Here is a 288,358-nt window from a genome sequence, read left to right as displayed (position 1 = left end):
GCACCAGGAGCAAAGAGCATCCTTTGGACCCAAGGTTCCTGTGCCTCAGGAACTCCTTGACCATGGGAAGATTGAGGACAAGGACCTTCCTCCAGTGCCGACAGGGAGAGAAAGACTTCCCCTGGAGCTGAAACCTTGAATTTGGACTTTTAGCCTACTTTACTGTGAGGAAATAAATTCTCTTTGTTAAAGTCATCCACTTGTGGTATTTCTGTTATGCCAGCACTAGATAACTAAGACACACTTCTACATGTCTTTAGAAATGTAGAAAGCATTATGTAATAAGAAGAACATGGATATAGTATCTAGGACAATGTGGACTTGAGTCTAAGCTTTGCCAATTAGTAGACAGAGAACATTGTGCAAGTTTCTCATTTCACTGATCCTGTATATTTATATTTGGTGATTGGCAATACTACCTCCTTTCAAATCATAATGAGGAAGAAATGACTTAATGAGTGCAACTAGCATAGCACAGTGCCTGACCCATAGTATAATTTCAATAAGAATTAGTGCGACTTTTTGCACTCATGAATGACCTACAAATGTCCTGCAGAGAAGATGAATATCATTTCGTATCTCACACATGTCATCACTTCATTTGCTATAATGATCAACAAAAGGTCTAGATCAATATTTCCTGAACTGTTCTAAAGAGCACAGTGCCCCACCAGCTGATTATAGCTGCTCTGTGGAGCTTCTAAGATCAGATCATTTCATAAGATGCTACAAGAGTTAACAAGTTACAGATCTCAGGAAAACACTGTACTCGTGTTTACAGTTTTATTATAGAAAGAAGGTCCAAGTTGGAAGCAGCTCATAGGAAAGGGTACCGCAGAGTCCCCAAAATGAAGATTCTTTATCCTCGGGTTGAGTTTACCTCCTGGCACCTAGATATGTGCCAATAGGAACAGTATTGCCAACTAGGAAAACTCTTCTAAGCTTTGTTGTCCAGAGTTATATAGTTTGTACTACTAAATATCTAAACTATAGATATGTCTAAGAAAAATAAAACTAAAAGGAAAGGGGGCAATGTTTGGCAAATAACGTTATACCATTGAAATAGTTGAGGTAAAATGAGTAATGCATATGCAATGTTGGTCAAATAGTAAACACTCAATCCAAGTTATTTCAGTACAAATGTGACTCTATTAAGACTTTAAAATATAACGTTAAGGTCACCCATTAAAAGTAATTAAATGAACAAAATGAGATTCATGGGCTGCAGACCAAGGATATATTCCTAACAGGAAATTGTGCTAATTCATATTTCAGGATGAAGTGAATAAACATGTCCATAGAAACACCTTTTTAATGTTTAAGTGGTCTAATTTCCAAACTAGACTGACACCTTTTGCCCTGATACTTCCAGGTGAGCTATAAGATGACGGTCTTCTCCATTTGTTGCTGCCTTATTTAATTCAAGTACATGAGCACTGTGTTTCATGTCAAATTTTAAATAGCTACCTTGTTTAGATATCTTGCTTAGAATGTTTTTGTTTTGATTTTGTTCTTGTTTTTATCCTTTTTTAGTTCAAGAGGAAATAAATAAATCACTTGTAATAGTACCACTATTTTTTTTTCCTTTGAACAGTGGTGATTATTTGAGAACACTTGGTATGCCTATAAGAGCCATCATTTAGCAAACGACTGAAAGTGGCCAAAGAACTATCTATTGTACATTAATATTAAACTGATAATAATCAGAATCATTACAAATAATGAATATAAATCAGAAAACATATACATATATATTTATGTATAAATATATATATACACATAGTAAAAAAATATTACTGGGAACCAAAATTTTGATTTAATCTGAACATCAAAATAAAAACAAAAGTCATGTTAAAAAATATACTATAATGTTTTGTTTCTTAAATTCAGATATCTTTAAAAAAATTAGAAAAGTATTTCTTTATACTTATTTATGTAAACACTTATCAACTTGAGTAATTTTCTCATATAAGTTATTTCAAGAACTTAATATTTACCTAAATTAGCATGCTGCCTGAAGTAAATACTCTTCCTGGTTTAACTCACATCTGAAGGTTTTATATTAAAATGAGTGGAAAGATATTCCAATATTGACATTTTTTGCCCTTACTATCTCCTAATATATTTTCTGCTTTAACAGGATTCTTCCAGTCTTTTTTTATTTTTAGTTTTTAAAAGTACATTATTATTTTTATCAAAATAGTATCAGTGCATAATTTAAAAACTCAAATACCTTTCAAGACTTAAAAGACAGCAATCGCTTGCCCATACCTTCTCAGTACAACTGTCCATACATTTTTAAGTTCTTGCTGTTTCATCTGATATTTGCCAATATATTTTTTAAAATATTTTTTAATGTTATCAGGTCTTCATTTTTCTTATTTAACTATTATAACTCTACCATGAAAAATAAGGGTATAATTTTTTCTCACTCATTTACTCCATAACTCCTGAAAGTGTTATATTGCCATTTTTGATAATGCACAATTCAATGATTACATATTTATGATTAAAAAACCAAACCAAATCTGTTGCCGCCAAATCGATTCCGACTCATAGCAACTGCATAGGACAGAATAGAACTGCCCCATAGAGTTTCCAAGGAGCGCCTGGTGGATTTGAACTGCTAATCTTTTGGTTAGCAGCCATAGAACTTAACCACTACGTCGCCAGGGTTTCCTATTTATGACTATATATATATTATTCATGACTGAGGTATGCGGTGTGCGTTTTCTCCTGATGTCAACTCTTGGAGCTAATAATCTCACTTTTGGCTTACTATTATATACTATTCTATCCATAACAGCTTTGACAAAACTGTATTTCTTCTTTCAATGCACTCAAATTTATAAGGAAGCATGTCAGTATCTTTTTTTTTTTTTTTTTACTTATATTCAACCCTCTTCTAATTCTAAGATCTCTTTTTCCAGTCTGGACTACATAATTTCTAGGCCTGTTTCCAGCTATCTTCTTGAACTTTCTATCATCATCTTCTCATTTACCTTCTCTATCTCCACTGTTGGATCCCAAATTTTCCTCTCTATGACAGTCCTCGTGTTTGTGGAGCACACAGATCTCCAGATACTACAGATCTTGCATGTCTGAAAAGGATTTTATTCTTCTTTTAAATTGTATTTTACCTCTTTGTTGCTTTCTAGAAATTCTAGGGTCTCTCTACCAGTCTTGTTCTTCCTATAAGACAGACATTGCCAGTGAGTGCTGAGAATTTTGTCTTATTACTTTTATAACTTATTCATTTTTATGTATATTTTCTGTTTTACTGAAACTTCTATTATTTGAATGTTGAGCTTATTTACTGGTTTTAGTCCCTTATGTGTCCTGCGTAGGGTCACTATGAGTTGGAATTGACTCGATGGCAACGGGTTTGGTTTGGTTTTGGTGTCCTGTGTTCCAAAGGCAGTGTCCCTTTGTTCCGACGACTTCAAAAAGTAAATCTCCATTCTTCTTACATTGTGGGTGACAAGTGTTCAAATAGTAGTGTATGTTGGTGAAAAATGTCTTGGGTTCTTAAGTGCCACTACACAGAGTTTCAACAAGTAATTCTGATCTCAACTGCCTCCATGTTATCTCAACTTTTAATGTTCCTGATTGTGATAGTTTATAAACCTTCTGAAATTCTGTGGGTAAGTGCTTTTTAGATTTCCTTCAGTGACAACATGTTTTAAGTCTTCTCTGCTGAGCTCGGAAAATTAATTCATCTTTTTCCATCTTTGAAGTTCTGTTGTTTGTCTCTTGTCTCTCTTTTCCTCTTCTGTTGTCCTTGGAGGTTCGTGCACCTATGGCAATTGGTTTTAAATTGCTATATGATCTCTCACAGCTGACAATGGAAACTGGGATGGTTAATAGAAACTACTCACTAGCACCACTCCTCAAGGGGTTAGGGAGGCATTTCCAACAAGAGGAGAGCTGCCATGTCTTAACTGTGTCTTACCCACACCTGGATACCTAAACAATTATGTTTATTAGTAGCAGGTATTCTTATTATTCTAATATGTATAATGCTGATTGGAATTCAATACTACACTCTAATTTGTAGACATAGTTTAATTCCATCTGGAAATCACATTAATATAACATCATAGTAATACATTGATATATGAATAATTAAAGTTGACATAATAATATATGTAATTTTTGATACAGATTGGGGGATATCCCCACGGAGCTATAAGAAGAACTCTGCCTATTTCTGCTATGTTAATAACCCCAGAGCATCTTTAGTTACCATTATGATCTATGAAGCCATAGAAATCTTTCTATATCAAAGTACTTCAAATTTTCTGAAAAATAATTTTATTATGTAAAAGAAGTTTCAAAAGGTATGCAGTAATCCAAACTGACAAACATTTTGATGACTGTGATATTACTGTTGTTGTTAGATGCTGTTGAGTCGGTTCTGACTCACAGCGACCCTATAGGACAGAGCAGAACTGCCCCATAGGGTTTCAAGGAGTGGCTGGTGGATTTGAATGCCCAACCTTTTGGATAGCAGCCAAGCTTTTAACCATTACACTACCAAGTAATATTATAGAAGGCTACGTATATGTAACCAATATGAAGAATAAAACACATTTTTTAAAAAATGCATAACTACTTGAAATCTCTTTTAAGATACTAAATATTCTCCTGTGTACCCACTGAAAGAAATATCACCATACCTTCATGTTGTGACGCTATCTGCATGCATCTTCATTCTTCATTCACACTATCTGTATGCATCTATATTTAATATGTATCAGTATTCATTACTTTTATAATCATCATACAATAATAATATGAATATAATGCTATAATTATTTTTCTTGTCCTTCCAGAACTGTTATGAGGGAAGTGATTACAAGGTAGGGATGGATGAATTCCAAAGGTTGAATAACCATGGCATAAAAGGAAGATGATGTTACTGAGTGGGGTGTACTTGATTCCAGCTCTGGGTCTGCTGTGTATTCTATGTTTCAGAGACCTTTAGCTATACTTATGCACCAAAAAAAAAAAAAAAAAAGAAAGACGGGAAAAAGAAAAGTCAGGTAACATGAGCCTTAGTATTCCATCTAGTTCTAAACAATGTCACAATATTGAGCAGGACTACAAAAGGAGGGCCTTTCCCAAGGCAGATTACTGTTAAAATTTGGATCTACAAGAAGTATAGTTTTTAACAAATGGAGACAATAAAGACTGTGAGTAGAGAGATATATTATTGTCAACTACAATACGAGTTCTGAATAGAATACTTACAAAAAAATTGGAAGGGGAAAAATTAGAAGTAATAGACATCATGAAGGAGTTATCAACACATTTGTTTAATCACTGGGAACATTAAGAGTTATAAGGTCATCTTTTGTCATTGTGATTGTCATCTTTTGTTGCTATAATTTGGACCATTCACATAAATGTATCATCCTAAGTTATTTAAATTAAAGTAGTGAGTTTGCATCTTGTTGACAATATTTGCTCTAACACTTCCGATTCATTTCTAGAATATTTTTCATTGGTTTTTGAAAATAGCACAAAACCAGAATGTCTCAGTTCTGCTGGTCTCAAACACTGCCATGTTTTTGTATACACAATTGTCACTAATAAATTCAAAGTATCATTCAAATAAATTATTTACTATCATAAGTAAAATTGAATGGATTTCTCTTTCAAATTCAGAATTCGAGAATGATTTATGCTTACCTCCTCAAATGACTGCGTAACTTGGGGCTACCTCACGTCAACTCTAATAGCCTTAGATTCTTCGCCTTGGAAATGAGAATAGTAAAAATCTACTACTCAGAATCGCTGTGTGTGAAACAAGACAGTTTATTTAAAGCATTCAGCACATCACCTTGGCACAATAAAAATGTTATTGATTACATTAATCATTTATAACTATTGTTAATGTGTGTATATTTCATCAAAAGGATTCACACAGTATACTGATAAGAATTTTAAAAAGTTATTAAAAAAATTCTATTCCAAAATAATTGTGATTAGAACAGTTAAACAAGATTTAAAAAATAAAACTACGAGCCTTTTTAGAATTACTTATTGTATCATGACTATTCTAGAGCAACTTTTATTTACAGTATTTTGTAAGTTTATTTCACTAAACATGTGGGGGGGGACATAGAGGAACTGCATTTCATGAGACCATACATTGGGAAAAAAACTGCTTTATATTCATTATCCTCTCATCTTAGTCCCAAGTATATCCCCAACTAACAGATTTAATTAAATTTGAACTATTTAATTCAAAGTGTCTAAAGGCGTATCAATTTAATTCATCAAATAAATTTAAGCTATATTAAAAAAAAAAATTTTTTTTTTTTTTTAAGCTATATTAGGTTAGTTTTATTTTGTAACCATTTTAGTCCTGTTGGCCTATTTATATAAAAATGGGCTTCCTTATTATTTTTCTCTTGATAAAATTAATCCCCCAGCTGATTTTTATTACTTTTGAAGCCTAAGTATTGTAAGACAGTTCAAAGGAGCCAATATTATTATATAAGAGCTAATTCTGAGTCCCAAAAAGTATTATATATTGAGAATTAATTTTTATAAAGAAAAATCCTCAAAGAGATGTGATTGTTCACTTTAAGAACATTTATTTACTAAATGTCTCAATCATGTGAAAAACGCTTTCAACATTTTAGTCTTATTTTTCAAACCTCAACACTATTCATCTTTTATATTGGCACTGAGAGAACTGCAATCAAATCACCCCATTAAAACCAAGACCTAATAATAAATTCTGAAGAACTTAATTTGTCAAATAAAAACAACCATTTAACCTATAAAAACATAAGTAAACAAAGATGAATTAACTTAATTGTGAAGAAGTTTCTTGGAGATAAGAAAGTGACTGTGATGTCAAACCAGCATTTAAAATATAAATGATTTATGGGAAGCTTCCATAAAACAATAAAATATCTGACTCCATCCTCAGGAAAAATGTGTACTTTTAAAGAATTAACATAATGTTTTGTACTTAGTGCAAAATTGTTCCCAAGGTGAGGTTTTAGCAATGCCATGGTGTTAAAAGTAAAGGGGGAAATAAAAAGTGATTTTGATCCCATATTCTTCACTATTTACAAATCCAATATTTTACCCTTAATATCTGAATTTTTAACTAGGAGTACTAGTATCATTACCAGGAAAATGATTAACAAATGTCATTATTTGTGTTATCTCAAAAATTGTTCTTTTGGAAAAGATCTTTTATATGTACTTTATTATTTTGTTTAATTATATCTTTTACATGGAAATTCTGTTCATGAAGAGAAGCTAATTTTTATAAATTTGACCTAGATGTACCATGAAACCATGGTCCTAGGACTCCAGCCTCTGTTACTTTGCCCCTCAAAGTGTTTGGTTGAATTCAGGAAATTTCTCAGCTTTTGGTTTAATGCAGTTGTGTTGACTTCCCTTGTATTGTGTGTCCTCCTTCCCTTCACCTACTATAATTCTTACCTACTATCTAGTTCAGTTAGTGAACACCCGTCTCCCTCCCTCCCCACTCTCGTAACCATCAAAGGATGTTTTCTGCTGTATTTAAGTCTTTTCTTGAGTTCTTATAATAGTGGTCTCATACATTATTTGTCCTTTTGCGACTGACTTTTTTCACTCAGCATAATGCCTTCTAGATTCCTCCATGCTATGAGATGTTTTGAAGATTCAGCATTGTTCTTTATCTTTGCTTAGTGTTCCATTGTGTGAATATACCATAATTTTGTTTATCCATTCTTCTGTTGTTGGGCACCTAGGTGTTTCCATCTTTTAGCTATTGTGAACGGTGCTGCAGTGAACATGGGTGTGCATATATCTATTCGTGTGAGGGCTCTTATTTCTCAAGGATATATTCCAAGGAGCAGTACTGCTGAATCATATGGTACTTTTATTTCTAGTTTTTTCAGGAAGCGCCAAATCAATTTCCAAAGTGGTTGTACCATTTTACATTCCCACCACCATTGTATAAGTGTTCCAGTCCCCCACAACCTCCCCAACAGTTATTATTTTGTGTTTTTTGAATTAGTGCAAGCCTTGTTGGAGAGAGATGGTATCTCCTTGTAGTTTTCATTTGCATTTCCCTAACGACTAATGATCATGAGCATTTACTCATGTACCTGTTAGCTGCCTGAATGTCTTCTTTGGTGAAGTGCCTGTTCATATCCTTTGCCCATTTTTTAATTGGGTTATTTGTCTTTTTGTTGTTGAGGTTTTGCAGTATCTCATAGATTTTAGAGATTAGATACTGACTGGATATATCATAGCCAAGAATTTTTTCCCAGTCTGTAGGTTTTCATTTTAATTCTTTGGTGAAGTCTTTTAATAAGCATAAGTGTTTTATTTTTAGGAGCCCCCAATTATCTAGTTTCTCTTCTGGTGTTTGTGCATTGTTAGTTATGTTTTTGATTCTGTTAATGCCATGTGTTAGGGATCCCAGCATTGTCTCTATTTTTTCTTCCATGATCATTATTGTTTTAGATTTTATATTTAGTTCTTTGATCCATTTTGAGTTAGTTTTTGTATGTGGCATGAGGTATGGGTCATTTCATTTTTTTGCATCTGGATATCCAGTTATGCCAGCACCATTTGTTAAAGAGACTGTCTTTTCCACATTTAACAGAATTTGGGCCTTTGTCAAATATCAGCTCCTCATAGGTGGGTGCATTTACATTTGGATTCTCAATTCTGTTCCATTGGACTATGCATCTGTTGTTGTACCAGTCCCAGGCTGTTTTGACTACCATGGTGGCATAATAGGCTCTAAAATCAGGTAGAGTGAGACCTCCCACTTTGTTCTTCTTCTTCAGTAATGCTTTACTTATCTGGGGTATCTTTCCTTTCCATATGAAGTTGGTGATTTGTTTCTACATCTCATTAAAAAATGTCATTGTAATTTGGATCAAGATTTCACCGTATTGGCAGACTGCTTAGGGTAGAATTGACATTTTCACAATGTTGAGTCTTCCTATCCATGAGTAAGTTATGTTTTTCCTCTTATGTAGGTCTCTTTTGGTTTTTTCAGTGGTGTCTTGATTTTTCTTTGTATAGGTCTTTTATGTCTCTGGTTAGATTTATTCCTAAATATTTTATCTTCTTGGGGGCTATCGTAAATGGTATTGATTTGGTGATTTCCTCTTCAAAGTTCTCTTTGTTGTGGTAGAGGAATCCAACTTTTTTTTTTTTTTTAAATGTTTATCTTGTATCCTGATACTTTGCAAAAATCTTCTATTAGCTCCAGTAGTTTTCTTGAGGATTCTTTAGGGTTTTCTGTGTATAAAGTCATATCATCTGAAAATAGGGATACTTTTACTTCTTCCTTACCAATTTGGATGCCCTTCATTTCTTTTTCTAGCATAATTATTCTGTCTAGGACCTCCAGCACAATGTTAAATAAGAGCTGTGATAAAGGGCATCCTTGTCTGGTTCCCATTCTCAAGGTGAATGCTTTCAGACACTCTCCATTTAGAATGAAGTTGGCTGTTTTTCTGGCTGTTGGCTTTGTATAAAAGCCCTTTATTATACAGAGCAATTCCCCTTTTATGCCTATTTTGCTGATAGTTTTCATCATGAATAGATGTTGGATTTTATCAAATGCCTTGTCTGCATCAATTGATAAGATCATGTGGTTCTTATCTTTTGTTTTATTTACTTGATGGATTGCTGAACCATTCCTGCATACCTGGTATGAATTCCGCTTGGTCATGGTGAATTATTTTTTTGATATGGTGTTGAATTCTATTGGCTAGAATTTTGTTGGGGATTTTTGCATGTATGTTCATGAAGGATATTGGTCTGTAATTTTCTTTCTTTTTCTTTTTTCGTGGTTTCTTTACATAGTTTTGGAAACCCTGATGGTGTAGTGTTTAAGAGGTACAGTTGCTAACCTAAAGGTCAGTGGTTCATATCTACCAGGCACTTCTTGGAGACTATGGGGCAGTTCTACTCTGTCCTATAGGGTGGCTATGAGTCAGAATCGACTTGATGGCAATGGATTTGTTTTAATGGATTTACCTGGTTTCCAGATCAGGTTTATGCTGGCTTCATAGAATGAGTTTGAGAGTATTCCATCCCTTTCAGTGCTCTGACATACCTTTAGTAGTACTGGTGCTAGCTCTTCACTGAAAGTTTGGTAGAATTCTCCAGTAAAGCCATCAGGGTCAGGGCTTTGTTGTTGTTGTTGTTTGGGGGAGTTTTTTAATTACCTCTTCAATCTTCTGTTACAGATTTATTTAGTTGTTCTACCTCTGTTTGTGTTAATTTGAGTAGGTAGAGTGTTTCTTAGAAATTTGCCCATTTCCTCTAGGTTTTCAAATTTTTTGCACTACAATTTTTCATAGTATTCTGTCATGATTCTTTTAATTTCAGTTTGGTCCGTTGTGATATCTCCCATTTCATTTCTTGTTGGGGTTATTTTCTTCCTCTCCTATTTTTCTTTTGTCAGTTTGGCCAATGGTTTATTGATTTTGTTGATCTTTTCAAAGAACCAAATTTTGGTCTTGTTAAACTCTTGCAATTGTTTTTCTACTCTGTATTTCATTTATTTCTGCTCTGATTTTTATTTCCTTTATTCTGGTGCTCATGGGCTCCTTTAGCTGTTCTCTTTCTGTTTGTTTGATTTGCAGGGTTAATGTTTTGATTTTGCCCCTTTCTTTTTTTTGGAAGTGTGCATTTATTGCTCTAAATTGACCTCTGGGCACTGCTTTTGGTTTATCTCAAAGGTTCTGTTAGGATGTGCTTTTATTCTCATTTGATTCTGTGAATCTCTTTATTCTGTCCTTAATTTCTTCTACAACCCAGTAGTTTTGGGGCAAGGTGTTGTTCAGTTTCCATATATTTGATTTTTTCCCTTGCTTTTTCTGTTATTGATTTTTACTTTTATGGCTTTAAGGTCAGAAAAGATGCTTTGTAATGTTTCAATGTTTTGGATTCTGTTAAGGCTTGTTTTGTGGCTTAATATATAGTCTAATCTGGAGAGTGTCCCATGTGTGTTGGAAAAGAAAGTATACTTAGCTGCTGTTGTGTGGTGTGCTCTGTATATGTCAATGAGATCAAGTTGGTTGATTGTGGCATTTAGGTCTTCTGTGTCTTTATTGAGCTTCTACTGGATTTTCTCTCCTTCACTGAAAACGATGTGTTGATTCTCTTGTTATTATTGTGGAACTATTTCTTTTTTCAATTCAGAGTTTGTTTTATGTATTTTGGAGCCCATTCGTTTGGTGCGTAAATATTTATTATAGTTAATTCCTCCTGGAGTATTAACCTTTTAATCTTTATATAGTTTTCTTCCTTATCCTTTGTGGTGGATTTTGCTTTAAAGTCTATTTTTTCAGAAATTAATATTGCCTCTCCTGCTCTTTTTTAGGTGTTTTTTACTTGACATATATTTTTTCCATCCTTTGATTCTTTTTTTTTGATTCTTAGTTTATTTGTGTCTTTGATTCTAAGGTGTGCCTCTTGCAGGCAGCATAGAAAGATCATGTTTTTTTAATCCATTCTGCCACTCTCTGTGTCTTCATCGGTGCATTTAGTCCATTTACATTCAGTGTAATTATTGATACCTATGAGTTTCATGCTGTCATTTTGATGAATTTTTTGTGTGTGTGTTGTTTACAGTTTTTGTTTCACTTAATTTTCTGTGCTGAGTTGTTTTTCTTTATGTACTTTCTTTTCGTCTTTTTCATTGTTCTTGATTTTGTTTTTTGCTGAGTCTTTGCTTTTCTTCTTTTTTTTTTTATTTTGATGTGTAGGATTGTTAGTTTCCTTTGTGGTTACCTTAAGATTTACTTCTATTTTTCTAAGTTTAAACCAATAGTTTATTTCTTTATATCGCCTTGACTTCCTCTCCATATGAAAGTTCTATAACTACCTTAGTCCATTTTTTGTTGTTTTAATGTTGTCATCTTTTACATATTGACATCTCTGTTTCCCTATTTTCAGAGTTTTAGCTTTGATTCATTTTTGTGATTTCCCTATCTGGATTGATATCTGGTTGTTCTGTCCTGGGTTCTAGTCTTGGTTTGCTATGTGTTGTTATTGATTTTCTAGCCAGAGGACTCCCTTTAGTATTTCTTGTAGTTTTTGGATTGGTTTTTACAAATTGCCTAAACTTCTGTTTAGCTGGAAATGTCCTAATTTCACCTTCATATTTGAGAGACAGTTTTGCTGGATATATAATTCTTGCCTGGCAACTTTTTTCCTTCAAAGCTTTATATGTGTCGTTCCATTGCCTTCTTGACTGCATGATTTCTGCTGAGAAGTCAGAGTTTATTCTTACTGACTCTTCTTTTTCAATGACTTTTGGTCATCTCATTCTCATTGTCGTGTCAATTCCAATTCATAGCGACCCTATAGGACAGAGTTGGACTGTCCCATAGAGTTTCCAGGTTGTACCTGGTAGATTCAAACTGCCAGTTGTATGATTAGCAGCCATAGCTCTTAACAACTACGCCACCAGGTTTTCCACTGCTTATCCCCAGCCACTCTTAAAATTCTCTCTTTTTGCAGGTTTGATTATAATGTGTCTTGGTGACTTTCTTTTTTATTTATCTACCCTGTGTGAGGTTTGATGAGATTCTTAGATAGGTATCTTCTTGTCTTTCATGATATCAGGGAAGTTTTCTGCCAACAAATCTTCAACAATTTTCTCTGTATTTCCTGTTTTCACCGTCTGTTCTGGTACTACAATCATTCATAGGTTATTTGTCTTGATGGAGTCCCATATAATTCTTAGGGTTTCTTCACATTTTAAAATTCTTTTATCTGATTTTTCCTCAAATAAATCAGTGTCAAGTGCTTTATCTTTAATCTCACTAATTCTTACTTCCACTGGCTCAATTCTGCTCCTATGACTTTCTATTGAGGTATCTAATTCTGAAATTTTGTTGTTAATATTTTGGATTTCTGATGTTATCTCTCTATGAATTCTTGCAGTCTGCTAAATTTATTATTGTGGTCTTGTATGACCTTCTTAAGTTTTCCTGTTGCTTTGTCCTTGTGTTTCTCGGCTTGGCTTGCATTTTGCCTTATCTTCTTCCTGATCTCCTGAAGAGCTCTTTATATTAATCTGTTGAATTCTACTTCCAATAATTCCAAGAAATTCTCTTCATCTGGAAAATTTCATGGTTCTTTGTTTTGGTCACTTTCTGAAGCCATCATGGTCTGCCTCTTTATGAGATTTGGTATTGACTTGTCTCCAAGGCATCAATAAATTATTACAATTTTTTTGTTTGCTTACTGTGTCCTAATTTTTTTTTTTTTTTTTGATATGCCCAAATAGGCTGGTCATGTGAGCTACTTTGATTATTGGCTCCTTTGAAGCTCCCATGTCTTGTCACCAGGTGGTTAGAGCTTCTACTAGGTGTATAAGCCCAGGAGTCTGTTTACTTTTCTTGTGTGGTTTTAGCCCAGGTGTCCAGGTCATTAGCCACAGAGTGTGCAGTGCACATTCTCTCTCACCTACAGTCCTAGACCTGCAGGGCTACATAGGAGATGATTGAAGTAGGCCTAGGTATCTGGCTGCAGTAGAGGTTTACATGCTGACCAAAGCAGCAGGCTGATGGCTGCCACAGAGTGCTTGGGTGGAAGGCATGTCCCTGTTCCCTAGAGTGCATATATGGGTGGGTTTTGCAGCCAGACTTCGGGCAGCCAATGATGTTGGCTGTAAGGATGGGAAGGCACCACTTTTTCTTGGGCCCCTTTCATGGGTGGCTAGGTGGCATGGCTGGATCCACCAACCCTTAGGTTTCTGTGGTGGGTAAGTGAAGACCCTGTTTAATGGGCAGGTGATGTCAAATGTCAAGAATCTGCCATTCCTTTTTAGCTGTTGCATTTGAAAATAGGCTTCAGGTACATACCCTGTTGTATTGTGCTGAGGGCCTATGCTGTTAAAATGGGCCCACACAGGTCTAGGCAAGGGTGAAAGGCATTCAAAGTGGTGAACCTCTTATGCCTGTGTCTAGGCAAAGGGGCTGACTGTCCTGAGTTTCCAGCTTAGGGGATCTGGCAGATTATTTTTCCCTGTTTGTTAATTTGTTCCTATTCAAAGCCTGGAGGATGGCTAGGGGCACTCAACGGGTCCCATTTCCAGCCCAGGGGTGCAGCATTTGCTGAAGCCAGAATGAGACCAGAGCAGAGTGGGAAAGGTGCGTATAAATAGGAGAGATGTACTTCCCAGAATGGGGAAGGATGTTTTTGTTCCTGGGCAGTAAGTTTGCCACTCAGTCTCTCCCAGTGTGGAAAACATATCCTGAGTGTTACTGCTTGCCCCAGCTGCACTTGCCAGCTGATCCAGCCTGCAGGGCACTGGCCAGGTCAGTCTGGCAAAACCTTGCTGCTTCTGAACAGTCTCTTCCTCCCCCTTCCACTCAATCAGACTCCTAAACTTTATCTTTTATGTTCAGGGCTCCTAAATTGTTATATAAAATTGATTCACTTGTTTTTTTGGGGGGGAGGGTATTTTGTAAAAGGGATCACAGTAATCGTCTGACTATTCTGCCGTATTGGCACTACCTCTAAATCCATATTTTTAAGTTCGTTAATATAATATTACCTAGCTTGGATATCTAACTTAGAAGCAAATAAAAGGAGGTTAAGACCACAGTTTTCCCTTAAGCAATCTATAAATAAAACAATTAGCAATGGATAAATAAAACAACAAGAACAATGTCCTGAACGCTGTACTTCAGTAAATGAGGTCTTCGTGAGTTTTCAGAAATGAAAGGAAATAAAATGTTTGATTCATTGAAATCTCTGTGCCTTGAAAAATCCTTCTGATAGGCTGTCATCATACATTCTCTGGTTCAAAATCTCTCCTATAATGACACATGTTAAAAGCACTTGTACTTTAAGATCTGAGCCCTCCATGAGGCCAGGAGTTCAGTACTCTTTAAATACACAATTACTATTTCTGTACTCTGTGTGTGTGTGTAACTATTCTCTTCTCCTGGAATTATTTTCCTCCTTCAGTAGTCTTTATCTTTCTGGGGAACTCTTACTTATCTTTTGCAACTCATTGCTAACAATACTTCCTCCGGGTTTCCTTTCCTACCTTCCTCATGAATATTTCATCTCACGCAGCATTTTTCTTAATATTGTGTTCATAGTGGGGAACTTGACTAGTGGGGAACTTATATTTTATCTCCCAGCTTGCATTGAAAGTATAGATTATACTTTATTTTCATGACCATACCACTTTGAAAGGTTCTGACACATAAGCACTTGACACTGTCTTTTGCTCTGCTCTGGATCCTGCATTCAGCTCATCAGCATCTGATCTCCAGTTCTTAGGACTTGCATCAGTAGGCTGCCATCTTACCAGGCAGTCTTGGATTTGTCAGCCTTCCCAGCCTTGAGCCAACAGCCTGCTGTCTGACCTCTGGATCTTGTTTTCATCAGCTCCTACAGCTACGTGAGTCAGAAAAAGCCTCCAGCCTAATACATGACTCCTGGCCCAAGGACTTAGGACTTACCAGCTTTTACAACCTCATGAGCCATTTTCTTGAGATAAATCTCTCTCTCTCTCTCTGTCTATATATATATTCTGGTTTTGCTTCCTTAGGGAACCCAGGCTAAGACAAAGAGTAATCCTTAAATGTAAGTGTTTTAGGAATTCTATTTAGTATACTTAAAATGTCAATGAAAACTTCAAACAAACCCGTGATGTTGATGAACAATTGTATTGCCTTTCTCCTTACAGCATTTACATTCAGCACTTTCTTGACATCTCATCCAAATAAACTATCATTTTACATGATAACTGACGTGCTAATTTACATGCATGTTAATTGATAATTCTCACTCAGGAATAAATTGTCTTTTCTCTCTCTCCTATATTGGTATGTAAGGGTCTAACGTAAAATATGAGACTTGATCACTGTTACTGTTCTATTATCCTTTGTATTCTCATGGAGCCATAAGCCTTTCATAGCATTCCTGCAGAATTCCAACCTCACTATCAGTTCTTACTAAGGAAATTTAGAGTAGGAGAATCTGATAACAGCTGTGCAGTTTTGGGTCAGCTTTAACTTATGGAATTTAAATTTGTTTTCTTCTTTAATTTGTTATTATACTGCTGGACTCAATATATTATGTGGGCTTCTAAAATAAATATTTGATTTTTTTTTAATTCATGGCAACTTTTCAGTCAACTTATTCACCTCTGTGACTCTAATAAAACAAGAAATTAGATTTTTGTAATTGGTATATAGAGAAGGGCACTTGATTTCCCCCCTCTTTTCATTTCCTGAAAAATTAATGGACTTGAATCCATTTTTTCCTCAAAATTTGAAAGTACACAAACTTTATAGATGTACTAGAAGCACTTATAATCACAATTCTACAGTATTTGTGTCAGTAGTTACAGAGCCGACAAGATCTAAGTTCTTTTTAATTTCACTAGCTGCTTATTTCTTGGTTCAATGCTTTCTCAAGTTTGTATCATCAGCAAACTGAATGTATTTACAACTGGTACATTCTAGTATTAATTAAATTACAAAGAACAGAACATTTAGCATTGGAAAAATGAACATTATTTAATATTTCTTTAACCTAATGTTATTTCATATAGATTTAGTTTAATATTTACTTTATTGAACAATTTCCTTCATTCCAAGAGACTTACCAGTCATTGAACAAGGTGGAAGTTGAACCCAGGATATATGGAGTAAGAACTCCATTTTGTTGAACTAATCTCTTTCATCAATCTGATGACATTTTATGTCATAATCCAATATAGTGTCTCATTATTAATATGTCAGTGATGAACTGTCTGCCTATATTATGCATACAGATTTTGGAACAATTTTTACTTTAGAATTTCATGCGATTTGCTTTAGTAAGTGAGTTATTGAACAATTTTATTGAGTGCCCATTCTAAAGAGCACTGCATTAGGTGAAAATGTAGGACTTAGCAAAGCAGAAGATACAGAAATGCATTGGTAGAATCAGGCAAGAATATGAAAAAAAATTTTTTTAAAAAGAATAGTTTATTTTACTCTGAGTTTGCAACCTATGGACGCAAAATACTGCACAGTAAATGAAAATTATTTCCTCTACTTATAAGAGGCAAAGAAACTATCTTCCCTTTTCCTCTTTTCTTTGTATATTTCCTTAGAGATACAGTGAATCTGGGATTTTACTTTAACTCCTGAAATTTAAATACATCGCTTTGGTGATTAAGATCATTCTCCAGTTTTACAATGAAGATATCTAGAAGAACACTGACCAAATAACATCTAGATATGTAAAATATATATCTCCAGAGTGAGCTCAGGATCTTTTAGGAGACTTACAGGAAACTGTCACAGGTACAGTTCCTTTTGTCTTTTGAAGAAGTTATTGCCATTTCTTCTGCTTTGCAGCATAAATTGTCTAAAATTTTGTCTAAATTTCAGTCACTTCATGATAATTTACATACATGTTAATTCATAGTTCTAACTCAGTAGTAAATTGTCATTTTTCTCTCTTCTATATTGGTATGGATGTCTTTCATTGGTAAAATTGTTTTATTTCCCCAGCACTACACTCCTAAACTTACACATAAACTCATACACACAAGTTGTCCTCCCACCCCCCCTAAACACACAAAAAGGCATAAATGCAGATTCAGGACAAAATTTCAATTCAAATAGTATAGAAATGCATGCATAATAGCTAAAGGAACACAAATTCAGACTACTTTGATCTATATCAGTAATTTCCAAATTGCATGTTATAAGATGAGGAAAATTAAAGAATTTCCATAGTCAAATAATTTGGAGAAAATTATTTGCTTTCTTCCTGTTCTTCAACTTAACTTCACAAAGCATATTATCACATTCATGTCTTTTCAATGAAGAAAATTACTTGTCAGACACTTCACCAAAGAAGACATTCAAACAGCCAACAGACACATGAGGAAATGCTCATGATCTCTAGCCATTAGGGAAATGCAAATCAAAACTACAATGAGATACTATCTTACCCCGGGATTAGTGGCAGGAATCAATAAAACAGAAAATAGCAAATGTTGGAGAGACTGTGGGGAGGTTGGAACTCTTATGCACTGCTGGTGGGAATGCAAAATGATACAACCATTTTGGAAAATGATATGGCGCTTCCTTACAAAGCTAGAAATAGAAATACCATATGATCCAGCAATCCCACTCCTAGGAATATATCCTAGAGAAATAAGAGTCATCAACAAATAGACATATCCACACCTATGTTCACTGCAGCATTGTTCATAATAGCAAAAAGATGGAAACAACCTAGATGCCCATCAACAGATGAATGGATAAACACACTGTGGCACATACACACAATGGAGTATTATGCAATGATAAAGAACAACGACGAATCTGTGAAGTATTTCATAACATGGGTGAATCTGGAGGCCAATACGCTGAGGGAAATAAGTCAATCAAAAAAGGACAAATATTGTATGAAATCACTACCGTAAAACTCATGAAAAGGTTTATATACAAAAAGAAACAACCTTTGATGGTTATAAGGGAGGGGAGAGGTGGGGATGGAAAACACTTAATAGACAATAGATAAGTGGAAACTTTGGTGAAGGGTAAGACAGTACACAATACTGGGGAAGCCAGAGCAACCTGTAAAGGCAAGGTCATGGTAGCTCCATAGACACATTCAAACTCCTGGGGGACCAAATTGCTTGGCTGAGGGCTGTGGGGACCATGGTCTCGGGGAACATCTAGCTCAACTGGCATAACATAGTTTATAAAGAACATGTTCTACATTCTACTTTGGTGAGTAGTGTCTGGGGTCTTAAAAGCCTGTGAGAGGCCACCTAGGATACTCCACTGGTCTCACCTCTTCAGGAGAAAGGAATAATGAAGAAAACTAAAGATGTAAGGGAAAGATTAGTCCAAAGGACTAATGGACCACATCTACCATGGCCTCCACCAGACTGAGTCCAGTAAAGTAGATGGTGCCTGGCCACCACCACTGACTGTTCTGACAAGGATCACAATAGAGAGTCCCAGACAGGGCTGGAGAAAAGAGTAGAACAAAATTCTAACTCAAAAAGAAAGACTCACTGGCCTGAAAGAGACTGGAGAAACCCTGACAGTATTGACCCTGCACACTCTTCCAGCTCAGTAATGAGGTCACTCCTGAGGTTCACCCTTCAGCCAAAGATTGAACAGACCCCTGGAATAAAACAAGACTAAAGGGATGCACCAGACCTGGGACAGGGACTGGAAGGCAGGAGGGAACAGGGTTGAGAAGGGAGAGTGTTGACATGTCACGGAGTTGTTAACTAATGTCATAGAACAATGTGTGTACTAACTGATGAGAAACCAGTTTGTTCTGTAAACTAGTTTCTTTCTTGTTCTAAAGTACAATAAAAAAAAGAATGTAAAAAAGAGAAAAATACTTGTTTGTTTATATTTATACATATATTTAACCACTGTTATATTTTTAAAGCATATCTTCAATTTGTACATACTAGGCTTTTTTTTTTTTTAGGGTTAGTTTCACCTACAATACTTTTTGTCAAATGCTGATTTTTCCATAATATGAAGTAAGAAAGATGTCTGCAGGATAACTCTGGAGAGTTTAAAATTTGGAGGAATTATTGTGATAGAAAATAGACATGATATAGAATTGTTGTTGTTTTGGTTCTTAGTTACCTTGGAGTCAACTCTGTCTCACGGTGGCACTGTGTATACTAGAATGAAATGTTTTCTTGTCCTGCACCATCTTCATGATCCTAGGTATGTTTTTTCAATTGTTACAACCATTGTGTTAACTCCTTTCATTGAGGATTTCCCTTGCCTTCACTGGCCCTCCACTGTACCAAACATGGTATCCTTCTCTAACAATCTCCCTCCAAAGTAAATGAGTTAAAGTTGTGGACAATATTCTGTGATCCATAGAATTTTCATTAGCTAATTTTTGGAAGTAGGCTTTTATTCCTACTCTATCTTATTCTGGAAGTGCTGCTGAAACTTGTTCACCACGGGTGGTCATGCTGGTATTTGAAATGCTAATGGCATAATTTTCACCATCATCCTAGACCCAGTGCCCTCAAGTCAATTCAGACTCATAGTCGGACCCTATAGGACAGAGTAGAACTGCCCCATAGAGTTTCCAAGGAGGGCCGGGCGGATTCTAACTACAGACCCTTTGGTTAGCAGCCATAGCACTTAACCACTATGCCACCAGGGTTTCCTTCACCATCATAACAACACATAAGCCCCCACAGTATGCCAAATTCGCAGGTGATAAAATTGTTGTTTTTCGTTGTTGTTGTTGTTGGTTCCTGTTAATCGATTCCAACTCATGGTGACTAGATGTGCTACAGAGTAGAATTCTTCCATAGGGTGGAATTATAAGCAGGCATAAAACTCTTCTGATGGCCGAGAGGAGCAAGAAATACATGTGTCTGTATATGTGGTGGCAATATAACAAACAGATCCATCCAAGAAAAAAAAAAAAAAGGGAAGAAGCAGATGGAAACTCAAAGGATGCTATGAAGAAAAGAGTACTTGGAAAAGTTCTATATTGATGGTTCAACATAAAAGAAAAATAATTAAATAAAGGGAAATTCCACATTTGTCAGCACTGCTAATGCTGTTCTTTCAATCACTCAAAGAGAGAAGTTATATCATTGGCTTAGGTAATATTTATATATAATACACCATATTAACAAATCCATGTCAAGAATAGTATAATTCTTTCAATCATAGTTTAATTTTATACAATACTTAAGCCAATGTGGTAGTCTTAGAGAACCATAGTTTCAGGCATTTACTCTATGGAAAGGAAACATTTATTAAGAGGTTTTCATGCCTGACATTGCTTTTTTGTATATCTTTATACTTTGCAAACAGAAGGAAGGTATAGTGTGGGTCAATTCTTATCCTGAGGACAGATAATTCATAAGTGGTGGACTAGCTAATACAACACAGATCCCTAATTTTAAAGGTCTCTGAGGTTTATGTTATATCCATACAAATTGCTGTCGAGTAGATTCTGTCTCATGGTAATCCCATATGTTTCAGAGCATAATTGAGCTCCAAAGAGTCTACAAGGCTCTGACCTTTCAGAAGCAGATTGCTAGGTCCTTCTTCCAAGATGCAACTAGGTGTGTTTGAGCCACCAACATTTTACAGTTTGTAGTCAGTGTTTAACCATTTGTAACGCCAAGGACCCATGTTATACACAGTGACTCCCAAAAGAAACAAACAACACACAATGAAAAAAAGAAAACATGAACAGAGAGAAGAAACTTAAAAAACATTTATTAATACAGATATTTAAATGGGCACAATTTTAAAATATTTTACTCATTTAAAAAATAATAGGCAGTAAGGCTTGTTTAAACAGATTACTTGCTTCTGAATATAATAAACTACTACCCAAGAAAAAGTTTCCAAAATTTTCAAAATGTCTCAGAAGAATTTTCAGCTTAAACTGATGTCAATTGGCTGCCATTAAACTTTGCAAAAGTACTTTAATATAAATCTGAACTATTACATTTAAGGTTATTTTAAATTCATATGAACATGAATGGTTTACTGTATTAAATGCTAATACTTATGTATCTTTATTTTCTCATGTATTCTTAATGTACTTTTGTAAATGTAAAATTAGATATTCAGGATTTTTTGTTATTTGAATTAATCAAAGTAGGAGTAATATGGTTTTTTAACGCTTTCGATTAACCAGTCAAGATTGAATAAAGATCTGATGTTTTCACTTAAATAAAAGCAAGATGGGTGTTAATAGATTTAAATCTTATTGGTGAATTTTAAATCCATTTTATGATCTATTTTTAAAATAATTGCTCAGTAATGGGTGTTAATCATTTCTGAAGGTTGCCTGGAGCAAAATTTTAGAATGTTGTTGTTGTTAGATGCTGTAGAGTTGCTTCTGATTCATAGCAACCCTATGTATGACTGAAAGAAATACTGCCCACCCTACATCATTCTTACAATCATTGCTATGTTTGAGCCCATTGTTGCAGCCAGTGTGTTAATCCATCTCATGGAGAGTCTTCCTCTTTTTCACTGACCTTGTAGTTTACCAAGCAAGATGTCCTTTTCCAGGGTCTGGTCCTCCTGATAGCATGTCCAAAGTACCTGAGACAGTCTCTTCATCCTTGCTTCTAAGGAGCATTCTGGCTATATATCTCCCAAGACAGATTTTTTCATTTTTCTGACCCAACTCCACTGCCATTGAGTCGATTCCGACTCATAGCGACCTTATAGGACAGAGTAGAACCGCCCCATCCAAGGAGCGCCTGGCGGATTCAAACTGCCAACATTTTGGTTAGCAGCTGTAGCACTTAACCACTATGCCACCAGGGTTTCCGTTTTTCTGACAGTCTATGATATATTCAATATTCTTCACCAATATTGTAATTTAAATGCATCATTTCTTCAGTCTTCCTTATTCATTGTCCAGTTTTCATATGCATATGAGGGGATTGAATATGCCATGGCTTGGGTCAGTGTACCTTAGTCCTCAAAGTGACGTCTAGAAAGAGGCCTTTTGCAGCAAATTTATTCAATGCAATATGTCATTTGATTTCTTGACTGCAGCTTCTGTGGGTGTTGATTGGGATCTAAATGAAATGAAATCCTTGACAACTTTAACATTCTCTCTGTCTATCACGATGTTGCTTATTGGTCCAGTTGTGAGGATTTTTGTTTTCTTTATGTTGAGGTGTAATCTATACTGAAAAACGTGTCTGAAAATATCTAAGTTTTTTCTTCAATTTCCATGCGCAATCATTCTGTAGTTTCCTTCCTTCGTGCATTTCCATGTCCTGCTCACCAAGTGTTCTCATGCTGCTCTAATGCCTAGCAGCAGCATTACTGATTCTACACTGTGTTGTTATTTATCCTTCTACCCTTCTGCAAAATATTTCTACTTTATAACTTGCCCTTCAATGGAATGACATGAAGGTAGTTTATGGAAAAAGCAAAACCAGTATCTAAAGGGCAAAATTAAAGATGCCAATAGCAAGTTGTTGAAAAGTAATTTTGGAGATAGATATCAGGTTTCTGAGTTCCTTTTAGATGACTGGGTGCAGAGTATCATCAAATATGCCAGATTTATATAAGTCTCTTTTGGGGATTTGGAGGAAATGGAGACTATTTTCAAATCAAATTACCTTTTTGGTAGCCTAATGGTTCAGTAGTTAGTGCTTGGCTGCTAACTTAAAGGTTCAAACCCACCAGACTGTCCATGGCAGAAAGATATAGTGGTCTGCATTTGTAAAGATTGCAGCCCTGGTAACCCTATGACGCAGCTCTACTCTGTCCTATAGTGTCACTAAGAATCGCAGTCAACTCGATAGCAACTTTTTTTTTTTTAAGTAATTGCTTTGAAGTGTTTGTGAAGTTCCTACCTGCCTTACATTTTCTTTCATAGTAGATATGCACCATTGCCCTTGATTATTTCTTCTGAAATTCTTTGATTAGAAATACTCCTCAGGGCTAAACCCCTAACACATACATCTACTTAGTTGTTAACAACCTCCAAAAACAAGCAAATAAGCAAAGCAGCACTCTGCGTGCTCACAGTAGAGGAATTATGCCAGAACCTTGTTTAATAATTCCCTGGCTGGTAAGATATGGACACAAATATCCCTCAAACAATATCTCTCTATAAATGCCCTTAAGATTAATTCACATCTGGCAGGCAGTCTTAATGTGGACTGCTTAATTAGAAATCTAATTTCTTCTTCAGATGCATGTTTCTACATATAAGTCATAGTAAAAAGCAATTAATGCGAAACTGCTGCAGAGACACTCATTAAATTCTCAAAAACCATGTGAATTTTTTTTTTTTTTTTTACAGAGAGATTGGAATGAATAAAAGAACAAGTAGAAGTTCATTGACTGAGCTAATATCATTATTTTTAGGATGAAAGTTTAAAGTGCTGCATAAGAAAACGGTCGTTTGAGTGTGATACTAACTGTAGACGACATCTCCTGCAGACTTCTGGCAGAATGCTTAGTGTTGCCGAAGACATTTAGCTTTGATTCTAACTGGGAAAAAAAAAAAAAGGAATAGTTCTTTACATTCTCTAGTATGTTTCTTAACTAGAGTTATCATCTTAGAATGATTTGCTCTTATCAGAGGATTCAGTTTAGTAGCAAATTGATCTGAAGAGATGTTCTTCAAATCATAATTCAAGATGTTGTATTCATTTGTTGTGGAATCATTCAAGAACCAATTCAGAAGACTATTCAGACCTTATGTTTAAACTATAGCTAAGAATCATAGCATTTTAAAAACCTAAGTATTTAGGCATTCCTATGTCTATAATTACACTGCAATATTAATGTTTTAAAGACAAGAAATAAAATTAATGGCAAACTACTAAAATGCATATAAATAAAATTTCCAATGCTAAAAAACAATAAAATGCTTTAAAATTGAAGCCATCTTTCATAATCCCACTGTAATGAACTAGACTCTTTAAAATGTAGACATGAGAAAGACAGTAAACAATGTTATTTTTATCATCTTCAAACGAATTATGGAAAATAGAAGATAATTTACAAATAATGAATAATCTTGAGAAGAGACTCAAGATTATAGCACATTATTTTTGCCAAGTTTTAAAGATGGCTTGAATATATGGATGGGTTCAGTTTTTTTTTTCCCCTAATATCAATAGATGAGTTGTAAAAAATAAAGAGAATTTCTTTTCTTTTTTCTTCTTGGAAAAGTTAAAAAAAAAAAAAGCATAGAAACATGCAGTGGCTTGCCACTACACATACATACACACCCAACTTCTTTAAAACGTTACTTTACTTTCTTTATAAAGTGTTTTGTAAGCTGTCTTGAACACTAATCTCAGTGTAAGTTTAAAATAATATATCTTGACTTTCTATTCCTGAGCATATAGCCTAGGGAAAATTGATCAAATTGGAAGAATTTTTGATATTGTGCATACATTTACTTGCATGTGAAAGCTGGGCAATGAATAAGGAAGACCAAAGAAGAATTGATGCCTTTGAATTATGGTGTTGGTGAAGAATATTGAATATACCATGGACTGCCAGAAGAACGCATAAATCTATCTTAGAAGAAGTAGAACCAGAATTCTCCTTAGAAGCAAGGATGGCGAGACCAAGTCTTACATACTTTGGACATGTTGTCAGGAGGGATCAGTCTCTGGAGATGGACATCATGCTTGGCAAAGTACAGGGTCAGCGGAAAAGAGGAAGACCCTCAACAAGGTGGATTGACACAGTGGCTGCAACAACGGGCTCGAGCATAACAAGGATTGTAAGGATGGCCCAGGACTGGGCAGTGTTTCATCTGTTGCTTCACAGGGTCCCTATGAGTCAGAACCGACACGACGGCACCTAACAACAACAATACATTTACTATTAATGACATTAGCAAATAAGCGCAGAGGTGCATATAACATGTTGTGTAGAGTTAGCTTTGAAACAAGACAAATAAATGCTGCAAAAGCTGACATTTGTTCCCAGTTTTGGGCAACAAATGTCAGCTTTTGCAGCATTTCTACACAGTGGAAATTTAGAAGCCCCAACACATGATAAAATGGGCTTCAAGCAGGCTTTTATCAGACACTTTTGGTTACCAAACAACCAGATCAAACCATGGACATGGTAGGGCAATGGAAAGATAAGCATGTTGGAGATCACAGAGTCTTTTGGCAGGTCTCCTAGTTTTGAAAACATAAAAACAGAATTGCCTTATTGCTTGTAGTTTCACAAAGTTTATTGCAAATTAGTATATGGAAATTCCAGCTAGGGAAAGATTTTGCTTTGGGGTATGCTGGCAGCATTTCTGTAAATCTTAACTATTGTCCATTTAGTAACATGCCCCCTCAAGTTGCACTGTACCTTATTCCCTAGTTTCCAAACTGGAGCAGTGCTACATAGGGCAGGCTGCAAGAGATCTGCCTCCTTGACTAAGTTAAATTTCTGTCTGTTTCAAAATGTGTACATTTTCTAGGCCTGAGTCAGCCAGAGTGTGTCTCTGGTATCTTACTACTGTTATGGGTGGCAGCTGGCCATTTTCTTAGCAAAGTAGCAGTGAGTAGAGTTAAAGATTGTCTTCTAAACCTAAAAGTTGCACAAACCCATACACACACACAAAGGCATACACAGCTCTTTCACCACTAGGTGACTCACCCTCATTAACAATTCCAAGTCATCAAGGTAGAGTGAAATGAATACATTCTCTGTGACTTTATACCATCTTCACCGGTGATGTTGATTCTAATCAAATAATTCAAATTTTATACTTAGAAATGTGTATGTATAAAAATTGCATAGGTATAGTGTCTGACCTCCTCTAAATTCACGAGGGGGGAGGAGAATCAAGATAAACAGCCCAATCAACCCAATCAAGGCTGATTCCTATGAGTCAGAGATCAGACATGCCTCCTCTCTCTGCCATCTTTACCAATTCTGACATCAACTGTCCCTCCCACGGCACTCTACTTCCCTGCAATAGCCACACAGAACTCACAGATAAAGCTCAGGACTGTGGAGATTATTAGGGAAGTAACAGGTTATAATTCAGGTTGAGACACATTCCGGATATGGTTCTTCCATCAGGACAGCCTCTTCCCAGCAATGCTCTCAGGCATGTCTCTCTCCGGCCCTCAGCCTCTGCCCTGCTTCCGCAAGTTTTACAAAGCAATTTTAGCTCTGCCAATAAATGCCCAGAGGCTACCCATTCCACCAGTAAGTCTCAGCCCAAAGTTTCTTGGCCTTAGCTCCTAGTCAACAAAGCCAGCTCCCCCAAGTGCCCAGAGGCACCCTACTCTGCCAGTAAGCCTCTGGCCCAAAGGCACTCAGGTTTCTCACTCCGTGGAATGGGAAGCCCAATGTGCATCTACTGTGGGTCTCTCCTACCGCCATGTTGTGTCAATGCTTCTTGCAGTCTTCAGTGTTACTTCTGTCTCTCTTTGTGTGCTCCTTCCAGGAGCTTCTCAGTGAAGGAATCCTGGGTCCAAAGGACATGCTCTGATCCTGGCTGTTCTTCCTTGGCAGTGGCGGGATTCTCTCTTTCCCACCTGTGGGATGGCTCATTTCAAACCCAGAGAGATGACAAAACTGACTCTTGGTGAGCCACAATTACTCTATTTGCACAGTCCCACCCAATCACTTGGGTGGGAGTTATAAGGCCACGCAAAAGTGATCCATCATACTGCAATATGTATATGTATTCATGTGTGCATATGTACACATATATGTGTATATTAAAAAAAAAAAGATGTCAATTCCGTTTCATGGTGACCCCATGCATTATGGAGTAGAACTGTTTCATAAGGTTTTCTTGATTTGATCTTTACTGAAAATCAACAGATTGATCTTCCATGGTGCTGCTGAGTGGTTTCAAACCACCAATCTTTAGGCTACCAGCCAATCGCACACCACTTTTGTGAACAAGGGACCTCGTGAGTGTGTGTGTACATGTTTTTGTATTTAATAATTATTAAAATATATAATCATATATATAAATCAGTATATACAATAATTATAATATATATGATTATATATATATATAAGTAATAGAGCCCTGGTAGCCCAGTGGTTAAGGGCTCTGCTGCTAATCAAAAGATCCACAGTTCGAATCTTTTAGCTACTCCTCGGAAACCCTATGGGGCAGTTCTACTCTGTCCTGTAGGGTTGCTATGAGTCAAAATTGACTTGACAGCTATAGGATGTATACAATGATTCACTGTGCTTGGTAAAGAATGTGTGGGAAAAACAGGGAGAGAAATTCAAATTGTGTGATTAATTTTAAATTTTGCGTCCTTAAGCCAGCTGATACAATCCTGTCTAGCTGTGTTTGTAAAGGTAGATAATTAGTTTAGCTTTTATTCGTTCTCATTTCAAAAAATCTCTTTTTGCCTTCTAGTCATGCTAAAATGATACATGTCTTTCTTTGATTATGTTCATTTCAACCTTGAACTGAGATAAATCCTACACCCCCTTAATAGTTTACTAAATCTTGAAGAATTATATAATCCCATTAGTAATCCAATGCTCCGGTCATCTGTAGGAAAATGTTAACCTCAAAAACAGGCATTTGGAAATGGCTACATCGTTAAAACTGACCTTGCTGTCTAGATACTACTTTAAATGATTTATGCACATTTTCAAGGCAAATAATTAGTCTTTTGTGTATTAAAATGAAATAATTAATGTTAGTAGTAATAAGGTCTCAGATTCATTTTAAAATTTACTTGTAATTCTAGATATGGAATTATGAATAAGGAGAAGGTGCCACTAATGCAAAAAGTACATTTAGTTAGAATACAATTCTCTTTCAGTGCGTTCCTCAGTTAGTTTGGGAACTAGTATAATACACTTGACTAAGTTTTGATTTAGTCTTTAAAAATTTTATAAAATATTGCCCAAAAGCTATGATTCAAAAATTATATGAGCAAAAATGAAGGTTTATATTTTCAATTCTGACCATCCTACTTGGAAATTACAAGCAATGTAACATTTCAAGTCTTGTAAAGTTTGATTTATTTTAGTCTGCCATTAGTTTATTTATTAGTAAGAAATTCTTATTATTCATTTCCTTAGGATCTTCCCGTTCCCCATTTCCTTTTGTTTTATATATTCTCTTTATTTCTTTTTTTCATTGGTGTTGTTAGGTGCTATTAAGTTGGTTCCAATTCATGGAGACCCTATGTACAACAGAACAAAACACTGCCTGATCCTGCGCCATCTCCACAATTGTTGCTAGGTTTGAGCCCACTGTTGCAGCCACTGTGCCAATCCATCTCTTTGAGGCTCTTCTTTTGCATTGACGCTCTACTTTCCCAAACATGATGTCCTCCAGAGACTTTTCCCCCTGATAACATGTCCAAAGTAAGTGAGACAAGTTTCACTATCCTTGCTTCTAAGGAGTATTTTGGCTGTCCTTCTTCCAAGACAGATTTGTTTGTTCTTCTGGCAGTCCTTGATATAGTCAATATTATCTGCCAATGGCATAATTCAAAGCCATCAATTCTTCGGTCTTCCTTATTCATTGCACAGCTTTCACATGCATATAAGATGATTGAAAATACCATGTCTTGGGTCAGGCCCACCTCAGTCCTCAAAGTGACATTTTTTTGCTTTTTAATACTTGAAATAGGTCTTTTCCCATAGATTTCCCAATGCAATATGTCATTTGATTGATTGACGACCAATTCCACGGCCAGTGATTGTGATCCAAGTGAAATGAAACCCTGACAACTGCATTATTTTCTCCATTTATTATGATGCTGCTTATTGGTTCAGTTGTGAGGACTTTTTATTTCTTTATGCTGAGATGTAACCCACACTGAGGCTGCCATCTTTAATCTTCATCAGGAATTGCTTCAAGTCCTCTTTGCTTTCAACAAGCAAGGTTGTGTCATCATCTGCATAATGCAGGTTGTTAATGTGTCTGTATCCAACCCTGATGCCATGTACTTCTTCGTATAGTCCAGCTTCTTGGATTATTTGCTCAGTGTACAGATTGAATACGTATTTTGAAAGGATATAACCCTGATGCGCACCTTTCCTGACTTTAAATCACACAGTATCCCCTTGTTCTATTGGAACAACTGCTTCGTATCTATGTACAGGTTCCTCATGAGCACAATCAAGTGTTTGGAAATTCTCATTCTTCACAATGTTACCCATAATTTGTCATGATCCACAGAGGCAAATGCCTTTGCATAGTCAGTAAAACACATGCAAACATGCTTCTGGTATTCTCTGCTTTCAGCCAAGATTGATCTGACATTAGTAATAATATCCATCCTTCCACATCTTCTTCCGAATCCAGCTTGAGTTACTGGCAGTTGCCTGTTGATGCACTGCTGCAACCATTTTTGAATTATATTCAGAAAATTTTACTTGCATGTAATATTAATGATTGTGCTGTTGTTGTTAGGTGTCATTGAGTTGGTTCTGACTCATGGCAACCCTGCGTAGAACAGAATGAAACACAGTCCAGCCCTGTGCCTTCCTGACAATCATTGTTATGCTTGAGCCCACCATTGCAGCTGCTATGTCAATCCATCTCATTGAGAATCTTCCTCTCTTTCTCTGACCCTCTACTTTACCAAGCATGATGTCCTTTTTCAGGTTCTGGTCCCACCTGATAACATGTCCATGAGACGAAATCTAACCATCTAAAGGGCACTTCCACATTTTGTTGGATAACCTTTCTTTGGAATGGGTACAAATATGAATTTCTTCTAATCAGTTGTTCAGGTAGCTGTCTTCCAAATTTCTTGGCATAAATGAATGAGTGCTTCCAGCTTTGCATTCATTTGTCGAACCATCTGAATTGGCATTCTCTCAATTTCCTGGAAACTTTTTTGTTCACCAATAACTTTAATGCAGCTTGAATTTCTTCCTTCAATACCATCAGTTCTTGGTCACATTCTATCGCCTGAAACAGCTGAAAGACAACAGTGACTCTGTGTATCTCTTCCATCTGCTTTCTGCGTCTTTCAATATTTTGCCCATAGAATACTTCAATACTGCAACTCCAGGCTTGAATTGTTTCCTCAGTTCTTTCAACTTGAGAAATGCTGAGCGTATTCTTCCCTTTTGGTTTTCTAACTCTTGGTCTTTGCACATTTCATTGTAATACTTTACTTCCCCTTCTCATGCCGCCCTTTGAAATCTCTTCAGCTCTTTTAGTTCATCATTTCTTACATTTGCATTAGCTACTCTATGTTCAAGAGAAAGTTTCAGAGTCTCTTCTGACATCCATTTTGGTCTTCTCTTTTTTTCCTGTCTTTTTTAATGACCTTTTGCTTTCTTCATGTACGATGTCCTTGATGTCATCCCACAAACTAGTCTAGTCTTCATTCATTAGTGTTATTTGTGTCAAATCTATCCTTCAGATGGTCTCTAAATTCGGGTGGGATGTACTCAAGCCTGTACTTTGGCTCTGGTGGGCTTGTTTCAATTTTCTTCAGCTTCAGCTTCAGCTTGCATGTGAGCAACTGTTGGTCTGTTCTGAACTCAGCCCCTGGCCTTGTTGTGACTGATGATATTGAGCTTCTTCCAGGTCTCTTTCCACAGATATAGTTGATTTGATTCCCCTTGTATTCCATCCAGCAAGGTTCACTTGTATAGCCGCCATTCATGTTGTTGAAAAACAGTATTCTTAATGAATAAGTCATTGGTCTTGAAAAATTCTATCCTGTGATCTCTGGTGTTGTTTCTATCACCAAGGCCATATTTTCCACCTATAGGTCCTTCTGCTTTGTTTCCAGTTTTGTACTCCAATCACCAGTAATTATCAATGAATCTCGATTACGTGTTTGATCAATTTCAGACAGACTGCAGAAGTTGGCAAATCTTCAATATCCTTACCTTTGGCCTTAATGGTTGGTGTAAATTTGAATAATAGTCTTATTAACTGGTCTTCCTTGTAGGTGTATGAATGATATTCTATCACCGGCAGCTTGTACTACAGGACCCATCTTAATATGTTCTTTTTGATAACAAATTTGAGGCCATTCCTTTTCGATTTTTCATTCTGGGATAGTAGACAACAGAATCATCCAATTCAAAGTGAGCAGTGCCAGCCTATTTCAGCTCACTAATGCCTAGGATATCGATTTTTATGCATTCCATTTTCTTTTTGACAATTTCCAATTTTCCTACATTCATAAATCATACATTCCAGGTTCCAATTGTTAATGGATGTTTGCAGCTCTTTCTTCTCATTTTGAATTGTGCAACATCAGGAAATGAAGGTCCCAAAAGCTTTACTCCATACATGTCATTGCAGCTGACTCTACTTTTAGGAGGCATCTCTTCCCTAATGGTATTTTGAGTGTTTTCTATCCTGAGGGCCTCATCTTCTGGCACCATATCAGGCAATGTTCCATTGACATTCGTAAGGTTTTCAATGGCCAAATTTTTCAGAAGTAAACTGCTAGGTCCTTCTTCCTAGTCTATCTTAGTCTGGAAGCTGTACTGAAACCTGTCTACCATGTGTGATCCTGCTGGCATTTGAAATACCAGAGTCATAGCTTCCAGCATTACCAAAAAACAAAACAAACAAACAAAAAAAACCTAAACCCATTGCCATCCAGCTGATTCTGACTCACAGCAACCCTGCAGGACAGACTAGAACTGCCCCGTATGGTGGGTTCCTATGGCTGACTCTTTGGTTAATAGCCATAGCTCTTAACCCCTGCACCAATAGGACTCTTCCAGCATCACAACAACAAACAAGTTGACAGAGAAATGGGTGTTTTTTTTCATTATCAACACTTACGTACGTGAACTTAAGTCTTGTAAGAGTTTAATCTCTGCTCTTCCAGCCACTACGCTAAAAAAAAAAAAAAAACCCATTGCCATTGATTCAATTTCAACTCACAGTGACCCTATAGGACAGACTAGAACTGCCCCACAGGATTTCCGAAGCTATAATCATTATGGGAGCAGATTCTCTCTTCTTTCTCCTGTCAAGAGGCTGGATGGCTTGAACAGCCATTCTTTTTTGGTTAGCAGTCAAGCACATAACCACTGTGCCACCAGGTATTGTTGTCATTATCATAACCACCTAAGTTTAATTGCCCCTCAAAACTCTATTAATTCTAAAAATTAAAACACAAAAATGTCTGGGACCTAATTTGTTTTTGACATTCCTACTCTTACTTCTCTACTATCTCACTTGTACTGTAAAGGTCTCCCAATTGGGATTTCTACATCTAATTTCCTTGTTCCTTGACCCTTCTTCTACATGGTCAAGACCCATAATATATTAATTAATCTTCTTAATATGCTAGAATAAAACAAATATTCTGGTTGCAATGAAATTCTCATACTTTTCAAATACACATGGTAGTGGTGTATCTGCAGTAATATAACATATTCATTCCTCAAATCTCACAGAATCCTAAGTTAAAACATGAAGACTTATTGAAAAAAATAACATTTGGGGTGGACCACTCAAAATCTATGTAATTAGTAATTAGAGTACAAGCCCAAACAGCAAGAGTTCTAATAAAATATTATACCCTTTAAAAGACTTGCTACAATTCCTGATAATAAGTAATATTAGAGTAATTTTCTTTCTCCATACTTATTTATTCTGTAGAGTGAGAAAACAACCTGAGAAGGTGGACTATATGAAGAACAGGGCATCAGGATTGGAGGGAGACTCATTAACAACCTGTGATATGCAGATGACACAACCTTGCTTGCTGAAAGTGAAGAACACTTAAAGTACTTACTGATGAAGATCAAAGACTACAGCCTTCAGTATGGATTATACCACAACATAAAGAAAACAAAACTCCTCACAACTGGACCAATAAGCAACATCATAATAAGTGGAGAAAGTATTGAAGCTCTCAAGAATTTCATTTTACTTGGATTCACAATCGGCATCCATGGAAACAGCAGTCAAGAAATCAGATGAGATATTACATCAGGCAAATCTGCTGCAAAAGACCTCTTTAAAGTGTTAAAAAGCAAAGATATCTCTTTAAGGACTAAGGTGTGCCTGACCCAAGCCATAGTAATTTCCATTGCCTCATATGCATGTGAAACGTGGGCCATGAATAAGGAAGACTGAAGAAGAATTGATGCCTTTGAATTATGGCGTTGAAGAACGAGCAAATCTCTCTCTGAAGGACAGTCTGAATGCTCCCTAGAAGCAAGTATGGCGAGACATCATCTCACATATTTGGACATGTTATCAGGAGAAAACAGTCCTTGAAGAAGGACATCACATCATGTTTAGTAAAGTAGATAACGAAAAAGAGGAAGAACTTCAATGAGATGAATTGACACAGTGGCTGCAGCAATGGTCGCAAACCTAGCAAAGATTGTTAGGATGGTACCGGACTGGCAGTGTTTCCCTCTGTTGTACATAGGATCACTGTGAGTTCGCACAGACTCGATCATACCTAACCTAACAACAACATTTTCTTTAAAGAAAGTGAAGGTGGTGAAATTGCGTGCCATCAAGTCAATTCTGACTCGTAGTGACCTTGTAGGATAGAGCTGAACTCTCCCACAGGGTTTCCTAGGCTGTAATATTAACAGGAGCAGATCACCAGGCCTTTTCTCCCGTGGAGTGGCTGGTGGGTTCAAACCCTCGACTTTTCAGTTAGCAGCATAGAGTTTAGCCATTATATCACCAGGTTTAGGTAGCTTGATGGAAAAAGTTTCAAGGAAGCACTCAAGTTGTTTAATTACGAAGACAATGGCAATATGCACACAGATTCAGTTGCATCTTGCTGAGACTCCAAACAACTGGCATGTGGCCAATCTGAGCCAAGAAAAAGAACATGAAGTGAATGGACATGCTGGCTTCTGGAAAATTCCACTGGGTTAGGGACTTACATCCAGCTCCTGTTACTCAGTGGGAAAAACATAATTCTGTGTTTTGACACATTTCCCTATTTACTCTATCACTCATGAGCTAATTAATGCAACAGATACATGCTATAGCAGAACAGACAATATTTCAGCACATGTTATTCCTAAATCCTGGAATATCCTTTGTTGCTTTCTACTTTACAAGGTCTTATTCAAATTGTATCTCCATGATGATTGCAAATATCTACAACTAGAAATTATAACTTTTGTTTCTGATTCCACACATTTTTGTTATTATTAGGATAACCATATATCACTTTAATATGCTATCTATCTATCTATCCATGGTTTAAATTATACCTGTTAGGGTGTTTTAATTATCCTTTTATATCATCTCATTGTCCATTAGTTCAGAACTGGTAAATCTAAACATTATGTTATTTTAAGCATGCTAACAAACTTTTGTTTGCTTCTTTGTTTCTTTTTATTTATTCTTTTTCTTATCATTTTCTCTATATTCCTGAATTCCTAACAGCAGACAGACCAGAACACAGTATCTGAGCAGATAATGATTCTGGGAAGAATGAAGAATGAGATCATTTATTATTTTTATAACTGTAGTCACTAAAGGTTTAAAGTAGCTGCTCCTCTTTCTGACAAAGAAAGTGTGGACACTTAGATTTCTTTTCCCATCCTGAATAATTAAAGAACCAATGATAGAAAACACACACACACACACAACTCATCAATAGTGCATTTGTCCTAACCTTTAGCAAAATATCCTATAAGAATTTGAGAAACTTTTGCAATTGGACAGAAATTTACATGAGACCCAGAGGTCTGTTAGCACAGAACAATGAAATGATTAGTTATGAAAGCAAATTAATCAAGAGAAAGCATTACTAGAGTTGGATTTTTCATGTAATGTTCTCTTCATGCATAGTACAGGAAACAACCTTATTTCAGGTAGATGATAGGCCACCTCCTTCTGCAGAGTCATCCTTCTGGTAATTATTCACATAAATTTCCATTCATGAAATCTAAGACAGGCGAGTCTCTATTTTCTTAAAGTAATAACAATTGGAGCTAAGTACATGCCAGCCAAGCTCAAGACTCAATTTCCCAAACTCCTTTGCTGTTAGTCCTGTCCATGATACCAGGTTCTGGCTAATAGTACATGAGCAGAAGTGAGGTGTGCAACTTTTGGATGCACATCTAAAGGAAAGAAATAGACCTTCTCTGCTCTTTACTTCTTGTCCCACTTGCTTGGATACATACATCATGATTGGATATATGTACACTGGGCAGAAGAAGACTCAGGTGGAGTTTGTCAAAACAGTAAGTAAAAATGACACTGAATCTCCAGCGCTGGGATCCATCTTTTAGCTATGGACTAACTTACTCTGTTCTGTTTTGTTTCAGGTCATTGTGTTTTGGTCTTTGTTACTAAAGAAAACATGATAAACTTAAATAAATACAGGTCTCCTTAGTTACAATTTTGCTTTCATAGTAAAGTTCTAGTATAAACTGTATTCAAATCTTTACGATTCAAGCAGAGAAGACTGTTTAAATCAAAAAGTGTCCCAGTTGCTTAGGGAAATTTTGTTTATGTTAATGGTAGTAGAATAATTCGGAAAAGGATAGTGAGAATGGTTGTACAACTTGAAGAATGTAATCAGTCTCACTGAATCATACATGTAGAAATTGTTGAAATGGCATATGTTTTGTTATGTATATTTTCCTCACAATAAAATTTAAAAAGAAGAAAAAGGAGCAAGAGGAGAAGGAAAGGGAGGAGAAGTGGGGGAGAGGAGGAGGGGAAAGAACAGAAGCAAGAGAAGACGGGGAGGAGGATGAGGATGAGGAAGACAAAGAAGAAGAAGGAAAGACAGAACAGCAAGTTCCATAGGACCCCGGAGGGCCTGTTTTCTACTGTGACACCCTATGGCAGTGAGAAGCAACAGCAGTGCAGGACACTAATCACCCCAACCTTTTCCCCACCTGGGTATAGAAAGGAACTTGACTTTCTATTTATGGGGTAATTCAAAGGGAGGTGAGGCTCCTAGAGGGAGAAGCTGGACTTTCTGCAAACGATTCATGTGGTGGGTCACTATAAACTAAAAAAAAAATTTTTTTTTTTTTTGGTCATTATAGCTAACAGTAAAAATAAAAGAGGTGTAACTTGAAAAATCAAATAAATAAACAAATGTCCCGGTAAAAACAGACTTTTCATTAACGCAATGCTATTTACCATTTCACTTATAAAACCATGTTTCAAATGCATAGTATATTACAGTATTCACAAAAATAACCATGGGTCGATATTATATGTTGTTGTTAGGTGCCATCTAGTTGATTCTGATTCATGGCAACCCCACATGGTACAGAGTTGAACCGCTCCATAGCATTACCTTGGCTGTAATGTTAACCAAAGTAGATCACCAACCCTTTATTCCCTGGTACTGCTGGGTAGGTTTGAGCTGTTAACCTTTAGATTAGCAGGAAGTGCAAACCTTAATTCATTAATATATATCTCAAACAAAAAAAGATGATATTAATGGTCAAGAAATGAAAGAAAAACTGTAGGTAACAGAAAATCTTAGCCTCTGGCTCATTAAGGGAAGAAGAAATAATATACAAGAAAATAAAGAAAAATCTAAGAAAAGTTGGGATATTACATGAGAATGGTAGAGGAAAATGAAGGATAAATTTTAACTTCTGGTTCTTTTGATTTTTTTTGTGTTTTGCATTTCATGGGGCAAATGTTCACACCAATTCTTTAAAAGTTGGTTTAACTGAATTCTTATAAACACAAGTGAATTACATCTGTTTGAAAATTTTGAAATGTAATTATAAACTCTTTTCATATTTTTATATATTAAATGATATTATGTTATATTCATGTAATAAGTATATTATAGTCCTTTTGTTGAAGAAATATTTGTTACCCATTAAGTCTTTGACTTTTTATTCTAGTTGACAAATGGATATAGAATTGATAACTGATAACTACAAACTGACAACTGTTTTACCTTCTCTCAGAAAAGTTTGACTTTTCACCTCCCTAAAGTTCAATAAGGAAAAAAAAAAATCAATAATTGTAATTACAGTAAAGATTTAAAAGAATGAACACCAACATTTGAAAAGAAGGGAAGTATTAGGTAGGTAAAAAATAATAAAAATTTTCCTTAACAGAAGCAATAATATCCAGAAACTCAACATTAACTGAATTTAAAGCCATTTTGGGTAAATTCAGGCATCGTTTTACCTGTGAGCTTGGAGTGTAGAATTGTGTACAGTGGTTTCTATATTTTCTTACCTGAACCACTATGCACATCAAGTTCTTCAAGAAATACAGACAATAAGGCATGGAACAGAATACCTTCCTCTCCACTCATAACAATCCAACTGAAAATGTTATAAATGTTTCTTTACAAGTGAATTCTAAACTTGTTGAAACTTTCTAACATCACTTGAAGAGTTTGAAGTTTATATCTATAGAAAAATAAATACAGAGATTATGAAAAGGAAATTGTTATTACTGTAGGCTTTTCAGTTGATACTCCCCTTTATGGCCTACTTATGTAAGATATCAGTCTACGGTAATATACAGAATGTGTCAATATTTAAATAGGGAATATATTTACTGTAAAAAGAATGATTGTTCACTATAATATATTTAACATACTTGTATCATTAAAGCTTATTGAAAAAGTTCAATTTCTGATGATGACATGCTCCTTTTCTTATGCTTCTCTAACAGGAAGAAAGTTGGGATGGGATATAAGTATTGGTAAGCAACAAATTGTGGCAGTTAGAACCTACTGTTGTTGTTGTTGTTGTTAGGTGCCATTGAGTCAGTTCTGACTAATAGTGACCATATGTACAACAGAACTAAACACTGCCCATCCTCACAATTGTTATGCTTGAGCTCACTGTTGCAGCCACTATGTCAGTCCATCTCATGGAGGATCTTCCTCTTTTTTGCTGACCCTCTACTTTTCCAAGCATGATGTCCTTCTCCAGGGACTGATCCCTCCTGATAACATGTTCATAGTATGTGAGACAAAGTCTGGCCATTCTTGCTTCTAAGGAACAATCTGGTTGTACTTCTTCCAAGACAGATTTGTTTGCTCTTTTGGCAGCCTATGGTATATTCAATGTTCATCTCCAACACCACAATTCAAAGGCTTCAATTCCTCTTTGATCTTCCTTATGCATTGTCCAGCTTTCATATGCATATGAGGCAATTGAAGACACCCTGGTTTGAGTCAGAAGCACATTTCTCAGAGTGACATATTTGCTTTTTAACATTTGAAAGAGATCTCTCTCAGCAGATTTGCCCAATGCAATGTGTCTTTTGATTTCTTGACTGCTGCTTCCCTGGGTGTTGATTGTGGATCCAAGTAGAATGAAATCCTTGACCACTTCAATCTTTTCTCCGTTTATCATGATGTTGCTTATTGGTCCAGTTGTGAGGATTTTTGTTTTCTTTATTAGAGCCTATTAGTTTGGTAAAGATATGAAAAGTAGGTGCCATAAAAGAGTAGATAGATGATTAGAAGGGCCATCAGACGTAACAGTCCAAACAACTTTCTCTTTCTTTTTTTGCTAAAGACACTACATTACCAAAAAAAAAAAAAAAAAGGAGAAAAACTTATATATATATTACAATTCATGTGTCTCATACTGCTTGAAATCATATCTGGCTGGATTTTAAATTTGAACAAAATGACCCTTTAATATATCTTCAAGATAATGAGTTTCCAGACTAGAAACAAATGTAAATGTTGTCAAGTTATAAAAACAAAAATTTCTTAAGAAAATTTATTTAAAGGTTATTATTAAATTTGTAAAGTTATATATAGAGCTGTTATTTAAAAGGACAAAAATAAATTTCGCTTACTTATTGAATGTAATATTTTCTTCTAGATGTGTTTCCAATTTTTAGTTTGCTTAATTGTTCTCTTTATTCTTATAAATAAATTTAGCCACTTTTTAATAATTGATGTGAGCTAACTCTACAGGTTGAAATGATAGTGTTGAAGACTTATGATTTTATTTGTCCCCAGAAATAAGCAAGCTGAGAGGTATTCATTTTTCATTGAGCATTTTTCAATGTATCAATATATTTTCGACTGCATTGCAAAGGAGAAAATGAAGAATAACTTTGCAGAAAATAAAGAACATCCAGTATAGTAATTATATTACTCAATGACAGAAAAAACAGGAACAGTGGAAAATGTATGATACTAGGAAAGTCGGTAATTGCTAAGTATGCTGAGTTCTGTGTATTTATTTTCTCAAATGTACCAACTAAAATATGATCTAGTTATCAATAGGGAAGGACCTACATTTTAAAGTGCTTTACAATCAACATAACAAAATTTATGAATTCGGCCTTTCTTTTTTTGTTCTACTTTATTAAAAAAAAAAAAAAAACAAACAAGCTCTACTTTATTACAGAGCTGCAAATTGATATATCCACAGATGATACCCAGAAAAAGAAAATATATTTTACTAGAATTTATCAACTAAAGTGATTTTCCTTCCTCAATTTCCAATCTGCCGTACTACTTGCTCAGATGTCTTTCTTCTTTACTTTATTATGATTCTTTTGAAGTGTGAGTACAATTTCCAAATTCCAAAATATTCATTAAGAAGACTTGATTTGTTTATAGTGTACTTTTGAATAATTAATGATAAATATGTCTTCATTCGCTCCAAATTTCTGAGAACTGGAACAATACCTGTTTGATTACATCTCTAATTAGGAAAGGCAGGTATAAGGAAGTTTGATAACATTACTGGAAGAAAGCACCTCAAAATTAATATTGTCCTTCATACATATGTGTGATCAATATGAGCATATATGTGTGCATATGTGTATAAATTAATAATATTTTTACATGCAAGCAATAAAAATATATATATTAATTTTATTGTACTTAAGGTAAAACTTTGCAGCTCAAGTTAATTTCTCATTCAAAAATTTATACACTTATAATCAGAAAATAAATAAATCAAGGATATTGTTTGTTCAGCTCTTCATTATACTTCTTGCTGTCATATCTGAACTAGAAGTATGGAACTATCATTAAAGGAGATATAAAATTTTGGTTATAAATTAGAATATATGTGAATTTTTACTAACTGAATTAGACCAGAAAGCTGAGAAGTCTTCATGAGATATTGTTAAGATGGGAAATGAATGATGGAGCATATTTGGAGGCCATGAGCCTATACTATCCTAGGCTGTGTTGAGTGCGTATATGAATGCTGCTTAGAGTAGTTAAGTATATTGGCTCCTTAGAAGCATGGGTGGCAAGACTTCATCTCATGTGTTTTGAACATGCTATGAGGAGGGACCAGTCCCTGGAGAAAGACACCACGCTTGGTAAAGAAGAGGGACAGCAAAAAAGAGAATTTCAGTGAGATGGATTGACGCAGTGGCTGCAATAGTAGGCTCAAACATAGCCATGATTGTGAGGATTTTGCAGGACTGGGTAGTGTTTGCTTCTGTTTTGCATGAAGTCGCTATGAACTGGAACCAACTTGATGGCACCTAACGACAACAACAAATATATCAGAATCTCTATGGGAGCAGGATAAAACTGTATGGATGGTTCAGTATGTGACCATCAACATTACTACAGCAAGACAAATGTGTCGCATTTTCTCATTTTAGTTCTGGCCTTTGGCATAAGAAAACGGTAATTTCACTGTGACCTTCCTGGCTAATCATAAGGCATTGTGAAGGAGCACTGGGTTGTGTGTATGTAACTCCTTTGCTACCCCAAGTATGGGCTTATTCATTAGCAGAAATGTCTTGTTAGTTGGAAGGACTATTTTAATAGTTATTATTAAGCAGAGACATTTAACATATTTGAGCCTGTTCATTTAATTGGCCTTTAAATGCTAATTCTTCTGTCCTACTTATCTTCCTTCATTTTTGATGATTCCTATTTTCTTTCAGTCTCATTTTTAATAATAATAGCTGTTACCATTTATTGGGTAGTTACCATATTTCAGGCACTGCTAAGTGCTTTATGTGCATTATCTCTGCTAACTGGTATTATTATTTCTTTTTTTTTTTTTCTGAGAACATACTCATTCTCAGAGACTTTGACTAAATTGCCTTGGGTCTTACTAGTATTAAATAGAAGTACTGGGATTCAAACTAAAATCTATTTGACTCAGAAGCCAAATTCTCAATTACAATACTGCTTTAATAAGCTAAATCAGGACATGTCATGAAAAGAGAACAAATTTGAAATGAACAACCTTACCATGACACTTGAGGTGAAAAAAGATTACTCAACACACATACACAAAAAAGTATTTAAAAATATGACTTTCTAGGTGAACTATAATCCTTGATATTGATGGCACCTCATAATATATTTGAATCTGGCCTTGTCTAGTACATTTCTTGAAATATATTCAAGACCTATCCTCAACTTCAACTTTGATTTTCTACAAACCTGTTTGTTCTTTACTCTCTTGACTACAGAATTGGTCTGTTTTGAGCTAACCAGCAATGTAGCACAATATAACATTTTACTATACTGTGATTTTTTTCTATCTGTCACTCTGTTTGGAAAATAAGTGACTTCAAATAGTGAACGGAATGGGTAAAAGAGTCAGTATGATGTTCTTCAGCTGTTATTCTTCCAAGATTAATGTGTCTCATGGCTAAGTGGGATATGTAGAAAGCCTTTCATTTCTATCAAGATAAATATATGATTCAATAACTTTTGTCTTACTTCACAAAATCAAACCTCATATACTATGGGTAAATATAAAATATCATGAAACTGGAATTATACATCCTAAATTGTAATTTATTCTTTTAAATCACATACTATGTTTCATAGTTTCACATCCTTCCTTTGATTTAAATAATTGACAAAAATGCTATTACAGCAAGTGAATAAAGATAGTTTGATTAAATATGAATAAAGATGTATCTTTTTCACATAATATATTCTTATCAGAATGATTTTAATATTTTTGCTTAAAATAAAGCAAAATTTGTTGTACCCTCAGTAGTTATTGTTTTTGTTGTTAGTTGCCTTCAAGTCAGCTCCAAATCATAGGGAAACATGTTGTGGTCCTATGCCATCTGCACAATTTTGGTATGTTTCAGCCCATTGTTGAAGCCAATGTATGTAACCCCATTTCCATATTAAAGATTTGAAATGCATAGTTATAAATAAACAAACAGCATTTCTAATAATTAGCAGCATACTCAAGCTGTTCTGTTCATGATAGGATTGAGAGGTAAATTGTTATATGATCTAGAATGTTAGTTTCCTAATGCACAATATATAGTAACATGTTTAGTAGACTTCGGTGGTTGTGTCATTATTCTACCACATAGTAGCTGTTTCTGTATGCACTAGGTCTCCCCTCCTCCCCAGACCTTCCTCCATGCATTTGCATAAGTGAAAATGTCTTCTCTTTCACTTTATTTACTTCATATTTTCAACCGTTTTTCAACAAATTACACTATCTAATCTAAATATTATATAATTATTTTAAACATTTTTCATTTCAAAAATGAAATATGTAAAGACTATAATTCACGAACCACAAAAACAAATAAAATTAGCAAATATAAATATTCATTATATTACCTTTGTAATTTTTAATATATAAAACAGAAATTAACTTTTTGAAGCATTTTCATTCCTCCCTTTTTATACAAAAACAAAAACCAAACCTATTGCCACTGAGTTGATTTTGACTTATAGTGACCCTATAGGACAAAGTACAGCTGTTCCATAGCATTTGAAAGGACAGAGTAAAACTGCCCAATAGGGTTTCCAAGGAGTAGGTGGTGGATTCAAACAGCCAGCCTTTTAGTTAGCAACTGTAGCTCTTAACTGCTGCACCGCCAGGGTTCCCTTTCTACAGGCAATGCTAACGTACATAACATTTCAGAGTGTTATTTTGTAAGCTTCGTCTTTGTAATAAATTATTATTATTATCTTTTGTCTCATCTATCTTTAGGTTTCTATATTTATATTGCTATAGAGGGACTCCTTTCGGTCATTTTAACTGCTGGATTATAATTTGTTTTATTAATATATCCCTCTTTATCTTGCTATCACTCGTCAGAAGGATTTTTTTTTCCAGTTTTCTGCTTTACAAAGCATAAGAGTTTTCTAGAGGCCCTAGATAAGTAAAATAAAATAAAATTAGATAAGTAAAGCATTACTGAAAAAGAAGAACAAAGTGGGAGGCCTCACGCTTCCTGATTTTAGAACCTAGTATATGGCCACAGTAGTCAAAACAGCCTGGTACTGGTACAACAACAGATACATAGACCAATGGAACAGAATTGAGAATGCAGACATAAATTCATCCACCTACGAGCAGCTGATATTTCACAAAGGCCCAAAGTCCATTAAATGGAGAAAAGACAGTCTCTTTAAAAAATGTGCTGGCCAAACTGGATATTCATCTGCAAAAAAAGTGAAACAAGACCCATGCCTCACACCATGCACAAAAACTAACTCAAAATGGATCAAAGACCTAAATATAAAATCTAAAATGATAAAGATCATGGAAGAAACAACAAGAAAAAAGCTAGGAGCCCTAACACATGGCATAAACAGTATACAAAACATCACTAACAGTGCACAAACACCAGAAGAGAAACTAGAAAACTGGGAGCTCCTAAAATTCACACTTACGCTCATCGAAAGATTTCACCAAAAGAGTAAAAAACACTACCTCTAGACTGGGAAAAATTTTTAGCTATGACAAATCTGATCAGCGTCTAATCTCTAAAATCTACAAGATACTGCAAAACCTCAACAACAAAAAGACAAATAACACAATTAAAAAATGGGCAAAGGATATAAACAGGCACTTCACCAAAGAAGACATTCAGAGGGCTAACAGATACATGAGGAAATCCTCAAGATCATCAGCCATTAGAGTAAAGTAAATCAAAACTATAATGAGATACCATCTCACCCCAAAAAGGCTGGCATTAATCCCAAAAACACAAAATAATAAATGTCAGAGAGGTTGTGGAGAGAATGGGACACTTATACACTGGTGGTGGGAATGTAAAATGGTATAACCAATTTGGAAATCAATTTGATGCTTCCTTGGAAAGCTAGAAATAGAACTACCATACGATCCAGCAATCTCACTCCTTGAAATATATCCTAGAAAAATAAGAGCCTTCACATAAACAGATATATGCACGCCCATACTCATTGCAGCCCAGTTTACAATAGTAAAAACTTGGAAACAACCACAGTGCCCATAAACGGAAGAATGGGTAAACAAATTATGGTATAGTCACACCATGGGTTATTACACAAAGATAAAGAACAACGATGAATCCGTGAAACATATCATAATGTGGAGGAATCTGGAAGGCATTATGCTAAGTGAAACTCATCAGTTGCAAAAGGACAAATTTCGTATGAGACCACTATTATAAGAACTCAGGAAAAGGTTTAATCACAGAACAAAACATTCTTTGATGGTTATGAAGGTGGAGAGGGAGGGAGTAGGGTATTCACTAAAAAAAAAAAAAAATTATATAGTAGAGAAGAATTATTTTAGGTGAAGGGAAGGGCAATACACATTCCAGGAGAAGTCAGCACTAATCCAAAAGCTAAGAAGTTTCCTGAATACGTTCAAACACTTTAAGGGACAGAGTAGCAGGGCAGAGGTCTGGGACCATGGTTATTGGGGACATCTAGGTCAACTGGCATAACAAAATGTATTAAGAAAATGTTCTGCATCCCACTTTGGTGAGTGGTATCTGGGCCCTTAAAAGCTAGGAAGCCATCATCTGTTGTTGTTGTTAGGTGCCGTCGAGTCAGCTCCCACTCATAGCAACCCTACGCACAACAGAACGAAACACTACCCGGTCCTGCACCATCCTTACAAACGTTGTTATGCTTGAGTTCATTGTTACAGCCACTGTGTCAATCCACTTCATTGAGGGTCTTCCTCTTTTCTGCTTACCATGTACTCTGCCAAGTATGATGTCGTTCTCCAGGGACTCATCCCTCCTGACAACATGTCCAAAGTATGTAAGACACACTCGCACCATCCTTGCCTCTAAGGAGCATTCTGGCCACACTTCTTCCAAGACAGATTTGTTCGTTCTTTTGGCAGTCCATGGTATATTCAATATTCTTCGCCAGCACCACAATTCAAAAGTGTCAACTCTTCTTCGGTCTTCCTTATTCATTGTCCAGCTTTCACATGCATATAATGTGATTGAAAATACCATGGCTTGGGTCAGGCACACCTTAGTCTTCAGGGTGAAATCTTTGCTCTTCAACACTTTGAAGAGGTCTTTTGCAGCAGATTTACCCAATGCAATGCGTCGTTTGATTTCTTGACTGCTGCTTCCATGGCTGTTCATTGTGGATCCAAGTAAAATGAAATCCTTGACAACTTCAATCTTTTCTCCATTTATCATGTTGTTGCTCATTAGTCCAGTTGTGAGGATTTTTTTTTCTTTATGTTGAGGTGCAATCCATACTGAAGGCTGTGGTCTTTGATCTTCATTAGTAAGGGCTTCAAGTCCTCTTCACTCTCAGCAAGAAAGGTTGTGTCACCTGCATAACACAGTTTGTGAATGAGTCTTCCTCCAATCCTGATGTCCCGTTCTTCTTCATATAGTCCAGCTTCTTGGATTATTTGTTTAACATACAGATTAAATAGGTATGGTGAAAGAATACAACCCTGATGCATACCTTTCCTGACTTTAAACCAATCAGTATCCCCTTGTTCTGTCTGAACAACTGCCTCTTGATCCATGTAAAGGCTCCTCATGAGCACAATGAAGTGTTCTGGAATTCTCATTCTTTGCAGTGTTATCCATAGTTTGTTATGATCCACACAGTTGGATGCATTTGCATAGTCAAAAAAACACAGGTAAACATCCTTCTGGTACTCTCTGCTTTCAGCCAGGATCCATCTGACATCAGCAATGATATCCCTGGTTCCACATCCTCTTCTGAAACCAGCCTGAATTTCTGGGAGTTCCCTGTCTATATACTGCTGCAGCCGTTTTTGAATGACCTTCAGCAAAATTTTGTGTGCATGTGATATTAATGATATTGTTCTATAATTTCTACATTCGATTGGATCACCTTTCTTGGGAATCGGCATAAATATGGATCTCTTCCATTCAGTTGGCCAGGAAGCTCTCTTCCATATTTCTTGGCATAGACAAGTGAGCTCCTCCAGAGTTGCATCCGTTTGTTGAAACATCTCAATTGATATTCCATCAATTCCTGGAGCCTCGTTTTTCGCAAATGCCTTCAGAGCTGCTTGGACTTCTTCCTTCAGTACCATCGGTTCCTGATCACATGCCACCTCTTGAAGTGGTTGAACATTGACTAATTCTTTTTGATGTAATGACTCTGTGTATTCCTTCCATCTTCTTTTGATGCTTCCTGGGTCATTTAATATTTTCCCCACAGAATCCTTCACTATTGCAACTTGAGGTTTGAATTTTTTCTTCAGTTCTTTGAGCTTGAGAAACACCGAGCATGTTCTTCCCTTTCGGGTTTCCACCTCCAGCTCTTTGCACATGTCATTATAATACTTTACTTTGTCTTCTCAAGAGGCCCTTTGAAATCTTCTGTTCAGTTCTTTTACTTCATCAAGTCTTCCTTTTGCTTTACTATTCGACACTCAAGAGCAACTTTCAGAGTCTCCTCTGACATCCATCTTGGTCTTTTCTTTCTTTCCTGTCTCTTTAGTGACCTCTTGCTTTCTTCATGGATGATGTCCTTGATGTCATTCCACAACTCATCTGGTCTTCAGTCACTAGTGTTCAATGCATCAAATCTATTCTTCAGATGGTCTCTAAATTCAGGTGGGATATACTCAAGGTCATATTTTGGCTCTCGTGGACTTGCTCTGATTTTCTTCAGTTTCAGCTTGAACTTGCATATGAGCAGTTGATGGCCTGTTCCACAGTCGGCCCCTGGCCTTGTTCTGACTGATGATATTGAGCTTTTCTATCATCTCTTTCCACAGATGTAGTCAATTTGATTTCTGTGTGTTCTGTTTGGCGAGGTCCATGTGTATAGTCGCCGTTTATGTTGGTGAAAGAAGGTATTTGCAATGAAGAAGTCGTTGGTCTTGCTAAATTCTATCACTTGATCTCTGGCATTGTTTCTATCACCAAGTCCATATTTTCCAACTACTGATCCTTCTTCTTTGTTTCCAACTTTTGCATTCCAGTCACCAGTAAGTATCAATGCATCTTGATTGCATATTCGATCAATTTCAGACTGTGGCAGCTGATAAAAATCTCCTATTTCTTCATCTTTGGCCCTAATGGTTGGTGCTTATATTTGAATAATAGTTGTATTAAATGATCTTCCTTGTAGGTGTATGGATTTTATCCTATCACTGACAGCATTGTACTTCAGGATAGATTTTGAAATGTTCTTTTTGATGATGAATGCAACACCATTCCTCTTCAAGTTGTCATTCCCAGCATAGTAGACTATATGATTGTCCGATTCAAGATAGCCAATACCAGTCCATTTCAGCTCACTAAGGCCTAAGATATCGATGTTTATGTGTTCCATTTCATATTTGATGATTTCCAGTTTGCCTAGATTCATACTTCGTACATTCCAGGTTCTGATTATTAATGGATGTTTGCAGCTGTTTCTACTCATTTTGAGCCATGCCACATCAGCAAATGAAGGTCCTGGAAGCTTTACTCCATCCACTTCATTAAGGCCGACTCTACTTTGAGAAGGCAGCTCTTCCCCAGTTGTGTTTTGAGTGCCTTCCAACCTGGGGGGCTCATCCTCCAGCACTATATCAGACAATGTTCTGCTGTTATTCATAAGGTTTTCACTGGCTAATGCTTTTCAGAAGTAGAATGCCGAGTCCTTCTTCCTAGTCTGTCTTAGTCTGGAAGTTCAGCTGAAACCTGTCCTCCATGGGTGACCCTGCTTGTATCTGAATACCGGTGGCATAGCTTCCAGCATCACAGCAACACACAGCCCCCACAGTATGACAAACTGACAGACACTCAGGGGAGCCATCATCTAAGATGCATCAATTCATCTCAACCTACCTGGAGCAAAGGAGAATGAAGAGCACAAAAGACAAAAGGAAAATATGAGCCCAAGAGAAAGAAAGGGCCACATAAAGCAGAAATTCCATTAGCCTGTGACCAGAAGTAGATGGTGCTCAGCTACCACCAAAGACTGCCTGACAGGGAACACAACAGAGAATCCTTGATAGAACAGGAGAAAAGTGGGATGCAGCCCTCAAATTCTAGTAAAAAAGACCAGACTTAATTGTCTGACCATGAGACTGGAGGGACCCCAGAGGTCATAGCCCTCGGACTCTCTGTTAGCCCAAAACTAAAACCATTCTTGAAGCCAACTCTTCAGACAAAGAACATTGTTGCTGTTAGGTGCCACCGAGTCAGTTCCGACGCAAAGCAACCCTATGCACAACAGAACGAAACCCTGCCCAGTCCTGTGCCATCCTTACAATCGTTGTTATGCTTCAGATCATTGTTGGAGCCACTGTGTCAAACCACCTCTTTGAGGGTCTTCCACTTTTCCACTGATCCTGTGCTTTGCCAAGCTTGATGTGCTTCTCAGGGACTGATCCTTCCTGACAACATGTCCAAAATTTGTAAGATGCAGTCTCACCATCCATGCCTCTACGGGGCATTTTGATTGTACATCTTCTAAGAGAGATTTGTTTGTTCTTTTGGCAGTCCATGGTATATTCAATATTCTTCACCAACTCCACAGTTCAAAGGTGTCAATTCTTCTTTGGTCTTCCTTATTCATTATCCTGCTTTCACATGCATATGATATGACTGAAAATACCACAACTTGGGTCAGGCGCACCTTAGTCTTCAAGGTGACATCTTTGCTCTTCAGCACTTTAAAGAGGTCCTTTGCAGCAGATTTACCCAATGCAATGTGTCTCCTGATTTCTTGACGCTACTTCCATGGCTGTTGATTGTGTTTTTCTTGTTGTTAGGTGCCATTGAGTAGGTTCTGACTCATAGCGACCCCATGCACAACCGAATGAAACACTGCCCGGTCCTGCGCTATCCTTACAATCATTGTTATGCTTGAGCTCATTGTTGCAGCCACTGTGTCAATCCACCTCTTTGAGGGTCTTCCTCTTTTCTGCTTACCGTGTACTTTGCCAAGCATGATATTCTTCTCCAGAGATTGATCCCTCCCGACAACATGTCCAAAGTATGTAAGAAGCAGTCTCACCAACCTTGCGTCTAAGGAGCATTCTGGTTGTACTTCTTCCAAGACAGATTTGTTCGTCCTTCTGGCAGTCCATGGTATAGTCAATATTCTTCGCCAACACCACAGTTCAAAGGCATCAATTCTTCTTTGGTTTCCTTATTCATTGTCCAGCATTCACATGCATATGATGCAATTGAAAATACCACGACTTGGGTCAGGTGCACCTTAGTCTTCCAGGTGACGTCTTTGGTCTTCAACACTTTAAAGAGGTTTTTCGCAGCAGATTTACTCAATGCAATGCATCGTTTGATTTCTTGACTGCTGCTTCCATGGCTGTTCGTTGTGGATCCAGGTAAAATGAAATCCTTGACAACTCCACCATTTCTCCGTTTATCATGATGTTGCTCATTGGGCCAGTTGTGAAGTTTTTGTTTTTCTTTATGTTGAGGTGTAATCCATACTGAAGGCTGTGGTCTTTGATCTTCATTAGTAAGGGCTTCAAGTCCTCTTCACTCTCAGCAAGAAAGGTTGTGTCGCCTGCATAACGCAGGTTGTGAATGAGTTTCCTCCAATCCTGATGGCCCGTTCTTCTTCAAATAGTCCAGCTTCTTGGATTATTCGTTTAACATACAGATTAAATAGGTATGGTGTGAAAGAATACAACCCTGATGCATACCTTTCCTGACTTTAAACCAATCAGTATCCCCTTGTTCTGTCTGAACAACTGCCTCTTGATCCATGTAAAGGCTCCTCATGAGCACAATGAAGTGTTCTGGAATTCCCATTCTTCGCCGTGTTATCCATAGTTTGTTATGATCCACACAGTCGAATGCCTTTGCATAGTCAATAAAACACAGGTAAACATCCTTCTGGTATTCTCTGCTTTCAGCCAGGATCCATCTGACATCAGCAATGATATCCCTGGTTCCACATCCTCTTCTGAAACCAGCCTGAATTTCTGGGAGTTCCCTTTCTATATACTGCTGCAGCTGTTTTTGAATGACCTTCAGCAAAATTTTGTGTGCATGTGATATTAATGCGATTGTTCTATAATTTCCACATTCGATTGGATCACCTTTCTTGGGAATAGGCATAAATGTGGATCTCTTCCATTCAGTTGGCCAGGAAGCTGTCTTCCATATTTCTTGGCATAGACAAGTGAGCACCTCCAGTGCTTCATCCATTTATTGAAACATCTCAATTACTAGTCCAAAAATTCCTGGAGCCTTGTTTTCCGCAAATGCCTTCAGACCAGCTTGGATTTCTTCCTTCCATACCATCAGTTCCTGATCATATGCTACCTCTTGAAATGGTTAAACATAGACTAATTCTTTTTGGTATAATGACTGTGTATTCCTTCCATCTTCTTTTGATGCTTCCTGCTCCATTTAACATTTTCCCCATGGAATCCTTCACTATTGCGACTCGAGGCTTGAATTTTTTCTTCCGTTCTTTCAGCTTGGGAAACGCTGAGTGTGTTCTTCCGTTTTGGTTTTCTATCTCCAGCTCTTTGTACCTGTCATTATAATACTTCACTTTGTCTTCTCGAGCTGCCCTTTGAAATCTTCTGTTCAGTTATTTTACTTCACCAATTTTTCCTTTTGCTTTAGCTGCCTGACGTTTGAGAGCAAGTTTCAGAGTCTCCTCTGACATCCATCTTGGTCTTTTCTTTCTTTACTGTCTTTTCGACGACCTCTTGCTTTCTTCATGTATGATGTCCTTGATGTCATTCCACAACTCGTCTGGTCCCCCGTCACTAGTGTTCAAGGAGTCAAATTTGTTCCTCTCTGGTCTTCGGTCACTACTTTTCAGTGCATCAAATCTGTTCTTCGGATGGTCTCTCAATTCAGGTGGGATATACTCAAGGTCATATTTTGGTTTTCGTGGACTTGCTCTGAATTTCTTCAGTTTCAGCTTGAACTTGCATATGAGCAGTTGATGGTCTGTTCCACAGTCAGCCCCTGGCCTTGTTCTGGCTGATGATATTGAGCTTTTCCATCGTCTCTTTCCACAGATGTAGTCAATTTGATTTCTGTGTGTTCTGTTTGGCGAGGTCCATGTGTATAGTCACCGTTTATGTTGGTGAAAGAAGGTATTTGCAATGAAGAAGTTGTTGGTCTTGCAAAATTCTATCATTCGATCTCTGGCATTGTTTCTATCACCAAGGTCTTATTTTCCAACTACCGATCCTTCTTCTTTGTTTTCCAACTTTCACATTCCAGTCACCAGTAATTATCAATGCATCTTGATTTCATGTTGGATCAATTTTAGACTGCGGTAGCTTATAAAAATCCTCTATTTCCTCTTTTTTGTCCCCAGTGGTTGTTGTGCAAATTTGAATAATAGTTGTATTAATTGGCCTACTTGTAGAGGTATGAATTTTACCCTATCACTGATAGCATTGCACGTTAGGATAGATCTTGAAATGTTCTTTTTGACAATGGATGCAACACTGTTCCTCCTCAAGTTGTCATTCCCAGCATAGTAGACTATGTGATTGTCCAATTCAAAATGACCAATACTAGTCCATTTCTGCTCTCTAATGCCTAGGATATTGATGTTTATGCATTCCATTTCATTTTTGTTGATTTCCAATTTTCCTAGATTCATACTTCCTACATTCCAAGTTCTGAATATTAATGGATGTTTGCAGCTTTTTCTTCTCATTTTGAGTCATGCCACAGCAGCAAATGTAGTTCTTGAAAGCTTTACTCCAACCACATCATTAAGGGTGACTCTACTTAGAGGAGGCAGCTCTCCCCTAGTCATCCTTTGAGTGCCTTCCATCCTAGGGGCTCATCTTCCAGCACCATATCAGACAATGTTCTGCTGCTATTCATAAAGTTTTCACTCGCTAATGCTTTTCAGAAGTAGACTGCTAGGTCCTTCTTCCTGGTCTGTCTTAGTCTGGAAGCTCAACTGAAACCTGTCCTCCATGGGTTACCCTGCTGTTATCTGAATACCGGTGGCATAGCTTCCATCATCACAGCAACAGGCAAGCCCATACCGTACGACAAACTGACAGACAGGTGGGGGAGACAAAGATTATACTGGACTATAAGACATAAAATGATATTGGTGAGGAGTATGTTCTTAGCTCTAGTAGACACACAAGACTATGCGGGCAGCTCCTGTCTGGAGGTGAGATGAGAAGGTAGAGGGAGACAGGGGCAGCTTGAATGGATGCGGGGAATACAGAATAGAGAGAAGGAGTGTGCTGTCACATTGTAGGGTGAGCAGCTACGGTTATATAATAATGCCTATTTAAGTTTTTGTATGAGAAACTGACTTGAATTGTAAACTTTTACATTAAGCACTATAAAACAAATTCAAACAAAACTTTTCTACTGCATATTTGTATTTATTTAGGTTACACATTCAGGAGTGTAACTGCTAATTCACACGTAAAAACATTTTTAATATTCTTAGATATCTCTAACATGTACTACACAGTGGCTATACCAGTTTATTCTTCTAACAACAGGGTATGAGAGATTCCATTCTCCAAAAACTTCCCAATACTTACTAAGATGTTTTTTCTCTTCTTTTAAAATAATGTTATTTTTAATGGTTAAACAGTTGTATCTCATCGTAATTGTTTCCTCTCTCTCTTTTTTTTAATTACAAATAAGATTGCATATCTATTAATATATTTATTTTCTGTTCCTAGTTCCTATCCTGTGGATTTTTAGTAAATATTCTTCGACATTTGTCTAGCAGAAGACTTATTTTTAGTGATTTGTTGTAATTCTTTATACATTGTAATACTAATTCTCTGTTTTATATAAGGACCAAAAAGAAAAAAAAAAAAACACCTTGCTGTTGAGTTGATTCTTACTTATAGCGACCCTATAGGACAGAGTAGAGCTGCCCCATTGAGTTTCCATGGAGTGCCTGGTGGATTTGAACTGCTGACCTTTAGGTTAGCAGCTGTAGCACTTAACCGCTATGCCACCAGTGTTTCCTTTTATATGAGGCACCTATGTTAAAAGTCTCAAGCTTATCTTTTAGCAAAGATTATAACGGATTCTTCACTAAACACATACAGAGATCTAGCTACTGCTTTTCCTAGTTTGCTACTGAAGATATTCGTGAAATGCAGAAATACTAGTTTTACTTTCCTTCAGGGCATTTTCCTCAAAATTTCACCAGCAGCTCCTGGATGCACAGGGGTAGATTTTTCCTATGTGTGCTCAGTCTCTGACTTATGCCCCGTGAGTAGTGGGAGGAGTCCTAGTTAACACCTGTAGGAAGAAAATAGATCAGAGTTTACTGGGAAAAAAGTCTTTCCTACTGGATAGAAATAATTGATTCTATGTCAGTTGTTTTACGACACTATCAGGCATGCACCCTATCAACAACCCAGGTGTAATAGTCTGGAACTTTGCTTCTTAACTTTTTAATGTCCACTTTATGTGGGCTATATAAACTTTTTTTTTTTAATGATGTTTCTTAAATGTTTTAAATTCTTTTGAGTATGGTCTGGTTATACTGACACTCCTGCCACCTAGTTGCCCTAAATTGGATTCCAACTCATAATGACCTTATAGACAGAGTAGAACTGCCCCCACAGGATTTCCAAGAAGCAACTGGTGGATTTAAACTGCTGACCTTTTAGTTAGCAGCCAATCTCTTAACCACTGCACCACCAGGACTCCATACTGACACAAGTACACTGGTATTTGTAATAATTTGTCTATAACCTATTTGCCATAGTGATTCAATCTTAAACTTACAAAATAAAAACCAATTAAAATACTTAATTTATTTTAATTATTGAAACTTGATTCACTATGAATATGCAAGCTTTTTTTTTTAACATCACCCTAAATACTTATTATATTGTTTGACAAAGAGAATCTTTTGTGAAATGGAACAAAGGAAATAGATCCAATGTTAAATTGATATAGTACAATTTCTCAGTTTTATCTCTTCTTCTCTTACACATGTATAATAATAATTTGAAAACAGTTAAAGTATTTTTTAGAAACACTAAGTAGAAGTGATTTATCTGCCTATGAGAAGAAAATGTAATATGCTCTTATTGTGGAGATTGCTCTTTTGTTTCTTGTGTAACTATTCTGCCTGAGATGATTTTTTTACAAAGATTTTTTGATCCTCAGAGTGTGCTGGATTTTCACTTTTATGGGGGCCTCATCATTGCCATCTTCTTCCCTGTGCCAGTTTTCCTGCAAAACTTAGGCTCAAACTGAATTACAAGCTGAGAAACAGTCAACCAGAACCTGACAGTGTGGCTTTAGTGGGTTCAGACAAAAGGAAGACACAATAGTCTACATTGTGTTTTTGTGATGTCAAGCCCAAACCAAGTGTTCTTGTTGTTGTTAGGTGTCGTCGAGTCAGTTCTGACTTATAATGACCCTATGTATGACAGACTCAAACACTCCCTGGTCCAGTATTATCCTCACAATCGTTATTGCGTGTAAGCCCATTGTTGCAGCCACTGTGTCAATCCATCTTATTGAGGGTCTTCCTCTTTTTCACTGACCATCTATTCTACCAAGCATGATGTCTTTCTCCAGGGACTGGTCTCTCCTGATAACATGTCCAAAATATATAAGATGAAGTCTCGTCATCCTCGCTTCCAAAGAGCACTATGGCTTTATTTCTTCCAAGATAAGTTTATTAGTTCTTCTGGCAATCCATGGTATATTCAGTATTTTTTGCCAACACCATAATTGAAAGGCATCACTTCTTTGGTCTTACATATTTGTTGTCCAGCTTTCGCATACTTAGGAGGCAATTCAAAACACAATGGCTTGGGTCAGGTGCACCTTAGTCCTTAAAGTGACGTCTTTGCTTTTTAACACTTTAAAGAGTTCTTTTGCAGTGGATTTGCCCAAAGCAATGAGTCGTTAATTTCTTGATTAAATGTTACAGGGAGTTAAAAATTTTTAGCTAAAATGTTGAAAAGAATTTGCCCTCCAACTTCTTGCTTTACATTCTCAAACTACTTTGTCGTTTCTTGATCTATAAAATAGTAACAAGTTTGCAGAACACTCATTCCAGAGCTTTCCAGATATTTTTCCCATCATGCTTTGGAACATAAAATAGTTGAATGAAAGAGCAGGTTACATTTCTTCTCTATTATAGAACCATTATATTTTTAGGTTTCCCATAAAGAAAGAGGTGGAATAATACGTCACAATATCATTTTGACAAGAAGTATGTATTAAAAACTAGATATACCCAAATTTGATTGCAGCTTCATTGTACAAAGCTAAAGTGTTTCAAGTTCATTATTATAACAATTACTTATTTATTCCTGAGTCTGACCACAGACCACTGAATCTTAAAACAGGCAGTTGTTTCGTTCATTTGTTTTGTTTTTCACTTATTGCGCCACGGGCTGATCTGTTTTCTGATTATTTTTTAGTAAGCATTATTTCTCTATCCTTATATCTGCATAATGATACACCCATCTTTCCTCAAAATCATCTCATACATACTGAAAAATATAATTAAATAGGACATCATACTGGGAGTTTATCATCTGTTTATTTAATAATTTCCACATTTAGACAATGAGTCTTGACATACTTGCTTTTGGCAAATTATCTTCAGTTTGGTTTAAAAGAAAGAAGAAAATCAATGTTTTTAATATAAAGAGATTTTGATCACTATAGACTGGCATATACGCCTATTTTATATTTACATACTGGACGCAAAACTAACAACAAAAGAAAAAAAAAACCTGAGATAAGATGGAATTGCACATGTCCTAGCATGATAATTATTTAGAAGCCTTCCTACCTGACATGATGGGCATAAGTAGTTAATTTGTTAGTAAATTGAAAAGTCCTATGAAAAACAGGAAACCATGAAAATTAATATTAGAATACATTTCATTTATATTTACATTTGAAATACATCAATTGATGTCTACCATCCAACCTATTCTTATGAGGCTGTAGCCTTAGCTTAGAATGCTGTTTGTTTAATTAGAATTCCATTATTATCTTTCCTAAAAAAACCTGTAGTTGCAATAAGGGAAATTTATTGTTTCAAGTTGCAATGTCTAAAAAATAAATGAATACTTAAATAACTTATGTACAATCAAATTAAATTCAGAGTGTTTTTCTTTTTTAATTTTTTAAAATTATTTTACAGCTATCTTATTCTCACATACTGGATTTTTTTTTGCTGCTGTTTTAGGAACTCACTCTTATTACTTATCTTCAAAGCATTTTTATTTAAAAAAAAAAAACTCTATTTTCCCTACTCATTAGTTTTTATGATTTAATTGAATGCAATAACAAATTCAAATAGCATGAACAAGTTTGGGTATAAATATAACTGCATCTTGGTAATATGAAAAGCCAAATTTGGGCTATGCAAGTACATGAAAAATCTATTGTATTCTAATAGTCACAAATGTGCACTGTCCTGTAAGCATCGTAAGTATGTTTTTCATAGGGACTTTAAAATGTATGACAATTTTAGGGCCAGTTAAATGGAAATTAATAATAATACTTGAACATAGTATTCAAATAAGAAAAATGTATTAATAGCCTCATAAATGGCATTTTCTCTCAATCATCAATATTTAATGGGTTAGTGTGCCACTTAGAAAAATTTGAAAGGTACATCAAATACTGAATTAGTTTAATCAGTATATTCCACTACATCAGCAGTCCCGGGAATGTGACCTGTTCTAATGCTAGCCATGGCCATTGACTGGACTACTTGATTCCCAAGTGAGCCGTTTCAAAAAGGCATGTTTGAGTTTGCTGTTGTTAAACAACACTGGGGGATTAGCTTCCTAACCTTAAAACCAGAATAACCAGTGTGTGACATCCCACATAACCCTTTATGCTGCTGTGCCCTCATGCTTAACACTGGATAAGTTCTCCATGCTTTGAATTAAGGAGTGATACATGTTGTCAGATAGGATTAGGGACAATACGATGTGAGTGTTTGATATGAGAATAAATAATTTTTTTCCTTAGGAAATTAAATTCTTTATAATCTGATTAGTCTTTAATACTAAAGGGAGTTTTATTACCAATAATAACTTAAATTTTATAGGCTCTTGCCCCAACTTCTTCACACCAATCCCAACACAGCACTCTAAAAGGACTTCCTGTAATCTCAAAAGACCTCTTGTACCTACTCATGAAGAATTCTGGTTTGTCACCAAAGAAGATATGTCAGGCTCAACTATGATACCCTGTCGGCCTCCATAGCTTTCAACAGAACATGACTGCTGCACCGTAGTCTCCCACCACATATCAAGTGACTCATTGTATGTTCCTGACTATTCTGCAAGCTGTCATCTCCCACCAAAGATGGTCTTTGTGGAATGTAGGGAGAGTACTACAGATTTGCTTCAGTGTCTTACAAAAAGGGCTTAGGGAAACAGATTTTTACTTATAGGCTTCCATCTGCATGGAATTAAAACATGAATCAACCCAGAGGCTGAACATGGAGACAATCCAAATGACATACAGCACGTCATGCTGAGAATTGGCCCTGTGTGACTGGACTGGGCTTAAAAGTCAAATGATAAAAAGAGAAAGGCAAAAATTGGCATGTTTTTCAAGTCATCAGTTTATGGATATTCCAATCACATTGACAATGTTATCCCCAGTATAAAGATAGATGTATCAGGTTCATTTACCCTGAAGCCGTTAAAAGTTGACTTTATCCATTGTGACTTTTTTGTAATATTATTTCAAAATAAAATGTTAAAAATGTAAAAATGCACATCTTTACATATGTATTTTTGATTATAATTTATAAAGTGAAATTTTACTTATATTTGGTTTCGTGCTGGGATTTTGGCCTAGCATGTCTAACTAAATGCATTTTATATGGATTCACAGTGTATATGCCCAGATTTCTGGGTACAAATCCTGGGAAGTACTGGACTAGACTATGGACTATGCTAAATTGGCCAAAGGTGAACCTGAGAGGCTGATTGGGTGTCAACCAGTGCTGCTTTGTCAAATCTAATGCCTTAGTTTTGTTCATTTAACTATTCCATTTAAAATCTTCTAATAGAAGGCTCAGCTCTTTCTAGTGAAGCAGTGAAATTCACATAGACCTGAACTGCTGGAATATTAAGTTTCCTTGTCCACTTAATTATTTTCTTAATAGCATCACTGTGTCTCCATTAGTTAATTCTGTACATTGGATCTGGTGAGAGCAGAGGCTTTGCCTTTGTAAATTTTACTAGTGACTGTGTTATTCCCTCCTTGAAACATCCTGAGGGCTTCTTCTTGGAGATTTTGGCAGATTATCCTACGGAGACTCTTTATTCATATAATCCTATGTCTTGATGCTACATTTGCAATTGGGCTGACAGGGATATCAAGACACGGGCCTGCCATGTACTGCTTCTTATATGGCTGACTAGTGAAGATTACTGAATTGTTGGATCTGTTTCTAATTCTGAAAACCCTGGCTTCTCCTCTCTCACTTGGCTACTTTCATCTGTTGAGCCAAGACCTAATTTCCATAATAATTGTATAGTTCATAACTGCCTGAATAAACTCAAGATTTTGAATACTCCCAAAAATTACATTAAAAAATTGGTCTTTATTTTACCCTATGAAAAGTAGAAACAATAAATGTCTGAAGACTAAAAGATAAACTGCTTTTTTTGAAATCATATAGCGTAGGTTCCAAGATTGACTTTGCTATTAATAAAAATTCTTTGGTTCTGGAAAGTCACTTTAACTGTACAGACCTCAGTCATTTAATCTGTAATAGTGTTGGGTTGGATCAGTATTTTTCAAGTTAAATTGTAATTCAGAGTAACAACTGATTTAAATTATGTAATGGAGATCCTAAGAGAGAAGTTGAAAATAAACGGAAGGAAAAGAAAGAAAGAAAACTGCATTGCTTGGTCTATAGACACTGCATTATGAAAGATTAGACCAAACAGTTTGTTGAGTTTTTGTAAGTATAAAATTGAGTTCTGTGCTACTGTTGTTGATAGGTGTCATCCAGTTGGTTCCAAGATAGCGACCCTATGCACAACAGAACAAAACACTGCCCAGTCCTGGGTCATCCTTACAATCCTTGTTATGCTTGAGCTCATTGTTGCAGCCACTGTGTCAATCCACCTCGTTGAGGATCTTCCTCTTTTCCTCTGACCCTGTACTCTGCCAAGCATGATGTCCTTCTCCAGGGACTCATCCCTCCTGACAACGTCTCCAAACTATGTAAGATGCAGTCTCGCCATCCTTGCCTCTAAGGAGCATTCTGGCCACACTTTTTCCAAGACAGATTTGTTCGTTCAATATTTTTTGCCAACACCACAATTCAAAGACGTCAACTCTTCTTCCGTCTTCCTTATTCATTGTCCAGCTTTCACATGCATATGATATAATTGAAAATACCATGGCTTGGGTCAGGCACACCTTAGTCTTCAGGGTGACGTCTTTGCTCTTCAACACTTTGAAGAGGTCTTTTGCAGCAGATTTACCCAATGCAATGCGTCTTTTGATTTCTTGACTGCTGCTTCCATGGCTGTTCATTGTGGATCCAAGTAAAATGAAATCCTTGACAACTCCAATCTTTTCTCCGTTTATCATGTTGTTGCTCATTAGTCCAGTTGTGAGGATTTTTGTTTTCTTATTTTAAAGTGTAATCCATGCTGAAGGTGTGGTCTTTGATCTTCATTAGTAAGGGCTTCAAGTCCTCTTCACTTTCAGCAAGCAAGGTTGTGTCATCTGCATAACACAGGTTGTTAATGAGCCCTTCTCCAATCCTGATGCCCCGTTCTTCTTCATATAGTCCAGCTTCTCGTATTATTTGTTCAGCATACAGATTAAATAGGTATGGTGTGAAAGAGTACAACCCTGACACACACCTTTTCTGACTTTAAACCAGCCAGTATCCCCTCGTTCTGTCTGAATAACTGCCTCTTGATCCATGTAAAGGTTCCTCATGAGCACAATTAAATGTTCTGGAATTCCCATTCTTCGCCATGTTATCCATAGGTTGTTATGATCCACACAGTCGAGTGCCTTTGCATAGTCAGAAAAACACAGGTAAACATCCTTCCAGTATTCTCTGCTTTCAGCCAGGATCCATCTGACATCAGCAATGATATCCCTGGTTCCACGTCCTCTTCTGAAACTGGCCTGAATTTCTGAAAGTTCCCTGTCAGTATACTACTGCAGCCGTTTTTGAATGATCTTCAGCAAAATTTTGCTTGTGTGTGATATTAATGATATTGTTCTACAATTTCCACATTCGATTGGATCACCTTTCTTGGGAATAGGCATAAATATGGATCTCTTCCATTCAGTTGGCCAGGAAGCTGTCTTCCATATATCTTGGCATAGACGAGAGCACCTCCAGCGCTGCATCTCTTTGTTGAAACATCTCAGTTGATATTCCATCAATTCCTGGAGCCCTGTTTTTCCCAAATGCCTTCAGAGCAGCTTGGACTTCTTCCTTCAATACCATTGGTTCCTGATCATATGCCACCTCTTGAAATGGTTGAATATTGACTAATTCTTTTTGGTATAATGACTCTGTGTATTCCTTCCATCTTCTTTTGATGCTTCCTGGGTCATTTAATATTTTCCCCATGGAATCCTTCACTATTGCAACTCATGGCTTGAATTTTTTCTTCAGTTCTTTCAGCTTGAGAAACACTGAGCGTGTTCTTACCTTTTGGTTTTCCATCTCCAGCTCTTTGCACCTGTCATTATAATACTTTACTTTGTCTTCTCAAGAGGCCCTTTGAAATCTTCTGTTCAGTTCTTCTACTTCATCAAGTCTTCCTTTTGCTTTAGCTATTCGACACTCAAGAGAAACTTTCAGAGTCTCCTCTGACATCCATCTTGGTCTTTTCTTTCTTTCCTATCTTTTCAGTGACCTCTTGCTTTCTTCATGGATGATGTCCTTGATGTCATTCCACAACTTGTGTGGTCTTCGGTCACTAGTGTTCAATGCATCAAATCTATTCTTCAGATGGTCTCTAAATTCAGGTGGGATACACTCAAGGTCATATTTTGGCTCTCGTGGACTTGTTCTGAATTTCTTCAGTTTCAACTTCAACTTGCGTATGAGCAGTTGATGGCCTGTTCCACAGTCGGCCCCTGGCCTTGTTCTGACTGATGATATTGAGCTTTTCCATCGTCTCTTTCCACAGATGTAGTCAATTTGATTTCTGTGTGTTCTGTTTGGCGAGGTCCATGTGTATAGTCGCCGTTTATGTTGGTGAAAGAAGGTATTTGCAATGAAGAAGTCATTGGTCTTGCAAAATTCTATCATTCAATCTCCTGCATTGTTTCTATCACAAAGACCATATTTTCCAACTACTGGTCCTTCTTCTTTGTTTCCAACTTTTGCATTCCAATCGCCAGTAATTATCAATGCATCTTGATTGCATGTTCAGTCAATTTCAGACTGGAGCAGGTGATAAAAACCTTCTAGTTCTTCATCTTCGGGCCTAGTGGTAGGTGCATAAATTTGAATAATAGTTGTATTAACTGGTCTTCCTTGTAGGCATATGGATATTATCCTATCACTGACAGCGTTGTACTTCAGGATAGATCTTGAAACATTCTTTTTGACCATGAATGCAACACCATTCTTCTTTGAGTTGTCATTCCCAGCATAGTAGACTATATGATTGTCCAATTCAAAATGGCCAATACCAGTCCATTTCAGCTCACTAATGCCTGGGATATTGACGTTTATTAGCCTATCCTGTATGACAAATGATATGAAAGTTTATGGATTTATCCACATTACCCCATATTATCTTTTCTTAAACAAAAAAGCTTTTGTAAAATTTAGTAATGTTTGTAACTACATAACAGAATGAAATTCACATTGATTTCAAATTCATGAGCATGTTCTCCTAAACAAAGTGCCTTACGTAAATGAGTCAATAGACATAAGATAAAAGTCATTATTTTTAACATATTTTAGTTCTATTATTGAAAATTACATTTGTCTTCTCAGATTGTTAAACCTCAAATTGAATGTATTTCCTAAAATATAACTACAAAACATTAACATTTCCAAAAGATATTATGGCATAGACATACTAGTGATTCTAAGAGATGAGAATGAAACACAGACTTGGAATTACACAATCAGCACAATATCTATGAAAATTATGTTTTTGCTGTTATTGGGTGCCATTGAGTTGGTTCTGAGTCATAGCGACCCTATGTACAAAAGAAGGAAACACTGCTTAATCCTGAGCCATCCTTATAATTGTTGCTATGTTTGAATCCATTGTTGTAGCCACCGAGTCAGTCTCTCTCATTGAGGTTCTTCCTCTTTTTTAATGAAACTGTAGCATGATATCATTCTCCAGGACCGAACCCTCCTATAACGCGTCCAAAGCATTTGATACAAGCCTCACTATCCTTGCTTCTGAGGAGCATTCTGGCTATCCTTCTTCCAGGATGGATTAGGTCATTCTTCTGGCAGTCCATGGTATATTCAATATTCTTTGCCAACATCATAATTCAAAGGCATTAATTTTGTTCAGTCTTCCTTATTCATTGCCCCGCTTTCACACGCATATGAGGTATTTGTAAATACCATGGCTTGGGTCAGGCACACCTGAGTCTTCAAGGTGACATCTTTGCTTTTTAAAACTTAAGTCTTTTGCAAAAGGTTTGCTCAAAGCAATACGTCCTTTGATTTCTGGACTGCTTCTTCCTTGGGCATTGATTGTGGATCCAAGTAAAAAGAAATCCTTGGCAACTTAAATGTTTTCTCTGTTTTTCAAGATATTGCTTATTGGTCCAGTTGTGAGGGTTTTTGTTTTCTTTAATTTGAGCTGTATTTTTTGATCTTCATGAGTATGTGCTTTAAGTCTTCTTTGTGTTTAGAAAGTAAGGTTTTGTCATATGCACTCCACAGGTTGTTAATGAGACTTCCTCCGATTTTGATTCTGCGTTCTTCCACACATAGTCTGACATTTGGGGTTATTTTTCAGCATACAGATTGAGTAAATATGGTGAAAGATACAACCCTGACACACATCTTTTCTGATATTAAACCATTCAGCAGCACCGTGTTCTGTTTGAACAAGTACCTCTTGGTCTATGTACAGGTTCTACAAGAGCACAATTAAGTGTTCTGGAATTCCCATTCTTTGCAATGTTAGCCATAATTTGTTATGATCCACACAGTCGAATCCCTTTGCATAGTCAATAAAACACAGGTAAACGTCTTTCTGGTATTCTCCTCTTTCAGCCAACGTGCACATGACATTGGCAATGATATCCCTCATTCCATGTCACCTTCTGAATCTAGCTTGAATTTCTGGCAGTTCCCCATTGATGTACTGCCGCAAATGCTTTTGAATTATCTTCAGCAACGTTTTACTTGCATGTGAAATTAATGATTTTTTTCCATCATTTCCTCTTTCCTTTGTATCACTTTTCTTTGGAATTGACATAAGTATGGATCTCTTTTAGTTGGTTGGCCAGGTAGCTGTATTCCAAATTTCTTGGCATAGACAAGTTAGCACCTTCAGTGCTGCATACATTTGTTGAAACATCTCAATTGATATTCTGTCAATTTCCGGAGACTTGCTTTCATCAATGCCTGCAGTGCAGCTTGAAATTCTTCTTTCAGTACCATCGGTTCTTGACCATATGCTACCATCTGAAATGGCTGAATGTATACCAATTCTTTTTGGTACAGGGATTCTGTTTATTCCTTCCATCTTCTTTTCATACTTCTTGCTTTGTGCAATATTTTACCCATAAACCCCAAAACCAAACCCATTGCCACTGTGTCGATTCCAATACATATTGACCTTATAGGACAGAGTGAAAATGCCCCATAGTGTTTCCAAGGAGTGGCTGGCGGATTTGACCTGTCAACCTTTTGGTTAGCAGCCGAGCTCTTAACCACTACACCACCAGGGCTTCCTTTGCCCATAGAATCCTTCAAGATTGCAACTTGAGGCTTGAGTGTTTTCTGCAGTTCTTTCATTTACGAAAGAACATGTTCAACACGAAAATTATAGTTTTCCTCAAATCTTCATAATCTGTTCATTATAAACATACCAAAGTATTTTTATTATAATCTTTGTTGCTGTTGTTGTTGTTGCTGCTGTTTATTAGGTAGGGTTATTAAAATCTAAGTTTATTTATGCATTCTACCTTAGCTCACAGAAGTACTCTCAAACTCATAGGTCTTCATTTATTATCTCTTTAATTCACTGATATTTTTCTGTCTTTTCTGTCTGTACCATAAAGATACAACTAAAGAAGCAATATGAGCGGTCATTTTGTTCTCAAGAGAATATATTTTGTCTAATTGTAATTGAAATTCTAATTGATTATTTCACCATGTGTGCGGTTCATTCTCAGTCAGAGACATTCATAGAGACACATCCCCAAGGAATCACTGGGATCACGGTATCACTAGGGAGCTTAGCTGATTGAGGCCTTTGCTAATTGGCAGTGGATGGGATTCTGAACCTTGAACCAATCACTTTGAGTCCCTCTGTTGCACAGACTATATGTATAAACATTGCCAGTCAAGGTTACTAGAGCATAGCATTGCTCACAGAAAGAACAGAAAAATGCACATGGATAGGTCAGTTTAATTGTATTTACGCTGCTGGAAAAGAGATTGCAATGTATATAGATTTTTGGTCCAAGAAAGGGCTTTAGAGATCAGCAACTCTTTCATTTTACAGATAAGGAAATTCAGATCCAGAGACACTGGGATGGTCTTGGTCAGACAGCTAATTAGTGGCAACAAGATGATGAAAACCCTGGTTCACTGATTCCTGGTCCGTTGGTTTTTCCACTTCACCTTCTACATATTTTGCTGACATTGGGTCAGAAGTTAAGTCTTGCTATGTGAACTACCACCTTACAATTAACAATGAGCATTTCTTTCCATTTTATCTTATTTCTTATGTATACATATCATTAAAGTAAAACAAAATATTCGATGTTGTTTACAACTAAATCACATACAAAATATGGGACAGTTTTATCTAATTATGTAGGCTGTGAGCTGAGTTGTAAATATAATTCAATCTTGTGCTAAGAATATATAAAGTCTTACATATCTTGTCAAGTATGTTTCAGTGAAACAAATACAACAGCCTAGTATAGAATATGCCTCTTTTTCTCCCTACTACGTTCTGCACTTTCCTAAATCTCACAGACATGAAGAAATACAGAAAAACATAGCGTTTTTTCTTTTTCTCTCAGTCACACTGAACTTAAGTTTTTGCTGTCTTCCTAACATCAAGGTTTTCTGCCCACCTTACATTCTTATGTTCACAAGAGTACACATCAGAAGAGAATCACAGACTGGTGAACTTCCCAAAGCTCTTTGTGATTAACTTGCTACAAACTACTGAAATCTGTGTAGGAAGAGTGGATGTTCTTTCCTGACCTTTTAACTCTGAGAAAGAGCTATTCTCAGGAAATACATAATGGCTCTTTGGCATCCTATGCTTTTTGTCCACCATTTTAAGGATGAACATAAAGGTATTTTGAACTTTCTGTTCTCATGTTGCTTGAAGTCCCATTTATGTACTATGTTGTTGTTGTTGTTAAGTGCCATTGAGTCAGTTCTGACACATAGCAAGCCTGTGTACAATAGAATGAAACACTGCACAGTCCTGCACATCCTCAAAATCACTGCTATACTTGAGCCCATTGTAGCAGCCACTGTGTCAGTCCATCTTATTGAGGGTCTTTCTTTTTCTCAATAATCTTCTACTAAGCGTGATGTCCTTCTCCGTGTACTGGTCCTTCCTAATAACATGTCCAAAGTATGCGACACAGTCTTACCATCCTTGCTCCTAAGGAGCATTCTGGTTGTACTTCTTCCAAGACAGATTTGTTCATTCTTCTGGGAGTCCATGGCATATTCAATATTCTTCACCAACACTATAATTCAAAGGTGTGAATTCTTCTCTGGTCTTCCTTATTCATTTTCCAGCTTTTTCATTCTATGAGGCAATTGAAGATACCATGGCTTCAGTCAGGCGCATCTTAGTCTTCAAAGTGACATCTTTGCTTTTTAACACTTGAAGGAGTCTTGCAGCATATTTGCCCAATGCAATACCTCATTTGATTTCTTGACTGCTGCTTCCAAGGGCATTCATTATGGATGCAAATAAAATGAAAACCTTGAGAACTTCAATGATTTCTCTGTTTATCATGATATTGTTTATTTGTCCAGTTGTGAGGATTTTTGTTTTCTTTAATTTAAGGTAGAATCCATACTGAAGTCTGTAGTCTTTGATCTTCATCAGTAAGTGCTTCAGGTCCTCTTCACTTTCAACAAGAAAGGTTGTGTCATTGAAAGGTTGCAGGTTGTTAATGAGTCTTTTTCTCCAGTCTTGGTGCCATGTTTTTCTTCAATAGTCTGACTTCTCAGATTATTTGCTCAGCATACAGATTGAATAAGTATGGTGAAAGGATATAACCCTGACTCACATCTTTTCTGATTTTAAACCATTCGGTATCCCCCTGTTCTGTTTGAATAAGTACCTCTTGTTCTATATACAGGTTCTACATGAGCAAAAGGAAATGTTCCTGAATTCCCATTCTTCAAAATTTTAACCATAATTTGTCATGATTCACACAGTCAGCTGCCTTTGCATAGTCAATAAAACACAGTTAAACATATTTCTGGTATTCTCTGCTTTCAGCCAAGATCCATCTGAATTAGCAAGGATATCCCTTATTCCACATTCTCCTCTTAATCCAGCTTGACTTTCTGACAGATTCCTGTCCATGTACTGCTGTAACCATTTTTTAATTATCTTCATCAAAGTTTTACTGGTGTGTGATATTAATGATATTGTTTGATAATTTCCTCATTCTGTTGGATCACCTTTCCTTGCAATTGGCACAAATGTGAACCTCCTCCAGTTAGGCCATTAGTTGTCTTTCAAATTTCTTGACATAGACAAGTGAGCACTTCAAGCATTGCATCTGTTTGTTAAACATCTCAACTGGCATTCTATTTCTGGAGTTTCATTTTTGGCCAGTCCCTTCACTGCAGCTTGGACTTCTTCCTTCCATACCATCAGTTCTTGATCATATGCTACTATATAAAAAGTGTGAACATTGAACTACCATTTTTGGCACAGTGACTCTGTGTATTCCTTTCATCTTGTTTTGATGATTCCTATGCCCTTCAATAATTTGCCCATAGAATCCTTCATACAAAATCTCTTTTTTACTAAAAATTTGAAACAAATTGTTTTGAAAATGCTTTTCTCCATACAATAATTTTTTGTGGTTAACAAGTAAAAAGATCTGCAAATTGAAAAGTAGGAGGCAAAGGTGACAATTATTAGAAACTAAGAATATTTCTCATAAGCTAAAAAATGAACTCTGAATGTGTGTAGGAAAAGTGTTTATATTCATAAGAATTTAGCTATTCTTATTAATATAGCAAGTGGCATTTCTAGCTGTGTTAAACTTGTTCTTGGTAGACTCTTCAAAGATGGATAGATGATAGTAAGTTTTCTTATTACAAGATGTTCTAAAAGCCTGGTACTATATGCACAAATACATAATGTACCAAATTAAAATGAAAAATAGAGTCCTAATATCCATTTGATCATACACAGATGTCTAATTTGTTTGCTGCAAGATGGTAAGTATGGTGCAGTCAGTACAGTGTAAAATGTCTGTAATAAAAAAGAGAAGTGCATGCTTAAGTACACAAAGTCAGAGAGGAGTCCCAGGAGCTTATCCTCAGGAAGTTAAATGAATTCTATTTTCTGTTCATTCATTGCGTGATTTATTATAACCATTCTATAGAACAGCACCCAGCAGAGAAGCTATAGTTAAAGTTGCCTTGTTGTTTCCATCGTAAATCCCCCTTTTTGAATGATATATAACTTGGCTGTTTTTATTTGCTTTTCCCTGAAACTTGGCATATAGGTACTTAAACTCTGAGTCATTATTCCCCCAAATATAATTTAAGTAAGTTTAGCTTATTTTTCTTATTTTTTTCCTCAACTAGGGAAGCACAAAAAAAATGTCACATGAGACATCACAAATTCTATGCTTCTGAAATAGGGCAGCTGCCAACAGGAAACTGATAATAATTATCATGTGAACACCCTGTTTAAAATCCCCGCTGGACAAAATGAGTATTCAGAGTGTTCTAGGGCAATTCAGTCCTCTTTCAAAAATCAGCTTCTTATTTCAGTCAAAGGAGCATATTTCTGAATAAAATTTGTAGCATTGCAACCATAATTACAAGTTAAGCATCTGGAATAATGAAATCCAAGTTTAATATTAATCATCTCTTTCTGAAAAATCTAAATGAATTGTGACTTACTCGAAGAGCTAGAACATTGCAAATTTTGCTGAGATACAGGTTGAATCTAATATTATTTAGTTTTATTTTGAAAATCTTTTTTTATTTTTCCCTTTGGAAAGATATATTTAATATTTAAGATCAAGCAGAAAACCAATATGAATAAAAATATTAATTTCAATAATGGATCTACTAAAGCTATTTTATACCTATTTATTATTAAGTAACATAAATATATAGAGAGAAATTAGTTTTTATATACATTTTAAAAAACCTAACCCATTGACATCGAATCAACTCTGACTCATAGCAACCCTATATTTATGTATACTTAATATGAATTATTTACAAAGTTCAATTGGACATTTATTTTAAGCTTTGGAAAATATATGTAACATAATTTTCATATAAATAATTTATAATTGTATAGTGTTTTGGCCACCAGTCACCTGTCAGTTTGTCATTCTGTGGTTGCTTCTGTGTTGCTCTGGTGTTGGAAGCTCTGATACCGATATTTCAAATGCCATCAGGCACACCCACGGTGTACAGGTTTTGGAGGACCTTCCAGGCTAAGAAGGACTAGGGAAAAGGACCTGGCAGTCTACTTCTGAAAAAAATTGGGCAGTGAATACCCTATGAATAGCTGTGGAACATTGCCAGTGATGTGATAGTATCCATAAGCCTACAAGGAAGACAAGTTAATACAACTATTATTCAAATGTACACACCAACCACTAATAACAAAGGTGAAGAATTTACAGATTTTTATCCACTTCTGCAATCTGAACTTGATCAAATGTGTAGTTGAGATGCATTGATAATTACTAAGGATTGGAATGTGAAAGTTGGAAACAAAGAATGATTAGTAGTTGGAAGATAGCTCCTTGGTGATGGAAAAAAACAGCAGAGATTGTGTGATAGAATTTTGCAAGACCAAAGACTTAATTCATTGCAAATATCTTTTTTCAATAACATAAGCTGTGAATATACATGTAGACCTTGCCTGATGGAATACACAGGAATAAAATCAACTACGTCTGTTGAAAGAGATAATGGAGAAGCTCAATATCAGAGTTCAGAACAAGGCCAGAGGCTAACTGAAGAACAGACCATAAATTGCTCATATGCAAGTTCAAGTTGAAGCTTAAGAAAATTAAAAATAAATCCACCAGAGCCAAAAATACAATGTCAAGTATATCACACCTATCTTGGTCATCTAGTGCTGCTATAACAGAAATACCACAAGTGGATGTCTTTAACAAAGAGAAATTTATTCTCTCACTGTCTAGTAGGCTATAAGTACAAAATCAGGGCATCAGCTCCAGGGGAGGTCTTTCTCTCTCTCTGCCTATTCTGGAGGAAGGTCCTTGTCATCAGTCTTTCCTTGGTCTGGGAACATCTAAGTGCAGGAACCTCAGGTCTAAAGGATGTGCTGTGCTCCTGGAGTTGCTTTCTTGGTGGTATGAGTTCCCCATGTCTCTCTGCTCACTTCTCTCTCTTATATCTCAAAAGAGATTGGCTTAAGACAATCTCTAATCTTGTAGATTTCATCACTAAAACTGCCACTAATCCTTTTTATTACATCATAGTGATAGGATTACAAGACACAGGGAAATCACATCAGATGATAAAATGGTAGAAAATCATACAAGGGAATCATGACCTAGCCAAGTTGACAGATATTTTTAAGGGACACAATTCAAACCATGACATCACCTGAATTTGGATACCATTTCAAGAATAGATTTGATTCACTGAACATTAATGACCAAAAACCAAAGGAGTTGTGGAATGACATAAATAGCATTACACATGGAGAAAGTAAAAGGTCATTAAAAAGACAGGAAAGAAAGAAAAGACCAAAATGGATGTCAGAAGAGACTCTGAAACTTGCTCTTCAGTGTACAGCAGCTAAAGCTAATGGAAGAAATGATTAAATAAAAAAGCTGAAGAGATGATTTCAAAGGGCAGCTACAGAGAGCAAAGTATTATAATGAAATGCGCAAAGACCTGGAGTTAGAAGACCAAAAGAGAAGAACAAGCTCCAGAATTTCACAAGCTGAAGGAGCTGAAGAAAAAATTTAAGCCTTGGGTTGCAATATTGAAGGGTTCTATTGGCAAGATATTGAATGATGCAGGAAGCATCAAAAGGAGGTTGGAGGAATACAGAGTTACTGTGCCAAAAAATGAATAAATAACAAAATAAGTTGATGTTCTACCATTTCAAGAGGTAGCATATGATGAAGAACCTATGGTATTGAAGGAAGAAATCCAGGGTCCACTGAAGGCACTGGTGAAAATCAAGCCTCCAGGAATTGATGGAATACCAACTGAAAAAAGTTGGTTCAAAACACAGATGCAGCTGAAAGGTGCAAACTCTGCTATGCCAAGAAATTTGGAAGACAGCTACCTGGTCATCTGACTGGAAAAGATCTGTATTTGTGCCCATTGCAAAGCAAGGTGATCCAATAGAATGCAGAAATTATCTAATTATATCATTAATATCACATACAAGTAAAATTTTGCTGAAGATCATTCAAAAGCAGTTGCAACAGTACAGGGACAGGAAACTGCCAGAGAGTCAAGCTGGATTTGGAAGAGGACATGGAACAAGGGATATCATTGCAGATATCACATGGATCTTGGCTAAAAGAAGAATACCAGAAATATATTTACCTGTGTTTTTATCAACTATGCAAAGGCATTTCACTGTGTGGATCGTAACAAACTATGGATAACATTGTGCGAAGAGTGGGAATTCCAGAACACTCAATTGGGCTCATTTGGAGCCTATACATAGACCAAGAGGTAGTTGTTGGAACAGAACAAGGGGGTCCTGTGTGGTTTAAAATCAGGAAAGATGTGCATCATGGTTATATCCTTTCACCATATTTATTCAGTTTGTATGCTGAGCAAATAATCTGAGAAGCTGGACTATATGAAGAAGAATGTGGTATCAGAATTGGAGGAAGAGCCATTAACAACCTGCCTTATGCAGATGACACAATCTTACTTGCTGGAAGTACACAGGATTTTAATCACTTACTGATGAAGATTGAAGACATTCGCATTCAGCATTCAGTATGGATTACACATCAAATTAAAGAAAACAAAAATCCTCACAACTGGACCAATAAGCAACATCATGACAGAGAAAAGATTGAAGTTGTCAAGAATTTCATTTTGCTTGGATTCACATTCAATGCCCATGAAAGCAGCAGTCAAGAAATCAAACGAGGGTTTGCATTGTGCGAATCTGCTGAAAAGACTAAAAAGATCAAGTGTTAAAAAACAAAGACATCACTTTGAGGACTCAGGGGCACCTGACTCAAGCCAAGGTATTTTCAATTGCCTCGTATGCGTGGGAAAGCTGGACGATGAATTAGGAAGACTGAAGAGGAATTGATACCTTTGAACTATAGTGTTGGTGAAGAATATTGAATATACCAGAAACTGACAGAAGAATGAATAAATCTGTCTTTGAAAAAGTACAGCCAGAACGCTCCTTAGAAGCAAGGATGGCAAGACTTTGTCTCATGTACTTCGGACGTGTTATCAGGAAGGACCAGTTCCTGGAGAAGAATATCATGTTTGGTAAAGTAGAGGGTCATTGAAAAAGAGCAAGACCCTCAAAGAGATGGATTGACACAGTGGCTGTAACAAAGGGCTCAAGCATAGCAATGGTTGTGAGGGTGGCACAGGACTGAACGGTGTTTCTTTCTGTTGTACATAGGGTTACTATGAGTCAGAACCCGCTCAATGGCACCTAACAGCGACAATGGTGTTTTTGGAAAATAGTCATTCCCTTCAACCTTTCTAACCACCCCTACTCAATCTTAGTTGTCATCTCAACCTGCTTTTCCCTTTTTTTTATTTCTGTCCTCCTCAGAGTTGGCCTATATTCTCTTCTATTTTTGTTCTAACCATTCTTCTTGAGCAAACTCTTACTCTTTCCTGATTTCGCTTAACACCTATGTGTAGAGAACTTCTGAATGTATGACTCTATCACCAGTGTCTCTTTTACACATCATACAACTATAAAATCAGTTGCCATTGAGTTGATTCTGACTAAAGGGGATCATATGTATGTCAGAATAGAACCGTACTCTACAGGGTTTTCAATGGTTGAGTTTTTAGAAGTAAATTTTCTGGGCTGTTTTTCCAACACATTCTGCGGGAACTCAAACTTTCTACTCTAGAGTTAGCAGCTGAGCGCATTAACCATTTGCACCACCCAAAGACTCCTCATATAACCATCAAGGCAAAAAAAAAAAAAAAAAATCCACAGCTATAATCTTAACGAAAGCAGACTGCCGTATCTTTCTCCCGTGGAGTGTCTGGTGGGTTCAAACTGCCAGCTTTTTGAGCACTTAACCACCGCACCACCAGGGCTCCTTCATATAACTATTAAAAAAAAATCTGTTGCCAGCCAATCAATTCTGACTCATAGTGACCGTATAGGACAGAATTAGAACTACCGCATAATGTTTCCAAGGAGTGGTGGTGGATTCGAACTGCTGACCTTTTGGTTAGCAGCTGAGCTCTTGACCACTGGATGGCTAGGGCTCCTCATCAAACTGTACTATTCTCAAAATTAACTGAACTAGAACTGAATCCTTTAACCGTGATCTCAAAAGTCTCCCTTTTCTTTATTTCTAGTTTCAGTGAAAGTCATAGTCATGTATCCTGTTCCTCAAGCCATTCATCTTGGTGCCTTTCTTTCTGGGTACATATTCAATCATTGGACTCCTAAAGGAAAACATTTCTGGAAAAATTAATGTGATTTTCTAGCACCTACAATAAACCTCAGCGTACCCTATACCTAAGCATATTATCTTATAATTAGCCTTTTGTTGTTTATATTCTTAGATGTCTGAGGGTATTCTGGGTGCCTGGAAAATACCAAACTTATACAATATGTCCAAGAAATATCTGTTGGATGAAAGCATTTAATATAAAAACATTCTAATAGATTTAATAGTATGTTTGAATATCTTTTTTATATTTAATGTTATGTATCTATATAATTTATTTTATTAGAATTCTTTTATATTTTAGCACGTATGTGTCAGTGATGTTTATATTTTATTAAGTAATAAAAATGAAACCATATGTTATGACTTAACTCACGGTTACGAATGATGATATTTTCTAAAAAGAACAATGACGTCTGTCCCCACTCTCCTCACTAACTTATTCACTCCCTATAAATGATCTCAAGTGAATTCATGGACTTGTAGCCCATAAACTCATCCTTGATTACTTCAACCAAAACAACAGTTCAAAGTCTCCTCCCTTTGAAATATAAAATACTTGTTCATATTTTGTAACATTGAAGTTTTTTCCCCCAATCTTTGGGGAGATATATTCAGTCTTTTACAGTTAAGGGTGATATTAAATTTAGGACTTCTTTAATGTTCCTTACCAAAACTTCCTTCTATTCCTAATTGACTGACTTTTTTTATAATGGAGTAACATTGGATTTTTTCAAATGTTGTTTTACTATCCATAGAGATGGTCATCAAATTGTTAATTTTTATTGGTAATATGGTGAATTACATTGATTGACTCTTTAAAGTTAAACCTCCCTAGCATTTCGAGAATAAAGCCCTTTAGATCATGACACATTGTCATTTTATATATTGTTAAATTCGATTAGCTCAAATTGTGTTTAGAATGTTTTGCATACGCATTTTTGAGGAATATTGATCTATAGTTTGCTTTCGTTTCATCTTTGCTTCTGGCATCAGTATAAAGCTGATCTTCTAGAAAGAGTTGGGGAACATTACATCTTTTTTAGTTTAATGGACACATTTGTGTATCATTTGGAACGTTTCTTCTATAAATGGTAGAATTCACAAATGAAGCCCTGTGGACATGGACTTTTCTTTGTGGTAAATTATAAATTAAATTGCTTTAATAAATCAGTGACTATTCAGGTTATCTATTACTTCTTGAGTGAGTTACATTATTGTGTGTTTGTCAAGGTGTTTGTAAATTTAAGTTGTTAAATATCTTGGCATAATGTTCAAAATATTTCTTTGTTATCCTTTTAATATCTGAAGAATCTATAGTTATTCTACCTCTCTTATCCATTCCATGAATTTCTTAATCTGTGTGTCCTCTCTGTCTCTCATTTGTTAAAACATAAAGAAATAAAACACAACCTTGAGCATTTTGAGAGATAAAAATATCACATGGTTTACATTTATTTCTATTACTTATGTTAAGCATTCTTATATACATCTGGATCATATACATTTCTCCCATGAATTTTCTTTCCTTCATTCTTTTTTCTGGTGGGAAAAAAAAAGTCTGATTGTTATAAAATTTAATGCAGATATTTGCTGTAAATAATTTAGTATTTTAACAATTCTTCTAATTTTACTCGTTTTTTTTTGGCTCAGAAATATAAGCATTTTGTGCAATGATATCTAATATTCCTTTGTCATTTCTCCTACTGATTCTGTTATTTGAATGTATATTCCAATCCAGAGAGTTGTTGCCTAATTGTTTTTATATACTTGTTTGGTTGGTTGTTTCCATTTTATATACTGGGGATGCATTTTGCTCATCAGACCACACTGAAATTAATTTTAGTGTTTGGTAGCAAACAGAGAGTAAATTTAACTTCTTTTTTATTCCTCTAAATATTACCTTTTTTTTTTTTTTAAACACCATTTCCTTACTGAACACTACTTTTTCCTGTCAATATATCAGGGCATATTGATTTTTGGCAACCCTTAGACAAATACTACACATTTTATTTGCTTAAAATTCATTTTAATATTTGATAGGAGACTAGTCACTCTTGGACTGTCATTACAATGAACTTTACTTTATCATTCTATTTTAGATCTTTCGTTATTCACAACTTATTTCTATCTTTAGTGCCTACTGTCAAGAATCAATTGCAAAACTGCTGGGACCTGTCACTCTACTTGAGACTTGAGCTTAAAGCTGCATGGGGAAAAAATAAAAAGCTGGTATCCCTTTTGAATATTGAACCTAATTATAAGGTCTGGACCCACAGTTGAAGTTAGAAGAGGTCACTGGTTTGAATACAAATTCATCTACCAGTAAGTAGTTGCTGTTGGGTCAACTACAACTCATGGCAACCTTATGTATGTCAGAGTAGAACTATGCTACATAAAGTTTTCAATGGCTGATATTCAGAAATAGGTCTCCAGGCCCTTCTTCTGAGGCATTTCTGGTTAGCAGCCAAGCATGCTAACCATTTGCATCATCAAGGGACTCCAAGCACTTACCTGTGAATGACATTCATTTTGACCTGTGAAGTCCTATAGTTCTTTGGAAACTAATCATTTGTTAACATTGCCTTACCTCTGAGTCAAGAGTGGGGATTGACATTCTTGTTATGCTCCAGGGTCACTTCCTAACCATTGCTCTTCTGCTTATTTGTAATTATCTTGTTCCTTTGAAATGTATGGTTTCTGGTTTCCAATCCTGCCTTGAATCTGTTGTTTACCAGCAGCCTGCTTACATCACAATATTCACTGTAAAATTTGGGCTCTAATTTCTTTTCCTTCATTTCTATTCATCCCACCTTCCAGGGCTTGACAGAGTTTACTGTCCATGTAGATGACCTATATAAAATCTTATCCTTACAGTTTCTTTACTTCTTCAACCCCAAAGAACAATTTCCTATGGTCCTATTTTTAACATCTCTTAAAATCTAGTTCCAATGTAAGACTAGAACTACAAAATTATTGCCACTCCTCTACCTCCAAACAGATTTTCCTTGCTATTCTTCTCTCTTGACTTATTTTCAGACTCACTGAAACCACTTTTTCTATTTTCTTTCATGTTATCTGCTTCTCCTAGATTTCTTCCCTTTCTCTCCAGCCTATATTCTGCTGTCTTCTGATGTGCATCAGAGCCCTGAAGCATTTTCCTCTTCCTTCCTCCACCTCAGAAATCCAACAAAATCTTCACTGTGAAACCATACTAAATCTTGCTTTTTGTCTTCTCTCTTCTTGTATGATGTAAGAATGCAATCAAACAGAGAGATGGATTCTTTTATAAAAGCATGGTCTCAAATATCAGCACAGCTTTAGCTCAAATCCTTAACCCGTTTACTTTTCCTTGCTGAGCTACAAATGAACCTTGGTCATAGTGATTATTCTAAACCTTATAAGTGCCATACCCAATCCCCACTCTAACACTTAGTAGTAGACAATGGTGGTTCCTATTACATGCAGAAAATTGGGAATATTGATGTGATAATCTTTAATGTCCTTCCTCCCACCTACAGGGCAATATCAATTTTGCAGGCCTGCTGCTAACCCTTTCCTGCTCAGTAGGCCTTCTTTTCTCCACTCTGGTAATCTATGAGAACATGAAAATCATATATCTCTAGATAAAATTAAATAGCCTGTAGTTCATGTGATAGAATTGGGATATGAAAAATAAAACTATACAAAAATACCACTAATGGTATTCTTACTGTCTCTGCCCTTACGTACAATTAAATTCACATTCCAGGATTCCATATACATTGTTCATCTCATTTCCCCTAAGTGGATGCAAAAATAATGGAATTTTGGACATGGAGAAAAGAAAAGCAACATATTTTCCTCAGTCACTCCATAGAGCTACTGCAGATGCAAGTCATCAGCATAGGCCTCAGTCCTCTAATGGGGTAGCATTTGCTGAGGACATTAGCATATTCTCTTTATGTGCCAATTGTTAGGTGGTCCAATTTTTTCCTTCAAATCTGCTTTGATTAATTATATTTAGAGTGAATTTTTGCAAGCAACTGATGTATGTTTAATCATCATTCCAAATCTATACTCTTGGGTGCCATCAAATCAGTTACAACTCATAGCGACCCCATGCACAATAGAACGAAACACTGTCCAGTCCTGTGCCATACTGACAATCGTTGCTATGGTTGAGTCCACTGTTGCAGCCACTATGTTAATCCATCTCATGGAGAGCCTTTCTCTTTTTCACTGACCCTCTACGTTACCAAGCATGGTGTCCTCCAGGGACTAGTCCTTTCTGATAATATGTCCAAAGTATGTGAGACACTTTCTTGCCGTCCTTGCTTCCAAGGACCATTCCAGTTGTACTTCTTCCAAGACATATTTGTTCATTGTTTTGGCAGTCCATGGTATATTCAATATTCTTTGCCAACGCCACAATTGAAATACGTCAATTCTTCTTTGGTCTTCCCTATTCATTGTCAAGCTTTCTCATGCATATGAGGCTATTGAAAACTCCACGACTTGGGTCAGGCACACCTTACTCCTCAAGGTGACATCTTTGCTTTTTAACACTTTAAAGAGATCTTTTGCAGCCAATTTGCCCAACACAATGCATCTTTTTGATTTCTTGACTGCTGTTTCCATGGGTGTTGATTGTGGATCCAAGTAAAATGAAATCCTTAACAATCTCAATCTTTTCTCCATTTTTCATGATGTCACTTATTCGTCCATTTGTGAGGATTTGTGTTTTCTTATGTTGAGACGTAATCCATACTGAAGGCTGTGGCCTTTGATCTTTATGGATAAATGCTTCAAGTCCTCTTCACTTTCAGCAAACAACGTTGTGTCACCTGCATAACGCAGGTTGTTAATAGTCTTCCTCCAACCCTGATGCCCCATTCTTCTTCACATAAGCCAGCTTCTTGAATTATTTGCTCAGCATACAGACTGAATAGGTATGGTGAAAGGACACAACCCTGAGGCACACCTTTCGTGACTTTAAACCATGCAGTATCCCCTTGTTCTGTTTGAATGATCATCTCTTGATTCATGTACAGATTCCTCATGAGCACAAATAAGTGTTCTATAATTCCCATTTTCTGCAATGTTATCCATAATTTGTTATGATCCATACAGTTCAATGCATTAGCATAGTCAATAAAACACAAGTAACATCTTTCTGATATTTTCTGCTTTCAGCCAGGGCCCACCTGACATCAGCAATGATATCCCTGGTTCCACATCCTCTTCTAAATCTGGTTTGAATTATTGGCAGTTCCCTTTTGATATACTGCTGCAGCTGCTTTTGAATGATCTTCAGCAAAACTTTGCTTGCATGGAATATTGAAGATATTGTTTGATAATTTGGTTGGATAACCTTTCTTGGGAATAAACATAAATATGAATCTCTTCCAGCCAGTTGGCCAAGTAGCTGTCTTCCAAGTTTCCTGGCATAGACTAGTGAGTACTGCCAGAGCTGCACCTGTTTGTTGAAACATCTCAATTGGTATTCCGCCAATTCTTGGAGCCTTGTTTTCTGCCAATGCCTTCAGTGCAGCTTGGACTTCTTTCTTCAGTACCATCGGTTACTGATCATATGTTAACTCCTGAAACAGCTGAATGTCAACCAATTCTTTTTGGTATAATAACTTTGTGTATTCCTTCCATCTTCTTTTGATACTTCCTGAGTCATTTAATATTTTTCCCATAGAATCGTTCAGTGTTACAGTTTAAGGCTTGAATTTTTTCTTTAGTTCTTTCAGCTTGAGAAATGCTGAACATGTTCCTCTCTTTTGATTTTCTATCTCCAGCTCTTTGCACATATCGTAACACTTTACTTTTTCTACTAGAGCTGCCTTTCGAAATCTTCTCTTAAGCTCTTTTACTTCAACATTTTTTCCTTTTACTTTAGCTACTTGGCATTCAAAAGCAAATTTCAGAGTCTTTTCTGACCTCCAGTTAGGTCTTTTATTTTTCTCCTGTCTTTTTAATGACCTCATGCTTTCTTCATGTATGATGCCCTTGATGTCATTCCACAACTCATCTGGTTCTTTGGTCATTAGTGTTCAATGCATCAAATCTATTCTTGAGATGGTCTCTAAATTCAGGTGTGATATACTCAAGCTCATACTTTGGCTCTCATTGACTTGTTCTAATTATCTTCAGTTTCAACTTGGACTTGAAAAGAGTAATTGGTCTGATTCGCAGTTCGCCCCTGAACTTGTTCTGCTTGATGATATGAGCTTTTCCATCGTCTCTTTTCAGAGGTGTAGTAGATTTGATTCCTGCGTATTCCACCTGGTGAGGTCCATGTGTATGGTGGCTGTTAATGTGGATGAAAAAAGGTATTTGCAATGAAGAAGTCACTGGCTTTGCAAAATTCAATCATGTGATCTCTGGCATCATTTCTATTGTCAAGGCCATGTTTTCTAACTACAGTTACTTCTTCTTTGTTTCCAACTATCACATTCCAATCACCAGTAATTATCAATGCATCCTTATTGCATGTTCGATCAATTTCAGACTGCAGAAGCTGGTAAAAATCTTCAATTTCTTCATCTTTGGCCTCAGTGGCTGGTGCATAAATTTGAATAATAGTCATATTAACTGGTCTTCCTTGTAGGCATATGGATATTATCTTATCCATGTGTACTTCAGGATAGATCTCGAAATGTTTTGCCAATGAAAGCAACGCCATTCCTCTTCAAGTTGTCATTCCTAGCATAGTAGACCATATGATTGTCCGATTTGAAATGGCCAATACCAGTCCATTTCAGCTCACTAATGCCTAGGATAACAATGTCTATGTATTCCATTTCATTTTTGACAATTTCTAATTTTCCTAGGTTCATACTTTGCACTTTCCATGTTCCAATTATTAACAGATGTTACAACTATTTTTTCTCATTTTGAATCATGCCACATCAGAAAAGGAAGGTCCTGAAATCTTGACTCCACCCACATCATTAAGGTCAACTCTACTTTGAGGAGACAACTCTTCCCCAGTCATCTTTTGAGTGCCTTCCAATCCAAGAGGCTCTCATCTTCCGGCACTATATCAATGCTCCACTGCTATTCAGACAGTTTTTGCTGGCTAATTCTTTTCAGAAGTAGGCCAACAGGCCCTTCCTCCTAGTATGTTTTAGTCTGGAACCGCAGCTGAAACATGTCCTCCATGGGTGACCCTGTTGGTATTTGAATACCTGTGGGATAGCTTCCAGCATCACAGCAACACACAAGCCCCCAGGGTATGACAAACTGAAAGACATGTGGGGAAAATGTATACTAATTTTCTTTAAATTTGTATATTTTAATATAATGGTGAAAGAAGAAAAGCAGACACATCTAGCTCACCAAAATCCAAATTCAGAATTGAAGGGGTGTCTTTTTTTAATAAAATTATATTGTCACAGAAGATACAGACTTATGTCTCCAAAAAGTATATGCTGAAGTCCTAACCCCGTATCTGTGAACGTGAATCTGTTTGGAAATAAAACCTGTTACCATTGACTCAATTCTGAATCATAGCGACCCTATAGGACAGGGTAGAACTGCCCCATAGGGTTTTCAAGGAGTAGCTGGAGGGTTCAGACTGCCGACCCTCTGGTTGACAGCTGCAACTTTTAACCACTGTGCTACCAGGACCCCAACTATTCAGAAATAAAATATTGTCAGTTAATACGAAATCTACTGGAATAGAGTAGGTCCTAATTCTATACGACCAGTGTCCTATAAAAGAAGCAAAGATTCAGACACAGGAAGACAGAGAAAGGAAAGTTATATATCACTTATTAAAAAGGAAGGAAATGATAATCTGGTGGACTAGCATTACCTTAACTACAGTAGATGGGAATGGATAATTATAGTTGATCTAACTTTTATGTGGCTTTATTTTTAACATACTTCATTTATAAAATTAGACAATATAATGTTTCTCATTCTGTTTTCTAAATACCCTAGAGGCCAGCCCTCAATCTAACTGGGGGACAAGTAGGATAGCACTTTTTACAGAGTTCCAGGGCCTGTATTTGGTTTCAGTTGTGTCACCAATCAGCTGTTTTTTTTTTTTTTTTTTTTTTACCTTGGGCATATCAAATAATCTATAAAGAACTCAGATTCTGTATGTACAAATTGGAAATGTTGGACTGGAAAATCTCAATGCTCATGTTCCAGCCTAACTTTCTATGACTATAATTCCCAAAAGTCCTCTGTGCAATGGTACAAGAAATACATGAAGGACACTGCAAGTGTATTTTTGCTGGTACTTCAACCAAATCTTTGGTGTAACCAGATGTATTGCAGGAAGATTTGAATATATATCGACATTTCTTTTTGTTTCATTCTTATAGATTCTAAGTTTCTTTGTTCTTTGATGCTGATATAGTGACATAAACTCACATAAATAATTTATTATGTTCTGCATTATTTAAAGGAGCAATTTTCTTTTCACTTAAGGATATAAAGTCTGAAAAATACTACCCATAATACTTAAGTCCAAGTAGGAAATACCTAAAGTTAACTTACTGATACAATAACTATACTTTCACTAAAGTAAAACTAAAAAAAAAAAAAGATCTAGTTCCTCAGCCCATGAAAATGTTCACAAAATTCAATTTATATTTAAAGCTCTTAATTTGTCAAATAAAATTGCACCAAATATTTAGGTACAGTATACTTACTATATTTACAAAAATATGTTTAAAATGTACAACAATAACAAATTATTTTAATTATTTTATTTATTTTAATAATAAATAAGAAAATATATTTCCACACTGCTTTTTTAAAATTATTTACATCAGAAAGTACAATAAACAAAATTAGAAGATAAATACATAAGTAAAAAAGTCATATGATGTCTTACTATGCTTACCACCAAAAATATTTAAAAAATAAGTTCCTAGGTGGTGCAAATGGTTAACACTCTTGGCTCCTAACAGAAAGGTTGGAGGTTTAAGTCTACTCAGAGACAACTTCAAAGTAAGGCCTGGCTATCTACTTCCAAAAAATCAACTGTAGAAAGCACTATGGACTATAGTTTCATTCTTGCACATATAGGGCTGCCTTGAGTCAGAGACAACTTGACAGAAACTGGTGCTAATAAAAAGAATGTGTCACAAATGTTTATTAGTTACACATTAAAATTATTATGATATATTTGTATAAGATTTTTATAATAGTAAAATCCTGTGTTGGTATTGATGAAGAGCCAATGGTTACTCTAATATTCTTTGGTGGGAATATGTCACTACTTTTCTGGAAAGTAATTAGACAGTATTTATCAAGAACCTTAAAATGTATGAGTGCACTGATATAGGAGTTCTATGACTATGAATTCATTCAATGAAATACTAAAAATTATGGTCATAGATGCATGTTCAAAGTTGTTTCTTGAAGTCTTGTCTATAACAGAAAAGTATTAGAATCAAGATAAAGCAAACTGATTTTGTAGTATTAGTATAATTATTTAAGAATATAGATTTAAAATAATTCTAATTATGCAGGAAAATGCTTGAATTAAAATATTATATTGTAATATAAATTTTAGCTATTTTATACAATCTGTACATTTTGTATATAATTTCATACTGTAAAATATTTTAAACAGGTCAATATTTATTATTTTATTTATTTCTGTATTTGCTTGTATTTCAGTGCTGTATCTAATCTCTATATTTTAATTATGAGTGACAATACAGCAGGGTTGCTAAGACCTTGAGCTAGGGGATCATCATAATAGCTTTAGATATTGACAAGCTATGTAATCTATCTAACCTTCATTTCTCTCATCTTTAAAATGTGGATTATAATAGCATACTTGTAGCTGCGGTTCACAAGCTGTGGTACATGGAATCTGAGATTTTCTAGGACCTTTTCAAAAGTTCTACAAAGTCAAAAATATTTTAATAATAATATTTTTTGTTTGTTTTTTGCCTTTTTTAACGATTCTGACATTTTCAGTAAGTACAAAAAAACAAACCAAACCCATGGCCATCGAGTCGATTCTGACTTATAGCGTCCCTATAGGACAGCGTAGAACTGCCCCATAGGGTTTCCAAGGAGCGCATGATGGATTTGAACTGCTGACCTTTTGGTTAAAAGCCAAACTCTTAACCACTATGCCACCAGGGTTTCCTAAGTACAACAACATTGGTTGGTAAAACTGCTGGTACCTTAGCATGAATCATAACTATAGCCACAAGACAGTAGTCATTATAATTTCCACCAAAAAGGATGTGTGTGAAAAAGAAAAGCAAGTTTCAATTACGTTGTCCTTTATGAAGCAATAAAAATATTAATTTTATTGAATCTCAACTTTTGAATACATGTTGTTTTAATATTCTGTGTGAAGAAATAAGGAAGTACACAATTAGCAATTCTGTTGTAAACAGGTACTCGATTAGAGTGTGCACTCAAAACTAGCTGATGCTCAAGTACATCCTATTTTCATTGCTAAGGAACATGAACACAACTGATCTTAATCATAGAAATGAAAAAAACTCTATAAAAAAGAAAATAAATGGAAATCACTGCAAACACTTAGCTTTTCAATGTTGCCAACACAGATACATAAGGGGAAAAATTAGCTGCTACCTTCAGTAATAATGCCCAGAAGAGAAGAGCATGATAAACTTTTCAGGATAAGAGATTTATACAAGGTCATGTGAATGGAAAATGATGCCAACAATAGAAAACATTTATTTCTCATGTCAAGATTGTGGCTTAATCTACTAAAGACAAGCATGCAGTACTGTCTCCTTTCTGAATTTGTTTAGGATCTACTACGCAAAGTGACTTTGTAAATTATCTTAAATTGACAATTTGCCAAAGAGATTTTTTTTTCTCTGTTTCCAAGGTGGAAAGAAAGATGAATAAGAAAGTCTGATATATTGCTAAAATGTATGCCAATTTTTACAATTATATTAGCTGATATTGCTGTGGGATAAAAAGTCACAATATGTTGTGAATAGAATAAAACAAAAATACTACAGTTTTAAAAATTTACAAAGAATTTCAGTTAATTGAAAATATTAAGGATAGTATTTTAACATACATTTAGTTAAAAGTTACTACTACTCAAATAACATTTTAAAAATCTACTTATGCGACCTAAAATGGAAGAAAAATGCATTGGAAAGAAATGACTTGTAGAATTTTGCAAGACCAACAACCTATTCATTGGAAATACCTTTATGCAACAACATAAATGACGACTATTATACAATTGTACCTTGCCAGATGGAAAACACAGAAATTAAATTGACTATATCTGAAGAGAGAGACTTCAGAAAGGCTCAATATCATCAGTCAGAAAAAAGCGAGGAGCCAACTGTAGAACAGGCTATCAATTGTTCCTGTGCAAGTTCAAGTTGAAGCTGCAGCCAAAGTAGAACCTTGAGTATATACCATCTGAATTTAGAGATGATCTGAAGAATAGAATTGACCCATTGAACACTGATGACCGAAAACTAGACGAATTGTGGATGACATTAAGGCCATCATATATGAAGAAAGAAAGAGGCCATTAAGAAGACAGGAAAGAAAAAAAAGACCAAAATGGATGTCAGAAGAGACTCTGAAACTTGCTCTTGAGTGTAGACTAGCTAAAGCAAATGGAAGAAATGAGGAAGTTAAAAAGCTAAACAGATTTCAAAGGGCGGCTCAAGAAAACAAAGTAAAATTTGAAAAGACCTGGAAGTAGAAAAGCAAAAGGGAAGAACATACTCATCATTTCCCAAACTCAAAGAACTGAAGAAAATATTCAAGCCTTTAGTTGCAATTTTGAATGATTCTCTGGGCAAAATATTGAACAATGCAGGAATCATCAAAAGAAGATGGAAAGCATACACAGCATCACCATATCAAAAAGATTTGGTTGATGTTCAAACATTTCAGTAGGAATCATAGGATCAATAAACTATGGTGCTGAAGGGAGAAGTCCAAGCTACTCTGAGGGCTTTGGCAAAAAAACACTACTCCAGGAATTGACGGATTACCAATTGAAATGTTTCAACAAATGGATGCAACCCTGGAAGCACACACTGTGCCATATGCCAACAAAATTTGGAAGAAAGCTACCTGGAAGAGATTCATATTTGTGCCCATTGCAAAGACAGGCAATGCAACAGAAGGAGGAAATTATCGAGCAATATCATTAATATCACATGCAAGTAAAATTTTGTGGAAGATAATTCAAAAACTGCTGCAGCAGTATATCAACAGGGAACTTCCAGAAAGCCAAGCTGGATTCAGAAGAGGACAAGGGAAGAGAGAAATCATTGCTGATACAGATGGATCTTGGCTGAAAGCAGAGAATACCAAAAATATGTTTATCTGTGTTTTACTGACTATGCAAAGGCATTTGGATGCGTAGATCATAACAAATTATGGGTCACATTGCAAAGAATGGGAATTCCAGAACACTTATCTGTGCTCATGAGGAACTTGCACATTGATCAAGAGGCAGTTGTCCAAACAGAACAAGAGGATACTGCATGGTTTAAAATCAGGAAAGGTACATATCAGGGATGTATACTTTCACCATACTTATTCAATCCTTTTGGTAGCAAATAATCCAAGAAGCAGGATTTATGAAGAAGAATTGGAGGAAGACTCATTAATGACTGTGCAGGTGACAAACATTACTTGCTGAAAGCCAAGAGGACTTGAAGCACTTACTGACGAAGATCACAGCCTTTAGTATAGATTACACCTCAAAGAAAACAAATATCCTTACAACTGGACCAATAAGCAACATCATGACAAACGGAGGAAGCACTGAAGCTGTCAAGGATTTTGTCTTACTTGAATCCATAATCAACATCCATGGAAGCCACAGTTGAGAAATCAAATGATGTATTGCATTGGGCAAGTGTTCTGAACAGGCCTCTTTAAAGGGTTAAAAATCAGAGATTTCATTTTGAGGACTAAAGTGTTCCTAACCCAAGGCATGGTATTTTCAATTGCCTTATATGCATGCAGAAGATGGACAATAAATGAGGAAGACCACAGAAGAATTAATGCATTTGAGTTACGGTGTTGGCAAAGAATATTGAATATACCATGAACTGCCAGAATCAAGAACAAATCTGTTTTGGAAGAGGTACAGCCAGAGTGTTCCTTAAAAGGGAGGATGACGAGACTTCATCTCATGTAATTTGGACATTTTATCAGGTGGGACCAGTCCCTGGAGAAGGACGCCATACTTTGTGAAGTGGACGGTCAGCGAAAAAGAGAAAGACCGTCAACAATTGAATTGTCACAGTGGCTGCAACAATGGGCTCAAACAGCAGTGACTGTGAGAATGGCACAGAACCAGGCAGTGTTTCATTCTGTTGTGCATGGGGTCACTATGAGTCAGAACAGCCTGGCTAGCTCCTAACAACACGGTATTTATTGAATACGTACTCTGTACTAGGCGTTATGCTAAATGCTTTATGTGAATCTGCTACTATTTTATTTGTCATAGCAACCCTATGACATATTTACTAATATTAAACACATTTTACAATTGTGGAAACTCAGACCGTGTGAATTTAAAATTTTTTCTTCAAGCTTCCGCAAGTAGTGAAATGAGACTTGAAATCCAGAAACTGTCTTCAAGATCCAAGACTACTAATTGCATTGTGTGCAGTACCTAGAGATTTAGGCTTAGTGATTGAAAAATGGGCAAATTGCAATCAATTATCAAATTTTTTAAAGAAGTTTATAATACAAATGTATGCCTTTAATAGGCCTAGGAAGAAAAATTTGCAAGAAATGGAGAGAGGACAAATATGGCAAAGTAACCCCAAAACCCAGTGACTTCATATAAAAACTCAACATGATCGATTTAATTGGTGTCAGTAATTGTACACTTGAAAAATGTTGAATTGGTGTAAGTTATGTTATATGTTATATTGGAAACCCTGGTGTCATAGCGCTTAAGTGCTATGGCTGCCAGCCAAAGGGTCAGCAGTTCAAATGTGCCAGGCACTCCTTGGAAACTCTATGGGGCAGTTCTACTCTGTCCTACAGGGTAGCTATGAGTTGGAATCAACTCGAAGGCACTGGGTTTGTTTTTTTTTTGGTTTTGGTATGTTATATATATTTTTATAACAATAAAAAAAGAAAAAACCTCAAAGGATGTAATATAGCACAAACTGATACAAAAATCATTATTTCTGCATTTCCTGTATTAAAATAAATAGATATGATCAGCGTATTCACAAATATCCTGAAATTTTTTTGTCAAACTGGGTATTGGGGGGTATACTTAAAAGAATTTTTGGAAACTAAAAATCTTTAGCTCCCATCAGCTTCTCAAATAAATTCTATACTACAAAACAAGCTAATTTTTAAAAATCATTTTAAATTTCTGATATAAAGAATAAGGAGCCCTGGCAGCACTCAACTGCTCTACTAAAGGTTATCGGTTCAAATACACCCAGTGGCTCTACGAGAGAAAGAACCTGGCAATGTGCTCCCATAAAGATCATAACCTAGTAAACACTGTGGGGTAGTTTTACTCTGTCACATGGGGTCACTATGAGTTGAAATCTACTCTACAGCAGCTAACAACTTTATAAAGAATAAAATATAGGAAAAATTATAAATATTAGCTTTAACATGTTATTATACCTATGTGCCCATGTGAAATTATTTAATGTCAAATTCAATAAGTATTTAAATTTTTAAATATATTCTTAAAGTTTTTTATGTAAATTTTTTCTATTTTTATTCTTTCTCAAATATTATTGACAATAATATATACAATTTTTACCTCTTCAAATGTCTTCATCTGTTTGTATCTTTGTAAGTGGTAAAAAAAAAAAAAAAAAAGCTCAAATATGTACATTCTTCTATGCCACACAGAGAATAAATTGGTTTTTTTTTTGTTGTTGTTTATGATTTTTTTATTCTCATGAAAACATTGTCTCTGAGTTTCACTTGGGACATTTTCCCTACTCTTCTCAGAGGTGTTTAAAATATGTCATGGACTGTGTTAACTACAAAGGAGAAATGTTCTCCTGACTGAAACGGAAAAAGGAAAAAGAAGTTCATTTCCCCCACCACTGGAGAGAATGTCATCCCCAATTCAAAGACAAGGTTTGTCTGAATAATTACTTCTGAGAAAGACCATCGCAGTAAGCTCCTCAGATAATAATACTACAAGCATATTTGACAGTTTTTTGTGTCTTTCATTTTAGAGGATGGATCTGCATCCTAGAAAATAACTATATAATGGAAGTATGTTTGCCTAAGTGTTCTTTTAGTATTTTTTTCTCTGGTATGTTTATTTATTGGTCTCTTTTAAAAATAACTTTTGCATAAACTAGGTTTATATAATTATAAGGTGCATTCCATATTGAATACCATTCTAATGTTGCTATACTTGTGCTTACATTTGAGGTGAGTGTATTTCCCAAAGGCTGAATCAAAATATACTTATATGCTATGTAACTTCTAGTCCTGTCAAAATTTTCTGTGAAAATGTTTGTATAAATTATGCATAAAAACAAAAAATTTAAAAATGAAATAAATGTAATGAAGTGACCCACCCACTGCCATCAGTATTTTCAAAATTTCCTCCAAAGATGAACACTAGGAGAGTATACGTTTTAATTTTTTATATGTGCTTGCAAGTCTTTCAATACAATAGCTTTGTCTGGTTAGTGTTGCATTTATTTTGGCAAATATATATTACAGTTACTAGGTCCTAATATAAGAAATCTTGGGGGCATAATCATTAAGAGCTTGTCTACTAATTTAAAGCTTGGCAGTTCAAACCCACCAGCAGCTCTGTAGAAGAAGAGACCTGGCAATCTGGTCCCTTAAAGACTATAGTTTAGGAAACCCTATGGGGCAGTTCAACCCTGTCCTATTGGGTCACTATGGATCAGAATCCAGTGAACGGCACACAACAACAACAATATGTCCAAATATACAGTATAGCCCCCAGAGTATACTGATCAACTTTAAATTAAAAAATAAACCAGTTAGTAAATTTGGGAATAACTTATATCCATCATTAAATTTTATACATTTTTCTCCTTTCAAGAATTTTTAAATCGCCCTTTCTGAGACATTACCTTTGTGCTAATTCTGTACCTTTGTTTTTCATTCTTTATAAATTTACCTGCTTAATTTATGCTTTGAAAATTGTGTGATTTGTTTTTTCATGACTATATAAAATGAAATAAATCATTAATATTTATCATGAATGCAGCTATATGCTCATATAAGTATACATAAGAAACTTGATTTTTCTAACCTCAATTCCTTTTTTGATATATAATGACATTCTATAGACAAAGTAATAGTGCCCTGAATATTTTATGACATATAATTTTTAGGTCTATAAAGCTAAAATTAAAAAACTATCTATGAAGGCTTATTTTGAAAAAAATTTAAAAAATTGAACTGTTGTTAGGTGCCATAGAGTCAATTCTGACTCATAGCGACCCTATAGGACAGAATAGAACTGCCCCATTGGGTTTCCAAGGAGGGGCTAGTAGATTTGATCTTTTGGTTAGCAGCTGAACTCTTAACCACTACGCCACCATGGCTTCAAGAAATTGAACTAGGAACTGAGAAATTCATGCCCTAAATAACCCAATCTCGACTGACCATATTAGCCAAATATCTGTGAAGCTTTACTTTGGACTCTGTGGACACAGCAATGCTTATTCATCACGGATGAAGGAAATATTAAAAACATTGCTACCCTGCTGCAAGCATTAGGAATACATACAGATTAATGCAAATCACAATTACAGGATGGCAGTAACACGCTACTGGTTTTATTTAAGTGCACCTGTGGAAAGAAGGCATTTCAATAGACGTCAGCTGCTTTATCTACAAATACTCTGAATATTTAACTTGATGGAGTGGGATAGAAAAGACCCACTATGAATGTTTGATGAAAATGTTAACTCTGATGTGGCTGTGATCACATTGGGCCCCTTAGGATATGAAAACACAAGTGTCAGGAGAATTAGAAGGACATCGATATAATAGACAAGGGGCCCTAATGTATTCCCTTGATCTCTCAGGATCTTTTAGTAACAAGCAAAAGTGTAAAAACTTGTTAATTAAGATCTGAAGTAATAAGACAGGGAGAAGAGAAAAGCTTTTTGATGTTTAACTGAAGAGACTACCAAGTTGCAAGGCCAGATGCCGTAGATTAAGCAGAGAACTGTAGTAAATCAACTATTCCCTTTGTTAAAACACCTTTTCTTTTCTGAGCTTTTTGGCAAATGCTTGTCAAAAACTCCCTGATGTTAAAATACTTGAATAAATAATTCTTTTACAGATTTTTACACTGGTAATTTATTTAGGCAACTCTGTCAGAGATGGTAGGGTTCTGAATTTGTACCAAGTTATCCATTCCCTGATTGGTAGAAGCCTAGTATCTTCATTAGTTTTTTTTGTTTTTTTCTGTTCTTTTTAATCCAAAATAGTGTCAAGACATCTAATCATTCTTTGAGAAAGTGAAGATCATGAATAGTAGTAATTAATATGCAGATCACACTTCCTTCTTGGTTTATTTAAGGGCTTCAACTTCTGACGTGTTTACTAAAAATTATTCTTTCTTTTAATTCACTAATTACCAAGGACTGCTAGACTGGAAGAGCTTTACTGTGAGTGAAAGATTGTATTCACTGGCAAGAAACAAACCAGGCAAGAAAAAGCTGTTTTGCTGCAGCAGGCATTGTTTAATTTAGCTCTCTGAGGCTACCAGAAAATCCTCCTCGTTCCCAGCTGTCTTAGGTTGGGTTCCCTAGAGAAGCAAACCCAGTGAAGCCTATATACATGCATGTATAAACACATGCCCATAAATATGTATATACCGAGAGACAGAGACTCAGCCTAATGCAGAAATTATCAAACAATATCATTAATAGTACACGCAAGTAAAATTTTGCTGAAGATCATTCAAAAGTGCCCACAGCAATATATAGACAGGATACTGTAAGAAAATTCAAGCCAGATTCAAAAGAGAATGTGAGACCAGAGATATCATTGCTAATGTCAGATGGATCCCAGCTGAAAGCAGCGAATACCAGAAAGATGTTTACCTGTGTTTTATTGACTAAACAAAGGCATTCGACTGTATGGATTATAACAATTTATGGATAACACTGTGACCAATGGGAATTCCAGAACCCTTAACTGTGCTCATGAGGAACCTGTACATAGATCAAGAGGCAGTCGTTCAAACAGAACAAGGGGATACTGCGTGGCTTAAAGTCAGGAAAGGTGTGCGTCAGGGTTGTATCCTTTCTCCGCTCTTATTCAATACGTCTGCTGAATGAATAATCCAAGAAGCTGGGCTATATGAAGAAGAACGTGGCATCAGGATTGCAGGAAGACTCATTAACAACCTGCTTTATGCAGATGACACAACCTGGCTTGCTGAAAGTGAAGAGGACTTGAAGCACTTACTGATGAAGATCAAAGACCACAGCCTTCAGTATGGATTACACCTCAGCATAAAGAAAACAAAAATCCTCACAACTGGACCAACAAGCAACATCATGATAAATGGAGAAAAGATTGGAATTGTCGGGTATTTCATTCTGTTTGGATCCACAATCAACACCCATGGAAGCAGCAGTCAGGAAATCAAAAGACGCATTACACTGGGCAAATCTACCGCAAAGGATCTCTTTAAAGTATTAAAAAGCAAAGATGTCACCGTGAAGACTAAGGTGTGCATGACCCAAGCCAAATGTTTTCAATTGCCTCATATGCATGCAACATCTGGGCAATGAATAAGGAAGACTGAAGAATTGATGCCTTTGAATTACCATGCAGGTGAAGAATACTGAATATACTGTGGATTGCCAAAAAAACAAACAAATCTATCTTGAAAGAAGTACAGACAGAATGCTCCTTAGAAGCAAGGATGGAAAGACTATGTTCCACGTACTTTGGACATACAGGGATCAGTCTCTGGGGATGGACATCATACTTGATAAAGTAAAAGTTCAGCAAAAAAGAGGAAGACCCTCAACAAGATCAATTGACATAGTGGCTGCAACAACGGGCTCAAGCTTAACAATGATTGTGAGGATGGTGCAGGACAGGGCAGTGTTTCCTTCTGTTGTACATAAGGTCACTATGGGTCAGAACCCTACTCAATGGTACCTAACAACAACATATATATATATATATATATATATATATATATATATATAGAAAGAGAGACAGACTGACAGAAGGAGAGAGATTTATCTCAAGGAAACGGCTAACATGGTTGTAGAGGCTGAGACGTTCCAAGCCCATGGGTCAGGTATTGGACTGGAGGATTCTCCTGACTTTTGTAGCTGCAGGGGCTGACAGACTCAAGATAAGCAGATTGGACATCAGGCTGCTGGCTTAAGGGCAGTGCAAGCTGACGAATCCAAGACCTGCAGGTATGATGACATGCTGCTGGCTCATATGCTTCAGAGGCTGACGAATCCCAAGATTGGCAGGCAATAAGGCAAGCTACTAGCTCAATCTCATAAACCAGAGGTCAGATGATGATAAGCTGGATACAGAATCCAGAGTGAGCAAAAGCCAGTGCGCTTTCCTACAATGTTCACGTATATTGCACCTAAGCCACACTCCCAAGGGAACATACCTTGCAACTGGTTGGCTGATCACATCAAGAAGTTGATTACATTATATCATAAAATAGAGGATAAATACATTATTACATAATTGCCAAATTGCATCATTACATACCTGCCAAATTACATCACCATGTAACTGTCAAACTTGTCACCTTGACACCTGTACAAATCTCCTTATATATAATTTCTTGTTAAAGATAATTATAAAGTCATACCTGCTCCCAAAATGATACAACTAACACATGTATAACCTTAAATGCACTAGTCCTGTTTACATCTTATGTTTTATAAGTGAAGAAAACAAAAATATTTGATGCACACATACAAGAAAGACTCATAACTATTAGTGTCCTCTTTTCTACAGCCGGTCACATGGTTGTAACTAGTATTTAGAACTATTTCTTCCACCACCCATTCTGTATTACCTTTACCCTCAACAAAAGCCCATCAGCCATTCATGGTTCTTTGCATGGTGGGGAGAACTAAACCTTCATTCCTGAAAGGCCTGGGACATTAGAAGTCGTGTTGGAATTATGTTGATGTACTTTTCCATTGACTTTAATCACTGGGCATAGAAGTTCTAACAGACCTTCCAAGCTATCTCCTGTATTGCAGATATACTCTTCTGTAACAGAATTATGTAATATCAATCTGATTTCTCCTTCATAATTAGGATGAATCACACCAGCCAATATAGTAACTCCCTTCTGTATCCATTGATCCACAATGGCTGAGTTGCATTCTTAACTTCTAGTTCATGTTGTATCTCCTGGTAGGGGCATTCCTCCATTTGGAACTAAGACCTGTAAACCCGCAGAGCATAGGGTTGTGGGGACAGGAAGCAAACGTTTTAGAGTGGGTCACTAAGGGTAACAGTGAATGGTGCCACTCCTACTTCCACACCTTGATTCCTGAACCCGTGTAATTTGGCTATGGAAGAAACATCACTGTATATTGGAAGCTAGTTGAGAGCACATACAGACTCCTGGAGAACATTGACCCAACCCTGCAAGGTATTGTTACCTAGCTGGCATGTTAATTGTGTCTTTAGAAGGTCATTCTAATATTCTATCAAGCCAACTGCTAAATGGGGGAACATGGTAAGATCAGTGAATTCTATGAGCATGGGCCCACTGTTACACTTCATTTTCTGCGAAGTGAATCCCTTAATCTTAAGTGATGCTGTGTAGGATACCATGACAGTGAATAAGGTATGCGCTAAGATTTCGGATGGTACTTTTGGCAGAAGCACTGCATAGAGGGAAGGCATATCCATATCCAGAGTACCTGCCTATTCCAGTAAGAACAAAATGCTGCCCTTTCCATGATGGAAGCAGTTCAATGTAATTAACCTGCCACCAAGTTGCTGCCAAATCACCTCGAGAAATTGTGCAATATAGGGTAATCTGTGTTGGTCTCTGCTACTGGCAGATTAATCACTTGGCAGTGACTGTGGCCAAGTCAGCCTTGGTGAGTGGGAATCCATGTTGCTGAGCCCATGCATTATTTCCATCCATCCTTGCCTCTATGGCCACCATGCTCATGAGTCTATTCGGCAATGACAGGAATGGCTGGAGGAAGAGGATGACTGGTTTCCACAGAACACATTATACTATCCACTTGATTGTTAAAAGCCTCCTCTGCCTAGGTCACCCTTTGGTGAGCATTCACATGACACACAAATGTCTTCACTTCTTTGGCCAATTCAGAGAGGTCTATCCACATACTTCTTCACCTTAACTCCTTGTCACAAATTTTCCAGTCGTGTTCCTTCCAAGTCCCTGATCATCCAACCAAACCAATGGAAACAGCCCATGAATCAGTATAAAATTGCAATCTGGCCATTTCTTCTTCCAAGCAAAGTGAACAACCAGGTGCAGTGCTCAAAGTTCTGTCCATTAGGAGGATTTCTCTTCACCACTGTCCTTCAAGGAGGTCACAGAAAAACGCTGTCGTGCTGCCACTATCCACTTTCAAGTTTGTGCCTGCATATCGTGCAGGACCATCTGTAAATCAGGCACTAGTTTTCTCTTCCTCAGTCAACTGATCATAAGGAACTCACACAAGGCCACACATGAAGACTGGGAGATGACGGATAACGTGACAGGAGTGTAGACTATGGGCATTTGGGCCACTTCCTCATGCATCTTACTTGTGCCTTCAGGTCCTGCTAAGGCCTGATCTTGTATATACCAGTTCCATTTAATGATGGAGTAATGCTGTGCACATCCAACTTCATGACTTTTTTGGTTAGACACTCAGTTCATGATGGGCAGCTCAGGCTATATGGTGACTTGGTGGCCCATGGTTAAGTGCTCAGTCTCTGCAAAGGCCCAGTAACAAGCTAAAAGCTGTTTCTCAAAAGAGTAGTAGTTATCTGCAATGGATAGCAGGACTTGACTCCAAAATCCTAAGGGTTTGCACTGTGATTCACCAATAGGGGCCAGGCAATGACGACACACAGCATCTCATTCTGCCACTGACACTTCTGACACCATTGGGTCCCCTGGATCATACAGCACAAGGGGCAGAGCGACTTGCATGGCAACCTGAACTTGTTTCAGAGACTTCTCATGTTCTGTGTCCCACTCAAAATTAGCAGCTTTTGGAGGCACTTGATAAATAGGCCAGTGTAGCACACTCAAATGAAGGATATGTTGCCTCTAAAATCCGGAGAGGCCCACCAGGTATGGTACCTCCTTTTAAGTTGTGAGAGGGGTCAGATGCAATAACTTGTCCTTCACTTTAGAAGGAATAGCTCAACCTTCCCCACACCACTGGACCCCTAGAAATTTCATTCAGGTGCAAGGTGTCCAAATTTTTGTTGGATTAATTTCCCACACTCTGGGTTAAAATGTTTTACAAATAAGCTCAGAGTCATTGACAATTCTTCCTTATTAGGTCCAATCATCATAATATCATCAATGTAATGGACCAATGTGACCTCTTGGGGAAGGGAAAGGCAATCATGTCCCTGCAGACTAAAGTATGATATAAAGCTGGAGAATTGATATACCACTGATGTAGGTTAGAGTAGGTGTATTGCTGGCCTTGTCAGCTGAAGGCATACTGCTTCTGGTGTTGTTTCAAAAATGGACTCAAGAAAAACCCGTAGGCTGTAACAATAGCTACATACCTGTTACCAGGAGATGTATTAATTTGCTCAAGCAATGAAACCACATCAGGAAAAGCAGTTGCAATTGACATCATCACTTGTTAAGTTTATCATAATTCACTGTCATTCTCCAAGATCCATCTGTTTTTTGCACAGGCCAAATTGGCAAGTTGAATAGTGATGTGATGAGAATCACTTCCCCTGAATCCTTCAAGTCCTTATTATTTGGCAGTAATTTCTGCAATCTTTCCAGGTATTCAGTATTGCTTTTGGTTCACTATTTTCCTAGGTAAACACAGTTCTAATATCTTCCACTTGGCTTTTCTTACCATAATAGCCCTTACTCCACTTTTCATGAACCCAGTGTGGGAGTTCTGCCAGTTGCTGAGTATATCTATCCCAATTATGCTTTCTGGAACTGGGATAATCACTACAGGATGGGCTTGGGGAGCCACTTGACCTACCATAAGACAAACCTGATCTAAGACTCCAATAATAACCTGACCTCCATACACCCCCACTCTAACTGGTGGGCTACAGTGACATTTTGGGTCTCCTGGAATTAGTGTGAATTCACAGCCAGTATCCAGTAATCCCTGGAAAGTCTGATTCTTTCCTGTTCTACAATGAACAGTCACTCTAGTAGAAGTCCATAGACCCCTTTGGGGAAGGTTGGGAGAAAGATAAACAGTATAAATTTTTGTCAGTGTATAGGGTCCTTCCTCAAGGGGACCCAGGCTCCTCTTAATTCAAGGGGTTGTGTGTCTATAAACTTGCTCAAGTCTAGGAATTAATTGAGGGGCTGTAACTATATGTGATTCAAGTTAAGATGCCATTCGCATGGCTTAGAATTCTTTTACTTATGCAGATTAAGTAAGTGCTTAGTAGATTTCCTATCTATTTCACTCCTATCGACACCATGACTAAGCAGCTAACACCATAGGTCCATGTGAGTCAGACTATTCTGATTACTGTTTTGATTGCACTGTTCATTATGGTAACCACACCTACTCTGTCTTTATCCATTAAGTGCCACCACTTTGTCCCTACCACTACAGGGTCCAATTAGCCCCATTGTAGTTAAGCATCTTAATTCAGTTAGGATAGTCCCCACTGTCAAATCTGACTTATATAAAATAGCAATCACAGTAGTCTTCAAGGATAATAGGGCTCCCTTCACAATTTGTTCCTCATGGTATTGTAAAAGGTGTATACTCTGGGTACTCCATGTGTGGGTCTGTGAGTCTAACCTGATAAATCCGCTCTAACATGCCAATTTCCCTAAGCATTTGGATACCCTGTTCTACAGTATACCAAGATAGGTCTGGTACTTGATTTAGTGTAGGCCACCACATAATTTATGCTTCAGCAAAACAACCAAATAAAAAAATTAGATTTTTTGCTAACCTCTGGAGCTGAAAGATTAAATGCAGAATCTGTGCTTAGAGGGGCAATACCAATAAACTCAGAGTGATCCAGTTTTATGTTCCTTGCACCATTATCCCACACCCTTAATAAGCATTCCTACATATGTATTCTACGTTTCTGTTTGTACATATTAGAAAAGTTAAGTAGTTCTTTTGGGGTAAGCCTGGGTCACACTTTTGTACTTCACCTTTTGTAGCTCACTGGAACTTAAGTCAAGTTATAGGTCTAGAAGCAAAAATGGGGGGTGGAGATGTGTTCTGAGAACATTCAGCAATGTCTTGTAAGCCATCTACCCCCCAGTGATGCCCCAGGCAATGACTCAGAAGATTACCCAGCTGATGACTCAGATGCTGTCCCAGATAAAGTCACTTTGGACACAGCTGGGTTAATCTCATCAGATGAGAGGGGCTAATGGTTTTACTGGGGAGGGTGGCTTAATAGACAAAGATGGAGTAATCTTTTCAGATGGGAGTAAGAGGGTTAGTTACGCTGACAAGAGTGATTAAATGGAATTTAGGGGCTCAGTGTCACCAGCTTCCTGATTATCTGCCCATATGTCCCCATCCCAAGTTTCAAGATTCCATCTCTTCCCAATCAATGCCCTCACTTTAACTTTAGACTTCATCTAAGTTCGGGAATTCAACTGGCTTTATAATTTAACCACTCTTATCATAAGGCTCTGGGTTTGGTTTTCAGCAATATCAGATCTGTTACTACAAGAAGTAAGGCTTTTTTTTTTTCTTTCAGGGCAAAAATGGAAAATTTGAGGTTGTTTACGGGGTGCTTGATCTATGACTCTAAAGCCCTGAGCTCATCTTTTTCTTTCACCACTTTGTCTAGGGAAAGTAGAACCAACCACCCAACTTCCTTATACTCCTTATTCTGACAAAATTGTAGAAAAATATCAACCATGCAATCACCCAGAGCCTTGCCTGTCATCAATACTTGACCTATTGGTGATGATATTTTGTGTATTTCTTTTGCCACCCAGTTCCTTGTATTATCAGTGTCCTCTTTACTACTAGAAGCAGAGACATCAACATCTTAAGACTAACCTACTTGAGAACCAATTTAGAAAACTCATCCTTACAGTTTTCTTTCTTTAGAGCTACTCTCTGTACCAAATGTCTTAGGCTAGGTTCTCTAGAGTAGCCAAACAGTGAAGTTTATATATATATATATATATGTGTGTATATATGTATATGTGTCTGTGTGTGTGTATATATATATATATATATAATTATAGGGTCTCTATGAGTCAGAATTGACTCTATGGCACTGGGTTTTTTGGGTTTATATATACATATCATTGTTGTTAGGTGCCGTTAAGTCAGTTCTGACTCATAGCGACCCTATGTAAAACAGAACAAAACACTGCCCGATCCTGCAACTCCAAACAATCACTGTTATGCTTGAGCCCATCGTTGAAGCTGCTGTGTCAGTACATCTTATTTGGGGTCTTCCTCTTTTTCACTGACCGTTTACTTTACCAAGCATGATACCCTTTTCCAGGTACTGGGTCCCTCCTGATAACATTTCCAAATTATGTGAGATGTAGCATCACCATCCTTGCTCCTAAGGAGCAATCTGGTTGCACTTCTTCCAAGACAGATTTGTTTGTTCTTTTGGTAGTCCACGATATATTCAATATTCTTTACCAATACCACAATTCAAAGGCTTCAATTCTTTTTCTTCAGTCTTTCTTATTCAACCTCCAGCTTTAACCTGCATTCAAGGCAATTGAAAACACCATGGCTTGAGGCAGGCACACGTTAGTCTTCAAGGTGACATCTTTGCTTTTCAACACTTTAAAGAGGACATTCACAGCAGATTTGCCCAATGCAATGTGTCTTTTAATCTCTTGACTGTTGCTTCTATATATGTATGTATATATGTATACACACACACACACACACTTGTATGATGATGCGTAGAGAGAGAAATAGAGAGAAATTTATCTAACATAAATAGCTCACTCAGTTGTAGAGGCTGGTATGTCCCAAGTCCATGCGTCAGGCATCAGGCTGGTGGCTTCTCCTGACTCATATAGTTTCAGGGGCTGATGAGCCCAAGATTGGCAGGTAAGACAGCAGGGTGCTGGCTTATAGGCTGCTGAGGTCAACAAATCCCAAGATCATCAGGCAATAAGGCAGTCTGCTGGCTAAAGTCTCAAGAACTGGAGGTCAGATGATGATGAGCCAGACTCATGGATCAGAGTGAGCAAAAGCCAAAGAGCCTTTCCAGAAAGTCTGTATATATTGGATGCAGGCCATACCCCTGAGGGAACTCCCCTTACATCTGATTGGCTGATCACATCATGGAAGTGATTACATTATATCACAAAATGGAGGATAAACACATTATTACATAACTGCCAAACTACATCATGACATAACTGCCAAACCAATGAGAATCCTGGCCCAGCCAAGCTGACACACAACCTTAACCATCACACTTGCTGTTGTAAAAATCACCCTTCTGAAAACAAGAAAGTGAAGGAAGTAAAATGTATTTCTAGTTGTTTAGGTTTCAACACAAGAAGTGCCTCTGCTTTCCTGGGCGCCTGTCTTTGTTTGATTAGGTGGTTCTTTAGTAGTTAGTAGTTTGATCTAATGGCTTCACAGTATTGATTTTATCCAAAATACACTCATGAGGCTTATGCATGAATTCACATGGAAAGAAATGGAAGGAAGAAAGAATTTCACTCCTGTAAAATGAAGTAGAAGAAAAAATAAAAATGTCAGGTGGCTCTATGTATTACCTAACCACAAATGACAATTCTTTTCTTTAAAGAAAAGGAAATGCAGAGAACTTTTTTTTCCTTTTTTAAGTAGTAGTATTATTATTTTAAGAAGGCTTGATGGCAGAACAGTTAAGTGCTCGGCTGCTAACCAAAAGATTGAAGAGTTAAACCCACCCAGTGCCTCCATGGATAAAGACCTGGTGACCTGCTTCCTTAAAGATTACAGCCGAGAAAGACCCATGGGGCAATTCTACTCTGTTATAGGGGGTTGCTGTGAACGAAAAGTTGACTTGAATTCCCTTAACAGCAACAATGGTTAAGTGCTATGGCTGCTAACCAAAAGGTCAGCAGGTTGAATCCACCAGGTGCTCCTCAGAAACTCTATGGGGCAGTCCTACTCTTCTCTATAATGTCGCTATGAGTCAGAATCAACTCGACAGCAATGGGTTTGGTTTATTTTTTGGTTAACAGCAACAACAATTTATTATCACTTTACAATTTACAAGTAAAGGTATTGAAAAAGGTACAGCAAGCTAATACTTAAAAATAATCAATAATTAATAACTTTCTGACAAAGAAATCACCAGGACCAGATGGTTTCAACAGAGAATTTAAGAAAAAAATGATACCAATTCTTCACAATGTCTTCTAGAAAACAGAAACAAACACTTCCTAAGTTATTCTATGAGGCAAAAATTAGATCAAAACTTGGTAACAACAAAACAAGAAAAACTAAGGATCAATATAGCTCGTGAACGTAGACACAAAGATCCTCAACAAAATCTTAGCAAATCCAATCTAACAAAGTATAAAAAAAGGAAAACACCATAATGAGAGGGAGTTTAATTCACAACATCAACAGGCTAAGGAAGAAATACCACACAATTACATCAACTGATGGAGAAAAAGCACTTGACAAAATCCAACACCCACTCATGATTACACAGTCTTAGCAAAGGAATAGAGGGGAGCTTCCTCAATTTGATAAAGGGCATCTATGAAAAACCATAGCTAACAGCATACTTAAAAGTGAGAAATGTATGTTTCCGCTCTAATATCAGGAAAAAGGCAACATCATACTGCAAGCCCTTACTAGGACCATAAGACAAAACCAAACACCAAAACCTAACCCACTGCCATTAGGTTGATTCCAAATGAGAAACCCTAAAGGACAGAGTAGAATTGCCTCATAGGATTTCCAAGACCGTAAACCTTTAAGGAACCAAACTCCCCCATATTTCTTCCATGGAGTGGCTGGTGGGTTCAAACTGCTAACCTTTAGTTTAGCAGCCAAACACTTTAGCCACTGAGTCACTAGGCTCCCCATAAGACAAACAAGGCAGATAAAAGTTATACAGATTAAGAAAGTATAATGGAAATCAGTTGCAGGGTTTTAGTAAACAGGAGAGTCTTATGTCTTATTTAAGTTTTATTTAAAATGATAACCTTGACTGCAATGTTAAAAAAAAAAAAAAAAGTACTAGTGTGGGACAAGAATGGAAACAGAAGAGCAGCTAAGAAGCTATTGCAATCAGTGCAGGAGAAAATGGCAGGGCGAACTGAGATGTTGAAATAAGGGTGGCAAAAGATAAATAGAGCAAACATCTACTTTAGAATTTGAGGACACGGTGGTTTTGAATGGAACAAGAAAGGAGAACAATAAATCACTTGTTTTGTTTTTTGAGCAGTTAAGTGGATTGTGGTATCATTTACTGAGATGCGAAAACAAATAACAGGAAGTTCAGAAAGAAATGAACTTCTGTTTGAGCTATGTTGTTTGTAATTCCTTTAGACAGTAAAAAAAAAAAAAAAAAGTAAGAACTGGGAAAAAAAAATTGCAAAGACACCAGTAACTACTTTACTAGGTGAGAATGCCTAGGGAGAAAGCCTCAGTGAAAAAGAGAGAGAGAGAGATGTGATCAAAATGTGAGGATGCCTCCTGTAAGAACATTTGAAATAAATGTGGATAAAATACGAACCATGTTGCAATAGTTCAATTGTAGACAAGTGAAACATAAGAATGAGCACAGCTAATATATCCATGAAAATAATATAGAAATCAGAACTGAAGGACCTAAATAAGTTTAAAGATTGAATATAAAGAGGCAAAGTTAACTGTGTTCCTAAGCTGGAATAAATACGTTCAAGGTTGATTACAATGACATGTAACAAGTATGCCAAAAAGGAAGGAGAAAAGAAAGAAAACAAGAGACCAAATAAGAAAGTATTTCAAAAGGAGGCATCAAGCCACTGAGTGCAGCCTGGCCTCGCTTCCACTAAAGATTACATTTTGCCTCTTAAAATGAAAAGGCAGGCGGAGGGAGAAGCCCTTCATATTTACAGAAAGAACCCTATGAATTGTTTATTGAGGTTTAATCCACATTTATGGAAAGAACACCAGCACTAAAAACTCTGTTATGTTTATTAACTCTAAATCAATACTTGCCACTTTAGCCTCCCCAGCTTCCCGATTATCTGCCCATATCTAGCTCACTGTCATTCATCCAGTTGAACGTGATTTTACTAATTATGAATAACAAAGGTCAGAATGTACATTTGAGATAATTTACTGAAGCAGTCTCATTTTCCTAAATAACTGAAGTCTAAGGAAATAAATTAACTGAAGCTACAAATATAATTACTGGGAAATTTTAGATAGGAACTTAAAACTCCTAACTCACTATGCTGTGATTGTGTTTGTGGACTTCCAAATACTGTAAAATTCAGAAAGATTAAGAATTTACTTTTACATTTTATAAACAGCACATTCATCTGACTCACTTATTAATCTTAGTTATAAATGACTTTTTGTTTAATAAAAAAACCTTAAAGTTTCTGGAGAGATAAACCACCAAAATGTTTATATGTCTTTTAGACATTTTCTTTGATTAAATATAAACATTTTAACTTTTAAACATGAGACTTCAAGAAATGAGTGGCTTAATATTGTCTTAAGTCATTGGTAAACAATTTAAATAAAGCTTTATTGCTAATTTTAAAAACTTCCTCTTTAATATATACTAGGATTTTAGAAGGAAGCATATATTTTCCAAGATGGTCTTTTCTGGGAGGAGGTAGTAAAATAATTCAGTGAAAGCAGGGCAGTTTTGATCTTTACTTTAGGAATTATTTTACATAAATGTATTGATGCTCATCTAAAAAATTAAGAAAATGGTCCAGCAGATTTGTAAGATCCATTTTTTTATCTAAAACATTGTGATTTTTTTAATTATGTCTATATTTTTAACTTTGAACAAATGATAAGTTAGTTATTTGCAGAAAGTGTTTATTCCCTCAATGACAACAGCAAAATATTTATTGGGAACTTGTGTTAGTCACTGTAGATATGATGGCTCCAGACAAGGAGAGAGTCCCAGCTCTAAGGAGTTTACAGTGCATATTGAAAACATAATTAAGTAGCTGATTATTCAGTTATAAATGTAAAGAGTATTCTTCCCTCATTCTCATTCTCAGACAGCTATTGAATGTCTATTACGTGCCAGACTCTGTGGTTGGTTCTGGGGATAAAATGTTAAACAAAAACAAATATGGTTCTCATTTTCATTTAGCATGAAGATTAGTAGATGAGAAATATATTGAACAGCTCATTACACAAACCAACACAAAATTGCAAATGGAGACAAATACTCTGAGTAGAGGGAACACAATTTATGAAGGCATATTAACTACAACAAAAATCATACCTACGGGATCTCTGGTGCTATGGAGTTTTTCCTTTATGAAGTGAGATAGACTGCACGTAGTCATTAACGAGGCAAAATTAGGGCAACTCTCAGAATACAGTCAGTATCCAAAAAGGATTGATCACAGGACCCTTGAGGTTACCAAAATCCGAGGATGCTCAAGTCCCTTGTATAAAATGGCATAGTATTTGCACATAACCTCCAGGATATCTATATTACCTATGGAGCCCTGGTGGCACAGTGGTTGAGAGCTGTGGCTGTTAACCAAAGGGTCAGCAGTTCTAATCCACCAGCCACTCCTTGGAAACCCTACGGGGCAAATCTACTCTGTCTTATAGTATCCCTATGAGTTGGAATCGACTCAATGGCAATGAGCTTGGTTTTTGGTTTCCCAAAGCTGGAAGAAAGCATGAGCATGTTAAGGAGAAACAACGAAGAAATAAAAAGACCCAAATAGATTGGAGAAACTGATAAAGTGGCAAGTGAGTTGAAGGAAGGGAGTAAGAAAAGTGTATTAAAAAAAAAGTTGTAAAAGGTGAGGAACACTAACCTGCTGTAAGACATAGGAAGGAAATGACTTTAAATAAGTGAGTAGAATGACAAGGAATTAGAGTACAGAAACAACATTCCAGGCAAAAGACACAACCCTTTCTACAGGTTGGAGGTGGAAAATAAGATTGTTCAAGTATCTAAAAGAAAGACAATGTACCTAGAGCAGCAATTTTCAACCAGAGCAATTTTACCCCTTAAGGGGCATTTTTGAGGAGCCCTGGTGGCACAGTAGTTAGAGTGGTCAGCTACTAACTGGAAGGTCGAGGGTTGGAACCTACCAGCCACTCCACAGGAGAAAGATGTGGAAGCCTGTTCCCATAAAGATTTACAGCCTTGGAAACCATATGGGGCAGTTCTATTTTGTCCTATAGGATTGCTGTGAGTCAGAATTGACTTGATGGCATTCTTTTTGTTTTTTTAGGGGACATTTGGCAATGTCTGAGGACACTTTGTTACTACTAGGAGATGCTACCAACATTTAGTGAGTACAGGCTAGAGATGCTACCAAACATCCTACAGTGCACAAGACAGCTCCCCACAACAAATAATTAACCTGTCCAAAATGTCAATAGTATTGAGATTATAAAATTATGGCCTAGGGTCTTGAGAATAAAGGGAGAAAAATATGAAATCCAACTGGGGAGTTAAGTAGTAGTCACATCATTTTAGAATTCATGATAAAAACAGTGGAAAAGCATTGAAGAATCTTATGAATATTATTTTATCTAATATGGAGAGTAGCTTATATTAGGAGATGAGGGAGCACATAAAATATTTCAGGTTGTTTCACTAATCCATATGGTAGCTGCTGATAAATTAGTAAAAATTAGTATCTGCAGAAGTGGAGCAAAGTGGAAGGACTGGAGAGATAATTGGATTTGAGTTTAAGGGATAGGAATGAGCTTCATGTTTTCGACTTGAGCAACTAGAGAACTGAAGAGCATGAGATATTATGTTTATAATCCCAAACACTAAAACATACTTTTTCATTTCCAAATAAGTGAATAGTGACTACGAGATGTACTTACTTCATGAAAATATTTTAAAAACTTGATTTAGGACATTTAGGCAATTGTATGAGAGTCAATCCATTAAAAAAAAAAAAATTTCCATACATACAAATAAAAATAATATCTATTTTACGTCATTATTATCAATAATACTAGAATTATGCAATAGCACATTTTAAACTTAAAGGATTTCGAAATTCCGTACTCTTTAGCTATTGTGTTACAAGGAAAAAAAATAACGATATGTGTCACTAATTTTCAAGAGAAATAGATTAAAACTGAATAGTCTTTTGCAAGCTGGATGTTTGGCACACTTTTTTTCATTACTTTTATTTGAATCATTTTATGTCTATGCATAGATCAATAGTTCATAAAAAGTGCTGACATAGGAACATTTTCAGTTTTCACGGAGTTGCTTCGTGCATGTTGATAACACAATTTTATAATTACCTGCCATAAATTCGCTTTCCAATGTCTGTTTAAAGTTTTAACAATTTGGTTCAGATTTTAGCTTCACTGTACATACCACATCTATTAAAATGTTTAATGATTAGTTATTTTGATTACATCAAACATTGAATTTTTGCAAACTGATTTGATTTAATTGACTTTTTGCATTCAGTTATTTTTGTTCTATGCAAAGTCAAATTAACCCTCTGATTCTGTAATGAGAGAACAGCAGAAAGCAGTTTATCAAATCTTCCAACTTACAAGAATTAAAATAATTTTTACACCGCATTGCTTCATCCAGAATTTTGTTTTGCTACTATTATTCTTGTCATCGTTTTTAAAACTGGATTTGTTTTAATCATAACACTGCTTGATTTTAAATTTGATAAGCGTAAAAAGAGAAAGCAAGAAAAACCAGGCAAGCATGATTTTCCTTCATTGTTGAACTCAGAGATCATTGGAGGCAAGGCAGAAGATGGGATTTATATGTGCCTTTGTATTTTATGGAAACCCTGGTAGCATAGTGGTTAAGAGCGATGTCTGCTAACCAAAAGTTCGGCAGTTCAAATCCACCAGGTGCTCCTTGGAAACTGTATGGGGCAGTTCTACTCTGTCCTATAGGGTTGCTATGAGTTGGAATCAACTCAACGGCAAGGGGTTTGGTTTTTCACTTCTGTGTTTTATGCAGTCCAAAGGTTGCTATTCAAATCCATCCAGGGAAGTCTGAGAAGAAAGAATTGACAATCAACTTCCAAAAAATCATTCACTGAAAACACTATGAAGCACAGTTCACACTTAGAGTCAGAATCAACTCAATGGCAACTGGCTTTTTTGTTGTGTTTTATAAACCAGTACAAATAGCAGGAAACCTCCGTGATTTTATTGAGATCTTGACCCATAAACACAAATATCTACAGGAGTCAAGGGACCTCATATTGGGGTAACTGGAAAATACACATGTGAGACAGGTAATAGCTAACAACAGTTGCTATGGAGTCATAGAAAGTTCTTGCTAGGGCTGAAGGACCAGCTAATTCTCTGCTTCCTCTACTTGTGGGCCTTGGTATGGTTACTTGCTTCAATGTTTTCAAGACAAGCCACAAATTTAAGTTTTCACGTGGTATTTCTAGATTTTAAGTGCTGGAAAGTCATTAATTTCTTTTGCCTTGCCTTGCCTTTCTTTTCTCCTTTTTTCTTTTTCCTTTTCTCCTTTCTCTTCTTTCCTTTCTTTCTTCTTCCATTCTTTATATCTTTTTTTTTTTCTTCCTATTTTCCTTCTTTCTTTTTTCCTGTCTTATTATTTTCCAGGCCAAACACAACAATCATAGACCAAAAAAGGAGAAGAAATGATGCATTAAACAGTTTAGATAATCACTGACAGAATTCAGTGTTGGTCATTAAAATCATCAGAACAATATTTAGCTGAATTGTTCATATTTTGATGACAGTAAAGGCCAATTATTTTCATCTTCTACTCTTCTCTTTTACTGAAATAGGGGCATAAATTAAACAGTTTTTCATTATCTTAACATCAGGTAGTGATTTGCAACTACATCTGCTTAGAATCAGCTTAGGAACAGACAAAGCCTCTCCGCAGATTTACTGCAATTGAATCTCCAGTGGTGCAAACCTCAGTTTTTAAAGTCAGATGTGTAGACAGGTGTGGGAGCCATTATTAGAGCAATGTAAATTTTGGTTCTATATTGATGAGCTAATTTTCAAAATACACCTTACCAGTAAAAAAGGATAAATAAACTAAGCCAAAATTATTAAATAAAAATCATATAATTTAGAAAAAAATACACAAAAAGCAATGAAATTGAATTGCTAGGTGTAAGACTATATATTAAAATAATACATATTTTAGATTTTCTCAGATTTACATAGTTATTGAATTGCTGTTTGTTGTTGAGTTTCTTCTGACTCATGGTGACCCTGTATGTAAAGAGTAGAACTGTTCCATGGGGTTTTCGAGGCTGTGATCTTTCAGAAGCAGATAACCAGGTTTATCCTCCAAGGTGCTTCTGGGTGGGTTTGACCTGCCAACCTTTTGACTAGCCATAGAGTATTTAACAGTTTGTGCCATGCAGGAACTCCTGTTATTGGAAAGGACATATAAAATTTAAATCCAAAAATGTGTATTTGATTTAGTTGCTGCAATGAGTTAGCCAAACTTAAGGTTTGGAGCACTGTCCTCCACAAGACTGCCCTGCCCTCACTTCAGACATCAGCTGCATGTCCAGATGTCCCTAGGGCCACCCTCACTTTTGACCAGCTCGCCACGAATTTGGTCCACACAACCACGTTCGGACTGGATATTCCACTAGAATGGCTCATAAAACTGAGAAAAGTGCTACACATAAAATTACAGTTTATTGTAGTAAAAGGATATAAAGCAGAGATAGTCAAAAGAAGAAAAGAGGTCTGGGAGGGTCCTAAATACAAAGCTTCCTTATTCTCAGGACATATTACCTTTCTAACACATTGATGTGTGACTATATGCAACGAGGGAAGCTCAGCCAAACGTTGGTGCCCAGAGTTTTTACTAGGGTTTCATTACATAGTAAATACTGAGAGAATCATCACCCATGTAGTTGAACTCCGTCTCCAAATTTTGACCCCCTTCCTCAATTCTCCTGATTCTGCTTACTTTTCAGATTTTCCAATTAGTTTTCTTCTTCTTCCCCCCTCCCCTGCCAAGAATTTCTAGTTATAAAGAATGGGTTGTTAGGGTATATGCTACCACAACAGAACTGAGACCACTTCATTTAATTTGGACTGAGGGATTGAACTCAAAAATCTGTGAATTTTATTTACTAAGGTTTCTTTACTTAACAAAGGTAGAATATTATTCTGGGAATGTTAAATCGCTAAGTTAAAGGCACAGAGAAATTAGAACTCAGTCACATCACTAACCCCTGAGCTTCAAATAATACTCTTTTTTGTTACTAAAAAATAGACACCAGAATGCTCCTTGGAAGCAAGGATGGCAAGACTGGTCTCACATACCTTGGACATGTTGTCAGGAAGGATCCATCCCTGAAGAAGGACATCATGCTTGGTAAAGTAGAGAATCATCGAAAAAGAGGAAGACCCTCAACGAGATGGATTTACACAGTGGCTGCAACAATGGGCTCAAGCAGGACGATTGTGAGGATGGTGCAGGACCAGGCAGTGTTTCATTCTGTTGCACATGGATTTGCTGAGTCAGAACATACTTGATGGCACCTAACAACAACAACTCCCTGAGGGACCAAATTACTGGGCTGAGGGCTGTGGGGACCACAGTCTTGAAGAACATCCAGCTCAATTGGCCTAACATAATTTAGAGTTTATAAAGAAAATGTTCTACATTCTACTTTTGCAAGTATCGTCTGGGGTCTTAAAAGCTCGTGACTGGCCATCTAAGATACTCTACTAGTCTCATCCCATTGGGAACAAGGTAGAATGAAGAAAACTAAAGACACAAGGGAAAGATTAGTCCAAAGGACTAATGGACCACAACTACCACAGACTCGATCAGATTGATTCCAGCACAAAGAGACGATGCCTGGCTATCACCGCTGACTACTCTGCGAGGGTTCACAATAAAGGGTCCCAGACAGAGCTGGAGAAAAACGTATAGCAAAATACCAACAAAAATAGATCAGGCTTACTGACTTGGCAGAGACTGGAGAAACCCAGGGAGCACGGCCCCCTGACACGCTTTTAGCTTAGTAATGAATTCACACCTGAGGTTCACCCTTCAGCCAAAGATTAGACAGGTCTGTAAAACAAAATGAGACTAAAGGGGTATGGCAAGGACAAGAAGGCAGGAGGGGACAGGAAAGCTGATAAGAGGGAACCCAAGGTCAAGAAGGGAGAGTATTGACATGTCATGGGGTTGGTAACCAATGTCATAAAACAATATCTGTACTAATTGTTTAATGAGAAGCTAGTTTGTTCTGTAAGCTTTTATCTAAACTACAGTAAAAAAAGTTTTAAAATATGCTTTTTATTACTATTGAGCTACATTAGTAAGATTTAATATGATTTTAGTTTCATATTAAAACCACGAGCTTAATGGTGCTATGAAATTGATGAGAATTAAAAATAAAAAAAAACTATTTCATTTAATAATATGACTTATATCTTTGCCTAAAACTAAATAGAAATATTTAATTGCAAACTTTTTTATACCATCAGGATGTTCTCATAAAGTTCTTCGGGTATTTTTTCTGTTAATATTAGTCATAAAATGATCTTCCTAGCACACATACATCCATTAATTTTATAAAAAGGGAGTAAATTGACAGTCACAAAAACTGCATCAAAAACAAACAAATGTTATGCCAATATCAAAGTGAAGAAAATGATCATTTGGGAAATCCTTACACTCACTTGAAAAAAATAGAACCACATTTGATTTATCTTTGGCTTGATGGGATTTTTTTCAGCCAAATATTTACATGTGTATAATAAATGAGTTTGCAGAACACTGTTTCAGCTTGCTTTATTCTGGAAATTTTCTGTGAAAGGATGACAGTTTCCTCTGCCACAAAAATACCCATGGATCAAATAATCATTAAATTGTCAGGTGAGTACTAAAGGATGGATATTTGAAACTGCAAATCTCAGTTTACTACTGTAAATCAAATAATAAAGCATTTGATTCCAACAACAGCTGTTACCTTTTCGTTGGTTTGGACCTGTTGTAGGGAAAAAAAAAACACAAAGTTTAGTAAAGCAAAAAGAAAATTTTATTCACCATGTATTCAAAAAGGCAAAAGTGAGAAAGCGGACAAGCATGCTGCCATAGTCATGTCTGTCCAGGTCCAAGGAGCTATTACAGAATGGTCAGTATATATTAACTTTACAAAATGGGCAAAGCCATTGCAAGCTTCACCTTTTCACAGATTGGCTAGAAACTCTGACCCTACATTTTGAATTGTCTTTCTTAATAATCATTGGTACAAGTTGCAGTAATGGCAGTCAAGAGGGTCTTCACTGGTCCAACAAATTTTCTGTACACTAAATGCTATTAGAAAAAGATAAGGGTGAGAGATGAGTGGAAAGTCTTTTGTGTTCTGGTTAATTGGCTTATATGAAAGGTTCCCTACAAGATATTTTCCAAGATTCTCCTTGCTATTGTCTTTATACCTCAGGGCCCAGTTGATGTGTCCTTGCGAGTCCTTGTGAGTCCAGATCCAGCTGGGTTACATTCTCTATGTTCAAGGACAGAGAATAATGACTCCAATATTATTTCCTAAATCAGACCTAGACTCTACTGAAAAAATAGTCATTATGAACAAGATTTGAATTTCAGAAAGAAACACTGCCCAGTCCTATGCCATCCTCATAATCATTGTTATGTTTCAGCCCATTGTTGTATTCACTATGTCAGTCCATCTCATTGAGGGTCTTTTTCACCAGCCCTCCACATCACCAAGCATGGTGTCCTTCAACATGGACTGAACCATCCTGCTAACATGTCCAAAGTATTTGAGACAATGTCCTGTCATCTTGGCTTCTAAGGAGCATTCTGGCTATACTTCTTCCAAGATAGATTTGTTCATTCTTTTGGCAGTCCATGGTATATTCAATATTCTTCACCAACACCACAATTCAAAGGCTCAAGTCTTCTTCCTTATTCATCGTCCATCTTTCACATGCATATAAGGCAATTGAAAACACCATGGCAGCAATTGGGAGTATGTAGCAAGGTGTATATAAGTTTTTGTGTGAGAGACTGACTTGATTTGTAAACTTTCACTTAAAGCACAATAAAATAAATAAATAAATAAAACACCATGGCTTGGGTCAGGCACATCTTGATCTTCAAGATAACATCTTTGCTTTTTAACACTTTAAAGAGGTCTTTTGCAGCAGATTTTCAGGTTGTTAATGAGACTTCCTTCAATCCTGATTCCGCTGTTCTTCCTATATTCCAGTTTATTGGAATATTTGCTCAGCACACAGATTGAGTAAATATGGTGAAAAAATACAATCCTGATGTACAATTTTCCAGATTTCAACAACCTACAATATGCAGATGATACAACCTTGCTTGCTGAAAGTGAAGAGGACTTGAAACACCTACTGATAAAGATCAAAGACTACAGCCTTTAGTACGGATTACACCTCAACATAAAGAAAACAAAAATCCTCACAACTGGACCAATAAGCAACATCATGATAAATGGAGAAAAGATTGAAGATGTCAAGGATTTCATTTTACTTGGATCCACAGTCAACACCCATGGATGCAGCAGTCAAGAAAATCAACACATTGCATTGGGCAAATCTGCTGCAGAAGATTTCTTTAAAGTGTTAAAAAGCAATGGTGCCTCTTTAAGGACAAAGGTGTGGCTGACCCAAGCCATGGTGTTTTCAATAGCCTCATATGTATACGAAAGCTGGACAATGAATAAGGAAGATGGAAGCAGTATTAATGCCTTTGAATTATGGAGTTGGTGAAGAATATTGAATACACCATGGACTGCCAGAAGAACAAACAAATATGTTTTGGAAAAAGTACAGAGGGACTGCTCCTTGGAAGCAAGAATGGTGAGACTTCCTCTCACATACTTTGGACATGTTATCAGGAGGGACCAATCCCTGGAGAAGGATGTTGTGCTTGGTAAAGTAGAGGGTCAATGAAAAAGAAGAGCTTCAAAGAGGTGAATTGACATGGTGGCTGCAACAAGGGGCTAAAACCTAGCCACAATTGTGAGAATGGCACTATGATTCGGAACCGACTTGAGGGCACCTAACAACAAAAATAACGCATCCTTAATTATAGTGTCCCTGGGGTGAATACCTGTGACTTCAGGGCTCTACAAAGCTCAGATCGAAATGGACTACTGCTCTTCAAAATAAACATTCTTTGAATTATTCAGAAAACTGAAAAGTTTTCTTAGGTTGGATTATCTGGGAAATACACTATGAGATGAAGATTAGTACAAGGGACGGAAACATAGGATTGTAGTATAGACATAACCAATACCTTATGGGAGCTCTGATATTGGAATGATCCTTCAGAGCTGTTGAGTTGAGGAAGAGGATCTAAAGGAGAGGGCTCCTTTTGCAACAGTTTGGGACATAAGTACATCATTCCTGAATTGTGATCCGGTTGATGTATCGCATCATCAAGTAAAGCAGTTCATGCGACAGAACTTCCTAGGGTAAAGTGGAAGGAGAATGAAATGACTTTCTCCAAACATTAAAATTGTTGACCCTTTTATTCCACAGACCAAACTAAAACAAGTGGTACTTTGGATAGATATGATAAGAAATATTCTTTAATGAAAAATCTATTTTATTTATTTGATTATCCATTTATGTGTTTATTTGAAGTTTTATTTCATAAATGGTATAAATAATGAATAAGGAGCCTTGGTGGTACAGCGGTTAAGCCCTCAATTGCTAACCAAAAGTTCAGTGGTGTGACGGTTTGACCACCAGCGGATCCGTGAAAGACTTAGTGATCCTCTCCTCTAAATTTTAGCCGTTGCCATGGAGCCCAACTAATCGTGACCCTATATGACACAGTAGAACTACCCCTATTGGGTTTCCAAGGCCATAATCTTTATGGAAGCAGACTACCAACCTTTCTCCTGTGGAGCAGCTGTTGGGTTCCAACCTCCGATCTTTTGGTCAGCAGCCAAGCACTTTAATTTCTGCATCACCAGTGATCCTTCCATAAAGAAAACCCTATGGGGCAGTTCTACTCTGTAACATTGGGTGGTATGAGTCAGAATCTATTTGACGTCACCAAACAGCAACAACATAAGCAATGAAGACTTTAATTTATTCTTAATCTTTTACTTAATTCACCTTTTTGCCCTAATAAATTGGCCCACAGATTAATAACTAAGTTACTGTATTTGCACCTAGAAGAAAGGTGCTGCAAAACTTGAGTTACATGAATGCAAAAATGTCATGGACTATAGCTTTCAACAAGAATTTGTTGAGTTTTCTTTGAACTTGGAACTACTTCATTAGTCATTATAGTCTGTTCTAGGTTTTGAAACATAATCAGTATGATAGAAAGTTCAATGGCTTGGTAGGTATACCAGTGGTATCATTGCTATTGTACTTGTGTGAGTAACAAAAGTTTTTACATCTTATATTAAATAGTTTCAATAGCCATTTAAATTATTTATAATTCTTGTTTCTCTAGTATAATGTGGTAGGACTAATGGTATTCTGTCTAAATCTGAGTGACATAAAAAGTAAGTAAGATTAATAACTCACTAGGAGATTTTTTTATTCAACGTTGACACATCTGAGCATTTAATATAAAATTACCGTTTTCTTTCTTTTCTAAATTATTTTTTCAAGCCAGAGAAAATAAACAGTTTAAATTAACTTCAGGCATATGGCATACTTACTAAAATTTGCTGAACAAAAGCTTTGCATGGAAAAGCATAACAGCACTTCTGCTATTAGAAGGGCGCATCAGTCCCTTATTTTATGTACTTTTTAGTAAGCACTTGCTTGACATTCAGTCTGTTTAACATATCTCTTATGTAAGAGATATGTTTTCAGAAGTTTGGAAAGTAGTTGGATTTTATCCTAATAGCAAAGTGGAAAATCTATTGAGATGACATTTGATAAAAATCACTGTCTGAAGTGTGATGAATGAATACATTCAGGAGGCCCTTGCAATAATCTAGAGCCCTGGTGGTGCAGTGGTTAACCACTGGCTGCTAAACAAGAGGTCAGCAGTTGGAACTCACCAGCAGCTCCATGGGAGAAATATATGGCAGTCTGCTACTTTACAGCTTTGGAAACTCTATGGGGCAGTTCTACTCTGTCCTATAGGGTCGCTGTCAGTCTAAATCAACTCAACAGCAATGGGTTTGGTTTTGGTTTTGCAGGAATCTAAGCATGGTGGCAGAATAGGATGAGCGGAATTGAGAATGAAGTGTACAGACTCAAGAATCATTTAAGAGAGCAGATTAAAAGGGAAATGGGAGTAGAGAGAAGTCATCAGATTATTTAGTTCTTTTTACCAGGGAAAATGCAAGAGGTGAATTATTTAGTTCTTTTTACTTTTTTCAAGTCTCCTTTAATTCTAAGAAATAGAAAGATCACTTGACAAGTCTCCAAAAATGATTTCTAGGTCCTGCTTTAGACTTAGCTTGTGTTCTTAGGTCAGATCCTCATTAAATTTCAGTGATACCACCCAAAATATTCCCTGAGATTTTTGCCTCACAGCATTGCAGGGAGACTGAATGAAATGATGTTTATGAACTATACGTGTTGACTAACATTATATATAGTTGTCTTTTTCAGGGCAAGAGAAAATTTATTAAGATGAAAAATAAAATATATTCTGAAGGATTCCAAGGAGTAGAAACTACAGAAACACTTAAGGACCCAATTCTGATCTTTGTCACAGAACTTTCCCCATTGCTTGCTCTCTGACGTTTTTCTTCTTCCAACATATGCCAGTTTTCATTAGTGCTTTCTTCTGTGAAAGATGATCACAGTTGATCAGCAATTTTGTTATAAGCATATGTTATAAAAATTGGTGATAACCAAGAGACCATAAATTTGGATGAAACATATGGAAATATACCCATGGAATACACATGACTACATGTATTAAATATATTACTAAGGCAGAAATGTGGCCAAATATCGGTATATAAAAGTAGTAAATTTATGTTTACCTTGGTAAATATTTTATTTTTTATAGATTTAACTACAAGTACCTTTAAAACTGGCTTAAAAACATTAAAAATAATCTGCTTTATGGTTGAAATCAACCATGTCATATGCCATTTATCCTTTAAAATAATAGTTTGATTCTATGCATCAACAAATACCAGCATGGTTTGAAAAAAAAATTGAAAAAAAGAGGAAGAATGTACATCAGATTTGTGTGTCTGGGTCTGGAAATTTCTATACTTATAAATGATGTCATAGGAATTTCTATGAAACCAAATCAAAGAGCACGTTCACATCGGTAAATATTAAAACAGAAGGCTTGATAAATAGTTCAACATAGTTCACCACAGTCTTAAAGTTAACACAGCTTAAATGCCTTCTAGTATATTATATTTAAAAAAAAAAAAAGTCATACAGTTATAACTGAATAAAAAGTTTTAAGTTAGATTTCAAATTATTTTTGAATTTTATGTTTGGAAAAGTATTACACAAATGGCTGGAAAAAGGCTCATAAAATAATATCTTTAGAATGTAATTAATAGAAAAAGAATAAGACAATGGCTGTCCAGTGTTTGAGACAAAGAGAAAGCTGACAAAATATCAGAAGGCAGTAGTTACTATCATAGACTGACAAGTAGTCTGAAGCAAGGTGTGTGTATGTGTATATATATATATATATATACATACAGTTTTAAACTACTTTCATAAACAAGATGAATGTCCACAGAAGAAGGGTCTTCAAATGCACATGATACATTAAAAAAAAAAAAAAAAAATTGCCCTCCAAGTCGATTCCGAATCACAGCAACCCTACAGGACAGAGAAGAACTGCTCCACAGAGTTTCCAAGCGGTGCCTGGTGGATTTGAACTGCTGACCTTTCGGTTAGCCGCTGTAGCTCTTAACCACCATCCCACCAGAGTTTCCATATAATGTATAATGTATAGGATATATGAAATACTGCAGAAAATGATTCTTGGGAAAAATGATAAACGGAAGAGAAAAATCTACTTCCTTGAAAAAGAAACAATAGTACACCGCTGTGGATTGAATTGAGTCCCCCCAAAATAAGTATTGAAGTCTTGGCCCCTATAACTGTGGAATTTTGGAAATAGGTTTTTTTGTTGCGTTAATTAAGTCACACCAGAGTAGGTAGGGCCCTTAACATTTCTGAATTACAAAAAGAGCAGAATAGACCCAGAGGTAAAGACAGGAGGAAGACAGAGCCCAAGGAACACTGAGAAACACTAAGGAACTCCTAGGACTAATGATAATGGAGGACTTCTCTTTAGATCCATGATCTGAAATCAGACTTCTAGCCTCCTGAACTGTGAGAAAATAAGTTTCTGTTCTTTAAAGTCACCCACATGAGGTATTTTTTGCACTAATTAACTAAGATATATACTTGTTAACTTAAGTTTTTATTTATTTATTTATTTATTGTTTATCAGTGGAACCATGGTTTCATTAAAGCATTCTAACCAACATTTTAAAATTCAAAGACAGTTATTAATACTCATAGTCTTACTTCAGCAAATAATAGGATATAGTCTGGGGAAGATCATTCTAGGAAAGGGACCGAGGCATGGCTACCTTTTACTAATGTATTCTTCTTTCCACAGAAGTATATACTCTATGCAAATGTCAGTCCCATGGCTAATGAATAATGGAAGTAAGCTATCTCAAAAGGAATAAAGAAAATTAGTAGATTATTGAGCCTTGCTATTCTATTATTTTGAATGTTTGAGGTCAACTACCTGGATCTATGTGAAATCCAAATGGAATTAAATAGAAGGGAGTAGTGATTTTTATTTATTTTTTAAATAAGTTTGGACCTCTAAAATCAGCCAGAAATGTAAAGAATAAAATAGTAATTACTATTATAATTACTATTATATATTGTATATAATTGTAATTACTATTATATATATTATATACTATTAATGGAAACCCTGGTGGCATAATGGTTAAGTATTACAGCTCCTAACCAAAGTGGCAGAAGTTTGAATCCGCAAGGCGCTCCTGGGAAACTCTATGGGGCAGTTCTACTCTGTCCTATAGGGTCTCAATGAGTCGGAATCGGCTTGACAGCACTGGGTACTGGGTTATACTATTAAATATTATTATTATATATAGGACAATTAAAATTCATTCCATTTACTAACTTCTCACTTAAAAATGAGTCAAATTAGTCACACTTTGCCTTCTAAAACTTACATTCCATGAGAAGGTAAGTTTATAAATATAAATTAAATATAAGTGGATTTAAATATAAATGCATATTAAGGTTTGAACTTTGAAATGACAAAACATTAATCAGTTAATATCAACAATGTAAAGCAATTGTGAAAAGAAAAAATCCAATCAACATCCTGACATCAATCAGAGAGTATAAATATAGTACTCCTCTGCAATGCTGTTGTCCTTATCCCAAGTCTAAACTTTTTTTGAGTGTTCGACCCACTCCTGATATGTACATATCAAAATGGATGTGATTAATTAACACATATATCACAAAAAAATGTTTCAAGTTTATAAAATAGCAAAGATATGAGCCATCCCCCCCAAAAAACAGCTAAAAAATCAGTTTTTTTTTTTTTCTTTAAACAACTGGTCTAATTTGAGGAATCAGGTTTTGTTCTAACCCATTAGGAAAAAAAATACTAAGAAGAAATTCAATATAACGTGCACATAGAGCATACAACATAATTGGTGAAATTAGTGATAGAAGCAAGAGTTGAGGATTTAAATGAAACGTAAGGTATTTGATTTGACACATTGTGTTTAGAAATAAAACCAGAATTGGTGTAAACAAGACTTTAGGTTTTTCAAATTGTTCTTTTTGTTTCAACAATGAGTACCTACTATATATGAAACACTATGCTTTTCATTTGGAGTACAAAAATTATTAGACTTCGCCCCTGTAGTTAAAAAATTCTCACTCTAAAGAGAACTACAGAAGCAAGCCTATGAATTAGAACCAAAGGTGATAAATGCTTTAAAAATGTAAGCATGGGGTATCCATACAGTTTACATACTATCAATCCTGTCCTACATGCTCGAAGCCATTCTTCAGAAGACATTCATAAAAACTTAGTCGCCTCATATGATACCCTTGCATTGCCTCCTCTAATTATTAGTGTCTAATTCTTTCTTACTGAGTTTGGAATGAATTTGCCTCTGCCTTCTTTCACATGATGCCCTAATCAGATTTGCTTCTTCATAGGTCTCCCTCCTCTTCTAACACTATTTTTCCACTTGTCCTGAAGACACGCTGAGTTTCTTTCTATTTCCAGATGCATCCAACATACATTAAGGCCTTAGTGATTGCTATTTTATTTCCCTGGACCTTCTAGGTCCCAGTTTTTTCATGCCGACCATTCAGGTGTCAACATCAATGGCACTGCCCAGAACTGTTTGTACAAACCATCCTATCCAAATGCCTGGTTTTCTAATGACTGTTAAATTTCACTGCTTTTCTTTCTTTACTGTACTTATTGAAATACTTGGATAGTGCAAATTGTTAAGTGCTCTACTCCTAGCCAAAAGGTTAGCAGTTTGAACCTACCTGTGGTGAAATGAGTTCATGTGGCCTTTTGACTTGGTTCTTTGGAAAAGCAGCTTGAAAGATTTTTCTCCTAAGCCTTACTTTTGTCCAGGTTGATTGACAATTCCTGGTTTAGCTGTAAATACCTTTTGGTTTAATACTTTTTATATGGCCCTAGGCTGCAACCTGGTTGGTATTCACCTTACAAGGATTGGTCAATATACAATGCAAATGCAGTGACTATAGACTGTGCGTGCAAAGTGACTATAGCCTACTGGGAAGATGAAGTGTCTGTGGCCTACCAAGAGTGCACTGGTAAGTTCATGACCCTTGTGAGAGTGCCATGCCTTGAAATTGATGAGGAGTTTGCTTATATATGCAGCCAACTCCTCAGAGGTAGACAGACAGAAGAAGAAGGAAGAAAAAGGAGAAAAGGCAAGAGTAAAGAACCTGAGAGAGAGGAGAGACAGAACCTCCTAAAAAAGCTGTAACACAGGTCAAGGCCTGTAACACTGAAGAGAGCAAAAGCCCTGGAAGGAACCATGCAGAGTAGGTGGTGACAGCAGAGATCTGCTGCTAGGAATGCAGCTAAGAGAACAAAACATAACTGCTATAGTGGCTATGAGCTGGGTTAGTTAGCAGTAGAGAGGCTGAAGGAAGGAAGGCCAGAAGGCAGAGAAGGCTGTCTGAGGGAGTGGAGAAGAGCCTGTCCTCCGGGGGGCAAGAGGATCTGTCCTCAAGGGGCCGAGAGAAGGCCTGCACAACTAAGAGGGGGCGTGCACAACAAAGAAAGGAGCTGCTTGCACAGTCAAGAGGAACTGAGAGAGTTGTCATGCAGTGAAGAAGGGAAGGATGTGTTTCCGCTCCAGAGAGCCTTCAACACTTTGCCCGAGTGCCTCCTGATCCTGATCCTGAGTTGTAGCCTGTTGATCCTGATCCCAAGTTGTACTCTGTTGCTTCCTTAATAAACCACTTAACTGTAAGTATGGTCTGTGAGTTCTGTGTGGCCATTGCAACAGATTATCAAACCCAGAAGAAAATTAGAGAGTGCCATGGGAGGGACAGCTGATGTCAAAATTGATAAAAAGCTTGAAGAGTCGATGTAGGTCTGACCTCCACATCAACGGAATCAGCTTTGGGCTGCTCCTGGTCTTTATCCCCCTGAAGTTAGAAAAGTTGATGCTATTACTACCCTGTTACACCACCCAAAGGTGCCTTTTAACACCTTGAAAATTTTCACAGCCCTGAAAATCCTATGGAGTAGGAATCAGACAAACAAACTCTCCACACGTGGGGTCCCCATGAGTCAGAATCAACTCGATGGCAACTAAAAACAAAAACAGGCCTTTCCATTAAGATATAATTTTCATGACAGTTAAGATCTGGTATGTCTTATTAACTGCCTTATTCTCAAATATTAGAACAATTCCTGGTATTATATATTAAATGTTTTTAATTAAAAAAATAACTTTTTGAATATTAAGTGAATGAGTGAGGACAGAAAATGGACCAGGTTACTCATGAATTAAGTCTTGAAGGATGAGTAGAATTTAAGCAAAAACAGAGTTCTTCTTTAGTTAATAATAATGTATCAATATTTATTTGCCAATTTTAATGAATGTAGACTATCAATATAAGATGTTAATAGTAAAGTATACTCGTTGAAGATATATTGGAACTGTCAATTTTTTTTCTGTAAATCTAAAACTTCTAAAAATAAAGTCTATTAAAAAAAGAATCCTCATAAAAATACAAAACTATTTGTGTAAGTAGTTTTATGACAAAAGATAAAATTATGTTGAGAATGTCTCTGACCACTTCAATGCAAAACCTTTTATTTATTTATAGAGATAAGGATATAGATAGTTTTAGATTGGGTTCCCCAGAAATAGACCCTGAGATGAATGTTCATGTGATAGGGAGAGGGTAGAAATTATTTAAAGGAGAGCTGGTAGATGAGTAGAAAAGTGAACCTTGGAGGAAAAGACAATAAGCAAGGGTGGAGCAGCAAGCAATGTTCCATGAATGGTAACTTTGGCTGGATCCCACAGGAATCTCTGAAGGGTTTTGGTCACCCTTCAGAGTGTCCATAGAAAAGGCAAGGGAGTTGGAGCATTCACATACCACAGCCTTTAGTTACTGGTTAAGGCTGTTCAAGTTGAGATAAAGTAAAACCAAACCAAACCAAAACGAACACATTGTCAGCAAGTCAGTTCCGACTCATGATGATCACATGTATACAGAGTAGAACTTCTTCATATGGTTTTCTTGGCTATAATCTTTACAGAAGCAGATCACCCAGGCCTGTCTTCTGTGGTGCCTGTGGGTGGGTTTGAACCACCAACCTTTAGGTTAGTAGTCAAGCACAAACCATTTGCACCACCCAGGAACATCAAGTTGGGGTCAAGTGCTCCAAATTCCTATAAATTTCCAACTAGGGTGAGGAAGAAGTTCTGGCAGCCTGAAGGCAACCTTTAGACAAAGACACAGATTCTGGCTTTTGGGAGTGAAAGCATCCTGCAAGCTGGAAATGAATGGCAAAGGAGTCTAAAGAGATTTGAATGAAGCACTGACACTGATTTAGCTGCTACTGAATCAAATCTTTGAACTACCTTCTTTAATCTTGGCAGTTCTACACATACCATGGACTGCCAAAAGAACAATCAAATCAGTCTTGGAAGAAATACAACCAGTATGCTCCTTAAAACCAGTTTGGTGACTCTTTGACTCACTTACTTTGGACACATCAGAAAGACCAATTGCTAGAAAAGTACATCATGTTTAGTAAAGTAGAGGGCCAGTAAAAATGAGGGAAACTTTCATGGACAGTGATTAACTCAATAGCCACAAAAATGGACTCAAACATACCAAGGATCATGAAGATGTCATAGGATCAGTTAATATTTCATTGCTATAAAAAAAAAAAAAAAAAATTTTTTTTTTTTTTATACATAAGGTCTCCATGAGTTACAGCCACCAAGACAACAACAACTAACATCAACAACAACAGCAGTTCTATACAACCTGGGCTATTTCTGGAGAAAGGTTTCTAATGGTATCAATCAATTGTAGGTCCAAATGGTTTGTTGTCTAAACTATTTTAGGTACCTAAATCTTCTTATATATTTTTCTTCTTTTATATTAAAAGTTGTCAAACTATAGAGTGCATCCAAATACTGAGCCTCAGCCTCAGAGTTTTTGATTTAGTAGGCTGAAATGGAACCCTAGAATTTGAATTTCTAACAAATTTTCAGGTGAGGCTGAGGCAGCTACTCTGAGATCACCATTACTCTGTTGTAGATTTTCAACATATTATTAGTGAATATTTTTAAGCTATGACTATGCTTGTCTTGTGTACTGAAAAAATAACAGTTTTAGTAATTATGGAGTCTTTTATATTGTTCTATCATAAGGAAAAAAGCACTTGATTTTAATCATTAAGTTATATTTTACATTTTTATAATGTAATAATATACTTTATTAAGAGAAATGATTGCTCAATTTTTTTGTTTGTTTTATTTTTACAAATATACTGCCACTATTTAAGGAACATGAGACATTGCAAATACAATAGCTAAATGCCTATTGAAATGAATCATAAGATCCAGTAAAAGAACAATTGACAATTGGGTTATAATTGGTTAATCTAGTGAACACATTAATAAACACAAAACCAATCATAGGATGCACCGTAAGACAATGAAAAATTAAATAATTTTTAACTCCTCAGTGAAATGATAGTATCTCAATAAAAAAAAAAAGTATCTCAATAGCTTATGAATTTATGGTTGCTCTAGTGGGTAACACATTTTCTATAAATTCTTACATTAGGAGGATTAGTGGATTGATGTATCATTTTCTTTTCATTTGAAATATTGGGTAAAGTTCTATTTCAGGTTTAAAAAAAATTAACCCAGAAAACAGTAATTAGTGTATTAGAAAATATATTTGTAAATCAAAATGCCTAAAATAATTTTCTATTTTTATAAATACAAGGCCTCAAAGTTCTTTACAAAAAAATTAGTCTGAAAATTTCTATTCTCTTTCCCATGAACATTAAGCTTTGTGAAATAGTCCTAACATTGTTCATAAGCCAAAGCTACCACAAAGCTAACACTTATATGGTGCGTCTATTAATATGGGCCCTCAGTTTGAGTATTGGGATTCTATAATCTTCATTTAATAACATCTTTTTAAAGCAGTCTTTTTGTCCTTGCGTTTATCAGACTCATTGAGACATTCGAACCCTCATGCAGTAGTTGTAATGATGGGATTTCGGCTTAGCTCTGTGGCTGGTCATAGATATGATTCTTCAGAGACTGCTGAATGTAGACATTCATTCTTTCCTTCAAAAAGTCTTATTAATTTTTATTAAACATTAATAAGATATTATTAAATTTAACATATTAGAATTGCTGTTTCATTGTACTTTTAACCACAATTTCCAGTTCTTAATGGCAACTTCTAAGGGATTTCTCTTAATTTGAAATATTATCAAATAGATAATCATTTATTCTTAAGTGGCATTGACAGTCATTCGATATTTTTCATAGGCAAAAAAAATCGAATTTGACTGAAGTACCATTTACTTCAAAGAATATTTGAAAAACATAACTAAGTCAGAAATTAAATAACTATATGAAAATAAACTATTTAAGATACCTAGTATTTATACATCAATACTCATGTACTATTCACAGTTTAAAAAGCTGAGATTATGAAAAAAAAATTTTAATAAATATACAAATTCTCTGAAGACCCAGGTTCACTGCACAAGGAGAGGTACAGAGAATATAGACTACTTTAGTTGTATCTTTTGTTAAGAGCAGCAGTTCACTTTATTTGAGTGTTCTGCCAGATCCTGGTCCAGACACCTGACTTAAGGGACACCCGATATACATATATGAGCAGAGCATCTCAGGGAAACTACAAAGCTTCTTTAGCTGACTACAGCTGGCAGAACTTGTTTAAATAACTTATTAACAGTCCAGCATCTTAATCAGGACCTATGGCCCCCACTTGAAATTCCCAATCACGGAATCTCTGCTTTCCTGAGAGACAAGGATTAGTTGTAGCATGAAAATACACAATGTGAATTTCTTGATAGAGATGTACAGAGATAATCAACCCCATTTCACTTTGGCAGTCGCATACTTGGGCACTTTGAATGTCATTATTCCTGGGAAGCCTTCCACCTCCAACACTTTGAACTTTGAATTTCATTTCTCTAGCCATAACCTATTCTTTTTCTATCCCATGTCTTCATTCAGTCTGAATATCTTCTTTATGCTTATTCCCAATTTAAACCCTTCCAGGTTTTTTCCCCCCAAAATTATTCCCCTCCTCTGCAACCTTCTTGCTTCTCTTTTCAATAAGTCCAATTAGGTACATCTTGCTGTCCCTGAGACCCTGAATCGTCCTCCATAGCCCATCACATCTTTCGTTAATAGATTACAAACTGCTCCCCACTTGCATCATTGGCATGGTGCTAACTAAATCGAAATATAACATAGAAATATTAATTCTGATAGAGTTAAGAAGGTATCAGTGTAGAAGGCATTGCACAGGCCACTTTAGAGACTGAGCTTTGTAAATGTGGGTTCAAAAGGAAGACAACTGGTAAAAAGCAAGAAAGTAGCAGAGAACACCAGCCCTATGGTGGTTTGAATGAAAACCAAAAAACCAAACCCGTTGCAACCAATGGTTTGAATAGTATTTCTTATTTAAATTAATCTCTTTTGAATTATCTATATAAAAAATAGATACATGAGATATAGCTCAGATGGCTTTCAAAAATGAATAATAAAACTGCCCCTCTTCCTCCTAAATTGTCATTGTTAATAGTTTATTTTGTTTCCTTGAGAAACATTATAGGAGTATATGTCTTTAATCTCAAAAGAGGAAGAATGCTATAATAAATTATTATATATGTAATGTATAACTTGTTTTCTTATGTCTGTTATTGATTGAATTGTGTATCCTTAAATTATGTTTTGTAAACGCTCACCCTTAATAACAGTGAATGTAATCCCATTTGGAAATAGGTATTTCTTTGTTATGTTAATGAAGGCTTGTCAGCTTGAGTTTTGTCTTAAGCCAATCACTTTTTGAGATATAAAAGATCAATTAGGCACAGAAAAAATCAAGTGCAAATGGAGGGGAAGATAGCGTGCTACCTGGAGATCTCCAAGGAATTTGGAAAAGAATTCTATAGAAGCTGAGACAAAGACTTTTCCCCAGAGTGGACAGAGAGAGCAGTTTCCTAGAACTCACTCCCTGAATTTGGACATCTCACCTCCTGAACTCTGAGAAAATAAATTTCTGTTTGTTAAAGCCACCCACTTGTGGTATTTCTGTTACAGCAGCACTAAGACACTAAGACAATGCTTAAGGAACATTTTCATATTAACAATATAAACACAGTATGCCATTTAATGACTAGGATATGTTTCATTATAGTGCTTCACAATTTATTCAGCCTGTTAATATATAAAATTTAAGTTGTTTCTAGTTTCCCCCTCCTCTTCAATTATAAAAATGCATTATGGAAGATCCTGGCTTTTGCATATTTATGCACTTATGTGAGCATATCCATGGAATAATTCCTGGAAGTTGATTTGCTGTGGCCAAAAGTTATGTGCATTGTGAAGGCCTTTTCATTATTCTACCCAACTGCTTGGAAGAGCCTTTCCTAAAATTTTCTCACAGCTGTTTCTTTCTCTTTGTTGTTGTCTTGGTTTAACATCACCTTCTTAGGCCTTCCTGGACAACATAGTCAGTTTCTGTTTCTGTTCCTTCACCTTGCTTTACTTATTTCACTTACCACTAAGTGGTATTATTTTGCTAACGTATTACTCATTGTTGATTACCTGTTAATATAAATAAATAAATAAGCAAGCAGGGTTTTAATTCTCCTGGATTCCAGATTTCTTGCTTTCGTGGAAGTTGGAGTAATCCACATAGGTCATTGCTCTTAGGTGTCCTTTTGAATTTCAAATCTTGAAAAAACTGGTTCCCTGGAATTACCTTCAGTTCAAACAATAGCTTTCTAAACAGCTTAGTGGAGACATTTGCCTTTAGGCATTGGGTACTTTTAGAAAATTATCTATGTGCAGGCAGCTTCAGAAGCAGGAACTCCAGGGTCTGACTACAGACTATTTTAGAATGTATGTCACGCCCTTGATTAGTGTAACCTGCTCTGTGTTTTTTTGAGGAATTCAGGAAACAGACCTTGCAGGTCGGACTGGGAACTATGTTTCGGGTAAATCAGAAATTAGTAATTATTTTAACTGTTTCTCAAGAAAATGCTGTTTGAAATTTTTTTTTTCACCTACAAAGCAGAATCAGTAAGACTGAACTCAGGTTACTCAGCAGAAACCATACAGGCAAGATGGCAATGGGATGACATACATGAAGCCTTAAAGGAAAAACAAAAAATGCCAGCCAAGAATTATATATCCAGCAAAACTGTCTTTTAAATATGATGCCAAAATTAAGGCATTTCCAGATAAAAAGAAAATTAGGGAATTTGCAAAAACCAAACCCAGATTACAAGAAATACTAAAGGGAGTCCCCCAGTTAGAAAATCAGTAACATCATATAATAGCCCAAGACTAGAACACAGGACAGAGCAACTAGATATAAACCCAGATAGGGAAGTCAAAAAAATAAATCAAGCTAAAGGCTGAAAATAGGGAAACAGAGATGTCAATATTTAAAACATGACAACATTAGAAAAAAAAAAAAGAGGGGCAGAAAATTGTAGTCATAGATCTTTCATGTGGAGAGGAAGTCAAGGTGATATAGAGAAGTAAAAGGTTGGTTTAAACTTAGAAAAATAGGGGTAAATATTAAGGTATCCACAAAGGAAACTAGCAATCTTACCAATCAAAATAAAAAACAGGAAAAATATACTCGGCAAATACAAAATCAACAATGATGAAAAAGATGAAAAAAAATATAAGGAAAAACAGCTCAGCACAGAAAATTAAGGGGAACAAAGACACTGTGAATAACACACACACACACACACATACACACACAAAGACATCAAAATGACAGCACTAAACTCATAAAAAAATTTTTTTTTTAACCTATCAATAATTATGCAGAATGTAAATAGACTAAATACACCAATAAAGAAACAGAAAGGGCAGAATGGATTAAAAAAAACAAGATCCGTCTATATGCTGCCTACAAGAGACACACCTTACTTAAGGACACAAGCAAACTAAAACTCAAAGGGTAGAAAAAAATACATCAAGTGAACAACAATCAAAAAAGAGCTACCCACTGCCGATGAGTCCATTCCAACTCATAGCAACCCTATAGGACAGAGTAGAACTGCCCCATAGAGTTTCCAAAGAGTGCCTGGCATACTCAAACTGCCAACCTCTTGGTTAGCAACCATAGCACTTAACCAGTACGCCACCAAGGTTTCCTTAAAAAAAAAAAAAAGAGCAGGAGCAGTAATATTAATATCTGACAAAATAGACTTTAAAATAAAATCCACCACAAAAGATAAGGAAGGATACTATATAATGATTAAAGGGTCAATACACCAGGAGGACATAACTATATTAAATATTTATGAACCCAACAACAGGGCTCCAAAATATATAAAACTCTAACAGCATTGAAAAGAAAGATAGATAGCTCCACAATTATAGTAGGAGACTTCAACACACCACTTTTGGTGAAGGACAGAACACCCAGAAAGAAGCTCAATAAAGACACGGAAGATCTAAATGCCACAATCAACTGACTTGACCTCAAAGACGTATTCAGAACATTCCACCCAACAGCAGCCAAGTATACTTTCTTATCTAGTGCACATGGAACATTCTCCAGAATGGAACACATATTAGGCCTTAAAGCAAGTCTTAACAGAATCCAAAGCATCAAAATATTACAAAGCATCTTTTCTGACCATAAAGCCAAGAAAGTAGAAATCAGAAAGAGAAAAAGCGAGGAAAAAAAAATTAAACATGGAAACTGAACAACACCTTGCTCAAAAACCACTGGGTTATAGAAGAAATTAAGAATGGAAAAAATAAATTCACAGAAACAAATGAGAATAAAAACACATCCTTCCAGAACTTTTGGAATAGAGGTCCATTTATATCAATAAATGCACACATTCAAAAAGAAGAAAACACCAAAATCAAAGAATTAAGCCTACAACTCAAACAAATATAAAGGCAGCAGCAAAATAAGCCCTTGAGCACCAGATGAAAGCAAATAATAAAAATTAGAGCAGACTTAAATGAAATACAAAATAGAAAAACATTGAAAGAGTTAACAAGACCAAAATCTTGTTCTTTGAAAAGATCAACCAAATCGACAAACCGCTGGCCAAACTTACAAAAGAAAAACAGGAAAAGAAGCAAATAAACCAAGTAAGAAATGAGATGGGTGATAACACAACAGACCGAACTGAAATTAAAAGAATCGTAACAGAACACAATGAAAAATTGTTCTCCAACAAATTTGAAAACCTAGAAGAAATGGACAAATTTCTAGAAACACACTACCTAACTAAACTAACACAAACAGAGATAGAACAACTAAATATAAATATAACAAAAGAAGAGATGGAAAAGGTAATTTAAAAACTCCCCCCCCCCGCCCCGAAAAAGCCCTGACCCTGAAGCTTTCACCGGAGAATTCTACCAAGCATTCAGAGAAGAGTTAATACCACTACTACTAAAGGTATTTCAGAGCACAGAAAAGGATGGAACATTCCCAGACTCATTTTATGAAGCCAGCATAAACTTGATACCAGAACCAGGTAAAAACATCACAAAAAAAGGAAACTACAGAATAATATCTCTCATGAACATAGACACAAAAATCCTCAACAAAATTCTAGCCAATAACATTCAACATATCGAAAAGTAATTCACCTTAACCAGGTGGGATTCATACCAGGAATGCTGGGATGGCTCAGTATTAGAAAAACAGCCAATGTAATCCAGCACATAAACAAAACAAAAGACAAGAGCTACATGATCTTATCAAGTATGCAGAAAAGGCCTTTGACAAAGTCCAACACCCATTCATGATAAAAACTCACAGCAAAATAGGAATAGGTGGGAAATTCTTTGATGCAATAAAGGGCATTTATACAAAGCCAACAGGCAACATCACCCTCAATGGAGACAGTCTGAAAGCATTCCCCTTGAGAAGAGGAAGCAGACGAGGATGCCCTTTATCATCACTCTTATTCAACACTATGCTCATGGTCCTATCCAGAGCAATTAGGCTAGAAAAAGAGACAAATAGCTCCCAGATTGTTAAGGAAGTACCTCTATTTACAGATGATATGATCTTATACAAAGAAACCCCAAAGAATCCATAAGAAAACTACTGGATCTAATAGAAGATTTCAGCAAAGCATCAGGGTACAAGTTAAACATACAAAAATCAGTTGGATTCCTCTGCACCAACAAAGAGAATGTTGAAGAAGAAATCATCAAATCAATACCATTTACAATAGCCCCCAAGAAGATAAAATACTTAGGAATGAATTTAACCAGAGGTGTAAAAGACCTACACAAAGAAAACTACAAGACACTACTGCAAGAAACCAAAAGAGACTTACATAAATAGAAAAATATACCTTGCTCATGGATAGGAAGACTTAACATTGTGAAAATGTCTATTCCACCCAAAGAGATCTACAGATACCATTCAATCCATACCCAAATCCCAATGGCATTTTTTAATGAGTTGGAAAAACAAATCAACAACTTCATATGGAAAGGGAAGAGGCCCTGGATAAGTAATTCATTACTGAAGAATAACAACAAAGGAGGAGGCCTCACACTACCTGGTTTTCCCACCCAAACCCACTGCCATCGGAATTTAGAACCTATTATACCACCAGGGTAGTCCAAACAGCCTTGTACTGGTACAACAACAGATACATAGACCAATGGAACAGAATTGAGAATCCAGAGGAAAATTCAACCACCTATGAGCAGCTGATATTTGACAAAGGCACAAAATCAGTTAATTAGGGAAAAGACAATCTCTTTAACAAATGGTGCTGGCATAACTGGATATCCATCTGCAAAAAAAATGAAACAAGACCCATAACTCATACCATGCACAAAAACTTACTCAAAATGGATCAAAGGTCTAAATATAAAATTTATAATGATAAAGACTATGGAAGAAAAAATAGGGACAATGCTAGGAGCCCTCATACATGGCAAAACCAGAATACAAAACGTAACTAACAATGCACGAACACCAAAAGAGATATTAGATAGCTAGGAGCTCCTAAAAATCAAATACCCTCATCAAAAGACTTCACCAAAAGAATAAAAAGTCAACCTACAGACTAGGAAAGGATTTTTGGCTAGGACAAACCAGATCAGTGTCTAATCTCTAAAATCTACAAGATGCTGCAAAGCCTCAACAACAAAAAGACAAATAATCCAATTTAAAAATGGTCAGAGGATAAGAACAGGCACTTCACTGAAGAAGACATTCGGGTGGCTAACAGATACATGAGGAATGCTCATGATCATTAGCTGTTACACCCAAAACCAATTCCACTGCCATAGAGTCGATTCTGACTTATAGGGACCCTATAGGACAGAGTAGAACTGCCCCATAGAGTTTCCAAGGAGTGCCTGGTGGATTTGAACTGCCGACCTCTTGGTTAGCAGCCGTAGCACTTAACCACTACTCCACCAGGGTTTCCATTAGCCATTAGAAAAATGCAAATCAAAACTACTATGAGATACCATCTTACCCAACAAGGCTAGCCATAATCCAAAAAACACAAAATAATAAATTTTGGAAAGGTTGTGGAGAGACTGGAACACTTATGTACTGCTGGTGGGAAAGTAAAATGGTACGACCTTGGAAATTGATTTGGTACTTCCTTAAAAAGCTAGAAATAGAAGTAACATACATTTCAGCAAACCCACTCCTTGGAATATATTCTAGAGAAATATGAGCCTTCACACGAATAGATAGGTGCAGACCCATGTTCTTTGAAGCACTGTTCACAATACCAAAGAGATGGAAACAACCTAGGTGCCCATCAATGGACTAATGCATAAACAAATTATGGTGTATTCACACAATGGAATACTAGGGAAAGGTAAAGAACAACCATGAATCTGCTAAACATCTCATAACATAGATAAATCTGGAAGGCATTATGCTGAGTGAAATTAGTCGTAAAAGGACAAATATTGTATGAGACCACAATTACAATAACTCAAGAAATGGTTTGAACACAGAAGAAAACATTCTTTGATGGTTACAGGAGCAGGGGGGAGGGAGGGAAGGAGAAGGGTATTTAAACTAGATAGTAGATAAGAATTATCTTAGGTGAAGGGAAGGACAACACACAATACAGGGGATGTCAGTACAACTGGCTAAACCAAAAGTTAAGAAGTTTCCTGAATACAACCAAACACTTTGAGGGACAGAGTAGCAGGGGTAGGGGTCTTGTGTCCCAAAAGCTAGTGAGCAGCCATCTAAGATACAATTATTGGTCCCAATCCAACTGGAGCAAAGGAGAGTGAAGATCACCAAAGAAACAAGGACAATATTAGCCCAAGAGACATAAAGGTGCACATAAAACCTCCATCAGTCTGAGACTAGAAGAACTAGATGGTGCCTGGCTACCAATGACTGTACTTACAGGGAACACAACAGAGAGTCCCCGACAAAGCAGGAGGAAAGTGGGGTGCAGAACTCAAATTCTAGTATAAAGACCAGGCTTAATGGTGTTCCTGAGATTGGAGAGATTCCAGAAAACATGGCCCCCAGACAATTAGTCCAGAACTGAAACCATTCCTGAAGCCAGCCCTTCAGATAAAGATTAGATTGTATTATAAGACATTAAATGATACTCAAGAAGAGAGCGCTTCTCAGCTCAGGTGGCTATGTGGGACTAGATGGGCAGTTCCTGGCTGTAGGTGAGATGCTAAGGCAAAAAGGGACAGGAGCTGGTTGAATGGACAGGGGAAATCCAGGGTGGAAAGAAGGAGTGTGCTATCCCATTATAGGGAGAGCACATAGGGTCGCATAACAATGTGTGTGTAAATTTTTATATGAGAAACTAACTTGAACTGTAAACTTTCACTTAAAGCACAATCAAAAAGGGAGAAAAAAAATGTTACCCTGATCTACGGAAACCCTGGTGCCATAGTGGTTAAGTGCAATGGCTGATAACCAAAAGGTCAGCAGTTCGAATCTGCCAGGTGCTCCTTGGAAACTTTATGGGGCAGTTCTACTCTGCCCTATAGGGTCGCTATGAGTCAGAATCGACTCCAGGGCAGCAGGTTTGTTTTTTTTTTTTTTTTTTGGTCTACAAATCGTATAGTCAATAAATTTCTATTAATTTCTATTATTGATTTACATGATTTTTGTTTTAACACTGCCCTCCATTTTCTGCACCACTAGAATGCAAGTGCCATAAGGACAGAGGCCTTTTCTGAGTAGTTCACCATTCTGTACTGGGAACACAGTAGGTAGTCAACAAATATTTGTTAAATAAATGGATACACTTGATATAGTATTAACATATAATAACATTTGATTCACTAATTTAACAGGAAAATGCATGAGTAGCATTTGGAATCTCAGTACTTGGACCTCTCCTTTATATCCACAGTTTAGTTTAACTTATGTATTATCATGGCTTTAAATACTGCTTATACATAAATGATTGCTAAATGCATATTTCCAGCCCAAATAAAAGCTCCAGACTCATGTATCAAACTCTGTGAAATAATTTCCCCGGCTACCTAGAAAGCATCTCAAAATTGCATATCTAAAAGTAAGCCCCTATTTGCATCCCCATCTGCTCCACCCACACGCTTGCCCCCATATCAGTATACAACAAACTCATTCTTCATCTTGCCCAGAATAAAGTCATTTGGGCTAGCCTTGATTCCTGACATAAGACATCAGCAAACCATGTCCATTTTCCATCAGGAATCCTTGAAGAATTCATTCTGAAATTTATGTAACTACTTTTTGCCACATCTGTTACTAACAGCCCTATAAAAACCACATGTTTTCTCTTACTTGCCTTATGACAGAAGCAACCTAACTGCTCTCCCCATTGCGCTCTGGTTTTCCTACAATCTAGTCTCAAACCAGTAGTCAGTAGCTAGTTTTTAAGCATAGATCAGGTTACATCACATGTCTGACAAAAATCAAGGTTAGCATCCCCAGTAATAACTCCTGTTGCTACCTGTGTCCCCTTGTATGGTGGGATGAGAACACATCATCTGTGTGATGTTTTTCTCATAAATCCATAACCTCCAATAAGAACACACCAGACAACCTGCTTTGAGCGACATTCAACAAATTACTGACCGGGACTTTTCAAATTTGTTCAGGGCCATGCAAGAAAATGAAAGAGGAATAAATTATGACAGACTGGAAATGACTAAGGAGATATGACAACTAAACGCAACGTGATACCCTGGGTTCCATCCTGAAACAGAAAAAGTGCATTAGAGGGAAAAATGGGAAAATCTTAATAAAGTCTGTAATTTGTTACTGGATGGAAACCCTAGGTTTGTCCTCGGCATGACTCGTGTTGGCCAATAAATGAGAGACTGAGATGGAAGAACAGGAAAGACAGTTTTACTTCCTTGTACAAGGAAATAGAGTCATTCGGAACTGCTGGTGCCAAGACTGCTCTCCAAGGGTGGGCAGGCAAGTTACTTTTAAAGGGATTTACAAGTAGGGATTTCATACAAGTTTTGTCAGCAACATTCTTAATCATACTACTCAGGCCCAATGGGGTTTACATATAACCTTCAAGCAAAAGTAGGATTCACATGCAAAACTGGGATGAAGAGGGAAGCCCAGTAAAGGAAATGGTTTTTCAATAGGACACTGTAGGGGAGGAAGCCAGGTAAAGAATACAGCACTTTGGGGGTTCCTTCTTACTCTTTGGCATATTTTCAGGGAGGGGCAAATATTGGACCTAGGCCTTGCATTGTTGCTACTGACCTCTTGTTGGTTTATAACTGAATATTTACTAAGTATTAAAAGAAAAAGAGTAGCTTTTATGCCCTGTTTATGTGAATGTCTCCCTAAAAGATTATTTTCCTTTTTCTTTTTCCCCCTCAGATTGTCTTATTGTCTTTATACTTCAGGGCCCACTTGATGCGTCTTTATGAGTCTTTGTGATTCCAGCTCCAGCTGGGTCGCATTCTTTATGGTCCAGGACTGGGAATAATGGTTCCAAAATTATCTCCTAAATCATTCTTTTCTTTTGAGTGGAGATAGGAGATATTAATACCTGGGCTTAGTCGAGCCCTTAGATAGTGGCCATGGCAGGCTCTTTAAACTCACAGTGCTGGTTTTCCACCGGATTACCATCTGGTTCTTCACCAGGATCTTAAGTCAATGGCATTGCCTAAGTGAGCAGACTCAATGTACATCAACACTTTAGCCTGAGGCCTTCTTTTGCCCTTTTAGGTGTGTGAGACAATCAAAGATATGTTTTATTATGCCTAATACTATCAGGTTGCAGACTAAGTCCATTACTATCCCTTGCAGCAGTGATATAGCCCATGTACTTATTCCTTATTGTAACCAATCAAATAAATCTCGTGCTTATAAGGGTGTTACAGCGTGTAACCAAGTAGCTTGCTGTCTAATTCTATGCATATCCTGTTCTACTTCTGTGTTATTTATACAAACTCAGGAGAGGTATTTGCTACAGCACAGTCTACACTTTCCTGGGCTAATAAAAAAAACCCAAGGCTAGTTATTTCATGTCATCTTAGCTAATGAGGTCAGAGATTACCGTTGTCTTTTTATCTCTTAAATTTTGTCTTTGTTGCATACCTCTTATATTCTTAAAAAAATGGCAAAGATGAACACACTCATTAGCAGACGTATATATATAAAGAGTATATAATATATACTCTTTCTATTGTGGCATTAAAAAGCCACAAGTACATAAGCTTTAATTATGGAAACATCAATAAGTTGCCTAAAAGATCTTAGGAATTATTTTAAGCTGTATACCATAAAACATAACTGTTGCTGAAAGAAAGTCTGTTTAAACATTCTAAGTTTTCATTCGAATTTTACTACCTCTTATATTTTCCTAATCTAATTTTAGCCCTTAAAGATTTTATCAACTGGCTTTGGAAATCACAAAGTCTCTGCCCAACTGCCAATTCATTGATATGGATATAACCTTAAGTGTCTGGCTAGTGTTGGAAACATTTTTCCAGGCCATTTCAGGGGTGTCTGACTGTGATTTCTTTTTTTTTTTTTTTTGGCTTTTTAAAGTTACCCTCCAATAGAGAGAACTTGTTTACAGTCCTTTTATGTTTGGGATCCACCCAATTTCTGATAACTATAGTAAAGCAGCAATTTTTCTTCTTTTTGTCTTAAAAGGGCCTCCACCTAGTTGAAAAGGGCCTTTTAAAAAGCTTTCCTAGAGCCATATGACCTTGGAGACTGGGGCCTGGTCCTGATGTTGTCCTACCCTACTTTTTGACTCATGGTAGAAGACAAGGTTAGGCCATTCTGATTCATTTGCATATGTTTAAATTGATCTAAGCATTTTGAAAGACTATCTACCCAGTAAATATCAGAACTCTTTAGCAATTTTGTAAATGAATCCATCAGTTCTTGGCTAGCAAGACTGGGGGCTGGGAAGGTCATTCCAATTCATTTAGATATGTTAAATTGATCTAGGCATTTTGAAAGGCAAAAGATAACTAATTTCTTTCCTTTTTATTATTCTCTTGGGAAGCAGTTTTGCTTTCTCTTTATCACAACCTTTTATCTACCAAAGCCCTGTAGTAATTTTTTTTTAGGCTTGCCTCCTTTTTCATACTCTGGAACTGTCAGTTTTACTTTAAGACAAAATGATCCTTTTTCTGTAAAGAAAGCACATTTCATGTATTATCTAGCTTAAGTTACTTACTAAGGCTTTGCTTTTATGATTGACTTAAACATAAAGTTCTTCAATATAGCTACTAAATCATAAGACAGACACAAGACAGTTTTTCTTAAATGAGGAAAGCACTGAAGTTCTAAGACAGCCTTACAAAAAACAGCAATTCTCACCCATAGCTTCCAACTTGATATAAGACAGAAACTAAGACACAACACTCCAGACCACAAGTAAGCTCTCAGAACAAAACAAGACAGAAAGACCACATAAACTCACTGAACAATATCACACAAAGAGATTCTAGTTTCTTAAAGTGTATCTAGCAATTTTTGGAAAGATTGACTCGATTCAATGGAGATAACAGGTTTTAGATAAAACATTAACTTGCTAGAGCATCAGATGGACAGATATTATTGTGATTCTTTATTAATAAGCTATAACATAAAACAGAAACACTGGTGGCATAGTGGTTAAGAGTTACAGCGGCTAACCAAAAGGCCAACGCTTCAAATCTACCAGGCACTCCTTGGAATCTCTGAGAGACAGTTCTACTCTGTCATATAGGGTCACTATGTGTTGGAATCGACTTGACAGCCATGGGTTTGGTTTGATTTTTTTGTTATATCACAAAATAGGTATGGAACTATCACTTCTCCCTGCAAATTTTAAAAAAGAGGTCAGGAGCTGTCACCTCTCCCTGCAAATTTGGCAAAACAGAGCACTATTTTCCAGGTTGTCTCTGAACCACAAAAAGAAACCTAATGAGGAATGCCATCGGGTTCAGACAGTGTTTCCGCTTACACCAATGTGTACTTGCGTTGTGTGAGAGTTTGCTAGTGTGTGGCAGGCAGCCTAGTGCTCTAGCCTGTCTCATTGTTACCAATCACCAAGCTGACACAAAGGGTTCTTGTCCTTTCCTGTGTAAGAATGCATGCAAAAAATAAACTTTATCTTCAGTAAGCTTCCTCTTGCTTGAGTCAAGCAAAAGGAGTTAGTGGGGGACTGATCCTCTCCAAAAGGATGATTCAAAAAGGGAAGCAAGGCTAGGGCTTATATAGGTTCTGTAGAGGTAACAGAGTAATGAATATTTAGTGGGTTTCTTCCAAGAGGCAGGTTCTTCTCAGAATGGTGGTTCATGTTAATTATGCTGTGCGCGCATCTGGAATCTAAGACGGCACCGGCTGATATTCAAGATGGAGTCCTCTCAGCAGCCCCTGGCATCACTTGTTACGGGATATAATACAAGTGCACTGATCTTTGGCACTACATTGCCATCTTCGGAGGGCTAAGGAAGGTTAAACAGTGGTCACTCTTTGTTCTCCTGCACATGCTGGAGCCTGTAAAAGGGGAAGGGACAAAAAGAACACTAAGAAGGAGATAGTAATTCACGGATTGTTTCAGCCTTATCTCATGTCCACAGGGTGTGGTTCCTGTTTACCAACTTCTAGGTGGTAATCTTTTAAAAGCTCTTTTGTTCCGTCAGCACAGTTAACCCTTTCTGTCTCATCATGACCACCTTATCCTGTCATAGGAGTTTTTAATGCTCATAATGAGTGCCAGCAACCACCCTAATGGCTTTTACTGGTTGATCTATGCCCGAATTTTTGCTGCTTATAGTGCCTTGGAGCTCTTTGAAAATAGAATTATCTCTTTAATGTGTCAAACGCCTGAATCCAGACCTAAACTCTGGTTTGCCAAGAGTTTCTAAATATTACTCTTAAGCAAACAATCAAGCAAAAATCTAAGAAAGATTCTCCTTACTCTTAACAACAGATTTTTCAAACAAGTGTGCCAAACAAAACTTAAGAAAACATGAGAAAAAGAACAAAAAAACAAGCAAAGGCTTGTTTTCCGAGAGCACTCCCAGCTCATCAGTGTCAAAGGGACGCGGAGTGCGAATGTTTGGGTTCAGAAATAGGACCTCTCTTTTTGCCAGCTTCTGCTCCACAGTCCAGATTTCCTTGAGGTTGACTGGTTTCTTGGTTTTAGAATCCCTGCAGCAACTATACCACTAACTCTTGTACAGTGAAAACACCACAAAGTTCCGTAAAGCAAAAAGAAAGGTTTTATTCAGCATATATTTGAAGAGGTAAAAGTAGGAACAGGGCAAGCAGCTGTCAGAGCCATGTCTGTCTGAGTCTCTGTTCCCAGTTTTTAAGGATGCATCTTAATGGGCCGTATTCCAGGATGCCTTGAACGTTCCCCATTCTGTGGATACACACATTTATACACTCATACAACCTAATCCGGTGCACCAACTTAACAGGTATCTGAGCCTTTTACGTCCTCAGCAGTCAATTCCTCTTGCTTTTTGAGACTGTTTAAGGCCTTACGTAGGAACCAAATAACCTCATACTCCTAATGCCCTCAATGGTCAATTTCTCCCGCTTCTCGGGACTCAAGGCCTTACCTAGGCACTTACCAAACAACCCAGGTGCGTTTCAAGTCTCTCACAGAGCCATCATTTGGTTCCCAGGGGGAATCGGCTTTCTGAGCTGTTCCAACGTCTCCAGGAGAAATCTCCTGTTGGTGCCAGACATTGGGGCCGTTCTGTTTTCTGATCCACCTCAGGAACCGAGCAGAAGACTCCTGGCTGGTTCGCCAGAAATATTACCGGGTGAAAACCCCAGGTTTATGCAAAACTCCTCCTATTGGCCAATAAACAAGAGACTTCATTGTACAAGGAAATGGAGTCAATGGGAGCTGCTGCTGCCAAGTCTGCTTGCCAAGGGTGGCAGACAAGTTACTTTTAAAGGGGTTTACAAGTAGGGAGTTCGTACAAGTTACATCTGCAACATGCTTAATTGTACTACACAGGAGCAATGGGGTTTGCGTATAACCTCCAGACAAAAGCAGAATTCAAATGCAAAACTGGGGGTGGGGGAAAGCCCAGCAAAGGAAAGGATTTTTCAATACAGCACTGTGGAGAAGGAAGCCAGGTAAAAAATACAGCACCGTCCAGGTTCTATCTCACTTTGGTGTTTGAAAAAGAAAACATTATTCCAGTGCCCTCTCAGGGCATGCATTTGCCCACCTGCCTTTTCAAAGTCCGTTTCAACACATTTCTCCTCACTCATTTTCTCATTTTACTCATTAAACTTCCTTGCTGTTTTTTAAAACCGCCAAGTTATGAAGGACTCACGGCATTTGCATTTCTTTGAGAAATTCTTCCCTTAGTCATCAGCTTGACTTTCTTCATCATATCTTTCAGGCAATGGTCTGCTTGAATATAACCTTAAGAGTGAGGCTTTGCCTGTTCATCCTTCAAAAATGTTCTTCCTCAACATTTCTTATACCACATTGCCATTGAATTGATTCTGATTCAGAGTGACCCTATTGGACAGAGTAGAACTGCCCCATAAGGTTTCCAAGGCTGTAATATTTACTGCCACCTCTTTCTCCCATGGAGCAGTTGGTGGGTTCAAACTGCAGACCTTTTGGTTAGCAGCTGAGTGCTTACCCACTGTACCACCAGGGCTCCTTAACAGCTCTACTAACACCAATTGATATCAAACTAGAAATTTATTTATGTGTGTATTCAATTATTTTTCCCTCTAGTCCTTGAGTGCAAGAACTTGCTTAATTCACTGCTATATGTTTCCAGTTCTTAGAATTTTCTCTGGCATTTTCTGGCTAAATGAAAGAACATATCAACAACTTTTCTGGAAAATTGAATGAGGTTTCAAATTTTAGAAAAAATGTATTTATGATTATTTTCCATTTGCATGTTTAGCATTCTAATTTATCTAGCAGATATATAGTGGGAAACACACATTGTTCCAAATATTTTAAAACATGCACTTATATTTATATCATGCCCCTAAAGGTCAGTTGAATACAACTGGAGTGTCTGAACTAGTGTCTAGAGTATAGTATACTTCAATAATTATTTGTAAAATTAATGAGTACATGGATACATGGAAAAAAAAAGTCGGTTCAATTTTTCTTCTTTGCAGTGGCAAGGGTTTTAGGTTCTGGTTAAATTGTTTATTCCACGTAGAATTCTGAACAATGGGCAGATTTCAAAGGATATAATTAAATTCACCAATACAAAAAAAAAAAAAATTCATTAATTGCAAATAAACCTACTGATTTACTACAAGTCAAACAGAATGCTTTCAGAATAGGGCTTTTAAGGATTTTAGTCACCTTTAAGAATAATTTTTGCCTCTATGTATGAATGAAATAATGATTTTTTCCTCTCATTTCTTTAGTTCTTGTTGTATGAGTTTGCAGAGAAGTTTTATGGGATTCTGAAGGCCAGTGCCTGAGTAGAATTTAAACAGGGTAATATCACACTGTGAAGTAAAAGTGTATTGTATCGGTATGAAGTTTTAGCTACTCTGCAGTTACCTCAGAATCACAAAGCAATTAGACAATAATGTTTAAAAGTTATGGCTAATTTAACTAATGGTTAATGGAGCCTAGTAAAACTGCCAGAGTTGATGAGCCCAGGGAGATTTTGTTCAGGCACACACATAAAAGTTAGGGCCTTTCATTTCTTATGACAGCTTAATCACTATCTCCAATGAGAGGCTCTCTTCCTACTGATATGCCACAAATACGTTTTGTTTTGAATTTTTTAAAGATATAAGTGTGAATAGTAACTAACAAGAAAGCAGAGATTTGTCACTTTGTATAAGTCACAAATGTATAGGCCCCGGTAGGCCTTAAGAAAGCATACTTTTCTATGACTACTAGCACAAATTTACAAGCACAGAGCTTTAATAGGGATAAATAAGATTCTTCTTTCCCCTATAGTTTGAAAGTATAGTAATAACTGTATTTATGATTTAAAGATAGACAATAAAATGTAATTCAATGAATCAGTGCTTGAAATGAAATGAAAGGGGGTATAGAGGAGATAGATTTGCAGAACTAAATCTTTAAAAAGAGTTAGAAACAATGACAGTGTCTTACAAATAACAGCTTTGAAGTCCCCAGCTAAAGGGCAATGCACTGTTCTTTATGATCTTCATGTTTTATTCATTAAACATTTTGAGCTTATAGAAGACATTACGTGTTTTTACAAAGCTTATGTTATAGAATACATCCTTTACTCCAGAAAAACACAGCTTTCTACTGAGAGAAAGTCACTTGTTTCCAAACTACCAAATTTAAGTAATGCATGAGAAAGTGGGTTTATGTACCAAAGAGAGAGGAAAAATTTCTACTATAAAGAACAGAAAAAGATGGTCTTTAAAGAAATGCATCAATTGGTAAGACTACCTCAGCAAAATTGGTTTATTACTAAAAGAATGTTTGCATCTGTTCCCTGCCTTCTATTAAGAATCCCTTATTAAAAACATCTGAAATAAAACTTCTGTGACAAATTTATTGCAGTTGAGAATATTGGAAACAATTGTCGTAAATAGAGCTTCTGCAATAACAAAAGGATAACAAAAGGATCATCTTGGTTCACAGTTTCTACCATAAAAATACAGAGCACTAAAACTCCAATCCAATGTATTACTGACATGGCAGAAATTGTATTATTAATGACAAATTAATCAGGTCGTCTTTCAAAGGCATTGCTCTAATAGAAGCGGTCAAAATAATTTTATAAATAATTCAAAATATACATACAATGCAAGATCAATTCTCACCTGGAAATGATATATTTATGTATATTGAGCTTTGATTATTGAGTATGTAAACCCACAAAGCTCTGTATCAAGCACTGTGGGAAGTGAACAAAATGTTCTTAATTTGCAGTCTGGAGGTGAAAACAACTACATATAAATATAACTCTCTATATAATAAAAAAATATTTAAAAACCCATTGCTGTTGAGAGAAGAACTGCCCCATAGGGCTTCCAAGGAGTGGCTGGTGAATTCGAACTGCCAACCTTTTGGTTAATGGCCATCGCTACCCATAGCTCTTAACCACTGTGCCACCAGGGCTCTGGTTACACATATATATACACACACGTATAAACCCAGTGCCGTCGAGTCGATTCCGACTCATAGCGACCCTATAGGACAGAGTAGAACTGTCCCATGGAGTTTCCAAGGAGCACCTGGCAGATTTGAACTGCTGACCTTTTGGTTACCAGTCGTAGCACTTAACCACTACGCCACCAGGGTTTCCATACACACATATATATGTGTATATATATTTATGTATGTAATAAGTCAAACTGAAATCAGTCTTAATGTAGAGGCCAAATTTGCTATAAGATCATAGTCAATGAGAGAATCATTCTAACAAGGAGGAACTGGAAAGCTACTTGAAGAAGGTGGAGTTTGGGTAGAATTTCAGAGGTTGAAAATAGTAGAAAACACATATGAGGCCCTTCTATTAACAATAATTCAACCACTTACTTTAAAAAAAGACAAATGTATGTATCTCAGTGTCTTATGCTGGGTTCTCTAGAGAAGCAAAACCAGTGAAGCATATAGAGAGATAGAGAAATAAATGATAGATAGATTGATAGGTAGATGATAGATAGATACATAGATACGTAGACAGACAGACAGACCAATAGATAGGTAGGTAGGCAGGTAGGTAGGTGGGTAGGTAGGTAGGTAGGTAGGTAGGTAGGTAGGTAGGTAGGTAGGTAGGTAGGTAGGTAGGAAATGACCCAAGCAGTTGTGAAGGCTGGAAAGTCTGGGCTGGAGGATTCTCCTGACTCAAGTAACTGCAGGGGCTGGTGAACCCAATATCAGCAGGTCACACAGCAGGCCTCTTGCTCATAGGCTGCAGAAGCTGAGGAATCTGAAGATTGGCAAGTAAGTTGCTAACTCAAGTCTCAAGAACTGGAAGTCAGATGAACAGAAGCCAGCGGCAGGACCCAGAGCAAGAATGCACCAATGACATTTGCCAGAAAATCCACTTATCTTGGATGCAGGCCATACCCACAAGAAAACTCCCTTTCAACTGATTGGCTGCTCATAACAAATTATATCCTGGAGGTGATTACGTTATTACATAGCTACCAAACTATAACTGCCAAACCACTGAGAATCATGGACCACCCAAGTTGACACACAACCTTAAGCATCACAATCCACCCCTTGTCAACTTGGCACCTGTGCACATCTCTAAATATAGACAATTATAAAATCATACTTATGCCTAACATGATACAACTAACATTTGTACAACCTCATATGCACTGGCCCTCTTTACAGCTTATATTTTATAAGTGAAGAAAACAAAAATATTTGACACACACATACAAGGAAGAAATACTCATGACAATTACAGCCCTTGTCTCTGAAACTATTCAGGTGTTCTTAGCTGATATTTCCAGAAAGTGCATTTTTATACTACCCATTCCATATGCCCTTTACCCTCAGCAAGCCGCTCAGCTGGTCCTGGTTCTTTGCCTGGTGGAGTGACCTAAACCTTCATTCCAGAAGGTTCTGGGCCATCAGTAGTCATTTTGGAATTGGGTTGCTGTAGTTTTCCATTGACTTTACTCACAGGGCATGGTGTCACTAAGAGGCATCCTAAAGCATTTCTTATTTACCTCCCTTCTTTGCTTGTTGATCCAGAGGCATGAGGAGATCAAAGTGGCATTCTTAACTTCCAGTTCAATGGAATCAGTGTTGTGTCTCCTGGTGGGAGAATTCCTCCCTTTAGAAATAAGTCCTCTAGACCTGCAGAGCACAGGGTCGTGGGGACAGGAAGTAAACATTTTGTGAGTGTGTCACTAGGGATAATAGTGTGTGGTGTGACTCTTATCTCCATCCCTTGAATCCTGGCTATGGGAGAAACAGCACCATATATTGGACACTAGTTTAAAGCATATACAGCCTCCTGTATATATACATTTCTCCAATCCTGCAAGGTATTACCACCTAGCTGATGCTGTAATTGTGTCTTTAGAAGACTGTTCCATCATTCAATCAAGCCAGCTGCTATAGGATGACGGGGAACATGGTAAGACCAGTGAATTCCACGAGCATGAGCCCATTGCCACACTTCATTTGCCATGAAGTAAATCCCTTGATCTCAGGTCGTGTTGTATAGGGTACTATGACAGTGGATAAGGTATTCTGTAAGTCCACGGACAGTAGTTTTGGCAGAAGCATTGCTTTTAGGGCAGGCAAATCCATATCCAAAGTGTCTATTCCAATAAGAAAAAATGCTGCTCTTTCCATGATGGAAACAGTCCAATGTAATCAACCTGCCACCAGGTTGCTGGCTGATCACCCTGAAGAATACTGTCGTATCTAGGACTTAGTGTTAGTCTCTGCTGCTGGCATATTGGGTACTCAGCAGTTGCTGTAGCCAAGTCAGCCTTGGTGAATGAAAGTCCATGTTTCTGAGCCTATGCATAAGATCCATCCATGGCCACTTTATTCATGAGCCCTTTGGACAATGCTAGGCATGGCTGGGGAAAGATGACTGGTTTCCACAAAACATGTCATCCTATCCACTTGATTATTAAAATTCTCCTCTGCCAAGGTCACCCTTTTGTAAGCATTCACATAATAAACAAATATCTTCACTTTTCTGGCCAGTTCATAGAGGCTTATACTCATAACTCTTTCCTGTACATCTTTGTCATGAACTTTCCAGTCATGCTCCTTACAGTTCCCTGGCCATCCAACCAAACCAACATGAGTCCATGAATCAGTATACAATCACACATGTGGCCATTTCTCCTCTCAAGCAAAGTGACCAACCTGGTGCAGTGCTCAAAATTCTGTCAATTGAGAGGATTTCCCTTTGCCAATGTCCTTCAAGGAGTCCCAGAAAGGGGCTGCAGTGCTGCTGCTCTCCACTTTTGAGTAATGTTTGCATATTGACAGAGCATCTCTAAACCAGGGACGAGTTTTCTCTTCCTCAGGCAACTGATCATAAAGAACTCCCCACAAAACCATAGGTGCAGACTGGGAGAGGGCAGGTAATGTAACAGAAGTGGAGATCATGGCATTTGGGCTACTTCTTCAGCCAGTTTACTTGTGCCTTCAGCTCCTGCTCAGGCCCAATCTTGTACATACCACTTCTATTTGCTAATGGAGTGCTGCTGTGCACATCCAACTTTATGACCCTGTGGGTTAGAAAACACCCAGTTCATGATGGGCAGCTCAGGCCCCATGGTAATATGATGGCTCATGGTTAACTGTTCAGTCTCTATTAAGGCCTACTAACAAGCCAAAAGTTGTTTCTCAAAAAGGGAGTAGTTATCTGCAGAGGATGTCAGGGCTTTGTCCAAAATCCTAATGGTCTGCACTGTGATTAACCAATAGGAGCCTGCCAAAGACTCCAAACAACATCCCTATCTGCCGCTGCCACTTTAAGCAACATTGGGTCAGCCAGATCATATGACCCAAGTGGCAGAGCTGCTTGCATGGCAGCCAGAACCTGTTCCAGAGCCTTCTCTTGTTCTGGGCCCCACTCAAAGCTAGTAGCTTTTCAAGTCACTCGATGTATAGGCTGGAGTAGCACACTCAAATGAGGGATATGTTGCCTCCAAAATCCAAAGAGGCCCATGAAGCACAGGTTCCTCATTCAATATTTCAGCTCGAGAGGTTAGGAAAAGATCTAATAGTTTATTTGGTTGGTTTGTTGAAGCATGACCAACCACTGAGAATCATGGCCCAGCTAGGTTGACACACAACCTTAACCATCACACTCAGGCAGTATAGTTTGCACTAGAGATAAAAAAGTAAGCAAATTAAAAAAGTTTCTGCAGTTAAGGAGATCATAATTCACAGGGAATACCAGACAAATAGAGGAGAAAAAATTAGTAATACAATGAACACACTCACTTCACCCATAAAAACATGAGCAAATGGTTATTAGTGAATAGCGCCAAACTAATACCAAATTCTGAAGCTGTCACATTGAAATCTCCCATGTACATTATTTCCGCTCACATTTCAATGGAGAAAGAAATCACAAGTCAAACGTTTAATGGAGCAAATGGCTTTACTTTAGGTATTCTAGAGGGAGCTTCTGCAAATTCACAAGGCAAAGGGGATGGATATATAATTATAATATAACTAGGAGTGGAAATTTATACATGATTATCCAATATATCACAGATGAATTTTCAATGATTGTAGAATGAGTACAACCTACAAAGGTTTCAGTCTTCAGTACAAACTGTGGAGCTAGAAATGGGTCAAATCATTCAGACTGAAATTTGGAAAATAAAGAATTTTCTTCTGTCACTTTTTCTACTTGAACTTGCATTCTGACAGGTTGCACAAAATGCTTGACAGTTGACAGTACACAGAATTTTGGATTTACTGAGCTTTCATATGAGATCTGAAACATTTGCAAAAATTCCTTCTATTTTAAGGCACACTAATTCAAAATGTAAATTATATATAAGAAATTAAGAGTTCATGGAGCTTACTTTTATTAGCACCTTTATAATTTAAAAACACATTAACAGAAAGCTTCTATGTATAACATGCTGTTACTGAAATAATCGTGTCTTTCTGCATAAATTACAATGAAATAATATCAAGTATAAAGTTACTTTGTAGTTTCCTCTAGGACAACAGCAGTAATATCATCACTAGGTCCTTCATCAATAGTGTGGAAAGAAATACCTCATAGGCAATAAACCCAGGCCAATCAAGATTTATACATTGAAGAAAGCAGCTAATAAGAAGGCTCATTAACCTCACATATATCATGATAATGGCACCCAAAGCATTTTCTTTCTGGACTTTGAAAAAGTTATTGATTATTAAAGTGGATGTTTAAAGCAAGCCACTCTAAATACCAACACCACTGCTACTATAAAACCTACATGTATAATGCTAGGGTATCTTAGGAATTAAAGAAAAATGTAGCCAACAGTAAAAGAAGCAAAAAGGTTTGATTCGGTCAAATAGACATCTATGTGAAGAGAATTAACAAAATAAGTGTTTCAAAATCAAACGCTGACTGGAAGTTGGAATGTGGTTAATTATGCAGGCTTTGACGTCAATTTCCTAGGTCTGCAATTTAACTTTACTAGCATTTGCTCTTGGAAGGGGCATGCAACCTCTCTAAGCTCCGTTTCCTCATATAACAGTCAACAGTAAGTATTCAACAAGTATAACTCATTGTATTGCTTGGGTTAGTCCTCCAATCTTCAAGAGCAGGTCTCACTTTTTTGTTTGTTTGTTTCGGAAGGGGCATATAAAAGCAGATAGTAAATGCTTTCAACTTTGTGGAACATATTGTCTGTGTCACAACTACTCAACACTGGCATTGTAGTATGAAAGCAGTTATAGACAATATGTAATTGAATGGGTGTGGCTATGTTTAAATAAATTTATGAAAATATGCAGTGGACCATATTGGGACCGCAAGCCATAGCTCACTGACCTCTGTTCTATAGGAAGTTGAATCCTGGAAAAACTGTGTTATGTCAGAGTTCAGTCAGAGTTAACCGATTCTATAATTTTACTATAAAACTCTATCTCCAAATACCTTGATTTATTCTCAAAATAATTGATTATTTGATTATCAACTTTTTTTTAAACCATCTTGTTTTTGTATATCTAGTATTATGGTGACAATTTACCAAAAAAAAAAAAAATATTTTCAAAACTAAACCATTATTACTCCATTGCAGCCAGAATTAGCTGTTCCCGGAAATCTGTGCTTCATTTTCCGTAGAGGAGAAAGATATATGGGAAACAGGTGCCCAATCAGAGATAACGAGAGAATGGCAGCCTGGCATTTGAATTTAACCCCAGTAAAAATCCTGACCATAATTTAAAAGCACTGGCAAAAAGAACTGGAGTGTCTGGTAAAAAGTGGTTACTACAGCAAAAAAGACTTCCTAAAGTGTCCAAAAACCACTTCTCTATCAACACACTCGGAATAAAAGGTCAAGGTTCAATGATTTCATCAGTATGAACAAAAGTCCTAGTTAGCTAGCCTTCCTAATTAGACAAAGATTCATTGTATTAAAAGAGTCACATAAATAACAGAAGAGAAACCTAAAAGAATTACCTGTCATAAGCACCATAGCCCTTCATTGTTTAATAAGAATGAATGTCCAAGGGACATAACACATATAATAAAAAAGAGCATATATTAGAAAAATTAAGATCATTTGTTGGAAATAATTCAAAAATACTAATTAGATTCAAAAGACATTGCCTCTAAAAATCAGAAAAAGAAAACAAATGGTTTATCAGAGGGTGAGAAAGAGCTCTTAGAAATGAAAATATTAATGCAAACAAAATAACAGATGAGTTCAATGGATTCTCATTTACAGAAAACTAATTTTGATCTCAGATTTAGGTACTTTCCTAAATTAACAATAACAATACATAATTAGTGCTAAATTATCAAAGTCAAGATTTTTTTTAAATCAGAAATGTTACTTCTTATGTACCCTTCCTTAAGTATATTAGTTGAGATAATGCCCAGAAAAATGAGGAGAAAATATAAGAGAGAAGTTATTACTGAAACAGTGACTATAAACAATGAGTGTAGATAAGGGAGATCTTAGTATGGTCACTCTGCAATAGGCCTATGGAAAAACCTGTACAAATTATAGTAAACAATTAGAGGTCTCCTGGGAGAATATCACAGGAAAAAAATTACATATTCTAAATAGCAGGCTAGAAACACTAGTTAATTTTGAGTGTATGTTGAAAGCTAACATTATAGCTTGTTCAACAAGTAAAAAAGAAAGGAAAATCAAAAGTCCAGAAGATACAAGAATTCTAAAAGAATGGCATGGTCTAAATACAAAGCAAATTTTAACATGTATAGCGCTGAGATTAGGCTAAAGTATGTTGTAGTTTGCAGAGATTTAACATCTCAGGGGTTTATCAAATAGAGGTTGATAATGTCATCAACCGAGATCTGCTCTGGGCCTAGTGGTTTTCCAGACAGTTGTTATTCCAAAAGCTGACTCAGGGATTCAGCTTATATCTTACATATCATCCTCATATCATCGGGAACATGTCAAACATAAGTCATTGTAGCAGGAAAAGAATGTACTAGAGAGTCATACGATTGTGTTAACCTAAAACAGACACTCACTTCTTGCATTCATTGGTAGGATCTGCTTTCATACCCATGTCTGTAAAAGGGCTGGGAAGCAAAGGGAGCACATAAACACTCAAACCTATTGCTGTCGAGCCAATTCCTACTCATAGTAACACTATAGGACAGAGCAGATCTGCACCATAAATTTTCTGAGGCTATAAATCTTTAGGGAAGCAGACTGCCACGTCTCTCTCCTGAAGAGCAGTTGGTGGGTTCAAGTTACTGACCACTCAGTTAGCAGCCAAGCCCTTAACTACTTCCCCACCAGGACTCCTATAGGCCTAGCTTACCAAAAAAAAAAAAAAAAACGAACTCATTGCCATCGAGTCAATTCTGACTCATAGTGGCCCTACAGAACAGAGTAGAACTGCCTCATAGGATTTCCAAGGAACAGCTGGTGGACTTGATTTGCTGACCTTTTGTTTAGCAGCCCGTGCTCTTAAACACTGTGCCACAAAAACACTCAGTGACCAGTAAATGTCTCTCTCACAAAAAATAAATAATGAGAATCCATTTGACTTTGACATTAGAAAAGTCCTGTTCAAGTACTATGAGGTCCTAACTTTGGACCCATAGACCAAAAAAAAATTAATCCTAGTTTATTTATTGGTTCTGCCAAACCAGAATTTTTATAGCATTCTTAGTTGTTGGCAACTGCGGATAATAATAAAAAAAAAAAAAGGCTTATCACGTTAAGCAAAAATTTGGTAGTAAAATATGTTTATCGTAAAATAAAAGTTGTCAAGATGGGAAGAGGTGAAGTAAATAGAAGAAAACCATTAATATCTACAGTCTACATACTTTGGAGTCAAGAAATACTGTTTTAAGTTAATGGAACAAGAAATAAAGGTTGTAAATTACTACTAAAAATCCCGTTGCCATTGAGTCAATTCCAACTAATAGTGACATTAGAACTGCAGACCTTTGGTTAACAGCCAAGCTCTTAACCACTGCTCCACCATGGCTCCAAATTAGTACTAAAGATAATTAATTAAAAATAATAACCAAAATGCAAAAAGCTTGAAGGATAAAGTAGGAATAAGGATGATGTGTTATATGTAAAAAAGTATTTGTAGTTTTTTTTTTTTTTTATTGTGAGGATAAATGAATATTTTTTATTTTGGTTGGTTAAAAGAGACATAGCTCATACTCAATATGTTACAGATGAAATCAAAGGTAGAATTAAAACGGAAACAATTAAAAAAATTTCTATGGCAAGTAAAACTAGAGGACAGAAGGGAGGGTTTGAAGACTATACCTTCTCATTATAAGCATTCCTGTACTATTTAATTCAAACAGGAAGATATATGGTGTTCCTCCTATTATCTCAGACTTTTATCTAAGATCCCAAACCTGACTGAGGGGTCAGGGCACACCCATTTTAATGAGAATTGGCAATAATCAAAAGGATCTATAGGATAGTTTTGTGATCCTCAGCCTGCCACTCGCTTCCTAGTTATATAAAAAAGATGAAAGTTTAAAAATAAGGGAATGCTTATTTCAGGGAATGCTGGCATAGACTTTACTGTCTCCATAGTAAGAGTAACGATATTTCTCTTCCATCTCTAGGCAAGTGAAAGGAAGCTTCAAAAATATAACTCAAAAAGATTAGGCTCCTGACAAAAGGAGACTGGCTTCTTTCCACTGCCTGAATGCTGAGTGAGCTGCAAACATGTAGACGATCTGAAGGTACTGTCCAAGTAGCTGAGACAGTTGCAGTGAGATTGTTATCTATGTTCCCTGGAGTTGAAAGACTAAAGATGAGAAATTAGCTGAAGCTGAGACCTCAGGTTAAAACACAAGTCGGGAAAGATAAGTATTTCCCTCCCAGAATTTCACTAGTTTTTCAGTGATGTTAGGGGACACCAGGGAGGGAAGCCAGAGGAAGCTAGTTTGAATGGGGTGTCTGATGTATTGAGAAAACCACAGAAGAAAATATTTTTTGTGATTTTTGACATTGGAGGAGGAATTGAGGGAGTGTCAAAAGAAGTTAGCCAGAGAGTTTTTTTTGTCTACTTTAGGGGGAGAGTGGTACATTTATTCAACACCTCATCTGGAAAATCTCTAAGGGGACTCACAAGCTCACTCTGTAAGAAAAAGAGGTGGCATTTGGGCCTAAGCATACAGATAGCTCTGCTCCAGACTACAGCAGCATCAATCAATAAAATCTTTTTTTTTTTTTTAATCTTTCTCCCCCTCCCCCATCATATCCTTAAAAATCCTTAGGAAAGCCAAAAGCAGCTTGGATAGTAGAGGGGATAGACAAAAGAATAGGTTCTGTGACATTCATCAGAACCACAAGTTAGGGAGCCTGGATCCATCCAGGGAAGGGAGGTGAGAGTGAAGATTTAGATGACATGTGAGACAAAAGTTTTATTTGGATTGGACTGAGGTTTGCAATACCTGAAAAGACCTAGATATCTTTGATGGGACACAGACTCCTTGTCACCCTTAATTGGATTTGGCAAAGAGAGAAACTGATATAAACAATGCCCAAGATAGGGTGTCATGTTCCATTTCATCTCAGATAAGCCTCCTTAGGATTTTTATTTCCTTTGAAGTTAAAGCACCTTCTACATTTATAACTTCACAAGTCTGAGAACTTGCATTTTGAGTCTGTATTAAATTATTTTGTTTCTTTTAAACGTCATTTTTGAGTCTTTTGATTTCAAAGGTATTATGCACTCTCTAGATGTTTTGAGGCAAGCTTTGTATTTTACATTATTCATAGCCTCTCATTTGTTGCTCAGTTTTTGTCTTTACTATCCCTTTAGTTAGCCAACTTCCCAGCTGTATCACTCATCAGAATAAAAATAAGAGCATTGTCAAAGGTGTGTGTGTGTGTGTGTGCATGTGTGTATGCCTAACTTTGAAAATAATTTATATTTTGGAGGAGTTTTAAAGGACAATAATTCAGTCAGTAACACTGTTATAATCATTATTTTAACATAAACCTTTAGCTATAACACTTTTTCTATGATTTCTAAAAGTTCCCAAAGTAGGTATGATTTTGGATTTTATATCTTATATTCATTCATCCATACATTCAACAAATATTTAGTGAACCCAATATCAGAAACATGGGATATCAAATAAGCAAAATAGACATACTTACTGCCTTCGTATACACAATAACCTGTGGAAATAGAGATAATAAATATTTCAGAAACACAAGTAATTACAAATATGTTAAACAAAATAATAAAGAAAAAGCACTCAGCATCTTAAAGAAAAGACATTTCAACTGAGAACTCAAGTATGAATGAGATAGTCACAGGAATGGAAGTGAAACAATCAGAGGTATTCCATAAATTTATCATCTTCAGTACAAAGATTCTAAGGGCAAAAGACGGATTTCATATTAGAGGAACAGAGAGAAGATTAGATTACATAACCCTCCATCAAAATGTATTTGCAGACAAGTTTCCCAAAATGTCCATCATATACACAACTTTGTTTTCTCTTATACACTGAACTTTTTTTATTCCATCCCTCAAGTAATGAACAATATTCATCTTGTTTATACTTCAGAGAGAATATTTCTTTGGTTTTATGCAATTTTGATCATTTTCTTGAAAATAAAATCCAAACAAACCAATACCTCATTGGACATTTTGAAGGTGAGATACAAATATAGATTAGAAATTGTGTGGCCAGAGAGAGCCATCTTTGGTCTCACAAAGTAGACACATTCATGCCTCAGAATAATCCAGATGAAAGTACCCATAATGTGACTACTTTTCCACATTAGTCAATTCATTTGCCATTTAGCTTAATTTGCTGACAAAAGGGAAATTGCAAATATGCACTCTCTACAACACTGCAATAATCCTTGCTAATGAGGGTTACTGAAAATGAGATCAAAACTCTGGAAGACATTATGCTAAGTGAAATTAGTCAATTGCAAAAGGACAAATATAGTATAAGACCACTATTGTAAGACTGGAGAAACAGTTTAGGCAGAGAAAAAATATTCTTTGATGGTTATGAGAGGGGGGAGGGAGGGAGGAAGGGGGTATTCACTAATTAGATAGTAGACAAGTTTTATTTTAGGTGAAGGGAAAGACAATACACAATACACAACACAACTGGACTAAACAAAAAGCAAAGAAATTTCCTGAATAAACTGAACACTTCAAAGGCCAGCATAGCAGGGGCGGGGGTTTGAGGAACATGGTTTCAGGGGACATCTAAGTCAACTGACATAATAAAATCTATTCAGAAAATTTTCTGCATCCCACTTTGGAGAGTGGCGTCTGGGGTCTTAAACTCTAGCAAGCGGCCATCTAAGATGCATCAATTGGTCTCAACCTACCTGGAGCAAGGAAAAATGAAGAACACCAAAGACACAAGGTAATTATGAGCCTAAGGAACAGAAAGGACCACATAAGCCAGAGACTACATTAGCCTGAGACCAGAAGAGCTAGATGGTGCCCAGCCACAACAGATGACTGCCCTGACAGGGAACTCAACAGAGAAACCCTGAGGGAGCAGGAAAGCAGTGGGATGTAGACCCCAAATTCTTGTAAAAAGACCAGACTTAATGGTCAGACCGGGACTGGAGGGACCCCGAAGGCCTTGATCCACAGACCTTCTGTTAGTCCAGGACAGGAACCATTCCCAAAGTCAAGTCTTCACACAGGGATTGGACTGGAATAGGGGATGGAAAATGATACTGAAGAACGAGCTTCTTGAATCAAGTGGACACATGAGACTATGTTGGCATCTCCTGTCTGAAGGGGGTGATGAGAGCACAGAGGGGGCCAGAAGCTACCCGAATGGACACGAGGAGAGAGAGTGGAGGGACTGTGCTGTCTCATTTGAGGGAGAGCAATTAGGAGTGTATGGCAAGGTGTATGTAAATTTTTATATGAGAGACTGACCTGATTTTTAAACTTTCACTTAAAGCACAGTAAAAATTAATTAAAAAAAAAATCATATCAAAACTAGTAAACAGAAAAAAAAAAAGAATAAAAGGCGTTAATGATCTTTTAAATAAACTACTTGAGTATCAGTGATCCAATTACTTATGACAAAGGGAGGTTCCTCTACTGTTTGCTATTGTTTCCACAATTAAAAGAGTTGTTCCAGCGATTTTTAAGTAAACACACCCTGTATTATAAGTTGCAATTAAAATTTTGCTTGAGCACATTTAAAACAAAAAAACAAAACAAAACAAAATCCTGTTTAGTTTATATTTTTGAAGTCCAGATTAGGAGTAAAAAGATATTTCACATGTTCAAATTAATCATCTCTCTCTTTTTCTCTATCCCTTCAAATTTAGGGACATAATTAATTTTCCTCAGTTTCCCAGGTATTGACTTATACTGTTCATCATAACTTTGGTTTTTGGAAATGTTCAATGGTCTCTAATGGGGTGCTTTCTAGCCTCTCGTCCGAATAAATTTTTTGTAATTTGTCATATGTCTTCCCTAATAATGCTCAGGGAGGATACATTTTTAAGTAAAGTAAAATGTAAATTCGTCTCTATAATGATTTTAACTATAAACATTTTGTATCTTTTTGTCTGCATCTCAGTAATTTGACTGAATAAAGAAAAATGCACATCACTACCTTAAAATTGCAAGAATAAAAACCACACAAGCATACTAAACTGTAATCATTTCAATCAAAAGTTTATAAAAAATTCAGAAAGCAGGGCTGCCAAATATCATCTTTTGAATTATAGAAAAAAATCCTATGGAAATTTCCAAAATCTTCACTCTGGTTTGAATGAATTTAAAATTTATAGGGGAAAACCTCTCAATAATACAGACTTACTATAAAGACTAAAAAATAACCTCAGGCCTACAATGTCGTGAAACAATGTTTTGCTCCTTTAGTCTGCTTTCGAGTACCTTCTGCCAGATTATTTTAATAATGTTCAATAATGCTCAATATTTACTAAAAAATATCATCTATTGCCTTGAATGAACCTGAGACATAAAAAGGTTACTTCCAGCCACTCCTTAAGATGAGAATTTAATTTCACAAACTCATGTTCACAATTGTGTTGAATAGAAAGAACAGAGTGGAAAAAATTGTGTTTAGTACTGTAGCTCACAGTTTCAGCATTTCCTTTCACAATGGAAAAACACACAAGTGCATGAGTGCACACATGCTTGCACAAATATATACACATGCACACTAATACCAAAGTATCATTGTTCTTGTTATTGAAAAAATAGGCTAGACTAAAAGATTGAAAACTTGGAGCCCAGGCTCAGTCCTTGCAATGGACTGAACCTCTTGACTCTCTCTCAATCCTCACATAATATTTTGTGCCTTGCCAGCAGTCTGTGTTTTCATTCCAAAAAACTTGGAGATCCAAAACTGATTGGACTTCTAGAAAGAAACCAAAATAAGAAGAACTCTCACACAGAGGCCTAAAGTCAGTGGAGTTATAACTAGTATTGCATATTATATGAATAAAAAATAATTGTGTATAGTAGCAACTCAGAACAAAATAAAGCACATTTGACTGCTCTCTTGTTAACCAGAAACTTCTGCCTAACTTTCAGGTTGGAGTTACTCTGAGTTTTAGCAAAAATCAAATAATGCCTATGAAAGGGAATGACGTCAGCAAAATGGCAGAATAAGCATTTCCAAGCTCCTTTCTCCCCTTAGACACATCAAAACACAAGCAGAAACAGTCAGAAGCCACTAGTTAGAACTCTGGAAAAGAGACAAAGGTTGACAGCAACCAAATGAATGCTAATTTAAGAAACTATTACCTAAAAATGGTAGAAAAACTTTGGGGCACTTTTACTTTCCCGTGCCTCATGTCTCCCCAACTGGTCAGCCCTCTGGGAGACTGCAGCCTGTATTTCCATTGTGAAGCCCTGACCCCTGATTCCAGAAGGAACACATTAAATATTTGAAAATCACGGTGTCTGCATGCCCTAACCTGCCTGCGTGCAACCTGAGAACTGACACAAAGATACTATTCTCTGTTGTCAAATATTCTTGGTAATGCTAAATATACATTAGACCTGTAAATGAATTTGTATAAATTGATGAGGGAAATACCCATTTATCTTTATTACCTAACATCTTTTTCTACTTGTCTGTGGAATGTTCATCTTTATCTGCCTGTTTTATAGCTACAAAGAACATTGTTGTTGTCGTTGTTAGGTACTGTCGAGTTGGTTATGACTCGTAGTGACACCAACCACAACAGGACACTGCCCAGACCTGTGCCATCCTCACAATTTTTGCTATGTTTGAGCCCACTATTGCAGCCACAGTGTCAATTCACCTCATTGGGGGTCTTCCTATTTTTCACTAACCTTTTACTTTACCATGCATGATGTTCTTCTTCAGAGACGGATCCCTTCATATTACATGTCCAAAGTACACAAGACAAGCCTCACCATCCTAGCTTCTAAGGAGCATTCAGGCTGTACTTGTTCCAAGACAGATTTGTTCCTTTTTCTAGTAGTTCATTGTATATTCAATATTCTTCACCCAACACCATAATTCAAAGGCATTAATTCTTCTCTGGACATATTTATTCACTGCCCAGGTTTGCATGCATATGAGGCAATTGAAAATACCACGGGTTGGGTCAGGCACATCTTAGCCCTCAAAGTGACATCTTTCCTTTTTAATACATTAAAGAGCTGTTTTGCAGTAGATTTGCCCAATGAACATCGTTTGATTTCTTGACAATTGCTTCTATAGGTGTTGATTATGGATCCAAATAAAATGAAATCCTTGACAACTTCAAACTTTTCTCCATTTATCATGATGTTTCTTATTGGGCAGGTTGTGAGAATTTTTGTTTTCTTTATGTTGAGATGTAATCCATACTGAAAGCTGTATTCTTTGATCCTCATCAGTAAGTGCTTCAAGTCTTCTTTCAGCAAGCAAGTTTGTGCCATCTGTATCACAGGTTTTTAATGAATCTTCCTCCAGTCCTGACACTGTGTTCTTCCTCATATAGCCCAGCTTCTTGGATTATTTGTTCATAATACAGACTAGATATGTATGGTGAAAGGATATAATCCTGAAGCACAGCTGTCCTGCTGTCCTGATTTTAAACCACACGGTATCCCCATGTTCTGGTCTGGTGACTGCCTCTTGGTCTATGTTGAGGTTATGCATGAGTCCAATCAAATATTCTCGAATTCCTATTCTTCACAATGTTATCCAAATTTGTTATGATTCACACAGCTGATTGTCTTTGCATAGTCAATAAAACACAGATAAACATCTTTCTCTTATTCTTGTCTCTCAGCCAAGATCCATCTGACATAAGCAATGATAACCCTGATTCTACTTCCTCTTCTGAATCTGGCTTGAATTTCTGCCAGTGCCCTGTAGATGTATTGCTGCAAGCATTTTTCAAATATCTTCAACAAATTTTTACTTGGTTGTGATATTAATGATATTGTTTGATAATTTCTGCATCCCTTTAGATCACCTTTCTATAGAATGGGCACAAATATAGATCTCTTCCAGTTGGATGGCCAGGTAACTGTCTTCCAAATTTCTTGGCATAGATGAGTGAGTGCTTCCAGCTCTGCATCCATTTGTTGAACCATCTCAATTGGTACACTGTCAATTCCTTAAGCCTGTTTTTTTTTTTTGCCAATTCCCTCAGTGAAGCTTGAACTTCTTCTTTCAATACTGTTGATTCTTAATTACACGCTACCTTCTGAAATGGTTGAACGTCTATCAGTTCTTTTTGGTACAGTGACTATATATTCCTTACATTTTCTTTTTTATAATTTTTATTGTGCTTTAAGTGAAGTTTACAAATCAAGTCAGTCTGTCACATATAAACTTATATACGCCTCACTACATACTCCCATTTACTCTCCCTCTAACGAGTCAGCCTGCTCTCTCCTTCCAGTCTCTCCTTTCGTGACCATTTTGCCAGTTTCTAACCCTTTCTACCCTCCTATCTCCCCTCCAGACAGGAGATGCCAACACAGTCTCAAGTGTCCACCTGATACAAGTAGCTCACTCCTCATCAGCGTGTCTCTCCAACCCATTGTCCAGTCCATTCCATGTCTGATGAGTTGTTTTCAGGAATGGATCCTATCCTGGGCCAACAGAAGGTTTGGGGACCATGACCGCCAGGATTCTTCTAGTCTCAGTCAGACCATTAAGTCTGGTCTTTTTACGAAAATTTGGGGTCTGCATCCCACATCTCTCCTGCTCCCTCAGAGGTTCTATGTTGTGCTCCCTGTCAGGGCAGTCATCGGTTGTGGTCGAGCACCATCTATTTCTTCTGGTCTCAGGATGATGTAAGTCTCTAGTTCATAGGGCCCTTTCTGTCTCTTGGGCTCAAAATTATCTTGTGACCTTGGTGTTCTTCATTCTCCTTTGGTCCAGGTGGGTTGAGGCCAACTGATGCATCTTAGATGGCCACTTGTTAGCATTTAAGACCCCAGATGCCACACTTCAAAGTGGGATGCAGAATGTTTTCTTAATAGAATTTATTTTGCCAAAGGACTTAGATGTCCACTGAAGCCATAGTCCCCAAACCCCCGCCCTTGCTCTGCTGACCTTTGAAGCATTCAGTTTATCCCAGAAACTTCTTTGCTTTTCATCCAGTCCGCTTGAGCTGACCTTCCCTGTATTGAGTATTGTCCTTCCCTTCATCTAAAGCGGTTCTTATTCCATTTTCTTTTGATGTTTCATGCATTGTTCAGTATTGTTGCTGTTGTTGTTGTTAGCTGCCGTCGAGTCGGCTCTGACTCATAGTAACCCCATGCACAACAGAAAGAAACGCCGCCCGGTTCTGCGCCATCCTTAAAATCGTTGTTATGCTTGAGCTCATTGTTGCAGCAACTGTGTCAATCCACCTCGTTGAGGGTCTTCCTCTTTTCTGTGGACCCTGTACTCTGCCCAAGCATGATGTCCTTCTCCAGGGACTGATCCCTCCTGACAACATGTCCAAAGTATGTAAGACGCAATCTCGCCATCCTTGCCTCTAAGGAGCATCCTGGCCGCACTTCTTCCAAGACAGATTTGTTCATTCTTTTGGCAGTCCATGGTATATTCAATATTCTTCGCCGCCACCACAATTCAAAGGTGTCAACTCTTCTTCAACCTTTCTTATTCATTGTCCAGTTTTCACATGCGTATGAGGTGATTGAAAATACCATGGCTTGGGTCAGGCACACCTTAGTCTTCAGGGTGACATCTTTGTTCCTTGACACTTTGAAGGGGTGCTTTGCAGCAGATTTGCCCAAATGCGATGCATCTTTTGATTTCTTGACTGCTGCTTCCACAGCTGTTCATTGTGGATCCAAGTAAAATGAAATCCTTGACAACTTCAGTCTTTTCTCCGTTTATCATGATGTTGCTCATTGGTCCAGTTGTGAGGATTTTTGTTTTCTTTATGTTGAGGTGTAATCCATGCCGAAGGCTGTGGTCTTTGATCTTTATTAGTAAGTGCTTCAAGTTCTCTTCACTTTCAGCAAGCAAGGTTGTGTCATCTGCATAACGCAGGCTGTTAATGAATCTTCCTCCAATCCCAATGCCCTGTTCTTCTTCATATAGTCCAGCTTCTTGGATTATTTGTTCAGCATACAGATTAAATAGGTATGGTGAAAGAATACAACGCTGACGCACACCTTTCCTGACTTTAAACCAATCAGTATCCCCTCGTTCTGTCCGAACAACTGCCTCTTGATCTATGTAAAGGTTCCTTATGAGCACAATTAAGTGTTCTGGAATTCCTATTCTTCGCAGTGTTATCCGTAGTTTGTTATGATCCGCACAGTCGAATGCCTTTGCATAGTCAGAAAAACACAGGTAAACATCCTTCTGGTATTCTCTGCTTTCAGCCAGGATCCATCTGACATCAGCAATGATATCCCTGGTTACATGTCCTCTTCTGAAACCAGCCTGAATTTCTGGCAGTTCCCTGTAGATATACTGCTGTAGCCGTTTTTGAATGATGTTCAGCAAAATTTTGCTTGTGTGTGATGTTAATGATATTGTTCTATAATTTCCACATTTGGTTGGATCACCTTTCTTGGAAATAGGCATAAAGGTGGATCTCTTCCAGTCAGTTGGCCAGGAAGCTGTCTTTCATATTTCTTGGAATAGACGAGTGAGCACCTCCAGCACTGCATCTCTTTGTTGAAACATCTCGATTGATATTCCAATTCCTGGAGCCTTGTTTTTCGCCAATGCCTTCAGAGCAGCTTGGACTTCTTCCTTCAGTACCATCAGTTCCTGATCATATGCCACCTCTTGAAATGGTTGAACATCGACTAATTTTTTTTGGTATAATGACTCTGTGTATTCCTTCCATTTTCTTTTGATGCTTCCTGTGCCATTTAACATTTTCCCCATAGAATCCTTCACTATTGCAACTCGAGGCTTGAATTTTTTCTTCAGTTCTTTCAGCTTGGGAAACCCCGAGTGTGTTCTTCCCTTTTTGTTTTCCATCTCCAGCTCTTTGCACATGTCATTATAATACTTTACTTTGTCTTCTCAAGAGGCCCTTTGAAATCTTCTGTTCAGTTCTTTTACTTCATCAATTCTTCCTTTTGCTTTAGCTGCTCGACCCTCAAGAGCAAGTTTCAGAGTCTCCTCTGACATCCATCTTGGTCTTTTTTTTCTTTCCTATCTTTTCAGTGATCTCTTGCTTTCTTCATGGGTAATATCCTTGATGTCATTCTACAACTCATTTGGTCTTGGGTCACTAGCATTCAATGCATGAAATCTATTCTTCAGCTGGTCTCTAAATTCAGGTGGGATATACTCAAGGTCATATTTTGGCTCCCATGGACTTGGTCTGATTTTCTTCAGTTTCAGCTTGAACTTGCATATGAGCAATTGATGGTCTGTTCCACAGTCGGCCCCTGGCCTTGTTCTGACTGATGATATTGAGCTTTTCCATCGTCTCTTTCCACAGATGTAGTCAATTTGATTTCTGTGTTCCATCTGGCAAGGTCCATGTGTACAGTCGCCATTTATGTTGGTGAAAGAAGGTATTTGCAATGAAGAAGTTGTTGGTCTTGCAAAATTCTATCATTCAATCTCTGGCATTGTTTCTATCACCAAGGCCCTATTTTCCAACTACTGATCCTTCTTCTTTGTTTCCAACTTTCACATTCCAGTCACCAGTAATTATCAATGCATCTTGATTGCATGTTCAATCAATTTCAGACTGCAGCAGCTCATAAAAATCTTCTATTTCTTCATTTTTGGCTCTAGTGGTTGGTGCGTAAATTTGAATAATAGTCGTATTAACTGGACTTCCTTGTAGGCCTATGGATATTATCCTATCACTGACAGCGTTGTACTTCAGGATAGATCTTGAAACGTTCTTTTTGATGATGAATGCAACATCATTCCTCTTCAAGTTGTCGTAGCATAATAGACTGTATTATTGTCTGATTCAAAATGGCCAATACCAGTCCATTTCAGCTCACTAATGCCTAGGATATCGATGTTTATGCATTCCATTTCATTTTTGATGATTTCCAATTTTTCTAGATTCATACTTCGTACATGCCAGGTTCCAATTATTAATGGATGTTTGCAGCTTTTTCTTCTCATTTTGAGTCATGCCGCATCAGCAAATGAAGGTCCTGAAACCTTTACTCCATCCACATCATTAAGGTCAACTCTACTTTGAGGAGGCAGGTCTTCCCCAGTCATCTTTGGAGTGCCTTCCAACCTGGGGGGCTCATCTTCCAGCACTATATCAGACAATGTTCTACTGCTATTCATAAGGTTTTCACTGGCTAATGCTTTTCAGAAGTAGCCTGCTGGGTTCTTCTTCCTAGTCTTAGTCTGCAAGCTCAGCTGAAACCTGTCCTCCATGGGTGACTCTGCTAGTATCTGAATACCGGTGGCACAGCTTCCAGCATCACAGTAACACACAAGCCCCCACAGTACGACAAACTGACAGACACGTGGGGGAGTTCAGTATTATATATGAATATAATGTTCAGTATTATATCCATAGAATTCTTCAATATTGCTACCAGAGGCTTCAATTTTTTCTTCAGTTCTTTTACCTTGAGAAATGTCCAGCATGTTCTTCCATTTCGATTTTCTTTCTCCAGGTCTTTGCACATTTCATTTAAATGTTTTACTTTGACTTCTGGAGCTGCCTTATGAAATCTTCTGTTCAGCCCTTTTACTTCACCGTTTCTTCTGTTCACTTGAGCTATTTGATGACAAAAAGAAAGTTTCAGAGTCTCTTCTGACATCCATTTTGATCTTTTCTTTCCTTCCTGTGTTTTTAATGACATCTTGCTTTCTCCATGTGTGATGTCCTTGATGTCATTCCACAACTCATGTGGTCTTCAGTCATTAGTGTTCGACATATCAAATCTATTCTTGAGATGGTCTCTATCTTAGTCCTTTGGTGCTGCAATAACAGAAACACCACAGGTGAATGGCTTTAACATGAAAAGTTTATTCTCTCACAGTCCAGTAGGCTAGAAGTCTGAAATCAGGGCACCAGCCCAGGGGAAGGCTTTCTCTCTGTTAGCTCTGGAGGAAGGTCCTTGTCATCAGTCTTCCCTTGGTCTGGGAGCATTTTAGCACAGGAACCTCAGGTCCAAATGACATGCTCTGCTCCCAGTGCTGTTTTCTTGGTGGCATGAGATCTCTAAGTCTCTCTGCTCACTTCTTTCTTTTATATCTCAAAAGATACTGACTTAACACATTACCCAATTTTGTAGACCTCATCAATATAATTGCTGCTAATCCATCTTATTACATCACAGTGATAGGATTTACAACATATAGGAAAATCACATAAAATTGTGGGCAATCATGCAATATTGAGAATCATGGCCTAGCTAAGTTGACAGACATTTTGGGGGGACACAATTCAATCCATGACAGTCTCTGAATTCAGGGGAGATATAATCAAGGTCATACTTTGGCTCATGTGGACTTCTCTTGATTTTCTTCAGTTTCAACTAAAACCTACATATGAGCAATCGATGGTCCATTCCACAGTTGGCCCTTGACTTTTTTGACTGACAATATTGATATTTGCAAAAACACCAATAATCCTTTAAACTTTTCTAAGTAAAAACTGTTGTGACCTGAAAGTCTCTAGCTCCTGTAGATGCTCTGTTTGCTTTGTAGAGCCCATCTTTCACTGACTAGATGGAAGTCAGATATTTACTTTCCGTTTATAACAAATTACTTCTCCTATTCTAAGGTTTCACCTCATCTTCAATATAAGTTCGTTGTCACTGTATCCCCTGGTCCTCCACCAAAGCATACTTTATACTAGATTAAAACCTTTTTTCTTTTTCTAATCAAAATATGTTTAATATTCATGTTTAAAAATGTCCTTCAGGTAGACTTGCAATATGCTATTGGCACTTGAATAAGAAACTTTTTTAAGCATCAATGAGACTTCATTACTTCATTTCTGAGACATACAATGACTTTATATTACATTGTTAAAAAAAGGATGTGGATATATTTTGCAATATTCAAAAAAGTATTGTTTCTAAATAATACTAAATCAAATTATTTTCAATAAATTGCCAAATATTTAGATTAATTTAAATTTTACAGGAATACCAGTATGATTTACCAGAGAGATTTGTTTCAATTAAGACTATCACACTGCAATTGCCTTGGTTATTGCAATTCTTGGTCCTTTTTGAAATATTCCAATGCTATCCATTCTTCAAGACAGCTGCACTATAGTCCATTTTACTGATTCATATAGGAAGGAAAATAAACTTTTTTGTTTTGGCTACTTTTTCCCATTCTTTTACTATATGCTACTATATGTCAAAATGTTTAAAAAATAAACTTATGACTTGCATATAAATATAGGAGGACCATGGGTCAAAAAATAATTCAATAGATGATACAGTTACTTCCAAGAGTACTCCAGAACAGAAGACTATGTAGTACAAAGGATAGTATAATGTAACCCATAAGCCAAGCCCAACTGTCTACATTGTTGTTCAGTAAAGTTTTATTGCAACTCAACCGCATCAATTTGTTCATATATTGTATATGGCTACTTCCAGATGCAAATGATCAGTAATTGGAACAGAGATCACATGTCCTGCAAAGGAGAAAATATTTATTATCTGAACCTTTACAGAAAAGCTGACCCCTGATACAGTACCTCAGAAACCCTGGTGGCTAGTAGTTAAGGGCTACATCTGCTAACCAAAAGGTTGGCAGTGCAAATCCCTCGGATGCTCCTTGGAAACTCTATGGAGTAGTTCACTCTACCCTATAGGGTTGCTATGAGTTGACTCAATGGCAATGTTTTTTTTTTTTTTTTAGTATAGTATTTCAGGAAAAGCATTAAAAAAAAACTAAGGAGAAGAATATGCAGTTAGATGTGATACATGGGACAATAAAAGCATCATATTTGTGGTTAACTTTTCTAATGGGCTGAAGTCTACAAGTTAAAATTTAACTTCAGATCGACTGGATTCTAATCCAATGGTAAACTGTCCTGTGAAACACTCCTACCTATTGTGTGACCATTAAGTAGTTTTTGAGTATACTTTTTAAACAGTGCCCCAGTAAGGCATTGAAAGGATATAATGTATTCCCTTTTGATTTCTAAGTTTGGGATAATTTTTCTTCATACCACTAAATTAAAAATCAGTCAATCCAAATTCAATCTTTTGGTTTTTACTCTGTTACATAATTATGTCTTTGTCCTGATTTCATTATAATTGGTTTTGAAGGCAGCTGGTAAAACACATACAAAATGAATAAAACATAGCCTTTTAAAAATTTCCATTTATGTAATTTCCACTTACGATTTTTTTTTCTTTCCTTTGAGCTATGGCATTATCTTTATACCTCTGGCACTTAAGCTCCCTGGTCACCCTATGGTGCAGTTCTTTTCTGTCTTATAGTGTCACCATGAGTCGGAATAAGCTCGATGGCAATGAATTTCTTTTTTTAGACTATAATATACTTTCCGTCATAGCAGATTTCATTGCTGTTACTGATCAGAAAGTGTTTATTGAATGAAGTATAACTTTAATGTAAAAAAAAAATGTAAGCCAACTTAATTTTTATTATATATGTAGAGTAAATAATTTTAAGTCATATGAAAGAATATGATATTTTGTAAACAAAAAGCATGAGTTCTCTAGTCTTTACCATAGAATATTTTTTTTCAAGTCAGGGTTGCATTTATTTGGGAAACTTTAATACATTCCCAAGATATTATTCTCCCTATATCAATCGTAAGGTTATTTCATTGTATTCTTACTGCCTACTGAGCTGGAGACATTCTAAAAATGTCTTCTTTATTATGTCTTTTAAAGCAATAGAAATAATATTTGACCCCTTCATATCGCTGAAGCAAATACTACATTAGCAACTTGCTCTTTGCAACTGGTTATTTAGCTTTTGATGTGACAAATATTTATGGATTCAGGAATTTAACTGTTGCTCAAAATATCATTCTGCTGATATGTCTGGTCATCATTTCTAAATGGTAAATTCTATAACACATTCAGGTAATATATTAAATTTTTTTAAGTACTTTCATGATGTATCCATTTATTTGAACAAAAAGCTGATTCTAAATACCATAGAGGTTAAATATTACATTTAATATTTAAAGGTCTTTAAAAAGACATAAAATTGAGCTTCAAATTTTAATGTATATCATATCATATTATCTGATTGTTATAATGCAGATAACAGGAATTCACCCACAAAGATTTTAAAATTAGAAGTCAGTGGTGTGCTTGGTAATAAGTACTCCTAGAAATGTATCAGTGATTGTCTAAGGACTGCACATAGATAAGAATGCTCTAAAGTATCCATTTTTACTGCTAGCTTTTTTCTCCTTTAGATTCAGGAGAGTATGTAAATATTTTCAGTGTTAACCAACTTAAAATATTAAATCTCATATAGCCACTGAATGGATAAGCTATCCAAATGAATCCTCATAGGAATTTACATAATTGATTCAATCTGTCTTCCCAAGGAAGAAGCTCAGAGAGTGGAAAAATGTCTTCAGTTCTTTGGGCCAAAGTGGCAAGCCAGAAGAACTCGCTTTCATTTGTAGTCCTGCTTAATGATTGTTGGAGGATGAATATCAATATTAGACTATCTCTGAGGTTAAGTGTCAGGTGAAACCCAAAGAGTAGGGCCAAATGAGTTTATCAAATAATGGGTTATGTGAAATATAATTGGAAACAAAATCAAGGCAAGAAGCCAAATGGACTTGCAGAAGCAGAGGAGAGCAAGTCATAATAGGTAAATGGATTGAATAAATTCCACTGATATGGAAGGTTGTCTGCCACAGGGAGTTTAAAGGGTCCTGTTTAATCTGTTTACGTCTAGGAAGAGTGTGTTCAGAGTTGCAAAGAGAAGACAAAATGGTTGGGCAAACTGGCTAAAACAATTAAACTAATACTATATAAGGAAAGCCTAGGCTGTCACGCAAGTCCTCTACATATATATACTTTAAATGAAAAATTTTATACCGTGAAATATATATATATTTTTTTTGGACAGGTTGTTTTTTTTTTTTTTTTTTTTTAATTTTTATTGTGCTTTAAGTGAAAGTTTACAAGTCGAATCAATCTCTCATACAAAAACTTATGTACACCTTGCTATATACTCCTAGTTGCTGTCCCCCTAATGAGACACCACACTCCTTCTCTCTGAAGGTTTTTATAAAATTAATTTCTCTAAAGGACAATTGACAGTCCAAAGGAAAAATATTAACAGTGCATTTTGGAATTTGTAGCATAAGGGAAAATAAAATGTATGGCTGCTCTCTTAGAAAATTTCCTCCTCCCCTCACTGGCTGGGTAACTTGGACAAATTATTTATTATTTTTTGCTTCAGTTTTTTGGTCATTAAAACTTGGATAATAATTGTACCTACTCCACAGGGTTGTCAGGATAAGAAATTAATAAATGTAAAGGTATTAGAGTACTGCCAGATACATAGTAAATTCAATTAAAACAATAGTCATTATTAATATTATCTAATATTAATTTATCACAGTGAATGAAAGTTTGAGATTGAAGCAAAGTTAGTATGCTGAAGATCATATTATAAAAACTATAAGTCCTTACAAGTATGTTTTCCACTAAGGAATTTTCCACTAAAACAATGGTTCCACTATTATTATTACTTTTTCAAAATAGAGCCCAAGGCTCCACTTCCAGTGACTCTGAATTAATATACCCAGGACATAAAAAAAAAAAAAAAGGACATAGCCCACTAATTTTTAAAACATGCCTGACTGTTATGGATTGAATTGCTTCCCCCCAAAATATGTGTTGTAAATCCTAACTTCTATCGATTTTTTTTTTTTTTTTTAATATACATGTGGATATAATCCCATCTGGGAATTGGGTCCTTTGGTACTTTAATGAGGCAATATCAGCACATGGTGTGTTTTAAACCACTCGCCTTTGAGATATAAAAGCAGCAGATTAGACATAAACCCAAAAAAACCAAACCCAGTGCTACTGAGTCAATTCGGACTCATAGGGGCCCTATAGGACAGAGTAGAACTGCCCCATAGAGTTTCCAAGGAGAGCCTGGCGGATTGGAACTGCCAACACTTTGGTTAGCAGCGGTAGCACTTAACCACTACTGCCACCAGGGTTTCCAGATTAGACATAGCAGCAAGCAATTAGGAATGGAGGAAAGATAAATGTCTCATGGAGGTCACGAAGAAACACCAAGAAGAAAGGATTTGTCCCAGAATTGACAGAGACAAACTTTCCTGAGAGCTGGCACTCTGAATTTGGACTGCTACCCTCCTAAGCTATGAGGTTATACATTTCTGTTTTTTAGCATCCTACTCGTGGTATTTCTGTTATAGCCAAAACCCAAAAAAATGAACCATTGCCATCAAGTCAATTCCGACTCTGTTATAGCAGCACTAGATAATTACAACACTGACTAATTATGATATAGCTCATCTTTCATTAACAAAACACTGACTATTCTAATAAGGCAAGTATAATGTCTACTCGTTTTTAATGTTTTGCTTAATTTTCCATGATGCCCATTACAGAGCAAGCACTCAAAATAACTTGTTTAGTAAATATTTTAGAAAATTTGCTTGACATACTACTAGAAATGGAAAGGTTGAGAAAGAGAGAGAGAAATACGATAGTTAGAGAGACTCATGTACAAACAAGATTTAAGCCCATTTGGAGAAAATCAATACTGCAACATCAACACATGTTCAACTACATACCACCACCATCACCAACAACAAAAACAAGTGTTGACATGAAAATGAGATTGCTAGGTTCCAATATCATACGCTGGGGAATATAAAACCAAGACTCAAGTGACTCGAAATTATCTGATATTACTTCAGGTAACAGCTAAAATAAAATTCAGAATGTTGTATTGAAATGCTGTAATATATACATTTCTTTTAGAATTTCACCAGAAGTTGTTCTTTGTTCCTTTCTTTTTTTAATAATAAAAACAGAAGGGGAATATTGATGACAAAAACTCTTATATGAAACAATTCAATTTCTTAGGCTTAGATGTAGCCAATAAATACACTATTTGTATTTTTATGACAATAATTTTGACTAAGATGCATTAAGATGTTGTTGTAGGTGCATTCTGACCCTATGTACAACAGAATCAAACAGTGTCCAGTCTTGCTCCATCCTTATAATCATTGTTATGCTTGAGTTCATTGTTGCAGCCACAGTACTATCCATCTCCTTGAGGGTCTTCTTCTTTTTCACCAACCCTCTACCAAGCATGATGTCCTTCTCCAGGGATAATATATCCAAAGTATGTGAGACAAAGTCTTGCCATCCTTGCTTCTAAGGAGCATTCTGGCTATACTTCTTCCAAGATGGATTTGTTCCTTCTTTTGGCAGTCCATGGTGTATTCAATATTCTTCGCCAACATCACAATTCAAGGGCATCAATTCTTCTTCAGTCTTCCTTATTCATCATCCAGCTTCTGCATGCATATGAGGTGAATGAAAACACCATGACTTGGGTCAGGAGCACCTTAGTCCTTAAAGTGACATCTTTGCTTTTGAATACTTTAAAGAGTTCTTTTGCAGCAGATTTGTCCAATGCAATGCATCAGCTGATTTCTTGACTGCTGCTTTCGTGGGTGTTGATTGTGGATCCAAGTAAAATGAAATCTTTGACAACTTCATTCTTCTTTCTGTTTATCATGCTGTTGCTCATTGGCCTAGTTGTGAAGATTTTTGTTTTATGTTGAGGTGTAACTCATACTGAAAGCTGTAGTCTTTGGTCATCATCAGTAAGTGCTTCAAGTCCTCTTCACTTTCAGCAGGCAAGATTGTGTCACCTGCATGTTGCAGGTTGTTAATGAGTCATCCTCCAATCCTGATGCCACGTTCTTCTTCATATAGTCCAACTTCTTGGATTATTTGCTTGGCATACATATTGATTAAATATGGTTAAGGATACAACTCTGATGCACACCTTTCCTGACTTTAAACCACACAGTATTCCCTTGTTCTTTTTGAATAACTGCCTCTTGGTCTGTGTATAGATTCCTTATGAGCACAATTAAGTGTTCTGGAATTCCAATTATTCACATTATTTTCCATAACTTGTTATGATTCACACAATCGAATGCCTTTCCGTTAGTACTCAATAAAGCACAGTTAAACGTCTTTCTGTTATTCTTTACCTTTAGTCAAGACATCAGGATCCAGCTGACATCAACAATGATATCCCTTTTCTGAATCCAGCATGACTTCCTGGCAGTTCCCTGTCCATGTACTGCTGCAGTCACTTTTGAATGATCTTCAGCAAAATTTTACTTGTGTGTGCTATCAATGTTATTGTTCAATAATTTCTGCATTCTGTTGGATCACTTTTCATTGGAATAGACATAAATATGGTTCTCTTCCAGTTGGTTGGCTATGTAACTGTCTTCCAAATTTCTTGGCATAAAGGAGTGTGCACTTCCATCTCTGCATCCGTTTGTCGAAATATCTGAATTGGTATTCCGTCAATTCATGAAGCCTTGTTTTTCTCCAATGCCTTCAGTGCAGCTTGGACTACTTCCTTCAGTACCATTCACTATGGATCATATATAGCTCCCAGAAATCATTGATAATCCACCAGTTCTTTTTGATACAGTGACTCTGTGTATTTCTTACAACTTCTTTTGATGTTTTATGTACCTTCAGTACTTTGCCTATAGCCCCTTGCTGTTGAGTTGATTCCAACTCATAGCAATCCTAGAGGACAGAGTAGAGTTTCCAAGGGCACCTGGTGGCTTCAAATGGGCCACTTTTTGATTAGCAGCCATAGAACTTAACCACTATGCTACCAGGGTTTCCATTTTGCTCGTAGAATCCTTCAGTATTGCAACTCAAGGCTTGAATTTTTTTCCTTCAGTTCTCTCAGCTTGAGAAAATCCTTTTGGTTTTCTAATTCCAGGTCTTTGCACATGTCATTATAATACTTTGCCTTCCAGAGTCGCCCTTTGAAATCCTCTGTTCAGCTCTTTTACTTCATTATTTCTTCCAATCACTTTAGCTACTCAACGTTCAAGAGCAAGTTTCTGAGTCTCTTCTGACATCCCTTTTAGTCTTTTCTTTGTTTCTTGTCTTTTTAATGACCTCATGTTTTCTTTATGTATCATGTCCTTGATTCATCTGGCCTTTGGTCATTAATGCATCACATCATTTCTTGAGACGGCCTCTAAATTCATGTGGGATATACTCAAAGTGTACTTTGGATCTTGTTCTAACTTTTTTCAGCTTCAACTTGAAGTTGCATATGAGCAATTCATGGTCTGTAATGCTCTCAACCCCTGGCCTTGTTCTGACTGATGATGTTGAGCTTTTCCATTGTCTCTTTCCACAGATATAGTGGATTCGATTCTTATTTATTCCATTTGGCAAGGTCCATTTGTACAGTCACTGTTTATGTTGTTGAAAAACGGTATTTGCATTGAAGAAGTTGTTGGTCTTGCAAAATTTACCATGTGATCTCTGGCATCATTTCTCTCATCAAGGCCATATTTTCCAACTACCAATCCTTCCTCTTTGTTTGTAACTTTCACATTCCAATCATCAGTAATCATCAATGCATTTTAATTACATGATTGATCAGTTTCAGACTACAGAAGTTGGTAAAAACTCTTCAATTTCCTCATCTTTGGCAAAGCCACTGGTTAGTAAATTTGAATAACAGTCTTATTAACTGGTCTTACTTGTAGGCTTATGGATATTGTTTTAGTTATATAATGCTGCTGTAACAGAAATACCACATATGAATGGCTTTAATAAACAGAACTTTATTCTCTCACAGTCTAGTAGGCTAGAAGTTCAAATTCAGGGTACCAGCTCCAGGGTACAGCTTTCTCTCTCTGTCGGCTCTGGAAGAAGGTCCTTGTCATCAATCTTCCCTCAGTCTAGGAGCTTCTCCTCACAGGAACCCCAAGTTCAAAGAATGTGCTCTGCTCCAGGAGCTGCTTTCTTGCTGGTATGAGGTCCCCATGTCTCTCTGCTAGCTTCTCTATTTTATATCTTAAAAGAGATTGGTTAAGATGAAACCTAATCTCATAGATTTAGCCCTGTCCCATTAACATAACTGTCTCTAATCCTACTTCATTAACATCAGAGAGATAGGATTTGCAACACATAGGAAAATTATATCAGGTGACAAAATGGTGAACAATCACATAATACTGGGAATCATGGCCTAGCCAAGTTGACAGATATTTTTGGGGGGACACAATTCTATCTATAACAGATATTATCCTATCAAAAATTGTGGATGAATGGCCAATGGGAATCTATACAAAGAAAAAGGAAAATCTTTGTTGCTATGTAGAAAAGAAGCAGTAATAACTTCCACTATTTACATGAGTGATGGTGGATCAAAATAACAGACTCAGGTATTGATTATTTATTAGTTTTCACATTTAGTCATTTATTAGAAAAATAAATGAGTGATCTCTTACTGTATGTAAAGAACTAAATTAGATCAAAAGAGTGAGTTAGCTGTTACTCTGTGGCATTGCAATTGTGCTGAAAAAAATTTACAATAATATAACACAATACAAGATAAAGACACAAGCCCCCCCAAAAATTATACATGGGTTTATGGAGACGGATTGTAATGGAATTACTGGGCCATCTCAATAGATTCAGAAAAAGCACTTGACAAAATACAAGACCCATTCATTATAAAAACACTCATCAAACTATGACTAGAGAGTAATTTCCTTACCTTGATAAAGACCATCTAAAAAAGCCTGCATCTAGTTCCATATTTAATGGTGAGGAGCTAGATACTTTTCCTCTAAGATTAAGAACAAGGTAAGGATGCCGCCTCTCACCACACCCTTGCAACATCATACTGAATGTCCTAAAGAATGCAAAAAAAAAAAAAAAAAAAAAAAACCAGAAATTAAATAAAAATTATAAATATTAAGAAGAAAGATACACAACATCTTTTAAAGGCAAAGAATTGATGTGGTTGTGTTGTTGATGTCTACTTCACAATTTAGGAAGGAAAATGAGTGCTTAACATCTGTACAGAAGAGGGACACCATAAGAATGTGAAAAATAGGAAGCCGTGCCAGAGACAAACTGAAGGTCCTTTAGTTGTGTGCCCTGCCTAAAGGCAGTTATGATAAGCTGTCTTTAAATACTAAACCTGCTGTTAATGTGGAGGAATGATTAAACTTGACTTGGGCAGCCCTGCAGGTCATAACTAAACCAATAGGATAAAGCTATGAGAAGCCAGATTTCAATTATCAGAAAATGAGGTAAGCTGCCCTAAGGAATAGTGAGTTCCCAATCCCTGAAGAAAAGACATGAAAGATATTAAGTGGAAATATATTGAAGGCAGGATATATGCACAACACAGGAATTAGAACTAGATATTCTAGTTCTAATACAATAATTGTGTGAGATACAATAACTGTGTGAGTTTGCAACAGCCGATAATTTAAGCTTTGTTCATGTGAAATATAAATGTAGAATATAATTTATGGTTTAAAATTAATAATTTCCAATTTCCATCTGAAATAAAAAAATATGGGAAATTTGTTTTAATGGTTCAGAAAAAATATTTATACTAAACATTATACACATGAATATATATATTTATTTGCATTGCGTTTACTTTCATGTGCAGAGATAAATAACTAAAAATATCAATGTAGTTTGAAGTTAAAAATGAGACTGATTATAAGTCAATAGATTTACCTTTTGATGTAAAAGTTTCATTTATATACACAATATGACAAATTGGGGGAAAGAATTAAGCTCTTCCCTTTCAGTATCAAAGTAAAGAAAAATGTACATTTCCAACTGGAATTTGGTGTTTCATCTCCACCAGAGAAGAATGCTTGATATGATACAGCAAAATGCCAATCTAAGCAATACCCAGCCTTGGCCAAGAGGATAGCAAGGAGCAAGGTGGACAAAACCTATCTTCCCTTAACAGCCTCTCTTATTCATTAGATTAAGCAAAAACATGGAACAATGTCACTGCTTGAAAATGTAAAGGATATGAAAATTATACACATTATATTAAAGAGAAGCATTCTGAAAAATAATTACAGTGATAACCTTATCAAGCTATATATTAATTGAATGCTTACTATATGCAAATTACAAACAACTCATATTTTTAAAATTAGAGACTCCTCGAAAATTAAATCCTTATAATTATATCCTTCTAATATCATATGTTTAATTACAAATATAATTCTTATTGTGGTTTCAAACAAGTAAAACTATTATTTCAGAGCTGGAATTGATTTTCTAATTTTTGTGATGCTAGTTTTTGTGGAGACCTTTGGCCTGAGGTCATTGTAGTTGTAGAGGGCAATATTCTCCTCTTACCTTCTTTAGGCTATATTCAAGCTATTAAAAATTAACATATTTTAGTTGATGTTTTCAAAATTGCCTTACGTGTGGAAAATGTTCAAGCGTATCTTTGGATATAGAAGAATTCTGCTAGGCTTTTCTATAGTCAGGTTTAATATGGCGATTATCAAAATGAGCTTTGAATTCCAAACATTTCAACTAGTATCAGGCTTCTCTATGAACATGAAATCAATGCAGAAAGGTAAAGAGCTGGAAGAAAAATCTTTTCAGATTATGGCAATAGTGATCATTCTTAAAAAATGACAACCCTTAACAGCTTTTCCAAACCATAGCAATAAGGGAACATTTAGGTAATGTTACCTGTTTCCTTTTTGTAACACTTAAAGCTATAGCAAAACATTATCCAGTGAAACTAAGCTGTGACAGTAACAACAACAAGAACGAAAAGGAAAATATGATTCTGAACAAATGACCTATTTGTCCAGCAGATAAAGAAGGGTCATGTGTAATGTAAATCCTCATTCTTTCAACCCAATTTGTGACAAGTAAAACTCATGTGCCAAAAAAAGCACATAAAAAAAAAAAAAGGTCTCACATTCTAGTTTTAAATTGGGTGAGATAATAGATTCCAGAAACTCAGGCACCTTTAGAGGTTAAAGTGTCAGAAAATGAGCTTTCAAGAGCATGTTAAACTTTAAATCAAGGACCAATGAACTATGGCCCATGAGTCAGCTGCCTTCATTTGTAAATAAAGTTTCATAGGAACACAGCCACATTCATGTGTTTACATATTAGATATGGCCACTTTGGAATACAATAGTATGATTGAGGGGATTTGATTGAGACATTGTAGCCACCAAGGTTAAAAATATTTACCATACAGCCTTTTTTACCTACTTCAACTATGATTGTTCCCTTTGTTACTCTTTCCATAGATGACTGTCCTCTGCATTTACTCTCCAGTTGTAGCCGAGTGTTGGAATTGGCAATTGAAATACCTGAACAAATTAAATTGTCAAGCCTGAGTCCCAAGAATTAGAGATCTTACTGAGTATCAGCCCATGTTAATAATTTCAAGCATGTAAGTAATTACAAGGCATAGACAAAACAAGGAGAGGTCAAAGTAGCTCCCCAGGTCCTTTTTTTCAATGTGAGAACATATATCGGTCCAGATTAACAAAAGATTTCTAAGTGTTGTGTGTAGGCATCGCACAAAGTGGAGCTATTTTGGTCATGAAGTACAAGTATCCCATGTACTTTAAAACCATAGATTTAAGCAAGTCCTGTTAAAACTTACTGTCAGAGGAACTCTTTTGTGTGTCCGTTTGCCAGAAGGTCTGTCGTTGGGCTATTTAAAAAAGATTTAACCAACCAGCTCACCATATTTGCTTTCTTTCTCTAGGAAAATGGATTGCAAGACTATTGATAAGCTTGCATTTACAACAATGTAAGCTATATTTATAAAAATAAAAGTGAAATTATTGGCTATATGAATCCATACTGGTAACTGAGACTGATTCTAGTAATGAACCTAAAAGTGAACCAAGCTGCAATAATTTCCTAAATGCTGATTCAAACACAAATACATGTAAATATACATACGCATAACTTTTGTCTGCTAAACTTTAATCAACGATGGATTACTTAAAACTCCTCTAGCAATCTAGAGAATAGTTCAATACAAATTGAACCTAAAACCTCTAATAAGCTGCTGAATAAAGACCAAAGTATTTCAAACAGCCCCAAACCAAACTTGAGAAGGACTGATCATTTGTGCATGTCTAGTGTCCAATTTAAAATGAGGAATTGTTTTGGATCATGTAGCTATAGACTCAACCATGAAAACAGCAGTTTTGCTCAATCGCCCTGAGCAACTGAAGAAATCCCATGAAAAAATAAAAGATTAAGCAAAAGTGCTAGGAGCAAAATGTTAATGATTCTGTGATTAATTGCCTCATAAATGCTTCATTCTATCATATTAACCACTTCCTCCCACGGAAGATGCAGGTCCCATAAAATAGTTTTTATTTGCTTACTGGAACTAGTAAAGAGCTAGGCTGGAAAGGCAGAATGAGACCCTATACTCATAGCATCCCAGGGCACCACTTGTTCTACCATTTACTTGCTGTGTGGCCTTGAGCTAATTCCTTAACTATCCTAATTGCTGGAAACCCTGGTGGCATAGTGGTGAAGTGCAACGGCTATTAACCAGAAGGCTGGCAGTTTGAATCCACCAGGCACTCCTTGGAAACCCTGTGGGGCAGTTCTACTCTGTCCTATAGGGTCTCTATTGATTCTAATTGCCAATTTTCACACTTCATAGAGGGACAATAATAATACTTATGTCTCAGAGTTGTTATTATTAAATAAAAAATTTTAAGTTTTTTCATAACATCTGATAAACAGAACCTGTTGCCATCAAGTCGATTCTAACTCAATAGTGACCCTATACAGAAGGCACAAAATAAATGACATCAACTCTTAATATGGTTGTCTATTTCATCATCCACAACACCACTGATTATGTGTTCTATTGTAAATGTTGAAATGTGAGAAAAAAATGCTTTTTGAATATGAAAATAGTCATAATAAAGTTCAGACATAAATACGTGGCTCTAGGAGAAGCAGAACGGCCTAAAATTTTGAGGGACGTAGGTGTTAATACACCAAAATTAAAGATACACTTCTGTACCCACATAGGAAACATTTTTTTAATATAATTTCATTTGTTTTATCTTTAACATATTTTTCCAAGGTATTGGATCAAAAGTTATAAAATAACTATTTCCTGGAGCTTAAAAAAACTTTAATATAGAGATTATTATTTATGCTAGTTAGATAGAAGGAAAAAGAGATTTAATTTTGTTTAACATATACAGAAATATGTTAAAAAGCAAGTGTAAAAAAAGAGAAACTAAGGGTTTTCACTGAATACTTCAAATTGTTATATCACTTAGTAAAGAATGGAGTTAGAAAAGATTAAGAAAAACAATATAAATTTGCATTATCCATTTGTTATAATTTATGACAGCTTATATTTTCCAAATTGCAAATACCTTTTCCACAAAATGAATGAGTGTTGTGTAGAAATCATTCAAATAATACATTAAATTAATAAAGAGGATTATTTCAATATGACAGTACGATTTATCATTTTGGGATAAATATTTCAGTTATGAGTTTTAATGTCCTTGTTCCTAGATCGGCACATAAAAACCAGAGACCCTAACTTGATCCAAAAAGTCAGCATTGATTATGCTTTCTTTACAAAGGAAGTTCTGGTCTCTTGGCCAAAAGCCCCATTTCTGAAATATCAGTCAAAATTTGGACATTTAGCAGTTTGATGGAAGGTTCTTTGTCATTCTACAAGGATCACCTCAGTAGGTTACGGTGGGCTGCAGAAACGATGATAGTCTTGTGGTCCAATATTTACTGCAATCACTATTGCTGCACTTTTTCAACAGAGAGATTTTCTTTTCCCCACAGTTATATTCATACGTTTCAGTGGAAAATAGTAAATGAAGCTCCATATGTGTCAATTCTTAGTGATTAGCCCTTTAAGGTCATAAACTTGTATCAATGTTCTGAAAGGCACCCAAGGTGCGAAGGTATTTAGTTAGAAAGAATTTGAACATTAACTGCGTGGTTGATCTAGAACCAGCTAGTCCTTACAATATCTCAAAGACTAATGTAGCTCAACTCATAACTGGATCAATTTTCCTCCTTTGCATAAGCTGAGCATTCATGTCCTCTGCTTTCTCTGACATTAGTGAGGTCAGCTAAGATCATGAGAATTTTTCTGGTCACTTGTATTCTGACTTTTTCCAAGGTTCTTATCAGAGCTCTGAGTATTCCTTACAGTGTTATCTTCAGACTCTCTCTCATGCTTGGGGAAACAGAAGACTCTAAGCAGAGGAGAACCATATGATGGATATCTTTCAGATGCCATTGCAAACCCAGCATTCCTTCTGCTTTGGGATTTGCCATTCTTTGTTATCTGAAATATTCTGTTATCAACTAAAATTTTGAGATCCTAAAAGGTTCAATAATCTTAAGAAACATCTGTTCTCTTATGCATTTTCTTCTTGTGTATCTCCTCAGGAAACCCTTGTGCCACAGTGGTGACAGTGCTTGAATGCCCACCAAAAGTTTGGCAGTTCTAAACCACTAGCAGCTCCATAGGAGAAAGCTGTGGCAGTCTGTTTCATAAAGATTTACAGCCTTGGAAACCCTTTGGGGTCACTATGAGTCAGAATGGACTGGGTGGCAGTGGGTTTTGGTTTGGTGTTTCCTCAACATCTGTAGCTACTGCTTAGGCACAGGAAGACATATGAACACATTTTCATTTTAACACCATAAAACCAACCAACCTGTTGGATTAAGTTGATTCTAACTCATAGTGGCCCTATAGGACAGAGTAGAACAGCCCCCATAGGGTTTCCAAGATTGTAATCTTTATGGAAGCAGACTGCCACATCTTTCTCCCACAGAGCAGCCGGTGTATTCCAACTGCAGACCTGTTGGTAAGCAGCTGAGCTCTTAACCACTATGCCACCAAGGCTCCCTTTTTAACACCATATGCATCTAAAAACCTTTCATCCTACAACTTAAAGAGTAATGATACAAAGACAATGTTTTCTATCTTGTTGTGAATAATGATACTTAAAGTCTAATTTCCAAAAAAACAAAACCTAAGACAAACTTGGGTTAGACCTAGGGATATCATTTCATATAGTCTACCAGGTGGGAAGGACTAAGTGACTCCTCAAAGGAAGTGAGATTTTTTCTTTTAAAATCTGTTGTGGTTGTAATGCACATTTTGACATGAAGTAAATAGCACTGGTACAGTGTCATTCCGGGTGATTCTACTTGCTGCCTTAAGCTTCACCCATTTCCTTTCTCAGGGGGATTGAAATTCAGTGATCTCTGTAATAACTCAGTTTTGTCACAATGTTTTTACTTGTGTTATGGCTGGTACTATAAAACTCATATCCTTGGCTAAGCTTTCCGTTAATAACTCTCATGATACTCTTTTGTCATGACGGTTTTTTGTCATGTTTTGATGAAAGTATGGAAGTAGAAGTTACCACGGACTCTTACTGTCTCCAAATGCACACAGACATGACGTATTCCTTCATCGCTCTTTTGTTACTCTCTTCTTCTTATCTTCCTTCCTCCTACATTCATGCACATTTTCGATATCCTACTGATTTCAAAAGAGAGTCTCTGGCTACTTAAGTGCTTGACTACTAGCCAAAAGGTCAGCAGTTCAAACCCACCTAGAAGCACCTCGGAAGATAGGTCTGCTGTACTGTAGATTCCTACAGGCCTGCTGATCTGTCTCTGAAAGGGCACAGCCTTGAAAACCCTATGGGGTACTTCTACTCTTCACAAACGGAGTCGCCGTGAGTCTGAACCCACTCAATAGCAACTAACAACAACAATATGATTTCAAAGGTTTGTGTTGTATCACCAGGCCTAACAGACGTATAATTTCCTTCTTTTCCCAGGAATTGTTCCCTATTTTCTAATATCATGTACCTGGATCCCCACTATTGCCACATTTTGTAACTACCAGCTTCACTGCCATGATTTAGCTGCTGAATATTTTCTCTCTATTCTGTTCTTCTTTCCAGTCTTTTTTTGTTGTTGTTGTTCGGGGGGGTCTTTTCCATCTCCAGCTCCTTTTTGTTCATATTTTACCTTCCACCAAAAAGGGCTAACTCTTGCACATTTTGAATCACAATATTGATTTTTATCTATGAAGAATTTTTACACTTTACGTTCTCATGTGTTATATTTGGGTTCCTAGAATATTGGCTGCTTTTGATTGTTTAATTCTTTGGTTGCTCAAACATTGTGTTTTTAATTACAAAACATCTTTGTGTTTTGCCTTGCTTTTAAGTTCTGAGGCTGGCACCATACTAGAAATAGGAATTTCCCAAAAGACTAATTTATTGATTACAGACAGTTCACAAAAGAGCTCCAAGTATTAACAACAACACCAAAAAAGCCATTTTCTCTAAAATAGGATTCACATTCATTTTCTGACTTGAATATTCTTTTTTTAATTTTTTTTAGATAGAATTGAGGCAAGTGATAACTTTAATCACTAGTCATTATTTTATATTCATTATAAGAAATTTTACTGAAATTCTTTAAAAATGTGATTAGTACTATTATGACTTTTGTTTGGATTTCTATGAATGATATCCATTATTGCTCAAGGGAATATTTAATTTAAGCATAGTATTACTCAGTGAATAGGAGGATGAGTCACAATTTTGTTCATAATTCATTTATACATACTTAAATGTGGCATAATAGACACTCAGGGAAAAAGAAATACTTTGACATTAAAATATACAATTTAAACACAAAAATTTACATCATCCAGGAATATCTAGAGATAAAATTGCTGTGTAAATTATTTGCTTTTATCCAAAACTTGAAGAATGGTCAGGCTTTGAATAGTCATATAAAGAATAGATATTTGGACACATTACTTAAATGAAACGAGGAATCTAAAGTAACTAGTAACAAGCTCCCTATACAGATTTCAAAAATGGTTTTATAAACAAAACAAAAAACTAGACTAAAGACTAGTCTTTGAAAAACAGTAAGATAATATTAGGAACTAACAGTAAAAGTGCCATTTAAATATGTCCAATAGAATATGTGGCTGGAAAAGCCTTGATTGTGATAATTATTTGTGAGGCGAATGTAAAATAATGGGTCATCCTTATCATCTGATAACCAAGCAACTTACTTCCTGTATTAAAAAGAAACAGTTCACTTTTCCCCTAGTGTTTACAGGAGGGGCGGGAAGACAGACCTGCTGATTCAACAAGGAGACCTAAGGAGGCACATGGAGAGGAGTAGAAGAAATAACCTTGAAAGGCTTTAGGAATCCATCAGTTCTAAATCTAGATCTCATTTCCGAAAAGCAATCTGATAATTTGTTTAATACTGTATGTATAATCCATTCAAAATATTCGAAATTCTCATCTTTTTTTTTTTAATAAAAAAATGTTTTAGAGGATACAGTGTATTTTTTATCTTTTTACTAGGAAATGGCTGTTTCCTGGGATGCTATGAGTATAAAGGTATTTTGTGAAGTAGAGTTTTAATAAAAATTTGGTTAAATAAATCAAATGGATTAAAACATATCTGATGCATTAAGTTGAAACTACGTTTACAAAGCAAGAAATATTAGAGAGACTTTTCCAGAAACACATCTTACTTGTTTGCTAATTAAAAATATCAGGGAAAAACTATGCAACTTCCTCAATCAAGCCACTCTAGTAATGAATGACAGGCTCTGTTATTTAGTCGAGAAGCTAGAAATGGAAACCAAGCAGAAAACAAATGAGGCAACAAATGGACAAGTTTGCACCAGTGTAGGATATCTATGGAGTAGTAGCTGCAGGACATGCTATACTCAGAAATATATTTTCATATAGCAACCACAATGACAAGGTGACTAGTTGAATTGGACATGTATGAGTAATAATCTCAAGCTAACAGAGAGGTTTTGTTGTAATTAGTTATGCAAGTTCAGCAGTTGGGCAGGCATAGGAGTATTAACAAGATAGATGGCCCCGTTGGAAGGAAAATAAGAACATACCATTTTACCCTAAAGAACAAGTATGCCTAGCATTCAAAATGCTGTGTCACAATATATGTGTTGCTTAGAATTTGCAGATATGTTAATTTATGGAGGAATTTAGGTTTGATTGCACCATTACTTGTATATTTTAATATTTAATTTAAATTTATAACCAAACGTCAGAACGTAAATATGGCCCATGTGGCAAGTATAGCAGAAAACGTGGTTGCATTAAACTGTAATAGCTGCTAGGTATTATGAAATATCTAAAAGAAGGGGAAAAAAAACACAACAGTCAAATTTTCTGCTTCTCAGGAAAAACTAAATGTCAGATAACATTTATCTTGCAGATCCCCTTGTTGATGTGTGGCACAGAATGTAAGCTGCTCATTAGCCTTTTATTAGGGTAATACAGTTCTCTTGCTATGGGGTAGACAACAGGATGCAGGAGTTTAAAAGATGTTATTTTTCTAGCACTAATAGACAAACACTTAATATATAATGCACTTAACGTGCTATGATTTACACAAATTACCCCCTGGTTTTGTTCCCAGCAGACATATCTTGACATCTCATGGAACCGGAGATTGGAACATCTGTGCTATTATTGAACAAATCTCTTCCTAGAAGTTGTTCTGTAGCTACACCATATGGAGGGAATGTTTTCACATTTCTTTCATTCATTAGACATTACATGAAAAGGTTCGTAGAAATACCAAGAAAAAATACAGGATGGAGCAAAACCACTTATAACATCTTTAGCCATTTATGTTCTTGATGATAATATGAATAATATGAAAACTCATTTATTGTTTGAAAAAGATAAAATAATAATAATAACTAATGTAGCATCTTCTATGGGTCAGGCAGTGTTCCAATCACTTTACATATAGTAATTGTATTAACTAACAGCTAGGTTAAAATTGGATCCACAATCAACACCCATGGAAGTAGCAGTCAAAAAACCAAAAGACACATTGCACTGGGCAAATCTGCCACAAAAGACCTCTTTAAAGTGTTGAAAAGCAACGATGTCACCTTGAAGACTAAGGTGCTCCTGACCTATGCCATGTTGTTTTCAATCCCCTCATATGCATGACGTGAAAGCTGGGCAATGAATAAGGAAGACCAAAAAAGAATTGATGCCTTTGAATTGTGGCATTGGGGAAGAATGTTGAGTATATCATGGACTACTAAAATAATGAACAAATCTGTCTTGGAAGAAGTACGACCAGAATGCTTCTTAGAAGCAAGACTGGTGAGACTACTCTCACCTACTTTGGACATGTTTTCAGGAGGGATCAGTTCCTGGAGAAGGACATCATGCTTGGTAAAGTAGACGGTCAGAGAAAAAGAGGAAGACTGTAAACAAGATGGACTGAAACAGTGGCAGTAACAATGGGTTCAAGCAGGACAACGATTGTGAGGATGGCACAGGACCAAGCAGTGTTTCATTCTGTTGTACATGAGGTCGCTATGAGTTGGAACTGAATCGACGGCTCCTAACATCAACAGGCTGGCAGTACAATTTCCTTAATTTTACAGATGCAGACACTGAGATGTGGAAAGGCTAAGAAAGCTAATAAACGGCAATCAGTTAAGTCCACATTCCTAACCTTTATACAATTGTTTCTGACAGGGAATAATTAAGCAATATATTTGAACTTCATCTTTTCAGTGAAAATGAAATGGATAATGTTGATAAGAACATTGTGGATACACTCATCTGTGTTTAAAATTGTATCACTCAATAGTAAAACTTAAAGTAATATTTTGCTATAATTTGTATTCTAATCTTTCAGTCAAATCCAGATTTATCTTAAAATATATGCATAAATACATCTTTACAAATATTTCAGGAATATTGACTGATAAATCTTATCAAAAAACCTCCTGTGATAACTTAAGCAGTAGCTTCATAAAGGGGCTACACATAGCACAGAGTTTGTGCTTAATTTGGTTTATTTAAGATAATGTAATATTCCTCATTTCTGATGAGCAACTTCAAAAAGAAATTGAAATTATTATTCTGAAAAAAAATTATACTATCTTAATTTTGGACCTTGAATTATGTTTTCCTTTGTATCATCATCCACAAGTGGAAAGAGCATTTTAGATTCAACTCTTCCAATCAATGTTGTGTCCCTAGAATCATTTAACTATTTTTCTGTACCTGAATTTAGTCACTTATGCTAAAGTATGATAAAGTAAGGCTCTTCTGAAAACACTTGCACCCTGAGATTTTCCCAAGCAAAAATGGATGTCTCTAAATGATGTAACTCAGGGCAACTCATGTATACAGAGCAGAACTGCTCTGTATGGTTCCAAGGTTGTGATCTTTCAGAAACAGATCACCAGACCTGTCAGAATCTATTGGACAGCAAATAACAACAGCAAACAGTGTAAAGACCCTGTTTCTTAATAGAGAAGAATTTTAGAAGGGTCTCAACTAAAGATTAGAAACAATGAACAAAAGTATGCATTGTTGGAAACCAATTTTCCTACAACTCAGTGAAAATAATACTTCTGTGAACATGATAATTACCTTTTAAAGTGTACATTACTAGGTTTTTAAAATGTATGTTACTAGGCTTTACCATTGTTGATTCCCACTGATAGTGACCCTATAGAACAGAGTAGAATTGCCCCATAGGGTTGCCCAGGTTGTAATCTTTAAAGGAGCAGATCATCAGGCCTTTTCTCCTACGGAGCATCTAACTTGTGACCTTTCAGTTAGCTACTGAACTCTTAACCATCGTGCCACTAGTGCTCTTTGCTTTACCACAGAACTTTGGAATCACTGGACCAAGAATTCTGTAAATGTAACAAGCATACCAGATGGTTCTACTAGAAGTAGCTCACAGAACACATTTTGAGAATACTTTCCTTTAGCTGCTGTTTCCTAGTGTATATAACTCCCTAGTCCCCCATTATGAGGGGACATGGATGGCTCAGTGGTAGGATTCTCGCCTCTCAGCGGGAAACCTGGATTCAGTCCCCAGCCCACGCATCTCATGCACAGCCATCACCTGTCTGTCAGTGGAGGCTTTCGTGTTGCTATGATGCTGAACAGGTATTAGTGGAGCTTTCCAGAGTAAGATGGACTGGGCAAAAGGTCTGACACTCTACATCTGAAAATCAGCCAGTGAAAGCCCTGTGGATCACATTAACCCAAACCCCACCCAATCATGAGGCTGCAGCAGGGCCAGGCAGCATTTTGTTCCATAGTACATGAAGTTGCCATTAGTCCAGGGCTGGCTCAACTGCAGCTAACAAATTCCCCATTTTTTATTTTGGTGCCCATGCATTGCAAAATCCAGAGTGGATGTTAGGTATTTCTTGACGCTTGAAATTAAACTTATAACTGACTTTACATCACCCTCATTCTTGAGGGAGTCTAAGTCTGACTAAGGAGAAAGTGGCTAGGAGCCTTGCAGTTCTGCAAAAACCTTAATATGAAGCCAAACAACAGCCAAATCTATTGTGCTAATTAACTAAATGGTCGTAAGTCATTATGTCCCTTCACTATGAAAGCACTGGTTTCTGGCTTCCCCTTCCTGGCTGTAGTCTGGTAGCCAGCTGTAGAATTGTTGATACAAACAGTAGTCAAAAGAAGTACAGACAGGCCTGCTGAAGCTCAGAGCCTTTGCCACTGCAAACTCAAACTAAACTCTATCAGAACAGTGTGATTTTTTTTTTTTTATTTTAACAAGTGCCTATTTTAAGTAAAAAATAATGTCTTCTTCTAAATGACAGGTGTTGGAAATTATTGTTATTGTTTTTGCTATTATTATTATTATGCTATTTTGGCTTTGATAGGCCTCAAAAGAAAAAAAAAAATTGACCTGATGATCTGAAGAGGAGGGAATAAATAAAAATTTGAGATTTACTTACGGCCTAGAATATAAATCCCCATTTTAAGCTTTCTGTTTACAGTCACTAAACTGGCATCACATTCTCTATTTGTGAAAAATAAAGTAGCCATATGCTGAAAATTAACTAACATGATCTAAAAAATGAAAGAAAAGCACATAAAGTACATGGACCCAAACCCATTTCCATGCTGACTCATAATGACCCTACAGGACAGAGTAGAACCGCCCCGTAGGGTTTCCAAGGCTGTAAATCTTTGTGGAAGCAGGCTGCCACATCTTTCTCCCACAGTAGAACTGGTGGGTCGGAACCACTGACTTCTTGGTTAGGAGCCAAACACTTAGCTACTGCACCACCAGAGTCCTTAAAGCACATACATGAGGCTCTACTATATTCAGAACTTGGATTTTGTTAGTTACCTTTATTTAATTTACAATTGTTCCAGATGAGAGTAGAACAAATGTCTGAAAATTCTGAAACAGAAGATTTTAGATCTATATAAAATATTTAAAAAATTAAAATTAGGTACTTTAAAAAGTACCAACTGGGGGGAGGGGCCAAGATGGCTGACTAGGTAGATGCTACCTCGGATCCCTCTTGCAACAAAGACTCGGAAAAACAAGTGAATTGATCACATACATGACAATCTACGAACCCTGACCAACAAACACAGATTTAAAGAGTTGACCTGAGTGACAGACATGGAGAACGAACAACTACGGGGAAGCAGAGACTGTTTTCGGAGCCTGCAGCCAGCATCCCAGTCAGGTAACCTTGGCGCCGGGCTTAAGACTAGGCGCAGGGGAGCTGAACACAATATCCTGTGATGGCACAAACACGGGGCGCAGCCCTATCCCCCTGAACTGACCTCGGGAGAGGGCCCAGACGGTCAGCGGAGGCGGTGTGGCGACACGGCTGGTGGGAGGAGAAGTCCCCGGGAGGCAGTGACTGGTTTTGGAGCCAGGAGTGCAGCGTACCAGCCGGGGAACCTTGGCGTGGGGCTTTGGACTGGGCGCAGGGGAGCTGAGCATGACATTCAGTGATGGTGCAAACACGGGGCGCAGCCCCAGCCCCCTGAACTGACCTCGGAGAGGGGCCCACCCGTCCGCGCGGGTGGCGTGGCGATGTGGCTGTCGGGAGGAGAAGTCCCCGGGAGGTGTTTTCTTAAAAAGTTAGAAATAGAACTACCATACAACCCAGAAATCCCACTCCTCGGAATATACCCTACAGAAATAAGAGCCTTCACACGAACAGATATATGCACATTCATGTTTATTGCAGCTCTGTTTACAATAGCAAAAAGCTGGAAGCAACCAAGGTGTCCATCAATAGATGAATGGTTAAATAAATTGTGGTATATTCACACAACGGAATACTACGCATCGATAAAGAACAGTGAGGAATCTGTGAAACATGTCATAACGTGGAGGAATCTGGAAGGCATTATGCTGAGCGAAATTAGTCAGAGGCAAAAGGACAAATATTGTATAAGACCACTATTATAAGATCTTGAGAAATAGTATAAACTGAGAAGAACACATACTTTTGTGGTTACGAGGAGGGGAGGGAGGGAGGGTGGGAGAGGGTTTTTTTTACTGATTAGTTAGTAGATAAGAACTATTTTAGGTGAAGGGAAGGACAATACTCAATGCATGGAAGGTCAGCTCAATGGGACTAGACCAAAAGCAAAGAAGTTTCTGGGATAAACTGAATGCTTCGAAGGTCAGTGGAGCAAGGACTATGGCTTAAGGGGACTTCTAGGTCTATTAGCAAAATATTTCTATTATGAAAACATTCTGCATCCCACTTTGAAATGTGGTGTCTGGGGTCTTAAATGCTAACAAGCGGCCTTCTAAGATGCATCAATTGGTCTCAACCCACCTGGATCAAAGGAGAATGAAGAACACCAAGGTCACACAATAACTATGAGCCCAAGAGACAGAAAAGGCCACATGAACCAGAGACCTACATCATCCTGAGACCAGAAGAACTAGTTGGTGCCTGGCCACAACCGATGCCTGCCCTGACAGGGAGCACAACAAAGAACCCCTGAGGGAGTAGGAGATCAGTGGGATGCAGACCCCAAATTCTCACAAAAAGACCATACTTAATGGTCTGACTGAGACTAGAGGAATCCCGGTGGGCATGGTCCCCAAACCTTCTGTTGGCCCAGGACAGGAACCATACCCCAAGACAACTCATCAGACATGGAATAGACTGGACAGTGGGTAGGAGAGAGATGCTGATGAAGAGTGAGCTATTTGTATCAGGTGGACACTTGAGACTGTGTTGGCATCTCCTGCCTGGAGGGTGGATGGGAGGGTAGAGAGGGTTGGAAGCTGGCAAAATTGTCACGAAAGGAGAGACTGGAAGGGCTGACTCATTCGGGGGAGAGAAAGTGGGAGTATGGAGTAAGATGTATATAAACTTATATGTGACAGACTGACTTGATTTGTAAACGTTCACTTGAAGCTCAATAAAAATTAAAAAAAAAAAAAGTCATTGCAAGAGGAATCCCAGCGGTCATGGTCCCTAAACCTTCTGTTGGCCCAGGACAGGAACCATTCCCGAAGACAACTCATCAGAAGTGGATGGGACTGGACAATGGGTAGGAGAGGGATGCTGATGAAGAGTGAGCTACTTGTATCAGGTGGACGCTTGAGACTGTGTTGGCATCTCCTGTGTGGAGGGGAGATAGGAAGGTAGAGAGGGTTAAAAACTGGCCAAATTGCCACTAAAGGAGAGACTGGAAGGAGGGAGCGGGCTGACTCATTAGGGGGAGAGTAAGTGGGAGTATGGAGTAAGGTGTATATAAGCTTATACGTGTCAGACTGACTTGATTTGTAAACGTTCACTTAAAGCTCAATAAAAATTATTAAAACAAACAAAAACAAACAAAAAACAGTAACAACTGAATCTCCTTCAATATCACCATCGTCATTATTATTGTTATCATCATCGTCATCAAAAAAAAAAAAAAAAGTCATCAAAAGTTAAGCCTAACTAGCTCTAACTAAATTTTAGAAACTATGTCCTATAGAGTTGCTATGAGTCAGAATTGACTGTACTACAAAGAGTTTGGGTTTTGGTTGTTAAGTGTCTGGACTCTCTGTGTGGTTCAAACAGTTAAGCACTTGACTGCTAGCTGAGAGCTTGGTGGTATGAATGGAGGACAGGCCTGGCAATCTCCTTCTGAAAGATCACAGCCTTGAAAACTTAATGGAGCAGTTCTACTCTGCACACATGGGGTTGCCTTGAATCAGAATTGACTAGGTAAGCTAATAACAACAATAACAACAATGTTAAGTATGTCCATCTATTAGCCTCCTATCTATCTACCTACCTATCTATCTATCTATCTATCTATCTATCTATCTATCTGTCTGTCTGTCTGTCTGTCTGTCTGTCTGTCTATCTATCTATCTATCTATCATCTATCATCTATCTATCATCTATCTATCTATCTATCTATCTATCATCTATCTGTCTACCAATCTATCTATCATCTGTCTATCTAATCTATCTTATCTACCTACCTACCTACCTATCATCTATTGATCGATCTGTCATCTATCTATCCATATTTATCATCTATCTATCCATCTATCCATCATCTGTCTATCATCTATCTATCTATTTAATCTATCTTATCTTATCTACCTACCTATCTATCATCTATCTATCTAATCTATCATCTATCTACCTAAATATCTACCTACCTACCTATCTACCTACCTACCAATCTATCTATCTATCTATCTATCTATCTATCTATCTATCTATCTATCTATCTATCTATCTATCTATCTATCTATCTATCATCTATCTATCTATCTATCTATCTTTATCATCTATCTATCCATCTATCTATCTAATCTATCTATCTTTATCATCTATCTATCCATCTATCTATCTATCTAATCTATCTATCTATATTTATCATCTATCTATCCATCTATCTAATCTATCTACCTATATTTATCATCTATCTATCTAATCTATCATCTATCTGTCTATCTATCATCTATCTATCATCTATCTATCTATCTATCTATCTATCTATCTATCATCTATCTATCTATCTATCTATCATCTATCTATCTATCTATCTTTATCATCTATCTATCCATCTATCTATCTATCTAACCTATCTATCTTTATCATCTATCTATCCATCTATCTATCTAATCTATCTATCTATATTTATCATCTATCTATCCATCTATCTAATCTATCTACCTATATTTATCATCTATCTATCTAATCTATCATCTATCTATCTATCATCTATCTATCTATCTATCTATCATCTATCTATCTATCTATCTATCTATCTATCTATCTATCTATCTATCTATCATCTATCTATCTATCATCTATCTATCTATCTATCTATCTATCTATCTATCTATCTATCTATCTATCTATCTATCTATCTATCTATCTATCTACCTATCATCTATCTATCATCTATCATATACCTACCTATCTATCTATCATCTATTTTCTTTCCAGGTAATACCATGGAAAGAGTTCAAGTTGTACCTAGGTGTTATTGAATGTTTTCCTATTTTGAAAGGGAGATAGACCTCCATGCGTCCCTTTTCAGTTCAACATTCTTAGGGTTAATGATGCTTTACCATTCATAATATACATCATATCGGGTCAGCAAGAGTATGTTAGGCATATTAGATCTGTTAAGCACAATTCAGTACAGTGGAGTTCCTAATTTAGCATGTAAATAAATATGATCGGAGAGAATAGTGACTCTCTCTCTCTCCCTTTTCTAATTTTTTGCTTTAAGAGTAATCTATGTTACTTAAAAGCTTGCAAGCAGCCATCCTGGGCTCCACAGTTGGTCTTTATTCACCTGGAGCAACAGAAGGAGAAGGAGAGTAAGGAATAGGAGGAGGATATGGAATGCATGACTACTTGCCTCCATGAACAATTGCCTCCTTTGCCATGAGTCCAGAAGAACTGGATGGTGTGTGGCTATGATTACTGAATACTTTGATCAAAGGTTCCATAGAAGAATCCTGATCCAAAGGAGGAAAATACAAAAGAGAATATCAAATTCTCATGACTCTATACTTTCTGGAGCCATGGAAGGTGGATGAACCTCTGAAACTTTTGCTCCGAATAATCTTTAAACCTTACACCAAAAATATCCCTTGAAGTCACCTTAATACCAAACAGTAGTTTAGCTTAATTAGTAAAAAAGTTGGACTTGAGCATTATCTTATCTACATGGGATCAAATGGACAACGGCAACTTGAAAGATTAGATAGGAAACTTAGGGGGCAGGGAGAAAGAACTCAGAAAGGGGGGTGAGAATGGTTGTACAACTTGAAGAATGTAATCAATGTCACTAAATTGTACTTGTACAAACTGTTGAATTACTGTGTGCTTTGCTGTGTATGGAAACCCTGGTGGCATAGTGGTTAAGTGCTACAGCTACTAACCAAGAGGTTGGCAGTTCAAATCTGCCAGGCACTCCTTGGAAACTCTATGGGGCAGTTCTACTCTGTCCTATAGGGTCGCTATGAGTCAGAATCAACTTGATGGCAGTGAGTTTGGTTTTGGTTTTTTGGTTTGGTGTGTAAATGCTCAACAACAACAAAATAAATTTTAGAAGGAAAAAAAGTAACTCTCACACCAGTATCTATGTTAAAAATAGTTTATTATATATAAATTTGAGTTTTACCTAACAAAATACTTAAAAATTCAGAATTACAAAATGATAAATTTATGTTTAAACAGGATACTTCCTATTGTCTGCTTACCCGCATTTTCTCTTTCAGTATTTCAATAGAATTAACAACAGAGTACTCAGCACTCTGAAATTTTGTCAACCTGTGGAATAAAGTTATTTGTTGCAAAGCATGTAGGCTTAGCCAAGTGATAACTTGGTTTTCCCCACTGCACAGATGTCTTCCAGTTGGATGGACCAACTAAGGTTGAATTACATCTGTCTGGAATTTATACAGAACATGTATATTTCTTGAAGTATATATTATTTGTACTACATTTTTACAATCAAAATCTAGATACACCTTTGTTAGAGTCTCATGTGAATTTGTGTACGTACTGTAAAAATGCCTATGAATTTAATTTCAGATTCTCATCCACAAGGAGGACTACTGATGCAATGTGTAAGCAATCCGCTGCTGACTGAAAATATTGGCAGTTTGAACTCACCTAGCTGCTCCAAGAAAAAGACCTGATGATCTGCTCCAGTAAAGATTATAGCCTAAAAATCCTTATGGGTCAGTTCTATTCTGTCACATGGGTCGCTGTGAGTCGGAATAGACTTGATGGCACCTAACAACAACCACATAGTCTTCCACGAGGACACTATAAGAGTTTTGAATGAACATTAAACCCAGTGCCGTCTAGTTGATTTCGACTCATAGTGACCCTATAGGACAGAGGAGAACTGCCCCATTGAGTTTCCGAGGAGTGCCTGGCAGATTTGTTCTGCCGACCCTCTGGTTAGCAGCCATAGCACTTAGCCACTAGGCCACCTAGACTGAAAATATCAATGCATTTGTGCCTTATGAGGTTTTTTGTTTTGTTTTATTACTAATTTACTGGAGGCTCAGGGGTGAAGTGGTGAGTACTGGTTTATATTAAATGGTCTACCATATGAAGGGTCACCTGGCTCCAATTTATTTTCATTCAGTCCTGCAAGCAAGGGCAGATCAGACCTTAATGTCTCCAACAATTGTTCTGATGCTTATGAACATGCAAACATTGTAAAATTATGGATCATGCTCCATACACATTTTTTTCAATGGTAAAAAAATGCTTTCATGATTTTTTTTAAGCACGATTTTGGTGAATACTTAATTATTGAAACATCTTTCACAATCTTTTAAGGATTCAATTCAAGCTTGAAAGACATGAATATGAAGTTGCAAATGAGTCACCAGTCCTATTTTAGGTCAAGCCTTACCATCTTTTCCCTGAATTGTGGAAACACGACCCTGATCTCAGATTTACATGTTTTCAATATAAACTCCACCTAAGTTAATCTTTAAACATTTAAAATGTGGGCATAAAATTTTCATGCTTAAATTTTTTCATAAATCTGTAAGGTCTAAGAGGTAAAGTAAAATTCTTATGTGATTTGTATATAAGAATTTTACTTTATTTGTATATCACATAAGAATTTTACTTTACCTCTTAGACCTTACAGATTGCTCCAGTCTTACCTCTGAGGCCCTTCCTTTCTCTTCTAAGGGAAACCAATCATTTGCTGTTCCATGAACACATTCTTTCTCACACCTTTCTCTTTGCTCTTATCCACTTGTGTCTTCTATGTAAAAATCTCTTAATCTTATATTAAGACTACTTATAACCTCTTGTCAACCACAGCCTCAGCTAGATTTTCCAAGTAGAGTAAATCACTCCCTCAGTTATGTACCATTCTTTCTGTATCTATATTTTTAAGGACTTAATGCATTATTAGAAATGGATATACTTGTATCTTCCCTTAGTGGACAGCAACCATGTGATGTTTATCTCAGCACTGAGTACACTACACATAGAAAATCAATATTTGTTGGAAGAATGAGAAACAAAGAAGCAGAAGGGAAGGTAGGAGAACTGATTGATGAGTCATTCTGGAAATAAATGAAATGGTCTATTTAGGGAAATGAGAGAATTTAGCGATCCTGTAGGACAGACTAGAACTGCCCCATAGAGTTTCCCAGAAGCAGCTTGTGGATTTGAACTGCTGACCTTTTGGTTAGCAGCCAAGTTCTAAACCGCTGCACCCCCAGGGCTTCATACCATTTATAGACATCATATAAAATGTGCAATTTTTTTTATAACATAAAGTTCACCTCATTCATCCACTCATCCCTAAATGCAAAGATTTCAAAAAAAAAATCACTTTACTAGCTGGAGTGATGAAGGGATAATTGCACGTTCAAGTTCACATTGACTCGTTTTAATGTCCTCTGTGCAAAGTCCTGAAATCTTAAAAAAATATTTATCTCCAGGAATCTGTACTGCTTTTCTCCTCTTTTGTATGTGTAGTTTCTTTCACAAAGTTTGACATTTCTAAACTAAGAATTAATTCAATGAGTGAGCAAGTAAATTTCAAGTACCTCTGGATTTTAAACGCACCGACTAAAACAAAGCTAATTTCTTTTAGATTGAAAGAAGGACCCAATTCTAGGATTCAACAAACCATGATTGTTTATGATGATCATTGCTTTTTGTCAGATTATTTCATTGGAGCGCTTTACTTTTTTTTTTTCCAATAATCTACTTGAGTTATTTCTATTTAAAAAAAAAAAATTCTTTTCAAAGGCAGAATTTCTTTTTCTAGTTACTTTTTGCTCATAAATGTCATAATATATTGGATTTTCATTTTATTTTCTCTCATTAGAAGCTATACTAGAATTTAGAGATACTCAACACACAGTGCAAAGAATGAGTTTTTGTACAGGGAAAATATAGATGTAAAGGAGTCAAATATGTCGATTCCATTATCCTTTAGTTTTCAGGCCCAGATTATCTTTCACCCAGTATAGACTCTTCTAACCCCATTACTTACTCACCTTCTCTCTAACCAATTCTTTGACCATGATCATGACGTACTCTCACTTTCCTGTCTTCTTATTGCTGAATACATTCCAGTGACTATAACACTTGTTCATACAAAAAAAAAAAAAAAAAAATTTTTTTTTTTTAACCTCTGCCCGTTTATAGACGCTTCCCTTTTCTAACCAGGGTAGAGTCTATAGCATTTAACTTTTTCCCTGCCTTTTGATATTTTATCTATCCTTGACTCACTTTCTTGTCAGTGTCTATACATTCCCTCATTTCTATCACCTGTCAGTTCCTTTAGTTCATTCTTTTCTTGAACTCTGGGGAATCTCTTATTCCCTGGCACAATTATTTCCCTGATATTGAACTCATTTATTTGTGCTGAGCAAGTAATATAGGTACTGATGATGTATGAATTACTGAGCCTTTATTCTGAGGCCTGCCTTCTATTAAAATTAGAGGAAATTTTATACAGTTCTTGGTGGCAATTTTAGGCTGAGTCATTCAGAGCAGACATACAAATTTATAAACTCAGTGAAGCCAGAATTAAATAGGTTTAGGGGAACTGACTCATCAAACAAACATACAAAGATGAATGCACAAACTAGAACACCAATTTATTAAGTTCCAGTGAGAAATATAACACAAAAGTAAACTAGACAGTTTGTGTCTCTATTCAATTCATATTGTCCTGATGGGGAAGTAAAAAGAATTGTTTGAGATCTGCCGAAAGAGAGCAAGGGAAATGAATTGAATAATCTTTCTAGCAATTGCCCCCAGGTTGCCATGGTCTAAGATACCCTCTTTTTTTTCTAGATATGCAAAGCAAAAATTTGTCAGTTGAGCAAAACCGCTCCCCCTTATAGTAACAGAGATACACTGGTACTCTTTAGATTATACTAATGTCCCATCTATTAACAAACATTCCTCAGATCATTTGTAATAACATTAAGTTTTAATTTTTACTTAAACTTCTTTTTCCTGAGATTACACCTATGTCACTGTAATTGTGCTAAGGTTTATATCAATTCTTCTCAGCCATCAATTTTCAGACCAATTTATGCAAGTTAAGTTACTACTTCTGGTTAATTTAGTTCATTGGCATCAGAATACATGTAGATTCACTCAGGGAATAACTGAGCTACAAAAATTGAAGGCCATTTTAATGTCCCACTTGAACTGATAATACTTTAATTTTCCCAATCATGGTCTTTCTCTGTAAAAATCTATGGATTTTTACTTGTATTAATATTATTAATATGGAATTTCTTCCAACAGATATATTTTTGCCAGAAGAGGAAAACATATCTTAAACCATGTAAGCCATCTATATTTTGAATAGAAATGAATAATTTATGTTAAATAAAAAGCAAATACCTTAAGTGTTTACTCCAATGAGATTGAACAATTGTGTCCATTCGTGTACCTACCACCCAAAACAGGATATAGATTATTTCCATCACTTTAGATAGTTCCACTGTACCTCTTTTCAGTCATCCTCCCCAAAAAGCAACCACATACTGAATTTTTTTCAACATAGATTAATTTGTCCTATAGTTCTTGTTAGCTGCCGCCAAGTCAGTCCCCAATTCCTGGTGATCCCATGCTCAGTGAAACAAAATACTTCCTGGTTCTGTGCCGTCCCCACAATTGGTTGCAGATCAGACCATTATGATCCATAAAGTTCTCTTTGGCTGATTTTTGGAAATAGATCACCAGACCTTTCTTCCTAGCCCATTTTAGTCTGGAAGCTCTCCTGAAACCCATTCAGTATCATAGCAACAGGTAAGCCTCCAACAACAGACCGTTACCGCGCATGAGTTACATTGGCCAGGAATCAAACCGGATCTCCAAAGAAGGCAAGAATTCTACCACTCAATCACCTTTTCCCCCGGTCTGTAGCTAGACTTCGTATAAATATAATCAAACTATGTGTTCTTGAGTCCAATTTCTTTAGCTCAAAAATGTTTTTGAAATCCACTCACTTTATTGCTGCATCAATAAGTCATATAATTTTCTTATTGAGTAGTATTCCATTTTATAAATATATTACAACCCATTCCTCCATTTTCCTGATAATAGCCATTTGGACTATTTCTACCTTTAGCTATCATAAATGACACACCTTTGAACATCCCTGTACAAAGCTTTTTGTGAATGTGCTTTCATTTCCCTTTGGTAAATTCCTGATTCTGTAAATTCATAGGGCTAATGTGTGGCTTTACTGTGTGGCTAACTGTCAAGGGATTCTCTACCACCAGTAATGTATGAGAATTCCAGCTGGATGTTGTCTCCAACATTTGTATTATCATTTTTTTTTTTTTTTTGTAGCCATTTTAATGGGTATGAAGTGGTGCCTCACTCTAGTTTCTATTTGCATTTCCCTGAGGACTAATGATAATGGGCATCTTTTCATGGGCTTACTAGCCATAGTTATATCTTCCTTTATGGAGTGTTTGTTGCATTTCCATTATTGCTGAATTAGGTTATTTGACTTTTTATATTCAGGATACGGTACTAGTTGCCATTCAGTCAATTCCAACTCATGGCAACCACATGTGTGGCAGAGTAGCACTGTGTTCCATGTTTTTAATGTCTGATTTTTTGGAAGTGAATCATCAGGCCTTTTTCTTTCTTTCTTTTTTTTTTTTTTTTTTTTTTTGAGGTGCATCTGGGTGGACTTGACCCTTCAGTTTCTGAATTAGCAGTTGAGCTCGTTGACCTTTTGACCACCCAGGAACTCCATATTGCGATACAAGTCCTCTATCTGATATATTTATTACACATATTTTTTTCCAGTCTTAGGAATGGCTTGCCTATTCATTTTCTTCATGGGGATTATTTGCAGAGCAAAAATATATTATTTCACTGCAGTCTAATTTATGCCACTCTGGAGTGGGGGAGGTAGGCAGTGCCAATCTAATCTGTAGATCAGCAGCGTCTTGATGTTTATGAAACTTTAGATTCAAGTCATCAGTGACTTCAAAAGTTTTGAGGATATTATTAGTTATTTCCCTTTAGCAGAACTTAGAAGCTGAGTACAAACTGAATTATGGAGATCTCCATATGCTTTTTACCACCCGACTATTGTGGCTAGTATATTGATATGATGCTGGAAGCTAATATTGCAAATACCAGTAGGGTCACCAATGATGAACCGATTTTAGTTCAGTTTCCAGAACAATCAGACCAGTAGAAGGGCTGGTGATCTACTTCCAAAAATTAGCCAATGAAAACCCTTTGGATCACAGACTGCCAGTTTTGTCGGTCACTAGAACATTTTCTTTATTGTCCTTTCCAGCCCAGCTTTCTGGTCCTGGGAAGATTTCTTTCTGCCCTGCTGCCCTCCTCCCAGCTATTGAAGGACTATGGCTGTGCACTTGGTGAAAGCCAGGGATAGTTGTGTGAGTTCTCTCAGCTTCTCCAGCCTACCCCAGCCTTTTACCCAATATCCCCTATAGCTCAGTTTATATCTTTAAGAAAGAGTCGGTAGGTTGAGTTCAGACTTACCCTGTAGCCAGTTCTCCTCAAGATTCTAACCCACCAGGCAGCGCACACATGGATGTTGAAAGTTTGCTAAAATAATCTTATCCCCCTCTGTGGAACTTTCCTCTTCTCATGACCACTCTGAGACAAATGAAAGATTGCACGGGACTCTTCTCTCTTAGGAAACCCTAGTGGCATAGTAGTTAAGAGTTTGGCTACTAACCAAAAGGTCGGCAGTTTGAATCCACCAGGCACTCCCTGGAAACTCTTTGGGACAGTTCTACTCTGTCCTATAGGGTCACTATGAGTCAAATAGACTCGACGGCAGTGGTTTTGGTTTTGCTTTTTCTTCTGTCTTAAAAAGGGCATGTCACATTCTCAAATTTAGTACGTTTAGATTTCCTTGTATACGCAGCTTTTTATTGGTAAAAACAAAACCAAAACAAAGCTGTAACATTGAGGCTTATGCACTTTGTTCTCACGGTTAGAGTGGGAGTGATGGTCTGTTGAAACTTCTACATCCTAACCACAAACAAGTCTATTTCCTTTCCATACATGTTCATTATAAGCCAATAATCATAGTGAGCGTTAAGGGATTTTTTTTTTTACACAATTAAGACATATATACATTTATGTAGTTTATGTAAGGACATCTATTCGGTTGAGTCAAAAATTATAATTATAATCAAAAACCAAACATTTATAAATTTAGGCAAAAATGTCCTTATTTCTTTAAGAACAAATGTCCAAATGAGGTTAACAAGGGTGAGTTCATATATGTTAATAAAATAATGTAATTACATTATCAGCCAAAGAAGGCCAATTTACCTTTCTGTTGTGCTGTTAATACCTTTTTTTGAAAACCTGTCCATAACATTTATTTTGTTTTACAAAAGGCAAAGACAAGCAACAAAGAACATAATACTAACGGCGCATTAGTGTATCACTTTGGAGTTTGCCAAGCACTTCCACAATCCACAATTTAATTTATTGTCAGAAACAACAAAAGGGGCATATTATCATGTCAATTTTACTGCAGTAGACCTTTGGCCCAGGCAGGTTAAATGGCTTTCCCAAGGTCATAGCTATATAGTGTCAGAACAGGGATTTAAGTTGATACAAAATAATGCTTGTGAGACAGCCAATTGAGGAATAGAAGAAGGGAAATTAAGAAAAATGCCAATATTTAATAGCTCTACACATGCTTAGTGTGTTTAAAAGTCTTCGTGAAAACAAGTGAAAGTGTTTCTATTAGTAATTCATTTGGCTACTAACCAGCAAACTTGCCTGACTGCTTTAAAAGAAAAGATGTATATAATTATCCAGTGTGTTAGGAAAAGGAAAAATAGTGGGAAGTATTTGGTCCCTTTTCCCTGCATAGCTTTTTGACTTTCACAATTAAAGCTATTTAATCTCTGCCTACCTAATAAACTCTGCCCCTGCAGACGAGAGGAATAATTAAACTAACCAAAAAAAGCTCTTAAGACTATTATCTGGATTTGAGAATTTTGAGGCATTTTAGTGTTCAAGAACCATGCCTAAAGTACATAATGATTTCTTTTTGAGCAACTAAATTTATTCTTATTTCTATTTATGCTCCATATAATGATTATTTTTTGTTATTTGTTACAGCTAGTTTATATGAAGTATAGGTTATTTTTATCATAACTGCTTTTGAAAATAGATCATCTCATTAAAAGAAGAGTTCATATTCTAGTAATATACTAGAACTGCAAATAAAAGACTGTCAATAAGAAAAACAAATAAAATTTGCATATTGCTTTCAAATAGTATAATACTTCATATTCATATTATCTAATTTTATTCTCAGATCATCCTGTAAGGAAGATACTTTTATTATTATCTTACTTTTTTTAGATGAGAAAGCTAAGCTCCAGAACATAAAATGCTTACTCAAAGTGTAAATCGCCAGTTGCTATACAGTTAATTCAGAATCATGGAGACCGCGTGTATCCGAGAGCTGTGTTCCATAGAGTTTTCAATGGATGATTTTTTATAAGTAGATCGCCAGCCCTTTCTTCCAAGGTATCTCTGCGTGGGCTCGAACTGCAAATATTTTGATTAATAGCCAAGTGTATTAACCATTTGCACCACCCAGGGACTCCAACTAGTAATTAGAAAATGTTAATACTTGAATACCATTTTTCTGATCATGAGATAATAAAGCTGGTTTCCCAAAATAAAATTTCACAAAGGGTAATATCACTTTTTTATTAGTTACACTATCTAGATTTCTTAATTTACATACGTTTCCTTTTCTAAATAAACCTTTTAGCAATGAAGTCCCTATTTGGTATGTAGTCATAGGGTACCCTAGTTTATAGCAATAGTTTTCTACCATCAGTACATATTAGAAATACCTGGGCAGACTTCAACAAATATGAGTGTCAGCATTTCATGTCCATAAATTCTGATGTAATTTACCTGGATTGAGTCCTTGGCACTGCCATTTTTAAAGCTCCACAGGTGCTTTAATTTTAATGTGCATTCAGAGATGAGAGCTACTGTTTAGGAGTCAGAAGTTAAAATCAAACTCATTCCTTCTTTGGTTGATTCTTCTAATCCAAATGTACTAATGACCTCCACTCACATGTGTAGTCCTGATTCAATAACAATTTTCTTATAGTTATTATATACTTATATCACATTATATACATACGAAAACATTTGTCATTTCAACATTTTTTACTTGTGCCATCAATGAGATTAATTGTGTTCATTGTGTTGCCTAACCTTCACCGCTGTCTGTTTCCGAATTTCTCCATCGCCTTTAGCACGTGAGGTCACCGTGATTTGGAATTGACTGTACAGCAACTGGTGATGGTGGGAACACAAACGCATTGCCCCCGAGCAATGAATCCCTTTTCCTTCCTGCCTAAATTACCTGGTAACCGCTAATAAATGTTGGTCTCTGTACATTTACCTATTTCCACATGTGTGACAGAATTGGAAATTTTTTTTTTTTTAAGATTTTTTAATGCATATTATTTCTCATTCTTTTGGTAACATCTGAGGATCAACCCTTCTTTTGCCTGTTTAAAAACTTTTTTTTTTTTTCTGGTTGTTTATCATTGTTATTGTGCTGAATTGAAATATTTTGAGTTTCAGGGTAAATGAGAAAAAATGCATATTTCTGTGGGAATTACAAAGGCATGAGTATAAAGTCACTTGGAAGCAAGCAAGGGGTATGCCAGGGAACCCTAGAGACTTAGTAGATGATATCGGGAGGGTTTACATAGAAGAGACACTGTCTCTCATTGGAAGAATTTAATCACATTGAAGGCTAATAAGAAATCATGATAGGGGTTAAAGAGTTTGTTGTTGTTCGGTGTCATTGAGCCCATTCCAACTCATAGCTACCCTATGTACAACAGAACAAAATACCTGTGCCATCCTCACAGTCATTGTTATGCTTGAGTTCATTGTTGCAGCCACTGTGTCAATCCATCTCATTAAGGATCTTCCTCTTTTTTGCTGACCCTCTATGTTGCGAACCATTATGCCCTTCTCCAGGACTGGTCCCTCCTGATAAGGAGTAAAGAGTAGTTTCCTGGAAGCTGCCTAGCCTTCACTGCAGAGAAAACCCTTACTTGACCAAGGCCCATCTTAGTTGACCCCTTGGCTATGTCAGATGAAAAGTTTACTTCTAAGCTATTCATTACAAAATACCGGTTATACTTTCTAATTGAGTATGGTGGCATAGTGGTTAAGAGTATGGGTATGTAGTTCTAAAACATAGATATTTTATGCCTGTTATTTTTGATGAGTAACCTGAGCTTAAAAAAAGGGGGTTAAATTGTTTCAAAAAGTCACACGAATTTGAATTGATGCAGCAGTTCCATTGCAGATGCACTTGATTCTTAAACCCACTGTTATACTAGCATTTCTAAAAGTTTATGGGACACCATTTCTGTGGGGTGCTAGTACATGTTCTGGGATTTTGCAGTCAAAAACATATTTAAAACAGTGCCCATCTTTTTACCAATTTAGAGATTCACAGTACCTTAACATGGCCACGGTTAAGTTCTATAGTAGAACCTATGGCTAAATTCTCCAATAAGAAAACTTCCTTGACTTTATTTATATATCGGTTTTCCAATTTATTTGGTTGTCCAGGTGTTTTTTTGTTTTGTTTTGTTTTTACAGAATACTCGGTTACGTCTTGTAAAAGATACTTTGGAAAATTCTGCCTTTTACAAGTTTTTGAGGAAAAAGTATATCCTTGACCAAGATGTTGACCAAGTCTATGACCACAATAAATAGTATGTCTAGTTCTTGTATGTCACCTCATGTTATAGTCCATCCACCTTTTTCCCTTGTGATTAGATGCATACCATAATCCTATAGTAAATTTGTTAATGCTCCTGATTTTCACTTTAACTGCTGACATATCTTTTTCCCAGTGACTCCTACATACCCATGGGAAGCCTGAGGATATCTTATTGCTCACTGCAATGCTGTATGTGATGGGTTGGTGTTTACTTACACTATCTCAGAAACTTGTGAAAGACATTTGAGATGTAGAAATAAAAATCATAATGTCTAACATAGACAAAAAGAAGATCTGTAAGAAACAGATCCATTAAAAGACAATGAGAGGAGACGGGGCTGAGATGGCTAACTAGTCAGAAGCTTCCACTGAACCCTTTTGCAACAAAGACCCCCCCCCAAAAAAAACAAGTGAATCCATTACATATATGATAACCTACAAACTCTGAGCATCAAACACAGAACTAAGGAATCAATCTGAGAGACAGGTGAGTGAGACACAGTGCAGAAGCAGCACTGTGCACCTCCTCAGCTCCAATTCCTTGGAGCCATTCCTTAGCGTGAATGCTGTGGGGCTAATGGTGGTTTCCTGAGACACGGCAGATTCAGGAACAGAAGGCAATCAAAGTGGTGCACCCCTGACCCTGTGGCATGTCTACAGTGGGTCTGGATGCAGAGTTTAGGAAGTAGCTGCTTCAGTGAAAAAAAGTCAAATGAAGTGCCAGCACCTCAAGCCCCTGATGTGATGGCCATTGGTCTAGCTGCAGGGTTTAGGACAAAGCTGCTTCAGTTGAAGAAGGCAAGTGCAGGACACAGCCATAGCCCCCAGAGGCAATCTCAGTGGGGACCAAGCCAGCGCAACCAGGCTACACAAGCCTCTGGAATCTGAGATGAAACAGCAGTCTCGACACAAGATAAGTGATTTTGTCTAACTTACCACATGGATCTAATAGCTCCTTCTTCTGAAACTATTCTCTCCTACCTATCTGATCCCTTCCCTCTCTACCCCAGCTGGTTTCATTAGCAGTTGAATTCCCTGGGCCTGAGATAGAACATGCCATGCTTTCTCTAACCCACTCTCCTGGCCTGGGAGAAGGAGCAAATTAACAAATGGGGGAAAAATACTTTCCCAACTCCCCTAAACTGGAAGCTCACAACAGAAGTGGTTCCAGTCCAGGCATAAGTGATCCACAGACTTTGGCTTTCACCCCAACATGGAACCAGGTGGCTATTACATGCAAGGGTAAATCTGTTAGCAGTCTGACTGTAATTGTTTCAGCTGTGCAGTGGAGAGGTAGGTTTTGGAGGTCTGATGCCTATCTACCTATTAAACAAAGCACTCACCTACCCACAGATGGGACCTGAGGGCTAAGGCTCCATCCATGCCACCTACCCACCTGCAAAAGTTGCCTGAGAATAGTGGTGCCTACCAGTCTTTAAAAGTATAAGCATTGAGTGCCTAAGGTACAGCTACAGAGCCCACCCACCGAGTGCCCTAGAGAATAGAGACACACCTTCCTCACTGACACTTGGGGGAAGACTGTCAGCACCCTGCCCTCCTCAGACTGTGACCCCCTGCTGCTACCAGAAAACAGCACATACAACCATCACCACTACTCCTCTAAGATAGTAGGTGAGAGCCTACACCACATGCTAGGTGACCAACTATCAGGACACCTGAGCTAAATCTATAAAAGAACGGTGAATGGACTAAAAGGCTCATATACCTGGTAACAGCTCTAACCATCTGGTAACAGGGCATTAGTGCTTCAAAGTCTCATATAATCAAGTTAGTGCACTCTAGTAACCTATTTGGGTATATTCAAACAAAACAAAGCAAAAAGATAGCACACAGTGAGCAAACATAAAATAAATTATTACAATAACTTATAGATGGCTCAGAGACAGCAGTCGATATTAAACCACATAAATAAGCAGACCATGATTGCTTCAACAAACTCCCCAAACAGAGAATGAAAGACTTTCCCAGATGAAGATGTATTCCTGGAATGGCCAGATGCATAATACAAAGGATTAATATACAGAACACTTCAAGACATCAGGAATGACATCAGGAAAGAGGTCAGGCAATATACAGAAAAAAGCCAAGGAACACACAAACAGTTGAAGAAATTAAAAAGTTTTTTCAAGAACATAATGAAAAAAAATTAATAAGCTGCCAAAATCCATAGAGAGACAGCATTCAGAAATTCAAAAGATTAACAATAAAATTACAGAATTTGACAACTCAATAGGAAGTCAGAGGAGCAGAATTGAGGAAATGAAATGCAGAACTGGGGAGATAGAGGATAAGGCACTAGGCACCAACATATATGAAGAAAAATCAGATAAAAGAATTAAAAAAAATGAAGAAACCCTAAGAATCATGTGGGATCCTATCAAGAAGAATAACTTGCGAGTGATTGGAAAACCAGAACAGGGAGGGATAACAGAAAATAGAGAGAGAATTGTTGAATATTTGCTGGCAGAAAACGTCCCCGACATCATGAAAGATGAAAGGATATCTATCCAAGATGCTTATTGAACCCCATACAAGGTAGATCCCAAAAGAAAGTGACCAAGACATATTATCATCAAACTTGCCAAAACCAAAGATAAAGAGAAAAATTTAAGAGCAGTCAGGGATAAACAAAAAGTCATCTACAAAGGAGAATCAATAAGAGTAAATTCGGACTACTCAGCAGAAACCATGTATGCAAGAAGGCAACAGTAAGACATATAGAGAAAAATTGCCAGCCAAGAATCATATATCCAGCAAAACTGTCTCTCAAATATGAAAGGTGCAATTAAGTCATTTACAGATAAACACAAGCTTAGGAAATTTGCAAAAACCAAACCAAAACTACAAGAAATGCTAAAGGGAATTCTCTGGTTAGAAAATCAATAATATCAGATATCAACGCAACACTATGACACAGAACAGAGCATCCTGATATCAACTCAGAGAGGGAAATTACAAAAATAAAATAAGATAAAAAAAAACTCAAAACAGAGAATCAGTGAAGTCATTATGTAAAAGATGACAATAATCCATAAAGAGGGACTAAATAAAGCAGGCATAGATCTTCCATATAGAGAGGAAACCAAGGTGATATAGGGAGATACAAGTTAGGTTTATACTTAGAAAACAGGGGTAAATATTAAGATAACCACAAAAAAGACTAATTACCCCACATTTCAAAATAAAAATGAAGATAAACATAAAGACTCAGCAAAAACAAATTCAACTACAATGAAAAAGAGGAACATACAATTTACAGAGAAAAACTTCTACACAAAAAAAGTAGGTGGAAAAGTGAAACTGTCAACAACACACAAAAAAAGGCATCAAAATAACAATACTAAACTCATACCTATCCAGAATTATGCTGAATGTAAATGGACTAAATGCACCAATAAAGGGACACAGAGTTGCAGAATGGATAAAAAAAAACATGATCCAATTATATGCTGCCTCCAAGAGACACATCTTAGAGACACAAACAAACTCAAACTCAAAGGATGGAAAAAAAATATATCAAGCAAACAATAATCAAAAAAAAAAAAAAACAAGAGTGACAATATTAATTTCTGACAAAATAGACTTTAAATTTAATCCACTGCAAAGGATAAGGGATACTATATAATGATTAAAGGGGCAATTTACCAGGAGGATATAACCATATTAAATATTTATGGACCCAATGACAGTGATACAAGATATATAAAACAAACTCTAACAGCACTGAAAAGTGAGATAGACACCTCCACAATTATAGCAGGAGACTTCAACACACCGCTTTTGGTAAAGGACAGGACATCCAATAAGAAGATCAATAAAGACACGGAAAGCCTACATCCCACAGTTAACCAACTTGACCTCATAGACATATACAGAACACTCCAAGCAACAGCTACAAAGTATACTTTCCTTTCTAGTGCACATGCAACATTTTCTAGAATAGAACACATATTGGTTCACAATGCAAGCCTTTGCAGAATCCAAAACATCAAAATATTACAAAGCATCTTCTCAGACCATAAGGCCATAAAAGTAGAAATCAATAACACAAAAAGATGGGAAAAGAAATCAAATACTTGGAAACTGAACAATACCCTGCTCAAAAAAGACTGGATTATAGAAGACAATAAGGATGGAATAAATAAATTCATAGAATCCGATGAGAATGAAAACACTTCCTTTCAGAACCTTTGGGACAGAGTGAAAGCAGTGCTCAGAGGTCAATTTATATCAATAAATGCACACACACGAAAAGAAGAAAGGGCCAAAATCAAAGAACTATCTTTACAACTTGAACAAATAGAAAAAGAGCAACAAAAGAAACCCTCAGGCACCAGAAGAAATCAAACAATAAAAATTAGAGCAGAATTCAACAAATTAGAGAACAAGAAAACAATTGAAAGAGTTAACAAGACTAAAAGCTGGTTCTTTGAAAAAATTAACAAAATTGATAAACTGTTGGCCAGACTGACAAAAGAAAAACAGGAAAGGAAACAAATAACCCGAATAAGAAATGAGATGGTTGATATTACAACAGACCCAACTGAAATTAAAAGAATCATATGATTCTTTTAATTGGATCAGATTAGTATGAAAAATTGTACTCTAATGAATCTGAAAACCTAGAAGAAATGGATGAATTCCTAGAAACACACTACCAAACTAAACTGACACAAACAGAGGTAGAACAACTAAATGGACCCATAACAAAGGAAGAGATTGAAAAGGTAATGAAAAAACTCTCAACAAAAATAAGCCCTGGCCTGGACTGCTTCACTGCAGAGCTCTACCAAACTTTCAGAGAAGTGTTAACACCACCACTACTAAAGCTATTTCAGAGCATAGAAAAGGATGGAATACTCCCAAACTCATTCTATGAAGGCAGCATATCCATGATACCAAAACCAGGTAAAGACATCACAAAAAAAGAAAATTACAGAGCTATACCCCTCATGAACTTAGATGCAAAAATCCTCAACAAAATCCTAGCCAATAGAATTCAACAACACATCAAAAAAATTCACCATGACCAAGTGGGATTCATACAAGGTATGCAGGGATAGTTTGACATTAGAAAAACAATTAATGTAATCCACCATATAAATGAAACAAAAGACAAGAACCACACGATTTTGTCAATTGATGCAGAAAAAGCATTTGACAAAGTCCAACACCCATTCATGATAAAAACTCTCAGCAAAATAGGAATAGAAGGAAACTTCCTCAACATAACAAAGAGCATTTATACAAAGCCAACAGCCAACATTATCCTAAATGGAGAGATTATGAAAGCATTCCCCTTGAGATCGGAAACCAGACAAGGATGCCCTTTATCACAACTCTTATTTACCATTGTGCTGGAGGTCCTAGCCAGAGCAATTAGGCTAGATAAAAAAAATAAAGGGCACTCAGATTGGTAAGGAAGAAGTAAAAGGATCTCTATTTGCAGATGACATGATCTTATACACAGAAAACCCTAAAGAATCCTCAAGGAAGCTACTAAAGCCAATAGAAGAGTTCAGCAGAGTATCAGGATTCAAGATAATCATACAAAAATCAGTTGGACTCCTCTACACTAACAAAAAGAGCATCGAGGAGGAAATCACCAAATCAATGCCATTTACAGTAGCCCCCAAGAAGACAAAATACTTAGGAATAAATCTTACCAGGGATGGAAAAGACCTATACAAATAAAACTACAAGACACTACTGCAAGAAACCAAAAGAGACCTACATAAGTGGAAAAACATACCTTGCTCGTGGATAGGAAGACTTAACATTGTAAAAATATCTATTCTACCAAAGCCATCTATAGATACAATGCAATTCCCATCCAAATTCTGACATTTTCTAAAGACATGGACAAACAAATCATCACTTCATATGGAAGGGCAAGAGACTGTGGATAAGTAAAGCATTACTGAAAAAGAAGAACAAAGTGGGAGGCCTCACTCTACCTGATTTTACAGCCTGGTACTGGTACAACAACAGTTACATAGCCCAGTGGAACAGAATTGAGAATCCAGACATAAATCCATCCACATATGAGCAGCTGATATTTGACAAAGGCCCAAAGTCAGATAAAAGGGGAAAAGACAGTCTTTTTAAGAAATGGTGCTGGCATAACTGGATATCCATCTGCAAAAAAATGAAACAAGACCCATACTTCACTCCATGCACAAAAACGAGCTCAGAATGGACCAGAGACCTAAATATGAACTCTAAAACGATAAAGATCATGGAAGAAAAAATAGGAACGATGCTAGGAGCCCTAATACATGGCATAAACAGTGTACAAAACATTATTAAAAATGCAGAAAAGAAACCAGATGACTGGGAGCTCCTAAAAATCAAACACCTATGCTCATCCAAAGACTTCACCAAAAGAGTAAAAAGACCACCTACAAAGTGGGAAAAAGTTTTTAGCTATGGTATTTCAGATCAGCACCTGATCTCTAAAATCTACACGATACCGCAAAAAACTGAACTACAAAAAGAGAAATAACTCAGTTAAAAAATGGGCAAAGGATATGAAAAGGCATTTCACTAAAGAAGACATTCAGGCTGCTAAAAAATACTTGAGGAAATGCTCATGATCATTAGCCATTAGAGAAATGCAAACCAAAACTACAATGAGATTCCATCTCACTTTAACAAGGCTGACATTAATCCAAAAAACACAAAATAATCAATGTTGGAGAGGCTGTGGAGAGACTAGAACTGCTGGTGGGAATATAAAATTGTACAACCACTTTGGAAATCAATTTGGCACTTCCTTAAAAAACTAGAAATAAAACTGCCGTATGATCCAGCAATCCCACTCCTTGGAATATATCCTAGAGAAATAAGAGCCATTACACGAACAGATATATGCACACCTATTTTCATTGAGGAACTGTTTACAATAACAAAAAGTTGGTAGCAACCAAGGTGCCCATCAATGGATAAGTGGATAAATCAGTTATGGTATATTTATACAATGGAATATTACACATTAATAAAGAACAATGATGAATCCATGAAACATTTCATAACATGAAGAAATCTGGAAGGCATTATGCTGAGTCGCAAAAGGACAAATATTGTATAAGACCACTATTATAAGAACTGGAGATATAGTTGAAACAGAGAAGAAATTATTCTTTGATAGTTATGAGTGGGGGAGGGAAGGAGGGAGGGACAGGGGTTTTCACTAATTAGATAGTAGATAAGTTTTATTTTAGGTGAACGGACAGACAATAGACAATACAGGAGAGGTCAACAAAACTGGACTAAACAAAAAGCAAAGAATTTTCCTGAATAAACTGAATGCTTCGAAGGCCAGTGTAGCAGGGGTGGGGGTTTGGGGACCATGGCTTCAGGGGACATCTAAGTCAATTGACATAATAAAATCTATTAAGAAAACATTCTGCATCCCACTTTGGAGAGTGGTGTCTGGGGTCTTAAATGATAGCAAGCAGTCATCTAAGATGCATCAATTCGTCTCCACCCACCTGGAGCAAGGAAGAATGATGAACACCAAAGACACAAGGTAACTATGAGCCTAAGAGACAGAAAGTACCACATAAACCAGAGACTACATCAGCCTGAGACCAGAAGAACTAGATGGTGCCCGGCCACAATCCAAGACCGCTCTGATAGGGAACACAACAGAGAACCCCTGAGGGAGCAGGAGAGCAGTGGGATGCAGACCTCAAATTCTAGTAAAAAGACCAGACTTAATGGTCAGACTGGGACTAGAAGGACCCTAGAGATCACTGTCCCCAGACCTTCTGTTAGCCCAAGGCAGGAAACATTCCCCGGGGCCAACTCTTCAGACAGGGTTTGGACTGGCATATGGGATGGAAAATAATGCTGGTGAAAAACAGGCTTCTTGGGTCAAGTAGACACATGAGACTGTGTTGGCATCTTCTATCTGGAGGGGAGAAGATAGGGCAGAGGGGGCCAGAATCTTCCCAAATGTACACAAGGAGAGGGAGTGGAGGGAAGGAGTGTGCTGTCTCATTTAGGGGAGAGCAATTAGGAGTGTATACCAAGGTGTGTATAAATTTTTGATTTGTAAACTTTCACTTAAAGCACAATAAAAATTAATTTAAGAAAAAGACAATTACAATATAGAGCATCAATTGCAACTAACTATAGTAAAGCCAAGAGAAAAAACTCTTAAACCCATTACCATCGAGTCATTTCCGACTCATAGTGACCATATAGAAGGGCAATTCCAAATAGCTAGAAGACTGGTGTAGGCAGCACAGAAAAAGTAATGGTTCAAAATTGTGTCTTGAAATATGAGATAGAACCCTTAGTTGCATGCATGGGGAATTGGGGTAGAAGAAAAAGATAGGAGACAGACAGAGACAGAGAGAGAAAGGGTAGAAGGAGGAAGTTTTCTTTATAATTTGAATGGAGCATGGGAATATACCTGGAATAAAAAAAAAAAAAAAAAATTTATTATTCCAGGTATATTCTGGGACTAATAGGCTGCAGTAAATCATAAGGGATCTTGTCTTATAAAATGGACCTCTGAGATTTCTGTCTGCCCTGCATCCCTTCCCCTTTCTTTTGATAACAGCACCCATTTTTTTAGAAGAAGTTTCCTCCTCTCTGAGTGGGTCTATTGGTGCTGTTAATTACAAAGTGCCATTCCTGTCCAGAAGCCTAAAATCTTACAAAACACTTTTCTTGTCAGTTTGTGAACAAGAGACAATTTCTACTTCATGAATTGCAAAATATAAGCATGCCTTCTCAGATATCACTACAGATGTGATCCCTGGTACAGAGCAGATTGCTGGCATCAAAGACAGTCAATACGTTTCTTTCCATCATAATTATTTTTAAAATGGATAACTATAAAAACAGTTAGTATTATTACTTGCAGTTACTAGAATTTGCATTTGATTTATGTAACTTGGAATTAATTGAATCCAGAAAAATTCATCATGCAAAGGACACTCAACTTCATTTTGGAGATAATAGCAAGCTTATCATGGATTTCAAACGGGCAGAGATTAACAAGATTAGAGTTATATTTTAGAAAGATTAATTTTCTGTCAGTGTGTAGGATGGGTTTGAGGAGAATGCATTTAGTGGTAAGGAATCTTACTTGAAGTTCAGAATGGTAATGCAGCTGGACTTTGACAAGATAAATTAACATTATATCATGAAGCAACATTAAAAAAAAAAGTGGTGGTTGGCCAAATAAGAGTGTGAGTTATACCTATAGGAAACCCTTCAGTGACTATGCATTATAATCCTGACACATCAAAACGCCTTATCATTATCCCCTAAGCCTTGCATAATCTGGCCCCTATTTATTACCTAAACTATCTTCTTCTTTACACATTATGACTTAACTACTTTCACCTACTTACGTGGGAGAAAGTGTGAATGTTGGAATTTAACGCTGCAAAAGAAGAGTAACAGTTTCTGATGATAACTGGATGATTGGGTGGATGTGATGATTTTGAAGTTAAAGAGGTAAAGAAACTGTAAGGACTGTATGCTGGGTTCTCATTTCTGTAGACATCGTAGTGACTTCAGGTAATGGCAGGTCATTGATTAGGGAGTAAATTAATAAACCAGGAGCTCAAGTTCATCTGATATGGAAGATAACAAAAGAGTGTGGCTTTAACAAACAGAAATTTACTTCATCACAGTTTAGAAAGATGGAAGCCCAAATTTGTTGTGCCAACACTAGGAGAAGGCTCTCTCTCTGTCAACTTGGAAAAAGGGTCCTTGTCTCTTTTCAGCTTCTGTTCCTTGGTCCCTTTGTGATCTTTACGTGGCCTGAGATCTATTTTCCCCCTTTTCTCCTTCCTTAATCTGCTCTTTTATATGTCAAAAGAAATTGCTTTAAGACATGCTCTACACTAATAATACCTAATTAGCATAATCCGTTCCCAAATGGGGCTATAACCACAGGTATACAGTTGGCCCTTTGTATCCGTGAGTTGCATATCTGTGGATTCAACCTACCACAGATCAAAAATATTTTGAAAAAAAAAAGTTCCAAAAACCAACCGTTGAATTTGCTGTGTCCAAGCACTATGCTGAATTCACGTGGATGAAGTGGTCTGTAGGCATATTCTGCTACACCCTCCTGTCATTTCACAGAACCTCTGTCTCTCTCCAGCATTCATTTGAGCCTCAAGCCTCCTTCTCATTCATTCATTACCTGTGTTGTGTACACACTTTATTTCTGTGAAAAAAATGACTCCTAAAAAGTAATTCAGTGGCCAAAGCAATCCCTCAAAGGTTAAGGATAAGGGGATTGGGAAGAGTGAGAGGAAGACTTTTAAGTTTAGGAATGGATTTTACTGCCAGAAATTCAAGCTGGATTCAGAAGAGGACATGCAATGAGAGATATCTTTGCTGATGTCAGATGGATCCTGACTGAAAGCAGAAAATACCAGAAAATGTTTACCTGTGTTTTACTGACTATGCAAGCCATTCAACTGTGTAGATCATAACAAATTACGGATAACGTTAAGAAGAATGGAAATACAGAACACTTAATTGTGATCATGAGGAACCTGTACATAGATTAAGACGCAGTCATTCTAACAGAACAAGGAGATGCTGCTGCCTGGTTTAAAATCAGGAAATGTGTGCATCAGGGTTGTATCTTTTCAACATACTTATTCAAACTGTACACTGACCAAATAATCCAAGAAGCTGAACTACATGAAGAAGAATAGGGCATCACATTTGGAGGAAGATTCATTAATGTCCTGTATTATGCAGATGTCACAACCCTGATTGCTGAAAGTGAAGAGGACTTGAAGACTTTCTGATGAAGATCAAAGGCTGCAGCCTTCATTATGGATTACCCCTCAACATAAAGAAAACAAAAATCCTTACACCTGGCCTAATAAGTAACATCATGATAAATGGAGAAAAGATTGAAGTTGTCTAGGATTTTCTTTTACTTGGATCCACAATCATCATTCATGGAAGCAGCAGTGAAGAAGTCAGAAGATGCATTACATTGGGCAAATTTGCTGCAAAATACCTCTTTAAAGCATTAAAAAGCAGAGATATCACTTTAAGAACTAAGGTGCGCCTGACCCAAGCCATGGCGTTTTCAGTTGTCTTTTATGCATGCGAAAGATGGGCAATGAATAAGGAAGATCAAAGAAGAATTGACACCTTTGAGTTATGGTGTTGATGAAGAATGTTTAATATACCATGGACTACCAAAAGAATGAACAAATCTGTCTTGGAAGAAGTACAACCAGAATGCTCCTTAGAGGCAAGGAGGGTGAGACTTTATCTCACATACAGTGGACATGTTATCAGGAGGGATCAGTCCCTGGGGAAGGACATCATGCTTGGAAACATAGAGGTGCAGGAAAAAGAGGAGGACCTCAAGGAGATGTTTTGACACAGTGTCTGCAACAATGGGCTCAAGCACAACAAGAATTGTGAGGATGATGCAGGACCTGGCAGTGTTTTATTCTGTTGTATGTAGGGTCGCTATGAATTGGAATTGACTCAATGGCACCTAACAACAACAACAAGCGATGGCTGGCTAGCTACGTAAAGCACTACAGCCTCAAGAACTTAAACATTATGGAAGAATTGACATCAGCTGACGCCGAGGCAGCATCCATGTTATCAGAAGAGCTCAAGAAACTCATAGAAAAGCTACCTTCCAGAGCAAGTCTTCAATTTTGATGAAACAATTATTTACATAGCATTTGCATTGTATTAGATATTAGAAGTAACCTAGAGATGATTTAAAGTATAAGGGAGAATGTGCATAGGTTATATGCAAATACTATGCCATTTTACATAAGGGACTTGAGCATCCACAGATTTTGGTGTCCGTGGGGGTACTGGGAAACCCTGGTGGTGTAGTGGGTAGGTGCTACAGCTGCTAACCAAATCCACAGTTCAAATCTGCCAGGCGCTCATTGGAAACTCTATCAGGCAGTTCTCTGTTCTATATGGTTGCTATGAGTCGGAATCGACTCGATGGCAGTGGGTTTGGGTTTTTTTTTGTTTTGGGGGGGGGGTCCTGGAACCAATCTCTGGAAGATACTGAGGGATGGCTCTATAGGGGTTAGGATTTACAAAATGTATTTTTTGGGGGATACAATTCAATCCATGACATTCCACTCTTTGCCCCCTGCCCAAAATCCATGTCATTGACACATGCAAAACACATTTCCCCATCACATCATTTCAAAAGTTTTAAATCAACTCCGAGCCCAAAATTTCAACTTTGGAATCATCTAAATCAAATACAGGTGAGACTTTAGGAGTATTCCAACCTGGGGCAAAATTCCTCTTCATAGTGAATCTATGAAATCTAGAATATAAGTTATCTGCTTCTGAAGTATGATGGTGGAACAGACACAAGGTAGGCATTTCCCCTGTAAATAGGACATGTTGAAGGGAAAGAGGGGGTAATGGGTACTAAACAAGTCCCAAACCCAGCAGGACAAATTACATTATCTCTCAATTCTTGAAAACAAGTCTCTGTTCTCCCAGATCATCTGGGCAATGGCCCTGCCATCCAGACTCTAGGTGTAGGCCCTGTTTTCCAGAACCTGGATGTAGGCTCATTGCACCTGGATGGAGGACCCACCTTCCAGACCCACTGGTTTGAAATCCTCACTCCTTTGTCTTTGAGTGGCCCCATTTTTCTAACCCTTCTGAGTTGTTACCCCACCCCCTCAGCCCTCGTAAACCCTGTTCTCCTGCCCTTTGGGCATCGCAGCCCTGCCACCTCAGCTTTGGGTGGTGGCACCATCCTCTTGGCCCACCTGAATGGCAGCCCCACAGTCTGGAACCAAGTTGGTGGGGATTCGACTCTTTGAAACCTGAGAGGCCATGACTTCACTCTGAAACCCAGATGACTGTGGCTCTACCCTTTGAAAGATAGGAGGATGTGACTCCATCCTTTGAAACTGAGTCAGCCCTGCTTCCAGTGTTCCTTCCAACAGCTCTGCTGATCTCCAAGCTGCTTCATGGATCATCTTTTTTTTTCTTGTAGGATAACAGGTGTAGCTCATTTGGCCTGTTTCCTGCCTGTAGAATTCCAAAAGGCAGACAGCTTTCCTTTCTTTCATCCTGTCTCTGCCCTCTTCAGTCTAAGCTTATGGGTTTTCTATTGTCATAGTTGGTTAGATTTATCAGTCACAGGCTTAATCTTTTTAACAAGAGATTGCATCACCAAGTCCTTGGTGAGAGTTTTAGGGCACATGTCCTTAGTTTGTACAACAGAATTTTTCAAATTTTAAGTTCTGGTTTTATTTTGCATAGTTCAGTTTTAAGTCCCTCTCCTTCCTCCTCATTCTACTGTAAGTGGCAAGGAGGAACGATGCTTCTTAAAGATCTTGCTTAGAAATGTCCTCAGTCAAAAACCCAAGTTCATCACTTACAAGTTCTACCTTCCAACAAACATTTGAACATAATTCAGACAATTTCTTTGCCACTGCATAAAAAGTATTCCATTCTCTCCAGTATTTAATCATATGTTCATCATTTTCTTTTGATAGGGAGACCCTCAAAAAATTATGAGTTATTTTGTCTGAGTCAGAAAAACTAAAGTGAGGTCCAGGTTGGGGTTCACTCTGTGTAGAAAACTGGTTGGGCCATTCGGTCTATTATCTGGTATCTAAGTTTTTTTTAAGGTAATGTGGCTTTCCCTTGTAACAAAGCCAAGGAGCTTATGTCACCTGTACATTATCAGAAATAAATGCCTTGTAATTACCCTGTGACTGCTATGTGATCCTCTGTGGTTTTAACTTGTAAGGAACCAACAAAGCACCCACATTACCAAGTTTTAGTTATCTTACCTCACCAAAAACCAATCAGAGTTTTGTTAGCTTGTTTCCAAAGGAATCTTAACACAAACAGCTCATCTCTTTGGTTTATTTCCAAGGAGCCTTAAAATAAACTTGTAAGCCACAAATGGATGTAATGTCACTAAGTAGGTAACTAGTCAACAAAAGCTCTATAGCCAATCATTTTGAGGTCCCACTTTGTTATCCCAGCTTTAACAATGATGTATCTTTACTTCCTTCTGTAACACTATATTAGAAACTCCTCGATTGTGTTTCAGTGGACTCTGCTAGTCTCTTGTGCCTGGCACACACTGAAAAATACCTCCTTGCAGTGATTGTCTTTGCCTTGGCTTAATAAAAATCTCTTACGATTAAATTTGAGTCTGGGGCCTTTTTCCCCTATGACTCTTTTAAAGTCTCACCAGAATCATATTTAACGTCCACAGTTCTATTAACATTCTGTTCACGATAGGAGCTCTCATCACAGCTCTCAATTCTTTCTGAGCCTTCAGCATAATCATCCTTAATGTTCATAATTCTACCAAGTCTCTTCAAGACAAACCAAGACCTTATTATGAAGCACATTAAAATTCCTCTTGCGTTAACCCCTTACCCAATTCCAATACCACTTCCCCATTTAGATATTTTTTAGATCAGCAGCCTGCTCTCCAGTACCAAATTCTGTCTTAGTTATTTAGTGCTGCTATGACTTTTTTGGGTTTTATGACAGAGATATCACATGTGGGTGGGTTTAGTGAACAGTAATTTATTTTCTCACAGTTTAGGAGGCTAAAATCTGAATTCAGGGTGCCAGCCCTAGGGGAGTGCTTCCTCTCTCTGTTGGTTCTGGAGAAAAGTCCTTGTCTCTTTTCAGCTTCTGTTCCTTGGTCCCTTGGTGACCTTCGAAGTGGCCTGTCATCTATCTTCCCCCATTTCCGCTTTCTTAATGGGCTCTTTTATATTTCAAAAGAGATTTGCTTAAGACTTGCCCTACATAAATACTGTCTTATTAACATAACAAAGAAAGCCCATTTTTCAAATGGGGTTATAACCACAGGTATAAAACCAAAAACCAGTTGCCATCAAGTCAATTCTGACTCATAGTGTCCACAGGTATAGGGGTTAGGATTTACAACACAAGTTTTTTGGGGGAAGCAATTCAATCCATCACACTATTCCACAACTTTTTTCATCAAAATAGCCAATGAAACAAGTTTAGACATGATTTGAGTGTTGGTGTGGTAAGTTTCTTTACTTTTTTATCTCCTTTTATTTATTTATTGAAAGAAACAGAAGGGTTTGGACATACTGTTTCTTGGCAATAATCAATCAATAATCGTTATTTTTTCAGCAAGAGGAAGGATCAAGGGAGAAGGTAGATGCAGTTTTTCCCTTTTGAGTGAGCTACAATGCCTTGTCTATATATGATGAGCAATTGAACTTATTGTCCTATTTTAGGTTTTAAAGAGCTCCAGGGAATACAAGGAGAAATTGTATTTCTACAGTTAGATAACATATCACAACAAAGCAAATCAGTAAACTAAAGATGAGGACAGTATTTTATTTATTTCTGAATTCCTAGCACTTACTACAATGCATAGTCCACAATGATTGTTCAATATAAATTTACTGAATAACTTTATATAAATTTTTGGTAACAATCTCATTATACATTATTTATATTGTTCCAAGTCCCCCTCATATGAATGGAATTTCTGCACTATTTATTTTGGTGGGACTGTGCTTATTAACAATAATACCCAATTAAGTTTCCGGTTAAACTGATATCTCAAAATTTGGTCTGCTCCCAACTGCGCAGTTATTACATTATAAGTTTAAAGCTCAGAAACAAATTATCTTTGAATTCAATTTCTACTATACGATATTATAAAACATGATACAACAATTATATTTAAAAAAATAAACAGCATCTTAAGACACCAAGAAAACAGAAAATTCTAGTAATTAGCAGCAAACATCCTTACTGAAATGACAAATAATACCAAATAATTTGTTTCTGTAATCTTCATACTTAAAACATTACTTTACAAATGAAAAAAAGAATTAAACATATGGTCTTAAAAACTTTAAAATACATTAAAAAACACACACAAAAAAAAACTATTGATACTTCATATTGGCTATTTCTAGATTAAATATTAGCTTAAACTGAAATGTCATAACAACTGTAAAATGATATAATTCAAATAGAAAATTATGGCAAATTTTGCATTGAGTTACTTCTTGTCTTAGTTATCTAGTGCTGCTATAACAGAAATACCACATGTGGATGACTTTAACAAAGAGAAGTTTTTTTTTCTAACAGTACAGTAGGCTAAAAGTCCAAATTCAGGGTGTCAGCTCCAGGGGAAGGCTTTCTCCCTCTGTTGGCCTTCTCATCAATCTTCCCCCAGACTAGAGCTTCTCTGCACAAGGACCCTGGGTCCAAAGGATAAGCTCTGCTCCTGGCACTGTTTTCTTGCTGGTATGAGGACCCCTGTCTCTCTGTTTCTTTCTTTTTTATCTCAAGAGTTTGCCTGAAGACACAATCCAATCTTGTAGATTGAGGCCTGCCTCACTAACACAACTGCTGCCCATCCTCCCTCATCAACAACATAGAGGCAGGATTTACAACACATGGGAAAGTCATGCAATATCAGGAATCATGGCCCAGTCAAATCGATACACATATTTTGGGAGGGACATAATTCAATCCATGACATTTCTCATAAAAATAATTTTATATATTTTGTATTCTATGACATTATTATAATTAATTCTGAAGGTTATAAAAAAATCACACTGGCTCTATGAATTTCAGTGGATTACTATTGTTCAAAATGTTATGGCATTAAGTCTTCAACTCTTAAATTATAGACCCTAAAAGAAAATAGTAAGTTCCTATTTTCATTCTTAATTGTACTTGGGACCTGTATCTATGACCCCTAAACTATGCAGAAGTTTCTATCATATATTTTAGATCTCAGGAGATTTTTACATTTATATAACTCACATCAAAAATCAAGTTTAGCCACATTTGTTCATAGATTATTCAATTAATGCTGAAACTCTATAATAGTAAATTAAAATGATATACTAAGCTGGTGCAGATCATTTTCTTAAATACTGTCACTCTTCTTGTGGGAAAGGCAATTATATTTCTGGAGGTCCTAGTGGCATATGAAAAGGATTTAGGCTCATGAAATTTCATCAGAAGTCAGAGTAAAAGGAGACAATACCTCTACGTATAAAATAAATGACAGTTCCAAAATCATACACAATAACAGGCAATATAGGACCGGAATAAGAAGTACATTATCCAGACGTTTCATAGTGTATACTGTCTTGATTATGCTTAGGTTATTGGTCCTCAAGCGTCTTGTTCTCAGAAACCCTTTCCACTCTTAAAAATCATTGAGAATCCCAAAAAAGGTTTTTTTTTTTTTTAAAAAAATAATATAGTTATATCTATCAATATTTACCATAATGGAAAGTAAAATTAAGACATTTAAACATATTTATATACTAATTAATTTAAAAATAAAAGCAATAATTCCTTTACATATTTATTTAAATAATATTTTTTAAAAAATAGCATCATTTAGAAAACTAAAAATCAGTGTCATTTTTTTACATTTTTGAAAGTCTCTTTAATATCTCCTGTAGTAGAAGACAGCTAGATTCTTATAAAAGGCAAATGAAATCTTCATATTAGTATGTGAATAGTTTTGAACTCTAAGGAACCCTCATGGGTCACCGGATGACACTATGAGAACTTAGATAATTGGTTTCCAACACTGACTGTCACTAGAATCAATGAGAAGCTTTGAAAAGATACATATGCCCAAACATCTCCTTCAGAGAGTCTGATTTAACTGGCCTGCACAAGGATAAGGGCAATAGTATTTTTAAAATTCTCCCAGGTAGTTACCGCCAGAGTTAAGAATCACTAACTTTGATAAGACATTGGTGAAAAACAAGGCTCCTGGAATTGATGTAATAGCAACTGAGATGTTTCAACAAACTGATGCAATGTTAGAAGCACTCAGTTATCTATGTCAAGAAATTTAGGCAGCTACCTGGCCAGCTAGCTGGAAGGGATCCATATCGTGCCTATTCCAAAGAAAGGTTATTCAACAGAATGCAGAAATTTCCAAACAATATCACACGCAAGTAAAATTTTGCTGAAGATCGTTCAAAAATGGTTGTAGGAGTACATCAACAGGGAACTGCCAGAAATTCAAGGTGGATTTAGAAGAGGACATGGAACTAGGGATACCATTGTTGTTATCAGACAGATCTTGGCTGAAAGCAGAGAATACCAGAAAGATGTTTACCTGTGTTTTATTGATTATGCTAAGGCATTCATCTGTGTGGCTCATAACAAATTATGGGTAACATTGTGAAGAATAGGAATTCCAGAACACTTAATTGTGCTCATGGAGAACCTGTACATAAACCAAGAGGCAGTAGTTCAAACAGAACAAGGGGATATTGCGTGGTTTAAAATCAGGAAAGGTGCATCAGGGTTGTATCCTCAACCATACTTATTTAATCTGTATGCTGACCAAATAATCCGAGAAGGTGTACTATATGAAGAAGAATGTGACATCAGAGTTGGCAGAAGACTCATTAACAACCTGTGACATGCAGGTGACACAATCTTGCTTGCTGAAAGTGAAGAGGACTTGAAGCACTTACTGATGAAAATCAAAGACCACAGCCTTCAGTATGGATTACACCTCAACATAAAGAAAACAAAAATCCTCACAACTGGCCATTAAGCAATATCATGATAAATGGAGAGAAGATTGAAGTTGCCAAGGATTTCATTTTACTTGAATCCACAATCAGCACACATGGAAGCAGGAATTAAGAATTCAAACAATGTATTGCATTCAGCAAGTCTGCTGCAAAAAACCTCTTTAAAGTATAGAAAACCAAAGATGTCGTTTTGAGAACCCAAGCCGTGGTATTTTTCAATTGTTTCTTACACTTGAGAAAGCTGGGCAATGAAGACTAAAGAAGAAATGATGCCTTTGAGTTATAACGTTGGCAATAAATATTGAATATACCACTGTCTTGGTCATCTAGCACTGCTATAACAGAAATACCACACGTGAATGGCTTTAACAAAGACAAGTTTATTCTCTCACGGTCCAGCATGCCAGAAGTCTGAATTCAGGGTGCCAGCTCAAGGAGAAGTTTTTCCCTCTCTGTTGGCTCTGGAGGAAGGTCCTTGTCATCAGTCTTCCTGTAGTCTGAGAGCATCTCAGCAGAGGAACCTCAGGTCCAAAGGATGTTCTCTGCTTCCAGAGTTTCTTTCTTGATGGTATGAGGTCCCCATGTCTCTCTGCTTGCTTCTCTCTTTTATCTCAAAAGAGATTGGCTTAAGACACTATCTAATCTTGTAGATCTCATTAATATAACTGCCACTAATCCATCTCATTACATCATAGTAATAGGACTTATAACACATAGGGAAATCACAACAGATGACAAAACAGTAGAGAATCATACAATACTGGGAATCATGACCTAGCCAGGTTGACAGATATTTTGGGGGGATACAATTCAATCCATGGCAGCCACAGACTGCTAAAAGAATGAACAAATCTGTTTTGGAGCTAGAATACTCCTTAGAAGAGAGGATGGTGAGGCTTCTTCTTACGTACTGTGGATATGTTATCAGGAGAGACTAGTCGCTGGTGAAGGACATCATGCTTGGTAAAGCAGAGGGTTAGAGGAAAAGAGAAAGACCTTCAATGAGAATGATTGACACAGTGACTGCAACAATAGTCTCAAACATGGCAACCATTGTGAGGATGGCAGAGGACAGGGCAGTGTTTTATTCTGTTTTACAATGGATCGTTATGAGCCATAATCAGCTTGACAGCACCTGATAAAAACAGCAATTTTGATAAATTTTATAATGAAATATGTCTTCATCTTTACTTATATCTTTCCATCTTTATTGCTTTATATCATCTTCACTTTCTTCTCTGAGATTTCATATTGTGGTATTGTAGATATTTCAGATGTCTATTTTATTTAATGTAGAATTAGATATTAATCAGATAATATTACTATAAGCACACTAATGAAATATTGCTCTAATGACACAATTATTTCAGTGAATAAATTAGAAAAATCTACGTTAGTTTTTATAGATGAATTTGAGTGGATCATTTACCTAACAGCCTAATAAACTCTAAAATTTTGTGCAGCTTGCCCAGAAAAAACTAATCCAGGCAAAGGTATCATTCTTTTTTGTGATTTAAATTTTAAAACTGTTTCTGTGACAGGGAAATGACAAGTAACTGATAAAGACAGTTACTCTCCAGCAGGATGACTCACAAGTAAAAGGGAAGGGATAATATATCCAGAACTTTGCCATCTATTGGGGCTCTTATTTTCATAGATATATTCCAGTATGAGAAAGAACACACCTTTTGAAGCATTAGATCTAAACAAAGTACAACATAACCATTTTCTAAATAGACAATAATTAATTAAATTATACACATACACAAGGCTTAAAAATATATGCATAAATACTGGAGGATTAGTAACACAGCATTTTTGATTTCTGAATCTGTATTTTCTTTCTATCATTTCTAAAATGTAGCTTTGCTGGCAATTGTTTTCTATTCTTTTTTTCAGACCTTGCCTTTTTGAAAAAGCATTGTCATTGCCAAGTACATTTGGTCAGTAGTTCTCAAACAGGGACAATAGTATTCTCAAGTGGGGGATATTTGGTACAGTCTGGAGACATTATTGGTTGACACAGATGGGAAGGGAAGTGAAACAGTCATCTTTTTGGTAGAGACCAGGGGTGCTGCTAAAAGCCCTCCAATGTAGACAGCCCTCTACAACAAATACACCACCTCCGTATTTATAGACATGGTTAGGTTCCAAAGTCCAGGCTGTTAAGTGAAATCGATGAGAAAATGGAAGATGATGACATCATATCACAAAATGGAGGAGGACCACATCATTACATAACTGTCAAGTTACATCATTACATCACTGCCAAACCACTGACAATCATGACCCAGCCAAGTTGACACATAACCTTAACCATCATAGCCAGCCTTACTCTTGTCTCACACTTCAGCATTCATTACTGTCAGACATATGTCATTAATGTGCAAAATAGTGGGATAGTAGGTGTTTTACTATTCTCAGATTTGCAAAATATTGGATAACAAGATAGTTGGTAAGTGAGGAGAAGGTGTGATTAGCTGGCCTAAAATGAAAATTGTGCTAAAATTAAGAAACTTTCATTAGTTGATATACTAACAATTCTTTTCTATTTACTGGTTTATCGTTGGCTTTTTTTTTAACTTTAAAAAATGTATATTATGTTGTTGTTGTTGAGAATATATACAGCAAAACATGCACTAATTCAACATTTTCTACTTGCGCAACTCAATGACATTGATTATATTCTTCTAATTGTGCAACCATTCTCACCCTTCTATGCTGAGTTGTTCCTGCTTATTAACATAAACTCATTGCCCCCAAGGTTCCTATCTAATCTTTTGAGTTGCTGTTGTCAATTTGACCCCATTTAGATAATTCTTAAAAGAGTATAATGCTCAAGACAGATATTTTTTACTAGCTAAGCTAAACTATTTGGTTTTAAAAAGACTTCAGGGGATATTTTTGCTTTAACATTTAAAGATTATTTCAGGGCAATAGTTCCAGGGGTTCACAATCTCTAGATAGTTTGAGTCAGCAGTACATATGAAAATCAGTTCAATTAATTTCTAGCTAGTGGGATGAATAATAAAGTTATTCATTAGAAAATGCTCATAGATTAACAAAAATAATAATGAGCTGAAAGAAAACTGACCTATCTGCAAGTCGTCATTTAAACAAATCTTTTTCTCAATTTATGGTTTTAACCTTTGAGTTTTATTTAGAAATAAAATTTCTCTTTTTTATATTATAGGTGAATACTTTATTTTTTTTTTACAATACTAGACAATTCATAATAGACCATGGGAGATATTTGATTTAATTCATTATCTCTCAAAATAAATTTGACAAGAGCTACCTTCAAATCAAAAGAATAGTACTTTATATACTATGATTGGAGGGACACTGCCAGAAGCATACCTACACCAAAATTGTTTCCCCTGCAGTCCTGTTCTAAGAGTTGTCATTCCTCTGCTTTTACCAAAGGACCAAGTCTTCAGAATTACCATATAACAGGAAAGCATTCTTAAGAGAGGAAGAGTGGTTCTAGTAACATCTTGTGGCTGATTAGACAGGCTCTAGAAACATCTTAGAGTAATAGGTAATAGGAGTTTTGGTAAATAAGAGCACAAGGACTCTAGTCATCTGGGTTGAGAAATACAGGAGTAGAGACTCACTAAACTCTTATTTCAAATCCCTTTGTCTAGCTTGCTTTCTTCTATTTCAGAATTTGGATTATTTTTCCCTTAAGAAAATTAGTAATTCTTTGCATTAAAATAATTAGAAAAAGTTACACATAAAATGATATCAATATATTGTAGAAAAAATTCATAAACAAATTCATTTAAACAAAATATACTTAAAATTGGTTAGAAGATATCACAGTACAGCAGAAGTTCTCTCTCATGTAATATGTGTGGAACCAGTAATTAGTTATCTGGAATAATCAGTTAAAGTAGAAAAAAAAAACCCAGTGCCATCAAGTTAAAGTAGGGATGATTAAAATTTGATCCATTTTAAAACTTTTGAATGAATCCATTGGAAAACATCAACATTTGGTATATACCGTAAATGTTCTGTTTTTGTTTAAAACATCCATACATGTTCGTTCACTAATTTTTCATGTAGAGTTGAGTTTTTTTACTTGAACGTGATTGAAACTTTAGACCTTATTTATTGCATAAATCATACCCGAATTTATCACATACAATATCCATTTTTTTAATCAAAGGGAAACGTAAAGTTTATTGCAAAGTATTTTAAGTGTAGTATTTTTCTAGTTTTTTACCAGCTCATTTTTATCATTCACAGTTGATTAACCCATGCTTTCATGAACAAGTTAATATATTTTATTTCAGTTACAATTAGTGAGACTTTCTAAAGCATTCAACTCAGTTGTCATAGAAAAAACAGCTGCATTTCTCAGAGCTTGCCCAATTATTATTTTTAATTACCTACACAATTGTCTTAGTCATCTAGTGCTGCTATAACAGAAATACCACAGGTGGATAGCTTTAACAGAGAAGTTTATTTCCACACAGTAAAGTAGGCTAAAAGTCCAAAATCAGAGTGTCAGCTCCTAGGGAAGGCTTTCTCTCTCTGTCAGCTCTGGAGAAGGTCCTTGTTGACAATCTTCTTTTTTGGTTGTATGAGGTCCCCAACTCTCTCTGCTTGCTTCCCTTTTCTTTTACCTCTTGTTAGATAAAAGGTGATGCAGGCCATGCCCCAGGGAAACTCCCTTTACATTGGACCAGGTAAATGACTTTAGTAAGGGTGTTACAATCCTACCCTAATCCTCTTTAACATAAAATTACAATCACAAAATGGAAGACAACCACACAACGCTGGGAATCATGGCCCAGCCAAATTGATACACGCATTTTTGAGGGGACATAATTCAATCCATGACCACAACTAACTCTTGGAAAACAAAAACTCAATGGTCTTACAAGGTTAGTGCAACTTAAGAATAAAAAAGTGCATTTTCCTGGCAAATGAGTTAAAATGGAGGTAAATTATGTTAATTGTGTCAATTATTGTCAATCATCCCATTGTCACGCATTAATTCTTAGACTATAGAATGCATCCAGTGTTGAATTATTAATTTTTGCATTTTGCAGTAATTCTTAAGATACTGAATGAATATTAATTTTGTGTAATATTTCTAAACAATTTAATTATAATATGTACACCATTTTTGTAGATTTTTCTTTTTCAAGTATATTGACAGCCTTAAAATGACTTTGATCACTTTTCCAGCAACACTTACATAAACTTCATGACTTTATTTTATTTTGATACTGATCTATGTTGCCTTTTTTAATATTTAAAACATCTATAAATGAACTAGAAATAACACATTTGACAAGAAGGTAAAGATGGACCCATAACTGGTTGTTGAGTGGGGTTTCTGTTGATCTGCAAAGAGCACTATACTCAGATGCAAACAAAGAGGTGATGGTTACCTCACATTCCATAGGAAGGAGATGACATCTAGGTTCTCACATATTTTCAAGCTTACTGTGCAGCAGAAAAGATTTCTTTATCTCCAGCCATTATTTCAGTTCTTATAGCTCTTTTAAGAAAAAGGTGGGGCACACAAGAGAAGGCAAGATAAAGTCTCCAGAAGTGCAATGTTTAAGATGAGAGGGAGCTTGTTTTCCTCTTCAAAGATGAGATGGGCGGTTCAAGAAACTCACTTATAGAGACTTAAAGTGCCTGTTGAAGGAAAGAAGAACTCTTCAACGGTTCCTGAGTGGCAGAACCTGCCAGTCTGCCTCGGTGCTGTCATTAGAATAAAGGTTATACTGGTGAGAGAGTTGGAGAAATTGACTAATTTCCAGGAATGTGCATCTAAACATAAACTCCTTGAATTGAGTTTTTTGAAGTAAGAAGCCTTTTTGAACAGATGACAGAAAGGGAAAAGAAGTGACTGTAACAGAGTGTGCCAGGAAAGAAAATGGGGCAACTCTATGTCCCAAAGCCATTGGAAAGCTAAGAAAATGGCCTCAGCATTTCCCTGTGATAGAGGAAGCCCATAGCAAATGAATCCAAAAAAAAAAAAAAAAAGTGAAATTAGGAATGCACAGCTATGACTACCACAATTAGCAAGGGACTTTAGAAGACCTCTGTCTCCTCATCATCCTTTCTCCTCCCAAACCCAGAGAAGCACCAAAAACATCTGGTACCAGGAGAAGGCATGAGAACATAGGATTAGCAATTTCAACTGAACCATTGGAGCCCTGGTGGTCTAGTAGTTAAGCATTTGGCTACTAACCAAAACTTCATCAGTTCAGAACTACCAGCTGTTCCTTGGAAACCCCGTGGGGCAGTTCTACTCTGCCCTATAGGTTCACGGTGAGTAGGAAACTATTCAATGGCAAAGGGTTTTTGGTTGATTTTTGCACAGACATGGATTTTTAGTAACTAAAATAACTGGGAAGCGTACTGTGCAGTAAGCTTGAAAACTAAGTCTAGCTTGTTTTGCAGGGATTGGAAAGCGTAATTTGATAGATCACAGTTAAAAGCAATGATTGTTGGAAAACAAAAGCAAAGATAGATTATATTCCCCACTGAGTTGAGAGTGCTTAATAAGCCAGTTACTGATGGTAGAGGTTAAGGGAAGATGGATATTTGAGTGTGAACACATTTATAAATGTTCAGATTATTAATGAATATTTTTGTGCTGTGGTGACTTTCTGCAACCTCATAACTGTGGTCATTTTGTTAGTGAACATTTGGATAATATGGACCTCTTGGATATTTTGTACTCTGTACTGTTCATTTTTCTCATATTGAACTAAATTGGAGTTAATAGAACTACTTACATACCCACTAAGTGGCTAGGTTAATTTAAAAATTGAAGAAAATAGCAGCTATGAAAATCTTGATATGTTAGTGAGAGAAAAGATGCCACCCTTTTGAAAATATCTGCAGCATTTTGTACTGATTTTTTAAAATTAAGACCTTTTCTTCAGTGTGGAAGTCCATGGTTAGCTGTAAATATGATTGTTTATGTTCTCTAAATCAATAAATAGATCCGCAGGGCACTAGTTTACAAATTTTCCCCAAGTAGTACTTAAACTTGTAAAATGTACTGGTAATTTACAATTTCTTAGGGATGCATCTATCTTTTCTTTGTTAGCAGAAAATTGTATGTCATTAGCCATCAAGTATTTATTGAAAACCTACTATATGTCAGGCCCTGTTGTAAACAATGATAACATTCTTATCATCAAAGTGTTCATAGCCTAGTGAGTCAGCAAATAAGTGAATTAATAGAATATATTAAGTATATGCTATGAGACAAGTATGTTTAGAAGAAAAAAAAAAAAAACAGAACCTCAAACTAAGCCTTGGAATTTAAGGCTTCAAGGAAGAGAGGATGACTTCGCTGTTTTAAAAAAGGTAAGTAAATCATATTGGGTAAGCATTTTCCAAGGACCATATGCAAAGCAGATAGGGGAGAGACTTACACGTACCAGAATCAGGTAAGCTGGTTTGGATGCACGTGAGTCTTTGATGAAGGCTGAGGCCTGAAATGAGAAGGAGGTTAGCTCATAAGAGATCTTGTCAGGGAACATCATGTCTTTTTCTGGCATGTAGAAGTAGATCCTTTGTATCTCTTTACATAAACTGCCCCAGCCTAGGAAAACATTAAACCAAAAGCAATACTGTATGCCTGGAGGGACTGCAGAGATTAACATCACCATCATGAACTTGAAGAATGCGGGGTATTATTTTGTTATGAGTGTTTATATATACATGCCTCTATCCTCCCTTATTTCATTATTATATAACTCAAATTATTAACTTTCCATCTTATATTTAATTATTTTTAACTTTATATCATTGTTGTTAACTTACAAAATATCAAGGAGAATTGTGAACATCACCCAAGTACTTTGCATCCTTTTTTTTGAAAGATTTAGTACATTTTCTGTTGTACACAAGTGAGTTGTATCTTCCTATGGAAAAGTATGACTTTGCTATTGTCTTTATCTGGAGATTACTTATGGCTTAAGGATTGTGTACAGTTGCCAAGTTGAACGCTGATGGTTAATTTTATGTGTCATTTCAGCTAGACTATGTGTCATAGATTGAATTATGTCCCCCCAAAACTGTGTGTCATCAATTGGGCTGGGCCATGATTCCCAGTATTGTGTGATTTTTCTGTATGTTGTAAATCCTGCCTCTATAATGTTAATGAGGGAGGAAGGGTAGCAGTTATGTTAGTGAGGCAGGACTCAATCTACAAGATTGGATTGTGTCTTGAGGTAATCTCTTAAGATATAAGAGAAGATAGCAGAGAGACAAGGGGACCTCATACCACCAAGAAAGCAGGGCCAGGAGCAGAGCGCATCCCTTGGACCCAGGGTTCCTGCGCAAAGAAGCTCCTTGTCCGGGGGAAAACTGATGAGAAGGCTGACAGAGAGAGAAAGCCTTCCCCTGGAGCTGACACCCTGAATTTGGACTTTTAGCCTACTTTACTGTGAAGAAATAAATTTCTCTTTGTTAAAGCCATCCACTTGTGGTATTTCTGTTATAGCAGCACTAGATGACTAACATGTTATGGCACCAAAATGTTCAGTCAAACTCTATTCTAGATGTTGTTGTGAAGGTGTTTGGTAAATGTGATTAACATATATAAACAAAGTAAATGTTAAGTAAAGATTACCCTTGAATTTAAAAATCTCAAATTCAAAAACTGCAATTAAAAGAAAAGCACACTGTGTTTTATTTAGTAATTATAATTGGGTATGTTAAAGCCCAGTAACTTTCTAAAGTATATACACGCACTAGTATTGGTCTTAGCATCTCTTCTATAATCTTTCTCTTATATCTGCTAAAGTTTTTCTGTCCCTACAAACCAAAATTGATTTCCATAAATGTCTTTTTCTCCTCTAAGTCATTAGAACCACATCTGTTAGATCTTCATTTCAGTGGCATGTCATTTTTTTCTTAGGGTTTTGTTGTTTGTTTGTCTATTTTAAACTTAAAGAGTCACTACTGGTAGTTCCCAAGAATGATTAAAAAATATTTTGGAATTGTAAACCCTGGTGGCATATTGGTTAAGAGCTAAGGCTGCTAACTGAAAGATCAGCAGTTTGAATCTACCAGGCATTCCTTGGAAACTCTATGAGGCAGTTCTACTCTGTCCTATAGGGTCACTATGAGTTGGAATTGACTCCATGGCAGCAGGTTTTTTACTTTTTATTTTTTTTACTCTCTCTAGCAAGGAGCCTTGGTGGTTAAGCGCATTGCTGCTAAACAAAAGGTCGATGATTTGAACTCACCAGTTACTCTGTGGGAGAAAGATGTGGCAATCTGCTTCCCTGAAGATTACAGTCTAGAAAACCCTATGGAGCAGTTCTACTTTGTCCTGTAGGGTTTCTATTAGTGGGAATTGACTAGATGGCAATGGGTTACTCTCTAGCAGGCTGATTCCCCCAAGCGGGTGGCGTAGTTTAGCCTAGAGAATAAAGAACAAAGGATCTATTTTTATTTTTCTGCTACATAAAAATTAAAATAAACTTTTAAAACAAATTATTTGGAAATGAAAGAAATTATTAAATAACATGTAATGAAACGAACCAAACTTCTATGATGCACAGAATAGTAAAACGGTTGTGAATATGTTGCCTATCAAACATAGGAGATGAACCAACGACTTTTCTGAGACAAATCTATAGTTTTAATTATTAAACAATGTGTTATGGATTTAAGTAGTACAAGAAGTTAGAAAAATAAATAGATCTGTGGAATTTAGAATGTGGGAATTAATAAAGCTAAGAAAAGAAATTAATGAGTTATAAAACAGACCTAAGTTTGAGTTTATACCTGTAGTGAAGAAGTTTGTAAGAACTGTCAAATAGTCAAATTTAGTTGCTAATCAAATCAAAATGGGGTATTTAAATTTAATAAGAATGTACATGGAGATAAAAATAACAATACAGAACTCTGTTCTAATACTCTTTAATGCAGTAGGTGTTTTCTGAAAACTTTGACTGAAGAAATAAAACAAACAAACTAAACAGAGCTATAACCATCCTTTTAAGAAAATACCATCTTTGAGGGTCCATGAAATAATGACAAGGCCTGGTCTTTCTGGCATACAATATTTCCTTTAAGCACAGTGGATTCCCATGTTATTAAACAGATTTTGAGCTTAGAAATAAGAAGTATGAATTCCAAATTAATTTTACGAAGCAACCATAACATTAATCCCGGAAAATATGCATACAAAATAGAAAAGACACAAGCCTAGAAAGCCCTCCTTCACTAATAAATTAATACTTACAAATATATATATACTAAATAATATTATGTTGTTAGGTGCTGTCAAGTTGATTTTACCTCATAGCAACCCCAAGTGACAGAGTAGAACTGCACCATAGCATTTCCTAGGCTGTAATCTTTTCAGGAGTTGATCGCCTGGTCCTTCTCCCAAATACTATTATAGTATATTTAATATGCAGTATTTTTTTTTTATATTTAAAGTTAAAATATACTAAGATTAAGTATACTTTATTCTGGAAAGATGAAATTTGTTAATTTACTGAAAAAGTAATGGGTCACATAAAAAAAAAAGATTCCTTCAGAATGTGGGAAAATTTATGAAATGCATGGTACTTATTTAACCTGATAAATAAAACCTATCTCAACTTGATGATCTAAGACATATTTACAAGTTTGATTATTTATCAGGTTTGTTATCACTAAAATATTACAAACCAGGAAATTATTCAACAGTTTCATGAAAATTTTAGAAAGGGATACATGAGGAGCTCCTACAAACATATAGGGAAACAGCAAATAACTTCACCCCACTTAGAAATGGAAAAAACTATTAATAGGCAGGCCAAATAATTTGTCTACATGTGCCTGTGAAGTATCTTAAAACCACAAATAATTATAAAAGCAAATCAAAATCATACTAAAATGGCATTGTATACCCACATTTTGACCAAAATTTCACTTCTGGCAATAAGCAACCATTGGCAAGTGACACAATAGTTGGAACTCTATAACTTCTCATGGAAATGTAATGTATAACCATTTCATAGAACTGTAAGATAACGTCTAAAGATGCTGATACATATTCATTAAAAAGGACGTAGTTTCTGCTACTTAAATGCAACAAAAAATAACATTGGCTAAAACGTTGTTGTCAGGTGCCATAGAGTGAGCTCCAGCTCATAGGGACCTTTTGTACAGCAATGAAATGATACCTGGCCCTGTGCCATCTTCACAATTGTTGCTATGTTTGAGTTCATTGTTGCAGCCACTGTGTCAATCATCTCTTTGAGGGTCTTCTTTTTTCTGACATTATACCAAGGATGATGTCCTTCTCCAGGGACTGGTCCCTCCTGATAATACGTCCCAGGAGAGTAAGTTCATAGGAAGCTCTGGTTATACTCCTTTCAAGAGAGATTTGTTCATTCTTCCAGCAGTCTATTGTAGACTGAAAACTTTAAGAGCTGGAACTTGAAAGGACTGTCTTGTTTTTCGGGTTTCACAAGTTTTCTGCCTTTGATAGGGTGCAGTATTACCACTGTTCTATCTCGTTTTAGTGAAAAATATTTGAATTTCCCTTCTCTGACAGGTTTCCACATTACACAGCTTCCAATTTTCAAAGGTTTTACTGTAAATTTGATATTCTTCACCAACATCATAATTCAAAGGCATCAGTTCTTCTTTGGTGTTCCTTATTCATTGTCTCATGCATATGAAGTGATTGAAGAAATCATGGCTTGAATCAGGTGCACTTTAGCCCTCAAAGTGAAATCTTCACTTTTCTGTCACATAACTGTGCAGACATAAGCAATCCAGAACAAAAATTGCAGCTCCACTTTTATAGTGACTCTATCATTGATATCTATCTATCATGCCATCATCCACGTAGTCCAAGATGGGTCATCTTCACCATATACATATTTCAGCAGTTGTTGTTGTTGTTAGATACCATCGAGTCCATTCTGGCTCATAACGGCCCTATGTACAACGAATGAAACACTGCCCAGTCCTGCACCATCCTCACGATCATTGTTATGCTTGAGCCCATTGTTGCAGCCACTGTGTCATTCCATTTCATTGAAGGTCTTCCTCTTTTTTTAGTAACCCTCTGCTTTACCAAACATACTATCCTTCTCCAGGGATTGATCCCTCCTGATCCCATACATGTCCAAATTATGCGAGAAGTAGTCTTACCATCATTGCTTCTAAGTAGCTTTCTGGTTGTACTTCTTCCAAGATAGATTTGTTCATTCTTTTGGCAGTCCATGGTATATTCAATATTCTTCACCAACACCACAATTAAAGGGGTGAATTCTTCTTCAGTCTTCCTTATTCATTGTTCAGCTTTCATATTATGCATATGAGGCTATTGAAAACACCATGTCTTGGTTCAGCTGCACCTTAGTCTTCAAGGCGACATCTTTGCCTTTCAACACTTTAAAAGAGGCCTTTTGCAGCAGATTTGCCCAATGCCACACATCATTTGATTTCTTGATTGCTGTTTCCATGGGTGTTGGTTATGGATCGAAGTAAAATGAAATCCTTGACAGCATGGGAAAGAGAAAAGAAAAACAAATGCCTAAAAAAATGTCTACTTTGGGATTATAACCTGCAAGTTGTACACAATGCTTACTTTCACACCCCATCGGCAAAACCTTAGTCACATGATCACATCTAGAAGCAAGGAAAGTTTTTTTTTTCTTGAAGAGTTTTCAGCTAAAAATTAGGGTTTCTATTTCTCTAATGGGAAAGGAGACTGAACTCTGGGAAACAAGATTACATATCTGGGATGTAAATGTTCTTTAGGAATGAGCAAGTCTACTTCTAGTTATATACCCAAAACAGAATCATCAAATATGTACATCAGGAGAAATGTGCAAGCATATTAAAGCAACATTTTAAAGAAAATAAAAATTTACAAGCAAATTGTATAACAAAAGGAATTGGTTAAATAAATTGTTATATATTCATGTAATAGACTATTATAAATCAGTGAAATTTACTAGAACATAAGTAGTAAAATAATCAATTTCAGAAACTAAATATTAAGTGAAAATCATGTTATAGAATGGCATACGCAGTAGGATAAAATTTATGTGATTTTTAAAACATGCTTTGAGCATGTGACCATGCATTGAAATAAAAAAATAACAAATACATAACAGTGGGCACATATGTGAGTGAGGGGAGGAAAGAAGATAAAATCACTGAGAAATGCACAGCAAAGATGTTAATGGTTTCAACATTTCATTTCTTAATCTAGGCCAGTGTAGAAGAATATTTAGTATATTATTCTTTAGTTCTTTATATCTTACGTAATGTAGTTACATAAGATATAAAGAACTAAAGAATAATATACTAAATATTCTTATATAATGTAGTTATATTATTTAAAAAGAGAAAGAAAGAAACCACTCACAATTTCAGTCCTAACAGGACTAGAATGGTTTATATTGGATTAAACTTCCCAGCAAAAGCATATATAAAATTTGGACAACACATAAAAAGGAACTCTTTTAAAGGCATTGGAGAACAACCAACTCAAAAATGACATGAGGGCCTATGTTGTTGTTCCAAGCCGTCAATTCAGTTCTGACTCATAATGACCCTATGTACAACAGAATGAAACAATGCCCGGTCTTTTACCATCTTCATGATTGTTGTTATGCTTGAATCCATTTTTGCAGCCACTGTGTCAGTCCATCTCATTGAGGGTCTTCCTCTTTTTCCCTGACCCCCTACTTTACCAGACATGATATCCTTCTTCAGAAATTGGTCTCTCCTAATAACATTTCCAAAGTATGTGAGATGATGTCTCGCCATCCTCCCTTCCAAGGAACATTCTGACTGTATTTCTTCCAAGACAGATTTGTTTGTTCCTTTGCCAGTCCATGGTCTATTAAACAATCTTTGCCAGTGTCATAACTCAAAGATATCAATTCTTCATTCTTCCTCATTCATTGTCCATCTTTCTTATGCACATGAGGTGATCGAAAACACCATGGCTTGGGTCAGGTGCACCTTAGTCCTTAAAGTTACTTCTTTGCTTTTGAACACTTGAAAGAGTTTTTTTTTGCTGCAGATTTGCCTAATGAAATGCATCATTTGATATCTTGACTGCTGCTTCCATGGGTGTTGATTGTGGATCCAAGTAAAGTGAAATCCTTGACAACTTTAATCTTTTCTCTATTTATCATGCTATTGCTTATTGGTCCACTTGTGAAGATTTTTGCGTTTTTTATGTTGATGTATAATCCTTGCGGAAGGCCACGGTCTTTGTCTTCATCAATAAGTACTTCAAGTCCACTTCACTTTCATCAAGCAAGACTGTGTCATGTGCGTATTTCAGGCTGTTAATGAGTCTTCCTCCAATCCTGATGCCCCATTGTTCTTCATATAGTCTGGCTTCTTGGATTATTTGCTGAGCACACAGATTGAATAGGCATGATGAAAGGATACAACACTGATGCACAACTTTCCTGAATTTAAAGCACGCAGTATCCCCTGTTCTCTTCGAACAACTGCCTCTTGATCTATGTACAGGTTCCTCAAAAGCAAAATTAAGTGTTCTGGAATTCCCATTCTTTGCAATGTTATGCATAATTTGTTATGATTCACACACTGGCTTACATGGCATCGCAGAAACACACAAGCCCCCACAGTACAACAAACTGACAGACATGTGAAGGATGAGGGCGTATAATAACTGAGAAAAGTAAAGTGAGGTGAATTCCACAATGGCTTCAGTTTCTTCCCTTTGGTGTATTTTTCCAAAGCATGGCATAGGCCACAGTATTATTGAACTGAAGAAGCAGAGATCGGATTTTTTGGGCTGACAAACAGGATGCCAGTAATGGGTCATAATGAGAGAATCACAGAAAATGAGCCCCCAAATCTGCTTACCAATTCCCTTTAGCCCATTGCCTGACTCCTAAGCTATACAGGCACAGGGTAAGATTTCATAAAACTAGAAAAAAATAGCCATTAATTAGGAGACTAAAAGAGCTAAGGAGAGATTTCAGCAGCCATGAAGTGCTAAGAAGACAAAAGCTTCACGATATTAGAGGGATGTTGGTGAAGACTGTAGAATCTCAGTACATTATTTATAGACAAGGACCTAAGTTAAGAAAGTAATAGTTATGCCCTAACAGTAAAGGCATACCTTTAAATGACTAGCCTTAAAAAACCTGTAACTAGCCATCAAAAATATTCAAGGTAGCCCACTGCACTCTACCTGTTTGCTAGAAGAGAACTTAACATTCTTTGGAGAAAGATACTATTACCCGGAGATTTTACAATTGTTCATTCAGAATTATCTGGTTTCCATTCAAAAATTGCAAGTCAGAGTAAAAATAATGAACTAAAATAAGGAAAAATAAAAGATGACTCATTAACAACCTGCAATATGCACATGACACAACTTTCCTTCATGAAATCAAAGAGGACTTGAAATACTTATCAGTGAAGACAAAGACCACAGCCTTCAGTATGAATTATGCATTAACATAAACAACACAAAAATCTTCACAACTAGACCAGTAAGTCACTGAAACAGTCATCAGCTATTCATAAATTACAATAATGAGATAGAAACTTTAAAATAATTATGATTAATGTGTCCAAGAAAATGTTAAAAGTTGGAGAATTTTATCAGAAACTTAAAAAGAAAAAAAGAGGCAATGGAATTCTATAATTAAGAAAAAATTCACATGAAATTAACAATTGAGTAGGTGAGTTCACAGAAGATTAAACACAGCAGAAGAGAGAATTGGTAACCTACATCACAGAAGAATTTGGAACACAAAAGAATAAAACACAGAAAATACAGAAAAAAGTCACATACTGGACATGAAGAGAAGTGGAACTTAATGGGAGAAGAGAAATAATGGATGAAATAATGACTGAGAATTTTCCAACATTTGTAAAAGACATCAAATCACGTATTTGAGAAACACTAAATTATCAAGCACTTAGCAAGTTTAGCAAGTTAGGAAGCAGATAGAAAGCAATCACTTTTCTAATAGCAACAACCATTTTAGGCAGAAATAGAGTGAGCAAAAAAGTTAGATGGCCTTTAAAATAAAAATAATATCACCTTATTACCGGACATGTCATTTTCCTGAATTCGAATGCTTAATATTTTTTAAATGCCAGTCTTGTCCAAATTAATATTTATTTTATTGCAATAACAATCTGAAACCTGATGTGTTTTTATTTTATTTTACCATTTTTTAAATTTTAAGTGTACTCCTAGGGTAGAATCCCAAGCTACTTCCTGGGTGTGAAGCTGTAGTAATCACACTTAGAAGGCAATATAAGCAACCTTAGCTGCAGATTTCAATACAACAGATTCAGGACAGGAGCGAGCAAAAGGGATTAGCTGAGAAAAGAAACGCCCTGAGCAGAAGGCAGGTAAATGGAGTTGAGACTTTGTCCTAATATAATCAGATTATTCTTTTTAAAAAAAAAGAAAAAGAAGGAGGAGGAGGAGGAGAAATGGAAGGAGGAGGAGAAGGTAGAATAAGAGGAAAAACAATTGTATTATTCTATCCCTATTGCCCTCAAGTTGATTTTGACTCATAGCGACCCTATTGGACAGAGTAGAATTGCCCCATAGGGTTTCCAAGACTATAATCTTTATGGAAGCAGACTGCCACACCTTTCTCCCATGGAGTTACTGGGAAGTTCATACTGCCGACCTTTTGGTTAACAGGCTATGGCTTAACCATTGTGCCATTCTGGCTCCCTTATTATTCTAGAATAGCATTCAATTGGTCAGGTAAGTTAAAAGATATATGTAATAATTCAAAATTTGCCTTGCGTTGCTTTATAATTTTTTATGGACAATATGTTTTAATTGAGATAAGTTATAATTTCCTATGCAAAATTACACAACGGATTTGGTAGCACGCAACAACAGCCTTTACTCTGGCTGATTGCAGATAATGGGGTAGCTTGACTATATCACTTATTTCATGCATGCTACATATCCATTTAGAAACCAACAAACCTTAAAGCAATTAATGGTGGCATTTTAGAAGGCAACATCATATTTCACCATCTTATGTTCCTGATGTTTAACTTCGTTGCAAGAAAACCATCACCTTTATCTGAAATAAAATAGGAAAATAATCCAATATGATAGAATATTAAGACTATCAGCTAAAATATTTATCTTTCATACATGTGTTTTCCAACATGATATGCACATATTCTTAGTCACTAATTTATTAGTTAATTCTCTAATTTTCCATTTTTATTTTGTTTTAATATCCAGAAATTAGTGTTTTTGACTTTTAATTTCCTTAAGTAATAAAACAGAAATATTAAAAATGCTCATTCCTGAATATAAAATGCTCATTATATTAAAGAAGTGAATCTTGTTTTTAATATAATTACACTATTAATTTTCTGCAGTTCTTTTATTTTAATATTATAGACTTCTGTTTTAGATATTATTACAGTTTGAACATTATTATGCTTTGCGTGATTAGTTATGTCATCTTATAGGGACCATTGGCTGTATTTATTCTTGATATGTATTTAACCATTTAGAAATATTTAATTTTTTAATTAGAAATATTTTAATATAGGTACTCAACACGGCTAGTTCTACCCTCACAGCAAGAACTTTTTTGAAAATATGCACCAGTAGATAATATATCTCTAGCTATCCTCGTGTTTTTTTTTTTCAATAACTTTTATTAAGCTTCAAGTGAACGTTTACAAATCCAATCAGTCTGTCACATATAAGTTTACATACATCTCACTCCCTACTCCCACTTGCTCTCCCCCTCTTGAGTCAGCCCTTTCAGTCTCTCCTTTCTTGACAATTTTGCCGGCTTCCCTCTCTCTCTATCCTCACATCCCCCCTCCAGACAAGAGTTGCCAACACAATCTCAAGTGTCCACCTGATATAATTAGCTCACTCTTCATCAGCGTCTCTCTCCCACCCGCTGACCAGTCCCTTTCATTTCTGATGAGTTGTCTTCGGGGATGGTTCCTGTCCTGTGTCAACATAAGGTCTGGGGAGCATGGCTGCCGGGATTCCTCCAGTCTCAGTCAGACCATTAAGTTTGGTCTTTTTATGAGAATTTGGGGTCTGCATCCCACTGATCTCCTGTTCCCTCAGGGGTCCTCTGCTGTGCTCCCTGTCAGGCCAGTCATCGATTGTGGCCGGGCACCAACTAGTTCTTCTGGTCTCAGGATGATGTAGGTCTCTGGTTCATGTGGCCCTTTCTGTCTCTTGGGCTCTTAGTTGTCGTGTGGCCTTGGTGTTCTTCATTTTTCTTTGCTCCAGGTGGGTTGAGACCAATTGCTGCATCTTAGATGGCCGCTTGTTAGCATTTAAGACCCCAGACGCCACATTTCAAAGTGGGATGCAGAATGATTTCATAATAGAATTATTTTGCCAATTGACTTAGAAGTCCCCGCAAACCATGTTCCCCAGACCCCCGCACTTGCTCCGCTGACCTTTGAAGAATTCATTTTATCCCGGAAACTTCTTTGCTTTTGGTCCAGTCCAATTGAGCTGACCTTCCATGTATTGAGTGTTGTCTTTCCCTTCACCTAAAGCAGTTCTTATCTACTGATTAATCAATAAAAAAGCCTCTCCCACCTTCCCTCCCTCCCCCCCTCGTAACCACAAAAGTATGTGTTCTTCTCAGGTTTACTATTTCTCAAGATCTTATAATAGTGGTCTTATACAATATTTGTCCTTTTACCTCTGACTAATTTCGCTCAGCATAATGCCTTCCAGGTTCCTCCATGTTATGAAATGTTTCAGAGATTCGTCACTGTTCTTTATCGATGCGTAGTATTCCATTGTGTGAGTATACCACAATTTATTTAGCCATTAATCCGTTGATGGACACCTTGGTTGCTTCCAACTTTTTGCTATTGTAAACAGAGCTGCAATAAACATGGGTGTGCATGTATCTGTTTGTATGAAGGCTCTTGTATCTCTAGGGTATATTCCGAGGAGTGGGAATTCTGGGTTGTATGGTAGTTCTATTTCTAACTGTTTAAGATAACGCCAGATGGATTTCCAAAGTGGTTGTACCATTTTACAATCCCACCAGCAGTGTATGAGAGTTCCAATCTCTCCGCAGCCTCTCCAACATTTATTATTTTGTGTTTTTTGGATTAATGCCAGCCTTGCTGGTGTGAGATGGAATCTCATGGTAGTTTTAATTTGCATTTCTCTAATGGCTAATGATCGAGAGCATTTTCTCATGTATCTGTTGGCTGCCTGAATATCTTCTTTAGTGAAATGTGTGTTCATATCCTTTGCCCACTTCTTGATTGGGTTGTTTGTCTTTTTGTGGTTGAGTTTTGACAGAATCATGTAGATTTTAGAGATCAGGCGCTGGTCGGAGATGTCATAGCTGAAAATTCTTTCCCAGTCTGTAGGTGGTCTTTTTACTCTTTTGGAGAAGTCTTTAGATGAGCATAGGTGTTTGATTTTTAGGAGCTCCCAGTTATCGGGTTTCTCTTCATCATTTTTGGTAATGTTTTGTATTCTGTTTATACCTTGTATTAGGGCTCCTAGGGTTGTCCCAATTTTTTCTTCCATGATCTTTATCGTTTTAGTCTTTATGTTTAGGTCTTTGATCCACTTGGAGTTAGTTTTTGTGCATGGTGTGAGGTATGGGTCCTGTTTCATATTTTTGCAAATGGATATCCAGTTATGCCAGCACCATTTGTTAAAAAGGCTATCTTTTCCCCAGTTAATTGACACTGGGCCTTTGTCAAATATCAGCTGCTCATACGTGGATGGATCTATGTCTGGGTTCTCAATTCTGTTCCATTGGTCTATGTGTCTGTTGTTGTACCAATACCAGGCTGTTTTGACTACTGTGGCTGTATAATAGGTTCTGAAGTCAGGTAAGGTGAGGCCTCCCACTTTCTTCTTCTTTTTCAGTAGTGCTTTGCTTATCCGGGGCTTCTTTCCCTTCCATATGAAATTGGTGATTTGTTTCTCTATCCCCTTAAAATATGACATTGGAATTTGGATCGGAGGTACGTTAAATGTATAGATGGCTTTTGGTAGAATAGACATTTTTACTATGTTAAGTGTTCCTATCCATGAGCAGGGTATGTTTTTCCACTTAAGTATGTCCTTTTGAATTTCTTGTAGTAGAGCTTTGTAGTTTTCTTTGTATAGGTCTTTTACATCCTTGGTAAGATTTATTCCTAAGTATCTTATCTTCTTGGGGGCTACTGTGAATGGTATTAATTTGGTTATTTCCTCTTCGGTGTTCTTTTTGTTGATGTAGAGGAATCCAAGTGATTTTTGTATGTTTATTTTATAACCTGAGACTGTGCCAAACTCTTCTATTAGTTTCAGTAGTTTTCTGGAGGATTCCTTAGGGTTTTCTGTGTATATAATCATGTCATCTGCAAATAGTGATAACTTTACTTCTTCCTTGCCAATCCGGATACCTTTTATTTCTTTGTCTAGCCTAATTGCCCTGGCTAAGACTTCCAGCACGATGTTGAATAAGAGCGGTGATAAAGGGCATCCTTGTCTGGTTCCCGTTCTCAAGGGAAATGCTTTCAGGTTCTCTCCACTTAGAGTGATATTGGCTGTTGGCTTTGCATAGATGCCCTTTATTATGTTGAGGAATTTTCCTTCAATTCCTATTTTGGTAAGAGTTTTTATCATGAATGGGTGTTGGACTTTGTCAAATGCCTTTTCTGCATCAATTGATAAGATCATGTGGTTTTTGTCTTTGTTTTATTTATGTGATGGATTACATTAATGGTTTTTCTGATATTAAACCAGCCTTGCATACCTGGTATAAATCCCACTTGATCAGGGTGAATTATTTTTTTGATGTGTTGTTGGATTCTATTGGCTAGAATTTTGTTGAGGATTTTTGCATCAATGTTCATGAGGGATATAGGTCTATAATTTTCTTTATTTGTAATGTCTTTACCTGGATTTGGTATCAGGGAGATGGTGGCTTCATAGAATGAGTTGGGTAGTATTCCGTCATTTTCTATGCTTTGGAATACCTTTAGTAGTAGTGGTGTTAACTCTTCTCTGAAAGTTTGGTAGAACTCTGCAGTGAAGCTGTCCGGGCCAGGGCTTTTTTGTGTTGGGAGTTTTTTGATTACCGTTTCAATCTCTTTTTTTGTTATGGGTCTATTTAGTTGTTCTACTTCTGAATGTGTTAGTTTAGGTAGGTAGTGTTTTTCCAGGAATTCATCCATTTCTTCTAGGTTTTCAAATTTGTTAGAGTACATTTTTTCATAATAATCTGAAATGATTCTTTTAATTTCATTTGGTTCTGTTGTGATGTGGTCCTTCTCATTTCTTATTCGGGTTATTTGTTTCCTTTCCTGTATTTCTTTAGTCAGTCTAGCCAATGGTTTATCAATTTTGTTAATTTTTTCAAAGAACCAGCTTTTGGCTTTGTTAATTCTTTCAATTGTTTTTCTGTTCTCTAATTCATTTTGTTCAGCTCTAATTTTTATTATTTGTTTTCTTCTGGTGCCTGATGGATTCTTTTGTTGCTCAGTTTCTATTTGTTCAAGTTGTAGGGACAGTTCTCTGCTTTTGGCTCTTTCTTCTTTTTGTATGTGTGCATTTATTGATATAAATTGGCCTCTGAGCACTGCTTTTGCTGTGTCCCAGAGGTTTTGATAGGAAGTATTTTCATTCTCGTTGCTTTCTAAGAATTTCCTTATTCCCTCCTTGATGTCTTCTATAACCCAGTCTTTTTTCAGGAGGGTATTGTTCATTTTCCAAGTATTTGATTTCTTTTCCCTAGTTTTTCTGTTATTGATTTCTAGTTTTATTGCCTTGTGGTCTGAGAAGATGCTTTGTAATATTTCGATGTTTTGGACTCTGCAAAGGTTTGTTTTATGACCTAATATGTGGTCTATTCTAGAGAATGTTCCATGTGCGCTAGAAAAAAAAGTATATTTTGCAGCAGTTGGGTGGAGAGTTCTGTATAAGTCAATGAGGTCAAGTTGGTTGATTGTTTTAAGTAGGTCTTCCGTGTCTCTATTGAGCTTCTTACTGGATGTCCTGTCCTTCTCCGAAAGTGGTGTGTTGAAGTCTCCTACTATAATTGTGGAGGTATCTATCTCGCTTTTCAATTCTGTTAAAATTTGATTTATGTATCTTGCAGCCCTGTCATTGGGTGCATAAATATTTAATATGGTTGTGTCTTCCTGATCAATTGTCCCTTTAATCATTATGTAGTGTCCTTCTTTATCCTTTGTGGTGGATTTACGTGTAAAGTCTATTTTGTCAGAAATTAATATTGCTACTTCTCTTCTTTTTTGCTTATTGTTTGCTTGATATACTTTTTTCCATCCTTTGAGTTTTAGTTTGTTTGTGTCTCTAAGTCTAAGGTGTGTCTCTTGTAGGCAGCATATAGATGGATCGTGTTTCTTTATCCAGTCTGTGACTCTCTGTCTCTTTATTGGTGCATTTAGTCCATTTACATTCAGTGTAATTATAGATAAATAAGTTTTTAGTGCTGTCATTTTGATGCCTTTTTATGTGTGTTGTTGACAATTTCATTTTTCCACATACTTTTTTGTGCTGAGGCGTTTTTCTTGGTAAATTGTGAGATCCTCATTTTCATAGTGTTTGACTTTATGTTAGTTGAGTCGTTACGTTTTTCTTGGTTTTTATCTTGAGTTATAGAGTTGTTATACCTTTTTGTGGTTACCTTATTATTTACCCCTATTTTTCTAAGTAAAAACCTAACTTGTATTGTTCTATATCGCCTTGTATGACTCTCCATATGGCAGTTCAATGCCTCCTGTATTTAGTCCCTCTTTTTGATTATTGTGATCTTTTACCTATTGACTTCCATGATTCCCTGTTATGTGTATTTTTTTTTTTAATTAATCTTAATTTGTTTTTTTTTGTGATTTCCCTATTTGAGTTGATATCAGGACGTTCTGTTTTGTGACCTTGTGTTGTGCTGATATCTGATATTATTGGTTCTCTGACCAAACAATATCCTTTAGTATTTCTTGTAGCTTTGGTTTGGTTTTTGCAAATTCTCTAAACTTGTGTTTGTCTGTAAATATCTTAATTTCACCTTCATATTTCAGAGAGAGTTTTGCTGGATATATGATCCTTGGCTGGCAGTTTTTCTCCTTCAGTGTTCTGTATATGTCGTCCCATTCCCTTCTTGCCTGCATGGTTTCTGCTGAGTAGTCAGAACATATTCTTACTGATTCTCCCTTGAAGGAAACCTTTCTTTTCTCCCTGGCTGCTTTTAAAATTTTCTGTTTATCTTTGGTTTTGGTGAGTTTGATGATAATATGTCTTGGTGTTTTTCTTTTTGGATCAATCTTAAATGGGGTTCGATGAGCATCTTGGATAGATAGCCTTTCGTCTTTCATGATGTCAGGGAAGTTTTCTGTCAGGAGTTCTTCAACTATTTTCTCTGTGTTTTCTGTCCCCCCTCCCTGTTCTGGGACTCCAATCACCCGCAGGTTATCCTTCTTGATAGAGTCCCACATAATTCTTAGGGTTTCTTCATTTTTTTAAATTCTTTTATCTGATTTTTTTTCAGCTATGTTGGTGTCGATTCCCTGGTCCTCCAGATGTCCCAGTCTGCATTCTAATTGCTCGAGTCTGCTCCTCTGACTTCCTAGTGCGTTGTCTAATTCTGTAATTTTATTGTTAATCTTTTGGATTTCTACATGTTGTCTCTCTATGGATTCTTGCAACTTATTAATTTTTCCAGTATGTTCTTGAATAATCTTTTTGAGTTCTTCAACAGTTTTATCAGTGTGTTCCTTGGCTTTTTCTGCAGTTATCCTAATTTCCTTTGTGATATCATTAAGCATTCTGTAAATTAGTTTTTTATATTCTGTATCTGATAATTCCAAGATTGTATCTTCATTTGGGAAAGATTTTGATTCTTTTGTTTGGGGGTTGGAGAAGCTGTCACGGTCTGCTTCTTTAAGTGGTTTGATATGGATTGTTGTCTCCGAGCCATCACTGGGAAACTAGTTTTTCCAGAAAATCCACTAAAACAAAAATGCAGTCAGATCCCTATCAGAGTTCTCCCTCTGGCTCAGGCTATTCAGATGTTAATGAAGCCGCCTGGGGAGGGTGGGGGAGGGAACAGAGAGATAGGAGAGTAGCACCTCAGAATATAGCCAGAGTTGCTTGTCTTGCTTGGAGTGACTATTATATCTGAGATTCCCGCGGGGCGCATCGCCCATGTGTGCTGGCTGTGTGGAGATTGCCCCCAGGGGGTCTGGCCCGCTGGAGTCACGGTCAGATCCTCCGCTTCCAGCCCCACGCCCAGCGTCAAGGCTCCCCTACTGGGGCGGTGCATTCTCGACTCCAAAATCAGTCGCTGCCTCCTGGGGACTTCTCGTCCCTCCCTCCCGGGGACTTCTCGTCCCTCCAGCCGCGTGGCCGTGCCCCCCCCGAGAACTAGTTGGGCCTCCTCCCAGGGTTAGTTCAGATGGGTGGAGCAGGTCCCCGTGCTTGTGCCGTGACCGAGTGTCCCAGCTGGGACGCTGTTCTCCCCGTTCCAATACCAGTCGCTGCCTCCCGGGGACTTCTCCTACCGGCTGTGTCCCACGCCGCCCGTGGAACCGGCTGGTCCCCCTCCCGGGGTTAGTTCAGGGGGGTGGAGCAGCTCTCTGTGCTTGTGCCGTACCTGACTGGTACGCTGGCTCCAGGCTCTGGAAACAATCGCTGCCCCCCGTATTAGTTCGTTCTCCGTCTCTAAATCTGTGTTTGTTGTTCAGGGTTCGTAGATTGTTATGTATGTGATTGATTCACTTGTTTTTCCGTGTCTTTGTTGTAAGAGGGATCCGAGGTAGCGTCTGCCTAGTCCGCCATCTTGGCTCCGCCCCTCCTTGTGTTTTTTTAATTAACAGATTTGTATTTCTTTTTCATACTATTTAAAAAGTGTTACATAAAAATTAATATTCACATCATTAAAATATTGTTTTTATATTAAGTGTTTACATTGGTTAAAAGTAATTCACCAATGCTTATATAATATAAAATTTAGGGTTTCATGTAAGAATTTTATATTTTTGTTTTTAAAATAATGCCAAATGAGCCTAAAACAAATACATAATTAAATGATGTGTATTTTTTTTTAACAATGAAAAAGTTATAGTAAAACATTTTGAGAATTAACTTTTTTTTTGAAATCTAGTTTTTGGAAAAGATTATTTTTCCACTAAACGACTCAACTCTAAAAAGTGTTATAATTAGATAAAAAAGCAATTTTTTAAATTTCAAATAAATGTTTCTAGATTAATATTATGTAAAGAATTCACCTATATATTTTGAAGCGGCAGTTTATTTGTTCCAACAGTTAGCCTGATATATGATCTGTACTGAGACTCAGGGATTCTGGTGTATTTGTACGTGTCCTGTGGACTCCATGCCCTCACACACTTGGAGCTTAAGAGGCATTCCTCATTATATGACAAATGTTAAGCTCAGCATAATAATATCTGAGTTATCAAAGGGGTGAGACAAAGCTGAATTAAGTCTATAATTGAGGCCAACCAGAGCACCTGTATTAAAAAAAAAAAAAAAAAAAACCATTGCCATCAAGTTGATTCCCACTCATAACGACCGTATAGAACAGAGTAGAGCTGCCCCATATAGTTTCCAATGAGTGCCTGGTGAATTTGAATTGCCGATCTTTTGGTTAGCAGCAGTAGCTCTTAACCACTACACCACCAGGGTTTCCACAGATGCTTTTAAATTCATGTTGAAGTTCATAGTGGAGCTACAAATATAATACTAAACACACTCATTTGACTAAAATAATTGTGAAGTGATGTGACATAAGAAATCCATCCTTGCTTGAGTTATTGTTGTTGTTAGATGCTGTGTAGTTGGTTCTAACTCATTGCAACCTTATGTAAAACAGAAGGAAACACTGCCCGGTCCTGTGCCATCCTCACGATGTTGCTATGTTTGAGCCCATCGTTGCAGTCAGTGTGTCAGCGCATCTCACTGAGGGTCTTCCACTTTTTCACTGACCATCTACTTTACCAAGCATGATGTGCTTCTCCAGGAACTGGTCCTTCCTGACAATTGGCCCAAAGTACTTAAGATGAAATCTCCCCATCCTTGCTTCAAAGGAGCATTCTGAATGTATTTTTTTCAAGACAACTTTGTTCATTTTTCTGCAGTCCATGACATATTCAATATTCTTTGCCACCATAATTCAAAGGCATCAATTATTTGGGATTCTTTATTCATTGTCCAGCTTTCACATGCATACAAAACAATTGAAAATGCCATGGGTTGGGTCAGGCACATCTTAGTCCTCAAAGTGACATCTTTGCTTTTTAACACTTGAAAAAGGTCTTTTGCAACAGATTTGCCCATTGTGATATATCGATTTATTCCTTGACTGCTGCTTCCATGGGTGTAGATTGTGGATCCAAGTAAAATGAAATCCTTCACAACTTCAATCTTTTCTTCATTTATCATGCTGCTTATTGGTCCAGTCGTGAGGATTTTTATTCTCTTTATGTTGAGGTGCAATCCATACCAAAGGTTGTCATCTTTAATCTTCATTGGTAAGCACTTCATGTTCTCTTCACTTTCAGAAAGCAAGCTTATGTCACCTGCATATTTCAGGTTGTTAGAGAATCTATCTCCAATACTGATGCGCATTCTTCTTCATATAGTCCAGCTTCTCAGATTATTTGCTTAGCATACAGATTGAATAGGTACGGAGAAAGGAAACAACCGTGACACACACCTTTCCTGACTTTTAAACACACAGTATCCCTTTTTTCTTTGAATAACTACCTCTTGGTCTATGAACAGATTCATCATGAGCACAATTAAGTGTTCTGGAATTCCCATTCTTCACAATGTTATCCATAATTTGTTATGATTCACACAGCCAAATGGCTTTGCATAGTCAATAAAACACCAATAAACTTCTTTCTGGTATTCTCTGCTTCAAGCTGTAATCCACTTGACATCAGCAATAATGTCCCTCATTTCATGTCCTATTCTGAATCTGGCTTGAATTTCTGGCAGTTTCCTGTTGATGTACTTCTGTAATTATTTTTTTAATTATCTTCTGCAAAAATTTACTTGTGTGTGATATTAACAATACTGTTCAATAATTTCCACGTTGTTGAATCACTTTTCTTTGGGATGGCCACAAATAAGGATCTCTTCTGGTCAGTAGGCCAGGTAATTTCTTAATCACTGTGCCACCAGGGTTGCATAAATAAAATGCCTTAAAAATGTCTTAATGTGTTATCAACTTCGTTGCAAATAGCATCAGTTAAAATGTCAGGAATTGGGGAAAATGAAAAAAGCAGTCAATGTTTGGAGTTCTTTCCTTTGCTAAAATGCATCGGCAAAGGAATAAGAGCAATGACCAATAAGCAGCCATGATTGTAAAAACAAGTAAACAATTCAATATATTTGATTAGTTCAAGCTTCACAAATGTTTAGGCATTAAAACTGAACTTTCTCAGAGAGCAAATACTGTTTTCTATCATCTAATAAGTAAAATGCTATGTTACCACATCTGAAGAGGCAAATGACCTGCAGATACGAGCCTCCAGGGTTTAGAACAAATGCCTCAAAACCCACCAATTTTCAAGAAAAGAAATCTTCAGTTGTGGGTTGTCACAGTTTTGGGGCCTACATAAAGAGATCATATTTATTGAGGACTGGCAACCAGCTTTTTAAGGTGAGATTCAAGCTTCCCAGTTTACTTAATTTGTTTTTTTCTTTAAATTTTCTTTACTTTGTTGTTGTTGTTGTTGAGAATATACACAGTAAAATGTACAATTCAACAGTTTCTACGTGAACAATTTAGTGACGTTGATTACATTCTTCGAGTTGTGCAACCATTCTCATCCTCCTTTTCTGAGTTGTTCCTCCCTCATCAACCTGAACTCACTGCCTCCTAAGGTTCCCATCCAATCTCTCAAGTTCCTCTTGTCAATTTGATCCTATATGCCCTTTGGCTTTGAGTTGATTCTAACTCATAGCGGCCCTATCAGACGGAGTAGAAGTGCCCCACAGTGTTTCCAAGGTATAGCTGGTGGATTGGAACTGCTGACCTTTTGGCCACTAGAGTTCCTTGGTCCCATAAAAATACCTCTTAAAAGAGCATAATGCTAAGCTAAAGTATTATTCAGTTTTAAGAAGACATTAGGGGATATTTTTGGTTCAAGATTCAAAGATTATCTCAGGGCAATAGTTTCAGGGTTCATCCACTCTCACCTTATTTAATATTAATGTATTTATGATTTTATACTTACAATACTCCTCCTCACAAATTGCATTAAAGAATACCTGTACATAAAGTAATTTCAGGTATCTTAATAACAAAATAAAGGCAAACAAAATCTTACAGTATTTTTGACATTGTGATGATATTTTCAATTGATCTGAAATTCAAACAATATTCAAGCCCATTTCAAAGTTAACCTTGGAAGTTTCTTTGGCATTACAATGACTTTAGAGCCTGAGAGAAGCTAGATAAACTTTCTGAGATCCCTTTGTATCTGGTTTACTGTACTAGTACTAGAGACATTGGTATAAAATTAGTGTAATTTTTAAAATTATATCTCAGGCTTGGTTTTAATCATTAAAATGATTATATTTAATTCAAATGTACTTCTTATATTTCCTACCTTCTCCCTTTTTTCAGGACTCAGTACCATAGCATCTACATCCAATCAGAGGGACCCACATGTGTGAAGTCCTGAGATGGGAGTTACTGTTGTAACTGAGAAGAAACAAGGCTAGCACAAGTATATGAAACAAGGGTAAGAGTGATATTAAATAGGATGTGGCAAGTTTAGTTTTTATTCCAGGTTTGACAGGAAGCTCTTGGATTGTCAAAAAATTGGGAAGTGATATTACTCTGGCTGATAAATGGAGAATAGATTGTAGGATTGGAGAAGTGAAAACATGGGGACAAATAAGAAGGCTGTTGCAATAATCCGGATGAGAGGTTTTGGTGGTTTGTTTAAATGGGCTGTTGGTGGAAGTGGGAAAGTTTATCCAGAACATATGTTGATGGTAGACCTTATAGTGTTTGCTGATCTTGGATATGAAAGAAAAAGAGCAATGAGAGATGACCCCAAGAATTGGCATAATCAATGAAATAAATGATGTTTACATTTACAGAGATGGAAAGTAATGATGAGGAATACATCTTTTTCTGAAAGATCCAATAGTCAATTCCACATAGTTTCCTGAAGGAGGTTATTAATTGACTTGTGTTTCTTTGTTTTGGGGGGAGGTTTCTTTGTTTAATGTTATTACAAAATAATGAGAGAGTAGATTTTGAAATCCGGTATTTGAATAAAAACTTCATTATTTTTGAGTTCCTGTTTGGTCCTTATCACCAAAACTAACAGTGATAATGCAGTTCACAAGTAATTAATATATTTTTGTGTTTTTACCCTCTAAATTGTGTGTTTTGAGAGGCAACCCTCATGATTGTCCAGCTTAGTGTCCTCATTATTTAGGAGAGTGTATCACAAGTTCCATTAGTTTGAAAAATAGGAAATCGCAATTTCTCCAAGTCAAAAATTCAGAAATAAAAGACATTTTTTGTTGTTAGCCTAATCTTAACTCATTACATGTTTGCTGACTAAATAAACTGCTGTGTGACTGTAAGAGTTTGAAAGTAGATAAATGTTTATGGCAATCTTCAAATTTACATTATGGAAATTGCCTTGTAATTAAATCATTGGTTTATTTGTTTTTTCTGAGTTTGTTGTAAAATACTGTAATTAAACGTATGCATTTCATGAGAGATTGATTTATAGGCCATGGGCACTGGGAATATCTGTGAGTTTATTTTAGCTTATACATAGAGAAGAATGAAAAGATTTATTTCTGGCCTTTGATGATAGCTCTTTACTAGGATCTCCCTTCTACAGAAGGTCACTGTGTGGACCTAGATTAATATAAATGGACAAAAAGCTTCAATAAAAATGTGTCATGGCTTTATTCATAACATGAGTCCAAAGCTTAAGGGTTATGTTTATGCTGGGAAGGCTATATCACATACTCTGGACAAAGCAAATAACTCGTGTTAGAATATAGAGTTCTGATTTCTGATATTAGCCTATTTAACTCTGTGAATGAACTTCAAACTCGTTGCTTGTCCTTATCTCTGTATAGTGCCATTCAGATACTTACCCACAATATGACCTTATCTTTTTTTGCTTTTCTGACTTGACAACTGAAATCTGAATGCCAATTCTCTTCCTAGACACTGTCATGATTCCAGCTATACTATGTTCATGAAGATACACAAAGAGATTGCATGCCCATCTTTCTAATATAAACCTATATAATGCTGAGAGGCACAGATACAGAAATTTCAGTCTCAAACTCTAGGCTTTTCTTTACAGAGTTTTTCCTCAATGGGTTGTCTGTGCATATTCACTCTTTCTTTTGCCCTTGACTGTTTCAGATCTTAAGGCCACTGGAATCAGACACTGGAAACCTTTATAATGATTGAATTCTTGTTCTAGTGGCATAGTCACTAATTTCTTGCCTCTTCTATAGTTATTAACATTGAAATTAAATTAGATCTACTTTGTATCATGCTATTAATCCAAGGTAGTTAATATACTATATTATTTATTTTAAATAAATTTTTATTTTGAGATAATGCAGATTTACATGTAGTTTATGTACACAGAAAACAGCACAGAGATAGTCCCTATACCCAACTGACCAAATTGGGTAAAATAGACATCTTTATTCTGTTGTGTCTTCTGATTCATAAACATGGTACGTTACTCAATTTGGGTCTTCCTTGATTTCTTTCATGAGCATTGTATAATTTTCAGGATATAAAACCTAGACACACTGTGTTATATTTATATCAAAGTATTTAACTTTCTTTGCAGCAATCGCAAATGATATTGTGTTTTTAAATATTATTTCCATGTTTTTGCTATTAACATGTAGAATTTCTTATTGACTTTTGTTCATTGATCTTATATACTGTAAGCATGCTGAACTTGTTTATTAATTCTGTGGTTTTTGTTTGTCTTTTTATAGATTCCTTGATGTTTTCGATGTAGCCAATAATGTCATAAGGACATAATGTCATAATGAAAATAAGGAGACATATTTCTTCCTTCCTAATCCGTATGTCTGTTATTTATTTTTCTTGCCTTGCTGCACTGACTAGAACATTTTCTATTATTTTGAATATGAATGTTGAAACTGACATCCTTGCCTTATTCCTGATTTTAGAAGGAAAATAGTCTTTCGTCCTCAAATATTTTGTTTTTTATAGTTTTTTTTTTAATACTCTTTATCAGGTTGAGACAGCTCTCCTCTATTACTAACTTGCTGAGAGTTTTTATTGTGAATGGGTGTTGGATTTTGTCAAATGTTTGTTCTGTATAAGTTAATATGGTCATAATATTTTTCTTCTTTAGTCTGTTTACATGGCGATTGCCTTGATTGATTTTTTTAATGTTGAGCCATATGTTGCATACCTGAAACAAATCCCATTTGGTCACAGTGTATAATTATTTTTACACATTATTTGATTAAATTTGCTATATATGTATTTTTTAATATGCCATTTTATGTTCGAGTTTGTTCTGGTTCAAAAGCTTTACAAAACTCAGAGTTGTATTCTGTTTTGAATATTTTTCATTCAATAAAAATAAATTGGTGTTCTAAATTTTATGAGTTGTTTTCTTCCTCCACCTTTAATGTGCATTTTAGACTAAATCTTTTGCTTGCTTTGTTATGGGGTTATTAGTTCTAGAAATATTAAAAACACTATTTTTGTTCAATATCTCAAGTATATAATTAAACACACCTTTTTTTCATTGCTTTTTGGTTGTCTCTCCTCTCTCACTCTTTTATCTTTTTAGTTAAGTCAGTTCTTTCACTCAAATTATTTTTGATAAGACCCACAGCACATGTAAGATCTTCCCAGAGTAGTAGGAAGTAAAAATAAACAGAACCATGGCAATTTGAAGCATATCAAAAGATAAATCTGTTTGTCTTTAGAAAATATTTTTTTTTCTCTTTTGTTTGGCAGTGTTTGCATCCATTATCAGAATTCTGACTGGTAGCAGAATGGCCAAGAGAGAGAAGGTGAATGGACAAGAAAATGTATGTGAATAGACAAAAAGACATAAGGGTATTAATAAGCCAGAAATAAAATGTCCCTCCCTCTTCAGCCTCCATGGTCTACAGTCAATCTGACATAGTTTAGGGATCAGACAGGAGGTACAGATATTTCAATCTTGCTACTGAAGTACTTCTTGCCCTGAGAAGTCCTTGCATCAGTTCTTCAGTGGGGACTAAATACATGCTAAGTGTGAACTTTAAAAACAAAACTACTTTTCAACTCTTCAAGGTATTAAAGCTGTCTGAACAATTTCTTGAAGTTCACACTTACATAACTCAAAATGACATAATGGAATTTTGCTAACCTTTCCAAATCTTGTACCTTGAAGCTGAGTACAAGCAAGAGAAATTCTGGCCTAAAGAGCAATATTTTAAGAAAAGTGTAAATGCCTAAATGCAAGGGCTGTAAAAATGTGTACGTGTGTTTTCTTTTTCAAGCATAGCTATAGATTTCTTTCTAGGGATATAATTATTGATTAATTGGATCAAAAATTAAAAGACTGAACATTTTTATTCTTACTTAAACATTTGATGTGTTATTCACATTGCCAAGTCTTTATAAATGGTTCCCTAAATAATAACTCCTAATAAAATATTGAGAGTGATCCAATGTAAAGACTTCCACTGAAATAATATATAAGAGCTAGGCATAATAGGGAGCCCTGGTGGCGCAGTGGTTAAGAGCTCACTGCTAACCAAAAGGTCAGCAGTTCGAATCTACCAGCCACTCCTTGGAAACCCTGTGGAGCACCTCTATTCTGCCCTATAGGGTTGCTATAGTCAGAATCAACTCCACGGCAATGGTAGGTGTAATAGAGCATTGGTTAAGAATAATACTATCGGGTTAAGACATATGACTAACACAAATTTGATTAAATGATTTCTCATATTTTTATGTTGACAGCTAGAAATATCATGTCATACTCTAGAAATTTAACTAATAAATAAAAAAGTGATAAAAATTATAATAGTCATCCTATATTCACTTTTATTTGGGAGTATATGTTATACAACTGAAAGTTATTCAACACAAAACAAGGTTCTTATGCACTTGCGTTAGCTGCCTGACAAACCCATGCACAGTGGAATTGTTCCATTGTGATCCACAGAGTTTTTACTCACTGATTTTCAGAAGTAGATCACCAGGCCTTTCTTCCTAGTCCATCTTAGTCTGGAAGTTCTGCTGAAACTTGTTCAACATCACAGGAACATATAAACCTCAACTGACAGATGAGTGGCAGTTGTGTTTGAGGTATATTGACCGGGAAACGAAGTGGGGATACAAAAATGGAAGATATTTGTATCGCCATTAATAGTTCCTTTTGTTCTTTATGGTTATTAAAGAAAGTTTAAACCTTAAATTTTAATGCATTTTTTCAGTGTATTTCAGATAGAATAGACAGAACATGATTTTTAAAAAAGTATGAAATGCTTCATAAAGTGTATTGTGGATGAGTCACCAGAAAGTAAAATGACTCAAGAATATGGTAAACAGTTATAACAAGAAAAGCAAACCTGCTGTTTGTGCACCTAATACCAGCATCTAGTAAGAAAGTAAAATATACGTTCAAATGTTGAGTGACTAGGGAAAAAAGACAGACATTATTTTTGTTTTTGCTAAAATAAAATATTTTAACTTATAGTCATGTTCTCAAAATTCTGTGTTTCTGAAGAAAATTTAGTAAAGCTATGTCTACCTAATTTAAATGTCTAACATGTTTTTTTTTTAACATGGGTTTAACATTGATTCAGTATTGCAATTACATTAAAAATCCACACTAATCATGTATTTCATTTAATGAAAACTACAAATGATAACATTTAGACACATCTATTTAAGTTCCTCTTAGGTCCCTGAGTGGCGCAAGTGTTTTGTGCTTCACTACTAACCTAAAGTTTGGTAGTCTGAACCCACCCAGCATTGCCATGGAAGAAAGGCCTTGTGATCTGCTTCTGTAAAGAGTATAGCCAAGAAAACCCTACAGATACTTGTCTGAACAAAAATCACAGAGAAGAAAAAATATACAAGGCTGATAGCCTACACTAGCCACAATCTCAACTTTTGGAGACCAGAAGAACTAGATGGAGCTCGCCTACCACCAATGACTGATCTGACCAGGGGCACAATAGATGATCATGGTTAGAATAGGAGAAAAATGCAGAACAACACTCAAATTCTAACTCAACCACCTGTGTCCAGGGGAATCCTTGAGACTATCACCCTGAGATGCTCTTTAAACCTTGAACCAAAACTATCCCTTGAGATCACCTTCTAACAGAAAAGCAAAGTGAGGCACAAAATTAAGGGTATTACAGGTTAGATCAGTGCTGTACTAAAAAAACACCTGCGTGAATCCAAAAGGTCAACATTTAATCCAAAACAAAGAGGAGAAAATAAGGGGGCAGGGAAACTAGCATACTAGAAATGGAATAACCAGAACACAATTAATGAGAATGTTGACACAACGTGAAAGCTGTAAATAATATCCGTGATAATTTGTGTAAAAATTGTCAAAAGGAAAACTTAACTTGCAGTGTAAACTTTCACCAAAAACAATAAAATATTGAGGGGGGGCCAAGATGGCGGACTAGGTGGACGCTCCCGCGGATCCCTCTTGCAACAAAGACTCGGAAAAACAAGGGAATCGATCACATACATAACAATCTATGAACTCTGAACAAGCACAGACTTAGAGACGGAGGACGAACAAATACGGGCAGACAGCGACTGTTTTCAGAACTAGGAGCCAGCGCACCAGGCAGGTGACCTTCGGAGCTCGATCTGGGGCAGAGCCCAGGGGGGCAGACGGCACAGAAAGGGGGCCCACCCCTTCCCCCCCGAACCCATCCCGGGAGGAAGCCTAGCAGCTGACTACTTGGAAAATCTAGTTTCCCAGTGATGGCTCGGAGACAGCAGTCCATAGCAAACCACATAAAGAAACAGACCATGACAGCTTCTCCAACCCCCTAAACAAAAGAATCAAAATCTTTCCCAAATGAAGATACAATCCTGGAATTATCAGATACAGAATATAAAAAACTAATTTACAAAATGCTTAAAGATATCACGAATGAAATTAGGATAAATGCAGAAAAAGCCAAGGAACACACTGATAAAACTGTTGAAGAACTCAAAAAGATTATTCAAGAACATAGTGGAAAAATTAACAAGTTGCAAGAATCCATAGAGAGACAGCATGTAGAAATCCAAAAGATTAACAATAAAATTACAGAATTTGACAACGCAATAGAAAGTCAGAGGAGCAGACTCGAGCAATTAGAATGTAGACTGGGACTTCTGGAGGACCAGGGAAACAACACCAACATAGCTGGAAAAAAATCAGATAAAAGAATTAAAAAAAATGAAGAAACCCTAAGAATCATGTGGGACTCTATCAAGAAGGATAACTTGCGAGTGATTGGAGTCCCAGAACAGGGAGGGGGGACAGAAAACACAGAGAAAATAGTTGAAGAACTCCTGACACAAAACTTCCCTGACATCATGAAAGAAGAAAGGATATCTATCCAAGATGCTCATCGAACCCCATTTAAGATTGATCCAAAAAGAAAAACACCAAGACATATCATCATCAAACTTGCCAAAACCAAAGACAAACAGAAAATTTTAAAAGCAGCCAGGGAGAAAAGAAAGGTTTCCTTCAAGGGAGAATCAATAAGAATAAGTTCAGACTACTCAGCAGAAACTATGCAGGCAAGAAGGGAATGGGACGACATATACAGAGCACTAAACGAGAAAAACTGCCAACCAAGGATCATATATCCAGCAAAACTCTCTCTGAAATATGAAGGAGAAATTAAGATATTTACAGATAAACACAAGTTTAGAGAATTTGCAAAAACTAAACCAAGACTGCAAGAAATGCTAAAGGAGATTGTTTGGCCTGATGACCAATAATATCAGGTACCAGCACAATACAAGGTCACAAAACAGAACGTCCTGATATCAACGCAACTCAAACAGAGAAAGCACAAAAACAAACAAATTGAGACTAATTCTAAAAAATAAATAAATAAACAAAATAATACACACAACAGGAAATCATGGAAATCAATAGCTAAACGATCAAAATAATCAAAAAGAGGGACTAAATATAGGAGGCATTGAACTGCCAGATGGAGAGTGATACAAGGCGAAATAGAAGGATACAAGTTAGGGTTTTACTTAGAAAAATAGGGGTAAATAAAAAGGTAACCACAAAAAGGAATATCAATTCCATAACTCAAGAAAAAAGCCAAGAAAAACGTAACGACTCAATAAACACAAAGTTAAACATTATGAAAATGAGGATCTCACAAGCTACTAAGAAAAACGTCTCAGCACAAAAAAGCATGTGGAAAAATGAAATGGCCAACAACACACATAAAAAGGCATCAAAATGACAGCACTAAAAACTTACTTATCTATAATTACGCTGAATGTAAATGGACTAAATGCACCAATAAAGAGACAGAGAGTCACGGACTGGATAAAAAAACACGATCCATCTATATGCTGCCTACAAGAGACACACCTTAGACTTAGAGACACAAACAAACTAAAACTCAAAGGATGGAAAAAAGTATATCAAGCAAACAATAAGCAAAAAAGAAGAGGAGTAGCAATATTAATTTCTGACAAAATAGACTTTAGACTTAAATCCGCCACAAAGGATAAAGAAGGACACTATATAATGATAAAAGGGACAATTGATCAGGAAGACATAACCATATTAAATATTTACGCACCTAATGACAGGGCTGCAAGATACATAAATCAAATTTTAACAGAATTGAAAAGTGAGATAGACACCTCCACATATATAGTAGGAGACTTCAACACACCACTTTCGGAGAAGGACAGGACATCCAGTAAGAAGCTCAACAGAGACACGGAAGACCTACTTACAACAATCAACCAACTTGACCTCATTGACTTATACAGAACTCTCCACCCAACTGCTGCAAAATATACTTTTTTTTCTAGCGCACATGGAACATTCTCTAGAATAGACCACATATTAGGGCATAAAACAAATCTTTGCAGAATCCAAAACATCGAAATATTACAAAGCATCTTCTCAGACCACAAGGCAATGAAGCTAGAAATCAATAACAGAAAAACTAGGGAAAAGAAATCAAATACTTGGAAAATGAACAATACCCTCCTGAAAAAAGACTGGGTTATAGAAGACATCAAGGAGGGAATAAGGAAATTCTTAGAAAACAACGAGAATGAAAATACTTCCTATCAAAACCTCTGGGACACAGCAAAAGCAGTGCTCAGAGGCCAATTTATATCGATAAATGCACACATACAAAAAGAAGAAAGAGACAAAATCAGAGAACTGTCCCGACAACTTGAGCAAATAGAAAGTGAGCAACAAAAGAATCCATCAGGCATCCGAAGAAAACAAATAATAAAAATTAGAGCTGAACTAAATGAATTAGAGAACAGAAAAACAATTGAAAGAATTAACAAAGCCAAAAGCTGGTTCTTTGAAAAAATTAACAAAATTGATAAACCATTGGCTAGACTGACTAAAGAAAAACAGGAAAGGAAACAAATAACCCGAATAAGAAACGAGAAGGACCACATCACAACAGAACCAAATGAAATCAAAAGAATCATATCAGATTACTACATAAAATTGTACTCTAACAAATTTGAAAACCTAGAAGAAATGGATAAATTCTTGGAACAACACTACTTACCTAAACTAACACATACAGAAGTAGAACAACTAAATAGACCCATAACAAAAAAAGAGATTGAAATGGTAATCAAAAAACTCCCAACAAAAAAAAGTCCTGGCCCAGATGGCTTCACTGCAGAGTTCTACCAAACCTTCAGAGAAGACTTAACACCATTACTATTGAAGGTATTTCAAAGTATAGAAAAAGACGGAATACTACCCAACTCATTCTATGAAGCCACCATCTCCCTGATACCAAAACCAGGTAAAGACATTACAAAAAAAGAAAATTTTAGACCTATATCCCTCATGAACATAGATGCAAAAATCCTTAATAAAATTCTAGCCAATAGAATCCAACAACACATCAAAAAAATAATTCACCCTGATCAAGTGGGATTTATACCAGGTATGCAAGGCTGGTTTAATATCAGAAAAACCATTAATGTAATCCATCACATAAATAAAACAAAAGACAAAAACCACATGATCTTATCAATTGATGCAGAAAAGGCATTTGACAAAGTCCAACACCCATTTATGATAAAAACTCTCACCAAAATAGGAATTGAAGGAAAATTCCTCAACATAATAAAGGGCATATATGCAAAGCCAACGGCCAATATCACTCTAAATGGAGAGAACCTGAAAGCATTTCCCTTGAGAACGGGAACCAGACAAGGATGCCCTTTATCACCGCTCTTATTCAACATCGTACTTGAAGTCCTAGCCAGGGCAATTAGGCTAGACAAAGAAATAAAGGGTATTCAGATTGGTAAGGAGGAAGTAAAGCTATCACTATTTGCAGATGACATGATCGTATACATGGAAAACCCTAAGAAATCCTCCAGAAAACTACTGAAACTAATAGAAGAGTTTGGAAGAGTCTCAGGATATAAAATAAACATACAAAAATCACTTGGATTCCTCTACATCAACAAAAAGAACACCGAAGAGGAAATAACCAAATCAATACCATTCACAGTAGCCCCCAAGAAGATAAAATACTTAGGAATAAATCTTACCAAGGAAGTAAAAGACCTATACAAAGAAAACTATAAAACTCTGCTACAAGAAATTCAAAAGGACACGCTTAAATGGAAAAACATACCCTGCTCATGGATAGGAAGACTCAACATAGTAAAAATGTCTGTTCTACCAAAAGCCATTTATACATACAAAGCACTTCCAATCCAAATACCAATGTCATACTTTAAGGGAATAGAGAAACAAATCACTAACTTCATATGGAAAGGAAAGAATCCCCGGATAAGCAAAACATTACTGAAAAAGAAGAAGAAAGTGGGAGGCCTCACCCTACCTGATTTCAGAACCTATTATATAGCTACAGTAGTCAAAACAGCCTGGTACTGGTACAACAACAGGCACATAGACCAATGGAACAGAATTGAGAATCCAGATATAAATCCATCCACGTATGAGCAGCTGATATTTGACAAAGGACCAGTGTCAGTCAATTGGGGAAATAATAGTCTTTTTAACAAATGGTGCTGGCATACCTGGATATCCATTTGCAAAAGAATGAAACAGGACCCATACCTCACACCATGCACAAAAACTAACTCCAAGTGGATCAAAGACCTAAACATAAAGACTAAAACGATAAAAATCTTGGAAGAAAAAATAGGATCTACCCTAGGAGCCCTAATACAGGGCATAAACAGAATACAAAACATTACCAAAAATGATGAAGAGAAACCCGATAACTGGGAGCTTCTAAAAATCAAACACCTATGCTCATCTAAAGACTTCACCAAAAGAGTAAAAAGACCACCTACAGACTGGGAAAGAATATTCAGCTATGACATCTCAGACCAGCGCCTGATCTCTAAAATCTACATGATTCTGTCAAAACTCAACCACAAAAAGACAAACAACCCAATCAAGAAGTGGGCAAAGGATATGAACACACATTTCACTAAAGAAGATATTCAGGCAGCCAACAGATACATGAGAAAATGCTCTCGATCATTAGTCATTAGAGAAATGCAAATTAAAACTACGATGAGATTCCATCTGACACCAACTAGACTGGCATTAATCCAAAAAACACAAAATAATAAATGTTGGAGAGGCTGCGGAGAGACTGGAACTCTCATACACTGCTGGTGGGATTGTAAAATGGTACAACCACTGTGGAAATCCATCTGGCGTTATCTTAAACAGTTAGAAATAGAACTACCATACAAACCAGAAATCCCACTCCTCGGAATATACCCTAAAAATACAAGACCCTTCACACAAACAGATATATGCACACCCATGTTTATTGCAGCTCTGTTTACAATAGCAAAAAGCTGGAAGCAACCAAGATGTCCATCAACGGACGAATGGGTAAATAAATTGTGGTATATTCACACAATGGAATACTACGCATCGATAAAGAACAGTGACGAATCTCTGAAACATTTCATAACATGGAGGAATCTGGAAGGCATTATGCTGAGCGAAATGAGTCAGTTGCAAAAGGACAAATATTGTATAAGACCACTATTATAAGATCTTGAGGAATAGAAAAAACGGAAAAGAACACATACTTTTGTGGTTACAAAGGGGGGAGGGAGGGAGGGAGGGAGGGAGAGGGCTTTTTATTGATCAATCTGTAGATGGGAACTGCTTTGGGTGAAGGGAAAGACAACACTCAAAACAAGGAAGGTCAGCCTAATTGGACAGGATTAAAAGTAAAGAGGTTTCCGAGATAAAATGAAAGCTTCAAAGGATAGCGAAGCAGGGGCTGGGGTCTGGGGAACTTGGTTTGAGAGGACTTCTAAATCAATGGGCAAAACAATTCTATTATGAAAACACTCTGCATCCCACTTTGAATTGTGGCACCTGGGGTCCTAAATGCCAACAAGCAGCCATCTAAAATACATTAATTGGTCTCAACCCACCGGGAGCAAAGGCAAAGGAAGAACACCAAGGTCACACGACAACTAAGAACCCAAGAGACAGAAAGGGCCACTTGAACCAGAGACCTACAATATCCTGAGACCAGAAGAACAAGTTGGTGCCCGGCCACAATCGATGTCTGCCCTGTCAGGGAGCACAAGAGACAACTCCTGAGGGAGCAGGAGACCAATGGGATACAGACCCCAAATTCTCATTAAAAGACCACACCTAATGGTATGATTGCGACTAGAGGATTCCCAGAGACAATGCTCCCCAGAACTTCTGATGGCACAGGACAGGAACCAACCCCGAAGACAAATCATCAGGCATGAAAAGGACTGGTCAGTGGGGGGGAGAGAGATACTGATGAAGAGCGAGCTAATTAAATCAGGTGGACACGGGAGAGTGTGTTGGCAACTCTTGACTGGAGGGGGGATGGGAAGATAGAGAGAGATGGAAGAAGGTAAAATTGGCACGAAACGAGAGACTGTAAGGGCTGACTCAATAGGGGGAGAGCAAGTGGGAGAACGGAGTAAGATGTATGTAAACCTACATGTGACAGACTGATTGGAATGGTAAATGTTCACTTGAAGCTTAATAAAAATTAAAAAAAAAAAAACAATAAAATATTATTACAGAAAAAAATTAAGAAAAACCAAGGCAATGCTAAGAAAGTGGCTGCAGAGGGCTGGAAAGAGATTGTGTAGACATTGAAGATCCAGGACCTCAGCTGCCTAGATGAGACCAGCTACGATGAAGAGCTTGTTAATAATAATAGAGAGAACAAAAATAAAGCAGAAACAGGAAATAAAAAATAAAAACTATGGAATGGTTCTGCTCTAACACATGGGATCGCCAGGAGTTGGAACCCACTTGAAGGCAAAGGGTTTGGTTTTGTTTATACAACATCCTCAAGTTCCTTCCCATATAGCATCTAACTTCTGAATTTTGATTTCCAGAGCATTTGGAGAAAATATTTATTCATTGCTACTTGATCTCCATTTCCACTATTTCCATTCTGTTGTGGTTAATTTTTTACGTGTTAACTTTGCTAGGCTATGATGTCCAGTTATTTTGTCAAACAGTACTCTAGATGTTGCCATGAAGGTATTAACATGTGCTTAGCATTTAAATCAGTTGATTTTAAGTAAAGCAGATCACCCTCCATAATGTGCATGGACCTCATTCAATGAGTTGAAGGCCTTAAGAATAAAAACATAACGTTTCCTCAGGGAAAAGGACTCTGCCTCAAACTATAATTAGATATCCTTCAGGAATTTCTAGTCTGCTGGCCAGTTTTGAACTCATCAGCCCCCTCAATCACGTGAGTCAATTCCTTAAAATAAATCTCTCTCTTACTGGTCCTGTTTCTCTAGAGAACATTGACTAAGACATATCCTAATCCAGACCTATCTCTCACACTCGAATAACTCAAATCTGGCCTCTTTCTTTAGACACATTATTCGTGAGCCATCTTGTAAGCACTGTCTTTTACAGCATTCTCTAATTAAGGATCAGCATGTACGGAATCATTAAACAGCATTTACTGAATCAAGGACCTGCTATTTACACTTTATTTATCCAGTGATGTGCTGGAGTCAGCCCTAACTGGCTCTTGAGAGCTAATTTGGGGGCACTTCTTCCCAATTTCGCATTTGGTAACATGAAATTGGGAATTTGAAATTGGTCATGCTGAGAAAATTTACACTACAGAAATCAGGAGACGGAACAAATCAGCCTTCCCAACCCCCCACCAACACACCACCCACCCCCCGCCCCCGGACCTTTCCAAGCTAGTTGTTAAATATTACTGGCTAAACATTATAGCTCCTTATCAACTGGTCCAGCCACACTCATATTCAGTGGCAAAGGCAATTTAAGATCTTAGTATATATTATTTATTTATTTTATTCTTTATGACTTGGCAAACTGCATATCCCTACACTGAGGACCTTTAAACCCAGGGGAAGATTGATGCCAAGACACGTGGAGATCTCCAAACAAAGCCGGGCCCACAGATGGATGGTGAAAGGAGACAAGAACCTTCTCCAGAGCTGACAGAAAGAGAAAATGTTCTCTCACAGCTGGTGCCCTGAATTCAGACTTCTGGCCTCCAAACTGTGAGAGAAAAAATTTCTGTTTGTTAAAGCCATCCACTTGTGGTATTTCTGTTACAGCAGCACTAGATAACAAAGACAGTATGTGTGTGTGTGTGTGTGCGTGTGTATGTGTACCCCAGTGTTCACGACAGTGTAATACAAAGCCAAGATTTAGTGATTAAAGTGAATTGAGTTTAAACCACTGCTCTATCATATGCTAACATAAAGTTTGAAGAAACTCAGCCCCAGTTTCTCCTTTGTAATAAAGAAATACTATTACACATCTCATAGAACGGTTGTAAAGAACAAATGGGGAAGTGTATCCACAGATCCTATTTACCAAAGTGCTACCCGACACATGTGGCTTTAAAAGTGTTGTCATTTCCTCCATTTCTGTAAAAATCAACAATACCTCTCAACTAATATGAAAGATGCTATGAGAAAAATGCCAGTCTTTTGGAAAGTTTTTAAAGAATATATAAAAACATGTCCCCATCTGTGGTATTTTAATTCTTTCACCATTCAGTTTTGGTTATGTTAATAATAACTCCACCTGTTTTCAATCTCCACTATCCCCGTCTTGCATAAACATGAAATATACTACTTCAGCCAACCAATTCAACAGAAAGAATAAGAGGGAACAGCCTGTCATGACTGTGAACATGGGAATCTTGAAATGATAATTAGAAAACGTTGTGAAGTGGATATATAGGTACAATTCTAAAGACATGTGCTAACAAGAAATCTCATACAGAATACACTGGAATCAGCCTTATGTTATTATCAGTTCTTCAAAACTACTACTGTATTATAGACTTATAATAATATTGACATCAACTCTCAATAATTCAGAACATTTTCACATACACGAATATCAGGTTTTTTTTTTTTTTTTTTTATACTACCTCTGTGAGAATAATGTTATGATCATTCTTCATATAGGGGAAAAGAAATTTAGTGCATCAGAACTTCAGGGGTAGAAATAGATAAAGAACTGGAGTATCTCCACTCCTGTTGTTTTTACTTCAAGAATTTAGGTCCCAAGTATATAATTGATCTCTATTTCTTTCCACATAGCCAATTTTGATTTGTAAAGAACCCATTCAAATTCTACATAAGCATACTGACATCAATTGCTCATGGATATTCTCTGTATACCCTTGGCACAATGACAATTTAATTTTCACAGAGGCAAGCAAATATCTAAGCTTGTCATACAAACATCCAGGCTTCCAATCAGCTGGTTCTTTGGGATTGGAACATATTAGAGAAACAACATTTTATCTTGCATATCAAATGCTGTCTCCTTCAGAAATATCACAGCATCATTCCTTAAATTCAAAAGACAGGTCAAGGTCCCAAAGTATCATTCTGACTCTATATTACTTTTACTAAATGCTTTCCTTGTAACTGTAGAACCTAAATGATTAATCAATCTGTAGGTGATTAAATTGGAACACTGTCAAATGATATACATGACAGGTCATAGCTAAATGAAGGAAAGGGGAGACTGCATTTACAGCATTCCTACTTGGGACATATCTGAGCTGCATTCTCTCTCTTCAAGGGGGTATTTGTTTATTGTACTCTGTTTTTTCCTAAGGCTGTGTTTTGGTAACAACACAATTGGATGTGTTTTGTTTAAATGATACAGTTAAAAGATAATAAGGCTTTTTATTTTGGGAAACAGAGTAAATTTGATAATCAACTATCTTGTGGTAGAATTTTAAACCTGAAACTCCAGAGTCCATTGAGGTAAATACAGATTTGCCTAAAAGTTCAAATGCTCATTGCCAGGCTGCCTGTAAACTCAGGTGAAAATGTTCCCATTAGGAAAGTCCTGGCATCAAACAGAATTGTTTCAAGGTGCCTGATCTTGGAAAACTTTATAAGTGAGGAATACAGATTACCTGTTTTGCCACCAAATTTCCTTTGTATAGTTATTTTATTCCATTCCTCTTTATACATTCAGATCACTGATTTAAAAAAAAAAAATGGATATGAGAAGTAAAGTTACTGACAGATCATTTTGGTTTCCCACACAAAAGCACATATCTAAGGGTTACACCATGGCCCAAAATATGACAAGAAAGTATTTTCGATGATATATTTTATGAGGAAGAAACAGGTAATTTTCCAAATATAAAACTTTAAATCACAACTTTGAATAACATTTTTATCTATTTCCAAGACATAAATTTAGAAAATATTTTGTATTACAGATGATGATGTCACTATCAATAAAATTAGGAGAACTGAATGTACATACGCATATTGAGTACTCAGAAATTCTAACGTGAGTTTATTTGATATGGACTTGTCAAGTCTTCAGGGATGCAAGTGTAATTATTATTTGATAAATTGCTGCTTGAGATAACACACTGAACATTTTGTAAAAAGAAATCTTAGTAGAGATGTGTCTCTGGACAATTCTCATCCCAGTGTAAGACATAGAAAAAGGTGCTTAAGCCATGTCTCAAAATGCTCCTTCATTCTACCATGTCTATTGATCCCCAGTTGCATGCCAGCTATTGCACTGCATGAGATGCTGGAGCTACGTAGTTGTGAGAGCTTACATTCTGTTTGGGCAGTGATGAATAATTAAGAAATAAAATAAATATATATTATGTGAGAGAGTGATGAGTGCTATTGAGTAGAATAAATTTCTTTTGTATAGTTATTTCATTTTTCTTTATTCATTCAGATCACCGAAGGAAAAAAAAAAGATGGGTACGAGAAGTAAAGTTCTCATAATGTGGTAAGCACAATGGTTAAGAGGTTGGCTGCTAACTAAAGGTCAGTGCCTTGAACCCACCAGCCGCAATGCTGGACTACTAGTCTACTCTTATTACAGCCTAGGAAATCCTATGGGGCAGTTCTACTCTGTCATATAGAGTCAGTATGAGTCAGAATTCACTCGCCAACACATGTGGAATTGACCCAAAGGCACACAACAACAACATCAACAAGCAGGATATATAGTGTCAGATTGCTAATTTATATAAGGTCATAGAGGAAGGTAATGCTGATAAAATGGTATTTAACAGGCAATAATGAAGATAATGAAATAAGGGAGTAATCTTTGTGGATATCTGAGGGGACCACACATCAGATAAAAGAAGCCTAACTGAGCTATAAAATGAGAGTATACTGTTGTTGTTAGGTGCCGTAGAGCCAGTTTAGAGTCATAGCAACCCTATGCACAACAGAACGAAACACTGCCCAGTCCTGCACCATTCTTAGAATGGCTGTTATGCTTGAGCTCATTGTTGCAGTGTCTGCTTCAATCCACCTCCTTGAGGGTCTTCCTCTTTTTCGCTGACCCTGTACTTTACCAAGCATGATGTCCTTCTCCAGGGAACGATCTCTCCTGAGAACATGTCCAAAGTATATAAGACACCGTCTCACCATTCTTGCTTCTAAGGAGAATTCTGGCTGTACTTCTTCCAAGACAGATTTGTTCATTCTTTTGGCAGTCCATGGTATATTCAATATTCTTCTCCAACACCACAATTCAAAGGCATCAATTCTTCGGCCTTCCTTATTCATTTTCCAGCTTTCACACACATATAATGTGATTCAAAATACCGTGGCTTGGATCAGGTGCACCTTAGTCTTCAAGGTGACATCTTTGGTTTTCAACTCTTTAGAGGGGTTCTTAGCCTCAGATTTGCCCAATGCAATGTGTATATTGATTTCTTGACTGCTGCTTCCATGGGTGTTGACTGCGGATCAAAGTAGTATGAAATCCTTGACAACTTCAATCTTTTCTCCATTTGTCATAATGTTACTTATTGGTCCAGTTGTGAGGATTTTTGTTTTCTTTATGTTGAGGTGCAATCCATACTGAAGGCGGTGGTCTTTGATCTTCATTAGTAAGTACTTCAAGTTCTCTTCACTTTCAGCAAGCAAGGTTGTGTCATCTGCATAATGCAGGTTGTTAATGAGTCTTCCTCCAACCCTGATGCCCTATTCTTCTTCATATAGTCCAGCTTCTGGGGAGCATACTCGATATGTTTTAAAAACAGCAAAGAGGGCACATGTAACTTGAAGGAGGAGAAAAAATGTGAGAATGGTAGGGGATGAGATCAGAAAAGTTGCTAAGGTCCAGACCTCATCGGGTCCAACATTTCACTGTAAGGCTATGGGTCAGCGTTGGCAGAAATGATACCGAATGACACTGGGTGTCTTGGGATGAAATGTATTCAGGTCTAAAAAACCAGTAATAAAAAAGAGATTCATAAGCAAAGATCCTGGCTCCTTTTCTGAGGAACACTATTAAATACCTATAATCCTTGATGTGAGAACTTCCTGTCATTTTGGTGGGTGTGGAATGGTCAACACTAACACCTACACCTGTCACGTGATGGCAACAGTGGTGGTAGTAGCAGTGGAAGCACTTAGTGGCAGGCATCACTGACGTGGTTTTGCAGCAGGTAAAAGCTATAATGCATCCTTGCCAGGATAGGAAACATAAAGAATCTTGGTGAGTTACTGAACTGGATTCTGGAGACAAAGATCATATTTTAAAGTTTTAGGTTGTCTGTTTACAAGGAGCGTGGTAGACGGCAGAAGGAACTCATTAATTTCATCACTCTTGTGAATGCCAATCAACTTCACTTTTCTACTCATTGCAGCCTGGACTGAGAAATCATTTAATTTCTTGATGGCACTTCACAATGATAACAGCAACAATAATTTTTCATGGACAGCTAACCTTACTATGAAATCTAATAAGGCTCCAGATATGGGCAAGGAGAAAAGGCAAAATGTTCATGCTAGAGATCAGGTTACAGGATCCTGAGCTCCAACAACACGGACAGAAACTGCTACGGTAGATGGAAATTGTGGCTGTCAACAGGTACCTTTCTAACAGGTCTGCTTGCAGAGAAATCTCTTCTCAGTTTCTATACACTACGCCTCCCCATCTCTCCCTAAAAATTGTGTCCTTCTGGTGTCCTCCTAGTTAGTTATGATTTTGATTGCAATCCTGTCTGAGTATGATTCCTGCTGCTGGACACCTCTGGCGTAAGCCACCTATTCTTTCTATGAATGTGTCATTCTTTATCCAGGAAAACTCACTCAAACTTATCAGTGGTAATCTGATCATTTTTAAGGACAAATTAAGAATATTTTATGCATTTACTTCCTGTGCTGCAATTACATTCACTTAGTTGACATCCAGTGAGAATCATGGATCTAAGAGACATATTAATTTGAATTTATAAGTGGAGAATATTATGGTTAACGCCATGACTTAAATATCTTTCATAAATGTTTCATTCAGTGTAATTCACAGTCCTCCCCATAACATTTTTATAATGTCACCAAGTCCTAAGAATTGCCTCTGAAGGTAAATAATGTTTAAAGTTGTCACTATTTGATTTTTCAAGAATACCACATATAATTTCAGACTTCAAAAATATATCTTTAAAAATATTTACATTCCTCCCTTTGACATTTATTTGGTATAATTTACTAATGTCAGTGCAAATGTGATAAAAATAGGCCTCAGTTGCTAAAAACTTTCAAAAACTTATTTCACTGTATTTACTTCTATAAAGGTAAAAGCAGAGTAAGGACTGACATCTTTTTTTGTTAGTGTATTAATTTGAACCATATTATTAAACTTTTTTTGCCTACAAAACCCATAATTTCATAGAGTTCCAGCCAAATAGAAAACGGAAGTGATGTGATAATACTAAACTTATGCTTTTTAGTCTAGAATCCTATTTTGATTATGAGAAGACCTTAGTTAACTTCTAATGCAATGATGTTTAGGAATTTTTTACAGTCAGAACTATCTTTCAGTGGACTCTTCCTTCAAGACCAGAAACACAACAGGTTAAAGAAGAACTGCTGTGATCTCACAAATGAGAGATACTAGAGCCTTGACCACTAGGATTTCATCTTCTCTCTACCTGGTAATCACTATGATTTTCAAAAGAAGATAATGTGAAAACAATTGGTCTGATCAATTAAACCCATTTTACAAATAAGAAGCCTGAACTTCAGAGGGGTAAACTGAGTTAACCAAATTTATAAGGCTTGCCAGTGGCATGTAAATGAATAAAACACAAATTGTATCATATGTGCACTATACAAATAGACATGGTATAAATAAAACTTAAATTTCTCAAAATCTTTCACCTTGTAAACATCAGAATTTTGAGGTTGTTTATATATTTATCTCTCAGGATGCCAGGATGCCTCTTGAAAGGCCATGCAGCCAGTAATGATTTGCATAGAACATTCTCACATTGCCATTCATTAGAGTGTTTAACCCTACCAGGTGCTCATATGTGTATTTGACAGTGACCACACAGTTAATCAAACAGTTTATCAATTCATGTAGAAGTGTGGTCAGTTGTTGCCACAGTATGTTCCAAAAATTTTTTTGGAAAGAACTGGCTTATGCCACTAGGAATTACTGCCCAAGACATTGGTAATTTGAGAACAGTTAGATTAGAGTAAGACATCAACACATTTTCCAATGTATTCCATCAGAAATGAGCAGCTTAAAAGAGGGCATGGGTATCATCCAAACACGATCTTTGAGCTGCATCAGTTACCTTGAAAGAGAGAATTATAATATAGCTCTAAAGAAGTTGAAAGGCAATGAAATCAACTTGGTTTCTAATCAAGTGAGGTACCTCTGAACTCTTAGTTATCCACAATGGATGGTGTTAAATATTCAGCTTGTATTACAGCAAAAAGGGGAATTTTGTAGGACATTTGTAGAGCTAACAAACTGGAAACCTGGGAGTCATCTTCATTACTTTTTCTCTTAGCTTCAAAGCCCTCTCCTCCTCAGGTAATTTTTAAGATCTAGACCTTGGGAAAAGAGTGCATGCCCCAGCCACATTCTCAAACCCATTTTAACTGCAATATATCTGATTCCTTTGTCACTTCTATAACTGAATCTTTTTGAAGCTTCAGCAGGAAAGGAGGGTGGCGGCACTACAGACTACCCAGTAGAAAAGAGATTTAACATGCAAGCTAGTGTTTAACACCTGTTTATCCCTCCAGAATGTTAACTCAATGAGAGCAGACTGCATCTCTATGTTCACTAACAACATGCTGCCTTATTCAAGGTAGGTTTTAAATTACTTTGTTAATGAATAAATATTTACTGGAAATATGCAATATATACTTTGAGCACTTAGGACCTGTTCCCAATCCTTTCCTGGTTTAGCAATTTTTTGCTTAAACATACCAAAGAGGGAATCATCTAGGAAATTTGTTTGTGATCATCTAAGCAAACATCATTTATTAAGAGACCTCAAATTTAAGCAACTTAAAAAATTCTTATTTCTGCATTGTACTGTCCCCAGAAGAGAGTGGTGTATTCTTTTGTGACCAGTCCCACCAAAAGTCCTTTCCCAGTGCCCCAAGGCCTCCAGCTTCTTGACACTGGAATGTCTTGTTTGTCAGTTCCCTGGGCCCAGAGAAACACAAAGGCTCTCTCTCTGCTGCCTTCCCTCCTTCTTCTATCTTTTGACTTTAACCAACCTCCGGCGCTCCAAATTTTCTAGATGAAAGGCAGGCACTAGAAACTCCCCATACACTAGGACAGTGTTTCTCAAGGTCTTTGTGATGGGAAAAAAATAGTTTTTTTTTTTTCTCCTTTGTTCCTACTCTCAATTTTTCACAGACCATACTAATGTAAAACTGCAAAAAAAAAAAAAATTACTTGAAAAAGAAAATTAAAAAAAAAACAAAGAACAATATATGTAATAATACAACCCAAATTGCCATAAAATTTTCTAAATACTTGTGCTAAGTTTCCTTACTTATCTGTATAAAGTGGTTCACAGAACGCCCTTTGGGTAGCATTGCTTTGGAAGACAAATATCAAGTCCTCCCATGAGTTCTGACACACTGTACTCCAGGTTTCTGTACTAGGCGAGGTTTATAGATTTCTTCAGAGTAAAAATTATCAAACCTGGAGGTGAGACGACAGTGTCACTTTCTTGTCCCCCTTGTCTAAAGGTGCGTCTCACCTCTATTTCCCTTGCCATGACAGCACATCTTACTGGATTGAAATCTTTCTATTTTGGTGACTCTTCAATTCTGTCATTGAAGTTTTAGTCTTTTATAAATTAGAAGTGGGTTGTGGGAGTGGGTAACTCAGCTATCCTTTAGAAAGGTTTACATACCCAATACTAACCGCCTTTTTAAAATGGTAAAAACCTACAACCAAACTCATTGCTGTTGAGTCAATTCCAACTTATGAAGGCCAAATACAACAGAGTAGAATTGCCCCATAGGGTTTCCAAGGCTGTAATCTTTATGGAAGCAGGCTGCCACATCATTCTCTCACGGGTTTGAACTGCCAGCCTTTTGGTGAGTAGCCGAGCCCTTAACCACTATGCTGCCATGGCTCCTTTTTAAAATGGTACTTCTCACCAATTACTCTTCCATTTTGACTTTCCTTAAAAATCACAAGACTAAAATCATATTTACAGCTCTGTTATACTTTTTTTTACACTAGTGTAAAACTATGAAACCGTAAAAGTTTTCTTTTATCTCCCATTAAGATTTCTTTGGTTAATCTAAAAATTTGATCAACTTAAAATTAATTAAGGAAATTTAGAAGGAAATCTTAAAAAATGACAAATACACACCTTAAACATTTAGTTTAAATTTGAAATATATATGTGTGCTTTTATTCTCCACTCTTTTGACATATAAACAAGGCCTTTCTTTTGATCATAGGTCCACTCAATGTCATTTCTCATGTCTATTTCTTTAAAACAAAACCCGATTGCCTTAGTATCTTTCAAGTTCCCTTTTCTTTAAAGAAGAACAAAAATTTTAAGATATATAAGTGTAAAATCATTCTATAGTTTTACGAAACACTTCTCTTGCTTTTCTTCTATAATTTATCTTGCCCAATCCAAATTTTACAGCATGTTTAAGCAGGTCAACAATATTGAATATTTCCTAAGTACTCAACCCAGATTCCACAGGAATAATTTTATTTTCTCATTCATCAGTCATTGATCTATTTATAAATATTTAATTAAGTTATGAACTTTACCATAACAATCACAAATTTTGCAAAGTAAATTTATTCTAATATTAAAACTCTGGCATGGTTTTATAACGTCATCCATTGATCACTTGAAAAACATTGACTCAATGAGTTATGTACATGTTCCAGCTATTGAAATATTCTACTATAAAATATTTTTTAAAAATGACATTCTGTCTCATCAGAAGAGCCTTGACATATTGGGAAACTGTCAAGCTTGTACTTTCAGATGTAAGTTTTCCAAAATTTTCACTTTGTTTGAAATCTTACATGTTATATGTTATGTATGTTTCCATAATTTTCTCAGACCACATACATATACAGCATTGTTATGTTTGCCTCTGTAATGCTCTTAAACCACATACATATAAAGTAAAATAAAATAAAAAAACCCTTTGCTGTCGAGTCAATTCCAACTCATAGTGAACCAATAGGACAAGGTATAACTGCCCCATAGAATTTCCAAGGAGTGCCTGGTGGATTTGAACTGCCAGCCTTTTGGCTAGCAGCCATAGCACTTAACTACTATGCCACCAGGGTTTCCACATATCTTTAAGTCCCCTATAATGTGACATTCTTGTTGTCGTTAGGTGTCCTTGAGTCGGTTCCTACTCATAGAGGCCCTATGTACAACAGAACGAAACACTGCTGGATCCAGCGCCATCCTCACAATTATTGTCATGCTTGAGCCACTTGTTGCAGTCACTGTGTCAATTCATCTCCTCAAGGATCTTCCACTTTTTCACAGACCTTCTACTTTACCAAGCAGGAACTGATTCCTCCTGATAACATGTCCAAAGTATGTGAGATGTAGTCTCACCATCCTTACTTCTAAGGTGCATTCTGATTGTACTTCTTCCATGAAAGATTTGCTTTTCTTTTGGCAGTCCAAGGTATATTCAATATGCTTCACCAATACCACAATTCAAAGGCATTAATTCTTCCTTGGTATTCTTATTCATTGTTCAGCTTTCACATGCGTGTGAAAACACCATGACTTGGATCAGGCACACCTTGGTCTTCAAGGTGACATCTTTGTTTTTCAACATTTTAAAGAAGTCTTTTGCAGTAGATTTGTCCAATGCAATGCTTCTTTTGATGTCTTGAGTACCGTTTCCATGGGTATTGATTGTGGATCCAAGTAAAGTGAAATCCTTGACAACTTCAATCTTTTCTCCGTTTATCATGATGTTGTGTGTTGGTCCAGTTGTGAGGATTTTTGTTTTCTTTATGTTGAGGTGTAATCCATACTGAAAGTGTGATGTTAGAAGTAGAAAAGTTATGAATTCAGAGATAGAAAAATAGGAGTATGTGAGGCATGTCATAAACAACCTCTCTAATGGGACTTTGCATCTGCATTCTGTATAAAAGTAAATGTAACACATAGTTAAGTCTCTGAAAAGTGGCCTTGAGACATTAAGTAAGTCATGAGCAACCCCAGAAATGTAACATACAGCTAAATTACTGTAATATGGCCTTCAGATATTAAGTCATAGTCACCTTAATTTCTAATCTAAAAAGAAAAAAAAAAATACTGTATACATCTAATCTCTGAAATTAGAGAAAAAAATGTAACACTACTCTTTATTAAGTATTACATCACTTGGCCCTTATCACGTGAAGCCAAGATGAGAAAATAAAACAAAAATAATGAACTTGAGACCACTCAGTGAGAGAAGGCAGTGGCAGATTTTGCCAGCTGCCACCATTCTTAAACCCCACCTACAAGGGACTTCTGCTGGGCAGCAGACCCGTGGTAAAGCCTTTCTCTCAAGACCACTCATCGAAGGGAAAAGCCTGAAGTCTAAAGATTTGAACTTTAACCATTGGACTAATCTTATATTGTCATGATTGTCCAGTAGTCTTACCTGTGTGCCTTGCCATGACTACCTTGCAATAAACTAAATGAGTTTACGCATGATATACTCTAGCATTTATTCTTAATTTCAAAAATAAAACCCTGTGATGGTTAAGGAGCCCTGGTGGCACAGCGGAAAATCGTTCAGCTGTAACCAAAAGGCCTGGATTTCTAATCCACCAGCCGTTCTTTGGAAACCCCGTGGGGCAGTGCTACTTTGTCCTATAGGATTGCCATGATTTGGAATCTACTTGACAGCAACAGGTAATAAGTAATGGTTAATGTTATGCATCAACTTGGCTAGACTATGATTCTCAGTGGTTTTTACAGACAGCAAGTAATCATCTTCCATTTTGTGATCTGATATATCAGTTGAAAGAGGAGATTCTTTAGGGGCATGTCCTTCATCCATGATATAAACGGAAGTTCTGGCAAAGTTCTCTCTCTTTCTCTCAAGCCTGCATTTGTCTCTTAATCCTCTGACTTCCAGTTTTGGGGACATGAGAAGCCTTCAGCCTGCTACCTGATCTGCAGATTTTGGATTTGTCAGCTTTCTCAACACCATGAGCTGACATCCTGCTGCCTGGGCTGCAGATTTTGTTTTTGTCAGCCCCAGCAGCAAAGTGAGCCGGAAGAAGCCTCCAGTCTACCACTTGATTCGTGGATTTGAGACTTGCCAGCCTCCACAATTGTGTAAGCCATTTCCTTGAAATAAATCCCTCTCTGTACATTTATATATACACTTCACTGATTTTGCTTCTCTAGAGAATCCAGCCTAAGATCACCCCACATGTCTTTAACTTTGATAGTAAATACCGTCAATTGTTTTCCATGAATGACAGACTCAGTTTGCTTATTTCCAAGAAGTATAAATGATCATAATCTGTCTACCTGTCAGGTGTTCTTTCAAGTATGAAAAGTGCTCCATGATTATAGTGGGTAGTGCAAAATTGTAAAGTAAGTAAAATATTCTATACATAGAATCAAATTAATCAGTTTATGAGGAATAGTTTCAATATAGGCAACTATCCAAGTTTTATTATTCTAATTATAAATCATAATTTAAAAACTATCAGGGAATATTGCTAATTTATATGAAGTACATTTACATGCATAAATATAAATATGCCCAATAAACATATGGAGCCCTGGTGGCAAAGCAGTTAAGAGCTCAGGCTGCTAATCAAAAGGTCTGCAGTTTGAATTTACCAGCCACTCCTTAGAAAATCTATGGGGGAGTTCTACTCTGTCCTATAGAGTCACTATGAGTCTGAATCCACTCGACGGCACACGACAACAACAATAAACATATAAAATTGTCAAGCCCACTAGTAAGCAATAACATCAAAAAAATATGAATTCAAAAATGTTAACTATTCTGTCAAAATTGGAGAAAATATAATTATTTGAAAAAAAGTGCATGTTAAAACGATGACATTCTTAGTTATGTTAAACCTTAACATGATAGAATATTATGCTGTCTTTAGAAATCTTGTTTTTTTGATAAATAAAATGCTCATTATATTTGTACAAATGCATGAAAGATAAAGCATACTGTCAAATATCTCCTAAAAGAAACGCATAATTAATCCTCTTACCTTTCACCTATTTTAGCATTCTTTCTGACAAAAAGTGTATTTCTTTGCTTATTTTAAATATTTTGTCTACCCCCAAAAATTTAAGTTCTATTGTTCGCTCCTGTATCACTAGCAGATATATGAACTTGGTATATGACAGGTATTCAACAAATAAATGCAAATTAGCATGAGATACATTTGGGATTTGATTTAGAAGTAAATTTCATTTTTCCATAGTTTTCTATTTTGGGGATTCTTTTTTCAAATTATTCTTCAAGACAATCTTTTTTATTACAAACATGAAATTACGTATTTTGAGGAAGGATAATCGTTTGTAAGACATTAGGTATCTAAGGCTTTTCTTTTTTTTAACTGTTAAATTGGAAATTCTATTATTACTCAATATCACCCAGACACCCAGTGCCTATAAAAAAAAAAAAAAAAGGGTGATCTAATTCCTGATTCAGCAATTCCATAATTAAAACAATCACTTGAAGGCCCCTCGTGTTTACTCCATTTCTACTATGTTTTTGTTTTGCTTTGTTTATTTCTTGCTTTATTTTTTATAGGATACAATTCCTGTGCCATAGGGACAAGTTTCTCTGTAGCTCTGGAAGCGCCCTCCTGAGTAAATGTCAATGTATTATTGATTTCCGAGACTCTGCTGGCGCATTGTGATGACCTAAAGCACTGTTCCCTTTTACTATATTTTCCCCTCGGTTGTTTATACTATGCTCCTAGTTGGTACTGAGGCCCACTGTTAACTCTCTAAACCCTTGTCTCGTAAAGAATAAAAGTTTACACAAATTAACAAAGAATCCTTATTTTAATTAGTCAAGAAGAAAAATTTTCAGCATTATTTATTGCTTTGCATTACAGCTTTTTTTATTAATCAAGATTATCCGGTAACTCAAAATAATAAGATTCTATTCTTAATTACCCATAAATATAGACAGGAATGTTAAAGTTTATGCTTCTTGCCACATACCGTGTTGGCACTTGTGTTGCTACCTCCTTTAGAATAGTGTTTCACTTTTTAAAATTTTTTTTCTTTTTTTGAATGTGAACTTTAATTGCCTGTATGTTAAGCTGCATGAGATGGGGGAGACCAAGATAATAGAAGTACTTAACTCATTCCTTGCTGAATTTTCAGGTTTAAAAGAAGAACCATTCTGGATATTCCCAAAAAGAAGACCTCTGAGTTTTCGGGTTTAATAGTCAAAGAAGCATATTGAAATTATTAATTTTTTGCCAGTTGTTCTAAAGTAGGATTTCTAAATCTTCACCATTATTGGGGTTGTTCTACACATTGCATGTTAGTAGCATACCCTCCCAGTTGTGACAACCAAAATGACCCTGTTGTTGTTAGGTGCTGTCATTTTCAATTCATATAGACTCCATTGACAAAGTAGAACTGCCCCATAGGGTTTTCTCCACAGGGTGGATTTGAACTGCCACTCTTTTGGTTAGCAGCCAAGTGCTTAACTATTGTACCAGCAAGACTCCTTACAAACGACTCTGGACGTTGTCAAATGCCATTTGGATGGAAACCCCCCTCCACCACCACCAGTTGAGAAACATTCTCTTATGGATTACAACAAAACATTAAAACAAACAGCAAAAAACAAAAACCAAACCAAACCAAAAAAAAACACTTCACAATCATAAAAAGTCTTCAAATTAAATGAAAAATCAGTTATTGTCTCTTAGCCAACAAAATCCCTTAAATAGCAGAGCCAATCAGAGTGTCAAAGGTCCTGATTTTTAAACACTAATAGGCTTCCAAATTGTTTGAGCGTTGGTTTAAAATGAAGGTTCTTGAACTCCTACCTCCAAGAAATTCTGATTCAATAGCTTTTCAATGGAGCCTATCAAATTATAAAAACCATACCAAACCAAACCTATTGCCGTTGAGTCGATTCTGACTCATAGTGACCTTATAGGACAGAGTAGAACTGCCCCTTATGGTTTCCAAGGAGCGCCTGGTGGATCTGAACTGCCGGCCTTTTGGTTAGCAGCCATAGTTCTTAACCACTATGCCTCCAGGGTTTCCTATAAAATATAGTATTTATTACAAAGTGATACAACATGTTGTGCCTACCTCTTAATTGGTAGGACTCCCACACATTCGTATTCTTTGGATTTCAGAGTCCATTTTTTTTTTTTTTTCTTTAAAACAATTTTCGAGTAGATTCTGATGCAACATGTGGGTAATATTTTTGGAACAATGGCCTAGGATTTTTAGCCAAGGTCAGAATTTGAGAAATACATTGATAAAAACAGGCTGCCAAAATAATCCAACCATGGCAACTATAGAGTCACAGGCAAAGAAGTTACTGCACGGACATATTAAGAAATGAATCAGAGTTGGCAAAATTTCAAGATCAAATGAGTGCAGTAAAAAAGGTCATTTAAAAAAATGCTTTGCCTTGGTGGGTGGGTGGGAAGAGTTTTTTTTCCCCCCTGAGTGTAAATATGGGTTTGCCTACATCCCACTGGAACTGAATGCTTGAAGTGATTTAGAAATTCAATCTATGCACAATGAACAATAGATTTGTGGGGGAAAATTGTGATTATTACTTCAAATGAATGGCAGTTTTAAATAAGCTCCTGTGACCACATTAAAAGCAGCAAATGTTTGAACAGCTTATATACAAAGCATTAGTTAGATGTCTTATCCAGTAGTTACAGTGGGTTTTGATGTTGAAAAGCTATAACTGAGTATAGTATTTGCCAAGTTAGTTATTTTTCCATGGGACGTGAAAAGAAACGAGTGGAGGTCTGGTATTGATTTTGCCTGCCATTCTCAAGAAAGAGCTTACGGACTGAATCTGAAAGTATTCTGTGTTCTTTCTCAAACCTCTGCAACACAAACAATCTCATCAGTTCTTTGCAGACAGTGATAACCAGATTCAATCACTTCTGTCAGCTGAATAAGGAATTCTCTTAAATACTACCCAAGCTGTTTTTTTCATACTTCTCTTGTGAGCAAACAGAGATTTCAACAAAGACAATTAAGGCTCCACAGAAGTGATTTTTTTTTTTTTCTTTTTTGAGATATTGGATGAAAATAATAGCAGATTTTCTTATCCTTTAATTTTTAATTTCAGATGCAATAGATTCATTAAAATGTAAACTCTATGTAGGCAGGACTGCTTTTAACCTGTTTTGTTCACTGCCGAATCCCTAGCAGTTTAAACAGTGTATGATGCCTGGGGAGTACTGAATAAATATTTCTTAAATGAACAAATAAACAGAAACTAATTGCATTGAAGTTGAAATGAGAGAACAATTGAAGCTTTCCCTCAAGTGTTTCTAAGCATACATAACTATAGATAAATACATTGTGCTTCTACCTAAAGACAACCCCCCCTTTTGAGTCTATCACCTTTCCTACCCATCCAAAGCCATCAAATCTCCCGTCCTCTCCCATGCGTCAGCATTTTTCCCTCTAGTAAATCAGACGACTAGCATACATATAATCTCTTTTACATCCTTTAAAAAGAAAAAGCTATTATATAAAGTGGGGGGGGACCCTCTTAGCCTAACTTTATTCTCCAACTATATTCCCATTTCTGTTTCTTTACAGCTTATCTTCTCAAGAAGTGTTATCTACATTTTTATTTGAATGACTCCCCTTTCATTTTCTCTTGAAACTTCTCTAATTGGGTATTTACCCTGACTAGCCCACTGAAACCCTGGTGGCACAGTGGTTAAAGTGCTTGGCTGCTAATTGAAAGGTCCGAGGTTTGAGCCCACCAGCCTCCCAGTGGGAGAAAGATATGTGGCAGTCCTCTTCTGCAAAGATTACAGCCTTGGAAACCCTATGGGGCTATTCTACTCTGTCTTATGGGGTCTCTATGAGTTGGAATTGACTGGATGGCAACAGGTTTGGTCTTAGTCCACTGAAGGGAGGACCTGGGTGTTGCAAATGGTTAAAAGTTTGGCTGCTAACCGAAGAGTTGGTGGTTTAAATCCACCCAGATGTATATACAAAGAAAACCTTGATAATCTGCTTCCAAAAAATCAGCCATTAAAAACCTTACGTAACACGGATCTACTCTGACACACATGGGGTTGCCGTGATTTGGAAATGACTCTTAGATAGCAACTGGTTTTGGTTTTTAGTTCACTGAAGTGGTCATGTTAAGGGCAGTAGACATCTTGAAATTGCTTAATCCAATATCCAATTATTATTCCTCATCTTACTTCATCTGTCAGAAGCATGCGACACAATTGATTACTGTTTCCTTCTTAAAACATGCTTTATTTGGCTTCTAGCATGCAGAATTATGGCACTTCACCGCTGGCAGTTTCTTCTCAACCACCTTTTATTAGTTCTCTTCATGTCTTCAACTTTTCAAAGTTGGAATTTCCCAGGCATCAGTTCTTGGACCTTTTTTTCTTTATTTGCATTTACCCTTTAAGATTTTATCTCCTTCCTTGTTTCTAATACCATCTATATATACACTGACACTACTGACATTTTTACCTAAAACAAAGAGCTTTTTCATGAATTCCAGGATGCCTATCTATCTACAATGCCACCAAAGCATCTGCCAAAAAGCTTTCAGACTCACAGGAGTGTCATAGACCTCACTTGAACTAGCCTACAGGAAAGATATAAAACAGTAACCATAGCTTGCCTTTGGGCAGTGTCAGGGGCTCCTCATATGCAGACTTTCCAGTGGTAGTCCTAGCAGCAGTTTGCCCAGCTCAGGTACAAGGTAACAAAATTCATACCAAGAGGTTGCCAGGTCCACTACAAACATGCCCCCCAGAAAACCAATCCCTTTGCCGTTGAGTTGACAGTGATTCACAGCAACCCTATAGGACAGAGTAGAACCGCTCCATAGGGTTTTCAAGGAGTGGCTGGTGGACTTGAACTGTTGACCTTTTGTTTAGGAATTGAGCTCTTAACCATTCTGCCACCAGCTCTACAGAAGCAATATTTTTTGTAACAATTTCATAGGCATAGCTTCCAGGGTCTCCACAATGGATATGCCCAGTTACCAGACACCGCACTCAGGGAAGGCCAAAGCTATATCTTCCTTTGACAGTTTTCCCAGTCCAGATGGAGTTGTCCAATTAATATTACTTCAACCAACAGCAGCATTATCAAGCCATCCATGGACAAACCTATTCTCAAAAAAGATTAGGTTTATTGAGTTTGCTGGAGCAAAGAGCACAACTGAGTGTCCCAGAAAGGGGGAGTTTAAAAGGGGTATTTATAGGATTTTGAAGGCTGGCGTTAGTCACACAGGATGGTCTTGGTAGTGCTTTATGTTTTTGCAAACTAGGGAGTTGCTGGAATAGTCAGTAATCTTTAACACATATGAGTTCATACAGCACTATTGTTAGTTAGATCAATTTGTTCGTGGTCTTATAACATATGGGTCTCGACAAGCTGGGGTTAAAAGAGTTTGAGCATAGGGAGCATCATTTTTTTTTTGGTATATTTATCTGTTTTGTGAGCCATACTGCTGTCTATTTTGAAATATTATAATTTCTGGTCTAATTTTCAGCTCCACCTACTGTCTGTCAGTATGTTACCACTGTATCGTTAGTAACACCATTAACATATTATCCTTATCAAGTTCCCAAGAAAACAGAAGTAAAGAGTTAAACAAAAGTAATATTTTTTTGGCAAGCAGGAAAAGTTTGTTAACATTTTTTCTGACAAAATCTAAATTGTTATATTACATCTGTCCATGGACATAGACCCTATATAATAATCAGCATAAAGTAAAACAAAAAAGCAAAAAACCGTTGCTGTCGGATAGATTATGGTGACCACATGCGTGATCCACAGTGTTTTCAATGGCTAGTTTTTGAGAAGTGGGTTGCAGGACTTTCTTCCAGTGTGTCTCTGGGTAGACTCAAACCTCCAACCTTTCTGTTACTGGCCGAGTATGTTAACTGCATCACCCAGGAACTTATATTTAACACATTTCCAAATTTATCATTCCATAAATGAACAAAGAGAAAAGAAAAGAGGAGACTAAAGAGGCAAGCACAGTCTAATCTTGGCAATGATGGAAACTGAAGTACTACAGCTATGTGCAGTTGTTGAAAAGAGAAGAGCTACTAGGTGTTCTTTGATCTGAGGTTTGATAGCGTCATAATAGATTTAATGAGTCGTGTCCTCAGCTGGACTTGGAATATTTCTAAGCATACTGAGTGTGCATTGTCGAAGGCAGAATTTGATCATGAAGGGTCAGCAATGAAACCTATGTGTTCACGTGGTCTGGAGAGGTAATTTATCTGGAAAAGCATAATGCTTTAGCTTCCAATATAAAGCTTGGTTTCCTTCTCATGCGAGATTGATAGTGGTGTATCTATGGGCTTCCGTATAAGCATGACATATTGCAAGTATGAGCTCCATTATTCTCTGGATATAGATCTTAATGAGCTATTGCTGCCAGAGAACATGATGCATCTGACAATCCAGCTAAGACCTGGATACACTGTATATACTATATCATGGGCATTTTTCTTATGATACATAAGCCTGGCCTTAGGCCATGTCTGTACAATAGAATCCTGCTTAACTGAACAATTCACTTGATATGATTTGTCGTGACCTGTCTATACAATTCTTGAGCAGAGGATATCTTAATGAGCCACAGCAAATTGGACGGGCCAATTCATTGCTGCTGTCACATACTGTAGCCACGACCTCAATTAAAGTTATAGATTGCTTTAAAGCCTTGCTCATTGGTAGTGACTCAAACTATAGTATGGAATGCTCTCTCTAATCCCTTGATCAAATTGAGAACAGAGATAGCAGGCATTTCTGCACCGAAGGTATTACTTTACCTACTGGGATACGGCATAATTTGATTGACAATACTTGCTGCCATATGCTTCCAATTATCTAATTAGTAATTGCTGCCAAATATGCTACCGATTATATAAAACTAGCACTGCTTTAAAACTCCATTCAAAACTGTCCCTGAATATTGAAACATTGTACTTTATTTCCTTCAAAAAATGCTTGAATTGCCATGTATATATGGCCTAGGCTAAGTTTTGCTTGAGGTAACAACGAAAATATTCTTTAAGGTAGCATTTTTGGTTAATATAAAATTGTTGAAAACAATAATTGAAAATTAGAAGAAGTAAAATGGAACAAATACTAAATATAAACTCTTGACCAATTTCAGCATTGAGTTAACATTCTAGGATACTAAGGCTTCTACCTCAGTTCTTTCCATTATGGGAGAGGATTAAGGAGTTATTAGAGTGCCATGTTTTTCTTTCCTAATTTATTCACTTCATTATTTATTGAATAAATGATAAGTGATGACTACTGTATGCAAAATTTGAATATAAAGACCATAGTAGATAGAAAGATAAAGGACAATTTCAATTATAATATAGATGACACCAACATACACAATTATTAGATTACAAATCATGATGTAATACTATAAAAGGAAGAAGTACTAAACTCTACGAGTATTAGAGTAGTGATCAGCTTTAGCTCTATGGATAAATATACAATTAAAATGATGATGTGACGTATCAATTTGTTTTTGAAGAATAGATAAGATTTCATCTGGTAGAAATAGGGGCAGATGAAGTTGTTCCACACAGAAGAAATAGCAGGACCAAGGGCGATAGGTTTACATAAAGTGACAGTGAGCCATGTGTCTAGCCTAACATTTCAACATGCCATTGTAACAATGAAATTTCAACAGTCTGCAAATAAAATTCTGATTGTTTTAAGGCTCTCCTCTTTGTTTCTACTGTGTCTTGGGGAAAATATCAAAACTACACAATTGACATTTCAGTGCAATATCCAGTACAATGTTGAATACAAATGCCTAAAAATTGCCAGAAATCCTTGGCAATAGTGACACAGATCTTTACATCTAGTTCTGTTTTTTTTTTTTGTTTTACTTGTTATGTATTTGTTGGCATCCACTTATATAATTTCATCATATTATAGCTGTACTCTATGATTTCATCAGCTCCTCATTCCATTAAAATTTTATGTAACTTTTTTATTAATCTTTCTTAAAATAATGTGTGCAGAATTACATTTGTAAAACAATTATGTATTGATCACCTACTGTGTGGCAATTTCTTTGCTAATTGTTGAGCAAGTGACTCCTGTTACCAACTCCAGGAGAGGAGGTCCATCATATGAAGGATAGTAACCCACTCCATTGCTTGCAGGTGTCAGTGTCACCAAAAATATCATGACTCATACATAGGCATTAGATGGAACAATGTTTAACTCAAACCTAGAGAACATGCAGAGCAAGGTTGGCTTCAGTAGTGGACACTGCCCCCCCGTGGCCAGCTGGGCTCATTAGAAGCCCATGCAGATAGATGGTCTGCATATACCCCTCCTCATTGGAACAGATATAGAAGCAGGGTTGACCAGGTGCCATATAACGCACACACTTAGCTAAGCAGTTCCTGGGAAGGCTGACATGTGCTCAGGAAAGAGAGGAGGAATGTCCTGATAGGCTAGTTATGGATGAGTTTTGGGTCAAGATACCCAGAAAGAAAGTCAGCCCACGCTCTCATCCCATACAAGAAGCCAGACCTGAGCATAATATGGTCCTAAGCACAAGGTTTATTTGTGGGTCACAGGGAAAAGTGGTAGGCTGCATTTGGACAGCCCCTTTCTCAGTTCACCTGTTGATTTTTCCTGGGATCCCAACAGACAGAGAAGCAATAAGACTAGCTTTTTTTATGCTCATTGTTCATTTCAGACTGTGGGCTACATGTTTGTAGCATGGAGCACAATTCTAACGAATGTCACCTGCGCTCACCATTTTCCTAAAATCTTAAGACAACGTTTAAGGAAGACAGGATAATCAGGACTGCTTGTAGGAGAGATTGCAGCCATCTACCCTGCCTGTTACCCAACCAAAACCAACTGAATAGGTCAAACGGCTGTACTTAATCTCATAGAGGACTTGGACTGCATTTTTCGTGTTACTTATGTTACTCATAACATATCCTAATTCATTTATGCAAAAACACTTTTCTCCTAGCATAGCATATGTGCTGGCAGAATGTCCAGCACTCTCTGGTTTTAGAAGGCAGTAGATGATACATTGTCTACCTCACATTGGAGCAACCCCAACAAATCAGATGTAGAATTAAATTACCTTTCAACTATACTGGCTGTGTTATATATGTTCTTTCTGGTTCATGTACCCCAATTCCAGGGATCATGATACGTACTTCTTGTGTTTCAGGGGTGGGTTGCCTCTTATACAATGTTTGCAATGTATGAAAAACCTCAGATTGGAGATTTTGGAGGATGCTATGCTTTTTTTCTTCTAGGGTGATATTAACTATACAAAGCTGCATCGTTCTCACCATTGTAGGAAAAAGCCCTTATACAAATGATTTCCATATATATCAAAGGGTCTGCCTTTCCTTAATGTCTGGGTTCATGCACTTCCCTTAACCCACGTATAAGTACATGATAGTATTGCTCATATGAGTTTCCTCAGTGTGCCTCCTACAACTCATTGCCATTGAGTTGATTCTGACTCATAGCAACCCTACAGGACAGAGTAGAACTGCCCCACAGGGCTTCCAAGGAGTGGCTAGTGGATTTGAACTGCCCACCTTTTTTTTACCTTTTGGTTAGCAGGCTTAGGTCTTAACCACTATGCCACCAGGATTTCCTTGCCAGCCATAGGCACCCACCCATGATAGCTTTATCATGTACTGTAATTGTGTCTTTGCCTATAGTGACATTAAACTTGAACTCAAAAGTACCTCTCTCAGAGTCAAATTACATTGTTTGGTTAAGGTAGTTAGAGGAAACTTCTTCCAAGTATGACCTCAGGGCATTCGTGTTTTCAGTACAAAGGGAGAAGTGACCCTCCAATGTCGGAACATTTTCTATGGCTAGTCCCTGTGCTTTAAAAGACCTTTCCTATATCCACTGGAGTCAATACAAACTGATACCCTCAAGACACTAGGTCTGACATCCCATAAGTCAGTGTGATTTACCATGTTGACAGTTTAGCTAGAATGACATGGAGAGATGGCCTGTCATCTTAAGTTAAATGTTAACAAAACCACCAGTTGATTTGATTGGTGGCACCAGGAAAAGGCTGTATCACTGGGGCCCACAGATGAGGGACTTGTCCTTCACTGTGAGGTATCCTGGGGAGAAAGAGAGACAGTATTATTAATTCCTCTTCCTCTTACCTCTTGGGGACAAAGATGCTACCACTCACCTTTCTATTTGCCCAGCTATGACCCACTAAGGCTATTTGTCTGAGTCCTAAGACCACAAATTCTGTGGGAACTCATTTCCGTTGCCCTCTCTCTCAGTTCTCTTGGAGACTCACAGAAGGAAAACACCCACAGGTAGCTTCATCTCTAGGTTGGAACTAGGGGGCCCTTGCAGTGGTGCTACTGTGGCCCCACCCACAGCCACCTCCAGGGACTGTATTCCAGCAGGAAAAAAGAAAAAAATAGTTGGTATGATGAGGTTGGAATTCCACGGGTATAGCCTAATCAGGTGACTACCTGGTCCTGTATCCCCTCTAAACTCTGTTTTTGTTTGTTGTTGTTGTTTGTTTTTTAATATACATTGCAGTGTCCCCTTGTCTTTTGTCATCACTGTTGCTGCTGTGTTTAATAGATAAGGGTACTATCCGGTAAACTGTCCTTTTTGGTGGCCTTTGCATATTTTTTGTGTAAGCCATCCATTCTAACATTTTATTACCCCATTTGTCTGCTTATTTGAGGGTAAGAGGGGGCATAGAAGATCTAGCTTATGCCATCGGAGTATGCCCATTGTTGACTTGTTTATGCTTTAAATGAGATGCCTTGATTTGATTGAAGTGTGGTTGGGTATCCAAACACCTGGCAGAGGTGCTTTATTAAAGGTTGTAACAGTGATTCTCGCACCCACATGGTGCACGGAAATTACTATTCCATAGCCAAAGTGTGTTTCTAAGGTGGTAAGACACCTCCAGAACTTATGACCAGGGGCTAAGTGGTTCATTGTGGTCAATTTGCCTCATTTGTGCTGGGCCTAAACCCCAGCTGATGTGGCCCAGCTTGCCATGTTGCATGGCCTGGGCTCATTGGCAGGACTCACATAAATGTGCTGTGTCTTTAACTTCTGCTTTTATCAGAGAGAGTACTCATGATTTGACTTATTCTTTCATCTGAGGTGGGCTTCCAAGACCCATTTTTTGATGGACCCAACAGGCAACTCTAGCAACTTGTTGGTTGCATGTATGACAGGCACAGAAATTTAATTCATGTTTTGCTGTAATGGTTTTTTGCCGTGGGTGTCAAAAGAGGTGATGAATAGATCTCTGTCCCAGCTTGAAACACACACCCATAGTTCTTGTTCCAACACAGGTTAACCTTAATAGCACAATCATTAATTTGTCAGTCACCAGGCCATATGGCTAGCATATTTGCAATAGTCCAGGTGCCTCTAAGTATGTAGCAGGAAGTTGCTGTTAGAGTGGCCTGCACAACCATCACTACCACAAGGAGTTCAAACCACCCCCCCAACCCCCAGCAAAACTGCTGTTTATGTATGGAGCTCTCTGACATTCTGAAGCTCCAGTGGGGTTGGTCTCGGGTGTACCATTTTAATTAAATATTGAAGCCCTGCTAAGCCTGTCCTATTTTATTAAAAGGACTAGTGAGCACCCGCATGAAGATGGGCTCTTCTGGTTTTAAAGTTACATAGGACATGTCAGTGGTTAAATGCTCAGTTTTCATCAAAGTCCAATAACAGGCTAAAAGCTGCCACTCAAAGGGAGTGTGCATAATGGCCTCCTCAGATACTCTGTGTATTCAAAACTCAATTAGCCAGTGCACCCCAGGGGAGGTTTTTTGTTACCACAGACTCCAGTCCACACAGATACGAGACACTGAGATCTGTAATTCCGTAGGGCTGGCAGGCTCCATAGGGCTCCATAGCAGAGCCCATGGGACTGCATGTTGCACAGAGTTTAGAGTCTTCTATTTATTGTTGAGGGGGAAACCCTGGTAGCGTAGTCGTTAAGTGCTACAGCTGCTAACCAAAGGATCAGCAGTTCGAAACTGCCAGGCACTCCTTGGAAACTCTATGGGGCAGTTCTACTCTGTCCTATAGGGTCGCTATGAGTCAGAATCGACTCGACAGCACTGGGTTTGGTTTGGTTTTGGGATTGTTGGGGGACCTATTTAAAGGTGGCTGCCTTTTGGGTAACCTGAACAAGAAAGGCCAAAAGAATGTCTACATGAGGTACATGTTATTTCTAACAGCCAGACAGGCCTATCAACTGCTAAGCCTCTTTTATATTGGTGGGAACTTCCAAGGTCAACAGTTTTTGTTTGCTTTGTCAGGAATACTTCTCTGATCTCCCAGCCCAGGTGGCTTCCAAGAGCTTCATTTGTTTGGCAGGTTGATAATCCAGCCTGTGTGTCATATATCTATGACTTCATGTAAGGCCTGTTTTACTTGTTCTTTACTTGGGTCTGCAATAAGAATGTCATCTCTATAATGGATGACAAGGTAGCTGGGGAGTAGTTGGGGTTGTTGCAAGTATAGCCATACCCACTGGTGAGAATTGAGATATCACTGCAAAATTATGTTGAAAGTATATTGCAGGCCATCCCATATGAATGCAAATTGGTCCTGATCTTCGTTCCACAATGGGATGGAAAAGAAAGTGTTAGATCAATAACAACGTAAGAGTCTCCATGTGG

This window comes from Loxodonta africana, chromosome 1, assembly GCF_030014295.1.
Source record: "Loxodonta africana isolate mLoxAfr1 chromosome 1, mLoxAfr1.hap2, whole genome shotgun sequence".
In the NCBI taxonomy this organism is placed as follows: Eukaryota; Metazoa; Chordata; class Mammalia; order Proboscidea; family Elephantidae; genus Loxodonta; species Loxodonta africana.
Note: the sequence above shows the minus strand (reverse complement) of the source record.